The sequence below is a fragment of the Oryza glaberrima genome, chromosome 9 (assembly GCF_000147395.1).
Source record: "Oryza glaberrima chromosome 9, OglaRS2, whole genome shotgun sequence".
Classification (NCBI taxonomy): domain Eukaryota; kingdom Viridiplantae; phylum Streptophyta; class Magnoliopsida; order Poales; family Poaceae; genus Oryza; species Oryza glaberrima.
Window position 1 is genome coordinate 16232955 of NC_068334.1, and position 232617 is coordinate 16465571.

Here is a 232617-nt window from a genome sequence, read left to right on the forward strand (position 1 = left end):
TCACCATAGCCATCTACCTGCCCGCCTACCACCGTCGAGGCCGGATTTGGCTGCCCTTAAGCTCGTGGCAAATAGATCCGGTAGCTTCCGAACTCATGGCGTCCTACTAGCCCATGGAGATGTCGAGGAGGGGCGTCCGGTCAGGAATTCCATGCGACGAGTAGGGTGGTGGCACCCGGCCGTCCACCAACGTCGAGGCCCGGTCTAGGCCGTTGCTCGCCAGCTAGGAAGAGAGAGGAGGCGAGGGCTGCACTGCTCGCTGGTTGGGGAGAGAGTAGACGACAACCGCAGGTGATAAGGGAGAGAGGAGGCAGCAGCGAGGATGCTCGATGGGGAGGAGAAGAAAGGAGAAGAGATCGAGGACGTGGAGATTGAATTAATGAATAAGATCGAGGGGTGGGAATAAAAACCAAAGGTGCTCGATGCGGTTCGTCTCTGCTCGGCTCATAATAAGTGGTGTTGGCTTATTTAAAAAACCAGCACATATAACCTTTTATAGGTACCGGTTTATTATAAAATCCGGTACAAATATTTAATGTGCCAGATTTTTAAATAAACGGACAACTATGAAATGTTATAAGTGTTAGATTTTAATTTTAGACTTATGTGAGAGAGGTTAGGAGGACGGGAAAATGCATATAACCGGGTTTAGAGTTTTTGGCATCTATAAAGCCTAGTCGTTCCGTATTATGTTTTACAGTACTGTAAGAAAGATGGTTCAAGATAACCTAGGATATATTACATTATTAAAACAGCTTTGAAAGGAGGCACCATGTTCGCTGTGGGGGCCAAAAATTCCCACATTAATCAGAAAAAAAGAAAAAAAAGAAGAGTCCAAGTAGAAATACAATTTAAAAATAGCGAAAATTTGGAATTTAAAATAAGCAATATTGAAAGAAGTTTCCATATAAGAACATGATACGAGATTAATGAAATTCAAAATAAAAATAAAATACAATCCAAAATTAGAAAAAAAAAGGAGAGTCTAAGTAGAAATACAATTTAAAAATAGCTGAAATTTGGAATTAAAAATAAGCAATATTGAAAGAAGTTTCCATTAAGAACCCAATACGAGATTAATCAAAATTTAAAATAAAAATAAAATAAAATCCAAAATTACAAAAGAAAAGGATAGTCCAAGTAGGAATACAATTTAAAAATAACTGAAATTCGGAATTAAAAATAAGGAATATTAAAAAAAGAGTCCATATAAGAATCAATACAAGATTAATTAAAACTCAAAATAAAAATAAAAGTTAAATCCGAAATTAGCAAAAACGAAATAAAAGAAGAGTTCAAGTAGGAATACAATTTAAAATTAGTTGAAATTCGGAATTAAAAATAAGCAATATTGAAAGAAGAATCCATATGAGAACCCAATACGAGATTAATTAAAATTCAGAATAAAAAAAATAATATCTAAAATTAGAAAAATTAAAAGAGAGTTCAAGTAGGAATACAATTTTGAAACAACTGAAATTTAAAATAAAAAATAAAATATATTAAAAGAACACAATACGATATTAATTAAATTTTAAAAAAAAATCTGAAATTAGAAAAAGAAAAATAAGATTTCAATTAGGAATATAATTTATAAATAATTAAAATTTGTGATAAAAATAAAGACTATTGAAAGAAAAGACCATCTAAAACACTTGAGGAGATAAATTAAGTAATATGGCTATAAAGTAGTAAAGTGGTGGCGATTGATACGACTTATAAAAACTGTTAATAAAACACCATATAGAATCCTAATGACGATTAAAAGGAGGGATGACAGGCCGCACGTGAAGCAAACGGGTAAGGTGATTGCCGGGACTTCTAGAAAGTAAAAAAAATAAACCCCATCGATAATCATATTCGATTTTTAAAATCTCAATGACAATAAACAGGAGAAGCAGCGGGCGGGGTGTATAGGACTATAGTTGCATAGCCGCCGCCGGTTGACGGGACTTTTAGAAAATAAAAAATGAATTCCAACGATAGTTATGTTCGACTTTTAGAATCACAATGACAATAAAGAGTAGGCGGCGGACAGACCGTAGAGGAACATAGTGGCATCATTTGACGGAACTTCTAAAAATTATAAAAAATAAAACCCAACAAGACAATAAACTCTAAAAACTACAAGGTCCAATTTTTAAAGGTTTGGAACTTCTAGAAAGTAAAAAAACAATGATAATCATATTCGATTTTAAAATCTTAATGACAATAAAGAAGAGAGGCAGCGGGCAAGCCGTAGAGAGGTACAATGGCAAAGCCGCTGACGATTTGGTGGGACTTCCAGAAAGTAAAAATGAACCCAAACGATAATTATGTTCAATTTTTAAAATCTCAATGACAATAGAGAAAAGAGACAGTGGACGGGCCGTGGAAGTGTATAATGGCAACATTTGACGGGACATCTGGAAATTATAAAAACGAAACCCAACATGACAATAAACTCTAAAAACTATTTGATCCAATTTTTAAAGGTCCCAAGGAGAATGAATAGAAATAGTGGTAGATCGAGTAAGCAAATAAAGAAAGAGATGACATAAGGGATAACAACTGGTGTGACTTTTAAAAACATATAATTAGAAACACAGGGATGATAAGGTTTGGTATTTCAAAGTCTTAAGATAATGAGATAGCTATTTAATATTTTTTAAGTAAAATCATACTAAAAAATATATGATTTTGTTGGGGTGCTAGCCGCGCAATTGCGCGGGCCACCCAGCTAGTTAAACATATATATCCAGGCAACATATCATATGCACACAGGCCCTCACGTGTACACACGTGCACACCAACTAAAAAATATCACCAAAAAATCTAGAAAAAATCATACACATACTTTTAATTGTATTACACCTAGGGTTAAAATCTTAACGTCAAATTCATTATATTTTAGCCGTAACCAAAAAAAAAAATCTGACAGTTTTAAGGTTGCAATTTTGTCAGAATTTTATCTTTTTTGTTATTCTCTATGTAGAATGAATTTGAAGATGCGACTTTGCACGTAGATGTAATACTATTGAAAGTACATGTATGAATTTTCCTAGAATTTTTTGTGATATTTTTTAGTTGGTGTACACGGTGTGTACACGCGAGGGCCTGTGTGCATAGGATACGCTCCCATATATCCATGATGATCGTTGCTGCGGCAGTGCTAATTTAGCTGTCTCTTGCAAACGCCATTCATTTTTTTTCTGTTTTGTCCATGTTGATGCATCTTAAGCACGATATCAAAAGATCGTACTAGCTGCTTAGTTATTTTGGTAGGTTCATTCCGATTACACGTTGGACATCAAAAGGTAGCACCGTCATCATCCCATACGTACGCGCACCAGGTTGTCCGGTTCATGCCATTTGTTCATGTCCGTTGCTAAGAATGTGCAATCTTCAGAAATAGCACCAAACACGCTTAGTTTGAACGCATATCTTGGTAGATATACATGCATACAGCTAGCACACGAATGGCCTAAGTTCGTACACGACGCACCGTGCCGCTCGTGTGGAGACGGCGCCGCGACCAAATCCCCATCCACCCATCGAATCCACGTACGACTTCCATTCGCATCGCCCGTCAAGAAAGGAGGATGCGTGTATCTCCCGCTTCCACAGTGCACACACGACCGAAAGCCGTGCATATCCATCTCGATCGATCTCCCTTTCACCGCGGCGCGGCCGGCCGGCGCGGTAGCTAGCCGCCGAATCAAGAGGAGCCCGTTCGTCGCGTCCGGCGAGCTAAGCACGCCATCGCAGTGCCGCCACGTACGCGCTCACGGAGAGAAAAAAAAAAAAACGGCTGCAATGCCGATGGCAACGCTGATATTTCCGCTCTCGATTCGGTCAAGCCAAATTGCCAAATACAGACATGGCCAACCTCCCCACAACTCTAAAAACATCACCGTAAAAGGAGGAGCATAGACACCGGCCCGATGGATAGGCCTGCCCCTAAGTGACAGGGAATAAACTAAAAATCCAGAGACTTTTCGACAGCTTCGTGACTTGTCTGTGTGGTCTAGCTGAGCTGGGAGACGTGATCTTGTTTTGGGCCTAACGACGATATGTGCTATGGCTGCCTATGCATATGCTACGTCGACCACGTCCCAGTCGGTCGGCGCTCGGTGGCCGGCTCCCATTGGCGCCCTCCCGAGATTGCCGGAGCTTGTGCCCCGGCCGGCCGTGGATGTTACCGGCCGTTCGGCGCACGACGCGACGTGTGGAACTGAATCTTGCGTGCCTGCGAGGACCCGGCTCGCCCGGCCAGACCGGCGGCGAGGGCGCCACCACATAGGTGGTCGCTGAATGCTGGTAAGAACTAAAAGTGATCGAGAGCGACGTCGGTCGCGTGCAGAATCACGGCGATCAGGGTTCGTCTTGGCTTCGTCTACGTACAGCTGCCGTAAATCCTAGATGCAAGGATATCATCCGATCGATCAACGAAACTGCGGCCGATCAATTGAAAGCCATGCATACATTTAATTTCGTTGTTTGCGTGCATAGGAACATGCAGCGCTGTATGGATGGAGTAGTTGCATGGCTAGCTCTCTCTGACATCCTACATGATTGGGCAGATTCGATCGATCGAGATGATCTATGTCACTGTTGCACAGTGCAGTACCAAAGATCACGTAAATATCACCGCACGCGATCGATCGATGGCGCCAAATGAACAGTTAATTAATTGCAGATGAGATGATATAATGTGGCCACCAAACCTTGGCGGATTTAATATTCATCGTATCACGCCGCCTGGATAACGATATCCTCATTGGCATGGTCTGAAAATTCTGAATTTGACAGCCAAAATGCATATAGCCAAGAACGCAAAAGCTGTGAGGTATGGGGGAGGAGAAGAAAAGCAGTGATGGACAGCACGTCAGATAAGTAGATAACCACTCCGACCGAAGAATCCAACAAAACCAAAACCGGGTCGAATCCGGAAAAGGACACTGTTCTGATCGATCGAATCCTTGTTGCCGGCGGCGTTGCGCAGCACAGGATCAGGCGATCAGCGGCGTTTTCTAGAAATCCATCTGCGTGGCTACACTATACAGCTCAGTTATGCTATTGCTCCCTTTCTCACCAAAGTTCAATTTCTTCTTCTTTTCTGTTTACGGTCCACAGAGCCCCAGAATTTTTCCACGGTCCAGAAAATTGCTGCACGTACAGGAGTAGAGTAGTAGGTGAGTTGTTGCTCTGTCGCGACCACATTTCCATGGCATTGCTACTTTGCTATAGCTGCATCGTAAGCTTGCACTAGAACATTACTGCCAATCTGCCATGTGCCAAGAGGCCAAGACGAATAGGCACTGGCCGGGGTGGTAGGCTTCCCCACGTATAGCAAAAGCCAGGCCACATTGCGGGTTGGAACTTGTGCTCGTTTTGATCCGGACGTGGAGTCGCCATCGCAGGGGATCCCGAGGAGGATGCCGCGAAGATCCGCGTGCGTCTGACACAGATTGTCCCGGCCTCGCCGTGGCGCCCCGTGTTCGTTCAATCATTCTGACGCTCTTGGTGGCCGACGCACCACTGCTTCAACCTGCTCCGTTGCTGCAGGCAGTGCCCTGTGAAGGAGGCCAGAATACCGGTTGCTGATGCGTGAAATGATTTGCGAGGTGTTTGTGTGTTTGCATCTTGCAGGGAAAAGGATTAGGGCATTTGGTGGTGACTGGTGTGATCCAATGAGTACGTTGGGGGGAATCAGATGACGGATCGGTTGTGTGTTCCTGCTTTTGACGGCCAAAGTGGTTGGTATAGAAAGGACGGGGGTGATAGGGAATCAGGGATCCAGCACTTACCAAGTAGCTAGCGATGGCATGCAGTAAGAACATGCCATTTGGTTATCTACGGTCAGGAGCGAGGTATGGCTTGCGCCACCCTCGCCCTACGAGTCCTCCATCACTGACATATTTGGACTGAAATTAACTGAGTGAAATGCAATTTTCATTCATTGATACTGCTCGTCTAAACCGATATGACGCTAGATAAGCAAGGATAAAACAACTAATATGTTTAGACTGTAAGGAGTGAAAAGTAATTTTCATTCTTTACCTCTAGTCTAAACTGATATGTGCCGTCTACTCTTATGAGAAAACGTTGAATAACTAAGGAAACTTGATCTTTTTTTATGCTGGACAAACAAAGAGAGGTTTGGATTGAAAGGACTGAAAATGCTTTTTTTTTTTACCTCTTTACCTCTAGAGTAAATTGATGTGCCCTCTTCCTTTCTAAGAAAATGTTGGGCAATAAAGAAAAAAACTTGATATTATTTTCTTCATGCTGGACAACCAAGGAGAAACTTGGTATCATCCTAATGACAAAATTGGTGTCATGCACTCTCAAGTAATTAAGGAAAAAAATGAGTGTCGAAAGCCAAACATTGCACCATGAAGTTATAAGGTCACACACCCCTACTAGGGGTGGATAATGATATCATCTAGTTTGGATCGTTATCTTTGCAAGATATCTTGGCTTGTTTCGTTAACCTTAACAAGCTAAATGTCTAGCTCGGCTTAAATCACAGGCTGACTCATTAAACTCGTTAGGCTAGCTTGTTTACGAGCTTTATCTAATTTAATAAATCCATGCCACCCTGCTAGTATAGGTGTTTAGCCTCGGTCCAGTTATGATATAAGACCATTCATTCACACATTCATATTGTTTTGAGCACCTGCACTATTGCATCGAACAAGGAGTAGTTGAATCGTCAGCCCTATTAAGCGCCTATCGAGCGAATGGATATCCTCTGTTGTAATGCACATGCAGTATATGTCATTGACATGTGGGCCCGAAGCATGTGAGACCCACATGTCAGTGACATCTACTGGAGGTGCACTACAGTAGACGATTTGCGCTGCTACCGAGCCGCTAGTAAGTTCATCTCAATTATAGTTTAAAAAACTTAACCAGACCGATGGTTCAATCGTGAAATTTAAACCAAAATCAGTGCTTGCCTTGGTCCAGTTGTGCTCTACTACCGTTCATGCATTCATTGAGCGCCTATACGGCTATACCATTGTGTCGTACCTAATACAATTGAACCATCTGCACTATTTATCATAGTATGAGCGTCTGTACTATTGGCGTTGTACCTAGAGCGATTGAACCATTTGCACTATTGAATGGGCCAGTAGGAAAGCACAACATGCATCCAACATATTTTTAAGGCTAGTTGTGTCCATGCTAGAAGGTTGTAATAGTTAGTGAACCCCAGTCCAACCAATTAGTTCACCGATTGAACCACTAGAACAATGAACCAATATATCGACTGGATCACTCATCAGTCGGTTTAAACTTTTATTTTCCAGAGGCAATCCGGTTTGAACTTATCCTCTTCTTGGTTGTGTTCTTCTCTCAACTTTCCCAAACTACTAAATGGTGTGTTTTCAAAAAATTTCTATATAAATGTTGTATTTAAAAATTATATTAATCAATTTTTAAATCTTTTTAGTAATACTTAAATTAATTATACGCTAATTCTTAGTTTGATTTTTTGTGTCAGAGGTAAGGTTGGGAACTCAGCCTTAGCCTTATTCTAGATGCGGACTCTCTTTATTGAGGCGGACGGGAAAGGAAGCCCACTACCGAAACAACGCAACTTTTGATCTGGGCCTAATTCCAGAACATATCTAGGCCTAACTCCCGTCAGAAGCGGTGATCAAATTAGAATCTGCGGCTCATTTTTTAGCTCAATACAACTAGCACAATTTCCCATGAGTAACGAATTCTACAGATAAGGTACATTTCCTGGGCCTGCGGGCCTAGCTACGTACGTCTAAGTTGCACCCTCAGGGCTGTCGAGAAATACAGTGCCACACGTCGAGCAATAACTTAATTTGTTTTTTTGTTTGTTTTTTTCCCCGGAGAGCAATAACTTTGTGTAAATCCGGTTATATCGAATTCAAGTCCTCGATCAGAAACATGACACCACTTATATTCGGATAAGAGCCAACGAGTCTGTTGGCAACTTTTTGTGACAAGTCGACAAGCACGATCGCAACACCTAAACGCCTTGCGGTGATATGGAGTCGCCAACCACCTCCATCTAGCCAAAGGGCCAATGAACCGGCCTTGTCCCTTAAATAGGCCTTGTCCCTTAAATAGGGGTTGGTCTTGCCCTCTACAGACCCTTCTCCACGTCCAATTCAGGATAGAAACCAAAGGAGACACGAAACATACCTTCCCGAGTAAGGAAACCCATCACTTTCCAAACTTTGGCAATTTTCCACTATTTCGTTCATAGGTGTCAAATTTGGGTGTAAACAGAGTCATCACAAACGGGTAGACGCCAGCCGTGTAGAAACGAAACAGCTGGGTATACGTAACATAGAGCTAATTCTGAGCTCGATCGACCCATGCATCGCCGTTTGATCTACCCGCGTACGATTCACGGCCGTTCGATTGGATGCACCCACCCCCATATAGCCGACCCTATCATAGTTGCTGTAGCCGGTCAGAGCAAGGAAGCATGCAGAAGCTCGACCATGCATCCGCGAACTAGGACAAGCATTACGTGTCGGCTGGATCTGTACATGGATCAGATGCTATTGAATGGCAACGGTATATATGATGTGCATCACATTGGAACGAAGGGAGAAACCTGCATTGTTTTTTTATCAAGCACGGCTGCACATATATTGACAACGAAGGAGTAGATAAACCTGACGACGGTCAATGGATCGGATGGACTTGCGCAGCAGGCCCAAGGCCGATATAAGAGACGGCTTAATTTGCCTTCGTTTTGGATGAGACCAAGCAGTTTCATGCTGGAGAAGCCCAGCTCCAATGGGGCAATCCGGAACTCTTTATCCAGTCCGCTCTTCGTCATCTCCAACATACGAGCTAGGTACAATGCAAACTGCCTAATGTTCTATTCATTTTCTGATCTGAGCGATCTATATATATGACAAGTCTGAAAATCCACATACGTACGTACGCGCGCGTGGACGATCGATGGACTTATCCACGCAAAAATGAGATTGAGGTTTGCAATTTTGCATGCATGCATGCACGCGTCGTTACGTCGGTACTACTACTACATATTGCCCAGATCTTTCCTACGTACGTGCGGCAGCCTTCGTTGACTCCTATTATTTGTTTCATTGTTTGGTGTACGTGTCTGTGTTGCAATGCATTATATACGGATTTGCATGCAGTTGATCGCCGGCGGGCGGCGGCGAGATCAGGCTGAATGGTGAACCCAACCGCCCCAACGACAGGCCGCCACCGTAGTATATATGTCCGTATTGTTCGATTACTCCCTACATACATACTCAATAAAGGAAGTCGTTTAAAAGAGCGATACGGTCTCCAAAACACAACTTTAACTTCTTATTTCTATAAAAATATTTATTAAAAAGTGATATATGTATACTTTTATGAAAGTATTTTTCAAGACAAATCTATACATATACTTTTTATATTTTTAAACTCAATAACTTAAGATTTATTTATGATTTATAATTTTAAGTTTTAACTTAAACATTATCCTAAACGATTTTCTTTTATAAGTATGGAGGGAGTAGACGGTACGTAGGTGCGCGCGAAACATTGAGGGAGAGGGCAAGCTGTGCCTGTGCGTACGTCCTCAGCATGTAGGCAGACTACTGTGTACGTGTTCTCGTTGTCCGCGTGGCTAGCTAGACGTCCGCCATTCACCGCTTCTCGACCTCGATCCCCACCTGCATTTACTCCGAATGATTCAGGGATCGGTACACGCAGCTAGCTAGTCCTAGTACACAAGCCTGGAAAGAACACACTAGCTAGCTAGCCGCTTGGGTACCATGGTGTAAATCAGAATGAATTATTAGCGTATAATTAATTAAGTATTAGTTTAAAAACTTAAAAATATGTTAATACGATTTTTCGAAGTAGCTTTTCTATAAAAACTTTTTGCAAAAAATACACCGTTTAATAGTTTCGAAACATGCGCACGGAAAACGAGCAGGTAAAGTTCGAAAAGTGTTTCAAAGAACACACAAACTTAAGGCCTTGTTTAGTTCCCACACAAAAAAATTTACACTATATCACATCGAACGTTTGAACACCTGCATGAAGTTAAATATAGACTAAAAATATAACTAATTGCATAGATTGCGACTAATTTGCGAGACGAATATTTTAAGCCCAATTGCTTCATGATTTGATAATGTGGTGCTACATTAACTTTTGCTAATGACGGATTAATTAGGCTTAATAAATTCGTCTCGTTGTTTACTGACGGATTCTGTAATTAGTTTTTTTATTAGTACCCGAACACACCATGCGACACCCTATATAACACCCGATGTGACACGTCAAAACTTTACACCCCTGTATCTAAACACCCGCTAATTTAGTAGCCCCAACATCTTCAGCTTTTCTAGGTTCTCGCTAGCTAGTTACTCACCGACTATTTGTTAGAATCCTTCCCTAGCTACGATCTCTGTGTGACACTTGCCTAGCAGTTGATATATGTTTTCTGGGATTTGAAAAATGTCAACCGCGCAAAATGTCAAGCACTGTTGAAGCAGGAATATACATGCCTAGGGGGAAAAAGGAGAAATTTTAGAAAATTCATGCAAAAGTCCCGAAGCTTTTTTTTTCTAAAAGAATGTATAATTTTGGGGGAACGAAAATTGAAATCTTCAAAATTTTGTGAAGCGCCAGCAATGTGGTGGTTAGGGTGGGACATTCGGTCAGACCAACTATCCAATCTTTGTTTTCAATCTTTTGAGAAATTTCGGTAATCTAAAAAGTAAAAGATCGAATTAACTAATTCGTTATCGGTATCCAATATGACCGAAATTTCAAAAGAGATCCAAAACCGCACAAATCCAGAAATTCACGCAAATCCAAAAAAATCACACAAATTGCCATTGGAGTAGATGATCCGAGGAGGTAGACAGAGAGTACGTAGGCTGTCAGCGCAGCGACCATTGGCGGCGGCGGCGGTGCCCATGACCCAACCCTCACCGTGCGCCGCTTAGCATTGGCCAGTGTGGTGGCGTAACATGGAGGAGGAGCTGTAGGCGGCTCGGCACGCTGGTCATGGCCATGGGCGGCGAAGTGGGAGATCGATCATTTCAAGTAAGAATCTATAGCAAGGCAAGGATATACTCACTTGAAATGATATGTGAGTTAGGTTTGCATATATACATCCTATAGGATCGAACACAAGCAACCAAGTCTATCAGAAGGGGGTGAATGGTAGGAAAAACCAAAACCCAAAAAACTTTTAGTGGAAATAAAAGTTACCCTCAAATCGATGAAAATCTCGACGTAGTTTTATCGCCGCCGGTCGGACCGCTCGGACGCCGCCGGTTAGACCGCCGGTATGTCGTCGGTTAGACCACCGAACCCGATGAAACACAAATCGAAGAACTCTCAAAATAGATGACAACTTTATTGCTTCTCTCTGTGTTTACAAAGTGCAACAACAGCACTCCTTACAAAAATCTCGACTAAACTCGAAACCCTAACTAAACTATCAACTCCATGCTCTGAAAAGTGATACAGGGAAGTCACACGCTCTCTCTCTATTTATACCACAAAAACCTCCTACTCAAAGTAGAAGTAGAACTCTAGTCCACTAGGACTCAATACACAATTTCCCAAAACCTGCAGCCACACCGGCCACAGACAAGTCGGACTCTCCTCGCCGTCACAGCAGCGACACGTCCTCCTGTTCTCCTGAGCCAACTCGGCTTGCCACAGCCCCGAGCCAACCTATCAGATCAACACACATGCATGCAGCCACATGCACGTGTACATGCATCCACATACACGCATACACGCCACTGTGTACACATATATGCACAATACAGTAACACCGCTACAGTACCTTGAGTACTGTAGCAACCATATAATACTCCACAATTTTCCTCCGCGAACACCGACGCTTGCACGCACACCTCGTGAAGCCCGCTGCGAAGATCTCTTCCACACGATGTCCATCCATCATGTACCATCTCGTATCCAACTTCGTCACCCGGTATCCTTGACCGTCTGGACCTTAACTCCTCCCTGAGTCTAGTCCCGATCCCCACCGTTGACCGAAGTTGACCTTCAAGAATCCTGACTCTAGTCACCTTCTCACATGGTATCCCGACCGCACTAGACCTCTGTTCCTCCCTGAACATAGTTTCTGTCCTCACCATTGACCAAGGCTGACCTCAAGTCACCTGCACACAATCAGACAAAACAACCGTTTCTGGGCACATATATCACAACCTAACCCACATTAGTCACACGCACACACACCAACATCCACACATCTTTTCAAACCAATTCATCGAATAAATCATTTGTAAAGCCAATTGTTCATCACAAATATTAATCATGACAATGATTTCACAATTGGTATCAGAGTCAGGCTAGGTTAACATCTCTGGCCCGATGGACACGTGTGAAGGCCTGATGGACCGTGGGTGCCTGCGGGGCCCGTATACCTGATGGACCGTGGGCCGGTGGGGGCCCGGATACGGTGAAGGGGCGGTGAAGGGCTAAGGGACACCAATGTGTGAAGGGGGAGATTGTTGAATAGTCTCACATTGGTTGTGGAAGGGCAAAGGACCTAAGATATAAGTGGGGGAGCCCCTCACCTCAATGGCTAGCTTCTGGGGTGAGAAAGGCTCTTTACGATCCTACACATCCTGTTAGCTTCTGTATAACCGTGAAAGAAAATCTCAGGATTTTAAGAATTCTGTTCCGAAATTCTGAGTCGTTGGTCTCCATCTGTGTTTGAGTGGATATGTGAATGAGGTTTGCATACATCCTGTTAGCTTCTGTATAACCGTGAAAGAAAATCTCAGGATTTTAAGAATTATGTTCCGAAATTCTGAACCATGCATGCTGACAGGTTTGGCACGCTCCTATGGCGGCGAAATTAACACAGTGTTGCGCGCCCTTATCCGTTTGATTCGAGCCAATCCAGAAAACCAGGAGCATCCCGGCCGTCTATCCCCGCACTACTATAAATACTTGCCCGGAGACGATTTCTTCTCCACGCAGCAAGAGCCGATCGATCATTGTCCAAGTCTCCAAGCGATCAGCTAGCTGACTTGACGACGCTGCGAGCAGCGGCAGCAAGAGAGCAGCAGCACAAAGGGTTCCCCTTTCACAAGTGTCCGGCCGGCTGCACGTAGGCCATGGGGAAGCAAATGGCCGCCCTGTGTGGCTTTCTCCTCGTGGCGTTGCTCTGGCTCACGCCCGACGTCGCGCACGCGCAGACGCAGATCCTCTTCCAGGTGCTTTATTCATTTCACCCATAAACGGGCAAGGGGGTTCACCTGTGTAAAATTATCGACAGCAAGTCAGAACGGCTAATATAATTCACGTACAACCGAATACGTGTCTGTAACATTTTTGTGCAGGGTTTTAACTGGGACTCGTGGAAGAAGCAGGGTGGTTGGTACAACTTGCTCAAGGACCAGGTGGGCGACATCGCCAGCGCCGGCGTCACGCACGTCTGGCTCCCACCTCCCACGCACTCCGTCTCGCCTCAAGGCCAGCAAGCCATGCATCTCCTTCATCTCGTTACGCTTCTCTTTGTAGCATATTCGTTTCTAAATATTCGACACCATTAACTTTTTAGCATATGTTTAACCGTTTGTCTTATTTAAAAATTTTTGTGAAATATGTAACACTATATGTATACATATAAGTATATTTAACAATAAATTAAATGATAGGAAAAGAATTAATAATTATTTAAATTTTTTAAATAAGATGAACGGTTGAACATATTTAAAAATATAAACGGTATGAAATATTTAGAAAGGGAGGGAGTATATTACGTGACGTAAAGTGTGTTACGGCCAGTGTCTTACTGCAATTACCAGCTGATCTAGCTCATCAGGCAATTGACATGTATGCATGCATGTGTTTAAATCGATTTTTCCCGTGCATGCACGCAGGCTACATGCCGGGACGGCTCTACGACCTGAACGCGTCCAAGTACGGCACCAAGGCGGAGCTCAAGTCGCTCATCGCCGCCTTCCACGCCAAGGGCATCAAGTGCGTCGCGGACATCGTCGTCAACCACCGCTGCGCCGACGACAAGGACGGCCGCGGCGTCTACTGCATCTTCAAGGGCGGCGGCCCGCGCGGCTGCCTGGACTGGGGCCCCTCCATGATCTGCTGCGACGACACGCAGTACTCCGACGGCACGGGCCACCGCGACACCGGCGCCGACTTCGCCGCGGCGCCCGATATCGACCACCTCAACCCGCTCGTCCAGCGGGAGCTCTCCGACTGGCTCAGGTGGCTCAGGAGGGACGTCGGCTTCGACGGCTGGCGCCTCGACTTCGCCAAGGGCTACTCGGCGGCCGTCGCCAGGACGTATGTCCAGAACGCCAGGCCGAGCTTCGTCGTGGCGGAGATATGGAACTCCCTGAGCTACGACGGCGACGGGAAGCCGGCGGCCAACCAGGACGGCCAGCGTCAGGAGCTCGTGAACTGGGTGAAGCAGGTTGGCGGCCCGGCGACGGCGTTCGACTTCACGACCAAGGGCATCCTGCAGTCGGCGGTGCAGGGCGAGCTGTGGCGGATGCGGGACAAGGACGGCAAGGCGCCGGGCATGATAGGCTGGTATCCCGAGAAGGCCGTCACCTTCGTCGACAACCACGACACCGGCTCGACGCAGCGGATGTGGCCATTCCCGTCTGACAAGGTCATTCTGGGCTACGCCTACATCCTCACCCACCCAGGAGTACCATGCATCGTACGCAATTAACTTCTCAAAGCTTGTTATAACATCCATGGATCGATGCTTCATCATTCATAGGTGACAATTTTGTTTTGTGTTGTTTAGTTCTACGACCACGTGTTCGACTGGAACCTCAAGCAAGAGATCAACGCGCTGGCGGCGACGAGGAAGCGCAACGGGATAAACGCCGGGAGCAAGCTGCGCGTCCTGGCGGCGGAGAGCGACATGTACGTGGCGATGGTCGACGAGAGGGTCATCACCAAGATCGGGCCGAGAATAGACGTGGGCAACATAATCCCGTCGGACTTCCACATCGTGGCTCATGGCAATGACTACTGCGTCTGGGAGAAGAGCGGCCTTAGAGTCCCAGAACCAGAAGGTCGGCGCTAGAAACGGCTCACAAGCTAGCTACACAGTTCTTAATAACTTGGTCGCAAAAAAAAAGTTCTTAATAATTTGTACGAGAAATGTTCGTTTCTGTTTGCATATATAGCTTATGAAATCTTACCAATATATACTGCTCTGTTTTCTATAGTTCATCCCGGAAATCTTACCAAATTTTGAATATATCTTTTGCTAGAAAACTTTCTTACTCCAAATTTTTAACATACAAGTAAAAAATACAATAGAATATTCTCTATGATTACTTAAATTGGACCTTATTGATGGTAAGATACTTAATTAGTTGCGTTCTTTTGGGCTTATCGGACGAGCTACTTCATCGTTCATCATTAGCACTCTTTCAAATGTTAAATAGTATATTTTTGAAAAAATCTACATAATTATTTGAAATATATAATAAATCCATTTTTAAGTTTACAATTGCTAATACTTAATTAATTATATACTAATGATATTTCTTATTTTACGTACGGCTTATAAGCTCACTTAAGACTTACTCCTCCCTCCGTTTCATAATGTAAGTCATTTTAGTATTGCTAGAATATATATGTCTAGATTCATCAACATCTATATGAATATGGGCAATACTAGAATGACTTACATTATGAAACGAAGGAAGTAGTTCAAACGAATCCTTAGTCCATGTTCTTTTCAGCTCCTTCACTAAGTTATTTCTATGCATTATTTGTTCCTCTAAAAGTACAATTTCTCGTTAAAAAATCTATCTACCGTATATTTATTAAGTTTATTTACCACAATATTCAAGTTATATCTATAACCATGCAGATAATCCAATACAATAACTTTTTTGAAACTAGGCTATAGTGAAGGCTGCATCACTGCATGGGCTAGCTTCTCATAAAAAAGGAAAAGAAAAAGGAAGAAGGCTACATGAGCCCAGTCAAGAGCAGGAACTATATGGACTTATCGTCAGGGATAAGGGCTGCATAACTAATGGGCCACGGCCCTTCCAGAAGGAATAAGTTCATTTTGATTCCCCTATCTAGTGGTTGAATTTGATTCGAATTCCTAAACCACAATACCGAATATCTTAACCCACAATTATTAAAACCGGTACAATTTGATTCCCTTGGTGGTTTTGGTGGGTTGTTTCGCTGATGTTGCGCCGACGTGACAGTGTTGACGTGGTGTTGATATGGCGCTTATGTGGCATTAGAATTAAAAAATGGGAATCCATTTATGTAGCGCCCGTTCCGTCGTAGCGCCTAGCGGGAAAATTTAAATTCTAAAAACCCTAATTGCGAAAATTGTTTCTTCGCTTGCAGTCAGTCTCCGTGCCATTCCGGATCTCGAATCCCCGATCCATCGTCAAATCCAAACCCTAATCTCAATTATCCTTCCCAATTCAATTCCTCCGCAAAAATCTATTTTGCCTCCCTCAGGTTCGGTGGGCCAATTTCCTCTCGGCCCATCTATCTCTCCCTCCCTCTCTCTCTCTCTCCCTCTCTCTCCCTTTCTCCCTCGCTCTGCCCTTGCGCGTGAGCCGCGCCGCGCCGAGCGCCTCTCCCTCGGCTCTCCCCTCCCTCGCTCTGCTCGTACGCCGCGCGCGCGTGTGCGCGTGAGCCGACGTCGAGCCGAGCGCCCTCCGCCCTCGCTGCCGCTTCCTGCCAACGCCGCCCAAATCATCGCGTCGCCCCGTTGCTTCCCGTGCGCGCACGCCGTGGTGGCCGACCGGCAAGTCGCCGCCGCCGTCAGCACCTGCCGCGCCTGCCCCGCGTCTGCCGCCCGTGTCGCCGCTCCGCTCCAAACCGGTCCTCCATCATCGCCGTCGTCATCGACCCGGCCCCGCCACCACCGCGCGCTAGCTTCCAAGGGACAGAGGCAGAGCTCCTCCTCCCTCTGTCGCGTCGCCCTCTCTCCCTCCTTCTTTTCCTAAAGAGGCAAGGGGCAAGTCCCCTTTCTTCCTTCCTTTTTCCCTTTTCTCTTCCACCGCCGGCGTCATGCCCTCTGTCGCCGTTTTGGCCGCGACCGCTGAGCGCTAGCTCGCTCTTGACCACCCAAGGTCGGTTTCCGAACCGACATTGCCACCCTATAAACCCAAGCCCCTCCCCAAACCAATCTCCCTCGTTTTCGTCTCTCGCCATTGCCGCCACGCCCGTGCCCTCTTCGTCGTCGCCGTTCGTCGTCGCGTGTGTCGGAGAAGCCAGCACGAGCAAGGACGCGTGACGTGGACTCCGGGCGCACCCTCTCCTTCCTCTTCCCCGGCCCGAGGCCGGAGCGATCACGCCCCGCGCCGTCGGCCATCGTCACTGCGCCCGCCCGCACGGTAGTGCATCTCCCCGTTCTCCCTCCTCGTTCCGCCTCCTCCCCTTAGACTCGGTTAGTAGCATGTGTAGCCTCCCCGTAGCAAACTGGCGCCGCCCCGACTGCTGCCGACGCTCGCAGTGGGCTCGCCGCCGTCGCCGCCCGAGTCCGGTAGCCACCTCTCGTCGCCGGCCTCCCACGGTGTGTTTCCTCCTAATCCGGTGCTAGGAATGCATTACCGTAGCCGCGTAGATGCTCTCACCGCCAGGAATTTCCCCCTTTTCTCGCCGCCGGTTGCCGCCACCGCAATCCGCCGCCGACGAACTCCCTCCGGCGAATCCAAGCCGTTGGCTCGTTCCCTCTCGTTCTCCCTCGTCATTCCGGTGTACACCCCGTCGCCCCTCATCGTCGCACGACGTCCCGGAGAAACCACCGCCGCCCGCCATCCATTCGCGACCGGCGCCTTCGTCTTCCTCCAGCCGGCCCGCGTGGTAGCCATATAGGCGCCACGTCAGTGCCACCTCGGCACGACTGGATCGGCTGACCCGGTCAGCCGCTTCCTCCGTTCCACCCTCCCCGTGCGCATGGTCCACGGTGAGCCGTGAGGCTGCGCGTGGGCCCGCCGCGCACCGCGTCCTCCGCGAACCACGCGTGCGCCGCGCCTCCCCTTCCCAAACCCTAGCACGCCCGCGTGCACCTCGCGCATGGTGGGCCGAGCCGCCGACAAGCGGGTCCCACTCGGGACCACGCGAGATGGACCCGGCCCACCGGCTCTCTCTCTCTCTCCTCCCCGCCCGCGCACACGCCTTGGGCCGCCTTCTCGGGCCGGCCAGCCCGTTAAGTTCGGCCGAGCCGCCCCTTTCTCTGGGGCGCGCCCTAGCCGCCCGAGGGAAGTCTAATTCCCTTCCCTCTTTCTTTTCTTTTCTTTTCTCAAAAAAAGGATTTAAATAAATCCTTTTCCTTTAGATCAAAAATCCAATAATCTTAGAAATTCAATATCTTATCAACCGTACATCCGTTCGACTCCGTTCAACTTCCAAAATTCCTCAAATCTCGAGATCTATCTAATGGCATGCTTAGAGGTCAATAATAGGGCTTTATTTTCGCCGTTTGTTGAGTTGTCCCTTTTGCGTGTAGTTTCGGAGCCCGAAGACCCGCAGTGCGAGGATTTCGAAGATCAAGCTCAAGATCTCGAGCAAGGCAAGTCACCTTTGATCATCTTGCACCTATAATTTAAATACAAGTATTTCCTTTTCGCAAATATTGCATGAATAGAATTAACACAAGTAATTCGGCCGCGGCTTGCGAGATAGCCCGTCGGCCCCCAATCCTAATTGCTGCAATTACCCTCCTTGAATTATTGAACACTTAACCCTCCTTTGTCGACTGTTGTGCTTCGATGTACGGGCCTTCGGGCACACGCATCGGAACACCTTCCCTCAAATATAAAACATCCAACGATGGGTAAAACTTGGGTTTTACAAAAGACTTGGAAAACCCGACACCTGGGTTGGTGCTTGCGAACTAAATGTATCTCCAAAATCGCGGACCGGGGAACGTACCGGGAGTACGATTTCCCGCTCTTGCACTTAAGGACCGTTTCCTTGGAATTTCATCCGAACATAAGACAAGTGCGACCACATGGGTGAAATGGGACACCCCTGGCGGAGTAAATTGCTAATCGGGGGAGCCTTGATGCCAAGAGACATGTGGATTCAACGGGGTGGTGTCGGGGAGAATCCCCGGGCTTCCTGGCACAGTATGGTCTGGGACCTAACCTGGTGTTGGTCTGGGACCCCTCTCGTTGGCATATGGTAAACCTGTGTCGGCTTTCGAAATGCCTTGTCATGAAAGCCTCAAGGTCTCCAGACGTGGCTGTTCTGCACGGGCTGGGTGATCCGGGTTAGTAATGTCGTGTGGGTAAAGTGTACCCCCTCTGCAAAGGTTAACAAACTGTTCGAACAGCCGTGCCCACGGTCATGGGCGGATGTGAGGTGATTCCTAGCATAGTTTTGATTGACTACTGCTTTGTGAAATTACTGTTGTGGAATGGGTTCGATGTTTGAAAAATCTGTGGTTGATGGGATCAGCTAGGCCCGGGTGGCCGTTTCAAAGCTGTTGGCCGGGTGCCAACCCTGATCAATTCAAAGACTGATACATTACACATACTCCGACCAGACGTGACGCACTGTCCCATCCGTGTCGTTTGAGAAGCACTCACTTAGTTGTTCCAAAAGGGAGTTTAAATAAAATCAATTGCAAAAAACAACAGCCTTTCCCTTGAAGCCTGCATTAAACACTTAATTCCCATGGCTTGCTGAGTACTCCTGTACTCACCCTTGCTCTACATAAATAATCCCCCCCTAGTTGCTGAAGAAGATGATGTGGCCCCCGCTGACGAGGAGTTCTTCCAGGAGCAAGTCGGCTACGATGAGTTTTAGGGTTTCGGCCTAGTTCCCAAGTCGCGCCTGTGATGATTGGTCCAAGTCTTGGCTTCCGCTTTCTCTTTTGTAATGCAGTTGTGAGCTCGGGATCTGTCCGCAGCCCAACATGACTGTACTCCTACTCTATAGTAAAGAGACCTCTGTTGCTGTGATATACTGTCTTCCCGTGATACCAGCACTGTTTCCTGGGACTGGTATCGTTTAACAGGTTAATTTGGAGCGTCACGGGCTAGTTCCGCTCGGGGCTAGTTCAGGGCGTGACAATTTATCATTCACATAAAAAAATATTTTGGACCCACTGACATAAGGGCCCACATCCACATGTCATCCTCTCACTTTTCCTTCTTTCTCCCTTTCTCTCACTGGCGTGCCACATCAAATTTTTTTTAGATGGCAATGTATTTAATGCTATGGGCACCTAATTTTTTTTTCTTATTCTCATTGCCATTTATCTATTTCTTATAATATTCCTAAAAAAATGTGAAATTTGAAACCTCTAAGTTGAAGCCTGCATGAATTTATGTAGAAATTAGAACCCGTGGGTTGGCTCATGAAAAGCCATATGGACGGAAATAGAGAGAGAAAGCGACATGGACAAGGAAGAGAAAGAGTGGGGAAGAAGGATGCTTTGAGATTAGAGAATGCTTCGATACTATAGGATAGGTGCACTTTCGCTCTATAATCTAGAAGCCATGGTCCCTCTAAATATAAGTTTTTCACGTGGTTGGTACTGCAAAATAGGCTTTGGAAAACCGACCAAGTACAACGGTGAGGATGACCCAACCAAAGAATTTGCCCACTATGTTAAACTTGCAACGAGACAACTATATACCTCATAGCACACTGCCAAGTCACAAAGAGAATCTCGGGAGCCATAGCAAGGTGGGCACAGATCAACCTACAAATGGAGCAATGAAACACCATAGATATGGTGGAAAACTTGGTGGGCAACCTTAGCCCACACAACCGGAATATTGAAGAACACGCTCCGGTCACTCATTCTCCTAGTCAGTTGGGAAATATGGAAAGAGAGGAATGCTTATGCATGTGTTCCAGGCTTCCAACGCATCACATCAACGCCTACTATCATTATAGCAAAAATAAAGTAGGAGGCCAGAGACATACACCCAGACCTACTCTCACAACATTGTTATCTCTCTAAGTTTTTTTTGCCCCCTACGGTCCTACCAGGCAAATCCTGCTAACACCTATAGGTAAACTCATTTCTCCTCCTTTATTAATGAAAAGAGGCCATCCTCATGTCCTCTTATTCGAAAAAAAGGTTGATAGGTGCTATAATCACAGGAAGGGTCTAAGGAGGTGAAAATGCTAACGGGCGATCGACCATGCACGTGCAATCCTGTCCGTACCTTTTTTTTTTGGCTCACATGGTTTTCAGCTTTTCATTTTCTAACAAATCTTTTTATGGGCTTATGATCATCTCGTTTTCCCTTTTTAAGCTGGCATAGGCAACTTGTTTTTTAATTTGTTTGAAGTGTATATACAAAATCGTATATGTATACAATTCTATTGTATATATAAAGTTTATGTGTATATAATGTTTCTATGCATAATTTTTTTATAAGGGTAGACAAACACACTACTTCAACTTGTTTGAAACTTGTATATACAAAATTTTGTATGTTTGAACAAAGTCTTTATGTACAAAGCTTTGTTTGTCGGTGGCGTCGGGTGCGGGTTAGACTTGGCAATGCTCTCGAGATCCGAGTGTGACGAGGCGAACGAGTACATTGGCGTCGGCACCAGGATGGTGGTCTCCGTCGCAGCCAACGCGCCTTGGACAATCGGGAACGCAGACGGCCTAGACTGCTTGCTGCGCGCGCCGACACGGACGTGGACCACCCTGACGTGGATTACGAAAGAGAAAGAGAGATGATGACGTACGTGGTCACTTGACGTGTGGGGCCCACGTGGGTCCCATGCTGAGTCAACTGCCACGTCGGAAAAAACCGGAGTCAAAACCGCCGAGGGACGTAGTTTGCATTGGTTTTGTAAGTTGATGGATGCATTGTATCTGGCTTTGCGGTTGGGGGACGATTTTGTAACTCGATGACAAGTTGAGGGACCTACGGTGTACTTTTTCCTAATTTTTTTCAATCGGGCTAACATGTTACTGGGCCTAAAAGGCTGCTCGTTGGGCCGTTCAAAGAGAAATATATATGGGCCGATGCTGCTTGGACTCTTGTGGAAACGGAAAAACGGATGCTAAGAGCGCATGTGACATCTTATCGTCATTTTCAAGGGTTAATTGGATCATACCACTGCAAATGTCGTAAATTAGAAAAATACCACTACTATTTACGGTATCGGCTAGGTGCCACTAGAATTTTGAGAAATTAAATCCATATCACCCCGTCATGTTTTCCATCCTTCCCGTCACACTTTCCGTCCTTCCCGTCGCTCTTTCCAGGAGGCTGAGGGCACGGAGGCTGGCGTTGTGGGCGGCAGACAGCGGAGCCGCCGGGTCAAGGAGGCGGAGCGGCGGAGTTGCCGGCCGGCGTCGTGGCCGGCGGACGGAGACGAGGGGTCGAGGAGGCGGAGCGGTGGAGTTGCCGGCCGGCGTCGTCCTCCGCTCCTCGCTGCCGACCCGCTCCTCACCCGCTACGGCGCCGTCGTGGTGGACGACGCGCACGACGGGATGGCGCTCACCGGCGTCATTCTCAGTCGTCGGCCCATTCATCTTGAAGCAACAGCAACCAGTCATATCCAATTTCCATCCCGGTCCGTCGTCCCCTAGCTGCCGGCATGCCAGCCACAAGCAACCCTCGTCAAGCTGCATCAAGTAGCAACCTCGTCGTCGATCTGCATCATCAAGCAACAACAACCGTTTCGGCATCTAGTGGTTGACATTCACCGAGCAGAAGCCCGGCCGGATTTGGCGCTGGATGCGGTGCTCGTTGAAGCCGCCCGTCACGTACGGCGCCTCTTCCCGTCCCCATCGCATCACTCATCCTCACCGTCTCCTCGTCCTCATCGTCAATTGCGGTAACCTCATCCAAGTCATCGTCTACAAGCAGCAACAAGCCAGCTTCATTCCGGCGGTGGCGGCGGGCTGAACCACGGTGGCCGTGGCTTTGTGCTGCTGATGCTGCGCCGCAAGCTGCTCTCAACCACGCGTCCCCTCCCATGGAACTCGTCGACAGACTGCAGGCACTTGGCCGCGTCCTCCTCGGCAGACGGCAGACCAGGCACTTGGTCGAGGTCCTCGAGTCCGCAAACACGCGCGTGCCGGTCTTGATGGCGGCGCCGCGGCGGAGTGGGCCGGCGCGGGACGAGTTGAGGAGGCCGAAGTCGAGGCCAGAGACCATCCCCCGAGAGGCGCTGGTCGTCGAGTTCGGCGGTGCTTTCAACGGCGAAGTAGAAAGACGGCACCTAGTTAGGAAATTAACGGGGGAAGGACGGAACATGCGACGGGGTGGCATGAATCCAATTTACTAAAATTCCAGTGGCACCTAGCCGATATCACGAATAGTAATAGTATTTTTTTAATTTGCCACATTTACAGTGGCATAGATACAATTAACCCCATTTTCAATCGCGCGTCCCTCAAGCGGTAAAACAGGACTCCGTAGGTAGTCAAACGGCCTGGAAACTAACCAGTGCAGAATCGCAGGATACCATAACCTGAATAAATCATACACACAAACCGGAAAAAAGAATAAAGAAAGAAAGAGGATAAATGGTAGCCAATTTGTGTTAGGGCGCAGCAGCCAGAGCCGAAAGCTTCTGAAGCTGATGCGATCAAACCTCAAAAGACCATGGGCAGCCAGCACGGAAGTTACAAACCGAAGCCGCGCGGCGCGCATACGCATCAGAAAGGCGCGCAATAACGGACCACCCATACGGCGGCCGCGCTCTGTTCGCGGCGTCCCTGCGCCTGCATCGCACGCCATCCAAGGCTGCATAGCACGACGCATACATATCTCACGCGCCCTTTTTATCTGCTTATAAATGAGATAGCCCACATAGCAGCGCTGCCGTTTCTCCTCTTCTCTCGTTGGGGGCAACCGAACTTATCCAACAACGATCCATCCATTGGCCAAGTGGCTGCCGTGCTGCACCTATAAATTCACATGCACCGGCATGCCACTCCACACAACTCAGCTACTCGAAAGAAGCAGCAATGGCAAAGCGCATAGCCTCAATGAGCAGCCTCCTCCTTATCGCCTTGCTCTGTCTGAGCTCTCACTTGGCCCAAGCCCAGGTCCTCTTCCAGGTAAGCATCCTGTAGTACAATGTCACATTACATAAAAAAAATGACTTGCGTTTGACATGACTGTTCTTGGTGTAGGGGTTCAACTGGGAGTCGTGGAAGAAGCAGGGCGGGTGGTACAACTTCCTCCATGGCCACGTCGACGACATCGCCGCGACCGGTGTCACGCACGTCTGGCTCCCACCGCCGTCGCACTCCGTCGCCCCGCAGGGATACATGCCGGGCCGGCTCTACGACCTGGACGCTTCCAAGTACGGCACGGGGGCAGAGCTCAGGTCGCTGATCGCCGCCTTCCACAGCAAAGGCATCAAGTGCGTCGCCGACATCGTCATCAACCACCGGTGCGCGGATTACAAGGATAGCCGTGGCATCTACTGCATTTTCGAGGGTGGCACGCCGGACAGCCGCCTCGACTGGGGCCCCGACATGATCTGCAGCGACGACACGCAGTACTCCAACGGCCGCGGTCACCGCGACACCGGCGCAGACTTCGGCGCGGCGCCCGACATCGACCACCTCAACACGCGTGTGCAGACAGAGCTGTCCGACTGGCTCAATTGGCTCAAGTCCGACGTCGGCTTCGACGGCTGGCGCCTCGACTTCGCCAAGGGATACTCGGCGGCCGTCGCCAAGACGTACGTCGACAACACCGACCCGTCCTTCGTCGTCGCCGAGATATGGAGCAACATGCGTTACGACGGCAACGGTGAGCCGTCGTGGAACCAGGACGGTGACCGGCAGGAGCTGGTGAACTGGGCGCAGGCCGTCGGTGGCCCTGCGTCAGCGTTCGACTTCACGACCAAGGGCGAGCTGCAGGCGGCGGTGCAAGGTGAGCTGTGGCGGATGAAGGACGGCAACGGCAAGGCGCCGGGGATGATTGGCTGGCTGCCGGAGAAGGCCGTCACCTTCATCGACAACCATGACACTGGCTCCACACAGAACTCATGGCCGTTCCCCTCCGACAAGGTCATGCAGGGCTACGCCTACATCCTCACACACCCTGGAGTACCCTGCATTGTGAGTCCTCAGCTGCATGAATACGAATGCCATAAAGAAAAATCTAATTTTCTCAACCAGTTTCTCCGACTAAATTCTTTTATTGACTATGTGTGCAGTTCTACGACCATGTATTTGACTGGAACCTGAAGCAGGAGATCAGCACATTAGCTGCAGTGAGATCAAGAAATGAGATTCATCCCGGGAGCAAGCTGAAAATCCTTGCTGCTGAGGGAGACGTCTATGTCGCCATGATCGATGATAAGGTCATAACAAAGATTGGGACACGGTATGACGTGGGCAACTTAATCCCGTCAGACTTCCATGTCGTTGCTCACGGCAACAATTACTGCATTTGGGAAAAGAGCGGTCTCAGAGTTCCTGCAGGGCGGCACCACTATTAGGCGAAGAAAATTTTTCAGGACTATTTGGTGCCTGGAATAAGATTTGAATTATATCCTAAATAACCAGATTATGATTGTATGAGATTTCTTAATCTGAGCAAAGCGTTGAGCATTGCTCCGATATTTCTATGTATTCTACCTGCCTGGGGATATGATATTTGTATCCTCTAGAAGTAAAGATGATTTTAACTCAAAAGTCCATTGACTTTACTGCTACATTTTAATCAGTTGCAGCACTGTTTTGATCAAATGCAAACGTTCCTGACAGCAGACTCATCACTAAACTTTAGGGAAATTAATTAACCTGCATACTAGTCCAGTGCATTGTACTCCCCCCTTCCAAAAAAAAGACAAACCCTGAGTTTCCGTGTCCAACTTTGACTGTCCGTCTTATATGAAATTTTTTTATAATTCGTATTTTCATTGTTATTAGATGATAAAACATGATAAATATTTTATGTATGACTTGTTTTTTTAATTTTTTTTATAATTTTTTTAAATAAGACGAACGGTTAAACATTGGATACAAAAATCAGGGTTTGTCTTTTTTTGGACGGAGAGAGTATACCTTACGAAGCACCTGAGCACTACTACTGCTGATGCTGCTTGCATTGACCTAGGACCGACGGCCTGCTGCTGTGCGTGCACTACTACTTGCTTAGCTATATTGGGCTACAGCCCAAGCCAGCCAGAACTCTCTTTTCTTCTTTTTTTCCCCCTTTTTTTTCATCAGACAATTCTTTTTGCGCGTTACACTAACTTAATTACCTCGTTGTGAATTTAAGAACTTTTCGGACAATGCGCGGTAACAATTTCTAAGCTTTGAACCGGTGACACGGTAGTATCATCAGATAACCTCAATGGTTCAAATTGCTACGACGTGTAAAAGTACTTAACGAGTTCTTGCATACTAATCTCGAGGCCACCTAGCATTTAGAGATCAAGTTTGATATTGTCACTGCTATATTGAACTGGACCACCCATATATAGGCGTTCGTTGTACACGATGTCTTGCTTCGTGCAATGGAACCTGATATCCGGCAGGTTTTTACTCACTCCGTACTAAAATATAAGAGATTTTTAATAGATGATCTTTATTCAGATTTATAGTACTAGAAAATGTTACATTGATCTATATTTTGAGAAGTATGATAGAAGAACCATAATAACCATTGGTTCCACTATTTATTTTCAAGTGGGCTGGCAAAAATAGGAATCAATAGGCGAGGGCTTGACCTTGAAGTTAACAGAGAAAATATTCACGCATGCTATTGTAGCAGGGACATGCAAGATTGTTAGTATCTGATATTTTAGGTAGTATATTTATCTAAAGTAGTAGGATTATGTTATCGGGATATTATGATATTTTCTTTTAAAAGTTTAATTTAATATTTATATTAATTATATAGAGCTGATCTAGATTGATAATAATAAATAACATAAGGATAGATTTGTCAAGAAGTACCTACTAATACTAATAGTTTTATTTAACATTGATTTCGAAGATATGAACACAAATGCATTCATATAGTTTTGATTTTTGAATTCAAATAATGTCTAGTTGGAAACAGTTAGTATCTTGTTCCTAGAGTGATTCTAATGATCCTACGCTATATATCCCGATACTAGTGTGATACCAGTCGAAAACGATCCTAGAATACGTATCCGATACTGACAACCTTGGGGGCAGGCAACGCACCTCCTATCCGACCAAGACATGACCTAAGTCATTGGCCGACATGTCCCGACTTAAAGCTAATACAAGTTTCCTAGTAGGTGACCAGGATTAAACCAAGTTGCCCTTGTTGGGAACATTTAGAGCTTGTGGTAGAGTGGCTAGTGGTACATGAAGGATGGAGATGAAGCTTGGTGCCCACGCTAACTGAAAGGAATATTCTCTTAGAATATGCTAGGAGCCATTCCAACCACTCTTACATCATAGGACGGTGATATGTGCTATTATACTATTAGGGTTTATAGTCCCACAACGGCATCAATCTAACTTCATATGTACTTGTCATAAATTAAAGACACCAGATACTGTAGCAACATAGATTACATTTTATCGAAAATAGTGACAGTGAGAGCCATTTGGAGCATATCAGATTCACCTTACAACTAGGATAGGTAGGAAAACCATCTCCTTGTTTATCCCTATTTTATTTGTGACCTCTTGGATCATAACATTCACCACGTCGCACCACTTGACAATTTCTATTTTTCAATCCGAACTTCATTATTTTTCCACATGGATCCATGTTATTATACAAATCTAATTGATGGTTTCTTTCATTTTAGGGGCTGTTTAGGTTGATGCCATTTTCAACCATACTATTTTTTTAGCATAGTTGCCAAAAATATGTCTATGTTTAGTTTGTTGCCAAATCTATTATATAATTAAAGGAATAGAAAAAGGAGCCTCCACGTTCGCTCTCATGGTCTAAAAATTCTCATATTAATCGGAGAAAAAGAAAAAGCAGAGTCCATATAGAAATACAATTTAGAAATAGCTGAAATTCGGAATTAAAAAATAAGGAATATTAGAAGAGGAGACTATAGTCCATATAGAAATACAATTTAGAAATAGTTGAAATTCGAAATTAAAAAATAAGGAATATTAGAAGAGGAGACTAGAGTCCATATAGAAATACAATTAGGAAATAACTGAAATTCGGAATTAAAAATAAGGAATATTAGAAGAGGAGACCAAAGTCCATATAGAAATACAATTAGGAAATAACTGAAATTCGGAATTAAAAATAAAGAATATTAGAAGTAGAGTATAGAGTAAATACAATTAGGAAATAATAGAAATTCGGAATTAAAAATTAAGGAATATTAGAAGTAGGGTATAGAGTCCATATAGGAATTTAAAACTAACAAAAATTTGGAATAAAAATAATAAAATTAAAAGTATATATAGTATTAAAGGAATAGAAAAAATAGCCTCCACGTTCGCTCTCATGGCCTAGAAATTCTCACATTAATCGGAGAAAAATAAAAAAACAAAGTCCATATTGCGTAAAATTTTTGAATAAGACGAATGGTCAAACATGTGAGAAAAAACCAACGGCGTCATCTATTTAAAAAATAGAGGTAGTACAATTTAGAAATAGCTGAAATTCGGAATTAAAAAATAAGGAATATTAGAAGAGGAAACTAGAGTCCATATAGAAATACAATTTAGAAATAGCTGAAATTCGGAATCAAAAAATAAGGAATATTAGAAGAGGAGACTAGAGTCCATATAGAAATATAATTAGGAAATAACTGAAATTCGGAATTAAAAATAAGGAATATTAGAAGTAAAGTATAGAGTTCATATAGAAATATAATTAGGAAATAATAGAAATTTGGAATTAAAATAAGAAATATTAGAAGTAGAGTATAGAGTCCATATAGAAATACATTTAAGAAAAAAAATAGAAATTTTGAACTAAAAAATAAGGAATATTAGATGTAGAATATATAATCCATATAGGAATTTAAAACTAACTAAAATTTGGAATAAACATAATAAAATTAAAAGTATATATATTATTAAAGGAATAGAAAAAGGAGCCTCCACGTTCGCTCTTATGGCCTAGAAATTCTCACATTAATCGGAGAAAAAGAAAAAGCAGAGTCCATATAGAAATATAATTTAGAAATAGCTAAAATTCGAAATTAAAAAATAAGAAATAATAGAAGAGGAGACTAGAGTCCATAGAGAAATACAATTAGGAAATAACTGAAATTCAGAATTAAAAATAAGGAATATTAGAAGTAGAGTATAGAGTCCATATATAAATACAATTAGAAAATAATAGAAATTCGAAATTAAAAATAAGGAATATTAGAAGTAGAGTATAGAGTCCATATAGAAATACAATTAGGAAATAATAGAAAATCGGAATTAAAAAATAAGAAATATTAGAAGTAGAGTATAGAGGTCATATAGGAATTTAAAACTAACTAAAATTTGGAATATACATAGTAAAATTAAAGTAGAGTTTAGAGTCCGTATAAAAATACAATTAGCAAATAACTAAAATTCGAAATTAAGAAAAACATGGGAAGAAGTGTTTAAAGTCAATATAGAAATACAATTTAGAAGTAACTGAAATTCGAAATTAAAAATTAAAGAATATTGAAAGATGAGTTTAGAGTTCACATAGAAATACAATTAGAAATAATAAAAATTCAGAAATAAAAATAAATAATATTGGAAGAAGAGCATAGAGTCTATATAGAAATACAATTTACAGAAAATTCAGAATTAAAAAAAATAAATATTAAAATACGAGTCTAGAGTATATATAGTAATATATATAATTACAAATAACTAAAATTTGGTATTAAAAATAATTAATAACTAACACGTATATAAAATATAATATGAATATTACATATTAGTAGTTTTGTAAAGTTATTGCAAAATTTAAAATTATGTTGTTATTTTAATATTTTTGAATAATATAATGAGAAAACATATATGCTATTATATGAGAGAAAATATAATAATGCTAGCCGAGCAATATGCGCGGGGCACCATGCTAGTTTTAGTAAATACATAAGAAATCCTGTCAAAATTTTGGCAATATTGTCATCTTGCCATATTGCCAAAATTTAATAAGGTTTATTTTGGCTACAATCTGAACAAGCCCTTAATCTTCAATGTTAGTAATTTTCATTAACTAATTCTAGCGAGGACTCTTGTTTTAATCAGAATTTCCATCCTTGATTTATTTACTTTTTTATTTAATTAACATGGAATGTACGAGCCCCATCAACTGGCCAAGAGCTGATTTGATGCCAAAACATGGTTCATTAGCGATAAAAAATAATTTATAAATGAAAATTTTATATATGTGTTTTTAATTAGTAACTTAAAAGCTAATGCTACAAAAGAAATACATTAAAAATATTCTAAAATCAACTACAGAATTATGTTTTGAATCAGATTTTAGCAGCGGTTGATTTTATATAGGACAAACAATGAGGCTCTAATTCCAATCAATAAAGCTAGCCGAATGGCATTCCCTTGAAAAAGAAAACAATGAGGCTCTAATTCTAGGAAGTGTCCGGCAAAAGTACGTGTACAACAAGGATAATTAAATTCATGATGGATGGATGAATTGTATAATGTAATTTGGATACCAAAGAAGAAAACTAGCAAACATAGGAAATAAAGAAAAAACATTAATTGCGAAACAAAATTCGAATTGGTTTTAGCTAGCTGCCCTTCGGTGGATGTGCGCCAACAGAGACGATCGCATGAAGGAAGGCTGCAGCCTGGAACAGCCTCGCCTCCTCCAGGGAACGGGAACGGGAAGAACAAAAGGAAGCTTTACCTGGAGCCCACAACGCTATCCAAGGCTTTATCTAACTTCCTATTGGCCTCCTTTTTATCCTCTTTTAAATGAGCGCAACTCGTCGCCGTGCCGTTGCATTTCTCGTTAGGAGCAACTGAACTTATCCAACGAATTGAACAATCAATTCACCCGGAGAGGTACGTCTGCATGCCGGGCTGCACCTATAAATTCCCATGCACCAGCATTCCCCATCCACACAACTCAGCTTGTATCTGAGACACGCAATGGCAAAGCATTCCACCACAATGAGCGGCTTCCTATTCTTCGTCTTGCTCTGTTTGGGCTCTCACTTAGCCCAGGCTCAGGTTCTCTTTCAGGTGAGTCTCACTGATCATTTGATCTGCTGTACTTCCCGTTAGTATGTCACATGACAATAGGAAATAGTTCCTAGCTATGAACAAATTTGACGTACCTGCACGTTGACATGATGTTGGTGCAGGGATTCAACTGGGAGTCATGGAAGAAGCAGGGTGGGTGGTACAACTTCCTCCATAGCCACGTCGACGACATCGCCGCGACCGGAGTCACACACGTCTGGCTCCCGCCGCCGTCGCACTCCGTCGCGCCACAGGGATACATGCCGGGACGGCTCTACGACCTGGACGCGTCCAAGTACGGCACGGGGGCAGAGCTCAGGTCGCTGATCGCCGCCTTCCACAGCAAGAGCATCAAGTGCGTCGCCGACATCGTCATCAACCACCGGTGCGCGGATTACAAGGATAGCCGTGGCATCTACTGCATCTTCGAGGGTGGCACGCCGGACAGCCGCCTCGACTGGGGTCCCGACATGATCTGCAGCGACGACACGCAGTACTCCAACGGCCGCGGTCACCGCGATACTGGCGCAGACTTCGGCGCGGCGCCCGACATCGACCACCTCAACACGCGTGTGCAGAGAGAGCTCTCCGACTGGCTCAACTGGCTCAAGTCCGACGTCGGCTTCGACGGCTGGCGCCTCGACTTCGCCAAGGGATACTCGGCGACCGTTGCCAAGACGTACGTGGACAACACCGACCCGTCCTTCGTCGTCGCCGAGATATGGAGCAACATGCGTTACGACGGCAACGGTGAGCCGTCGTGGAACCAGGACGGTGACCGGCAGGAGTTGGTGAACTGGGCGCAGGCCGTCGGTGGCCCTGCATCGGCGTTCGACTTCACGACCAAGGGCGAGCTGCAGGCAGCGGTGCAAGGTGAGCTGTGGCGGATGAAGGATGGCAACGGCAAGGCGCCGGGGATGATTGGCTGGCTGCCGGAGAAGGCTGTCACCTTCATCGACAATCATGACACTGGCTCCACACAGAACTCATGGCCGTTCCCCTCCGACAAGGTCATGCAGGGCTACGCCTACATCCTCACACACCCTGGAGTACCCTGCATTGTGAGTGCTCAGCTTGATAATCTCCATCGCTATCAGAAATCGATATTTGTTAACCATAATCTCGAACTAACATTCCGTCTATCTGTACAGTTCTACGACCATGTGTTTGACTGGAACTTGAAGCAGGAGATCAGCACATTGGCCGCGGTGAGGTCAAGAAATGGAATTCATCCTGGGAGCAAGCTGAACATCCTTGCTGCTGACGGAGATGTCTACGTCGCCATGATCGATGACAAGGTGATCACAAAGATTGGGACTCGGTATGATGTGGGCAACTTGATCCCGTCAGACTTCCATGTCGTTGCTCACGGCAACAATTACTGCGTCTGGGAAAAGAGTGGTCTTAGAGTTCCAGCAGGGCGGCGCCACTAGGCCAAATATTTCTTTCAGGACTATTTTGTGCCTGAAATAAGAAGTTTAAATGATGTCTTAAATAACAAGAAAGTGATTGATTGATTGTATGACAGACATATTTTTGTCAGGACTATTTTATGCTTGGAAAAGAAATTTAAATGATATCCTAAATACCTGGAATATGATAGTATGCCATTTCATTCAAACAAATTATTAAAATTTGCTCTGACCGTCTGACGTGTCAAGGGTTCAATGTGGAGTATTATTCTTGCCTCAGCCCTCAGGACTTTTGCCCCACTAGCTGTGAAGTGATTTTTTTTTTGTTTAAATTCGCTTGGTGTTAGTAGTTTACCACAACAATCTGGAAATTACCTTACCTCAGCGCAGTATGAAAATGTTTGTCTTCTATCTATACTCTTCTAAATGAAGGCAATTGTGGTGGTGGTGGTGAAAACTCAAAAATATTAGCAGAAAACAACATGTTCATCATACTGCAGATGGAGCAATTGAATAATGGGTGCGTTTTCTACTCTAATTCCATGGATCACAGTGAAAATAGTTGGGATTGATTGCACATAGCAAAACCGACAAAAATCGCTTATCAGATCGAGAGGGAAATCTGTCCAAGCGAGTTGCAAATTCCTTACCGAACCGAAGGAAGAATCACCGAATCGGCCCGGATGGAGATCTCCGCTCCGCGCTGCCGCCGAACCAGTAGAGGGGAGAGGACGGAGGAGAGGGGAGGACTTCGACGCGGCGTGCTTCGGCGCCGCCGGAGAAGATCGACGGTATGGCACCTAGCGGCGGCGGCGCCGCGGAAAGGGGATTCGTCGCCGCGGCCGAGGAGAGGGCAATCTGGTAATTAGCGCGAGTTGACATCTCCAAGAGTCCAGAAACGCCGCTTCGGCCTTCGGATAAGCCACGTCATCAAACAACCTGACCCGGTTTGACCTTTTCCGGTAGACTATTCTACCCTTGGTTTGCTGCCGCTGCCTCTGCTGGCTGCTGGCGCCTCCCCGCTGACCTCACGCCTTAAGTCAGCATCACACGTGACCTCGGCCCCACGGCACAGCACACACTGCCCAAATCCCCTCGACACCACACGTTTTCCACAGGGTTAAGCCTGAAAGAGGAAAGATCAACGACGACGTGGAGCATGTCCTGGCGCCGTTCTGTCGCCGTGTTACTTTCGATGTTGGTCTCCCCCTATATAAGTGCACCCGCTCTCCCGGCTTCAGCTAACGACCTCAAGCACACTACTAGCTCCGGCTCACTTAGCTCCCTACTGATCACTGGAACACTCATGACCAAGAAGGTGATACCGGCCATGGCGGCGGCGAGGCAGGATTCTTGCAAGACCAAGCTTGATGAGCGTGGGGGTAGTCATCAGGCTCCGAGCTCCGCGCGGTGGATCTCGTCCGAGCAGGAGCACAGCATCATCGTCGCGGCGCTGCGGTACGTGGTGTCCGGGTGCACCACGCCGCCGCCGGAGATCGTCACGGTGGCGTGCGGGGAGGCGTGTGCTCTGTGCGGCATCGACGGCTGTCTCGGGTGCGACTTCTTTGGGGCCGAGGCGGCGGGGAACGAGGAGGCGGTAATGGCGACGGATTATGCTGCTGCTGCTGCTGCGGCCGCGGTGGCAGGAGGATCAGGCGGGAAGAGGGTTAGGCGGAGGAGGAAGAAGAACGTGTACCGCGGCGTGCGGCATCGGCCGTGGGGGAAGTGGGCAGCGGAGATACGCGACCCGCGCCGCGCGGTGCGCAAGTGGCTCGGGACGTTCGACACCGCCGAGGAGGCCGCCAGGGCGTACGACCGCGCCGCCCTCGAGTTCCGCGGCGCGCGCGCGAAGCTCAACTTCCCGTGCTCCGAGCCTTTGCCCATGCCCAGCCAAAGAAACGGCAATGGCGGCGATGCTGTCACGGCGGCGACGACAACGGCAGAGCAGATGACTCCGACTCTGTCGCCGTGCAGCGCGGATGCCGAGGAGACGACGACGCCGGTGGATTGGCAGATGGGCGCGGACGAAGCCGGCAGCAACCAGCTCTGGGATGGCTTGCAGGACCTGATGAAGCTGGATGAAGCGGACACCTGGTTCCCGCCATTTTCCGGTGCAGCGTCTAGTTTTTGAGCTAGTGTTATTAGATCTCAACCGTTGGATTAGATTACTGGAAGGCCATTCATTTATTCGTTTCATTGTATAGCTAATTAGCTATACTTCATTGTTTGTGCAGAGCACGTTTTTTAGGAGTACCGTCTTATACATATTTTTTTGTACAGAGTAGAAAGTAACAAGAATTTTGTATATTGATGGAATAGATTATTTCCAATTAATATTTGCGCAAAATGTCTGCGATGACTTGAAGCTGAGTTAATTTGCAAACGATGCAACGGTGGAAGCAGTTACACATGCGTTCCAGTGAGTCTCCACGCGAGTTAATAACTTAGGCGTGTACGTATTTTGACAAGTCGTGACTCGGGAGGGTGAATCCGCTTTTCACCTGACTAGTCAACGTCACATCGAGAGGTGGTGGAACTCAGCTAGTTTTCGCTCGTGGAACAGCACCGTACGAGGGAAATCACCCGTGGCGACGGCGATGTGGAAAACAGCAGGCGAGCAAGCACCCAGCACACTGCACACGGGTACACGACGGTCAACTCGTTTCCGAGGACCAAGCGAGAGCGGGAGAAGAGAAGCAGCTTGATAGTTTACAGAAGCAGCTTGATTAGTTTACTCGCCACGGCCAAGTGGCCCAACTGCCTTTCCCACTGTGATCGCAACGTGCCACCAGCCGCCCACCACGCAGCGTCGCGAGCCGTCTAGGGATGGCAAACCGGCCGCGGTCACCGTCGCGGCTAAGCCGTAGCGCGCGAGACGGGTGGGTTTCCGCGACCCCGCGCGGTGGATTCTGGAGAGAAGCGCCCGCGATGCCGTGATAGCCGCGGAGGCGCGGACGGTGAACCGCGGCTCCAGCTGAGTGTTTTGATGGGACTCGTTTCGTAAGCCAAAACTGGGAGCGGGGCGCTGCTTTCTCGCTCGCTGCGCGCCGCCTGGTGGCCTGGGGACCACCAGCCCCATCCGTATCCGTGGGCAAAAGACGTTTTTGTCTCATTGTGTGCCCTAAAATTGATCTTTTATCACAATCCGTCTTTAGGCCACTGGAGTTTCATTCGGGCTCATTCGGAATGAAGCAAATGTGAAGGAAAACAATGGAGGATTGATGATTTCTTTGAATTAGCTACCGTAGTTGCATTCGTTTTAAAAGATTGGCTACCCGATTGTCACAGGAATACTATTCGCTACCTATGCACGAAGAATAAGAAATTCTTATGTTTTTCAATCATGTGTTTCACACATACAATCCTATCATGTTTCTGTGATTCCTATTTCTACATTTTTTCTATCCTGCATTCCAAATAAGCCTTAAATAAGGTGTCATGTCAGTGTTTCTGATAATATTGCAACAAATTAATAAAGTGAGAGATGAAATGGGTTTTAACTAGACGAAATCTTGTCTACACTGTTTTTAATATACTCCAGTTTGTATCTTGCATATACTACCCATGAAACAACAAACATGAAACTATGCATTATGTGAGCTATTTGAATCATCAATTAAATACCTTATTACTTATGTGGTATCCTTGGAAACATAAAAATGATATCTCTAATTAGGAATAGCCTTAGATCCGATCTTATTTGCTTCCATGCCATCTTGATTCCTTAATGACCACCACTATATGCCCATAGTTTCATGTCATCTAGATTCCCTAAGGCATAGGCTAGGAAAAGGGATCGAATGCAATGTTCTTTGACTCAGGAACATCGTCCCCATCCCAGCAACAAGGAGACATTTTCATCCGTAAAATCTTGCAATACGTTCATCATTCTTATTCTCTTGACCCCATCTACCCGAGAACTTTGTGACTATGACGACTATTAATTGAAACAATGATACCTCCATACCACCAAATCAAGCAACAAATATTGTATTAGTAATCGCTCTTGTTTGCTATTGGGCATGTGTTGTTTGTTTGGTGCTATGGCTTTTGTAAACACAAGGCTAAAATTAGGCCAAACAAGTCCCTGCTTTTGCGGAATAGCACTACTCCGCGTCCTAATTATAGTTATAGTTTTTATCTTTGGTGGACTTGGTGGTCTCCCTGCATATGGACGTCGTATTGCGTTCTTACCGTCCCCCCCCCAATCTCTTCTCGTAACTTTGATCTCTCTTATTGATGAACTCTTGAAGGGAACGGAAATCGAAAATCCAAGAGGTATTGTAAATTTATATGTGGCTATTTTCTACAACTTGTTAGCCAATTTCTTTGCTAGTTGTAGTATGTTTTTACGCCTATCATGTATTTGATTTGCATAGAAGCTGTTTATGTCTATCTGTGTAGGTGTATCACGAACGAAAACTACATTTTCTTCAATTAAGTGGAGTCATTTTTTATCTTCATGAGAAGTACAAAAGTGACCAAGGATCACGTGAAATTAATTATCTTAATATGAATAGGAAGTGCAAGGAAGATTGCGACATGGTAGAGGCCTATTATTCATGTGCTAACCTTAGCATAGTTGCATGTTATATACTTTTCCTGATAAAACAGATCTCTCAACCAAATAAAGATTCATGGAATGCTTTTACTCTATTCGGTAACTATCTTCGTCTATATTACAATGTGTTGTGTTGTTCTGTAAAGATTTCTATAGATGCTTTATATTTATCCATGTTATTAATTATTATGTACATGCAAAAACTACATTGCACAAATTTAGACCATAATCTTCATATGTTTTACTAGCATGCTAATTTGTATGACTCCAATATTTAGAAAAAAATCATGACCTACATTTGTTTTATCCATGGAGATGAGAATAGGTTATGTCATACTTCGATAATTTGATCAATATGGTGATTAAATTTCCCTTCCTGCTATATTGTAAGTCATTTGAAAAGGGTTAATCAATCTCATGTGGTATATGTGTGTCACGATTTTTCCTTCTTACTAGCATATAATAACCTTTTCAGGTGCCCCTTACTAATTCTATCCATCATAATCATTTGAATAATTATTTGGTATTCTCCTGCATCCTAGGAGATGGAGGGCTTGAATATTGAAGGGATTCCCCAAGTGCCTATTGATCCAAACTCTGTTGATGTATTGTCAAGCTCAAATATTAATCCAAACTCTGTTGATATATTGTCAAGCTCAAATATTGATCCAAACTCCGTTGATGTATTGTCAAGCTCAAATATTGATCCAAACTCTGTTGACATATTGTCAAGCTCAAATATTGATCCAAACTCTATTGATGTATTGTCAAGCTCAAATGAATCAAAGCCTACTATTTCATTTGATTTGCCATCAAGTTTCTCGGTTGGTCATACTAGACATTCAAGTGAAGATTTAAGTTCCCTTACAATTAATAATTTACGCATAAATCATAGAGAGGACAATTACCAAAGCCAGTTTGAAGAGAAGCGGATACATAGCCATGGTCACACAAGACGTTTTAGTGAAGATTTAAGTTCTTTGAAGATTAATGATCTATGTGCAAATAAGGAAGAGGAGAATTATGACAACCAGCTTGAGAGGAAGGAAATATATCGCCATAGCTCAGCTGGAAACATTTTCAGGGCTGCAGAGATTGCTGAACGCTTCATTCAAACCATTGATAAGAGAGTCCTGGTCGACACAGCAGCACCAATTGAATCCGTTAAAGATGCTGTTAGCAAATTTGGAGGTATACTTGATTGGAAAGAGGTAGTTTTTTAATCCTTCTTTATCCATCTTACTGTCTTGTTTTGATGAAGGGAATGCATAAATTCGATTATAACTATTCTTTCGTAGAGACGGAAACATGTCCAAGTTGAGCTTGACAAGATGCAGGAAGATGCTCCTGAGTACAAGAGAAGAGTGGAAGTCATAGAAGTTGAGAAAAGCAAAGTTCTTGAGGAGCTATATTGTACTAGACGAACTATAGAACGACTAAAAATAGACCTAGACAAATCCCATACTGAGGCAATTCAAGCACAACAAGACTTAGAGCTTGCTGAGATTCGGTTTGAAGAGATGCAACAAGGCATTGCCCGCAAAGAGAGATCTATAACAAAGGCAAAGATTGAGGTTGCCAATGAACGACGTGCAACGGCCTTAGAAGACTTGCAGTCAGTGAAGATGGAGCTAGATCAACTTCAAAAAGAATACACATCTCTAATTTCTCAAAGGGATAACACTGAAACAAAAGCACGTGAGGCCATTGTTGCATCACAAGAAATTGAAAAGGTTGTTCAGGATCTCACCATTAAGGTTATCACAATGAAAGATTTGATAACCACCTCACAAGCTAACCATGTTATAGCTGAGGGGAAAAAAATAAATGCAGCTTTGGCTTATCAACAGGACATGGTGAATTGGCAGAATGAGCTAAAACAGATTGATGACGAGGTTCAAAAGCTCAATGATGACCTATCACTCAATAAAGACCTTGAGTCAAAGCTACAAACTGCTTCAATGTGGCTGATGAATCTAAGGGACGAGTTTAAGGCTCACGTGGATGGTACATTGCCTAAAGTGCCATCTGAGGCTAGAGAGGAAGAGCGGCCAATGATAATTGTTTGTGCGAAGCTAGCACGGACTAGGAAGGAGCTTGAAAATATGAGGATAGACATTGATAAGGCCAAGGATGATGTGAAGTCTTTGTGGAATGCTGCTGCTACATTACGAGCTAATGTAGAGATGGAGAAAACAAACATTGCATCATTAAGGCAAAAAGAGAATCTTGCATTTGAATCTGCTTTAGCTCTTCAAGAAGAATTGAGCAAGATTGCTTTTGAGCTCAGCATGGTGGAAGAGAGAACAAAAGCAGCAAAAATGCCTTTAGAACTACAGCAAGCAACTAAAAAGTTGGAACATGCAAAGTTGAATGCTGTATTTGCTAGGAATGAGATGGAAAAAGCTAGAGAAGAGGCAGATCAAGCCCAGGCAGAGGTAAATGTTGTTCAATTGAGAATAGAAGCAACATTGAGGGAGATACTTGCAGTTAATGCATCAAGAGAAATTGCAGTGGCATCAGCAAATGCACTACAAGACTATAAACAGGAAATAGAACTAGAACCACTAGCTAATCGAAAAAACAACAATGTCACATTGTCACTTGAAGAGTACAATGTATTGTGCAAGAAAGTGCAAGATGCCGAGGACTCTGCTAAGAAGCAAGTTATTAGAGCTATAGAGAAGATCAAGGAAGCAAAGGATGCAGAGGTGAGGAGTTTGGATAGGTTAGATCAACTGATCAAGCAAATTGATGATAGGAGGGTTGCACTGAGAGATGCTCATGAGAAAGCCAATGTAGCATATGATGGAAAATTAGCAATGGAGAATGAACTAAGAAAAAGGAGAGCCCATCATGAGAAACAACGAAATACTGGTGAGGTATCTCTTCCTATTGCTCAAATCTCCAATGTAAAGAACACATCAACCTCTTTTGACGCAGTAGGATCATCTAGCTCCAATCCTTATAAGTATCGAATGTTGCTACCTAGAGCTGACACTATAGCAACTACAATAGCTGAGTCAAGGCCACGGAAGTCTTTCTTCCCACGGTCCTTAGTGGCAATGTTCATGTTTAGGAGAAAGACACATTTGAAGTGATAACTCTTCTCCTTGCTAGCTTGCCTATTTATTTTTGTTTGTTTTTGTACATGTACCTTCAAAGTGTCGACGTTTAGGGTGGGTTGTAATTACTTATCGAAAATATATAAAATTAAGCCAGAGGTATTTGTTGTTCTTGTACCACTTTCAATCTATTATATACTAAAAGTTCATTAAACTTCCTATAAACGCTCCTAAATCGACCGTGATACTCTAAGAAAATCCTAAAAAATCTGATAAAAACAAAAATATCTAGCCATTGATTTACACTTAAATCGGTGGAACAATTATTTTAACCATTAGATTTGATACTAAAAATAAATAATTCAACAACCGATGGACCCATTATATCTATTAAAAGAATAACTCCGCTCCCCTCCTTCTGTACCGCGATTACGGCGGTGTATGGAGTACAATGATCTTGTTCGCCATATGAGGAACCGATCGTGTAGCTCTCGATAGAGTGTTAATTTGGTTGCCTGCGATTGGTTTCGATTTGTCGTCTTGACGATTGGATGCTGATGACGCTATGCATCGAAATGCTCGAGCAGCAATCGGAGAAGAATTAGCCGCTTTGAGAAGAATGGCAAATATAATACAAGATCAATTAGCAAAACAATAACAGATAATGCTGCCTATGCTTACGGTCTATGTTGACAATATTCTAATCAGCAACAAAATTCACGACTGCGCATCATCAACAGATTAATACACTACCACAATCAAGGACTGCATGATTGAGAGATTATTACTAGCTCCCACCTTTTTATATTACAAGACGCTTTGATTTATTTTTTGAATAGAGATAGAGTAGATTATCACACCAACAAAATTAAGGATTGTGCATGATCCACAGATTAATACACAGATAAATTAATGTTGGAATCAAAACAAAAATCTTAAAAAGGAGTCAAACACCACATCACAGATTTATTTAATTCACTCCTCTATTTTCTAACTAATAGCAATCTTAGAAATTTTGAGGAAAAAACATCTGGCCGTAGATTTATGCCTAAATCGGTGGGTATATTATTTTAACCATTAGGGCAATGTCTGACACAGCTCTAGATTCTAAATCCAATGTTTGAAGTTTATATGTTAAATTATAGTGGTTTAAAATTTTAAATTTCATCTAAAATAGAAACAAAATGATTTATCCAAATGTTATCAATGTCAACACATAGATCTATGGATCTATGGACCTAGAAATACAAAACTTTAATAAATCTTAGATCCAGAGCTGTGTCAAAAACAAACAACTCAAATTGGTGATCCCATTGGATCTATGTAAAGAAAACAAACCGTCTTCCACTCTCCCTCCCCCTCCAGCTGTACATTTGTATGTCTCCCTCTGCACTACTCACCCCTCATCTCCTCCTCATCTCCTCCCATTTAATTCACCCCTCTTATTTTGAACTAACAACATAATAATAAAGTAATTTATAGTTACATAGCTAAAATATAAGTTATGGCTGATTTTTAATTTGTTTGAACTCTTTTACAATTGGATAGCTAAATAACTCAACATTTATATTACTTATAGAAAAATTCAAATAAGTTGGTTGAACATAGACCCCTATTCTTTTGCATGGCAACCAAACAACATTCTATTTTTAATTTGTTTGTAGTATTGTTTTATTTATAATCATATAAATAATTGAAAATCCATATTATTTCATTTTATTATATAAAAATTAAAATGTCATTTGAACATAGCCCCTATCTTTTGCACGATAACCAAATAACAATAAAGCATTGAAAATAATGATAGTAAGTATTATGACATCTTAAATTATTCTACTTAATAAAGAACCATTAAATGTCCTCTAGAGTTCTTTTAAGCCTTGGCGTGTCAATGTTTAAAAACTAGAAAAAATCTTCGAAATTCAATGAAAAAAAAAGTAAAATATTTGATCATTGGTTTGTGCAGGCAATGCGAGAGATTAGTAATTTTACGGACCGATTGCTCAGCATGTGTGGAAGGACTTTCTACTCCATGTATGGATCAGTCTTGCAGTTATGGCCAAGTCATGCTAAAGACCGTATAAGTCTTGCATTTACACTATTTTAAACCACTAAATCTACTTTTAGGAAAACCTCAAGCAGTCGCATGCCACTTTTTAAAAGTTAGCAACATCTTAGAAATCTTGGAAAAAAAACATCCGATCATCATCAGTTTCACCAAAATTGTTTAGAAAAGAGCAATTTTACGGTTCTTGAGGAGGTATTATGAGGTACCACTTTTTCTATTATAAATTTGGTACCTCATGGTACCTAGATACATGAGGTACCAAATTTTACACTAAATTTTTGATACCTCATGGTATCTCCTCAAGTACCGTAGAATTGCTCTTTAGAAAACCTAGAAAATCAAAAGATTTTCCACGGTCTTTCAATAATTTTATGAAAAACAACGTAATTATGGCAATTGAATTGGCATTGCAGGCTTTAAATAATAAATATATAATATACATGTACTTCATGACAACTGCAGGCTAGCTTAAAAAATGTAAAGTGTTTGGTTATGAGTACATAATTTCTAGCATTAAACTATAAAATGTATAGAAAGATATTAAAATTATGGAAGCAACTATAATACATCACATAATAAAAAAAATGATGAAGAAATCATACTTTTTCAGATGCAACCAATAATGCATATGCCCGCGTGAATGCGCGGGCTACCTTTCTAGTTAATTTAATTGCATTTTGCCAATTCTCTAACTTAAACTCTGAGAGTGAGAGCCATGTTGTGGAACTTCTTGAGGTGTTGTGTCATCATTAAATTGACAAATTTCCATCTTTAAGTGGGCATACGTTGTTTCACTTATTGTTTGCCAAAAGACAGGGCTTTGGTACCTTCTTGAAGACAACCAATTGCATGGAGTGGTCTAATGCTGACAGGATGCAAATCATTTGAAACATTCCCCATCTCAAATCACATGACATCTTTCAACTGGAAGGCCATATTACATTTGCCTCCATCTAAGCCAATACATCTTGTAATTATTCTACAGTTTTTTCTTCTTTCAACTGATCAATTGATCATTGAAGCTTGTCTTTTCCACCCATCTGATTAAGTATATCAAAATTAACTAGTCATACAATTTTAGACCATCACCGACATCCTCGCAATGCCTGACATGCCTTAGAACGGCACCAAGGTCCCCATCCTTCTTGGCCCTGCAGTCATAGCTCGGTGGAGCATGGAAGCACGGCTCCATCGACGTTGTCTGGATGCAGGGCGGGTTAGCCGACGCGGTCCGATTCGTGGGCGTTAGCAACAGCCAGGGCTTTACCCCAGCGAGGCCATGGCCGACGTACCCAACCGTCGACCGCCCGCTGACCACCGACACGTCGCAGTAGCTCTGGAGGAACATCTCCACCAGCGCCTTCTGGTTGGGTGCCTGCTTACCGGCGCCGGCCGGCTGCAGCACGCTGACAGGCTCGCCGGTCACCGTCGCGTGCTCGTAGTACATCGCCTTCAGCTTCTCCGCGTACTCCGACGGCTGCGCCGAGCTGACGAGCACGGCCTTCGACGCCGTGGTGGCTAGCGCCGCCTCGTTAGCGCTCGACGTCGCGTTTGGGTCGATCTCCGGCAGAATCTTCTCCTGACTCGTGCAAGCGACGATCTGCTTGAAGTACTCCTCCGACGACACCTTGCTCCCGGCGAAGGTCGTGATCTGAATGCCAATATTTTCTTCAAACTTGGCCATGTACGACGTGTGGTACCTCGTGATGAGCTCCCACACCTTGTTGGAAGGGTGGAACAGGTACCTCCCAATATGGTGGAACACCGTGTCCCTCGCCGGGAACATCCACCGGAGCTCGTCCTCGAACTGCGGCACCAGGAACAGCCCCGGCGTGAAGTAGAGATTGGAGCGCAGTATCAGCCAGTTCACCTTCGCCAGCACGGTCTGGTCGTCGTCGCAGAAGAAGAGCTGGTCCGACTGCTGGTAGTCGTGCTCCAGATGGACGTACGCGTACGACGGCAGCGACTCGGACCGCACGCCGGCGGGGTCGTCGGTCTTGATCTTCTTAGCACAGAGCAGGTTCGCGTAGCTGTGCTCGCTGCCGCGGCCGAGCTGCGTCAGGTTGTGGACGAGGAAACCCGCGGGGAGCTCCCACGATGCGGCCGGGAAGGGCTCGCAGAAGAGTCCGGCCATGTCGTCGGTGACGTGCACCACGAACACGCGGTGGGTGAGGAGCGCGTAGAGGAAGGCGGACGCCATGGAGAGCATGCGGTCGCCGAGGTGGCTGCCGCCGCACGGCGTCCAGACGAGGTAGGTGCACTCGACGAGGCCCATGCTGTAGGCGGAGGTGAGCTGCATCAGGGACTTCTTGTAGAAGAGCGTGCCGGGCCCGCACTTGCGGTGGAGCGCCTCGTACTTGCGCAGCCGGGAGACGAGGTACGGCGACGGCGAGTGCGGCGACGGCTTGCGGTGGAGCGACGACTTGTACCGGCTCAGGCACGCGCTCTCGCCGATGTCCGGCGAGAGCAGCCCGCCGAGGAGCCTGTCCCGGTTCGCCGGGGAGGATTCCGGCGGCGTCCCTGCTGGATCCTCTGCATTGACCAAGAAACCAGTGAACTAATCGCGTAGTGACGTCACAGGAAGATCAACGTTGAGTGCTGCTGCTCACCGTCGTGGACGGTCACCGTGACGCCCATCTGCGACACGTCGGACAAGGTCGGCCGCGCTCGTGACAGCGCGAGGAAGAGCGGGAGAGCGGCGAAGCAGAGGACGACGAGCAGCGCGACGGGCCACACGCCGCTCGTCTTGGACGGCAACGGCGGCGGCCGGCGGTGCGGCCGAGTCGGCTTACTGTCCATTTTAATCAACCCTCCACTTCGTCTCCGCCGTGAAAGATTTTGCAGCTTCGGTGCACGAGCTGGGCAGAGATCAGATTGACTCCAATGCAGATGCAGCCGATCTGCTACTGCTGGGGTTTGCACTTGGCGAGTTGACCACTTGGGCTCTCACCTTTTTGCCGCTCGAAGTAATGGCCTTGCGTAAGATGCAAACTTCCATTGTTGACTCGCCTAATTGATCTCGGTCCAAAGACGGTGAATAATCTAACCCAACTAAGCAACAAGAACAGCCCAGGTAAGTTCACTTACGGCCCATAACTCAAATTCGTTTTGACTTAGGTGACTCGCTTAATGGATCTCGGCCCAACGCATTTCAGCCTTTCTGTTCAGGACTGCATAGCCTGAAGGAAATCCAGGCCCTTCATAGTAGGTACAAGTACAACTCGGCCTATTAATTTCAGGCCTAATATCGCAAATTCGCAATATTTATGTTCTACCAGCAAAAATGTCTTTGCATTCTAACAGGTAAAAATAATTTTTACGATTGGCATAAACCATGTCAATTTAAACCACAAATCGAAACAAGACAAACAAAACAATAGCAAAACAAAATCAGAAATCATATAGCATGAAACCCGATTACGCGCGCTTCAAAATATATAAACTAGGATTGAATCAGATACAAGAATCTGACTAGGATTATATATAAGGGAGGAATTTTAAGATGCACTTGGTTTCAACTCCAAGGTTTTATGTTAAATTTTTAACACATTTACAATTTCTTCTTGAAAAAGAGTTTTGAGGAATGTCCCTCTGGGCATTAAAAAAAAAGGGATGTCCCTCCCTCTAAATCTTTTTTATATATATAAGGGAGGAATTTTCAGGCAGATCATGTCAAATGCGCCGTTCAGCTGGGGACCGCTGATTACGACGGGATCAGGTCCGGTACCAATCATTGCCATGTTGAACAAAATTTCCGTGTACAGCGTGGCAGAGACACGGATCAAACTCCAGCTAGTTTTTTTTTTTCCCCCGAGAGAAAAGAGAGCTAAGTCTGCCACGAACTGACTAATGGCAGCAAACGTTGATCCAAGCACGTCCCACGACCGCGAACATATATATCATATACTCCTCCATCCCATAATATAAGTGATTTTGAGTTTTTACTTGTAACGTTTGACCACTCGTCTTATTCAAAAAAATTTTAAAATTATTATTTATTTTATTTGTGACTTATTTTATTATCTACAGTATTTCAAGTACAACTTTTCATTTTTTATATTTAAAAAAAAAATTGAATAAGACGAGTGGTCAAACGTTACATGAAAAACTCAAAATCCCTTATATTATGAGAGGGAGTGAGTATACACCAACCATCTAGAACACTAAAAAAACTCTGCAAAGAATCAGCTAGATCAGGGCATGCAAGCAAGGCACAAACATCCACCACGTCCACGCCCCTACGGAGAGCACGAGACGCAACGAATAGATCCCAGCCTGACTCGGTCACTCCCGTATCCAAACGCTTTCCACCCAAGCAGCGCAAAATGGCACCTCAACCTGCATTGGTACTGAGTAGTACCACCGACTAAAAGAACGTTATTATAAGGCAAAATTTGCTACAGGACATTAAAAAAACGTGTAATTAGCTGGAGGACATCGTAAAAACGTGAATTTACTATAGGGCATCACAAAAAATTGGTTATTGACTGCTGGACGCTCGCAGCATTATTTTATTATTTTTAGAGAAAAAGGAGAGAAAAACAATGATTAAAGACAAGTTTGCCCTTGGCTCAAATGACTCCAATGTAGTTTCCACATGGAAGTCTCCTCTCCCTCTCCTTCTTCCCAGACAGGCCGGGTGGCGGTTATGCGAGCTCACAGAGACGGCATCAAGGAAAGAAGCACGGCAGGCCAGGTTCCTCCCCGATTTTTCGATGCGGATTGAGTTGATCCGACTCCGTGCGGCATGGCCATTCGCGACATCACCCGCTGCAGGAGCGCGCCGGAGAGGAGGGAGAGCGTGTGGAGGGCTGCGATGGAGTTGGAAGTTGCAGTTGGAGGTAGGGCGGCGTCGGAGTGGTGATGTGAGGCCTCACTGATTCGGCGCCGGTGCGGTGTACCAGACGTCGGCTTGCAGCTGCCGCCACGCTGGGCCAACCCATGCCCGGCGCCTGCGCTACTACGCCCGGCTGTCGCGCCGCACCGCCCCGCGCCAGTCGCCTCCCGCTCAAAAGAAAAAAATTCAAAGGGTAGAACCGTATTTACACAACTGTTCTCTCTCCTTTTCCTCTAAAAAATAATAAAATAATATTGTGGGTGTCCAGCAGCCAATTACCAGTTTTTTACGATGCCCTATAGCAAATTCAAGTTTTTACGGTGTCCTCCAACTAATTATACGTTTTTTGGATGTCCTGTAGCAAATTTTGTCTTATTATAAAGAGGTTTTTTACTGTCATTGAGGTTGTGCAGTACCAAATCCTGACTGTTGATCTGGCATAATCCAACGGTACCGTGGGTGAAAGGGTACTTCTGTACTTTCGCGTGGGCATCTCTTTCTTTCGCGTTCGCTTCCTTCCCTGTTTCACGAGAGAAAAAAATCGTTGGGGAAGAGCAGCGAGAGATGGCGGCAAGAGGCAGGGGCAGCGAGAGATTGCGGCGACGGCGAGGGCCTCGATGTGCAACGGCAGCGGCGCGGCGGCCTCGATGCGCCTCGATATGCGACGGCAGCGGCATGGCGGCCTCGATGCGCGATGGCGGCGGCAGCGGCGGCCTCTCTTTTCCTCCTTTCTGCTGTGAATTTTGTTGACGGCGGCGGCAACGACGGCCTGTCTCTTCCTCCTTTCTGCTGTGAATTTTGTTGTTGGATTTGCTGAACCAAATGTAAATGGCTAAATGGTTGATTACCAGCTTACTCTTGAATTGCAAGTTTCGTATTGATGAACTAAAAAAACAAGGTTCAGAAATTGGATCTGCTGTAAATAGTATCGATTCATGAGAAAGTCTCGTGTACTTTGAGTTACGCATTGTTTTTTTTCCTCCTGAATCCTTCCTCTATTCATATTAAAGTTACAAACTCAAATTGGGAATCTCCTCCTGGTATTTCTCTGTTCAGATTAAAGCAGCAAACTCAAATTGGGTGCCTCCGAGCAAGGCAGGCTCGATGCACGATGGCAGCGGCACGGCGGCCTCGATGCGCAACGGCATCAGCAGGCTCGATGCACGACGGCGGCAACAGCCTCGATGCGTGACGGCAGCGTGGCGGCCTCGATGCGCGACGGTGGCGGCGGCGCGGCGGCCTCGATGCACGACGGCGGCAACAACCTCGATGCGAGACGGCGGCGCGATGGCCTCGATGGGCGACGGCGGCAGATGGAAGAGAGGAGACCTCATTTTTGTTAGCCCGATCATTTTTGTTAGCCCGATCATACCCCTGCTAAACCAACGGTTAGATTAGATTGGTACCTCGTGATACCTCTTCAAGGATGGGAAAAATGCTCTATTATAAAAGATGCCTGTTTCATCTCAAATCATAGGTTAATCATTGTGTCATGTACTGCAAGCCTCCAAATTTGCAATGCAGCTCCCTTGTCTTAGAAGAGGTCATGCATATGTAATCTATACATGTGTGCCACCAAGAGCTGATGAGTAGTAGAAAATTCATAGAGAAAAATAATGAACTTCTGAAGAAACTGCCACCCAAACAAAACAAAGCAGAAGTCTCAACTCTCAAGCCGGCAACGAGCCAACGACCATCTCATTGCGGTTGCACCTTCCTCCTCCTCCAATGATCCCCCTCTCCCTCCTCGCCGTCGTCCTCGTCTTCGGCATCGCCGGCGCCGCCGATGGCCTTTCAGGTGATGAACGCTTTTGCCCTCGGTGAGTTCACAACGTGCAATGTGCTTGGGCAGTTGATGAACATTGTCCGCGTTTGTACACAGGGTACCAGATAAGTTGCGGTGCGACGTCGGAGAAGGTGGTCGGCGACGTGACATGGGTTCCCGACGGCCGGTTCGTCAGCGTCGGCAACGTCTCCGACGTGCGGTCGCCGGGGGTGCTGCCGGTGCTCTCCTCGCTCCGGTACTTCCCCGACACGTCGGCGAGGAAGTACTGCTACGTGGTGCCCGCGGAGAGGAAGAGGAAGTACCTCGTCCGTACGACGTACTTCTACGGCGGGTTCGACGGCGGCAGCGCGCCGCCGGTGTTCGACCAGATCATCGAGGGCACGCGGTGGAGCGAGGTGGACACGGCGGGGGACTACGCCAGGGGCCTCGCCACGTACTATGAGGCCGTCGTGCTCGCCACCGAGAAGGAGGTCAGCGTGTGCCTCGCCAGGAACGCCGCCACCAAGTCCAGCCCCTTCATCTCCGCGCTTGAGGTGTCGCCATTGGAGGACTCGGTGTACAACTCCACCGACTTCGAGTCCTACGCTCTCAGCACCATTGCGCGCCACAGCTTCGGCCACGACGGCTCAGCGGCCGTCAGGTAAGAACAATCACGCACCACCGCCCATTTCCTTGCTACGAATTCATGGCGTGCTTGCCGCTTGATGCTCGTCGAATCTGTGATTTTTTTTTCTAGCTATCCAGGCGATCGTTTCAACCGGTTCTGGGAGGCGCACAGCGACGGGATGCCGGTGGTGGAGAGCCAGGCGAGCGTGTCGCAGGCGGCGTTCTGGAACAAGCCACCGGAGGACGTGTTCCGCCGAGGCGTCACGACGGCCGGCGGCCGCGGCGAGAGCCTGGAGCTCCAGTGGCCGCCGGCGCCGCTCCCCGCCGCGAGCTACTACCTGGCGCTCTACTTCCAGGACAACCGCGCGCCGGGCCCGCTCAGCTGGAGAGTGTTCGACGTCGCCGTCAACGGCGAGACGTTCTTCGCCGGCCTGAACGTGTCGACGGCCGGGTCGATGCTCTACGGCGACAAGTGGCCGCTCTCCGGGCGGACAAAGATCACGCTGACGCCTGCGCCAGGCTCGCCGGTCGGGCCGGTGATCAACGCCGCCGAGCTGATGATGGTTGTGCCACTCGGAGGGAGGACACATCCCAGAGATGGTAACTTGACAAACTCTCATGGATCATGCCGAATTCGTGGTTTGCTCATCGAAATTTATTCATGTCTCATTGTCTCGTGTTGCTGCAGTGATCGGCATGCAGGCGCTAGCCAGAGGTTTCGACAACCCACCGGCTGACTGGGCCGGCGATCCATGTTTGCCTCAGGGGAACTCATGGACTGGTGTCACCTGCACCCAAGAACCACTTGCTCGAGTGGTTTCTCTGTAAGTTACTGATTGCCATATGTACTATATGCATCAATGCCTGCAAAAGGGGCAGTATGTTCTCTTGTTGATCTCTGAAACCGAAATGGTGGCAATCACACGGCAGGAATCTCACGAATTTTAAAGTTGGGGGATCAATATCTGACGGCATTGCCAACCTGACAGCGATCTCAAGCATGTAAGCCTCCTTAAACAAGCTAATGCCAGACTCCCATTCTTTAATTGTCCTGCTGACAGATTGGAAAAAGATTGCAGTGGTAAAGTAAATATTGATTGCCTAATTTGGGTACGGTCATTGCAGTTGGCTTGTGGGAAACAATCTGACCGGACCAATTCCAGATATGAGCCTCCTACATCATTTGGTTTCTCTGTAAGCACAGTAGCTACATACTGCTCAATAATTGTTTTGGAGAATGCTTCAGTAAACTGAAGATCACCTGGCTAAATTTCTTAACTGAAGGCATCTGGAGAACAACCGACTGACAGGGCAGATTCCTCCATCTCTAGGGAGCATGCCAAGGCTTCGTGAATTGTAAGTGGCTTCAACAAGTAGTTTATACTAGTCAAGTATTTGAGTTCATCGACTTGTTATGACCGCTTGAGTTTTTTGCTTGACAGGTTTGTGCAGAACAATGCACTGCAAGGGGCGATTCCGATCAGCTTCAAGAACAAAACGGGCTTCATGTTCCAGTGAGTGATCACGAGTGCTGTATTTAAGCTTGTGATTCCTTATTTTTCTTTAGTGACTGATGAAATGAAAATAATCTTGCTCTGACAGATATGCACCTGGGAATAACCTTAGCTAACACAAATTCAACGAGTATAAGCTTGTTCAGGTTGAGATCATCCGGTGTTCATGAGATGAAGAAAAGAGACATTAACCGTTGACGACACGCTGGAACACATTAATTAAACACCATTTTTTCCCTTTTATTTTGTTTCTTTTTGCCGTTCGATTCTATCCGTATTTTTGTTCCTCCTTTCCTTTCTTTTTGGCAAACATGAGGTGATCCTGAATGTATTTAACCCTGCAACTGTGTGGTACCTGATTCAATTTATTTGTATGTATATTTTTAAGTACTACTACCTTCATTGTCAAATAGATGCCGTCCCAGTCAGACAGAAAATTTGCATGATTAATTAACGAAGAAATGCCAGAATTTTCCATCAGAATGATATTGGTAAATTTTTTCATGAAAATCATTTCATATAATTATTCTTTTAATAGCAAAACATGTAGTTAGAAAAAAAAGATGAAACATGTGTAACGAAAATGATGTCGATGTCTAAACGACAAGTACTTCGAAAATGAGAGTTGTCTTTCTATCCTCTTCTTTACACGTCAATGCCTGCTACTGCACCAACAATACCATAGAGGATCTGCATTTATTTACGTGCACAACCACCAACCCGATAAAATTATAGAAACTAAGTAATAGAAAAAATTTATGCTCGACCCCATGCTCCAAACCCAATCACATGGACCCATTAAAAAGTCCACATTCTATTCCATTTTCAGTCGCATAGGTCTATAAATAAAATTTAATCTCTATACACTTTAATCCTCGTTGCAATTTATGGGTATCTCTATCTGGAAAAACAGTGAGTTCGAAAACTGAATATTTTAGTTCCTCACTAGCCTTTGTAGCAAAAAAATGCATTAAATTGCGGATCCTACAAACCGGCCCAGAACAGTTGGGCAGCCCACGAAGTCACCAACGTACAGCCCAGCCCATTAACGCCTCCAATATCAAGATATCTCCCAATTTCCTTTTTTTTTCTTTATTATTATCTGTAGATTCCGGCACATCCTTCGTCGCGCTCGTCGCCACATCGCTTGCTTCCCCGTCACTCCCACTATTTCCCACTCGTCGCCGGCGGCGAGCGAGCGAGCGATGATCTCCGCGTCCCGGACGCAAACCCCGCTCCCATCTCCATGACTCCCGCGAACCCCACCCCGCTCCTCTCCTCCCCACGCCCCAACCCTTCCCTCCCCCTCCCCCGCCGCGCCCGGCGCCCCCACCCGCCGCCGGCGGCCAACACCACCGGCGCGGCCTCCACGCCGGACTGGTTCCGGCCTAGGGCGCCGCCCGACGCGGACCCGTCGACATCCGGCGGCCGCGTCGCCGCCCGGGATCCCGGGGTGCGCGTCAGGGCCAGGGAGGGCGCGGAGGAGGAGAAGAAGGGGAGGGGAAGGGGGAGGAGGAGATGGTGGGACTGGTGGTCCGGGGACAGGGAGAGCTACCTCGTCGACGACGTGGAGCCGCTGCCGCTGCCGTTGACCGTTCCGGACACCGAGCCGATGTCCCGCGAGGAGCTCGACCGCCGCCTCAGCTGCGACGTGGAGATCGAGGTGGGTGCGGTTGCGGTGGGATCCTAAGAGTTTTTCACTTCTTTGGTGATTCGGAGGGAAAATTTGGTGACGATTTCGGAGTATGTGTTTGTGTGGATTTGGGTTTGAAGGATTGCAAGACTGTCTCCTACGAGTGGACGGGCAAGTGCCGGAGTTGCCAGGGGACAGGGCTGGTGAGCTATTTCAGGAAGAAGGGGAGGGAGACCATCTGCAAATGCGTGCCATGCGCTGGCATTGGTGAGATCCCTTGCTCGCATTCCCAGTATCGATCGTATTGCTCTCATTTGTAGGTGATCGGAAATAGGGAATGGGGATATTACATGTATCCAGATCTTCTTGCTAGGAATTGCTATTGTGAACTGGAAAGGGTGTAGGTTGCCTTCAGTTTAGGGGTGGCACTTGGTTATCATTAGATACAGTGTAGTTTTGATGAGTTCTTTAGTTTAGACAGATAATTTACCATGCAGCCTTGGTCTGCAGTTAGGATGTTATAAAATGATTTGCATTAGTATGTACTGAACATTTCATGTCAAACCTGTAAGTGCAGCTTTTGCCCCCTTTTATTCAAAGAAGGCTGCAAATACCACTGATAGTACTAAATATCCAGTAAATATTGTGCACATAACCCTTGGTGCTAAAACCTTGCACAGAAAAGGAGATTTTGCTCAGAGATGCCATTTCTCTTTATTGCTCTTCCTATTGTTGTTAAGTCGAGCAATTAGTCTCGATTAGTCGGTGATTGTCAGCCCACACGACCAGAAGCCCACAACTCAAACAAATATAAAGTCGCATGACTAGCTCGACTTATCAGCGACTTTCAGTGATTAGTTGGTGCTCAGATCGATGTGAAAGCATGAACATGATAGCACTCCTGCTCCACCTCATGTAGTGCCTATAATAATTAATAGCCTGCCATGTAGGATCAAACCTAATGTGGCAAGAGAGTTAACGAAGTGTGTGAGAGAGAATCCATGTCTTGCATGAGACACTACCCAAGGCAAATAAACCAACACATCAAGAAACAAACAAAATAGCATTAGGGGTTGAGGTAGTGTCTGTGGCACAAAACGAGAGGCAAATCAACAAATAAGAGGGAGAGACGATGAGAGTAATTTACTATTTGCATTGATCTCACACGTAGAAACTATGCATTGGACAAATAGTATTTTATAGCAGTGTCCATATGGCATGAAGTGGCATAGATGTCTAGCATTAGGAATGCCTTGACAGCTGAATCCAAATTAAGCATGCTAATTGCAGATGCTAGCAACAATGATGAAAGTTTATTTTAACAATCAAGGATAGTAAATCAAATATCTTGTGTGGAATGAACTACTGATAAAATTGTATACAGTGCCTCAGTTATGTAGCTCCTGAAATGCTGCAGATGAATAATGGGATAACGGAACCTAGAATTCAATGCTTTAGAAATGTTCAGGAATAGCTGAAAAAGAGTGTTGTTTACTGTTGGAATGTTTTCCTCTATGCTACTGAGTTCAGTTACCTGAGCTTTTCTAAGTACAATGGAACTGATCTAATATGACTAAAATTGCCATGATATGCTACCGAAGTCAACAGTAAAGATATGATACTATCATCGAACAAAATAATCCCTGAAAAAATCTAATAACAAGCAACGCTAGTTCTTCAATCTGACCTGATAGATAATACCCCTGATAGAAATTGGCATAGCATGTGCAGGTACGTGTGTGTTGGGCACTTAACGTTATTCCTTTGTCCAACAGATGAGAACTAGATATTTAGATAGTTAGCTGCTGCCAAAATTTCCAGGACTTTTGACATGGAAAAGTAAATAGATTTAGATAGTTGGTTGCTGCCAAATTATGCAGGATTTCTGCCATAGTAAAGTAAGTAGCTTGAGACAATTAGATATTCCAATCGAGCTCGTGAGATTAACTTTTGTTGATAACTGAGATCTTTCTAAATACCATGCTAATTTATTTTGATTCCTTTCTACTGCCTTAACTCTTCATTATTCCTGGCAAACTTTTACCTGTTGATTTGCTGTTATGACACTTGGATGGGTGTTCTACTTATTCTGTAGGTTATGTTCGGAAAATCACATTTCGCCAGGACATTGAAAACATGGATGAGTTAGACAATGGGAAACCACCATAGTTTGATGGCCCTGTTCGCTTGGCAGCTGTCATTTATTAACTGCAGCTGGATAGATTGTGTTCACAACTTGGACGATTTAACCAGTGATTCTTTCTGTTACAGTCAGGCACGGTACATGATGTTACAGTCAGGCACGGTACATGATGAGGTGCCATTTTTAAGTGTTGTAAACCATTATCTGCTAATAATTGTACTCCTTTGTTCTTATCATTATAGTTGATAAAGAAAAGGAAAGAAATTATTTCAAGTCAGCTTTGGTTCTGTTCTACACTTCTACATCTCTTTCTCTTTCCTTATCCCAAGCGGCTATACTAGATTCTTACTTTGCATGTTGTCTGGCCCATCTTTTGCCCTTCTTTCTGGTTTGAGGTAGCCTATTCTGCAAGTTCTGGAGGAATCACATATTCTGAAACTTTCTGCAGCTGTCAGGCATATATTCTATATATGCACCTTAGCCATGTTTAGGACAAGGAACCTATGAACTTCCATGACGGGCAATCAGGAGCTCATTTAGGCGTATCAATCATCCGTAGCTGCAGCAAATCAAATCCAAAATGTCTCATCTGAGCCTTTTGGCCTTCAAGTACAATCTTGAGAAGCTCAAGTCCAAGGCCGCAGGCCGGCCAACCGGCCGGCTGCTGTCCGGCAGGGACCGGCAGTTCTCCGACTTGACGAGGATCTACAAGCCTGACGACGACGAGATGAAGAAAGTGTTCAACAAGATCGCCGGCGAGCACGACCGGATCACCAGGAAGGATCTGAAGGGGCTCCTGGAGAAGTTCGGGAAAGCCGACGCCGCGGCCGAGGCGAGGCGGATGATCTGCGTCGCCGACTTCAAGAAGAACGGTTACATGGACTTCGAAGAGTTCATGGAGGTGCACAAGAGCGGCGTGCCGCTGGGGGACATGCGCCGGGCGTTCTTCGTGTTCGACCAGGACGGCGACGGAAGGATCAGCGCCGAGGAGGTGATGCAGGTGCTGCACAAGCTTGGGGACAGCTGCAGCCTGGAGGATTGCAGGGAGATGGTGAAGAAGATTGACAGGAACCGTGATGGCTTCGTGGACATGGATGATTTCATGGCCATGATGACTCGCTCAAGGAAGAAGCCTTGAGCCTCCTGGAGGCTGGAGCATCCTGATGTAGATGAGAGCCCTAGATATTCATGCGCATGCATATGTGAATTGTGATAGTAGGGAATAAGTTGAGCAGGGGCTTGAACTTAACCCTCCACCTAGCTTATGAGAGGTTGCGAGCTAATGTGAAATAAGGAGATGACAGCTACTGTGGTGTATCATGGCGTGTAATAAACATGTAAGGCGAATCGTGGGAGACTTTCCATGCATGTCCTCGTGGGAGTACTATTTCCCAGAACTCAATTAGATTACTCCATAAATCGGATAACACTACAAATCGTGGGCCTGGAGGATAGCAAAAAAATCGGCCGCTCTCCGTGAAACATTGGTCTGTGCACTGTGAAACAAAAAAAAAATCAAGCTATTGAAATATTTGTTGAAAATGATAGTGAGGGCATAAAACACCACCAAAATATAGGCGAAACATTTTTTCTATTCCAAATGAAACATTGAGTTCTATCTATTGAAACATCCAAAAAAAGAAGAGTTTGTGCAACATATGGACAAAGGCAAGTGAAACATCCAAAATACAAGAAGCGCATCAAACATCCAAAAACACTTTTACCTACCTCCCTACAAACCAACGAACCCAATACAGGAGCAGGATGCAGGGCCTGTGTTCTCCGTCGACCTGCAACGGCCGCGCCCTGACTGCTCGCGCTCCTCCGGTCGGGGGATCAAGGAGGTGGCAAAACTGGGGTGGTGGGGCTGTGGTCCGTGCAAAGGTATGAGGAGCTATGGATGCCACCGCGACGCTCGCTCTTCTTTCCTCTACTCCCCACTAGTACACTAATAGCGGCTATGTTACCGCGTCCTCTCCCGCTCCGCCTTCTCCAGCGCTGCCGTGACCCCGTCGCCACTTGCACACCCACCGTCGATGCCACCATCGGCCGCATGTGTGTAGGCTGGATTTGAAGGAGTTGACGAAGGGTAGAGAGAAGGAGAAAGAGATAAGGATGCGGCTGTGCAGGTGAAAATGGGATAAGGGTGCGGGTGCCCAATATTTCCTCCCGCATCGGGCGTATGTTGGAAAGCGTTTCGCCATAAATCATGGGAAATTCGTGCAATTTTGAAAAGCTCCAAACTTTACCAAGCTACGCGAAACACTTATGTTTCTCTAGCATTGCACACCATGAGGAATGTAATCATATTGTTTTTTGGATATAGAAGGTCATTGATAAAAAAATATAAGCATGAAAGAGATAGAGTCTCAGACGCAGATATAGCTTTAGATTGGAAGGGGTGTATTGTCTTCTTCTTCCTCCACCCCTCCTTTTCTTCTCTCTCCCCTCTCTTTGGTCTCTATGGTGATCCAGCGGACTGGGGGACTCAGTCCCTCACGGCCCACTCTAGATCCACCCCTCACTTTGTTTTAAAATATTTATTGTTTTAGCTTTGTTTGAAGTCAAACATTACAAACTTTGAGCATCAATTTTTAGAATTTATATAGTTTAATATCATAAAATTTATGCTTTTAATTAGATTCACTATTAGAAATACTTTCATAATATAATTCACATGTTGTTGAAGTGTGTGTGTGTATTTAGAAATTAATGGTTTAAGTTAGAAAAATGTTTGATTTATCGGACAAATCTAAAGTGATAAGCAATTTAAAACGGATGGAGTACTTCATAGTATAACCAAGCTTGAAGTTAAACATCGTTTGTTTGATTCTAAAACACTAGAAACATGATATGTGAATATAGAATCTGATAGATGGATATATACACCCCCAATAATACAGGCCCAGACATGGAATCATATTCTCTGTTTTTTTTTTTGGAGACATACATATCTAGTCAGATTTTAAAATAAGACAGAGCCATCCAGTCAAGGTCCCCTCTCATATTCCACAATATGTGCTAGTATTATTATTTAATTTTGTGCCTTTGTACAATTCTCTATATATACCTGATGCATCAATAACCAACCTTGAGTTGCCTTGTCAGTCCACGTGCTGCAGATTCTTAATGAATTTGTTTCGTGCGTGCTTATCCAGAAATATAAATCCAAACAAAGGTGTAGATTCTTGGTTCCACAGATGAACTCTAGAATAGAAGCATACTCGAGGGGATCGATCTTTACTGATATTTATCTAGAACAAAATTTCCCAAGTCAGAATAAGTTCTTGTTCAAAAGAAGTCAGAATAAATCCAGTCTAATTTTATCTGTCAAATTAACAACAGGTGTAAATCAATCAGATACAAATCAGATTGTAAAAGTGCGTTCGTTTGAACCTTAAAGGGCTAAGCATACTTAGGTTCGTTTGGGAAGCTTAATATTATGAAAATCAGCTGGTCATTAGCCAACTTCTGAAAATATACAAAAGCTAGAAAACCTAGATTTGGCTTTCAGTTTATTTTATGGATACTTTAACTACAAGTTCTCATATATAATCTGGATGAAAAACTGAATTATTTGGAAGAACTTTTGATTATGGGAGAAGCTATAGTTGCCAGAAACTCCCCAAACGAACCCATAAGCTTGCTTGCAAGGCCTAAATGTTAGTCTCATCCAGGGATGCACTAGGATTTTTTTACTATCCCAACAAGACATTATGGTCCAGAATTCATATGCCATCAACCCAACAAAAGCTATCTAATTATCTATACTACTTTAAAAACATTAGTGATGATGACAATGAGTCTTTCACCCCACCTATTCTCATTGTTAATTTTACAAATTACCCTTGAACTTCTTAATTCTATACTACTTCAAAAGAAGATAGTGGTGGTGGCAGTGAATGTGCCATCCACATACTCTTATTGTTAATTTTTACAAATTACCCCTTAAACTTTTTAATATATAAAAAACAATCAAATGTAAATGGATACCCACATATAAAATCAAATTGAGGTGGATACTCCCTATGGCAAAAGGAGTATGGGTAACACATTTCATGAAAAATATATTTTATTCATTTTAGATAATATTATAATATATTTTCTTCTATCTGTAGCAAGGAACGGGCATTCAGCTAGTATAGGGAAAAATGTTTTTCTAGCTGAATATTTATAAAAGATGGAAAGTTATCTACATAGTTCTAGGTTGAGTAAATTACACTCATGGTATATTAACTACGTGCGATCTAGTTAAACAAATTGATAATTGAATATTCAAGTATAGCAACTTGACAAGTAAGTGTATTCTAGTATAACTTGACAATTTAATGTTTTGGTACAATAGCTTATCTACATATATGCTATTTTGGTTCATGAGTGTTATGCGGGTTTCTTTCATAATCTCAATATACCATCGTATAATAATCCTGAATGTATGTATAAAAATTACTCTTCCAATTTGCACCATTGGTTTGGGTTTTTTTCCCACCTTCTCAAATCTTAACTGAAACATAAAATTTAATTCACTGTTAATTACCAGAATGACAAATATACATATACAAATGTGCACAAGTATATTGACTACTTAAAAATTGAATGTGTATAGAAAAAAATGAACAAAATAATTAAGTTGATTTGCATCATTCCAAAATCACACCCACCTTAGAAGTTGTTACAACCGTACGCTCACTTATTAAGTTCTTGTACTGCTAGATTGCACTCATCTACCAAATTGTTGCACTAATTAACACGCTTACTTTTTTTTACTAACACGCTTACTTCTCAATTTTTGTCAATTAAATTGTACTCAACTGCCAAGTTGATGTGCCGTGAATGCATTTACTCTTTTAGATTTATGTGAATCTTTTTTTGATTACATGGATTAAAATTTGTTTATCCCTTTTCACCAAGCTGTTTGTCAACTTTCAAGCCAACTCAAAACCTTTTCTTTTCTTCTTGCAAAAAACAAGTGTTTTTATTGGTTCGTGAACCCTGGACACGCTATCGGAGCTAGGGGTCAGTGAAGGGAAGGTGAAGAAACGAAAAGAGATATAAGGCCAGAATATAAGGCACCATTTGGTGAGTTGGTAGCCACCCGATCAAGAATATAAGGCCCAGTTATTGCGCTGCAACATTTTTCTACTCACATAACAGTGAGCTATAGTGTTTATGACCATCTAGCTACAGTAAATCGACATTGCTCATTGCATTGATTTACTGTGCTATTCACATGAACAGTAACCCTGCATTACTGCTGAGGATCCGGATCTGAAGAAACAGGGTCATAAGGTAGAGGCAGGGGATCAAAAACTTCAACTCATGGTGGATGCAAAGTTTTTCTTTTTTCGCGCGCATGAATATACGGCCAGGATGATCGAGCACTTGGTTGTGACACAGAGGGTGACCATGAGATCCTCATCTAGCGACTGGTCGTAAAATAACTCCTATATCGATCCATCCCAAAGACCCAAACCTGCTGGTACTTTATCCTAGTGATCAGATAGGAGGATAGAGATGCATATATTTCTCGTCATTTTCTTTCTTTTTCTCACGGATACGTGGAGGTCATGCATATATATAACGGATATGCACCTTCACATGCCTAAGCTAAGTAAGTGAAAGCAGTACAAGAGTCGTCGGCGATATCTGCCGCGATCAGCCAACTGCTCGTCTGCTACTACTACGTATACAACTCTGGTCATGGCCTGCTTTGGGTTCGACTTATCCGCGAGGGCGCGCGGCATCGGCGACGTGTACCATCCGTTCAACGAGACGGCGGTGCGCGAGAAGTTCAAGGAGTGGATCCGGCAGTTCGACACCGACGGCGACGGCCGCATCAGCCGCGACGAGCTGCGCCGCGCCATGCGCGCCGTGGGCGTGCGGTTCACGGGGATCAAGTGCAGGCGCGGCATGAGCCACGCCGACGCGGACGGCGACGGCTACATCGACGACAGCGAGATCGACGGCCTCATCGAGTACTGGGGGAGGCGCCTCGGCCTCGGCGTCGCCGCCTACTAGGGATCCAGATACACTTGTTCGCGTACGCACTACGTACGTACGTACCCGGTAACTCGATCGTCTGTGTGTATGTACATATATATAGCTAGCCGGACTGCACATCGCACGTTCTTTCTCCGGTACAGATGTGCAGCTATATGTCCTCAAATATCGATAGGTACTTGAACTGTGTGTGTTAGCTTCATAACAGAGATTAACCATGCACGCCGACTGGCAAGGACAGACCTTACAGGGCCAAGGTTTGAGCTGATCACCAAGGCTATTTTAGCCCACCGGAGGAAAAATATCTAATTCCATGGGCTTTGGTCTCCTGCCAGCCTTTGTGCAACTAGTACGTGTGAATAAGAACTAAGCTAAGTTGATAACCTCGTCTGTATAATGGTCCGAGTAACTAATTTTACTTCTGTATTTCTTTTATTGCACGGCTGATATACCCACACCACTACATATGCATGAAGTAGCAATCTTGCTGGTTTTTGTCCCTATTGTCCATAACTTACACACAAAGGGACAAAAACCAGCAAGATTGCTACTTCATGCATATGCATCGTGGGTGCACGTATAGAGCCTATGGGATCCATCGGACTGGGAGGTGTAGTCTGATCCCTCTTATCGCATTGTTCATTCGTTCCGTTTTGATCGTTCTCATTTGATGGCACCGACGGAGCCACTCGCCGTCATCTATATCGATTTGCCCCTATGCGTAGCCACAACCCCCCATTCTCATCTTCGTCTTTGTTCCTGCACCCCGAAGTATCCCCATCACCCTCTTCATTCCTAGCTCAACTCCTCTGACCATGCCATGCCCGCCTTAGCTCCTCAACCCAACTTGCCCAGGCAGCAGTGTGGCTGCTAGCTGCCACATGGGGACTCCGTTGTGTCTGTCGCCACTGCCACCATGTGTAGTGTAGGAGGAGCAAAAGCAGGCATTGGCGATGTGGCCACGGCCTTTGCTGTGAGCCTGTGACTGAGAAGATAGCGGTCATTGAGGAAGAAGAAGAGGGATTTGAGTATGAGATGCAAGTTTGGATTTTTAGATTGAAAGCTTTGTGAATTTTGGGCTAAAAGTTTTAGAATTGAATCAAAAGTTTTTGTGATTTATATGCTATACTGTGGAGGCCTCCTCCACTGTGATTTCCTAATGAAAGCACACTCATGTGATGTGTGCATAACATTCATAGGCATCACGATTTAAACTCTGATTAGTAAATTTGCACACCCACAACTCAATTATCCACCTAAAATTTAGCATCAGATCTGTGTAGTACGGTTTGGCAAGTCTATCAAGCTTTACGATTACTAGATTCTTAATAAAAGTGTACCCCATATGTGATGTGTGCTTTCCCCAGTAAGTGCATAACACATAGCAACCACTTATTTGGCAAGTTTTGAACCAGTTTGTCTAGTAAAATGTCTCTTCTTTGTTGGAGATTGAATATGCCTAGCCGACCAGCCCACGCATAAGGCATCTTTTGCTCTCCGACTTGTCCACAATCACCTGATATTGCTCCCACCATGCTCTCCAATCTTTTTTTTATTGGGAAGCCCATTCTTCCCAAAAAAAAATCGGATGGTCAGATCTTGAAATTGATCCTCGGTGAAACATAAAGTTATATGTGGTGAAAAAAATAGTCAATGTGATATTTGTGAAGCATAGTAATATTTCTTTTATCAAAATATAATTATGTGATATATTATTGTAAAGATTTAATTGGAACCAATATGACAGTGTAATCGGATCACATATGAGATAAGTATTTTGGAGGGAAAATCATTTTAGGCTTGCTAGTAGAGCCTTCATGCATACATAAATAGTTAGAGGAGAGAAACGACATGCATAGAGATGATAAAGAGAAAGAGAGGCGGGAGAACCAGACACATGAGAGAGAGAGAGAGAGAGGGGCGGGAGAGGCAAACACATGCATATAGCGGGGGCGTAAGAAATTTGACGAGAGTGGTGGGTGCTACCTGTAATTTTGTCTATGCATGTCACCTACTAAAAATTTCGAGGTAGTTTATGCATAATACATTTACCTTTACACAATTCTAATACATTAGCCTTAATATTTGTTTGCTCAATCTACTTTCTCTGCTTTCTTGTATCTTAAAGTTTTTGTAAAGTCCGCCTCTTGTATAAAGGGTGGTTTATTGTCTTTCTCCTCTCTTCTCCCCTCCACTTTATTATATGCGCTTGTGTGATATCTTAGGGCTAGCACTTAAACTCTTATTGTACTTGCTCTAAGACAAATCAATTCCTATCTTTTGGCACATAAGGAGAACCTTCAGATCTCAAATTTGGGACATATGCTCATGTATATAGAGAAGTAGAGGGAAAATAATGGATTTGATTTCTTCTTAAACTGTCCATGCACACGTAAGAAATGAAATTAGCTATAATCGAGCACCATCTCTCTTTGGAATAGAACTGAAATCAAATTCCAGTAATTTTCCCTTGAGATTGGAAATTAGTTATTGGCTAACCTTAAGAAATATCACTTCCACTAGATGTCTATATGGGCAAATGAACATGGCAATATGCAATAAGAAATTGAAGAGAGATTATTAATCTTAGTCCTTAATTTTGCCATGCTGAAACTTAAAAGAAAGAAAGAAAAAGGAAACTCAATTGCGATGTCTGGTGTATGGATAAAATAAACCTGGCGAAATAGCAAACTGTTGGAAAATTGTTGTTTGGAGTGCAAATTGATGGATGAAATGGAAAATTTGCATGCATAAATGCTTCCTATGGGCTGGAAGTGAAAATCTAATTGGCAGCAAGTGCAAAATCAACTAGACAATAACATGAATGTCAATTGGCAATGGAGATATATGCATTATTAATCTGTAGAAATTTGCTACGGCACTAAGGATACAATGGTTGCGGCATGAGAAGAATCCCCTATAACAAGCCTTAGGTTGGCATGGAAACCCGTGCGACCAAAACGACAAACTGCTCTATGTGATGGTTGTACGCTGTAGCGCCCGTTCCGTCTTGGCGCCTAGCGGGAAAACTAGCTCTTAAAAATCCTATTTGCGAAATCCGTTTCTTTGCTTGTTGTCTAGTGCCCGTGCCATCTCAGGTCTCAAATCCCCGATCCATCGTCGAGTTCAATCCCGAATCCAAATCCTTCCCAAATCAAATCCCTCCGCAAAAGTCTATTTTGCCTCCCTAGGGTTCGATGGGCCGAATCCCTCTCGGCCCATCTCCCCCTCCCTCCCCGGCTCGCTCTCTCTCTCTCTCTCTCTCTCTCTCTCCCTCTCCCCCGCTCTGCCCGAGCGCTGCTCGCGCGAGCGCGCGAGCCGCGCCGAGCCCTCCCTCCGGCCCCGCTGCCATTCCCGCCGACGCCGCCAAATCGTCGCCGTGCGCCGTTGCTTCCCGCGCGCGCGCGTCGTGGTGGCCGACCGCCTGGTTGCCGCCGCCGTCAGCCTCTGCCGCGCCTGCCGCGCCTGCCGCCCGTGTCGCCGCTCCGCTCCAAGCCGCCTCCGCCGTCATCGCCGTCGTCATCGACTCGGCCCCGCCACTCCCCGCGCGTGCCTCCAAAGGACGGAGGCAGAGCCCCCCCCCCCCCCCCCCCCGCCGCGTCGCCCCCGCTCCCTCCTCCTTTTCCCGAAGAGGCAAGGGACAAGCTCCCTTTCCCCCTTCCTTTTTCTTTCTTTCCCTTCCTCCGCCGGCGTCATTCCCCTCCTCCCTGTCGCCGATTTGGCCGCTAGCCGGAGCGCCAGCTCGCTGGCTTGACCGTCCAATGTCGGTTCCCCTCCCCCAAACCGACATCGCCACCCTATAAACCCAGGCGCCCTCCCTCCTTTTTTTTTTTCCTCCCAATCTTCCCCGTTTTCCGCCCGCGCCATTGCCGTCCCTCTCGCCGACCGCCGCCGACGCGTGTGCCGGAGGAGCCGGCACGAGCAAGGACGCGGAAGGGGACTCCGGGCGCGCCCTCTTCTTCCTCTTCCCCGGCCCGAGGCCGGAGAGATCGCTCCCGTGCCGTCGGCCTATCGTCACCGCGCCCTTCCCCGCACGGTAGTGTCGCCCTCCGTTCTCCCTCCTCGTTCCATCTCCTCCCCTTAGACTCGGGTAGTAGCACGAGTAGCCTCCCCGTAGCTAGCTGGCGCCGCCCCGACCGTTGCCGCCGCCCGCCGTGTGCTCGCCGCCGTCGCCGCCCGAGCTCGGAAGCGCCGCTCGTCGCCGGCCTCGCTCGGAGTAGCTCCGCCCAATCCGACGCTAGCAACGGATTCCCGTAGCCGCGTAGATGCTCTCACCGCCGGGAATCGACCCCTCGTGACCTCATCGCCGTTTCCCCCTTCTCCTGCCGCCGGTTGCCGCCGCCGCAATCCGCCGCCGTCGAGCATCCCCCGGCGAATCCGAGCCGTTGGCTCGTCTCCTCTCGTCCCGTGCAACCTCCCGGTGTGCTCGCTTTCGCCTGTATCGCCGTGGTTCGCTCCGCCGCTCGCCGCCGCCGCCCGCCGTCCGTTTCGGCCGACGTCGTCGTCTACCTCCCGCCGGCCCGCGTGGCAGCCACGTAGGCGCCACGTCGGCGCCACCTCGGCCGCGACCGGGTCAAGCAGACCCCGGTCCGCCGCTTCCCTCCGCCCCCTCGCGCGCGCGGTCCACCGCGAGCCGTGAGGCTGCGCGTGGGCCCGCCGCACCACGTCCTCCGCGAACCGCGCGCATGCGCCGCGCCCCCCTCCCCAAACCCTAGCACGCCCGCGTGCACCTCGCTCACGGTGAGCCGAGCCGCCGACAAGCGGGTCCCACTCGGGACCACGCGAGGATGGACCCGGCCCACCGGCTCTCTCTCTCCCCTCCCCGCCCGCGCGCGCCTTGGGCCGCCCTCTTGGGCCGGCCGGCCCATTAAGCTCGGCCGAGCCGCCCCTTTCTCTCGGGCCGCGCCCTAGCCGCCCGAGGGAAGTCTAATTTCCCTCCCTCTTTCTTTTTCTTTTCTTTTCTTTTTCAAAAAGGGTTTAAATAAATCCTTTTCCTTTAGACAAAAATCCAATAATCTTAGAAATTCAATATCTTCCCAACCGTAAGTCCGTTTGACTCCGTTCAACTTCCAAAATTCCTCAAATCTCGAGATCTATCTAATGGCACGCTTAGAGGTCAATAATAGGGCTTTATTTTCGCCGTTTGTTGAGTTGTCCCGTTTCGCGTGTAGTTTCGGAGCCCGAAGACCCGCAGTGCGAGGATTTCGAGGATCAAGCTCAAGATCTCGAGCAAGGCAAGCCACCTTTGAACATCTTGAGCCTATATTTGAACTTAATTAATTTGCTTGCAAAATATTATGCATTGATAGGATTGCACTTAATCTGTTTGCCCCGTCTGCAAGGCAGACCGGTGGGCCTACCCAACTTGTTGCATCTGATCCTTCCACTGTTAATTGTTATACCATGTTCCCTTGTAACCACCTAGTTGCGCCTCGCTATTCGTGCACTCTGTGCGAGTATCGACGGTCGCCTTCAAACTTAAAATCTGAGTAAGTTCTTGGGTAAAACTTGGGTTTTTACAAAAGACTTGGAAAACCCGACACCTGGGTCGGTGCTTGCGAACTAAATGAATTTCCAAAACCGCGGACCGGGGGACGTACCGGGAGTACGGTTTCCCGCTCTTGCAATTAAGGACCGTTTCCTTGGAATTTCATCCGAACATAAGACAAGTACGACCACATGGGTGGAATGGGACACCCCTGGCTGAGTAATTAGCTAATCGGGGGAGCCTTGATGCCAAGAGACATGTGGATTCGCCGGGGTGGTGTCGGGGAGGACCCCTGGGCTTCCTGGCACAGTATGGTCTGGGACCTAATCTGGTGTTGGTCTGGGACCCCTCTCGTTGGCATATGGTGAACCTGTGTCGGCTTTCGAAATGCCTTGTCATGAAAGCCTTAAGGTCTCTAGTCGTAGCCGTTCTGCACGGGCTGGATGATCCGGGTTAGTAATGTCGTGTGGGTAAAGTGTACCCCCTCTGCAGAGGTTATTAAACTGTCCGAACAACCGTGCCCACGGTCATGGGCGGATGTGAGGTGATTCCTAGCGTAGTTTTGTTTGACTACTGCCTTGTGAAATTTTGCTGTTGTGAAATGGGTTTGATGTTTGGAAAATCTGCGGCTGATGGGACCAGCCAGGCCCGGGTGGCCGTTTGAAAGCTATTGGCCGGGTGCCAATCTTGATCAATTCAAAAGACTGATACATTGCACAAACTCCGACCGGACAAGACGCACTTTCTCATCCGTGTCGTTTGAGAAGCACTCACTTAGTTGTTTCAGGAAAGAGTTCAAATAAAATCAATTGCAAAAACAACAGCCCTTCTTTGAAGCTTGCATTAAACACTTATTTCCCATGGCTTGCTGAGTACTCTCGTACTCACCCTTGCTCCATATAAATAATTCCCCCCCCCCCCCCAGTTGCTGAAGAAGATGAAGCGGATCCCGCTGACGAGGAGTTCCTTCAGGAGCAAGCCGGCTACGATGAGTTTTAGGGTTTCGGCCTAGTTCCCAAGTCGCGCCTGTGATGTGTGGTCCAAGTCTTGGCTTCCGCGTTCCTTTTGTAATGCAGTTGTGAGCTCGGGATCTGTCCGCAGCCCAACATGACTGTACCCCTACTCTATAATAAAGAGACCTCTGTTGCTGTGATATTCTGTCTTCCTGTTATACCAGCACTGTTTCCTGGGACTGGTATCAATTAACAGGTTAATTTGGAGCGTCACGGGCTAGTTCCGCTCGGGACTAGTTCGGGGCGTGACATACACATATCCCAATTGTTCATAGATCCACAAGTAGCTTTTAGAACTTGGCCTGGATAAGGACGATGACCAAGAAACCTGATGCCAAATATGCTTGCTCTCTCAAAAAGGAAAAGCACAATGCTAGGCCAAGCCCTACAAGGAAACACATAATTTTGACTTTTAAGATCTTAGATATGTGGAATGAAACACAATTAGTACAACCGGTCCTAGCCAACTAGATGCAATCGCTTGGAAGCTCACTTGTCATGGTGTATACATGGCCTCATCAGCATATACACAATGTACAATTCATGGTATCAACAGAAACAAACTACATGCACCTGATATGGAAGCTATGAGCACCAAGAAAATGTAAATTTATCGTTTGGCTGATGATATAGAATAGAGTATGGACACGGACCGCCTGGCAACTAGAGGATGGCCGCACAACACTTTCTGCTCCCTATTTAGCCATACAAAATAGTCGTTGTTCCACCTCTTGGTCGAATGTAGATTTATCTGGAGAATATAGAACCTTATTACAACTTAATAGATATCTCAGTTGCAGTTGTCCCGAGGAATGGATAGCGCGACGTCAACATGCATGAGTGGTGAACCGCGCTAGCTAATTATTAATGAGTGTCAAAGAAGGGGGCGTGATCGCTAATCCTATTAGTGGCAACGAAAATTGGAACGGAACGAGGAGCTCTTAGCAGCATCCCTTTTCAACAAAATCAAGGACGAAGGGAGGATGTAGACGCTCGCAGAAGTAAGACACCTACTTGAGCTTGTAAACAAATACTGTATAGTTTGTATAGCACTTCTATCAAAAGAACATTTGAGAATATACCCATCTTTTTTTAATAATTTGCGTTTATATGTCTACATGGGAAGAAATGGCACCAATAAACGCGTCCAGCGGATCGAATACACGAGAGTGCTCACAAATCGCATTGTGGGAATGCGGGAGAGATGGCCGGGCCATTCCCGTTGAACGGGCAAGGGAACCGCCACGGTCCCACAGGCGAAAATTGCGGAACCGCGACGGTCCCGCAGCTCAAAAACGTGGCACCGTGTATGGTGGCCAGCGGGACCGCACGGCACCGATACAGTCCCGCGGCTCAAAATGGCAGCATCGACGCGGTCCCACAGTTCCATTGCGTGAAACCGACTCTGTGAACAATAGTAAACAGCGTCTCAACAGTACCGAACAGTATTATATATGCCTCACCCAACTCATGCACGGTCAGTCTCGTATGCCCAGCCCACGGGACCCTCGGTCCCACGTTTTTGCGCTGCACTAAACACTTAGTCCCGCATTTTCACCCTGTGGAATGGGTATATTTATGCAAATTTTTCCCATGCAAGTATATAAGCGTAAATTACTTTAAAAAATAGGTATATTCGTAATTCTTTTTCTACTTCTAACCCCTAGTGGTTGTAACTATTTCCTTCGGTATTCAATGGAATTGACAATAATCATATGCCGGTTCGTTAAAACAAAAGTTTGGCTTGTAATAAGCTGAATGTTGACTCCGCATTTCAAGGCTGCACCATGAGAAAAAGGGTATTACTCCCTCCGTTTTAAAATGTTTGACACCATTGACTTTTTAGTACGTGTTTAACCATTCGTCTTAATCAAAAAATTTAAGTAATTATTTATTCTTTTCATATCATTTGATTCATTGTTAAATATACTTTCATGTACACATATAGTTTTACATATTTCATAAATTTTTTTAATAAGACGAACGGTCAAACATGTGATAAAAAGTTAATGGTGTCAAACATTTTGAAACGGAGGGAGTATATGTTAGAATATCGGATCGGAGAATTTTACACGCGAGTATACAATAATGCGAACCTAATCTTGGCATCCTATTCCGTCTTTCAGAAAGACATAATAATGTCCAATCCTGCAATGAAGATAGAGAAACCCAATTCCCCTTTGCAGATTCCCACATTGAGCGGGCGTTCATTGCTTCAGACAGCTCGATCAAGTAGCCTTTATATGATTCCATCCCATAATCACTCAAATGCATCTATTCCCAACTATTATTTCTTTCTTGCCCTTTTATCTCGAGCCACTTGGTGCAGATTCTTGCTCCATTCAACGAGCATTTGCACGCTGATCTAGAACGCCCCTGCCGGCGATAGATTCTTCAAGTACTGGAGGTGAACCATTTGTCCACAACCAAATCTAAATCTATTCAGAGATCTAGAGAGAGAAGCTACAACGCGTGATAATTAAGCTAAGTCGCAAAAGGTCATTAGGTAATTAAAGGCGTTGGTAGCCATCTGCTTGATAAACTTAAGCTGATGGTTTCTGAAATAGGACTATTTTAATCCGTGCATACGCTGTGTAGACATTGCTAGCTTATATAAGAGCATAGGGCTAAACACGGTGCTGCACCTGCAAATTCAGATCTCAGGTGAGAACATCTCCAGAGTTGGTTGATCGGAGCAAGAGCGAGCTAACCGGCGACCGGAGGTAGGGATGGCGATCAGGAGCATGACGGTGGCGACGACGACGCGGTCGCTGGACGGCGACATGACGGTGGACGAGTTCAAGGAGTGGCTGAGGCGGTTCGATGTCGACCGCGACGGGCGCATCAGCCGCGACGAGCTGCGGCGCGCGATGCGCGCCATCCGGGCGCGGTTCACGGGGTGGAGGAGCAGGCAGGGCATCAGCTACGCCGACGCGGACGGCGACGGCTACATCGACGACGGCGAGGTGGACGGCCTCATCGAGTACGCGCAGAAGAGCCTCGGCCTCAGGATCGTCGCCTACTAGCTAGCTAATCCAAGCCATGGCTGCTAGCTCCTTTGCAGCTCGATCGGCTGGCCGTTTGCGACCTAAATAATCTCCATCTCGATCGCTTGTCACTTCGTCTTGCTTTCTTGTACTTAAATTAATCAACTCATGTACTGTGTGTGCTTGTGATCTGCGCTGTATTATTAATTGATGTATCACTGATTGCTCTTTGAGAAATCAATTGACCCATGTATGTTCTTGATCGACGGAATATAACTGGCGTTTATGAACTTACAACATCGACATCTGCCCTGCATGTGCATAAACAGAAGAAATTTAAATAGTTCTTTGTTCTTTGGCTGATACAATTCAGACCTGTAATACTTATGCTAATCATAAGATGCAACTCTGATGCTGCGCGTGTGCTAATCAAAACGGCAAAGATTTATTTGCCATCGCTGATAGATGGGCTGGGCTCTGCAATCTAAATCTGGAACGTTCTCACGGCCTATGTATGTGTTTGGTTCACGCTCACATTTTACCACGTCACACCTTTGATGGCCATAATTTATTAGGTATGTGTTTGATTCACCGCTACGATTAATTATAACTTTTGTCTGAACTTTTCAATAGTATATCCCATTGTCATAGGCTTAATTTTTCTATTAACTTTACCACACTTTGTAACTAGCTATTTGTTCGCTAACTTATCTATAATCAGATTATAGTTAAGGCTGACAACCAAACGCACCCATACTTGTTCCTTAGGCTACTAACAAGATCATCAAACATGGAGCTTCGCCTAATATAGCCCGCTAGCTGGGATGATCTGCGTCTTCCTATCGGACTCATAGGCCCAACTCCTTGCCCACATGGATTGACAGCCCAAAATTATCCTGGCCCAGTACCAATATCTTGTATGGATAGGCTCCAATTCTGATCCATGTATCCACACGTGTGTTCAAAATCCCATCCAAGCAAGGCTGTATGGATCCATGTACGGAACACCTGCATGGACTAGGATTGAGGCCCATCCAAACAAGGCTTAAGGGTTAATTACTACTAGTAGTATATTTTTATGTTACCCTAACATTTTTTTTCCTACAATGTTAGACCCATGTGAGAAGCAGAGGTTCAGTTGCATACCTACAGTAACAGTTCGAATAAACCAACAGTAAGCAGAGCATGTCGCACCCTAGGTAGTAAGGTCACCAATTAAGACAGCATTTTGTCGCTTAGCCTATAGGCTATATGACCCGTCTATGCAAAACCAACCACCCTAGCAAGCTAGCTTAAGTGGAGTAATTAATCAAGCTAGACAGGTAGGGTTGCATCTACTCATTTGACTATTAAGTTGGGGTGTTGACCATTGACCACACACCATTCTCTGGTAGCCTGTGCATGCATGGCCCCACCATTATCTTTCATCTTTTATTTTCCTTTTGCCCAGCAGGGCATGCATATGCATGTGACCACAAGGTTAGTTTAGCTCTTGCCTTGGCCTGTAATCATAAAACAAGCCAAATCAGCCCGGCCGGTGATGATGCTTTTGATCTTATGGAGAACATCACACTCAAGCCTCCCTAAAAGCTCCAAAGACAATGTACTCCCTCCGTTTCAAAATATTTGACACCGTTGACTTTTTAGCACATATTTAACTATTCGTCTTATTTAAAAAATTTTGTGAAATATGTAAAACTATATGTATACATGAAAGTATATTTAACAATAAATTAAATGATATGAAAAGAATAAATAATTACTTAAATTTTTTTAATAAAACAAATGGTCAAACATGTACTAAACAGTTAACGGTGTCAAATATTTTAAAACGGATGGAGTAATTAACTAGGTCGGCCTAATTATATATGCATACAGCATACATTCCCAAAGGGAGATGAGGTGACATGCGCTGCTCATGGCATGCACAGTTCTCACTTTGCCCCCAGGATCGGAGACCGAACAAAAACTCACCCTTATCAAGATGGAAAAGCTCGCAGATGCATGCATATCACATGGACTACCAGTTGTGAGTTGTGGCCATGTAGCAGAGCGAATTAAGCAATCCATGCAGTAGGCCAGTCCTAACCTAAGTCACTGGACATAGTTTCCATAAACTTTACGTCATCAAGAAACTAGTTAGTACTTCTAGACACTACTCTTTTAATACAAACACCCTGAAATTTTTACATTTTGGACCTTTTTGAAAACTTATTTTACAAATAGACCCTGGGAAAACTTAAACCGGAGATGGTTCTTTTTGGGGCGCCAAAGAGGCTGGCGCCGTACCCCAACATGGCGGCGCCAGCCACACTGGCGCCATGCCCGTGCCACCGTGGCACTAAGACTGTCGTGGAGGTGCTGACTGGGCAGAGTAGGGCGCCAGCCACACTGGCGCCGCCCCTCATACCACGTCACCAGCATGGCTGGCGCGCCCCTCCTCTGCGGGCCCCACCAACTTTCTCCCCCCCCCCAAATTTTTGCCAAGTCTGTTCTGCCAAGGCTGGCGCCGCCCTCCTCCCCCGCCCGACACCCTTCTGCCTCCGGGCCTCGGCTGGTGCCGCCCTCATGGACCACGGCGCCAGGGTGGCTGGCGCCGCCCTCCTCCCCCACTGAAACCCTTTTGCCTCCAGGCCTCGGCTGGTGCCGCCCTCATAGACCACGGCACCAGTGTAGCTGGCGCCGCCCTCCCCCCACCCCGAAACCTTCTGCCTCACGACAGTGGCTGGCGCCGCCCTCCCCAACCGCGGCGCCAGGGTGATTGGCGCCGCCCTCTGCCTCCCTGCAAATTGAAGATACATATTACACAAATGTACCAATTCACAGTTCGCAATTCAAATCACAATTCACAGTTTCATACAGACTAAAAACAAGTTCTAATTGCACAAATCACAATGCCAAAAGTCCATCACATAGTCCATCACATATTCCACACATCAAACAATACCAAAAGTCCATCATATATTCGACACATCAAACAATGCCAAAAGTCCATCCTATATTCCACACATGAAACAATGTCAAAAGTCCATCACATAGTCCATCACATTTTATATCACATAGTGCACCACATATGTCATACTACCAACAAATAGATTAACTTCATACAAATCACTTCTTCCGTTGGCGCCGAATAGCTTGCGAGCCCGGAGTGTACCTACATTTGAAAATCCAATGTTTAAAACATTTTAAAAACAAAATGAGGGAAATCAAATAACATTTGAGAATGGTAAGCTCATTTTACCTCTTTTTCGCTGCCCGAGTGGATCGCAAGTTATATTGCGTGGGTTGCGTCCCCTGAGGCGCGTCGGGAAGCTACGACATGTCTATCTCCTCAACGTCTGGTGCGATGTAGTCCTCATCCTCCTCGTTGTCGTCGTCATCGTCGTCGCTAGGTGGAGCTGGCGCCTTCCCCTTTCCCCTCCCTTGCGGAATGCGTGACGACGACGAGCCACCAACTTCTTCACGCTCTTCTATCCTAATGGAGTGTCGAGCGGTACTTGGACGCGCGGATTAAGGTAGTGGTGGTGGTAGTCTCCGCGGTTGGTACTGGCCTGCAATGCTTAAAAGCCTCAATGGAAGGACCAAAGCACCAGAATGGACGCATAAAAATTTTCTTGGTCACTCCATCAACGTTGACAACCCTATCAGGATGAGTATCGATGTGGTAGACCATACTGGGATTTCTCTGCTTAATGGCTTGCAGCAAAGTGGGCAAACGGACGTACGCTTCACCCCATTCACCGTAAATGAGCTTCATAGCCTCCTCTCGTGCCCTCCAAGCCTTGCCATACTTCACCCTATACTGGAAAACCTCAAATATATACAAAGCTAACGCAGAAGCAGAGAGTGTAGGTTGCAGTTTTATGGCATTGCATAACCTATTTGCTATGAACTTAGATGTCAGCTGCCGGTGGCTCCCTGAACCTTTGGCAGTAGCACAACTATGTTCCTTACCAACCCGTGATATCCTCCACGTGCCACTAGACCTCTTAGTTGCATGGACCTTCCATTTGCACCGTGGGTTTTCACATTTAACAGTGTACCTCCTATTTGCGGCAGAATTGACAACACGGTATGGACGATGGTGCACGATGGCGTACTCCTGGAGCCATAGCTTCAATGCGACCATGGATGGGAACTCTAAACCCTTTTTGAGACCATCCACCTGGAATGGTTCTGGCAACTGATCTAGGTTGATGCCGCCATCTAGTATTGCACCATGGGCATGTGTTAGGTCCCTAAACTCAGGAATGTCCGGCTTCCTCCCAAACACCTTCTCAAACACACGACATTCCTCTAATACTAACTTGTCATTGTTAGTTAGTGGAAGGAATGGACGGTCATCATCAGAGTCTTCAGCAAATTCAACATCATATTGCTCAACACTTGCCTCCTCGTCAACCTCCTCTCTATTGACTTCTACTGAGATAGAATCGTGACCACCACTCAATTCGACATCAAAGTAATCATCTGGATTCACATATTGGCCTGCTACTTCCGTCGGGTATTCAGGGTTGCCTCCGTACAACGACCAATGCACATTCTTCGACAAATGTTCACTTAGATCAAGCCTCTCTTGTACTAACTCCCTTTTCATCTCCCTCACTGCATCCACATCATCACTACCACAATGTCTCTTTGATGGTCCTGCCTCCCCTAAATCATTTCCAAGCAAAGGTCTCTTCTTATCTCCTTCCCCCTCCAAGTCTTCTCGTACCAACTCAGTCTTACTTGCACCCCCTCCACGACGAGAAGAATATGTCACAAAATTCTTCTCAACGTAATGATAAGAAGGAGATTTGTTTAGATCCAAATTTTCTACGGTACGTACCAACTTTGATGCAAACACCTCTAGAGATCTAAACTGAGACTCTTTTACCAAATCAAAGTAAAATTTCCATTCCAACTGACCTATCACATTTAATATATACTTATGCCCTTGACCAACATCGTATCTCCCATAAAAACGAATCTCCACATTATCCTCGGTCCATCCAAGAACATCTTTCACTCATGACCTTAGTTCATCTAGAGTTGGGTGGGTGGGAAACAAAATGGTCTTCAATGACATATCCTCAAACTCAACATGTGCACCAACATAAGGTTCCACCACTCTACCACCGTAGTAAACATGAACAATTCTATCCATCTACACCAAAAAAATGTAACTTTGCAACATAAATTAAATCTTCATTCCTAAACGTAGTCCAAACCGACATATTATAACCAATGCATAACTTAATTTGTCCCAAAGCTACCACTCCAAAAAAAATATTTAATCTACCTACAACTATCAACAAGTTTACTAGTGCATTACACATCGAAATATTACAAATACTCCGTCATACAACCCAACCTAGTTCTAATTAACTATAATCAATTTCTATAATGCAACTAAAATTTTCTCCCCTTCATATAATTAATGGTTAAAAGTTTAACCTATAGGCTATAGCATCAAGTCCATCAAATTAAAATTACTTTCATGCCTCAACCCTAATTTTTCATCTATCCATCCAACCAAACAATCCAAAAATTAACATTACCACATATATGGTTAAAAAAATTGTGACACCAATGAGTACATTGCAAACATGTAGCACTACAACAAGTAAATCCCAAGAACAAATACTAAAAATCACAAATTTGGGCAAAAAAGGGGTTCTAGGGTTACCCTTCGATCTACAAATTCAACCAATAGAAACAAAAAAAAAGAGGGAGGAATGGAGGAGTCTACCTTTCTCTTCGATTTCCACAAAAAATCCTGCGAAAAACGAGTTCAAATGGAGTGGATTTGAGGTGGGAGGTGAGGGGGAGAGAGGGGGGAGAGCTGCTGCTGCTCAGCTCGGGCTGGTGCTTGGGAGAAAATGGGAGTGGGGAGGAGAAAGGTGGTGGGGCCCACGGGGATTAAGGGGGCGGCCACAGAGAAAGGGCGCGCCAGCCATGCTGGCGCCGTGGTATGAGGGGCGGCGCTAGTGTGGCTGGCCCCCCCCCTTCTGTCCAGTCAGCACCTCCACGACAGCTCTAGTGCCACGGTGGCACTGGCACGGTGCCAATGTGGCTAGCGCCACCATGTTGGGGTACGGCGCCAGCCACTTTGGCGCCCAAAAAGGACCATTTCCGGTTCAAGTTTTCCCAGGGGTCTATTTATAAAATAAGTTTTCAAAAAGGACCAAAATGTAAAATTTTCTGTACAAACACTACTCTTACATACTTAAATTTAGTGCTACTTATCTCATATAATGTTTTGGATGTTGCGTAGAAATCATGTCTCATGTAAGACCTAGTTTTCTTCTCTTTCCTCATTTACTCACTTGTCACATGATTTTTCATCCTAAGTACTCCTTCCATTTTTTAATAGATGACGCCGTTGACTTTTTCTTACATGTTTGACCATTCATCTTATTCAAAAATTTTATACAAATGTATAAGATATAAATCACACTTAAAGTACTATGGGTGATAAAACAACTCATAACAAAATAAATTATAATTACGTAAATTTTTTGAATAAGACGAATGGTCAAACATGTACGAAAAAGTTAACGGTGTCATCTATTAAAAAACAAAGATAGTACCAGCTTATTTAATACTATAAATATCATCTTAGTTATTGGGTTCAAATGGCCGTAGTTCACAAGAGACAACTGACAAGCTAGCTAGAGCCAAATAATTAGCTTTGATGGTGGAGTACTAATGTATCATCAATTTGTGTTCTCCCTTTGACCTTAATTAACTTGGTACTTTTGGAGCCTACCTGGCATCCCTCTTTACACGACGACAGCTGCTCAATTGATGCCATGTTACACTTCATCAAGCGGTTTATTTTAAGTCCTTAGTCTTGTCAAGACATGTGATTAATAAACCCTACTACAGACATCAAAGAAAATGGTATTATAGGTACCGAAAATATTAGAATCGACATCTACAGTGTTTTTCCCGTTCGAGCGCGTGACCAGTACACTACCACAATAATGATTTTTCCGTGCTATCGGAACTCATTTTGTTGTGCGGATCTTCCGTCCGTCTGCAACAAAGTGTCTGCAAAGAATCGATTTTTTCGTGCGGGTGACACACCTGCACACAAAAACTGGATTTTCGCGTGCGGACGCTTAAGCCATCCGCACGGGAAAATAAAAAATTGAAACAAAAAAAAAAGAAAATCAAAACCCTAATCCTAACCCAACCGCCGCTGGCACCGGCCTGCCCGAGGTCCGCCGTCATCATCCCCGTGGTCGCCGGCGACGAATCCAATGCTTGAGGCTGGGAGACCGCTGCCGCCACCGCCGTCGTCATCGCCGCCCTGCCTGAGACCCGCCGCTGTCGTCCCCACGGTAGCCAGCGACGGATCCACCCTCCCGCGGTCGCCGGTGACGGATCCGCCCTCCTCGCGGTGGCCGGCGACGGATCCTCTCCACCGGCACCACCCTAGCCAATGCTACTGCCGCCGCCATCGATGCCATGACCGCTCTCGCCGATACCGCCGCCGCTCTGCCAATGTCGCCTTCGCCGATGCTGCCACCATCGCCGCCCTAGCCGAGGCCGCCGCCATCGCCGGGAGTGGGTAGAGGGGGAGAAGGAGGGAGAGGGAGAGGGAGAGGGAGTGGGTAGAGGGGAGTGGGAGTGGGAGACAGAGAGGGAGTGGGAGGAGTGAGTGGGAACGGGAGGAACGCGCCAGGAGATAAGAAGTTGGCTGGGCTATTTTCACGTGCGAAAATAAAACTATTTTCACGTGTGAAAATAAGCCTATTTCCGGGTGCAGGTCTGTTAAGAGACCCGTCTGAGAAAATCGATTTTTCCGTGTAATCCTTTTAAGGAGCCGCACGTGAAAATGGAGGACGATTTTTACAGACGTGACCACTTATGAGATCTTGTGCAGGAAAATCATTTACACATTAATTGACAAAATACATCAAGAACATTAATCCTTGGGTCTGGCCTTTCGTCTAAAAAAACATTAATATCCTTGGGGCAAGGTCACATCGCCCCAATGAAGCTCAACACCTCGTAACTAAAATGAATTTGTTTGAAGAAATTCAAGTACATAACCAAGAATGTGAGTATTTTTTCAGGAAAAATGAGTAGTTTTGATCATTTCACAATTTGAAAGTTTTAGTGTTGTTTTCGACCGTTTGCGAACATTCATGTTGTAAAATAGACTTCTTAATTATTTTCCTAACAAAAATCACCATGTAAGTTAATTAAATGATGAAATCCCCAGACAACTGTATCTATAGACCAGAGAAAGCCACGATCTGGTTGCCACACTGACCCAGCCGCAGCCGGCCTTGTCTCTTGTACGTGTTCTTACAAACGCAAACCATGCATGGGTGGCCATTGGATGGTCAAACTGCACACCCAGCTCTGCCCGGTGCAGCTAGCTATCTCCTCCATCCAACGCACACAAAACTGCGAAGAATCACAGATAGTAAGATTAGGGTGGAGGCCGGCCATGAGGCCATGAGCCGGCCACCCAGACCGCGCCCTGCCTACGCATTCAGCAAACTTTACGCCGGAGTAAAAGCTGGGGAAGCTACTCCAGTCCAACTGCTTCCTTTCAAATAGTCAAATCCTACCAGCTCGCTAGCCAGCTCTGTCGCCCATGCGCTCGCACAAAAAAAAAACTACTCCAGCCACTGCACCAGTAGCTAAGCTGCAGCCCCTGGCTAGCCTGCAGCCGCATGCTGATCTCTCGCCGGCCTCCACTGGTTGCTGCTGCTCCTGCTCGCGACGAGCTCGGTCGCTCGCTCTCTGGCCATGGCGGGCCACGCTGCAAGCTCGTTCGATCAGTGGGCTGAATTCATCAATTCATTGATCAATCATCGGCTCATCGCTGATCTCCCCGATCTTTTTTTTAAAAGAAAAATGTGAGCAGCTGCAGCCTGTGGACGTTCTGGAAGTGCTGTTTCCGATGCGGTTTTTATTGCTCCGAGCGGCCCATGCTGCAGCTAGCTAGGCGCATAAATGCCGCGCGCCGAGCGGGCGCCGGCTGGCCGGTCAGCCGGGCGGGCCAACACGGGAACCCAGAAAGAAAAGCCTGGTCTTTGAACAAATTTACCGTTATTTACGTGGAAAGCCGCGCCTGTTCGCAGCGTCGTTGCATGCAATGCAATGCAATGCCGGCGTGTCGTGGATTCCAGTTAGAGCAAGATAATAATACAGCTAGATCCTTATATTTTAGGACGGAGCAGTATATCTTTATAGTCTATCTCTCAGCTCACTCATACAGTGGTCAACTCTTCACCATAAATATATGGCACATATGTCTGTCTCACATATTTTATTTTTTCTATAGCCCGCTTCTCATCTCTCTTCTCTCCTATCTCATCCATCTCAGCATTTAGTTTTCTTATAGCCTTATATTATGCTCGCTCTTAAACGGAGTAGAGACGTGAAAAAAAAAGGTTTGGTCTTGTTGACCTTGGCTGCCACTAGTATCAGCAGCTGGTACGACTCGTCGTACTACTCCGTCCAGGTCCAGGCTAGGGAGGGGATGGATGCAATTTACTGCTCCATTACTTACTCCTATACTCCACGACGAGGCAAACCTACTGCACTCCAGTTTACTACTCCTACCCAAGGAGACCATCTGTCTGATGCTTCACGTGGCGAAATAGTAGCGACGCAATGTCGTCCATGCAGATGGCCCCGGCTCTATGACACCTTCTTTTCAGTGAGGCACTGACCAAGTGATGAGTGCTCACTTAGAGCAGGTACAATAGCAGGCTATAAGCCAGCTGCAAACATATTTTAAGGAGATAAATTAGGAGAGAGAAGAGCAGCGGGCAACAGATTTGTAGCCAGCTGTAGCACGGACTGCAAGACGCAATGTGTCTATGACAGGTGAGACTAGGTATTAATAGTGTAGTATGTAACTATTGTATGAATGAGCTATTAGATTGGCTATAGATGAATTGGAGCTAGTAGTTGGCTATACTATTGAACTTGCTATTACCCCAGCTAGATGCTACCGGATCTGTAGTGCCCGTCGGATATATAGGGTCCGATAGCTAGCCAGGGGGTACTTGCGGATATCTCCGGGAGGAGCTGGTCATGTATGTGCATCCATGAAAAGATTCAGGTCACCTACGTAGTACGCAGTACTACACATAGTGGCCAATATAGCTAGCATCCTAGGTGTATCACTCATGATCCACTCAAGACAATGATCTACCCTATGAGACTATTCACGTTTCATGTGTACGTAAATCAGCCAAAAAGGGTAAGACTTCACCCATGAAGATTCAAATCATGTTGCTCACAAATATTACGAACATGCAGTTAGACTTTTAATAGAAATAGTGAGATCAGGGATATGCGACTAGTTTCCATCTCAAAAATATGCCTTACACGCGTATTCGTGAAGGTAAAATATGTGTTAGGCGCACATTCGCGAAGGTGTGGGTGTGATGTCGCGTGTGTAGTGGCGTGTGTGTATGCATTTTTTTTGTGTAATCATAAAAAAAGAGTAAATCAGCCAAAAGGAAGTAATTCTACTGTAAACAGTCACACGTGAACAGAGTGTAAAAATGATATTATCCATAAGTAAATTCCACTTGAAAAACACTTAATTTTATTTGGTAATATTTTTTATTCCGTGTCAATATCCTACTCCGTTGAAAAAATGAGATTAGCAAACAACAAGTAAAAAAAACTAAAAAAATGTAAATATTAGAGAAGAACCTAATATCAAATAATTAGATAGAGTGAGGCTTCAAGCCCAGTTCATCTAGTCCACCACCTTGTGGAGTAGCTAGAAAACACCCGGATGTTTCTTAACCAGTAAAAAAGAAAAAGTATATTGTGAGCATATGCACTTGCATAGTTGCATGCGTTGTAAACTGACTTTTCCAAGGATCAATTCCTTCGCGCGCCCGTGCCCGTTGTCGTCGACAGTAGTACAACGCATGCGACTGCGAGACAGCTCGTCGGCCGTCGATTCCCAGCCGCGTGCGCCTGCCGGCGCGCGCGAGATCTCAAACAGTACCGCGCTCAAAAGCGGCGGCGAAAGGGGCACACGCGAACGCAAGGCCGCCGCCGTCCGGCCCCCACAAGCATCGCGCGTTGGCGCCGGGGCAAGCAGCAGGGCGTGCATGTGCGCACGATCTCGATGGCTGGCTGGCGCGAGGGCCGCGCCCGCGCGCGCCACCGGACAGTCGGACACGCACAGTGCCCTGGGCTCCGTGCGCCCGCGTCGCGCGCGCGTGCTCCTCCGCCGGCGCCGGGTCAGCCGCGTGCATGCACGGTTGCCGATCACACAATTAACCGCGCGCGGAGAGCACGGCGCGTGGAGAAGGTCGAGCACGTTATAATTCCTGTACTCCTGCAGAGAGAGAGAGAGAGAGAGAGAGAGGGAGGGAGAGAGCACACAGTACGATCCTCTCCTCACCTTGTACAAGCCATTTATTCTTCCCGTTTTGACCAGGGACCGAGTACTAAAGGCACCACGCGTTCTCCGGCACGTACATCTCCCCAGAAGGGGTTCATGCACGCACGCATCACGCATGGACCTTAATTTGCATGCACACCACAATGCTAGTCGATCGAAAATGTTAACAACCACAATTGTGATGATCGTGGAGCAGAATCTTCACGTCCACATAGGATAGGAGTGGATAGTTTGCACCCTGCAGGTGCCCGGATCACACTATCCATTCAGTAGATTACATTCTTAATTTTTGGACACACGTTTGACCATTTATCTTATTTTTAAAAAATATATAATTATAGTTTATTTTATTATGATTAGTTTTATCACTAACAGTACTTTAAGCACAATTCATATCTTATGTATTTGCACAAAACTTTTGACTAATACGAATGATAGTATGTACGTGTGCTTGATTTTTTTTTTGCATTTTAGATCTTTTTGAAAAATTATTTTACAAATAGACTGAAAAACTTATTCTGAAAATAGACCATTTTCACGACGTCAACGTCATTGGTGTCGATGACCTATTTTTTAAAAAAAAACTTGAAAAAGACCTATTCGTAAAAAAAGACTTATTTATAATAAAAATACTTACAAATAGGTCATTTATGCCAATGGTGTTGGCACCGAGGACCTATTTGTAACTATTTTTTATAGAAATAAGTTTTTTCAACTTTTTTTGCAAATAGGTGCTCGGTGTTAATGACATTGGCACCACCCCCTCGTATGAGTGATTTAGTTTCTCCAACGAGGCTAAGAGGATTGCGCCGATGTCATCGGCGCCGTTACGTTGGAGTACAACGCTAATGATGTTGGCGCCGCAAAAACGATCCATTTTTTAGGGTTTGTTCGTAAAATAAGTTTTCACAAAAGGAAAAATGAAAAATCCAGTGAACGTGTGTTTGAAACTTAACGATGTGATCTGTTAAAAAACAATGATGGTAGTAAAAGATGCTAATCGTTTCTAAAAAAAAAAAAAGATGCTAATCGTGCATGCATGCAGCAGCCACAAGGTAAAAAGTCAGGGAGAACCACTGTTGTTTTCGAGTTTTGAGAACCCACAACCGCTAGCTCAGCCACGTGCATATATATGAAACATTGTATAGTCTGCAGTAGTACTACACCGTAGGATTAATCATCCTATATTCCTGTGATGATGAATGCTGAACATATACGTACAAGAGGCTAAGTACACAGTATTATTTAGTACGTGCGTACTGAAGGAGATCAGATCCGATATGATGGAGTAGGTACGTCGTCGTAGTAGCCGGCTGGATGGCTGGCTGGCTGGCCAGAAAGTGAGAAAAACCACGGGACAAAAACTGAATGATATGTGACGGTATCGGCATCTCCCAGCTGGTCCTTGCTAGCTGCGTACGGAGTACACATGAATGTATGCAACGGACGGCCATTGAAAGGCTCATTGCATGCAGCATGGTGCAGTTGCACACGTATAGTACGCATGGCGGCAGCTGCAGTGTACTATACGTAGCTATAGCTGCAGAGCTGCAGGTAGACGGTGGATGGGAAGCTGATGCAGGGAGCCCGGGCGATAGCGACCAGCTGCTGTGAGAGTGTGTGTGTGTGTGTGTTATGTGAGCGGCGTAGTACGTACTGTTCACTGGTCGGCTCACGTACTGGTTGGAGGGGAGGAGGATCTTACTCAGGATCACGTGGTCTTTTCGAGCTGTCCACGTCCCTCAGCTTATCCACTTGCGGTCCAAGCCCAGTCAATGTAACGTACTGCCTCCTGTAGATAGCGCCCTCTGTACACCCACGTACATCTTGCTAGGACTACCTCCATCCAAAATAAGTACTAGTACAGTTGTAGCCTTGTAGATATCCGTGTCCAACATTTAACTGTTCATCTTATTATTTAAAAAAATTATTAAAAAAATTAGTCACACATAAAATACTATTCATGTTTTATCATCTACTAACAACAAAAATACTAATCATAATTTTTTTAAAATAAGACGAACTGTCAAACGTTGGATATGAACAGTGTAAAGCTGCACTTATTCTGGGACGGAGGGAGTATCTACCTACACAGCAGAGTAGCAAAAGCACTTGCCTGACAGTTCTTTACTCCTTCAGCAGCCGGTGATGACAGATTCAGGAATTGGTTGAACTCATGTGAAACACCCATTACACAAGATCAGTATGAGGCATGTTTGGTTGCCTACATAAAAAATGGCTCATAGACACGAGTCCAAGCAACGGCATTTGGTCGTGCAAGATGGCCTCTCAAGCTATGCCCACTAGAAATATGGAGCGGGTTTTGCTTTAGGACGCGCTCGTACAAGTAGGAAAACATGTGAGTCCTAGGTGCGAGGACGGGCTAATGCAGGATGCAAGAGGGATAGCGCTTTTAGTCACCTCCTTCTCCCGTTTATTCACTCATGACCACCCAACTTATTGTCGACTTGTCATCCCCATTTGCTGCCTAGAGCCCCTCGCCCTCTTCTTCAGCAGCTATAGCGAGTGGCCACGATCAATGCCTTAGAGCTTGCGAACACCAAATTTGGTGCCCACGAGTTCTTGTCACTAGGAGGATAAAGGAGGATATCATATCTAGAAGATCGAGAGGAGGATATCATATCTAGAAGATCGAGAGGCACCGTTGTCACCACCACCGTTGTTTTCCTTCTCCCTTATCATCATTGCCGTTACGTCGCCCTTCCTTCCCTTTCTCTAGATGCCAAACCGCGGGATCTAGCGACAACAAGCTCATGGCCACTAGATTTGATCGTTGATGGCAGCGAGTGGCTCAGTAAGGGAGGGCCACGATGACCGATGTGTCAGACAAGGGGGGAGTGGGGACGTGATAACCGACTCATCTGGAGAAGGGATAGATCATCGCGTCGATGGATACGGGCTGGCCTGGCGATCGGCACGGCAAGCAGTGGCGGATTTAGGCCATTTCTGTGGGGTCGGCTGACCACACAGCTTTTTGAAAAACACCCTATAAACCTCGATTTTCATGTATAAATCCAAAAAAATTAGAGAAATAACCTTACTTAAATATAAACCACTAGTAATTGATCCCACAGGTATAAAATCCTGGCTCCGCCACTGACAGCAAGGGGCATGGTGACCAACATGGCCCTAGAGGAGTTCGGTGACTGGTGCATGGAGGAGATCAACAATAAGCTCCAGAAGAAATTTCTTTTTGGACTTTTTTTATTCCTAGACCAGTTTGACCATAAAAATATATTAAACATGGATTATATATTGGTTCATCCGTGATTATTGGAAATCTACATTGATCCAGGGGTATCGCGAGAAACGCCCAGGAATTTTTTTGGCTAGCTCCATAGGTGATGGGCTAGGTGACTTGAATTCGAAGCTTTACCTCTTCTAATTATTTGATAATAATTAGACCATTCCTTAACATTTGCGTCTTTTTATCCAGGGGTATCGCGGGCGCCATTCTTCACCTAAACGAAGAGGTTCTTCGCCGTTCGAAGGAGTCGATGACGTTAAATGCTCCAACAAGTGTTTCTGAAATTATCAATATATATGAACTGTCGTGACATATCTCGCAGTCCCAGCCCAGTAGTCGAGTCAGTCAGCGCTGCATAAACAAAGTTTGGCTTGGTCATAAAAGTGTTCACTATTCAGAGTACACTGTACTAGCCTGCACTTCACATGCCGGCCACAATTACGGCGTTATTAGGCGGGACATGGGCATAGGAAAACCGGAAAGGTGTCCAAGGCGTTGCAGAGAATGTAGTGTGTCGGTCATAGGCTGCAAGCGAGTGCACTCCCACTTGCACCCAGGGATATATATTAGCGTCATGCATGTGCCTTATGCTCTTGTCAAGCAATATTTTTTGGCAAGTTTTTGTCCAGGCATCTAGCTTTCCCTCCAATGCTATCCATTTCTCTGAACCTAGCTAATTGTCACGGTGTGCAAGATTTCTGCTTGAGATCTGATGGACATCTTGGCAGGGCTGTGTCTGTGTGTGCATGCGTCAAGACAAACAGCCCAAATTATATGCAACCTGGGAACAAATTAAGTGTGATAAACTGATAATCATCGACCGCGCTCTCGGTCGTGAACTAGTAGGTCCGGTAGCTAGCACGACATGTGTGCAAGAATATTTGTCTGTTCTGCAAGGTAATTGGAAGGCCATGAAGTTCCCCAATTCTTCGGCAAAGCAGCTACTATTCCCGTTTCAAAATATAAGCATTTATAATATTTAAATTTCATACACAATATAAGTACTTTTTTTTTCCAGAGAACTGATTTCAATGCATGAGAATTCAAACATTTTGCACCCAATCAAATGCTTAGGTGGAGAATTCAAGCAAATCAAAATTTGACAAATCAGATGCATGATTGTAAATGGTTTTATACTACCTTAAAAGAAGATAGTGATAGAGACAGCGAATCCGCCACTGAAAATTTTACATATTACCCTTTAAACTTCTTAATATTAAAAATTAACATGAATATTCTCTATAAAAAAAGATGGATAACATATTAATACATTATATTTTTTTCATAGTAAAGCACGGGTATTTAGCCAGTAACTTAAAACTGATTATATCACATGTTTTTCTAACACTGTTCCTGCCTGGTCCGAATGGCGCCAAGCTAGAGTCGGTCAAGCGAGAGAGCTAAATTGGGCTGATAAAAAAATTTGCATTGCTCCCAATGCGTTTCGTCCAAAGTACAGCGAGCCGCCGAGCCCATCCAGTATCCACGCATTCCGCCTGCCCGCGCGGCCGGCCGCGGCTACCACCCTCCACCCTTCACGGCTTCGCACGCGCCCGCGCGCCGGGCAGATCTAGATGCTATCCCCCTCCGCCTGCTACTGCTAGCTCTCCCCCCCGTCCCATGCACGCGGTTGCACGCGCCCACGCCGGCCATAGCATCCGTTCCACTATAAAAACCCCCTCCGGAACCCCACCCCTCCACATTCTCCATAGCTTGGCCACCGTAGTAAAGCCGGCGAGCTAATTCTAGTTCTAGCCAGCTACACGAGATCATCGCTGTGACGGGCGGGGCATTGAGAGGGCGCGTGTGCCGGCCGGGGTCGATGCATGGCATGTGTTAACATGTACAACCCGGAGCATCACCACCACCAGTCGTCGTCGTTCATGGCGCCGAGGATATCCTTCTCCAGCGACTTCGCGCTCGAGCCGCCGCCGCCGGCGCAGCAGCAGCCGGCGGCGCGGGCGCCTGGGGACGCCGACTTCGAGTTCTCCGTCGGCAGCCACCCGATGATGGCCGCCGACCAGCTGATCTCCAAGGGCCGCCTCCTGCCGCTCCGGGAGGCCCCGCACGGCCACGGCGGCGCCGACGCCGGCGGCCGGCCACTCACGCTCCGCGACGAGCTGCGCACGGACAGCCGACATGGCCGCGTCCCCCGCGCGCCCAACATTCGGTGGAAGGAGTTCCTCGGCCTCAAGAAGGCGCCCAAGAAGGCCCCCACCGCCGACGCTGCCGCCGGCGCCACATCGTCGTCGGCCGACACCCAGATGGTAATAACAAGCTCACTGTTTCTTGCGCCATGAATGCACTCTGCTACAGCTCTGCATTGTCCCATTTTGCTTGTCGCATTGCAACATTTTTCGAATCTTCAAAAACACCCTGCTTGCTGCAAGACCCTCCTGCGCAGTAGAGTACAAGCACTTTCTGCTTCAAAGATTTCTCAAAGTTTGGAGCCTGAGATAGATGTGCATTGCATGCATGTACTACTCATGCATTGCTAACCACCAGAACCAGATTGCACAGAAATTTTAGCGGCACAACTACTCATGCATTGTTAACCATTTTCCTGCTGAAGTGACAACAAAATGTATGCAAAACCCTGTAGGATCTTGGAGGTCAAGGGAGTACGAGAGACTGAAGCAACAAACGCAATGAAGTGTATTACTGATCAATGAGTACTACGTAGTAGTGAAACTGAAGTAGCCATGGTTGGCCAGATCGGATGCATGGTGGCGATGCGCCTTTCAGCTTGCTGTCTGCCATCACTCATATTCACTCTTGCTGATGATCTTAGCAGCTCATTCTAATGAAGAACTCTGCAGGGCAAATGGCCATTTCCTTTTACCTCTTTGCTGCATCTTTTTTGGGTGTAAAAGGGAATTTTGATCTCTAGTTTTTGGGTAATGGTCGTCGTCGGGTAGATGGGTGGTTCCAGTGTAGTCAAATTAACTCCGCTGCGCCTCTGATGTTTTGTATTGGAAGGGCCAGTAAAAATGTATTTTTCCCCACATGGTGTGGTCCTAGCTTAGCTTTTGTACGTGTTGTTTAGCTGTTCCCATGCTTGTCTGCTTCCGCCACCTCCGCTCTCTCCCCGACTTTCCCTATGTACAAAAATGCTTGTAATCTAGTAGTAGCTAGCAATTCAAGCTTTCAGTTCAATGAAGCCCATTTCAACGTTAATTAGCTTCCATCAATTGCTGAACAGTCATGGAGCTAACTAGTACTATGTTCAAATCAGGCAATGCAAGCCTGGCCTGTATTCAAGCAAGATATGGTTCAATTAAAGAAGAATGGAGAGAACGTACAGTGCGGACTATATGGACATATGGTACAAAGACACTTGAGAATTCAGTGACCATATACAACATATGGGGAGATTGTGTTCTTGCCTCCAACCTTTAGATGCAATTATGATTTTACCTCTGTTTTCTTTTTTATGATTTTGCCCTTCTTCTTTTTTGACGCAAATTTTTTTTGGACGCAAACCCTTCTTCTTTTAAAACGAAACAGAGACAAAACAGCTAGTTGGTTGGTCGAAACTAGGGGCAAATAGTTGGTTCGTTTTAAAAAACTAAGAGTTAAAATCACAAACCTTAAAAAACATAGGCAGAGTAACAATTGCATCTAAGAGCATATGCGAGAACACAATTACCGCTATATATGGATATTGTGCCAGCCAGCGAGTGGCATGCATCTGATGAGCCAGGCGTTCAAGCATTAGTCTATCCGGGGTGCCAGCCAGCAGTCGATCGAGCAGCTTGTCCTGACGCGGCCGGCCTCATGGCCTCGTGGCCCGTTTAGTTCCTAAAAAGTTTTTCCCAAAAACATTATATCAAATCTTTGGATACATATATAGAGTACTAAATATAAATAAAAAGAAAAACTAATTGCACAGTTATGGGAAAATAGCGAGATGAATCTTTTAAGCCTAATTAGTCCGTGATTAGCCATAAGTGCTATAGTAACTCATATGTGCTAATGACTGTTTAATTAGGCTCAAAAGATTCGTCTCGCGGTTTCCCAGCGAGTTCTAAAATTAGTTTTTTCATTCGTATCCGAAAACCCCTTCTGACATCCGGTCAAACGTCCGATGTGACACAAAAATTTTCTTTTCCCCAACTAAACACGCCCTTAGGGCCCTAGCACATCTCCCTCCCTGTCGTGTAATGCTAGCTCCTCCTCCTCCTTCCCTACCTGGTGATCACCGGCACAATGTTAAATTTTATGAGGAGACTTAGCTGTCAATCGTGCTACTACCAGCCATCCATCTCCATTACATACTGGAAGAGTACCGCTATCTCCCCTGCCATTGCACTCTCTGACAGCAAAGGTGTGGCCACAGGACAAAAACAAATGCCTGCACTGCGTTGCACTGCACTGCACTGCCCAGCACATCAGGAAAAAAATTTTCATCGCAGGGGCAGGGAGAGGGGGGGGCCAGTTGCTGCTGCATCTGCGTGCATGCGACCACAGCATCTCCATCTCTGAATCATTTTGTTTTCTTGAGAGAGAAACCTGAAAAAATCACTCCCAGCATCTCCATCTCTGAATCATTTTGGCTTTTTTTTTTAGAGAGAGACCTGAAAATCTCTCCCTCTGAATTCTGATTTGAATGGTATCTTTGGTGCAGCGCACAGCTGGGAGGAGGAGGCTACTGCGGCTGAAAGGGCCAGGTGCTATCTCTGCGCTCTTCTGCGGCACGTTGTACCTTAGGGATCATTTTGGTCGGATTGTGGCTTGGAATGTTAGGACCCGGGTAACCAGTCAAGCTGACTGCTTAACAGTTGCCCACCACATTGTGTTCAGGTGTTCAGGTGCTTAGACTAGACGTGTTCTGCGTGATTTGTCAGTTGTCACTTGTGTTGCTTGATTTTGTTTAACTTTCCTCCATAATCCAAAAAAAAAAACTTGAGCTTGAGGACAAAGGGGAGAAGAAGGGAGAAGCTTACCATGGTAAGGCCCAACGCCTGTGTCTACAAGGCCCAGTCTGCACTTGACCTTAGTTTAGAAAGGAAAGAGAAGCCCATTTATCACATATAGCTTTGTCGGAAGGAAAAAGTACACCGAAGGTCCCTCAACTTGTTATCCGGATACATAAACATCCTTGAACCGCAAAACCAAATATGAGAGGTCCCTTAACTATATAAAACCGGTCACCTGAGGTCCTTCGGTGGTTTTGACCCCGATTTTAGTCTACATGGCGGCTGAGTCAGCGTGGGACCCACGTGGGACCCACATGTCAGGATGCCACCTCATCACCTCTCTCTTATTCCCCTCTTCTCCCTTTCTCTCTCACTTTTCCCAGGCCGGCGACGGGCGGCGCTGTGGGGAGAAGGCCGCCGGGGGGAGGGGAGAGGAGGAGGTCCGACGGCCGGCGTCGCGCCAGCGGAGGAAATGCCGCCGTCCGCATCCAACGCGCGCGCCAGGCGGGGCGGAAGCGGGAGGGCGGCGTCAACGGGCAAGAGGTGGTTGGGCTTCTCGTCGGAGGTGTGGGTTCCGAGGATGAGGCGGTGGGAGCGGGTGGAGTCCGGCGACCAGGAGCAAGGCGTAGGCGGCGGAGGGGGGAGCAAGGCGGCGGCGGCGGCCTCCACTCTCCCCCGGTCTCTCCGCTCTGGACTGAGGCCGCCGTGGTCGCCCCGTCCTTGGCGCTGACGAGGAGACCATGAGCACCGCCGCGCCGAGAGTCTCGCGCTCACGCCGCGACCGTGGAGGAGAAGAGGACGGACGGCGACGGCGACCCTATCCTTGCCCGGAGCCGCCGCCGCCGACTCAGCCGGCGCCGTGGACATGCGTCGCCGCCGCCGCTCCTCCCTCGCCTGCACGCCGCGCCGCGCCGCGCCGCTCCTCCCCCGCCCGCGTGCTGCGCCGCTCCTCACCCGCCTGCGCGCTGCTCCTCCCCCGCTCCGCCCTCGTCGCAGCCGCAGCCGCCGCAGCCGTCTCTTCGCTCGCCGCCACGTCGCCGGCCGCCAGACGTCCTCCTTTCCCGCGTCGCTCTGGCGACCTCTTCCCCCACCCGCCGGCCGGCTTTGCCACTTACCGCTGGATAGGGATGATGACGTGGAGGAAGGGAGAGGGGGGGGGGGGGGGGGGAAGAGAGATAGGGATGATGATGTGGCACGCGAACATGTGGGGCCCACGTGGGTCTCACGCTGACTCACCCGCCACGTAGACCAAAATCAGGTTTAAAACCACCGAAGGACCTCAGGTGACCGGTTTTGTATAGTTAAGGGACCCTTCATATCTGGTTTTACGGTTCAAGGACGTTTTCGTATCCCGGTGACAAATTGAGGGACCTTAGGTGCACTTTTTCCTTGTTGGAATCACTGAAAAGAAAAGGATAGAAGGCATGGGCTGTCAGAGAAAATCAATAAGGGAAGCTTAGAATAGGCCGTCTCCAGAAAATAATTTCAGAATAGGCAATAAAATGATTGTGTGAAAAGCATCAGAAAAGGGTGTATAGACTTTGAACTCGGAAACAAAATCTCCATATATTTGGCATCTCTAGTTGTGTAGTAACTTTGGTTGCGCTTTAGCTACTCCCACTAATAATATATAGCAATTCATATTTACCAATACTCCTGGGGATAAATTGAGCATATATTAAAAAGCAACTGTTCAGCAGAAGCTTTCATAGCATGTCAATATATAGTGTAAAATATATATATATATATATATATATATATATATATATATATATATATATATATATATATATATATATATATATATATATATATATATATATATATATATATATATATATATATATATATCTTTGTTCATCTTCTGAGCCTTAAAGCATAGCGCATTGCATATCAGCAAAGTGTAAATTGGAATAACCTCGTTTTTTTAGTTTGAAAAACGTACCTCTAGTGAACCAAATGGCATGCCAAGCAAAATGATAAGGCCGGTCACAGCGCAAGGACGTGGCGCATTACTTCCTTCGCCACATCCGAAATCTGCTGAAGTGTTGCGCGCGGTTGTAACTAAAGATGGCGACTCGCCCCCACGCAGGGACGCGGAGAACTTCGCTCGGTCTGGGTAACGCGCGGCGCCGATCGCCTGATTCCGTGCGCTGTGGAGGGCTTGTCTCCGACACCCCGTGACCTCGCGCCGCGCGTGGACACGGAAAGTGGATCACTGCACTGTGGGATGAGGTTGCTTAGGCCAATCTCTGAGTTGCCCAGCCGCTAGAGAAACTCTTTTGAGTGGCTTGCACTGTGACCGGACTAATGTCTGCCAGGCTTTGAACACCAATTCTTGCCCAAATTTCTCCCTTCCAGGCTTCCACCCCTTCATTTGAGAGCATATCCTTTATTTGTAAGGACTCCTTTTTTCTATTAACCAAAAATTTATAGTGATAACCAGCGTTACAATTTTTCAACAACTGATTAAATTTCAACACTAAATTCTCCTTTTATATATATATGCCCCCAGACTAATTTGTCCTTCCCATCTTGAAGAATACAATACAATAATTAGAATTTGTTCTGAAGTTCCAACTTCCAAGCACATTGTCTGCTACTCTGCGTCACATCTAAAATAGTTCATCTGAATTTTATGGTCTTCTTCTGAAGGTAATGCTATACAGTCTAGAGTCTACCTAACCAAACGTCCTGACATCCTCCAAGTTTAGTTTTCTACTCCATTTCCAAATTTTCTGGCACACAGTGACACAGATGCAAACTTGTGAGCTAAACAGTAGTACTGCCACTGTCAGGTTATGATCATTTGCAATCAACGTTGTTCGTTGGCATCAATGCATCATGCACTAGACCTAAGTATTCAGTATTCAACAGCTGTTTCAGACACAAATGTTTGATATCTGCTTTCTTGTGATGGTACTAGTACGATCCAATGCCTTGAAGCCCCTGAACGTTATGATGGAAAACACATATACGCTCATTGTAAATTCAGAAGCAGAGGGTTCTCGATCGATTCTCGTTGCAAAATCTACAACAGTATGTAGAGCTATGAAAATAGAGAAGTTCGCATCGAACGGCAGGCGACCGAGACCGAAGTTCTTGCATACCTTCTCGTACTCGTACGGCTCCATGGCCTCGTCGATGCGGGGTTTGCGTCGGGCTAGCATGGCTGGAACGAGGCGGGCCGGCGCCGGAGGTCCGCATTCCCCAGCCGCCGCAGAAGGCGCGGCAAGGAGGTCGATGGCTGAGGAGAGGGAGGCGCCGGCGCCGGTGTCGGGGTGAAGGGGAGGTTGCGCCGCTGGAGTGGGAGGTGATAGAGATGGGGGGCGGCGTGCGGCCGTGGGCATCTTTCGTCACCATGCACGCCTGCGGCTAGGGGTGAAAACGGTACGGAAACGGACGGAAACCATTTTTATCGTTTTCGTTTTCATATTTTTTTTCGGAATCGAAATCGAAATCGGAAACCCCGGATACGAAAACGGAATCGAATATTATCGAAATCGAAAACGGAGTGAAAACGAACCGGCGCGAATACGGTAACGAAAATTTATCGGAATAAAAAACCCCTCAAACTAATAAATCCAATTGAATAAATTATCTATATTTAAAAGAGTAATGTTGTTGATAAATCCCAATGTAGCACAAAAAATATTCTTATGTAATTTTAGATTTGCATAACAAATATTTTTTTAAAAAATAACAGCCAAACACCATGGTATTCACTATTTAGTGCTTAAAAAAGGAATCAAGGGTATTTCAGTCACAAAATTTCTGGTAATTCCGAGGAAATTTCTGGAAATTCCGAGAAAATTTCCGGAAAGTTTCCGACCGATTCCGAGTTCCGACGGAAACTGCCCTTATCATTTCCGATTCCATTTCCGAGAAAATATTTCCAAATTCGTTTCCATTTCCGAAAAATTCCGAAAAAATTCCGACCAACATATTCCGTTTTCGAAAATAGGTCCGGAATCCGGAAAGTTTTCGGACCGTTTTCACCCCTACCTGCGGCTGCGCGAGATCCAATGGCGGGTAATCGCTCCAGTCCCACGTGGGCCCTATTAGTTACAAATATTGCACAAAGCCCCCCAACTTTTTCTTCGATTTTATTATACATCCCTCTACAATTTTTTTCTTCTCATCAAATAAAATACAGTATAATTATAGTGCAACTACATTCTAACTTAAATGTAGTTCTAATATAACATGTATGCAATTTTCACGTCATTTTCTATAGTTAGATCGTAATTTTTCATCATTAGATTTGCTTTGAGATTCGTGCAAACGGGGGCAAAGAAAAAAACACAACAAGTGCTCAAGCAAGGGGATTCTATCGTGCAAAGCAATCTCGTACAAGATACATATAAGTTACTTTATATTGTAGTTACATGCTAATTGCAATGTAACTGCTCTGTAGTTATATTGTTTTGCATTGACCACTTATATATATATATATATATATATATATATATATATATATATATATATATATATATATATATATATATATATATATATATATATATATATATATATATATATATATATATATATATATATTCAAAATGCCCTTAGAGACATACAATGTTAAAAACCGATTTATCTCATTATAAATTTTAAAAATATAAAATTTTTATATGGCCTCATTACACAATCTCGTACAAGATACATATAAGTTACTTTATATTGTAGTTACATGCTAATTGCAATGTAACTGCTCTGTAGTTATATTGTTTTGCATTGACCACTTATAAATATTCAAAATGCCCTTAGAGACATACAATGTTAAAAACCGATTTATCTCATTATAAATTTTAAAAATATAAAATTTTTATATGGCCTCATTACACAATCTCGTACAAGATACATATAAGTTACTTTATATTGTAGTTACATGCTAATTGCAATGTAACTGCTCTGTAGTTATATTGTTTTGCATTGACCACTTATATATATATATATATATATATATATATATATATATATATATATATATATATATATATATATATATATATATATATATATATATATATATATATATATATATATATATATTCAAAATGCCCTTAGAGACATACAATGTTAAAAACCGATTTATCTCATTATAAATTTTAAAAATATAAAATTTTTATATGGCCTCATTACACAACAAGAAAGTTTGTAGATAAGTTTCAAGTTTTTTTTTGGTATATGACGGATAATTTACGTATACAAAAGTTAATGGCACAAATACATAACATGTGAAAAATGATTTACATTAAAAACAAAAAAAAATGTTTTATATAGCATAAAATAATAAATTATATTTTACAAAATAGAAATGCAAAATATTTGAAACTTATATACAAACTTTAATGTTGTATAAGGAGGCAAAAAAAAAAAACTTCTACATGTCACAACGAAAAAACAAATTAAACTACAAACTGTAGAAGTTAAATTTTAAGTTGCATGTTTGTGAAGAGATATATCACATGTTAGTACATCTTTTCATTTTTTTCGTAGCTATTTGAGTGTCAACAAGTAACAAGGGGACGTTGCCTTGAGAGTTTAAAATCCACACTCGTCAGTAGTAAATTATTAAATTGATCGAGATAACCATGTGGAATAGAATATATTTTTCTTTTTTAATGTATTAAAACACGGCTTCCAACATGGATGCCAGGATGTGCACTGCCATTTCTTATTACTGGCCTCATCTTTTCGCTTATACTTATGCTTATAAGCTAAAATTTAAATTTTCAACCTTAAATTTGGAGGTGATTTTAGGGTTTCTCCATCGTAGTTTATTTTTCAGTCTTTACTTTTAAATCATTAAGAACACATATATAAAATTTTTATTCACAAATTATTTTACATTTACAAATATACCGTTTCACTTTTTACTCCTATGTGTCAAACGATGGGCCAGTGCGCATGCAACTCTTGTCTCCTGGAACGATCCAACAATTAATGAACTATCCAAGGTAGTACTAGGCGCCAACCAAAAGCAGCGAATCAACTTGGAACGAAGTATCTATAGCTACTTAGCTAGCAACAAAATCTCGATGATTATCTCAGTCAACCCGTGTGTAATTATTTGTATCTGGACCAACCTGAATTCCTCGTTGTAAAAATGTGAATGGAATCTAGGCCAGCCGGCCGACCGGTCATATCTGGTGAGTAGTCAGATTGAATAATTAGAGATTATAATTAACATGGGAGTTACTATCGTCATTTCGTCTGAAAGTGGCCTGCAGAATCGGTCCTAAGCTTTTATTGCACGACGGCAACTAGTGGTCATCACTCCAAAGATTCCAGTACTCGCCAGGATGACTTTTAGTCAGCTGATTAACATCATGCCAAATTCCAAACAGTATAGGGATTTACAGCAGTAGAACTTGCAAATCAAGACATATTATCCGTATATATAGCGCTTGAATATTGTCATCCATCTGTTCTTACATCTTTACACATGAACAAGAGAGAGTATCGAATCTGTGATTTTTTCTGAAGCTCGCAAAAGCTACTGAAAACCTGATCAATATATGCTCTCGTACGTGTCGTGTGCGCGCGCGCGCGACACGCATGGCGATCGGCACATGTGCATCTCCGTACCACGCATTTACAGTTTTACATTTTACACACTAGCCTCGATCGATCGATTCACTTGGCCACGGTGATGGAGTTCTTGCAGTGCGCGATGGCGGCCTCGATGGCGCTCTGCAGCTCCTCCATGGTGCTCTCCTCCGACGACGTCGAGACCTTCACCGACCCGCCCACGGAGAGGTGGCCGCTGTTCGCCGGCGACGCGCGCAGCGACGCCGGCGCCGAGGAGAGCTGCCCGCGCCGCCGCCTCCACCGCTCCCGCTGCTCCCTCAGGGCGCTCGGGCCGTGCGCCGAGAACGAGTGCGGCCTCCGCCGCTGCTGCTCCCGCTTCTCCCTCTCCCCGCCGCCGTGCCGGGAGAAGGAGGCGAGCAGGTGCTCCACCATGGACGCCATGTACTTCTTCACCCACTGCCCCACGTCCAGCCCTCTCGTCTTCGCCTTCGCCTTCCTCTTCACCTCCTCGTCTCTGCTCAAGCCTGACCTCCACGAGCCGCCGAGGCCGGAGAAGAAAGGCGACGACGCCTTGCTCTTGGCCTTGTACTCCCTGTCCTTCTCCTTGCTGCTGCTGCTGCTGCTGCTGCTTCCGGTTTGCCGGTGCTGGTTTGCTTTGGAGGAGTAGTTGTTGTGGCTGAGGTCGCTGCCGACGCGGCCGAGGGGTGGTGTGCGGGACATGTCGGCGCGACCGCGGCGTTGGACGGACGGAGGCGGGGAGGAGAGGTAGTGGGCGAAGGAGAAGTCGTGGGGAGGGGAGGTGGAGGTGGAGAGGAGTGGTGGTGGGGGAGGTGTGGTTGGCTTGAACAGTGGAGGATGAGGAGGTGGTGGTTGCGACCGCGGCCGTGGTGTGTTCATGGTCATGGCTTTCGGCGTGGTAGGGTTTGTGTGCTCGCTTGCGCGCGCGCGCGCGCGCGCGAGAGAGAGAGAGAGAGAGAGAGAGAGAGAGGGAGAGGAGAGTTGGGTGGCAAGGTTAGGTCGACAGCTGTAGTAGTGGGGGATGCATGGCGCTTGAGAGGCGATTTGGCAGTGATGAAGCTGAAGCTGAGGTTAAATTTGTGCAATATGTGAAGGTGAAGCACTAGCAGGCCGTCCTTACGTATCTGGAGGATTTATATGCAGTAGTGACAACTAGGTTTATGTTAAACCTCACCCACCAACTTAAGTGGTGACAATTTGGCTAAGCGGAAGAAAAATTACTACACCAATTTAATTTTTTTCCTACTAATTAATTATCAAGTGAAAAACATAAAAAATTATTGCTTAGAATGCACATTTACATCATCATGTGTTCACTCATCAAGTTTGGCACCGTATCATGTCTCCTCCCGACTGGCATGGGCTCACTCCTTCCCGTGGCGACTCTCTTCAGGTCTAGTGCCTGCTAGAGCATCTTCGCAAGGGTTTTGACTTTCTGGTCCTTCTAATATCTTGGCAGTTTTGTTAGAGCGGAACGTCAGGATTTTTGAGTCATCCCTTTCGCCGGTTTCGATGGTTCTGGGGTCCATCCTCAAGGAGGACCGTCTCTCGTTTCTAGCTAGTGCAGCTTCGTTTGGAGACTTGTTGGGAGGATAGGGGGTTTCCTCCACCACCTTTTGCCCCTTTATATAGGAGTAACAACTTTCAGTTTTATTTTTTCTTTTTTTGCCCCTCGCAGTCATTTTTCTTGTAACCCGGCAATGGCCGGTTTGGATTGTTGCATTGTGTAACTAAAACTTTACTTTTTTCTAGTATACTGACGTACAATTATTTTTGCGCGTTCGTAAAAAAAACCAACCATGAATGGCATTCAACAATATTTGTTGGAGCCAAGAAAAAGGATTTTTTTCCATGGATTGAGATATACACAATTTTTCCGAGGACGGACAAGTGATTCAGTGAACCAGAGAAAATTAGTTTTTTTAGAAACACCGCATTAAGAGGTGTCTGATGGTTAATTTAATTATCTAGTGAACGAGAAGATAAGCACTGTGCACAGTAATCCTCTCTTATTAGAAAGTTATAGCCCACTAATTTCTAAAGCTTAAAATGTAAAGATGTCACATCATCATCCACTAACAATTACTCCCTCCATCATATAATATAAGAAGTTTTAGAGTTGCACTCGGTTATTAAAAGAGTTGGTAGAAGTGAATGGTGGAGGGTTGTGATTGAATGAGTAGTAAATGCAGATGGGAAAAGTGAATGATGGAGGATTGTGATTGGTTGGGGAGAGAATATTGGTGGAGAAGTTGTTATGCTCCCTCCGTACTCGTAAAGGAAGTTATTTTGGACAGCGACACGGTCTCCAAAATACAACTTTGACTTCTTGCTTCTATAAAAAAATTATTAAAAAGTGATATATGTATATTTTTATGAAAGTATTTTTCAAGACAAATCTATTCATATAATTCTTACATTTTTAAACTCAACAACTTGAGAGTTATTCATGATTTATATTCCCAAGGTTTGACTTGAACATTGTCCTAAACGACTTCCTTTACGAGTACGGAGGGAGTATTTCAGAACAAATCCTAAGGGCTAAAAGTTGTTATATTTTGGGACGGAGGGAGTATTATATTTAAGCACCATGCAAGCATGCTAGATTATCTATAATTTAATAATTTATTAGATTTTAGAGATTTAAAATAAGCATGTTCAATCCTACATAATTCACATAATATTTTAATTTATCTCTCCATTATTTTTTATAATATTTTATATACCTATATAGTTCATCATCACTTAGTTCATGTTATTTTTCTTTTCTCTCATTAAGTCATATCATATCAATTGTTTTTAGTCCTTAGATAATTAATCTATTATTCAAATTATCTCTCTTCTTTTTTTTCTCTCGTTAAGCCATATCATCTCTTTTTTTTCAGCCCTTAGATGTATAGTTCAAATTATCTTCCTTCTTTTGTTCTCTCATAAAGCCACATTATTTTACTTTTACATTTGAATTATCATTCTACATACTATTTAAATTTAAATCACATCAGCTTATATAAAGTTATATTTACGTAAGCTTAGGTTGTTAAAGCTATCTACACATTATTTTTAATTATTGTTATCATAGTAAATTTTTGCGCAGGGTTTCATATAGTAGAATTAATAGTTGATGGATGACATCATGAAAAATAATGTTTAAGAAGGAAAGCACCCTCCTTCAAAGGGACGCTGATGTGACATGTTACAAGAAACACGGTAATCGGCCATGCTACTAAACCTTACACGTACACCCACCCTTACAAACACGGCTACACACACACACACACACACACACACATATATATATATATATATATATATATATATATATATATATATATATATATATATATATATATATATATATATATATATATATATATATATAATATTATATTCATAGTGTGCTAACACACTAAAAGAGGCGGAGGCAGCATATACATTTCTTTTTTATTACCATGTAATAAAAAAAAGTATATTTGTATTTTGGATGGACCGTGTATATATTTCATTGTTATTTGTTGGACCTTCTAGCATAATATTGTCTTTTCTTGCACGCATATTATTTAGGCATGTTTTACATTAATCTAATACAAATTAAGTTGGTGTGCTATTTATCTCTTTATATTTGTAACAAACTAGTGGAACCGTGCAAATTTAAGTGAAATTTAGATTAAAGTTCATTAACAAAAAAAACAATTATATTTTGTATGCATCTATATATTGACCGATCTACACTAATTTGAATCCACCGTGACTAATAATATAGAATTTTTTGATTGACGTGATAATTTGTAAGCCTACAAAATGAATCCTGAATTATATAAGCCTACAAAATGAATGCTGAATTATCCTAGATTATATAGCTTTCTCAGAGCTGCAAACGCCGAAATTGTAAATGCACTTGAGGCATATAAGATTTCATAGGAAAAGAAATGCATATATGAGATATTCCCATCTCGATCAATTAACAGCAGAATGCCTCAATCTGGGATATATAACATGTTATTATTCCGTGATAATATGGAGTGGCCCATTCATACACTAATTGGTATAGCCTCAACCGGCCGGTGGCATTTAATGTGTGCATATAGATTGACATGTACATGTATCCGTAGCTCCATATGGACCATCATGCCATGTCTCCTCCAACCCAAAGCAATGATTAACCGACCAATTAAAAGTTTGAAACAACCATTGTCTTTGGTCGTAAATGTTTAATTTGTGATCCATCGAATGGTGGACAAGAACAACATGTCAATACTGTTGAGAAACCCTGTAGCCGGCCGGCGCCTTCAGTGATTGGCCGGGTATAGCCTTTCCTTTGTAGCTGTAGCGTACTCTTTGAATCTAGGATGTGAAGTTCAGATTCACTGTAATAAGAAATATCACATCATATTTTAAATTGATTTATTTTGGAACGGATGTAGTACTTTAATTACCTCGTCTTATTCTAAATAAAAGTTTTTTGGGACGAATACTATTGTTTTTGTTGCACAAGAAATAATCTAATTTCTTTTCTTTAAATGTCATGTATTCATGTTTGTTGCTTTGTTCGGAGATGTGTGTGTGTGTTTATGCGCTTTTTTTTCTTTTAATATCCCCCACCTTGTAATCTGAAAACATTTTTTTTATAATTGGCTTAGTGGAGTTATATATAACTAGGTTCATCAAAAAGATAATTTTAGTTGAAACTAATAATTTATATTGGTCAATTTGATATTGCTGTAATGACAGTTTTTAATAATAAACAATTATCTAACCTAATACATGTTATCTCATTTCTTTTATTGGCTTTACTTTTAATCTCTCACTTTTAGTCTAATCTGCGATGTTCAGAGCATGATACTATGCGCAATGATTCTATACTTAAAAGCGGTACCAAGGGTATCTTATTCCACTATAACTGAGGTAATTCCATTAGATCGAATTGATTTCTAGAGTACATGTGATTTAACGCTAGTCAATAATAACAGAGAGTTGGGGGCGTCCCATCATATTATGTCTTTCTTTTCCTTTTTTAAAGAAATTTATGGCGGTGTGCCTTACGATAGAAATCGGATATGTAAATCATTTTTATTATTAAAAAAATTCACATGACTTTGTTGCCCTTTACTACCACTGTATTTAAATATATTGACACTGTTTTTATTAGAATTATAATGATAATAGCTAACAAAATTATAATATCGTAAAAGCAGTTACAAAGAAAAATCTACCCATATAATTTTTATATTTTCAAACTAAATATTTTGAGAGCTATTGATGATAAAGATAAAGTTTCAAAAGTTCAACCTACTAAATTCAACAATGTCGTATTAATACAGAGGGACGCATTAATATTGTAATGAAAAGGGAGAGTTACTAATTTGTAAGAGAAATCACATTTATTTAGTAAGGATAAAATGAAGAAATTAAGATGAAATGGTTTCCTGGAAGTTCTTCTATAAACGACTTCATATTTTACGAAAGAGTTAAGAAGTATAAAAGGACTTATGTTTACATTTAAAATGGGGGGGGGGGGGGGACATAACTTTTGTGTACCTTTATAAAAACCAAAGAGAAAGAAGAAATTTGTACCCTCTATACTGGTGGTCTAGTAGCTATCATAAGCACCATTCCAGCGGTAGCTGGTAAGCCATCGTCCCACATGCATGCACGAGCCAACGTCTGGCGCCATTAGAGTCCATGGATGGCACTGTAGAATGTATAAGCAGAGTCGCAGAAACAGTGTCTTGAATTGTGCTTGTCAATACTTGTTCTAAAAAGCCAAAACAATTGAATTGCGATTTTTAAGAATAATTTTAGATAGATTTCTTAGCCGTTGCCTTAGCAACCATGGGTATGTTCGGCTGATCTTGTTGTCACAACTGTAATTGTAAATGGTTGTTGGCTGCTGCTGCAGCTAGCGCACCTGATCATCTCCTATAAAATTAGAGATTGCCCAATGGAAAAGATGAAATGAAAAACCCCTGAAATCAACTTTAACATCAAATTCTAAACTTCAAAATAGCAATAGCTTTCTAGAAAAACAGTATCAAACAGTACGAGTAACAACCGATTTATGTGGGGGTGTTGCACTTTGATGTCTTCTCATTCCTACTGATATATTTTCTTGGAGTAGGAATATGAATGGATTTATCTGGGATAGAGATAGCATGGCACTGTGTGAGTGCAACACCCCGACCACGGTTTCATGCTTTTCATCTCTGGAGGATGTGACCCAGGTCACATGCATGGTTGCATGGTTAAGTTTCAGGTTTGTTTGATTGCACCGGCCGGGCTTATGATTGGCATGCATAACACACAGCGGCATATAGATGGACCCTTATCTTTTTGTGCTCTTCTTCCTGTCCATGCCTGCCTGCCTCGCTCCATCTGTTCATGTCATTTCGTTTTCAAAGCTTTCCTGAGAGAAATCCCAATTGTACATGATCATGACGCATTCTCATCGGTCACGAACATAACTAAACACATCACCAGAAAAGGTGGTGCGCCGTACTTGCCGTCGTTTTTGCTGTTCATTTCGACCAGGCACGCGATCCGGCCGGCCGGTGCACTAATCAAGTAGTAGTAATCAGCTGGGCTAACTAGCTTGACTTAGTAATGTGATGTCCACTGCTACTGGCCGGTTCGCCTTGCACTCGTCAGGTGGCGCGTGCAAATCCCAGTGGGTGAGCTGTTGTTTCGGCAGGGGAGGTGTATATGTAGCGGCATGTTGGTTAGTTGCCCGGTCTTTTGCTTGGTCACGTCGCTGGCTTTCTTATCTGCAATGTTTAATTCCTTGGTTCAGAGGAGACAAAAGGTGGATGTACCAAGTGACAAACTGACAAACGTCCGGAGTATGGACTCTGGAGGGAGTGATCTGTCCCGGTGTTTCCATGGACACCTTGCCCAATGGTACAAAACACTCTGATTGGTTTACAGTGCACTGACAACCGGGTGATCTGAATAGTTGCTTCATCTGTATAGCACAATTTCACAAGTGACCAAGATGTGTGTACACATGGGACCAAGCAGTACAGCATAGCTGGAGAATGGGCGAGAGACAGGGTAGATGATAGTTTCAAGCTAGGCTATATGGATCCTTTCACAGGATGTAGTACGATAGTTAGATCTGGAGTACAGGGAGTCCTTAAGGAAAAAAAGAAATAACTGAAGAACTCGAACAGTCAGTACTTAGTATTGAGTATTTCTTTTAGGAACCATTAGAGTAGTCAATCCATCTACAAATTAACAAAAGAATACTTGTGATCCTGTAGGCCGCTGTACAATGATTTCTATACATTGAAATGGCATGGGAAAACTAAGCCATGCTCAGGATTCTACTATTCTCTTCTGAACAAGAAGCTGTTTTCTATGTTAATCCAACTTGTTAGATAGTGCTATGTTAATCCAACCAATTAACAAATCTTCAATCTATTTTGCCAAGAATACTTTGTATTACTTGACTACAGAGAACAATGTAGCAAAATAACTCTGGTTTGACTAGTGTTTCTAGTAACGAACAAAAGAATATTGATTGTATGAAGGAATGTCTCCAACAAATGGGCCTGCCACTTGTCACCACTCAGCAAAACCATGGTTATTGTAGAGTGTAGATCAAGAATCTGAATAGGCAGAAAAGCATCGAAGAACAAATCAGTAATCTAAAGATTACATAAGACAGCTTTAGCTGTAAACACAGAATGTTGTTCGGAGAACCAAGAAAATAACATAATGAATTAACAATACCTCTTGGAGGTCGTTTCCCTTCAATTGCGTCTTTCTTTTCGTTGCAGCTTTGGCACAGGAAAGGTCCCTGCCATCCTTGCAATTTTTCGTGTTGCAATGGATTGCTGTGTACAGAAATTCCCTGGCCAGCTTTCAACTGTACTTGGCAAACTGCACAGCTGAAGGGCTCAAACATGCTCTGGAGTGCATAACCTGCAGCAAGCCTGAATAACAAAAATGTCAGAAATCAACACCATAATGTCTCAAAAACTGGCATTATAAGGTATGCAAGCGAAAAGAAATATGGGAATACTCTCTTTTTGCATATTGAAGACCAAACAGTTCTGAGTTTGAGGATATTGAAAAGATGAATGAAAGATTTGAAACTTTTAGCTGAACCTATCTAGAAAATATAACACAAGATCCATCAATAATCTATTAAATACCAACATAGTACAAATATATTCCTGATCATTTCAGGAGATAAGAGATGAAATGCATTGAGTTCTGCAGAACAATAACCAAATAAGTAGCATATCAAACAAACCCTGAACTTCCGTTATCTATTTATTATAACCTTTTAGCTTCAGTAAATGGCCAGAAATCTCATGCGTTCTGGTTTTTCATAAAACCCATCTAAGGCTGTGTTTGGCACCCCTTTTCCCAACCCCTCTCACTCGTTTTCCGCGCGCATGCTTTTCAAACTGATAAATGGTGCGTTTTTCGCAAAAAAAAAAAAGTTTCTATACGAAAGTTGCTTTAAAAAAAATCAAATTAATCCTTTTTTTAAAAAAAAATAGCTAATACTTAATTAATCACGCGCAAATGGACCGTTCCGTTTTCTGTGCGTACTGTTCCAGTTGGGAACAAGGAATGGCGAACACAGCCTAAGGGTGTTGACAAGGTTTGGTAAAAGTGATTAGGTACTACACTACTGCAGTGTGTTATGACCAAGAATTAACATGTATCAACCAGATCTGGCTGGTTTCAGGACAACAATAATTCAATACTTAAACGACCAGAGAAAAAAAAGAAAGGATCCAATGGAGTGGGGTTGGAAAAGGAACCAGCAGACAATATTGACTACAATGTGCAAGGAAACATAAATGGAGTTGCATAGTTGACACCATCAGTCAGCAGTGCCAACTGCCAACTCATGTGATGTTCCCAATAATTCCTTAAAATCCTACTAACCTTTAGCAGACAGCAAGATATGTTTGTTGTCCACATAAGACAATTTAGTATCAGATCTAAATGACGAATCATCATAAATCCAAGACCTCTGTGGCCTACATTAACTGAAAAGTATGTTTCTTTACCATATAACCTGTTACAGTGGAATGTTGATATTCACAAGAACATCATCATCACGATGCAGTATTTATTATTTATAAAGTGCAGTAATTGGCACTAAATAGCATTTTGTTATGTTGATGTGTCTATTGAGTGTGCATGGACTTTCAAAAATAATAGATATCCTACTAGTGTTCATTAAAAGTTTAAAACATATATGCATCTTCTTGGAATTACCCATAGCGCTCTTAGTTCCCCTACTCCAAGTGAAGAGGTTATGAGAAGCTGGTTAACATAGTACCTTTTAGAAAGCATAGCGGAACCATCGTCAAATATTTCTTCCACCTCATCTGGCTCAGCATACTCTCGATCTAGTATAAAGGATACGTCTGTATGTTTTCGGCGAAACATATTATTGAATACAATCTTCCCCTGCCTCTTTGTGGGAGGACTTGGAGCTAGTTTTTCTGGAGGTAATATGTCCACCACGATGCAGGTAGTATCATCTCTTAGTCCCCGAGGTTGAATTGCTTCCTTCAAAATTAAAAAATATATATCACAAAATGAAGGCCTAAAGGTTTGTCATGAAGGGAAGTGATAAAGTTCAGACTGTTACATTCACAATTCGATTGGCAGCTATATCTGATGGGAATCCACGAGAACACTCAAGTGCCATTTCAAAAGTCAAATCATCCCATACACCATCACTTGCAATGATAATCCTGCCTCCAGCATTGGATAGCTGTAACAGCAGCACAACAGAAAATCAAATAGTGCGACAGTGAACTGCAAACATGTAAATCATAACTAAAAGCACGTGGCACATTAACTACAAACGTGGTGGAAATATTATAGGCGATACTGTCCTGAAGAAGAATTTTTTTTATGGTATCTGATGAGCAGTAAATCATGCAAACATAATAGATGGAACAATAAGAGTATAAGACAAATGAAGTGCAGAGCATTATTTTCAAATGAGCTGACCTTCACTTGTTTCACATGAGGAACAGGAATGATGCATTCACCAACATCCATATCCCCAATTGATCTAGATAAGCACAGACCACCTGGCCAACATCTTAGAGGACCAACCTGTAAACGCAAATGACAATTTTCTAGAATACTACAGCAAAGTATACATATAGATCAAAGAAGACCAGGCAACCACACAACAAATTGAACACAATTTGATAATTAATATAGGAATTTACAGATTTACATAATGGTGATAAGATAAACATTGTCTTAATTAAAAAGATTGAGAAATACAGAATTATCCCTCATAAATACACTAGTACTTTAGATGCACAAGAACTCAATGCCTCAATGCTATACAGAATAAAATATTATAATAAAAATAGTAGAATTTTGAAATAGAACTACTTTATGTTTGAAAACAAGTGGTCTTAAAAAAAGAAATTTAACCTATCATATCATAAGCTAGGACATTGTTTGACAAGCAGCATAACAAGGGCATGGAGTAATATTAAAGCACAGATAATTGAGAACTAAAACTTGGGAAGAGCTGCAGGTTACTGTGAACAATGTGAATCATCAAAGCAGCAATTTGGACAAAACACGTCCACACTATATATCCAATTCAAGAAAACAAAGGATTCAGGGTGAAAGTGTCGAACCTCTGGGCCACCTACAAGATTCAGTTTCCCAACCTTGCTTCCACATGCAGTAACACGTTGAACCCTGAAAAAAGAGTATGTTGTAAATATTGGCAGTTCTTTAAAAATACACATTAAAGGCAGGCAAAACTTACTCATCTTGGTTGGAGTCAAAGCGATGATCAGCTGACAAATGGTATAATGAACCATCAGCAGATTCTAGTATGCAACGTGAATCACCAACTGATGCTACCGTTACAACCCACTCATCTATTACTACAAATGTAACAGTGGTACCAGAAGTTTCCGCTGAAACAGCAAAAGAGAGTGTTTCAGTAAAGAGAAAAAGCATCACTCAACTTTACAGGCACCTATAAGGCTATAACCTAAAAGACATCTTAAAGAAGAGCAGCATTTTTGCACCTACATTTAGCATTAATAATGAGATTGTACTGTTCAACAAATCTGATAATATGGCATCCAATCAACGAACAGTGATGATAGCAAAAGTTTTATTCATGCTTCACTTCGTCCAAAATGGAAATACAAACCGCTAAATAGTGATGGATTATGAAAGATTACAACGTTTGCCTGTTTTATCAAAGTACTGCTTAAATATTGAATGTCGTAAGCTTGACAGGAATTGGCCTGATTTACCTACTGCCTGGAAATCTTTGTCTGTCTTGACAAATGCTGCGACAAGCGCACGAGGAAGCACTGCAAGCCACTCATCCCTGCTCAAACCTGAAGGAATGGCACGTAGAAGATTGTTCAACAGATTCTTCTTCGCGTACATGGCCGCTCCAGATCCGTTGTGCCCATCAAATAGCTATCAACAGAGCACAGTTATCAATGATCGATCAACGCAAGTCAAGGAATCCAGTAAAATACGACTACTCAGCCACTAAACAAATCAAATGACAGCATCGGAGTCATCATAGCAACACAAAATTATTTGACATGTTCAGTCCATGTTTGAACACTGTAACGTAGTGTGAATCAAATTAACTACGATCATCATCTGGGCATATGTAGCGCAGTGTTACTGTCACATGCTTGCACCTGAATTGGTCGGCATGCACAAAAAAAAATTGAGAAAATTTGTAGTCGACGAGAGAAAGGTGGACAAGTCAAATGAACAAAGAGGAAATGCAGAGTGGCAGCCATGTACAGGAGTGGCCTCCATGTCGTCAGGCCACGCACAACTCGGCGGAGGTACTCTAGAACCTTCCAGAATTCGGGGCGCGTGCATAGGGGCAATGCGGTACCGCGAAGACGGAGAAGGAGGTGGACGGGTCGCCGGCGACGCGCTCCCCGGCCTCGGCGAGGAGCAGCGTGAAGTCCTCCCCCTTGCGGCTGCGCGCCGCCTCCCCGCACAGCACGTCGGGCCGCTCCATCCGCTCGCTCGTCACCTCCCGCCGCAGCAGCACCCCCAGCGGCACCGTCACCGCCGCCCCCGCCGCCGCCGTCATCGCCATCGTTCCCCCTCCCAAACCCTCACCCCGAAACTGCACGATCACGCGCTCGCCCACCTCCCCAAGCAACTCCTCCCCTCCACCGCTACACCCAGAAAAAAACGGGGGACCAATAATCACGCGGGGAGAGTGGGCGCCACGCGTGCGGGTGACTGCGTGAGCGAGACCGGGAGGGAGGAAAGGCGCAGCCGCGGTTGACTTGGAGGGGGGGGGGGGGGGGGGGAGGGGGGGGGAGAGGGCGATCGGCTGGTGGTCGCGGTTATATCGGGGGGGGGGGGGGGGGGGGGGGGGGGGGGGGGACGAAGGAACGCGCGGGGGGTTTTGATCTCGCGGGATCGCCGCCGCGCGCAATGTTCCTGGCCTTTTCTGTCGCGTGGTAATTTCCACCCATTTTTGACGACTCCGTTGCGTGTGCCGGGCTGGGGTGAGCTGGAGGCGGGCGGGCGGGCGAGCGCTGGATGGACAGGTGGTGAGGTGAGGAGAGGGAGCGGCGGCGGCGGGGGAGGCGGCGGGGGAGGCGGCGGAGGACACGAGAAGGCCGGCCGCGGGCTGGATCGTCGGGGACTCCGCGCGGAGTGGCTGGCCGGCGGGGTCCGCGGCCCGGCGTTTGACAGGGTCAGGCGAGTCAGCGAGTGTACTGGCTTTCCGATGGCGCGTGCAGTGGACTAGTGGTAACTGGAGGGGCAGACGTGACAGAGGCACAGAGGTCACATGCAATACTCCCTCCACCTTAAAAAAAATTAAACTTTATAATTATATTATATAGGTCTGGATATAATAATACAAGAACGTCCAGTTTCATTATACTAGAATATATCCAATTATAATACGGGGTTAGCTTCTCTATATACATATTCGTTGTAGTAAGAGGTTTTTTTTTAACAGAGAAAGTAGGTTCTAGAAAACATCGCCGCTCCTCTATTGCTCCTCGGCTCGCTCTCCCGTAGCAATCACCGTCTCGCTGTTCCTTTATCACACATCCACTTGTCAGCTCGTACCCTCTCTCGTCTTCATTGTCATCATTATTTAACAAAATTAGAACTTATCATCGTTGTGATTATGTTAGAAGTCCCACCAACACATCCCTCGCCTTACTCGTTTTGCATTCTTTGTGTCGTCCTACTGTAGCTATTCGTCACTTGAGTAGTTTGCCCTTTCCAGAGCTAGGACTAATTTACGGAAACATTTTCTAAATCCAAATGTGTCTTTCTTAATTATCAATCCTAGATTTTGATATTTTGGTAACAAAATGGAACACATTTGTACCTCTGGCCTAGATATAATAACAGAGCTATAATTCTTATGGAATTATTCATTTATTATTTGTCTTAGTCTACAATCTTATAATGTAGTTTCATATAAAGTGTAGTTTTTTTTTCCTTTTCTTCACTTAATGTTATAATTTCTATATATGCAAAGTGAATATTGGTGCATTCTTTTAGGTCCCATATTTCACTACACGGTGCTCTTAATTTATTTCTATTGGTGTTCTTAATATATTTTTATTTTGAATTGTAACTATATTTTGTAATTACACATTTTAAAATGTTTAATGGAAGAACCAGATCGAAATGATAGGATGATGCCTTTCCACTTTACTCTCTCCCATCCGTCACATATTATGGTGTTAACTAGTTTCTAGAAAGAAAAATATAGTAACACCTATAACACCATTTTTATTAAATACATATTAAATATATTTCTATAGTATGTTTGTTTCGTATTGAAAATATTATTGTATTTTTCTACAAATCTGATTAAAACATCTAATAATATAAAAGCAAGTACTACAAAGACTTAAAGGTGGTATCCAGAGATACCACACAAGCTAATATAATAATGTAGATGAGTGAAGAAAGGAGAAGGCAACTGACGACCACCACTCATGTAAGAGACAATCTCCATACAAATTTCAAGATAAAAACGAGGGATATGAATAGTAGTTTGGACAAATAAATATTAGTACTAGTGTATTAGAGTTAGTATAGAGGTGATGTATTGTATAAATCACCTATAAATTTATGAGTAGGTGGCATGGACAAAATTATAGGTAGCATCCACCTCTACTATAAAACTAGATGGTTATCTCTCACGTTGCTAAAGGAGAATTATTATATATATATATATATATATATATATATATATATATATATATATATATATATATATATATAAGTTGTATTTTTTTACTTACTTACCTGAAAGTGTCAATTAGGCCTAGAGGGGGGTGAATAGGCTAATTCAAAAAAAATCAATTAAAAGCGGAAGCAGTAATTTTCGGATATTTCCGAAAATTTTCGGAGTCAGCACAAATAGCAAAGTAAATCCTAGATCTAGTTGCCTACAACAAGAATATGCTAGCACAAACAGCAACTAGACCTATAGCGGCTCAAACAAGCAAAGCTAGTGGAGAGGGAGGAAGTAAAGTCACCAAAGATGAAGCTCACGAAGTTGTTCCCGAAGTTCGAATCCTTGAGGGGATTCTACTCTCCGTTGAGGAGCTTACTAAGAGCCAGGTCTTAGCTAACCCTTTCCTCAAGAGGTTGCACTAAGCACTCCTCCTTCCACTAAGGGTATCTCCTCCCTTTCGGAGGTGAGATCCGACCTTCACAAACTTCTCCCGGCCAACCACAAGTAGATCGGTGGCTCGGGAGCGACACCTAGCCGCGGAGTCCTCAACCTCCAAGAGTAACAAATGAAGCAAAGAACTCCCGGAGATGATGCAAGTGCTCACAAATCTTCACGAAGTCAACAACAAGCACTCACACAAACTCGAATCCACAACTCTCACACACACACCAAATCCAAATCGAACACGGGTGAGAGGGGAAACAAGAAAGCAAGGCTCAAAAGTGCTAGAGAGAGAGAGCAAGCCAAAGGCACAAATGATTGGAATGGAACTAGCAGCTCTCACAAGTGAGGGGAGGGGGCTATTTATAGCCACAGCCCAAATTCTGCCCGTTATGCACAATAATTGAGATTTTCGGATATTCCGAAAGATTTTCGGACATGTCCGAAAATTCCAGCTCAGCACCAACAGCAAAGTCAACGAAAGATTTTTCAGACATTCCGAAAACTTTTCGGACAAGTCCGAAAATTTCCAGTACTACAAAACATCGTTCTGGATGTTTTCGGAAAAGTCCGAAAATTGCTTTCGGACAAGTCCGAAAATATACAGAAGCGATTTTTGACTTTGCTGAAGTTTTTCGGAAACTCCGAAAATCAATTTCGGAAAAGTCTGAAAATAAACAGAACCATATTTGCCTTCACAGTCATTTTCGGAAAGTCCGAAAATGTCTTTCAGACATATCCGAAAATTTCCAGAAGTGAAAATTGGTTCTGTACATTTTCGGAAAGTCCGAAAATGGCTTTCGGAAAACTCCGAAAATTTCCAGAACACACCAAACAGAGGAGAAACACTTTTAAAAATTGATTTTGAGCACTTTGATCACTCCTCGTATGTCAATGCATCATCCCTTTTAATAGTGTGACATTCCTATTGACTCAAATGAAAGAAAAAAGGTACAATATACCATTTGCTCATTTGCCGCATCACACACATCAACGTATTCCGCGGGATATGTATTACGCTAACTCATTGAGGACATAACAACCTTCACATTTGCTTAAAATAAAAATGTTAGTCCTCTCTAATCACATTGTAATTAATCACCAAAATCATTAGGGGCCTAGATGCACTTTCATTACCATATGATTTTTTCCTTATCTTTATATATTTTGTACCTTGATCAATTATCTAAAGTTATATTTTATATGCCTTTTGATGAGAAGAGATACAATTTACACTCTTGATGAATAATTCAAATGCTAAAAATAATTAAGATGATGTAACTTCATGAGAGAAGAAATAATTAGCACTAACTACACTTAGTGGGGGTGAACTTTATAGGTAGTAGCAAAAAACTTGTGTGTTGCAGCAGATGAAGATATTTTTTTTTGTGATTGATAGAAACTTGACCAATTTAAATGACAAACCGAAACAAGATAAATAAAACAATGACAAAACAAAGTAAAAAACATACATAGCATTGAACCAGGTTGTGCTTGCTTCATGTGTTATTACACGAACAATTCCTTTTGTACTTTTTTGAGTAAATCACAAAACTACAGATACTTTGATCAAACTATCACAAAACTACATATTTAAGAATGTATTTCACAAAACTACAGATTTAGAGTTAAATTTATCATGGAACTACAGATTTAAGGTATTATATCACAAAACTATTGATTTAACAACTATTTTATTACAAAACTACACATTTAAAAACATTTTATCACAAAACTACAAATTTTATAACTTTAAATAAATAATAGTGCTATGATCTAAACTCTAGAATATGTAGTTCTTTGATAACTTAATCACTAAATCTGTAGTTTTGTGATATGGTGCATTAAATCTGTAGTTCTGTGAAAAGTTTAACGCTAAATCTGTAGTTTTGTGATACATATTCTTAAATCTGTAATTTTGTGATAATTTGACACAAGTATCTGTAGTTTTGTGAAATTTACTCTACTTTTTTATATGCCTCACAAATTAATCAGATGGCTATTCCATAAGCTGACGCATGTGCATTTTACTATACCTCATCGACCAAATATTGAAATTTTGATTATTCAATTAGTGAAAGTTTTATTATATAGATGAAAAGCATTAATAAAGAACAAACTTACTGCATACACATCAAACAATGATAATTTTAAAAGTAAATTATTTATGAGGAGAAAAATTTGGAAGAGAAAAAAAAAGAGAAAAGAGAGGAGATTGGAAGGAGAGGGAGATCATCAAGAGAAAAGAAAAGGAGAGAAAGAAAACGAAAAAAAAGGAGAGAGAAAAAAGCCGTCAATAGGGGAAGAGGCACGTTGCGCATGCCGACCACATGGAGGTGTGCGGGGCGAGTGGCGGAATGGTGTGACAGAGGGGTGTACAATAGACATTCTAAATTCATGTTGAATTGGATACGGACAACGTACAACCAACTCAAACACAGATAACATACAAAAATCTGGTGGGACACATGTGTTCAACTTTTATAATGATAGAGGGCCTGTTTGCGAAGCTTATAACTGTTGTAGCTTCTCCCAAAATTATAAGCTTCCTCAAACTGTCCATCTTTTAGTACATATTCTAAGAAATTGTAATTGTAGAATCCATAAAATGAATTAGAAGCCATGTAAACCCAGTTTTTCTAGATTATCAAAAACTGGCTACCAATCAGTTGTTTCTCAGAATTTTAAGCTCTCTCAAACAGACCCAGACAGATAGAGATAAAGAAGAGACATAGGATTTTCTCTAAAACGGAGGGTGATTTAACCATTTATGATTCCGTGAATATGGGCCACGCCAAAATTTATTACTCAATGAAACCTACGATGAAACATTTATTCTTTAGAGCTAGGGATGGAACATCGACATGTACACTACAGTTGTTTGGAATACATGGGCCGAAGTAGGGACACAATCCCATTAAATATCCATTTATTTATGAGATGAACTACGTAAATACGTAATCGTATACGTAAATACGTAATGCCTCGAACTATATAAAATCTCGTCTGTGACTGTGAGAGCTTGCAACGCAAAACTAATCACCTGTGTATGTAAACCGTTGAGTCATCCCCTTCGCGTGCATCACGTTCCAAATCAAACGGAGATCGGGAGAAGAGACCGAACAGTCTGAACTCTGAAGCTGGTCAACAATGAGGACGAGATAAACAAGCTTCCTGCCTACTCCGACCTTCCATCCTCGCGTTCTCCGTCGCTTCGCCTCTCTCCCCGGCTCCCCCAAACCCCAAACCCCAGCTCCCGTCTCCGTCTGCTTCCCCGGCCGCCCGAGCTCCCCCGTACGGCCGCACCCCACCCATCCACCCCGCCGCCGGGATGGAGCTGAAGCCCGGGATGTCGGCCCTCGTCACGGGCGGCGGCTCCGGCATCGGTGAGGATCGATCGCCTCTTCCCTGTCTCTCTCTCTCTCTCTCTCTCTCTCTCTCTCTCTCTCTCTCTCTTTCTGCGCGTCCACGGTTCACGAAAGCCCCTGGTCCTGGGGTCTGGACGCGCCTTGCTGTTTGTACGTATTGCTGTTGGATGGGATTGGGTGATGCTTAGTTTGTCCATGGCTCGCGCGCTGGTCGGTCTGATTTTGTGCCCCAATCATCAGTTCATGAGTGTGTGTGTGTGTGTGCGCGTGCGTGTGTTTTCTAAATTCTAATGGTGCGAGAAATGGGGGAGGAGCGGCTAGTTATGCGGGGTGGTACTTGGGATCGGAGGTGAACAGGTGATGATGGTCCATTGATCCCTGTGATGGGTGCCTTTCTGGAAAGCGCTGTATGATGGTTGTGGCATTATTAGCAAACGGAGGAGGTTGAGGGCTTGTACTTGTAATGCTTATGGTTCAATGGTTGTGTTAGGCAGGGTGAAAGTGAACTTTGAGCGACACACCGACGCAATAACTTGTTGTGTATGATTGTTATGCCCCGTACATAATACTACGGAGGAATTAGTCTAGTAGCTAGCAGAGTACCTCACATTTCCCCTTTCTCTTTTCGTTGTCCCTGAAACTGAAAGGATAGCGGGCACCCGGTATGCTCCTGCTGGCAACTGTCAGCATGTTACTTGTATTGTTGTACTCTGATTTGGTACCTTGTATATGCTGTCATTTGTATGATGAATATAAATGAATCCCTGCTGTTTGTTCAGTATCAGTGTCAAATTTGAGAAAATAAATGTGTTGGGGAAATGCAACAACTAGTATTTAAGTCCGCACTCATGAAGTTTGCTACTAGGATATATTTGCTGACAACAAGTATCTTCTCACATTCATGATTTAATTGGTTTTCTGCAGAGTAGATGAACACTTCCAGCATATTCTTATAATGCATTGACTGAATATTCTTTTAAAATTTTCCAGGGAAAGCACTTTGCATTGCTCTTGCACAGAAGGGTCTATTTGTGACAGTTGTTGATTTCTCTGAAGAAAATGGAAGAGAAGCCGCTTCATTAGTTCAAAATGAAAATAAAAAGTTTCATGGAGATCTTAAAGTTCCAAGTGCTATGTTTATTAAATGTGATGTTACTAATGCAGGTAAGAGTCTTGATAAGGACAATTAATTTGTTTGTGTACCTCGTTTTCGAGACCACACTTGTAGCTGTTTTCCTGGTGCTAAATGCTTTGATAACAATCAACACACATGTCAGAACTAAAGTAATTTAAAAACTTGGCAGATATCAGAAGACTGGCGAAGTGTGATAATTCTTTAGAAGCCAATTGTAACATAGTGTTTTTTACATAACATATAATTCTTTGACTTCTAAGTACTACTACGTACTAGCTAAAATCTGTTCTGAAACGCTAATTTAAAAGGCATCCCTGCAGTGTTTCAGAAGTATGATAACTATGATTTAACACCTAATGATTAACATGGTATTGCTTCCTTTTGGTTTTAAAAAGTACTCCCTCCATCGCATAATATAAGGCGCCCACGCATTTCAAGATTCCACCTTCAAAACATTTTGACCAATATTTAGTATAACATGAATTGAATTTTACTTGCTAAAAATTATATCATTGGATTGACATTTGAATTTACTTTCATATGGTTATAGTTTTGTTACTACAAACCTTATAATATATGAGAAATTATAAAACAAAGATTAGTTTTGGAGACCGTGTCAAGTTTGACAATGCCTTATATTATGGGATAGAGGGAGTAACATATTTCTATTAGCTATGCCTTATTTGTACCATTTTTCTGTGTGAGAGAGCACCAAATCCTTTGTCTCGTTGGACTGGAACTCAGGATTTCTTGTTGTAATTGTATTGTTTTGGTTTATTTTATCATTGGATTTCCAATTGCATGTAGTATAGTTTCAACTGTTAACTTAAACCACAATCATGAAAAAAATGTGCATTTATTTTATCATATGTAGGTGATCTTTCTGCTGCCTTTGGAAAACATGTGGACACATATGGTGGACTAGATATTTGCATCAATTGTGCTGGAATTGCCATCAAGACACTAGTTTATGATGATAGATCTGATGGAACTAGCACATGGAGGCATGCTGTAAATGTGAACCTTGTTGCTGTTATTGATGGTACTCGCATTGCAGTAAGTCTATCAGGAACTGGTTGAATATAATTCACTTAAACAGTTACTGCTAGACCAAGTGATTGATGCCTGTCTACTATGTTTGGATGTATTAACATATGATTAGGAATGGCACATATGGTTTTTGTATCTGTTGATCCATTTGTGGAATACAGAAGGGGGTTATTGTTTTTTATTTCTTTATTTATTTTCATCTATTATTATCAGAGGAAGTTAAGTGGTAATAGACTTTCACAATGTAACCTGTCCATAGAGTTTCTTTGAGAGAATGAACTAGAGTAGCATTTTGGATCAATGACAATTGACAAATCATGCCAATTATTGATATTTGGATTCTTCGTTGTGCATTTCTTCTCAACAACTAATATGTTTAGGATGCTATTTTTTTTAGTTCATGCAAGCACCATATATACTTACAGTTATTTTTTTCACCAGAGTCAAATTATGCGATCTGGGAAGAAGCCTGGTGTCATAATAAATATTGGTTCAGCCGCAGGCCTTTATCCTATGAACTTTGATCCCATATATAGTGGAACAAAAGGTGCATATACAATCACATATATAATTCTTATTTTTTGGGCAGAAGATTGCTGTTGCAATGAAAGTCCAACTTGGATTATAATTTGATCATTTATTTGTGAAAAATAATATGCATGCTAACTGTTTATCTAGATGGTTCAAGATTCTTTGCAATTACAACTTGTACATGATCCACATGTTGATAAAGATATATGGCCAACTGTATTTTCCAATATTAACTCCACATTCATTTTATATTGTCAAATATGTTTTTCACGCTATGCCACTGTGATCGCAAATATTGTATTTCAGCTGGCGTTGTTATGTTTACAAGATCACTTGCTCCATTGAAACGCCATGGTATACGTGTCAATGTACTCTGCCCTGAGGTATGAATATATTACATAACTAGAGGCAAATATGAAATATTTATTTATTTTTGTCATTTCTGACTCATAGTATTCCAGCATATGTATTCTGTCCAAAACTTGTGAATTTGCTGATATGTTTGGTAGTATATCAGAATATTAACTTGATGATGGTACAACAGACAGCACACCCAGCTGTGCTCTCTGTTACATAAGTTCTTATTACATAGAAATATTACTAGAATGATCACATAAAGCTTTCCATAGGGCCTCCTCTACTATTTCTTAGAAAAAGAAAGACGAAAAGTGATTGGTCACTACTTGGATTCTCAAGGACCAGGAGCAGATATCCTTATGACCATCCGTGCACCCATTAAAATTGCAAGCCTTATATAACTCTCATTTTTAGTTGTGGTAGAGTTGTATGAACATGTAGTATTGTAGTTGAGCTCACAGGTAAAATTAACTAAGTGGGCAAAAGTTGATGATAATTGCATATGAGAAAAACCGTGGATATCTGGAAAGAGTTGATATCTGCAACTTGATAATTTCCAGATTGCAGAATCTCCAAGTCATAAATTCACATGGCTTCAAATTTATCCTAAACAAACTGTTCTATGATTCTATCATTGTCTCATTATCAAACGCTGGATGCTGTGAAGGCAATGATGCTCCATGATCATTATCAAACATGATCTATTTTATGGTTTGTTATGTGCAGTTTGTTCAAACTAATATGGCAGAGCAACTAAGTCGTCGAATAATAGATGTAACTGGTGGATATATAAAGATGGAAGACATTGTTAATGGTATGTTTCTCTTACCTTTTTGAGCAGTAGGTACGTCTGTATGTGTGTTCTCCACTTTTAACCTTGTGACCATAATTTGTGTGTCACAGTTTATACAGGCATGTTCAACATTCTGATGAATAATTCTATTGCTTTTGTTGAGATGGAATGCTTTACTTGTTGAATCAAATGTAGACATCTGCGCACATTTAGCTATGTAAAAGATATGTGATTCCATTATTTTGATTTGAGCAAAGACATAAAGTTTGAGGTCTATAAACTTCCATGAGTATTTAACTTTAGTCTCGGAGCTTGAGAGCTATTCAACTAGGTCCTTCAACTTATAAAATCAAGTGATATCATCACTACTTTGTTCGCATACCCATTGATAACCATATGAGCAACTGAATGTATAAATTTCCGCAATGAAAGGAGATCACAAATATGCGATAGACTTTACTGGCATGCAAATATCTAAAACCTGATATCCTGGTCTGTAAAATGGACATAGCTTTTCTTGGGATGGATCCATGTGCCTATGCCAAATGTCCCTGTCAGGTTGGTATTGTGTTTGACGGGACTCGACTAGTTGACCTCCTTATACCACTGAATGTGTTTAGGGACCTAAGTTCTCAATCCTAGGGGGTCAGGTAATACACCTATGCAATTTTAGTTATCTACTGTGGTATTTTAACCCCTATTGATGCATACCTCTTGTTTACCCTCTCTTTTGGTTTGCTGAAAAGAACCTATTTTTATTTGGATTAGGTACATTTGAACTTATAAAAGATGAAAGCAAGGCTGGTGCTTGCCTTTGGATAACTAAACGAAGAGGGATGGAGTACTGGCCAACACCAGAGGAACAAAGAAAGTATATGCTCAATCTTCCCAAGTCAAAAAGGATGTTAACACAAAATACCTTTTCGACTGTCCAAACTCCTGAGTTCTATGAGAAGATGTAAGTAGTCCTGGTATGCTATTATTATTATTTCTGAACACCTGAATTCTCAAGTAAATAACTTGCCCCCCAATGTTTATTTTTTTGGTGTGCGTTAAGAGTCCTTCCCTACAATGGTTGAAACCTGAGTTAATACCTCAGAGCTAATGTTTTTCATAACAATGCAACATTTGCTAGTTGAAAAAAAATAAAATATGTGCCTGCAAACACATTTACCATCTGGTCATGATTGTGTCCTCGTACCTTCTACCTTGATGTCAGCCAGTACAGATGTGATCAGCATAGGTCATGATTGTGTGAAGCATGAGCTCACCAAGCGTATTGGTGTTGATGCTTCTTACACACGCTTTCATCATACAATTTGTGAACTTCGGTGGGCATGCATTTAGTACTTGTATTACTGTAAGTTTCCCATATTTTAAGTACTGTAAAGTTGTCTCTTGCATATCTAGACCCTTTGGTGCATTTCCAACACATGCTCAATTCATTTCAATCTAGAAGACAAAGTTTCATTTTGTTATGTAGAAGTGCAACTATTGATAACCCAGCAAAAATAATAATGATTTTACCATATGGATTTCTCTGTGAAATGTTTGTTTCTTAGAGATGATTAGGAGTGCCATTTTGTGGAATCCGTGTTCGTGTTATCTATCATCTATAATGGACTAATGGTTCAAATATAAATATGGTGAACAATAATATTGCCTACCAGTTTTTATGTTTCACACCTTGGATAGGTCCTCCGATACCTATGGTAGTTTTTATGCCAGCAATTTTTTTACAAGAATATTCAAAATGGAATTTATTTATTAATGATCTGTTTCTTGATGATCATGCAGAGTTGTTCACACACTTAGCCATAATTTTCGCGATGCTACAAGACTTGAACGTGTGCGCTTGAGATTGCCGGTTGAACCACACAATGCTCTGGTCAAAATAATATACGCTGGTGTAAATGCTAGTGATGTAAGTCCTTGGATTCGTATTTTCCAAATGTTTTCCTCTTGATTTCTCGTTGATCGGCGTTCGCGAAGATTTCTCGTTGATCAACCTTTCATGGCGCTTTTCAGGTTAACTTCAGTGCTGGGCGTTATTTCAGTGGTGGTGCTAAAGAAACTGCTGCACGCCTTCCGTTGGATGCCGGTTTTGAGGTGATGGATGTCCTCGTACTTCTGTGTTAAACTTTTTAAAGGATGCTCAATGTTGGTTAATGTTTTTAAGATATACAACTACCTCCTCTGCCTTTTATTTTCCCATAATATTCCTTAGCCTTTTCTCATGAGAAATTCTAATTTATGCAGGCTGTGGGCATTGTTGCATCTGTTGGAGATTCAGTGAACCATATTAAAGTTGGCAGTCCTGTAGCCCTTATGACTTTTGGGGCCTATTCTGAATTTACTCAGGTATTACATTCTATGCATCTGTGTTACACACTAAATTACCAATGACCTTCACCACTCCTTCAATGGATCATTTCCAGCATCCATCTATCAGTTCACCTTTTGACTTTACATCTTTATGATTAAAGGTTCCAGCCAAGCATCTTCTTCCGGTGCCAAGACCAGATCCAGAGGTCGTTGCTATGCTAACATCAGGATTGACTGCTTCAATTGCCCTTGAGAAGGTTAGTATACAGTTCTTTTGTTTCTTTGCTACATAACATGTGGCTTTGACCTCATACTTGGTGAACCAACGTTTAAGTTTGGTGTGGTCTACATGAATATAACTTCATTATCTGATTTGCGTTGATTTCTGCTGCCTTTAGGCAGGCCAAATGGCATCAGGGCAAGTTGTTCTAGTTACAGCTGCTGCTGGTGGAACAGGACAATTTGCTGTGCAGGTCAGTTGATGTTGACACTATTACTATGCCTTTACTCTTGATTTAGCGCAATGCTCAACTCTGCACCTCCGTCTATAGTTTATCTGGGAGGTGTTATTATGTCTCGAATTTCATTTTGGAATTTCCACAGGATAACTGTTTCATCTAAGTTAGGACATGCATATATAATGTTTTTTTTTCATAGTTATTAACACTTGGGACCATGAATTTGGCTCCTTCCCTGTACCTTTTGCTGCAGTATATATGATGTTTCTAGGACACATAGTGACACAGACAATGTTATCATCTTTGATTTTATATTTCTGTCTGCATGTTATTCTGTTTTCTGTCGGCTGTTATTAACCCTGAATCATATCACTGTATGCTGACTATATTTTATCTATTGCTTCACTAGCTCGCAAAACTAGCAGGCAACAAGGTTGTTGCCACATGTGGTGGCAAAAGTAAAGCTGCAGTTCTGTCTTCCTTAGGAGTTGATAGAGTTATCAACTACCAAAACGAAAAGATCAAAGATGTAAGCTTGCTCAAACTTCACTTTTAATATCTCTACACTTAGAATTGATTTTTTTCATACTGAATACTTTGTGTTTTATGTTTCTAAGCTTGGTAGCATCTTTCTTTAGGGTGTATTGACATAAAGGATGAACCAAATATGTTGCCTAGTCCAAAGTCTTAACTTATTTTTCTGTTGTGTTTGTGGACTTCTACATGCTTCTGTTGAATCTTGCAGAATACTATAATCCTCTTGTTCAACATTTCATGTGCTACTGATAATGCCTAATGTTTGTTGTGAATACTTGAATTACATTTATTTGTGATGTATATGTAGACAATCTTTATACTACTGTAGTATTTCTGAAACTATCACTCTCAACCTTCTAGTGGCTGTAAGCTATTTACATTGACTGTATAAGTTCGTTTTAGTGAGGGTTTAGCAATTAGTGATCTTTTGAATATCTGATTCCAGGTTCTGAAAAAAGAGTTTCCAAGAGGAGCAGATATCATATATGAATCGGTTGGTGGGGAAATGTTTGACTTATGCTTGAATGCACTTGCAGTTCATGGACGCCTTATTGTAATTGGTATGATCTCCCAGGTATGGTTGACAGCTGAAACTCATTTTTTAATTTATCATATGTTGTGAATATGGGAATTTAGTAACCACTGCGCATGAATGAACTATCCAAGTGAGCTTTATGGGAATTTTGTTCTGTACTTCGCCTGAAAAGAAAAACATTTGTAATAGGAAACTTGGATGTGTAGCTAGGAAATATCATTGAACTGTAATTGTTCTGATGACACCTATTGGAACTAGTGCTTATTACCCTGTTTAGCTTGTAGTTATTTTAAAATGCCATGGCTTTTACCAATTCATAACGAACAATCAACAATCTTTGTTTTTCTTTTCAGTATCAAGGAGAGCATGGATGGAAGCCACGGAACTACACTGGACTATGTGATAAGATTCTTGCTAAAAGTCAAACTGTGGTATGTGTGATGTAGGCATTAGACCAACCTGAACCCTTTTCGTTGGCATGAAGAGCACTTATTTAATATCCATTTAATAATTTGATCAGTAAACAATGATTCATCATACCGAGAATGTTGATCTGATGATCTCTAAACTTGGACCGGCTAGAGTTTTCAAATACTTTGACTGCTATTTGTATATCGATGAATTTGTAAATACTTAAAAGTATATAGTATTAATAAAGTATGTTGCATGGCAATGTAATAATACAGCAATCATTCATCGTAACCAAATAATCCAGGGCCCTGCATGAGACATGGGAAAATTTTCAAATTCCTGTCTAATTCTCATGTTCCAACAGGACCTAGAAATTACTAGTGGCTAAAATTTGAATGATAAGTTGATGATGTCAAGCAAATGAATTGTATGAGCCAGTGATTGTGATGTACTAATACGATTCTTCTGGAATGTCCTAACACTAACGAGTTCTTTCCTTGTCAACTTCAGGCTGGTTTTTTCCTAATCCAGTATGCTCACTTGTGGCAAGATCATCTTGACAAACTTTTTGACCTGTATGCCTCCGGAAAGCTAAAGGTATGCCTCGAGCCTCCAATGTAAATTTCTGTTTGGCCCTATGCATGACTAGGGTCAAAACGAAGCTACATCAGTAGGACCTTTATTTGGGTGATGAGGCAGAAATCTAACGAAGATACACAAATAACAAAAGCCTTAAATTATTCTACCATTTCTTGTTTCTCTTCATACTGTTCTGGCATCCACAATCTTATGAAAATGTAGGTATTAGGCAATAAAGTATTCCCATGACCTGGTAATAAGCATTGTGGAAGTGGATAGTAATAACAAATACTAATTAGTAAGCTTATGACCCAGTTGTAAGAATAAAAAAAAATAAAAATCTCTTTCTTTCTTCTTTCTCTCTCTCTCTTTTCAACACAAGGATGTGCTTCTACTGCATGCTGAGTTGGACAAAAAGCAACTGAAAAAGCAATACAGTACTTTTTTCTCATGGCATGGGACCCACTTTACAAAGGCCTACTACCTTAACCTGCTACTTATTTCCTAACTAGGCAAGATACATTGGTGTTGCCATATGTACAAAACATTGCACTATTGTATTGCTTTTAAATAATGCCAAAGCACGTAGTCCTGGCCTCCCAGGTGACCAGTCTTATCACTGTCTCAGACATCTAATGCTTTTCAAATTTCTATTTTAGATTTTCTCAAAAACTTTACTGGAGTCTTTGTTTTCGCTTTTCAAATTGGAACTAAACGTTTGAAGTACTACTTGAAGTAAAGTTTTGGGACTCCAGTATCCTATCTAGTTGGGAACCACTTGGAACTAGAACTAGCCTCAAAGTTCTTTTATGCAGGATAATCACACACATTTAATTTGGTATTATTTCTATTCTTCATTTTATTTTCCATATGATAAATTCTACTTTTGGCCTTGAACTATTCTTCATGCCCCCTTTTTTTTCACTTGAATTCAAAACCATTTGTCTTCACACCCAATTTTCAAAATCGGATAAATAACACCTTAGCAGTGGTTTTCGTTAGGACAGGCTCATCATTATGCATGTTTTAGTGACTTAGGTGCCACTTAATTGGGTACACATCAACGTATCTTAAATCATATAAGTTCAGGTCAGCAGGAACAACTACCATGTCAACCACAACCACCATGGAATAGTGCTCGGTTTTGTTAGTTGAGGATGAAAAATAACCCCTTTTTCATTCAAGGTGAAAATTAGGCTCCAACAAGAGTTGAGGGCCAAAAATAGATTTTGCCCTAGCTATATAATATCTGTATTTACCTTATTCTGCAAACTAAATATTTGAGTCTGTTCTACTCTTTTTTATTTTCAGTATTCTCAGCTTCTCATTTAGCTTTTTGGATAGATCACTCTCGCCTAATAATCCGCTTATGATGTCTGCCCTCGCTTTGTGTAAGATGGTTAACGAGAGGATTATAGTCAGACTCGACTGGATTTATAATCTGGTTCAAACTCCTGCTAACGAGTAAGGCGGTTCTATCACTCCTGCTGCTTGCTCGCTTACTCTGATCTCTTTCTTCGTTCTCTGCTCCTTCTCTCTCCCTATTGGGCCATCAGTGAGCAATCAGCAGCCCAGCTCACAAGCTGCTCCTCTGGGCTTCTGATCTTTGAGGAGTAGCTCTTCTTCCTTTGATTTTATCAGTAATAGGGCCCCTTTGAATCACAGGAATGAAAAACGGAGGAATAAGAAAAGCATAGGATTCTGATAGAAATACAAGTGTAAAACAGAGGATTGCAAAACACAGGAAAAACATAGGAATGGCCATTTGATTGAGCCGCAGGAAAAACACAAGAATTTGAGAATAGATAAAGACTCAAAAGATTCTTAACATGAGGTAGTTCCTCCAAAACTTGCATGGGAATAGGCATTCCGTAGGAATTTCATGGGATTACATAGGATTCATTCCTTTGATTCAAAGGGCTATGTAAGAAAAATACCTATAGAAATGAAATCTTTTAAAATTCCTATGAATTTCCTTTGAATCAAAGGGGGCCTTGTTATTATGTGTGTTACGTTTTCCTAACCAGCATTGGCACGTAACTTCCTAAAGTAATAGCGAATATGTATAATATATATATGCTTTTTATTTGCAAATTTAGCTTTGCATGACACGATGCATACAACAGGTTTCCCTTGACCCGAAGAAATTCGTGGGTGTAGCTTCTGCGCCTGATGCGGTAGAATATCTTCATTCTGGCAAGAGTGTTGGCAAGGTACCATCGCTTATATGATGAAATATGATTCTGTTCTTATCTTCTCAAATGTGACTTAATAGATTTTTCTTCTGGAACCTTTCCAGGTTGTTGTGTGCATTGATCCGTCATACAGTCAGACCCTTGCTAAGCTATAGTCTGTGGACATGAGATACATCATATTTCATCGTCTAGTCACGAGGAAGAACAGTGCAAAAAAGACAAATACACAGGCTATCGGCATACCGTACAACCTTGGGCTTCTTGCTCCGTTTTGTTGTCTGTGTGCGTAGCTGAAACATTCCCATATTTACCCCAGCCGGGAGAAACCGAATAACTGCATATGTTGTATAGCTCAGTTGTCTGAGTTTGTGGGAATAGCTCAATTGAATGTTATATATAAGATCGTTCCATGCTCATTGTCAAACTTATCTTGGAAAACAATGCTGTGTAGAACTAGAATATTTTCTTCTGTGGCAGGGAGCCCTTTGTGTGTCCGTGGGGATCATCTAACTATCTAAGCACACATAAGGATGTGCTTGCAAGTTGCAATCCAGGCCTGAAAATTCTTGATGCCTGTTCTTCAAGCGATTTTTTTACATGAAGCCCTCCTATAAGTGAGGATATCGCTTCTTGTGAATACTAACCAAATTCCTGCTGCTCCAGGCATGGTGTTTTCAAATTCCTAACACGAATTCAGCATGTCCACATGCAACGGAATGCCTCAACGCAAAGGTTCGCTTCGTCACTCGCCATGGCGAAGAACGCCGGTATCTGCTGACAGTAGAAAAGTTTAATTCCAAAAGAGAGGCTATGATTCTGTTAGGTAGAGCTTCACTACTATTAGAGTTGGAGCTCAACCAAATAGTTTCAGCTGTATTTAAAAAAGAATGGTCTACCTACAATGCTTTCACAAAATAGATTAGAGATGTAGAGTTAGGTTTAGATAGCTCAAGAACTTTACTTCAGATTTTAGACTCAACTTCCAAGTTAAATTGAGCAGTTGGAACCTTGCCAATCAGAGAAAGAAAAAAGAAGAAAGAAGTTTTCTTTATCAGTTCTCGTCCAAAGGAGAAACTGTCCAAGTGTATAGTTCATCTGATCTGTTTGCAGGGTGCGAGACTGCAAGCAACTGAAAGGGTAAACAGTGCCATGGAGATATACTTCTCTAAAGCAGGGAGATTGCATTCCGTTTGTATAAAAAAAACTTGTGGGCAGAAAACGGAAGTTCCTGTACAACTTCACAAAATGGTACTACTAGGAATAGCATATACAGTTTTCTTGGGTTCAGAATAATTCCTCCTGGTGGTGGAGGAAGATTTTTATTGCACGTGAAAAAGAGAAAACTCATTAGCATATAATTAATTAACCTAATTAAGAGGCAATTGCGTATTTGACCCTCTTTTAAAAGCTAACTACCAATTTGACCCTCTTTTTTCAACTTTGCTTATTTGACCCTTCTTTTCAAAATTGAAGATACGGTATCACTCTATTCTGTTAAGGACTTCTAACGGTGTTAACTGAAGCACAAAAGGTCCCTTTTGCCTGTACTCATTTGACCCTATTACATGTGGGACCCACCTGTCAGTTCTCTCTTCTCCTCTCCTCCTCTCCTCTCTTCTTCTGACGCCGCCTCCTTTCATTCCTCCGCGTCGCTTCTTCCCTTCGGCGCCGGCTGCCGTCGCCGCCGCCCCTCCCTCCCTTCTTCGCGCACCAACCTCCGCCTCCCTCCCCGCTGCGCGCGGACGCCGACGCCACTGTCGTTGCCTCTGCAGACGCCGACGCCGGCGAGAGCCGCCGCAGACGCCGCTGCCGCTGCCGCTGCCGCCGCCGCCAGGCCCGGCTTCCCTCCCTCCCTTCGCCGGCGCCAGCCTCCGCCTCCCTCCCCGCGCACCGATGCAGATGCCGCCGCCGCCGTCTCCGTCGCCAGGCCGGGCTCCCCTTCCTTCCCGCGCTGCACGCCAGCCTCCGCCTCCCTCCCTGCTGCGCGCGTCGACGCCGCCGCTGCAACTCGCTTGCAGGAGAGAGAGAGAGACATGGAGAGACATCTGGATAGGGTTAGAGATGGGTATGGTTTCTAAGGATATTTTGGGCATTATAAATTTTAATTATATTTCATTCTTTTTTTTAAATCAAATCTTAACGGTGTTAAGAATACAGGGTCAGACGAAGGTTTGTTTTTTTGAAAAGCAGGGTCAAATAAGCAAACTAAAAAAAATAGAGTCAAATTGGTAGTTAGACTTTAAAACAGGGTCAAATAATCAATTGTCCCATTAATTAAATATTAAATACTACCTCTGTCCTCCGTCCTAAAATAAGTGTAGTCGTGGGGAACTGTGTCAGACGTTCGACCGTTCGTCTTATTTAAAAATTTATAAAAAATTTGAAAAAAAATTAGTCACACATAAAATACCGTTCATGTTTTATCATCTAATAACAACAAAAATACTAATCATAAAAAAATTTCAAATAAGACGAACGGTCAAAAGTTAAACATAAACAGTACAAAACTGTACTTATTTTGGGACGGAGGGAGTATTATACACTTAAAAATAAATTTATTTATATTTTTAAAATAACTTTTATATAGAAAATTTTTGAAAACATGCTAACGAAAAAAAATTGAAGTTTAAAGTTGAAGAAAATTTAAGTTTAGAGTTGAAGAAAATAACCAGGCCTAGAAACGGAGACGACAACAAATTCCACGGATAACGACAAGTTAAGCATATGCGTTACAGGCGAAGCATCTACTGCTAACGTACAAGGTGAGCTTTTACATGATTAGTCATCTCGTGAGCTTAAATAAATTACAGCTAAACACATGACATGGAGTAACCGAGTAACTACATATACATGGGTAAAGAAAAGATTCATTAGGACAGGATTGGTCTGTGCATCCTCCTGACATTTTGACTGGCTGTTGCCACATATCCTCTTTACGGGCGTACCCGGACCCACTCGTACCGGCCATCCATCGGAGCGTCCTTGACGATGTCATAGTTGTACCTTTAACACAGCCAAAAGATACAAACGTTATTACTACAACACGGGTTATTGTTGCCCTGGCAGCATTTTGAACACTACTAACTACTCCTCCACTAATAGTACTTCACATTTGGCAAAACAGGAAAAAAGAACCAATTTATTTTTCAAAATTGTGGGGCAGTGGTGGCATGAAAACTCTACAGCATGTCCCAGTTGGAGAACATCAGCACAGGCTGAACCAGCTGGATTTTTTTAAGAAAAGAGAAGTCCACTTGGAGTTGAGAAGCCAGGATTACGATGGAGAAAAGGTATTGTTGTTCGAGCTATCCCATGATCTCTAGAGCTCCAAGTATTTTAGAGACCTGATCAGGATGCCAAGACTCCAAGCTGTGCAGTAACTTTGTTAGGTTCTACACTAGCAGCTGAGCAGCATTCCTTCCAAAAAAGCAGAACTCCATTTGGCAGAATAGAATAAGGCTGTGTTTAGTTCCACGTTAAAATTAAAAGTTTAAAAAAATTAAAACGATGTAATGGAAAAGTTAAAAATTTATGTGTGTAAGAAAATTTGATGTGACGGAAAAGTTGAAAGTTTGAAAAAAAAAAAGTTCAGGATCTAAACGGTGCCTAAGCATACAAAGAGCAAGAGAAAAATACAGAGGAAACCACAAGCCCAGAGGCATGTACAGTAACCCCATTTGGCGTTTTTACTGTCTGCGAGTGCAACAACACCACACTGACAAGCTGCACTTCGCGAGCTTCAGCAGCAGCGGAAAATTTTACAGGCCCACTGCCGTGCCGATGCTGCGAGTGCAAGGGCTATAGCTATATAAATCCCCGAGAAAACCAAACCTTACGGTCACAGAAAGGCCACAGCTCGCTCGCGCTGAGACGATGTCACCGTGCGATGCTGCCGTAATGTACTTAGTACTCACTTGGCCGCGAAGCGCCGCGCCACGCTGCTCTCCGCCGCGGCGAGGAAGGCCTCCACCTCCTCCTCCGGCGGCGACCTCCCCTTCTTCGCCTTCCTGGGCCTGCAGTGCACGCACGCGCGTGACGTGATAACATGTCAGGAAGAGGAAGAAGGGACGACGGGAAAGAGTGAGAGAGGCGCACATGTCGACGACGCACGCATTGTCGCCGTCGCGCTTGCCGCAGCTCGACGCCGCTGGCTGCACCGCCGTCACGGTGGCGGCCGCGGCAGCCATGTGCTGTGCTGCTCCTCTAATGATCCCACCCTCCCTTGGATGCTGATGCTAATGCGGTCGTGGGCTCGTGGCAGTGGGTGTTATGGAGGGGGGTATTACGGGGCGGGGTTGGATGGGACGGGAGGAGATAACGATAGGATTAGGTAGGAGAGGAGACGGGACGGTGGTAGCTGCTTAGCTTATGGGCGGAGAGGAGTGTGTGTGTCTGTGTGTGCGGTGTGGTGGGCGTCGTGGACTCGCGGGCGCGGCGCGCGAGACTCCTCCCGCCGCGGGTAGTTTTAACGGCAGCGCGCGTACGTGTACGCGCGGGGCCTAGCGTGCGGCCTAGTGGTGTGCTGTCACTGCTCGTCACGACCTGTACTTGGGTCGGGTGGCTGCCGCCACGCGCCCCCCCGTGCCCCCGTGGGTTGGAGCGGAAACAGTATGCGAGCCGCGCGGTTGGGTCGCTGGCTGCGTGCGGACTGGGACTCTGGGAGTGGAGGATGGCTGGTTGGTGAGTTGCGGTGGGGGAGTGGCGTGCGTGAAGAACGGGAGGCGCCCGTGGGTGGGGGGTGAACAGAACACAGAACAGGTGAGGTGACGGCAGATTGGCAAGTATAATTGGGCGATGCACATAAGATTCTGCTGCGGATAATTGGGTGGCATCACAGTTGATCAGATAATATTCTTTAATGATATGGATGGAAGAGAGAGAGAGAACGGGAGGAGGACAAAGATTGAATAGTTGGTGTCAGTAGGATTTCAAAGCCTGGGGGAAGTTCTTGGATGAACACGGACGGAGTTTTACATCCTCTCTGTCATGGACTCATGGTGTCCTGGAACTGTCACTGCTTTGTCAGACGTTCGCCTATAATTCACTCGACTCGAGTAGTCCAGTCTACATGTGTTTCATCTTTGTCAATTGTCATGCGTTCGTTTTTCTTTCTCGTTGCCTTTCAGAAACGTCCTAAAAACATTAAAACAATATGGAGGGAAAAGAAAAATCTGTCAGTTGCATGTTATGTGGTCAATTCGATCCGACGGCTGCTAATCAACTCTTGAATTCACATCCAACGGACGAGCCAATGAGGAGGACCTAAATCCCTAGTCGGGCGATTCCTCAATCCCCATCAACTCCGCCGGGGCGCCGCCCCTCCCCTCCTCCTCTCTGCCCGTCGGCTGCGCCGCCGCACCGGCCGCCGCCTCGACCAGCGGTTGACGGCGGCCCAGGTTCGGAAACCATTCACGTACCCCGCATCGGCCGCACCTCCCCTCGCCGCCTCGCGCGTCGCAACTTCGCCGCGCAAGCAGTCGACCCTGCGATCCACAAGGCTGCATCGGCCGTCAAGACCTTCGCCGTTATTTTGCTTGTCGGTGATAGTTGCTAACCTCCGTATCTGTTTTCTTAGAATTGTTCTTGCTGCTGCAAAATCGTGTGTAGAACTTGTCTCGATCAGCGGAGCAGTTTCTTCTATATACTACGATGAATTGATGAAGTGGCTGGATACTGACATGTGCAGATGCCGAAGGACAGACGTTGCTAGGTTGTGATGATTACGATTAAACTCGATGTCTAAGTAATTTTGCACTCATCTGATGATTTTAGGTCAAAACCCGAAATTTGTACTTCAGTTTAGGCAATCCCACCCACAGGGTCAACCTATTTGTGAGGTTGCTAATCCCTTCAGTAGGCACTTTATTTTTGCCCCAAGTTTGGAAAGAGTAGATCATTATATCACCATATTTAAAGTCATGCTATGAATCTATAATCTTGCAATAAGTGCCCTCTGCGGCCCTGTTCTTTTTGGCTACTTTATTTGATCATGCCTCTAAAAATATGTTTTCTCGAAAACTTTCTTCTACTGCATTGTTTAAACCACATTTTCTAAGCTATTTTTAAGTTTATTTCTTAAAATGTTTAGTTTATCCATATAATCAATTAGATAATCTGTGAAAACAATATGCAATGCCAAATGTAAAATTGTAACAGATCTGTGACTATAAACTCAAGAGTCCCAATCTGAATCTGTCCCCCTCAATGGAAAGATTGTGTCATGACATTGCAAAATCTTAAGCAATATACCAGTTCTTTAAACTGCCTTGGTTTTTTAGAAGTTATATTTCAGAGAGGTGCTCCTATGCATCTTCTTTCAGATTTGCACAAATGTTATGTTATTACGATTCTGCTTAAGTCATAATACTTCTGCCGCAGAAGGTTATGAGACATAAATTACATACTTTTTTTTGTTCCATGTTTGCTGAACCACTTTTTTTTCCCTTGCCCAGTCTAGAGACAGTTATTCAGACATGCTTGAAGGAGGCAACTTTTCCAACCAGGAGACCTTGTACGAAGTTCTATCCGTGAGGAAAGATGCTACATATGATGAAATTCGTGCAGCATATAAGTCTGCTGTACTAAATACACATCCTGACAAAGCACAGATGGCTCTCAATCCATTGGTGTCTTCCAGTGAGCGAAATGAATTTCTCAGTGTGCAAAAGGCATGGGAAATCCTACGTTATCCCAAATCTAGAGCAGAATATGATAAGCAACTGCAATCTTCCCGACAGAACCTTGAAATTGTTGCAACTGAAATTGAAATTGATGACATGATCGTTGAAAGTACTGCTGATTCTGTGGAGCTTTTGTATCCTTGTAGGTGTGGTGATTATTTCTCAATCACTTCACGTGAACTTGGTCAGATTGGAATTTCAGTCAGGGAGGACGGAGAGATGGAATTGCACACTTCTGATTCTGTTCCAGCATCTGTTGTTCTTGGCTGTGGCTCATGTTCTCTTAAGGCACGATTGGTTACAAATAAAACTTGATGGTAATTTTTTTTGTTTGCATCTATCAGTATGCTTGCCAGCAAAGATCAATATAAAGATGCTACCTCCTATTCTTCGAAGAATTCGGCGTGCACATGGAACGTACATTGCTGTTTAAAAATGAAATTCTGGAAGAATGTACCTCTGATCATCCTCAATGCAGTGTGACCAATGAAATTTTGTAGTACTACATGTAAGCTCTGTTGGTTGTAGGGTTATAAATGACATTTTGACCGTTGTAATCAGCTAACTACCTTTTGTCAATTCAGGCCGCAGCGAATTAAAGGTGCTTATCTGGTGATTAATACATGTCTTTTGGTAAATCTTGACTGATTTATTGCTTGCATCAGTCAATTTGTACACCAGCACAACAGCTACATGAATGCTTACCGTTTTATTAGGTTTGAAAAGTGATGTTATTTAGCCGTCTAAACTCTATAGCCTCTTGTCTTGACAAGTGACAAGAACCCGTTGTTAGTTGCCGACTTGCCGTCCTTGCTGTAATTTATCGTTTAGTAGTATCTGTACTGCTAAGCAAGGACGGCATCCTATACAGAACAGTTGTGCCGTATTCTAATGATAAACTGATGATGAATAATCTATCACCCATCAGCATTAGTATCCAGTTGTCTGTAAAGTTATATCTGCCGTTAGCGGTAAGTCATCTGTACAAAGACGGTGGTCACATTGCTCATCTATTTTACTTGCGTTGCATTTTTGTATATATTCTGCATGTGCGTGCACTGCTTGCCATGTACGGCAAAGCATTTGCGTATTGACAAGTGCCGAAGCCAACTTACTTGATTACATCCATTCGTTTCAAAATATAAGGATATTTGGAATCTAAATTTTGTATCGTGGGAAATCTAAATTTTGTATCCCAGTATAACAAGGATTTCTGTGTTGATTCCCATAATTCCCATCGCTTCAATGATTTCAAAGCCAATCAGATGGCTAGAAAGAAAATCTAAGCAATTCAAAATTCAAAAATTAACAATTGAAGTGACTTAAAATTCCTTTTGACCTTACTCTAGTATTTGCTAAACAATTTAGAAATTAGTATATTTTGGAACCGAGGGAGTTACACCTAAACTTAATTTGTACAATCCAAGTTGTCCTAAAACCTAATAAAACTGAGCAAATGAAAACTACATAAATACACTTACTGTCTTCATTAATCATTACTACTACTATACTTCAGAGGTACAGTACTAACTTGTAGATCATAAAAAGGTAGATAGTGCACTAAAAAAATCGAAGCATTTCATCTTGAGAATCGTATTCTCACTTAACAATATCCTTCACATATTCTAGAGGCAAGCCAAAAGGCAAGAGAAATTTAACTCTGCCCAATTGATCTCCCATCCCAATGCTCCTGAAAGCTACACGCCATATCTCTTGAACTAGAAGTTCTTCGCATGCAAGTTCTAGAGTGCATCTCTCCTTAGTGCTCCATGACCTCATCATCGTTGAGAAGTGAGAACCCTATGCGAGGTAGCCTTCGTCCTGCCTCGCCTCACACTTGGCATAGCAGTTTGGTGCGAGGTTGGTTTAGCGTTTGCTTTAAGAGAGCCGCGAAAACAACGGCCATGAGCGGCGCGAGCGCACGCACTCGAGCATTTCGCCGGCCACGACGAGCTCGCTTTGCCTGAGCTCGCCGTGGAAGCAACCGGCAAAAGAGAAAAAACGAGCGTGATCTGACGCAGCCACCACAACTGCAAGCAAACACTGTTATATAGCTTGGAACTATGTGTTGATGAGTAGTACGTTGCACGGTTATTTTCTCCCCTGAATTTAGTGCTGCGTGGGGGTGTGGAGAAGAAGGCAAATTTATCCCAACGGCGACGTTTCACCGGAAAAGTGTACCCGGTTTGGTACAGGCCTGGAGCTGGGAGCCTTGTGGATTAAAGAACAAGTACGTGTTGCAGTTGTAGTCGTGATCTTGTTGAGGTGTTGAGGCGAATACTGTTTACTAATGATGCGATTTAATTCCCTTCACTTTGAACTAGCTGGTTGGCCCGCGCAATTACGCGGCTAGCACCCAAACAAAATCATATATTTTTTTAAGTATGATTTTTACTTAAAATTTATTAAATAGCTATCTCATTGTCTTAAGACTTTGAAAGACCAAACCTTATCATCATCGTATTTCTAATTATATAGTTTTTAAAAGTCACACCAGTTGTTACCCCTTATGTCTCATCTCCTTCTTTATTTGCTTGCTCGATCTACCACTATTTCTATTCATTTTTATTGGAACCTTTAAAAATTGGATTTTATAGTTTTTAGAGTTTATTGCCACGTTGGGTTTCATTTTTATAATTTCTAGATGTCCCATCAAACGTTGCTATTATACTCCTCTACGACACGTCCACTGTCTTATCTCTTTATTGTCATTGAGAATTTAAAAATCGAACATAATTATCGTTTAAGTTCATTTTTACTTTTTAGAAGTCCCGCCAAACCGTTAGCGGCTTTGCCATTGTAATCCTCTACGGCTCGCCCGCTGCCTCCCTTCTTTATTTCATTTTGATTTTAAAATCGAACATGATTATCATTGGTTTTTTTACTTTTCAGAAGTTCCGAACCTTTAAAAATTGGACTTGTAGTTTTATTTTTAATAATTTTTAGAAGTGCCATCAAACGATGTCACTATGTCCCTGATCTACAGCCCGTCCACCACCTACTCTTTATTGTCATTGTGATTCTAAAAATTGTTTTTTTTTACTTTCTAGAAGTCCCGGCAACCGCCTTACTCGTTTGCTTCACGGCCTCCCTGACGTCTCTCCTTTTAATCGTCATTAGGATTCTATTTGGTGTTTTATTAACAATTTTTATATGTCATATCAACCGCCACCACTCTACTCCTTTATAGGTATGTTACTTAATATATCTCGTCATGTGTTTTAGATGGCCTTTTATTTTAATAATCTTTATTTTTATCAAAAATTTTAGTTATTTATAAATTGTATTCCTAATTGAAATCTTATTTTTCTTTTTCTAATTTTAGAATTTTTTTAAAAAATTTATTTATTTTTATTTTGAATTTTGATTAATCTCGTATTGGCTTCTTATATGGAAACTTCTTTCAATATTGCTTATTTTTAATTCTGAATTTCAGCTATTTTTAAATTGTATTTCTATTCTCCTTTCCTTTTCTAATTTTGGATTTTATTTTATTTTTATTTTGAATTTTGATTAATCACGTATTGGGTTCCTATATGGACTCCTCTTTCTATATTGCATATTTTTAATTCCGAATTTCAGCTATTTTTAATTGTATTTCTACTTTGACTCTTCTTTTCTTTTTCTCCGATTAATGTGGGAATTTCTAGCCCCCACGGCGAACGTGGTGCCTTTGTTTCGAGCTGTCTTAATAATATAATAGATAGATAGATAGATAGATAGATAGATTCCAGGCCGATTGGGAGATTGCAACTGAAACTCTCAAAAGTATGGTCATTCTCAATTCGTCACACTGACAGAACGACAAATAACCCACTCAAACATTACTCCTACTGGCGAAACATGTAGTAGTACCTGTATTACCAAGGCTATATAACCATAAAATTTTTAGTGGTCGAATGTTATTTGGAATAAAGGCAACACACCACAGTTTGCAGTGTACTGTCGAGATCAAATATTTCTTACTTAGCCTTCAACCCAAAGGATTACAAGTTACACATGCTCCAATACCGATCAAGTAGTGAGCCTCTAGCTCCTTTTAAGTTGCAGGGCACTTGTCATGCACGTCCACATCCCCCTCTTCGTCCTCCCGAAAACCCATTCTCCAATCTCCACACGGTGAACCCACCATTTATACGCACAACGCATCGATTCGATCGCATGAACGATCGCCACAAGCAACTGGATTGATCGATCGATCGATCGTGAGGAACAAACAATGCCTTGCCTGGCACAGGAGTATCATCCCAAGCTACCAGCCACCAATCACTACTGCAAGTCCCTCTCCTCCCTCATCAGGGAGACCTACGCCCACTGCCATGTCCCCTGCGCCAGGATCCCCGCCGCCGGCTGGAGCTCCGGCGACGACAGCGACGACGATGAGAGCTTGCTCGACGAAGTGCTCGACACCAAGCAGGTTCGCATCAGCTGCAGCCAGCAGCAGCAGCACAAGATAATTCGCAAACAGAAAACTACAAGTCTACATCTAGCTAGTTCTTGATCATCGATCCACGTGTTTTTGTGTTCTTGCGATTGATGGTGCAGGTGATCATGAACGAGATGAGGAACCGGCAGATGAAGAAGAGGGCGAGGTGCAGCCTGGATTCCCCGATGTCGAGCCCGTTCGTCTGGTCGTTCACGCCGCTCGACCCGAGGAGCGTTCTGGAGAAGTTTCCGAGTCCCAAGGAGTCGGTAACGGAGGAGGAGGAGAAGACGACGGGCAAGGAGGAGGAGGTAGGCGGCGACGCCGACGACGAGAGCGAGGCGTTCTTCTCGGTGAAGAGCTTCTTCTCGCGCAGCACGAGCCGGGGCGCGACCGTGGCGTCGTCGGCGTTCGCCGCCGTGGACCCGCCGCCTCCCCTGCTGTCGCCGGCGAAGTGGGAGGGGCTCCGTGACTGCGAGGGGTGGCCGTTCGGGCTGTGCCGCCTCCCCGGCCCCGCCGTCCTGCCGCTGCCGCCGCTGCCCAGCACGCCGGCCGACTCGTGGCAGTGGCGCAAGCGCAGCAGCAACCTCGCCGGGAGCCCGGCTCCAGCTTACAGTTACAAGACTACTCCGAGTAGGAGCAGCAGCTGAACTTTGTCGAAGCTATTAGCCAAGACGAACCTTTTTAACCGTCCATTCTAGCAAGCGGCAACGCTGCGGCGGGCATGCGACGATGAATGCGAGATTTTCACTCAGGTATAGTTAACCTCGTTGTGTGGAGAGATCGATATGATGATGTGAGAGTGTGCTTCTTGTAATCTTGTTGGTTTCCGTTTGGATTTTTGGAACAACATGCAATTTGGTTTGCATGTATTGGTGTAATCGTGTCGTATACTCGTGTACTCCTGTGTGCTGAATAAGTCGGATGAACCTTGAGATTTTTCAGAGCTGCATGTTGTTCAGAGTTCAGAACCCTCACTCACTTCACTCCCTCTAGCTAGAATTTCAGAATCCTTCTGCTTTCTTTGAACGACTCGCATGAGACGGTGCGAAGTTCTAGAGCAGGAAAAAATTACAAGATTACAACTCTGGAGGGTCGTAACCAGGAAAAAGGAAAAAATATACCACCACCCAAACATCGACAGCGCCAACACACAAGCCCAGGAGAAGGCACCCACACATTGAAGTTCTGCTTTCTTTGCATCTGATTTTTTGGATGGTTTTTGCTTTCTGAAAAAAAAAGTCTTTCTGTAATTTTAGCAAAGCAGTTCTTTGTACCATCTGGATGACAGAATGAGCTAAAGACAGAACTTCGCTGCATTGCAGCACAAATGTAAAAGCGAGGCAGGAGCGCACGGTTGGTTAACTTTACTCGATGACATGTCAACTCAAATGATACGACCAAAAGGAAAAGGAGAATCGCTAGTAGTAAAAAGCAGTGGCATCTGATGAAGAATTTGCTTGGAGGGACCAAGCACTCCACTACTGACGGCACACTCGACAATGCTACAGACCACAGTCTACAGCTCTCGATGCTACAGTATTGCAATCCAATGGGACCAATCCTGTGCAAATTGAAAGGTCAGAATTCAGAAACCCAGTGAATTTTGGGTGAGCCAACATCAGTCTAAGGGCATTAGCAATGCGTCACAAAAAATGCTGAACCTCAGGTGCCATGTAGACTTAGGACACATATTCCACAATGCAATAGAGCCTAAAAACCTAAGTTTATAAAATGGAAGACACAACTTGAGACTTTTCGGCCCACAGTGCGTGACCCAGGCGAATCTATGGCCTCGTAGCCCAAATTTGTGCAGAGGCGTGAAATTCCCGTCATACCCCCGCATGATGCCCCTTCTGGACGGATCGTCTTCTCCAATCCTCCCAATGGAGGCGCAGGAGGTGGTCGTGGTGCCAGATTCGGCTCCACCGCCGGCTCCAGCAACCCCGCCGGCAGCAGGACCACGGGCGGCGGCAGCGCTGTCGCCGGCAGCAGCTCTACTGGCGGAGCCAGCGCCAGCTGCTCCAGCGCCTCCGCCAGCAGCAGCAGTACTGGCGGATCCACGGCCGGCTGCTCCAGCGCCTCCGCCGGCGTGCAGCAACACTGGCAGCGGTAGCGCCTCCACTGGCAGCTGCAGCAAGGACGACTGAGGTGGGTTCTTAGTGAATAATAGTGCTAGTTTTGGCTGCAAGTTCTTGGTGAATCTAGCTGTTGATTTCTGAGATGGTTGGCAATATTGTGAATCTTTGATGTGCCAATGAATTCTGAGGAGTCTTATCATGTCTTGCTCTGTTCATTAGAATGTATGTGTTTTTTAGCGTGGAGGATGATGGCTTGGCAGTATAGTTTCAGTTCTCTGAAAATCAATTCGCTGTACAGAATGCAGGGTACTCCAACTTCAGCCTTGACTTTTTATATTCAGATTTATAATTTCAAATACTAGTATATTTATACATTGAAAGTTAAATAATGATGTTCCTCTGATGTTTGATGGTTCAGAGTTTCTATGATTCTTGGACAGTTCAGTGTGAAGTCTGATTCTTTTTCAGCTCAGTGTCAGAACATGGTATATATCCCTGATTCTTGGACACATGATTTCTGGGTTTAGGATTTGACATCAACCTACCTCGGTCCACAGCGACGGCGACGGCCGCGGCTGTGCCTGCTCCTGCTCCCGGCGTCGGTCCACGGGCGACGGCGCGGCCGCGGCTGTGCCTGCTGCTGTTTCCAGCGTCGTTCCCCCGGTGGCCCGGTGCCACCGCAGGCGAGAAGAGGCAAAGCGCGGGAAGAGGAGAATCACGCGCGCGCGAGGGCGATTTGGGGATAGAGGGAGAGAAATCGCTGCGGGAAGAACGGCGCGGCGAAGCCACAGCTCCACAATGCGCCCGCGCGGCATATCCCCACGCCAACCCGTCTCGATTCGGCCGAAGAACGGGTGCCCAACTTGGGTCACGCGCGCCTGATTTTTGTGGGCCCGTTGTGTAACGTGGCAGCGAATTTGGGCTGCTCACCTACGTGGACTGCTCGGGCTGAATGCCAGCGAACCGCATTGTGAATGGCCTAAGGGGGTGTCTCCCAAACACCCCCTAAATCCTAGTAAAGCAGTGGGTGCATGCAGAGTGGTCAGGGACACAACTTTGATTGTCAAAGGAGAAACATAAAGTGTTCAGTATTCCGGTGGACTGGATGAAACATAAAGCGATACGGTCATACGGGTGGTTTTCCGGCTGCCCAGCTGCAAAACTCGTAAGGTGGACCATTATAAGAGCAAGTTCAATAGTATAGCCAACTACTAGCTCCGACTAATCTATAGCCAATCTAATAACTCATTCATACAATAGTTACATACTACACTATTAATACATGGTCCCACCTGTCATAGACACACTGTGTCTTGTAGTCCGTGCTACAGCTGGCTACAAATCTGTAGCCCGCTGCCCTTCTCTCTCCTCATTTATCTACTTAAAATATGTTTGCAGCTGATTTGTAAACATATTTTAATGAGATAAAGGATGAGAGAGAAGAGCAGCGGGCTACAAATCTGTAGCTAGCTGCAGCGCGGACTCCAAGACAAGATATGTGTATGACAGGTGGGACCATATATTAATAGTATAGTAAGCAACTATTATATGAATTGGCTATTAGATTGGCTATAAATAAATTAGAGCCTGTAGTGAGCTATACTATTAAACTTGCTCTAACGGCTAATATTTCATTGTTCTGCACATGTTTGTACCAGCGGCACTGCTGGTCTGCAACTCACTCAAGAGCAATAATGCCGACACTGGCAACACATGAATCATCAAGGAACTCCGGTCACTTGCAGAACTGAATTTCACAGTGAAGTGGTACTACAAGCTGGTGCATCGAAATTTGGGTCATAAGGTAAAGATATAGTAGTAGCAGAGATATAAGATGATCCTTTGGAGGCTTTTAATAAAGGACTTCTTGCTCAATGATGAACTTCCTTACAAGAAATCACAACGAAATCTTCAGGGAAGAAAAGAGTCAACACTCACTATCAGGAACTCCATAACTCACCAGGTGTTGAGTAGTTCTGGTTAGAGTTTAGACCCTACTCGCTCCGTTTCATAATGGTTAGAGTTTAGACCCTACTCCCTCCGTTTTATAATGTAAGTCATTCTAACATTTTTCACATTTATGTTGATGTTAATGAATCTAGATAGATACATCAATCTAGATAGATATATATGTCTAGATTCATTAACATTAATATGAATGTGGAAAATGTTAGAATGACTTATATTATAAAACGGAGGAAGTAGAAGATTAGGACTGGTTTCCTCGTGCAATCAACAAATCAAGAAGCTACCAGGATGGCATTGTAGCTAGACTGATAGAGCATCACATAGAGGTTAGAAGTTGTGGATTGTTTATGGCAGACAGTTAGGGTAGTCAATTACTCGAATTGATGGGAACAGTCCATTGTTTCTTTTTTCAAAGCATGGCTCATGATATCGTTTTCAATTGCATTTTTTAATGCTTTTCATATGATTTGACGATAAGTTGTTCCAAAAGTGATTTCCCTGTACAGAATTTGACGCATGGTCTCATAGTTGCCGCAGGGATGGAATTGATTTCAGCATGACATGTCGATGGATTTGCATATCTAACCGGCCATTTCAGTGCACTGTCATTTGTTAGTTCCATGGTGGACTCCATATCGTGTAAGATTTTACTGAAGATTGATGGCGAGGTAGATCTCATGGACGAAGCCAACTAATCATCAATTCGTCCTCAATTTCTTCACTATCCGTGTTCATTTGCTCATCAGATTATCGTTTGATCGAACAACCAGAAATAAAATGTAAACCAGCCAATTCATTCACAGAGAGAGAGAGAGAGAGAGAGAGAGAGAGAGGGAGAGGCGGGTACTTGGGCGGCTGGGCATCGCCGAGCGGCAGAGGAGGCGAAGCGGGGAAGCGGGCCATGCGTGGGGATTCGCCGCAGCCGCCGGCTCCGGTCGTGGAGCTCGCCGGGGAAGGACGCCGGCTGATATCGCCGGAGAGGGGGTTTGGTTGCCGAAGCTTTTGTGGAGGACATCTCCACCGTTGAATCAGAAATAGGCGGCTCAGATTCCGTTCCGGCCTAACATGATTTTGGCCCGCCCACGTATGTGGAAAGGAATAAGTTCAGTTCATGACCCTTAAATGTGATCGAAATCTAATTTATAACCCTAAACTACAAAACCGGATATCTCGACCCCTAAACTCTTAAAACCGGTGCAATTCGACTCCCTGGGTGGTTTTGGGAGGCGGTTTTGCTGCGTGGCAATATTGACCAAGTCTTCGTTACACGTGGCATTGACGTGGCACCTACGTGGCGGTAGAAATAAAAAATATGTGTGGGACCCATTAGTCATTCACACAAAAAAAGAAATGTGGGTCCACTGACATGTGGGCCCCACATGTTAGTCCTCCTTCCTCCTCCCTCACTCCCTTCTCTCTCTTTCTCTCCCGTTTTCCCACTTTGGCCGGTGGCGCGCGGGGACTTCGGCAGCGGTCGGCGGCGGCATCTGGTGGCGGCGGCGGCATTCGGCAGCGGCAGCGGTGGCAGCCGCGACAGCAACGCGGCGGATATCCGGCGGCAGCGCTGAGGCTGGGTGCGGAGGTCCCACTGCGGCGCGGAGGCTGAGCGCGAAGATCCAAAGGCAGCGCGGAGGAGGAGAAGGCTCGCAGGCCCCTGGCCCCCTCCCGTTGCCGCCGCGGGCTCCCGCCCGCCCGCTCGCCGCCGCCGCTGGCCCCCGTCCCACGCTGTCGAACGCCGCCGCCGCCGGCCGCTCTCTGGTGATGGCGGCAGCAGTAGAGGAGGAGGAGGCTCGCCGGCCCCTGGCCTCTTCCTGCCGCCGCCGCGGGCTCCCGCCCGCCCGCTGCCGCCGCTGGCCCCCGTCCCACGCTGTCGAACGCCGCCGCCGCCGGCCGCTCTCTGGTGATGGTGGCAGCGGTGGAGGAGGAGGAGGCTCGCCGGCCCCTGGCCCCCTCCTGCCGCCGCCGGGTGGGCGGGAGTCGGTGGAGGAGGAGGAGGCTCGCCGGCCCCTGGCCCCCTCCCGCCGCTGGCCCCGTCGCACGCTGCCGAACGCCGCTGGCCGTTCTTGCTGTCCCCGCGCGCCACCGGCCGAAGGGGGAAGAAGGGGAGAGAAAGAGAGAGAAAGGAGTGAGGGAGGAGGAAGGAGGACTGACATATGGCCCCCACATGTCAGTGGGCCCACATTTCTTTTTGTGTGAATGACTAATGGGTCCCACGCATATTTTTTATTTCTACCGCCACGTAGGTGCCATGTCAACGTCACGTATAACGAAGACTTGTTCAATATTACCACGTAAGTGCCACGTGACACCACGTCAGCAAAACCGCCTCCCAAAACCGCTCAGGGAGTCGACTTGCACCGGTTTTAGGAGTTTGGGGGTCGAATTATCCGGTTTTGTAGTTTGAGATAATCCCTTATATGCCACTGAAAATTGGCTCTTCCCTTATATGCCATTGGTCCAAATTTGCGCACCCTCTCATGCCACTACCGTTAGTTGACCGTGCGTTAACCGTTAACTCTCAAGTAAAAAAGATATATTTGCCCTCTCTGAGTTGTTAGGCATGCCCTATACTCAGAAGGGTAAATACGTCTTTTTTCCTTGAGAATTAACGGCCAACACACGGTCAACTGACGGGAGTGGCATGAGAGGGTGTGCAAATTTGGATCAATGGCATATAAGGGAAGAGCCAATTTTCAATGGCATATAAGGGATCAGACCAATTTTCAGTGACATACAAGGGATTCTCTCTTGTAGTTTAGGGTCATAGATTAGATTTCGATCACATTTGAGGGTCATGAAGTGAACTTATTCCACGTGGAAATCACTTCCGGTCCAACATGATTTTGGCCCGTCAAGTGATACGTCGAAATCGCGTTCTGGCCCAACATAATTTTGGCCCGGCCCAGCCCAGCACGTACTACTGGGACCGGAGGACCCAGCCGGCGCTACTGTTTGCCGGAGGCGGAGTCCTCTCTCTCCCGATCGCATCGCGCTCGCGCGCCCCGCCCGTTTCGCCTCGGCCGCCTCCTCCACCGACTCCGGCCGCCGCTGCCTGCGGCGCGGTGCTGTCAGGTCAGTAGCACCCCGTTGCCTAGCAGCGTTCTAGTATTCGCAGGTTAGCCGCCTCGTCCCCTTGGCTGGCTGCTCCACTTATTTGAGATTTTGGGTTTGGGGCGATGTTTTTAGGGGATCTGGGGTTGCTCGTTCTCTGGTGCGAAGTCGTTTGATCATGGATGGGGGTGATTCAATTTCGAATCTACGGAGTTATGCATGTGTATCAAATAGGAGGAACCCTTCGTGTGTGTGTGTGTGTGTGTGTGTGTTTTGGAGCACAAACACAATGTGGGACAAGCGAATACTTCAATTCTGGTCTATGTTTTTTTTTAATTGGCAGGCGAATAGTTAGGTTCTGATTTGTGTGTAATTATGCAAATTCCACGAGTTTTTTTTTGGTTGTTGAACCGTAAATATTGGTATTTGTTAGCTCGTTGTATTTTTGTATAATTAGAGAGAGAGAGAGAGTTTTGCAATGTCAGACCAACTTCGCCTTGTGAAGTTGAATAAGTAGAGATATCAACCATTAGCAACCACTTTGTCATACGTAAATCGACTTTCAAGGTTTTGGATCAGGGTTATTGGTTTTCCTTACAGTATTTCGGTAGTAACTGGCATCCACTTTCAAGGGCCTTCTTCTCTTTGTTATTTTTTGTCTTGATTATATTTTTCGTATTTATTGTTTAATTTCTTTCAGTTCTTCAGTATTCAGCAAAGCTAATAATTTGATATTGCAGGCGGCATATCCTTTTACTAATGGAGGCCTGACAGAATTATATAAAGACTGCTGAAAATGTCTGAGTTCCTTGACCTTGAGGCACAAGATGGGATAAGGATGCCCTGGAATGTTATTCCAGGCACGAGGGAGAATGCTTTGAGCTGTGTTGTTCCTATTTCTGCTATCTATACTCCTCTGAAACAAGTTCCTGATATCCCTGTTCTCCCATATTCTCCCCTCCGTTGCCGGATGTGCCGTTCCATCCTCAACCCTTTCTCCATTGTTGACTATGTCGCAAAGATCTGGGTTTGCCCATTCTGCTTTCAGCGCAATCACTTCCCACAGCATTACTCCTCAATCTCAGAAAGCAATCTCCCTGCAGAACTTTTCCCTCAGTACACCACAGTTGAGTACATATCCACTGCTGAAACTGGCCCTGTAGTGCCACCGGTTTTCATGTTTGTTGTTGATACTTGCATGATTGAGGAAGAAATTGGTTATTTGAAGTCTGCACTCGCACAAGTTGTTGAGCTATTACCAGATAATTCCCTTGTTGGATTCATTACTTTTGGGACATATGTACAGGTGGTTCACTGTGCTCTCATGAATGCTCCATTCTTAATTGCGTTATGCATAGGTTAATTTAGTAATATTTTCAATATTGTTGCATACAGGTTCATGAATTGGGTTTTGGCTTACTTCCAAAATCATATGTATTCAAGGGAACAAAGGAGGTCACCAAGGATGAAATGTTGGATCAAATGTGCTTCTTTGCAGGGAAGAGAAAACCCACTACAGGGGTGATTGCTGGTACTAGGGACGGTCTTTCATCAGAGAGCATTGCTAGGTTCCTGTTACCTGCTTCTGAGTGCGAGTTTGTGTTGAATGCAGTTAAGAACCAATAATATAATAATAGGAAATACTATTGTATATGTAATATAACATCTTATCCTGAACTTTCAATGGTTCAAATTGCTGATAAGATTTCTCTGCATCTGTAGGTAATAGAAGAATTGCAAAAGGACCCTTGGCCTGTTCCAGCTGATCAACGTGCATCAAGATGCACTGGAGCTGCATTAAGCGTGGCGGCCAGTCTTCTTGGTGTGTGTGTCCCTGGATCAGGTGCTAGGATTATGGCATTTGTTGGTGGTCCATCTACAGAGGGACCTGGTTCTGTGAGTCCTAATTCTATTGTAGTGCATTCTCTTTAAAATTACTTGTTCATCTATACTGTCAGCAATTGATTTGCATGCTCATATATCTCCTTTGATATGTGCTTGTGGACTATTTAATTAATTAAATAAGCAATGGAAAGGCACACCTACCTAGTTTCATGCTAGTCTTTTAGCTTTGTTCTAGCACAAATGACAACTGTTTTTTTAAGGTAAGCTCACATCTATCTCACTGTTTTCATTCACATCACATCAATTCGTTGCGCATCAATAGGCAATATGTGATAACCCTATATTACAGGGCAACAATGTGCACAAGCATATAATTGCCTTGATCGCGGTGTTTATTTGGCTCTACAAATGTTTATTTGCTTAATTGTGGTGTCAACTATATTTTTTCACATTACAAAATTATATTGCGTAGACATGTGAGGGATGGTTACTGTCTGGAAAAATTCGCAGATTGTATCCAAATCCTTGTTAGAGCCAATTCGCTCACACAAAGATCTTGATAAAGACTCAGCTCCACTTTATGATAAAGCTGTCAAGTTCTATGATCAGATTGCAAAGCAACTTGTGCACCAGGGGCATGTTCTGGATGTGTTTGCTTGTGCAGTTGACCAGGTATGTTGCTTATTTATTTTTAACATGAGGCCATAAATACCTTTTTACAGACAAAATGCAACCTGCTCGATGCTTTCTCAGACAACATCACAGTATCTCTATTATGTGGATTGAAATGAATGGTTATCTTATTTGGACAATTTATTGTTTGTCTTTAATTTTCCCAGGTTGGTGTTGCTGAAATGAAGGTTGCAATTGAGAAGACTGGAGGAATTGTTGTCCTTGTGGAAAGTTTTGGTCACTCTGTTTTCAAAGACTCGCTTCTTCGCATTTTTCAGTCATCAGACAACGATCTTGGATTATCATTCAAGTAAAATCCTTTTACCTAGCCTGAGTTATTTTGAGTCATTCCAGTGTTTTCTAACTTTGTTTAGTTATATATTTGTAAGATTAAAGACAAGGATTTTATTCAAGTTACCTTCCATATTGAACTTTTCGCATGCAAGCGAACTTATCCATAGGCAAACTACTGTTTCTTTATACCCTTTTCTTTCACAATTATTAGTTGGATTAGTTTTCACTACCTCCTTTTCAAAGTTAAAACACTTGGTCACATCTCATTAGTATTGTACATACCATGCACTGAAAACACACATGCCCAGATATAGTTCTCAAGGTAGCCCAGCCGTTCTGCGTACAAAGACCATTAACCTGCATGTGTTACTAAAAGTCACTAGTGGTTTTTCCGAACATTGCATCTAGTGCGCCAATTTCAATTTCACCATATGTTTACAAACTAAAAATCTGCTTTCCAGCATAGAATAGGACTTATTTTTATTTCAAACTCAAACAATTCTCATAGTAATTTTTATTTACCATTATTTCCTTGAAATTAGGAGACCTGTTTAATGCTGTTTCTTTTTATCATGTTTTTTCCTCATGAACAGTTATACCGGGCTGCACTGGAACTCATACTTGAGACTTTTTTAATATTTTACATTGATTTTTTTGAAAAAAAAAGGGTAGTATTTTAATTCATATAATATGTTTACATTTCCTGTACAGTGGTATTCTTGAGATTAACTGCTCAAAAGATGTCAAGATCCAAGGCATTATTGGACCTTGTGCTTCCCTGGAGAAGGTATATTATCTATTTTATTCAATACTACTCCCTCCGTCCCAAAATATAGTTACGTTTGAGATTCAAATTTGTGCCAATTTTAGCTACCTAGGATTGTAAAAGGTGATTTTTTTTTTTGCACTTACTTTCCCATCCTACCCCTAGCAATGTACTACTATATCACACGAAATACCTAGCCCTAGACTATAACGAGAGGTATTTTTGACCTTGCACCATAATCTTTAATACCTCCAAAAACTTCCTAGGTAGCTGTATTTTGGGAAGGAGGGAGTATAGCTAAATACCCTGAGAGTTGCACCAATTCCAAATAAATATATCAGCTAAACATATGTAATTTGCAATTTGCAACTAAACATCAATTCAGAAATAAAATCTTATTACAATTTACAAGCCAGATGTGCAAAAGATATAGTTATCCACCGAAAATTCCACCAACTTCTGTCACCACCACAAGTTCATTTATATACTAGAGATTGTAGCTTATAGAATCAGAGTAATTTTGTTGTTTCTAACACTGCACTTTTCACATGCAGAAAAGCCCTCTATCATCAGACACCGTTATTGGTCAGGGAAATACTAGTGCTTGGAAGATGTGTGGCCTTGACAAGAAAACATCACTCTGCTTAGTATATGATATTGCAAAGAAAGATGGATCTAATACAATTGGCCAAGCAGCAAGTAACCAGTTCTACTTTCAATTCTTAACCTAGTAAGAAACTGTTTTCCCTTTAGCTTTTGCTAAGCAGCTTACTCTGTTTAAGATGAATTTACCTGACTAAGTTGGAAACACATCATCAGTTATCAGCATCATGAGGGACAAATGAGATTACGAGCTACTACGATCTCCAGAAGATGGGTTTCTGGTTCTGATAGTGTGCAGGCAAGTTTTTATTGTCTTTAACCCATGAATTCCCATTCATTTTTCCTTTTGCCAGATGTAGTTGATTTCATTGATACGAACAAGTTTCACTTGCTCAAAATAGAGGTGCAGGGACTAATGCTTATTCATTCCCAATGTGTTTCACTGCGTGTATGTGTTTTAATTTAAAAGTGCAGTCATTTGTCCTTAATAAACTTTGTATGCTTTAGGAGCTTATAGGTGGCTTTGACCAAGAAGCTGCAGCTGCTGTCATGGCACGCTTGGTCTCATTTAAGATGGAAACTGAGGTACTTATGAGTCTGACTATATCTGCCATAGCAATTATGCAAAATTCAAATATGTTATACTTCTTAGCTTCTTTTTGCAGCACAAACTGAACCAACTTGTTATTTTGATCACATGGCTTATTTTACTTTGTTTTGTGTATTTGAGGTACCTCACCTAATTTCAATGCTCTTATACAGGACATTAGGGATGAGAACAAATTGTGATGTACGGTGGGGGTCAAAGGGCTTAGTAGCATTTGGCCATAAAGTTTTTTTGGGTCGCTGCTCGTAGTTTCATTTCTTTTAGTGTCATTGTACTAACCTTAAGGGCTTGTATGAGTCTCCTTAGATTCTTTTCTTCTTCTTAATATAATGAAGCACAACTCTCTTGCGTGTTCAAGAAAAAAAAAAGACTTTGGTCTCGCCTTGTGTTGCTTTATACAAATTTGTGTAGGTTTAAACACAAACAGCAATAAAGGATACCAATTTTTTTCAGACTTCAAAAGCTTATTACAATTAAATGCCGTTGTGCTCACATGTTCTTCTGGCCTGTTCTGTACAATTCCCATACAACCATGTGATACATAAGTTTTAGGGACTGAGTGCGTTCAGGAGAGAAGGTTGGGAACTCCTCTCCCGCGCACACAAATCAGGGTGGCTCATTAGTGTCTGATTAATTTAAGTATTTTAGCAATAAAAAACATGAAAAATGGAAATATGATATTTTAAAGCAACTTTCCTATATGATTTTTGTTTGCAAAAAAACACACCATTTAGCAATTTAGGAAGCGTGCACTTAGAAAACAAGAGAGCATAAGTCTGGAATTATTTGTGGTCATATGGCATCCTGACCTCAACAATACTTGTAAGCAGTTTCTCTGGATGCCAGTTGCGCCATAGTTTCTCTGTAGTACTCCCTCCGTCCCTAAATATAAGGGATTTTGGTCAGTTTCTGTCCAAATTCGTTGTACTAGGATGTGTCACATCACACCAAAATCCCTTATATTTAGGGACGGAGGGAGTATAGATTTTAGATCATTCTTAATCCAAACAATTGTTCATTTTGTGTAACACTATCTCGTTCTGGATTCTTTTCAGGCTGATTTTGATCCTATAAGATGGCTTGATCGAGCTTTGATACGTCTATGTTCCAAATTTGGTGACTATCAGAAGGAAACCCCTTCATCCTTTAGTTTGTCCCCGCGTATATCAATATTTCCCCAATTTGTTTTTAATTTGAGGCGTTCTCAGTTTGTTCAGGTAGGGAGCTCGCCTTTGTTCATTAAGAAAAGAATATGACATGTATGGGAGATTCATACCTTTGCTTACTAAATATTTGTTTTCTATGCAGGTTTTTAACAATAGTCCTGATGAAACTGCATATTTTAGGATGGTATTGGACAGGGAAGATGTAACCAATGCAGTCGTGATGATTCAGCCTTCACTTATATCCTATTCATTTCAATCTGGGCCAGAGCCAGTTCTCTTAGATGTAACTGCAATTGCAGCTGACAAGATTCTTTTATTGGATTCTTATTTTACTGTTGTTATCTTCCATGGGATAACGATTGCACAGTGGCGAAATGCTGGTTACCAAGATCAACAAGACCACGAGGTAATAGCGTGTCAACTATGGCTGTATGGCAGCTCGATTCTTGTTTGCAGAGATTATTTATCAAATACTACATCTTATAGTCTGCTTTAGTGAGATTATTTATCAAATACATCTTATAATCTGCTTTAGTGTAATATCTCACCTTCCTATCGATATACCTTTCTTCATATATTAGGGGCTAACACAGATTTTTATCTAAGCTGCATTTAAAGTGCAGTAGTGCATTGCCATCCAGTGCTGAACCTTTCATGATATTCAGGTATTTGCCCAATTGTTAAAATCTCCACATGAGGAAGCTGATACTATAATCAGGGAGCGGTTTCCTGTACCCCGTTTGGTCGTCTGTGATCAGTATGGGTCTCAGGTATATTTTTTGTTCTGTACTATTTGCAGTTGATCTGGAATTCTGGATGGGTTTGATAGTTCTTTGCTATTTAATGAACACGTTCAAAAATCAATTTATATATTACTTTTCTCTAAAATTTCAGGCTCGATTTTTACTGGCAAAGCTTAATCCATCTGTCACATATAATTCTGATAATTCTTCTCATGGAGGAGACGTCATATTCACAGATGATGTGAGCTTCCAGGTCTTCATGGACCATCTCATGCGGCTAGCAGTCCAGTAGGATATGAATAATTTTGTACGATCAGTAATTTCTTCTGCTGTGCAGTAAGGAACATCTTCCACTTTTTAAACCTGTTTTTACTACTTTTTAGCCACTAAATTGCCTCATGGTAGTGCTACACGTTTGTGCTTTTTTTTCTTGCATATATGAGATTTTCATTAAAAAAAAGTTCTTTAATTAGAAATAATAAATACAGATAAAATGTGTTGTATTCTTTTTCAGACGGTGTAAAAATTAGCAACCTTCATTACCTTGCTTTTGTAGTTTCTCCTGTCTACATTCCGTGTATGCCGATGACTAGTTCTGCCGGGCTTCTACCGGTTGTGTATAAAGTACGCAACCTTACAAAATTCATATTGGCATTTTAATTCATATATATCAAGTAGGAAATCATGAAAAAAAACTACTCTATAGTTGAGACTTCAAACTGAGTTACGTTCAGTATTTATTAATTTCAAATTTCTGAACTATTAAAACAAGAAGCATACCGAATTGAGACTCCAAGAAAAATAAAAATACTTATTAATAGAAAACTTAAATTGACTGAACGTATGTAGTTTTATGATTATTAATTTTGATTCATGGAAGTATTAATACAAAATAAAAATCGTTTCAGTTGCTGGTGCTTTATCAAAGTTTTTATACTAACGTAAGTTAGGTGCAAAGAAAAGGAAATATCTCACTAGTCACTAGTGGGCCATGGATGCTCGCCCTTGCTCAATGTATCATTTGGCTCTAGAGTTCACTTCTGAAGTTACTGTGAATGATGCTGGAAAAGTGCATCGATTTCTCTCCTAGATATTCCATAAAAAAATACTTTTATCTAAAAAAAATAGAATATAGATAACCGTTCAGCTAAAACATTTGCCTTAGTCCTTGCACGTGCTTCATTGATTTCTGCCATCAGGAGATTATGTTTCCGTGCAAGCACGTCATCCCGTCCAGCGGTCCCAGGTTAATGGCATCATGTTTAAAACACATGCTTCATTGCATGGATTGATAAAACACATGCTTAATATTTCATGGATTTTCAGCCATTGATTTAGTGTATCATCCAACTATCCAAGAGTTCAAACAACATATGAGCTCAGACTTTCAGAGGCCTATATGTTGCCACACCAAAAGCTCTCTCCCCAGAGGCTTATCTGTTGCCACATGGCCACACCAAGTCCAAACCCTCACCTCTCCATGTCCATCAATGGAGGAGCCACCGTTTCGGCTGGTTGGGCGGCCACCCAACCTCGCCGGCGACGAACAGTGGATCACAGTAGCAGAAGCTGCTTACTTCGACCATCATATGGATCTACCAGAGGCTTCGGTACGAGGAGAATTGCAGTTCGTTCTGCCTCCCAGAAGAACTCGTCTCCTCCATTGATGACCACTGAGCAAGAAGCCGAAGACGAGGTGGTGCTAGAGTCGCCGGCGCACTTCCGCATCTACAAGAGCGGCAAGATCGACCGCCTCAACCGGCCACCCGTCCTGCCCGCTGGTCTCGACGAGGCCACCGGCGTCACCTCCAAGGACGTCGTCCTCGACGCCGACACCGGCGTCTCCGTCCGCCTCTTCCTCCCCAAGCTTCAGGAGCCCTCCAAGAAGCTCCCCGTCGTCGTCTTCTTCCACGGCGGCGCGTTCTTCATCGAGTCGGCCGGCTCCGAGACGTACCACAACTACGTCAACTCCCTCGCCGCGGCGGCCGGTGTCCTCGTCGTGTCCGTCGACTACCGGCTCGCCCCGGAGCACCCGCTCCCCGCGGGCTACGACGACTCGTGGGCGGCGCTCCAGTGGGCGGCCTCGGCGCAAGACGGATGGATCGCCGAGCACGGCGACACGGCTCGCCTCTTCGTCGCCGGCGACAGCGCCGGCGCCAACATCGCGCACGAGATGCTCGTGAGGGCGGCCGCCAGCGGCGGGCGCCCGAGGATGGAGGGCGCGATCCTGCTGCACCCGTGGTTCGGCGGGAGCAAGGAGATCGAGGGGGAGCCGGAGGGCGGCGCCGCGATCACCGCGGCGATGTGGTACTACGCGTGCCCGGGCGCCGCCGCCGGCGCGGACGACCCGCGGCTGAACCCGCTGGCGGCCGGCGGGCCGGTGCTGGAGGAGCTCGCGTGCGAGAGGATGCTCGTGTGCGCGGGGGGGAAGGACGTGCTCGCGGCGAGGAACCGCGCGTACTACGACGCCGTGGCGGCGAGCGCGTGGCGCGGGAGCGCGGCGTGGCTCGAGTCGGAGGGGGAGGGGCACGTGTTCTTCCTGGGGAATTCGGAGTGCGAGAATGCCAAGCAGCTCATGGATCGCATCGTGGCGTTCATAGCCGGTGGATGAGCTGCTTGGATCGTATATAAGTCAACATTGAAGTTGAATCGAGTTATTTGTTTCACTCATCATTCACTGGGTTGAAATCGAATCGAAGTAAATAGTGTACAAACACTACTAAGCTTTCGAAGGTGAAACTGAAATTGATTGCGTGCCACAAAATTGTGATGTATTTGTAATAGTACATCCCTAGAAGGGTCATCAATAAATTTTTTTTTCTTGCATAATCAAAAGTGGCAATTATTACCTTACAATGAACCATCGCATGGACTAGGGAACATAAGGGTATGTTCAATGATAGAGACGAGTATGGTTTCTTAGACAATACAAGATTATTTAGATATGTGTCTTTACAATAGTTGAGATGACAAAGGTTCTAATCATTAATTCAAGAAATATTCATTTTGTTAATATTCTTTCCATTATTTTATCCTCGTGCAACCATATTTCCATATTATAGTGATTAAGAGTCGTTGTTATGTATAACAACGATACTTTGTCTCTCCTCTTTCTCTTTCTCTTTCTTACATGTCAACAGGTATTCCTAATTAACAACGTTAAGAGATAACTATTGACAACCACTGTACATGCCCTAATGGCAATTATCACCTTAGATTAGATTAGTTGGTGCTGCGGTGGAGAGAAGAGTCGACTTTCACCCAACAAAGATCTTTTTATTATTATTATTTTTAGAGAAGGGTATTTTTTTTTACCCAGTCTCTATATCCAACCGGATATATACATCCTTTTATAAATTAGGAACTTAGCCTATCAAACAGGTCTCAAATAACCCAATATGAAATTCGCTCTTATAGATATTTGAACTCAGGACCTACCCAACAAAGATCTGGAAATGGATTCTAATTCCTCTAAGGAATAATGTACTCTCGTTTTCTAAATTCTTCGTAAATGGTTGTTGCAAATTCTAGAAAATTTTGACAATGTAGATTATAGTGTACGCCGGCATTGTCTAGATACATTGTCATATGATGTGTCACATTCCTCCTAGGTTAATTTGTTTTGGGACGAAGGGAGTACATAATAGAGCGAGAGCCTGCGAGGCCCCACATGTATAGTCTTTTAAGCCTTTTAGTTGGACAGTAGGAAGAACTCGGTTAAAAACAACTCTTAGAGCAGGTATAATAGCACTTCTTCAGTCGGTGATAACAACATCCACATCATCGTTGTATTACGTGGAGGGAGAAAACATGAAAACGAAGAGAGCGAGCGCTTGCTGAAGCGCCGGGTGGTAGCACGATAATTTAGGCCATATTAAACATTTTATATGGTTTGTGGGCCTCCGGTTCAGTTTATTTGATCTTTTGTGGCCATGCATAGCGTGCAGTTCCCAATATACGTTAGTTTTATGCTCAACAGCTCAAGCACGGTGGACCATAGATATAGAGCTTGGTTTTGATCATCTGTGCATATAATAATTAAGTCCATTCACGCTTATATAAAGCCAACTAATAGTTTGTCCTTTGTATAAGCAATCTACAATCATCTAGATGACATGGACATATGTTACAGCCGTCAATCAGCTTTGCTATTAGCCTTGCTCTTATGATGTAATGTCACAGTGATATGAGTGCCTGACAGATAAGGCCCACATGACAGAGAGATACGTTCCTCTGACAAACATGAGAGGAGCCCGTCGATCTCAGCTGATTGGAGAAAAACCCGGTGTGGTCTTGGCTACTATAGGGAAAATTGGAACCATGCCATTATAATTTTACAAAATTTGAGATATGCCATTCTGACCTATATGTGGGTGCTACATGTCATTGAGATACCGATGGTATATTTTAAACTTTGAAAAATTATAATGACATGGTTCCAAATTACCCGCTACTATATGTCTGTATATGACTTCGCAATCAGCCAATCAATTCATGCCCATTAGTACATATGGAAAATTTCGGTTCTAAATAAACTTCATTTGATTTTTTTCTAAAAAAATCAAAGACAAGATCCAAGGACGAAAAAGGACGTGCGGCAGACGCTCTCCCTCCCAGGTCCCAGCCAGGGGTTTATTAGCTGATTCAAGACGTACCTTATCATCTCTCCATTCGCCATCGAGCCCGCCGGAGGCCAAAACGCCTTCTGCGGCAGCATCCACCAATTCGCCATGGCCTCCGAGACCGAGCCCGACGCCGTGGTGTTCGAGGCTCCGGCGCACTTCCGCATCTACAAGAGCGGCAAGATGGACCGCCTTCACCGACCACCCTGCCTGCCCGCTGGCGTCGACGAGGCCACCGGCGTTGCCTCCAAGGACGTCGTCATCGACGCCGGCACCGGCCTCTCCGTGCGCCTCTACCTCCCCAAGATCCAAGAGCCATCCAAGAAGCTCCCCGTCCTCGTCTTCTTCCACGGAGGCGGCTTCCTCATCGAGTCGGCCGACTCCTCCACGTACCACAACTACGTCAACCCCCTCGCCGCCGCGGCCGGCGTCGTCGTGGTGTCCGTCGACTACCGCCTCGCCCCGGAGCACCCGCTGCCGGCGGCCTACGACGATTCCTGGGCCGGGCTACTGTGGGCGGCGTCAGCGCAAGATGGCTGGCTCGCGGAGCACGGCGACGTGTCCCGACTGTTCATCGCCGGCGACAGCGCCGGCGGCAACATCGTGCACGACATGCTCCTGAGGGCGGCCTCCAACGGCGGGCCGAGGATCGAGGGCGCGTTACTACTGCACCCGTGGTTCGGCGGGAGCACGGTTCTCGAGGGGGAGCCCCCGGCCGCGGCCGCGCTCACCGGGATGATATGGTGCTACGCGTGCCCCGGCGCGTCCGGCGGCGCGGACGACCCGAGGATGAACCCGCTTGCGCCTGGCGCGCCGGCGCTGGAGAAGCTCGCGTGCGAGAGGATGCTGGTGGCGGCGGGGCAGACCGACGGGCTGGCGGCGAGGGACCGCGCGTACTACGACGCCGTGGCGGCGAGCCCCTGGCGCGGGACGGCGACGTGGGTGGAGTCGGAGGGGGAGGGGCACGTCTTCTTCCTGGAGAAGCCGGAGTGCGACAAGGCCAAGCAGCTCATGGACCGCGTCGTGGAGTTCATATCCGCCGGGTCTCCTGCCTGACTAAAAATTAGCTCCATCCGGATGCGCCCCGCGCTGAAGTCGTCGTAATGTATCGAACTTATGGCTCGAATAATTTGGACTGATCATCCTTTCATGATTTCTGTGTTATGAAATGTGCATTCTTCTTTCCGCGCCGCTATAAAAAAACACATAGAAGCTGATATTATAGGCGCCGAAAGTGCTAACACGGACACCTATAAATCTTTTCCTACCTCTACAGGCATAAAACATAAAAAAACCTGCACCTTTATGTAACTATATGTACCGGTTCTAAAGAAAACTGACATCTATATTACACATGTTAAAAAACCGAAACCTTCAATTTATTATATGTGTTGAATAATTTAAAAACGACATCTATAATAATATATTAAAGGTGGCCTTTTTTTAGAAAAACCGACACTTCTAGAACCGAGTCGAGCTAGGTGGAGATCGACAAGCCAGCCGGGTGGGTGGTCTTTTTATTTCTCTCTCGATACTGTCTCTATCTCTCTCCCTTATCTCGGTAGGCGGCGGACTCGTAGAGGGGACATGGTGGTGGACTTGCCAGGGGGAGGTGGTGGTCTAGTCGCAGGGAGGCAGCAGCAGCGAGGAGCCAGATCTAGAAGGAGGGGAGGCGGTAGGGGGCGACGGGCTCGCAAGGGAGATGGCACAATAGCACCCATCCCCTGACACAATGGCCGGCACCCTCACTACCTCCCCTAAGACTGTCTTCAACAAGTGACCCATAAGGGCACCCAAACCCAAAATAGGTCTCCGATAGTACTATTTCAGCCTGCAACAAAGTACCTATACAGAAGACCCATTTTGCGTGCTATAAGAGGCATAACCTAAATCTGAGTATCCTCTCTCCTGAAGACCTATTTGCAGTAGGGGTTCTCTTTTAGGTCTTATTGTTGGAGAAGACCAAAAATAGATATTGAACTCTTTGACTGTAGCACTATGCAAACATGACATGAGTCTTGTATTTTGGGTTTCATTGTTGGAGATAGCCTAAGGTCATAATCCCCCTCTCTCCATCACAGAATACATAGGCAACATACACATTTCTTCGTACACAAGTAACACAACCTAACTATACAGAAGTTGTACTGTCAACGAATACTTCCTTCAACAACGACTTATATTATAAGTGTTCTATCTCTTTTATATTATAGCAATTCCCATAAATTAATCACCATCTGTTTTTTTCATAATGTTTAAAATATCCCTATACATTGTTGGGATACGCGTAGACTACGATAGCATAAATCAAAATTTTCTATCGCGTAAACCAGGAACCATGCAAGTATTAGATCATAGATCGTTACCACTCGACGCGCTGCGCAGCGGAAGAAGACGCTAAGAAGTCAAAAGAACTCTCGCGAAGTAGCGCGCGTCGATATAGAGGAAGTAGTCGATCGCACCGGCTCGACCTTCTCCTCCTCGTGCGTTATCCTCGCCGTACTCCCACGCCAATCAACACCGCAAACCAGCGGTGCCTCTACCGGTATCCACACGTACAGGGACGGGACGCCACGCACATATGTGCTAGCACCCGCGCGAGGCTAGGGTTTTGCTCGGGGAGGGAAGTGACGGCTAGGGTTTCTCACGTGATGCAATGCCTCCGCCGGTCACGCCCCTCACGAATATATTGGATCCATCACTCGGGCCTCCAAGGCCCGTAGGACTCCTATTCGGATCCCTATCCAAATTAAGCTCATATTGGATCTCTATCCAATCCCCTTATTCCGGCCCATTAAGCGTGCGACCTCGTAGGTTCATATATACTCGGCTGTAACCCGAAAACTCCTTTTCGGCCCACGCGTCAACAGCGGCCCCTAGCATAACGTATTGACCCACTGGGCAGACATAAAGATCATATCGGCTGAACCTCTAGTGTATACTTGTATGAACCCCTTTGCCCTTTGCCTCACGATATCGATTAAGCTCAAGCTCAAGGCTAGATATGTGCCATCCTCTAATAGCTCAATCATTCACTCGAACCTGTTGATAGATTATATAACTTGTGATTGACTCCTCAAGCACCTTTGGCATGGCCATGCACTTCCATAATCTACAACATCGAGGGGCCCAGAGATATCTCTCCATAGGAGGGGCAAATCCCATCTTAATTATTCATATCTCACTACATGTTTCATAGCATACCCGAAAACTACTTTTATAACTACCCAATTACGGAGTAGCGTTTAGCAGTCCCTAAGTAAGCTACTACACATGTTGAGAATCATGATAATCTCAGGTCTAAGGATTCAACACCAACACTAAATGAGATCACTGATGACACAACACATATGACTCTTGCAGTGTCTCATGTTGGGTCTATCCAACAACATGTTCACCAGCATGTGTCCACATTATTAATTTGGTATCTCTATACCATGATCCATGAGACATGATCATCAATTAATACATGTGCTGATCATATAAACATATTTGTTCCACATATAATATTTGATCAGGGATCCTTTAGAAATAGTAACAAACAACATAAAGAGTCTCATGAAAGAATCACATATTCATTAACCAATAAGGAGTTATCTATTTCAAGGAACAATGTCGGATAAATATGTAAACATAGTATGTGATACAATCATCTCTATGATTACCTCTAGGGCATATCACTAACATACATGTCTTTGAAATATCTCTATATCTCGGAGATGGATTCTAATAGCTCGAGTAGACGTCCACTCATTTATTGCATGTCAACTAGATGGTTATGAAAAATTTTCAAAAAAATTGACAAGATAGATCAATATGTAATATATCACTCCACAAACATGCAAGTTCAAATTCAACTTCTACAAGTTGTAACAAAAATAACAAAGAAAACTCAAATTACTATATGTATATTTACAATTAAATTTGTTATTTTTGTTACAACTTGTAAAAGTTGAATTTGAATTTGCATGTTTGTGAAGTGATATATTACATATTGATCTATCTTGTCAATTTTTTTGAAAATTTTTCATAGCCATTTAGATGACATACAGTAAACGGGTGGACGTCCACTTGAGCTGTTAAAACAGTTTCACCTGTATCTCTAAGGTTGTCAGAGTGATGGATAACTGGATTCATCTGTCTCCTCAACGTGTGGTCTGTAACTCTGTATAAATCCAACGTAGCATATCTATTCAAAGCCTCATAGGCTCAGCCGATGCCACACCTTCCCTTGTGGCCATGGAACCGCACGCCGATGAGGTAGTGTTCGACGGCCCGTACTTCCGCATCTACAAGAACGGGAAGGTAGACCGCCTCCACCGGCCACTTCTCGTTGCCGCGGGCGTCGACGATGCCACCGGCGTCGTCTCCAAGGACGTCGTCCTCGACGCCGGGACAGGACTGTTCGTTCGCGTCTTCCTGCCCAAGGTGCAAGACCAAGAAACCGGCAAAAAGCTTCCTGTCCTCGTGTACTTCCACGGCGGCGGATTCATCATCGAGTCCGCTGACTCCGCCACGTACCACAACTACCTCAACTCCGTCGCCGCCGCGGCCGGCGTGCTTGTGGTGTCCGTCAACTACCGGTTAGCCCCTGAAAACCCGCTGCCTGCAGGATACGACGATTCTTGGGCGGCGCTCCAGTGGGCGGTGTCCGCGCAGGACGACTGGATCGCCGAGCACGGCGACACGGCGCGCGTCTTCGTCGCCGGCGACAGCGCCGGAGGCAACATCGTGCACGAGATGCTCCTGAGGGCCTCCTCGAACAAAGGGCCGAGGATAGAGGGCGCGATCGTGCTCCACCCGTTCTTCGGCGGGAGCACGGCCATCGACGGCGAGTCCGACGATGCGGTCCCCAAGGGCTCCAAGCTGTGGGCGGTCGCGTGCCCGGGCGCAGCGAACGGCGTGGACGACCCGAGGATGAACCCGACGGCGCCTGCAGGCGCGCCGGCGCTGGAGAAGCTCGGGTGCGAGCGGCTGCTCGTGTGCACGGCGCAGGAGGACTGGCTGGTGGCGAGGGGCCGCGCGTACTACGGCGCCGTGGCCGCGAGCGCGTGGCGCGGGAGCGCGGCGTGGCACGAGACGGAGGGAGAGGGGCACGTCTTCTTCCTTCGCGATCCGGGGTGCGACAAGGCCAAGCAGCTCATGGACCGCGTCGTGGCGTTCATATCCGGCGCATGAGCTGCATGCTCTTCATCTGCATATGCTTTCCGGTTGCAGCTGTGCCTTCATTGAAACAAAATAAATGGTTCTATTATGTTTTTTTTTTTTTGGGGACGGGAATATGAATTTCGCATTTGCATTCGCTGCTACGTTCTTGGAAGAAATATTTTATCGCGTGTATGTTTTTCCACTGGACTGGTGGTTTCCGTTGCTCTGAGCCTCGGTCCAAGCCGACCGCGATGTAATGTTGTCATGTTGCACTCGGTGGTAGCAACGTTCCGTTTGGTTTTTTTCTCCTGGACCTGGTAACTACTTTCTCAGTCCCAAAATATTTGTTTTTTATTTTTTTCTAATACTATTTGCATTGAAGGTGGAAGAAAAAGATACATGAGAAGATATCCCCATGAGATATTAGATACACGAGGAAACTGTTAGAGATATTGTATTGTATCCGGTTCGATTTCCCTAATCCTATCCCGATTATGTTTTTATAAGTCGGTTATATAGATAAGGATGTACTGTCCCTATATGTACTCGTGTCCATGATCAATCTAATTATTGCGGTGACTCACATACACTTTCATGCTATCAGATTAATCTTGCTTTCGCCTATTCTCCACCGCGTCGCCCAAAGCCATGCGCTTCTCGCCCCGCCGCCGCGCCTCCCACGCCGCCGCATCACCGTGCCTCTTCTCACGCCGCCTCGCGCCTCCTGCGATGGCCGACGATCTGTCGCCACCGCCTTCCATAACTCCCGTCACCGTCATCAATGTTGCCGTCAGAGACATCCCCTCGAGATATTAGAATCCTTTTCTCGTTCTCCTACCTTCTCCTCCCTTTGAGTCCGACTTGTCGTCTCATCGGTGTGGTTGGCAGTGTCGCCCACACTCAGCCACAATCCTAATCTCCGGCTGCATTCTCCGGGTGCCCTTCACCCTACTAAATTCTCAACTCCACCCTATCCCAGTCATCTTTGCTTACTCCCCCGGCCCCTTGCGTACCACCCCCATCTAGTTCCTCTCCTCTTCCCTCAACCCTAGCTCCTGCATCGGTTGCCGTAGAGAGGATGGCAAATCGGTTGTGGTTTATGCAGAAGAGGTCAAGGGTTTAAGTATTTTGGGTGAAATTTTTGTGATCTTTCAGATGAAATTTTTCAAAATTGAGTTGGTAGTTTTTTTAAAAAAAATTGAGATAAAAGTTTTCACATTTTTTAAATTGAAGTTTGTCACTTTGAGATGACGAAAGATTGTGCACACAAACCAAACATGCCTGACTCAGTGCAAACGGTGTAAGCCGAATTGGCTGGGGTTGTGCAGCGTGCTTAGATTTGACATGTATGTAAAAGTTGAAAAAAATGACAAATTAGTAAAGTCTATAATTCGAAATCATATTTGTTATTTTTTATTATAACTTGTATGTGTTAAATTTAAGAGGATTTTTACGGTCCATCAAATAGTACCTCCCGTTACTATTACTGCTAGGTACCATTGATTTAAAAAGGGCACGATGGGAAAAAGGAAGCAGCGACAGAGACCCAAACGCACGACCTGATTCTTTGCCTTCGTGAATTCCGTCAACGCACCTGGGTGTTCTTCCTTGGCGCCGGCGCCGGCGTCTCCCCCCCTGTATTCATCCATCAGCGCAGTTACTCAGCATCTCTAGCCAACCAGGTCATCTTCTCTCCTTCCCCGGCGGTTATCTCTCCACCACACCTTTACTTGGTCGTCATTGGAAGAGAACAAGAGAGAAGGGAGCAAGAAAAAGAAATCTGTAAATCGAAAAAGAAATCTGTGGTCGGAACAACCCTTCCTAGCCTCCACCGCTGCGACTGCGAACCTCCCCTTCATTTTTCCGGCGACTGGTGTTACCCAATCTGGGAAGAGGAGAGTCGATGCAATTGAGGGGAAAAAGAGAGGATGCTGGCTTCTATTCTTACCCTTCAGATGGTTGTACCTCCCACGTTTGACTTGTTGCTGAGAAGAGTACCGGGAGGTACCTTGCATTTTGAGCCCTTGGATCTAACAAAACGGACGGACCAGATGATATGTACCGGGCGGTACCGGAAGGTACGATGGACGGTAAAAAATCTCTAAATTTAAACCTATATATTTGCGTATGATATATATTACACATAGACCATATTATCAATTTTCTTCAAAAATTAGTGAACATCAGGGGCAAAAGTACTTCTCCAGGCTTCCAGCTAAAGCTTTGTCAATGCCAGTTGGTGCTTAGCAGAGCGCATAAATTTCTCGATTCTGTGATGTACCGCGCCGGCGTGCTTGACGATTCATCGATGTCCTTGTACCGTGCCTTCGGGATGATTGAATTCACCAATGTCTCGCTCAACGTGTTACGTGTGGTTTGTATAAACGCAGGAGTAGTATCCATTTAAAGCAGCTTATACTTCTCAGCCGATGCGACTCCTTCCCTTAAGCTTGTGAGTTGTGATAGCCATGGAACCCGACGCCGACGAGTTGGTGTTCGACAGCTCATACCTCCGCATCTACAAGAACGGCAAGGTAGACCGCCTCCACCGGCCCCCTCTCCTCGCCGCGGGCGTCGACGATGCCACCGGCGTCGTCTCCAAGGACGTCGTCCTCGACGCCGGGACAGGACTGTTCGTGCGCGTCTTCCTGCCCAAGGTGCAAGACCAAGAACTCGGCAAAAAGCTTCCTGTCCTCGTGTACTTCCACGGCGGCGGCTTCATCATTGAGTCCGCGGACTCAGCCACGTACCACAACTACCTCAACTCCATCGCCGCCGCCGCCGGCGTCCTTGTGGTGTCCGTCGACTACCGCTTAGCCCCGGAGAACCCGCTCCCTGCAGGATATGATGATTCTTGGGCGGCGCTCCAGTGGGCGGTGTCCGCCCATGCGGACGACTGGATCACCGAGCACGGCGACACGGCGCGCGTCTTCGTCGCCGGCGACAGCGCCGGCGGCAACATCGTGCACGACGTGCTCCTGAGGGCATCCTCGAACAAAGGACCGAGGATAGAGGGCGCGATCATGCTCCACCCGTTCTTCGGCGGGAGCACGGCCATCGACGGCGAGTCCGACGAGGCGGTCTACATAGCCTCGAAGGTGTGGCCGTTCGCGTGCCCGGGCGCAGTGAACGGCGTGGACGACCCGAGGATGAACCCGACGGCGCCTGGCGCGCCGGCGCTAGAGAAGCTCGGGTGCGAGCGGCTGCTCGTGTGCACGGCGCAGGAGGACTGGCTGGTGGCGAGGGGCCGCGCGTACTACGGCGCCGTGGCCGCGAGCGCGTGGCGCGGGAGCGCGGCGTGGCACGAGACGGAGGGAGAGGGGCACGTCTTCTTCCTTCGCGATCCGGGGTGCGACAAGGGCAAGCAGCTCATGGACGGCGTCGTGGCGTTCATAGCCAGCGCATGAACTTCTCTTCTTCATCTGTATATGCTTGCGGACTTGCAGCTGTATCTTGCTTGCCTGAGATTAATAAATCAATAAAATGTTATATATTGTGGCAGTGGAAAACATGATCATTAGTCCATTTTACCTGTATTGCCTGCGTTCTAGAGAAGTTATATATGTTTTTGATCACGCCTTTGAGTATAGCCATGTGGCCGCGTGGCGTATAGTAGCCTACAGGTACTGGTTCTTGTTCACAATCGAGGGAGTGATTCTAATCCCTCGAGGGGATATCCCCTCATATATCTTTTTCTTTCAAATTCGATGCAAATAGTTGTGAAAAATTCTGAAAAAAAAATGACAATGTAGAGTATAATGATACCTACTAGTCCACCAAAATTCATGTTCAAATTCGATCTACACATCGAGAAACAAAAAAGACAAATTTAGATATAAACAGTACGCTACTATTCATACGCTGAATTTGTCTTTTTTATATCTCGACGTGTGAGTTGACTTTGGACTTAAGATTTTGTGAAGTTGTATATATGTGTTGTATGAATGTTGTCAAATTTTTCCAGAATTTTTAATAACTGTTTAGATGGTTTTTGAGCAAACGAGGGAACTTCCCCTCGAGAGATTAGAATAGTTTCCTCACAAGGGATATATTTATGCACTTATATATATGTGTCAGTTGTGAAACCGGTACTTATGAAACACCTTATCAGAGCTGCCTGACAGATACCAATTACAAATCCAACATCAAAGACCGGTTTACAACTGATATCAAAGCGGTTTTCTGTGCCGGATATCAAATCATATCTACTCCCTTTTTTTGACGTCATGTGATAGGGACTTAAAAGTTACTATCCAAACATCCGATGTGATAGGGATTTAAAAGTTTAATATTTATAGTTAGTGTCCAAACATCCGATGTGATAGGGACTTAAAACTCAGTCCCATCTAAATATGGTCTTACTTTGGTTAGTTTTTTTTCTATAAGGGGTTTGTCCCACATTGCTTGTCTATATCATTAGGAAAACTTTGTTTATGTGTATCAGAGATTCTGTTCGGCTGCACTCATTTTTACTGTGTTGCAGCCAACAGGCACAATGTCTTCTGTGTGCAGCCACGGCAGCGCAACTGCTAAACATAACAGTCGAACATGCCCAAAGAAGCAGAGAGACAGCTGTCCGAAGGCACGGGCGGCCTATCGTGCCTTCTTTAAAATAAGTCTATTTTGCCCGCTCTCTCTTTTTTGGGTTGTGAAATATATATATAGTTAAATAAGTCTATTTTACATTCCTATTCTTTGGGCCATACCATATAATATGTGTATTTTTTCCTCCCTATACTTTCTGCGGTGCCTTACACATGGTTGAAATAAGTCTGTTTCACATCCCTGAATTTCGTGCCGGCCCAGCGTGTTGAGGTAGCAGCCTAGACACGGTGCGGTTGTTGGGCCGGGCCGGCACGGGCACGACCCGAGTTGGGCTGTGTCGTGTCTGGGCCAGGTGAAATCGCCGGGCCACATGGCCATCTACACCCCCTCCCCCCCCCCCCCCCCCCCCCCCCCCCCCCCTTTCTTCATTTCAAACTCGCTGTCTTTCGCAAGTACTAAAATTCGGGTGGCAAGAGCGTTGTCTCATTGCCACAAGGTGGAAGTAACGGTCTGAAAGTCTGGAGTCTGCATTCAACTGCATTGTCTCGTGTTGCATATTGCTGAGGTTACCACTGGTGCACTTTGTTTTCTTCTCTAGCTTGGCTAGTCTGATAAACGGACATAATTTCTTCTCTCTCTTCAGAAGAAAAACGGAAGCGTTTCAGTATGATTCGGATCTGAATCACACACTCTTTGTCATGTGACAGACTGACAGGTTCGTTGATTAATACTCCAGGGGTAAGCACTAAGCACGGGTGCCTAAGCCTTTGCCTTGCGTTACCACCAGCAATTGACATTTGACAGCGATCCACTTAGCCACGGCCATGGAGTCCAACGCCGCCGACGAGCTACTGCTCGAGTTGGACTCCCTACGCATCTACCGGAGCGGCAAGATGGACCGCCTCCACCATCCCGTGCTTGCGCCTGCCGGCGTCGACGTGGCCACCCGCGTCACGTCCAAGGACGTGGTCGTCGACGCTGACACCGGCCTGTCCGTGCGCGTCTTCCTCCCCGCCCGCCCAGATCCGTGCAAGAAGCTACCCGTCCTCGTCTTCTTCCACGGCGGTGCCTTCGTGATCGAGTCGGCCTTCTCCACGACGTACCATGGCTACGCCGCGTCCCTCGCCGCCGCGGCCGGCGTCGTCGCCGTCTCCGTGGAGTACCGCCTCGCGCCGGAGCACCCCGTCCCCGCCGCCTACGACGACGCCTGGGCCGCGCTCCAGTGGGCCGCGTCGGGGAAAGACGAGTGGCTCGCCGAGCACGCGGACAACGGCCGCCTCTTCCTCGCCGGAGACAGCGCAGGCGGCAACATGGTTCACAACGTCATGATCAGGGCGGCGTCCTCCCATCCAGCGCCGAGGATCGAGGGCGCCATACTCCTTCACCCTTGGTTCGGCGGGAACGCGGTCATCGAAGGCGAGTCCGAGGCGACGGCCAGGGACATGGCCAAGATCTGGGAGTTCGCGTGCCCGGGCGCGGTGGGCGGCGCCGACGACCCGAGGATGAACCCCACGGCGGGGGGCGCGGCGGGGCTGGAGAACCTCCGGTGCGAGAGGGTGCTCGTCTGCACCGGCGAGAAGGACTGGGCCGGGGCGCGGGGACGCGCGTACCACGCGGCGGTGGCCGCGAGCGCGTGGCGAGGGAGCGCCGCGTGGCTGGAGTCGGAAGGGGAGGGGCACGTGTTCTTCCTGGAGAAGCCGGAGTGCGCCAAGGCCAAGGAGCTCATGGACCGCGTCGTGGCGTTCATCTCCGCCTCCTGAGTCCACCTGGGCCGCCGATTAGGTGGGGGTGGATTCCGGCGAGGGAGGGGGAAGTCGAAGCGGTCGATCTGAGCAGTGTGTATGCAAATTCTTCGAATAAAGTGGCTACATGTCAAATTGATATCTCAATCTGCGCCGCCTAGGCGAACGGTGCGGTGAAGCTGGACAGTGCAGGGCACTGTGGTTCTGTTAGGGCTTTCACAGCGCAGTGACGTGGCATTCAGCCTCGAGCTTACACATAGGAGATTTTCAGCCACATCTGCATTTCTCGTGAGCAAACAAAAACGTGTGACCATATTGAGACACACGTTCTTCATCAACCTTTTGTCAGCGTTGTCAGGCACACAGGCTAGCCCACACTCGAGGCTGATGCTAGCCATGGCCGTGGATGAGGTAGATGAGTCGGCGTCTGTGCCGCTTCGGAGGAGAAGCGCCGCTGACCTCACCATCCGCCGTCCCTCACTCCCACGCCGCTGACATCGTCGTTGATTCAGGGGACGAGAAGAGGGGTGGATCTGGCCGCTCTTCAACCGCTCATGTGCCGCCGACCTCGCAGTCCGCCGCTCTTGCACCACCGACCTTGTTGTCCACCGTGGTGAATTAGGGGACGAGAGGAAGGGTGAATATGGCCGCTCTTCAACCGCTCTCACTCCACCGACCTCGCCGTCCCCCGCGGCTACTCCACCCAGCACCAATGCCAACACCACTTGGGCCACCCCCACCGCTGCTCCGCTACGAGTTCGTCGCCGCCGGTGAGTTGAGGTGGGGTTGGTGGGGTAAGGGAGAGGGGGAGGGAGCCGCCGGCGCCGGTTGGGGCAAGGGCGCAGCTACGGGGGGTGCCGGAGGGGGCCAACACCCCCCCCTATCTGCCCCCCTCCCTGCTATACTATTTAGCGCATTAGCATGTTAATTAGTCCATTATCAATAAACATGATATAGAAAATTAATTAATAAGAAAGAGACGAAGAGACAACACAAATCAACTCCTCGTCTAAATTGCTTCGGCTTCACACATCTCTCCGTCCTCCCATTGCATCTCGCTGTCGAGCATGGTGACTCAAGTCTCAAACTGTCAAACATCCAATGATACAACTAAAGAGCTAAATTCAAGCTTTTTTTAGGCAGAACACATGATGCCCTGTTTTGTCGTTGGCATAGCTTACTCTGACTTATGACTTGTTCGCCCTGCCCACACCCCCCTGACTATAAATCCTGGCTTCGCCCCTGGGTTGGGGAGGAGATGGGTCTGGAGAGGAAGAGAAGGGGGCGAGGGAGTCGCCGCCGGAGATGAGCTCACAAATCTGCGCCGTCAGTGTGGTGGGGAGGGGGAGAGGAGGGGGCACGTGGGAGCCGAGCGAGAGGAAGAGAGAGGGGGAAGGGGAAGAAAAGGTGGTGGGGCCGACCTGAAAAGAAAAGGTGGTGGACCCACTTAAAGCTACGAGTGCACTGTGTAGAGGGGAGCTTCGACTGTTTTTCTTCTTATGTGGATATTTGGGCTCCTCAATAAGATAGGACGCATTGCTATTGTCCTTAAAGGGGTATTTGGATAAATAGGGTTAGTAGGCAATCTATAAGAATATGGAGAATCCAAGAAGCAGTTGGTTAATACCCGTTTATAAGAAACTCAGTTTTTATCTTCTCGTTTATTTTCTATATCTTATAAGTACAATTTCACAAAATCTAGATAAAAAGCTAAATTATTTGGGGAGCTTTTAATTCGAGAAATTTCAGAATATACCATCCAACTTGTAGCACGTTCAGGATCAACCATCCAATCCGTGTGTCTTTTAGAATCTGCCATCACAAGAGCTAATTTCTTCATTTCACGTCATTCCGTCCATCCGAAGCAACGCTGTCCATCCATCCGTTGCCATGTCCTCCGTCTCTCGCCATTGCTCGTCGCCACTTCCAGCACCGAGGTCAGGGATGGCGGCCGAGCATGCGGATAGGCGGACGACACGAATGGTGACGGCGGCGGACGAGCTCGGGTACGGATCTAGCGGCGACGGTGGCCGAGCTTGCGGATGGCATGAATGGGGATGGCAGTGGACGAGCTCGGGTACGGCGCTAGCGGCAACGAGATGCAAGGTCGGGGACGACGGCCGAGCTAGTGGACGGTGCAAATGCCAAATAGCGACGGCGGTGGACAAGCTCGGTGCTAGATGCGACGGCGGCAGTGGTGGCCGAGCTCGGAGACGGCTTCGCGCGGATGGGCGTCGGACGGATGGATGGACAGCGCTAGCGGCAACCGGACGGAGTGGCATGAAACGAAGGAATTCGCTCCCCCCAATGGCACGTTCTAAAGTACACATGGATTGGATGGCAAATCCTGATAGGGCTGCGAATTGGGTGGCATGTACTGAATGTAGCTGCATAAGCTCCCCAAACAGACATTTATAAGTGTATAGTGCAGCTTCTAAATAGTCTACACTATACTGAGCCACATACTGTATGTTTGCCACCCGTCAGAAACCGTTCCTTGCGAATGCGCGTATGATCAGAATTAGCATTTCTGATCTCCTATTGCCTTTGGGAGAGGAAATGCTTTGGTATCGCATCATTGCCTTCCACAAGTGGTGGTTCAGCTTCATCCTTCCAGGAGCAGCAGCAGCAGAGCCATGGCTGGAGCTAGGGAGCCAATTTCCTCAGCCAGATTTATTTTGTTTATACATGATTGGTCGATACAGATTTGATTTTTTTTCAGTTTTTGGCAATGCTACGGTATACTTTTACCCAGGGTTGGAAATTTCGGACCGAAATTTCGGAAATTTCTGTCATTTCAGTCACCTCCGATATGATATTATTTCGGCTGAAATTTTTCAATTTTTTAAATTTTTCATGAATTGGGGTAATATTTATTCAAATTCAACTAAATTTTGCTTAAAATTTCGGAAATTTCGGACCAAAATTTCCGAAATTTCGGGATGTCGGTGACCCCCGATACAAAGGCATGTTCCGATAGAGTGAACCCTGCTTTTACCTCTCTAAAACTCAAATTGTGCATTGGTTTCATCAATTTTGTGGTGCTGATTTGGCTTGGCAAGGGTGTATAGTTGTTGTTTCAGAGTTCAGACACTGATCCAATCAGGAAAAACAACCCAAGTTTGTAAAGCTGATTGCTGAATAACGATATTGTGCATTAGCAGAAGATTCAGTATAGTGCAGGACCACAATCTGGTGTAGTGCAAACTACAAAAAGCCCGACCCGGCAAAAAAACTACAACAAGCCTGTCTCAGTTGAAGGGTCTTGGTTAGATAATTCAGTGTAGGTATACTATAATTGATTGAATTATAAAAACACTGTTCAGGAAACAAGAAGAGTACTCCTACGCAACTTCCACGGTTACTTAATGGTATTGAAATCATGAAGTATCAGTAGAATGTAGCTTAATTAACCAGAGGCATACTGCGATTTGGCCATGACTAATATGCATGCGTAACATCCTTGATTGCTGCCGCTCTTGTTTATCTTTCTTGCACCAGTAATGAGGAAGTATTTCAGAAGCAATCTGCGCTCAAAGCACTTCAAGCTCACCTTGTGATTACCTTCGGTGTGTTCTGACTTGGGGGTCTGCTCTTTCCTACTAGTAGCTGCAAATTGCGATGAGAATCGATAGCTCTCTTGCAGGCAGCGTATAATCAAAGGTTGGAACCTTCTCTCATAAAGGTGGCTTAGACCGTAGCAGACTAGCAGTGTGTGTTTTGTGTTTGTAGTGCCAACTGCATTCCCTTCATATCATACTACATTACTGCCAAGATCAAGAACAAAAGGTTGTGCTCGTTTCTCTCATTCTCTCACTCTCACCATCGCCATGCCTGGATTTGCCCAAGAATTTCAGGCCAACATATGAGTATATTAGGCCTGCAACACAAGTTTGGATCATCTCATATCTCTATCCGTGTGCCGCCGAGGTGGTGTCCTCGTACAGCAAGGGGACGCAGAAAGGCCCGGGAATCTTCTACTCCATCCGTTTCACAATGTAAGTCATTCTAGCATTTTCCACATTCATATTGATGCTAATGAATCTAGATATATATATGTGTCTAGATTCATTAACATAAGTATGAATATGGAAAATGCTAGAATGACTTACATTGTGAAACGAAGGAAGTAACTAGCACCACGGTGGTGTGCTAGTCGACGGGATTCGAACTCAGGCCGTGTTTACTTCCATGCCCAAAATTATTTTGACGTATACGGATACACATTTGAAGTATTAAACGTAGTCTAATAACAAAACAAATTACATAATCAGCCTGTAAACTGCAAGACGAAATTATTAAGCCTAATTAATCCATCATTAGCAAATGTTTATTATAGCACCACATTGTCAAATCATGGCGTAATTAGGCTCAAAATATTCGTCTCGCAATTTACATGTAAACTGTGCAATTAGTTTTTTTCGTCCACATTTAATGCTCTATACATGTGTTCAAACATTTAATGGGATGGAATTTTTGAAAGTTTGAAGGGAACTACAGGCAACCTCACTCTTCTTAAAAAATTCTAATATGAGAGTCCCTTCTTATGTATTTATTGTTATTGTTTTCTTATTACAGCGAGGGAACGAGGGATCTGGCATCCAATCAAGGGAACACAATGGAAAGGATAGGTTCCCTCTGTTGGTGTGGGATGGATGCTCCGGACCTCTAGCCGATGGGCAGGAACTAGGGGTGAAAACAAGCCGAGCCTCGGTGCAAGGGAAGCTCGGCTTGGCTTGGCTCGCTACAAACACGAAGGGATGGATCGATCTAAGTGCAACACTGAGGAAAGGAAAGTGTCACATTTACATATGGTGTCTAATATTTATGGGATTGTCTATCTAACATTAGCGTAAATATAATATAATTAGCATGTAATTACAATATAACTCTTGTGTAAGTGGTATGTAAGTCGGTGCGAGAGAGGGGCAACCGCAATCCACAAGTCACGTGTCACTAGTGGAGAAATCGTTTTTAGTCACTAGTGGAGAAATCGTTTTTAGTCCCGGTTCGTAACCCCCCTATAGTCCCGGTTTTCAAACCGGGACTACGAATCCGGGACTAAAGATCAATCCGGGACTAAAGATCAATCTTTAGTCCCGGTTCAAATACCCGGGACTAAAGATCGATCTTTAGTCCCGGTTGGTGTTACCAACCGGGACTAAAGATGGGAGTGGGCAATAGTTTTTTTTCATTTACTTACTATTTAATCTCTAATTTATTTTCTCCCAAATTAGGTGGGATGCGTACCATCCCAAATACACAAATCAATCATATACACTACAGATTATACATCCCAAATCAAACCCCAAATCAAAGAAACATCCCAAATATACAAATCATACACAAATCATGTACATCTCAGATCCATACAATGAGATTCCAAAAAAAAAATTATACATCTCAATCCATACAATGAACCACAGATTCTTCATCTCAATCTACACATGGATCACAAATTCTTTGAAAAAAAAAAGAAAAAAAACGAAGCAAAGCCGCCGGCCGGCTGAGCCGGCTGCCGCCTCCCCTCCTCCCCGGCCGCCGCCGCACTGCCCTCCGTCGGCCGGGCCACCCACCCCCTCCTGCTGCGCACACTGGATCGAGTTGGGAAGGGGAGTTGGGAAGGGATAAGAAGAAAAAGAGATAATGAGGAAGGGAAGAGATAAGATTAGAGATGGAGGGAGAGAGGAGTGGGTGTGGATGAGAAAAGAGTGGACAAGAAAAGAGAATAAGTAATAAGGATTATATAGTGTGTTTTGATCTTTAATTCCGGTTCGTAACACCAACCGGGACTAAAGATCACGTGATCTTTAGTCCCGGTTGGTGTTACGAACCGGGATTAAAGATCCGATCTTTACTCCCGGTTCATAACTCCAACCGCAACTAAAGATCCTGGAGGGGTCTGACAACATCTGACAGCATGTGAACCGGGACTAAAGATCATCTTTAGTCCCGGTTGGTAATATCAACCGGGACTAAAGATCACGTAGTCTTATTCTACTTATAAACCGGGACTAAAAACCATCTTTAGTCCCGGTTTTTACTGCATCCGAGACTATTGTGGTTTTTGGTCGACCGAGCAAAGATGGTTTCTCCACTAGTGTGTCCAAGTCCGTAATACACATGTCGTATTTGTTTCTCTTGCCTAGCACAAATCTTAGCATGCATTCGATGGGTAAAAAGGGTACTCGTTTCCCCTTTATTTTTTTTTTGTCAAAAGTTATATAGCAAATCCGAATAATTATTTGCCCTTGCAACTTTGTTGCTTTGCTTGATATGGGACGTCTAGATTGCATCTAATGGCGAGGGTCTCATAAAAAAACCCTATCTTACCCAAGCACCTGCAGAATGAGATCCTATGACAGGTAATATGAATTTAGAGTTACTGGCATATGGTTCATAGCAAAGTAGACCCACATGTTAATGACTTAAGTTAGAGGATCCGTGTTCAGCACCTGCACTGCTACGCCCCTCTCTGGTGAGCACGACGTTAGCAACTTCTCAGGTGACCTCACGATTGATAGGATAAAAGTCCAATCCATATGCTTCCTAATTAGCCAACGGGAGAGCGAGAGTCACTGCCGTTAATTAGAGACATGTCAATGAGAGCAAGTTTGTAGGTGAGTTATACAATAAATAGCTAGTGTCACAGTAAACAAGATCGATAGTTTATCCATATCTTTCTAATTGGTTCTCTCTCCTCTACCACGAGTCTGTGATTCCATTCTTCTTTGCCTCTTTCTCCACCAAAACACACACAAAAAAAAAAGATGCTAAACCTCTTCCATGGAAATCCATGGGCTGTGACGAAGCTACGGTGGCTCCTAGCGTTCAAGGGAGAGGATACAACACTAAGCATACACTACCCCGTCACAGGGCTATCAAGCTCGTGCCCAAGTGTCGCCCGGTGCCGGAGAGCAGCACGAGCCTCTCCAACCTTGCCCTCCAGGAACCAGCCAAGCTTCCCAGACTTGCAAGTGCGACGACCACAAGCACCATCAAACGCGATGCGCTCTATTGCGTTGAATACTATGGAGGAGCACAATGGCGGAACACGGGAACAGTACGGTGAGCTCCTACTTCCTCGAAGTCGTCGCTCTGCCCCGATTGTCACCTTGCCAACTTCATCTCGGCCATCGTTTTTCCGTTCATGGCTGCACCGATTGGCTACTCTCTCACGCTACCGTCGGGCCCAGTCTTTTGGAGCGCGTGTGTAGCTCAGCGACTAAATAGTCATCGGCTTATGTTCTTTCTCTTCATTTATCCCCTCCAGCTCACTATTCGAGCCTACATGGAATCACTATCACCAGCGTTCGGATGGTTATAGTACCTGCTCTATACACCTGAAGCTTGCTTGGTCATCTCTCCCAGACCCATCTATTTTCTGGTGCAGGGGTGGGCGGTGGCACGCTCCGGTGTCACCCGTTGCCGCTGGGAGTGGATACCTATCAATTTTTGATACTGTGCCATTTCCCTCCACCAATGTTGCTTCAGCTTCATGCTGCCGGAAGTAGCAAAGCCATTGCTGGGGCTGATATTTCGGGATTTGGTCCCTATGCAGTTTTTAGTGTGACTACAACTCAAATAGTCACACTATGGTTGTTGAAATTACATTCAAGGATTCTTGGAGCACTGTTCAACAGAAAAAAAAAAAAACACGGTATAGCTGATACAACAATGGTATTGTAGCTCTCGATATATAGACCCTTCATCTGAAAAATGAATTGATATGATATGATGCCATTACTAACTTGCGGTTCTAGTTAGGACCGCATGTTATCTCAATCCAATTGCTGAGGTGTGGCGTTTACCAGATCCAGCAAAGGTAACGCCTTTCCAGTTTCCTCAGCTTGTTTATTGATTGCTGTTCACTTGATCCGGTCGATAAAGTGTCTGCTTTACGCAATGCCATGCTACTTTTTTTTCCACGCTGTTAGTCAATCAGGCGTTCTTTGGTGGTCTACGCGGTAGTGTTCGTTGTCTGTTGTCTGTAGATTCTAGTAAATCCAAACAGAAAAGACAATCCCCTGCAATGCAAACTAAACCAAAGCTTGAACTGAACGGTGTGGTTAGATTGTTCGTCGGCAAGCTAGTGAGCGCAGCTCTACACCAATCGAATCGTGAAAATGATTATTCAGAAACAAAGATTCATATTGCCGAACTCTAGTACCGAGTACCGACAACCAGCATCAATATCACCTCTCCTCCTCCTTCCATAACGGGTGGTGTTGGTGTGCCCTGCACGTGAAGAGCCGAACAAGCTTACACGCGAGAGAACCGCTAATCCGTGGAAAGGGAAGCCAAGAAAAACCCAAGAAAAGAACGCTCACATGCGCGCCGGGACGGGGCCTACCCCCGGCGGGCGGCGGGCACCGCCATGTGACCGCGCCATCGGCTGGCCCGCGTGCAGCGTGCTCCCCCCCGCAAGCAAAAAAGCCGTGCCGCATCCGCTTCTGTACGTTGCTTTGCTGCGATCGCTCGTCCGCTGATGGAATCGCTACGAGAACGCGAGATCACAGGACGCTAAACGCCGCGGCGCGCGGGCCACACCCTGCACAGTGCACGGCGCGCAGCCTTTTGTGTGGATTTGGACCAGATGCAGACAAGTCCATGCCCAGTCTACAGGAACAGAGGGACCCGTTCTTCGCTACCCGTAGATGGTTTACAGGCCGGCGTACGTGTCTAGCTGCTTATCTTTTCTACGGCCATTTTGCCGAATTTGCAATGGCAGCTGCTTGGCTGTTCGAGAGGTATAATTCCTGAAAGCGGAAAAGTACTAATCCTATTTCCACTACAAAAGTGCACGGCTAATTGAACATCCCATGTGACGCGAGTTTGGGCGTTTGACAAGCTAAGCTATAGCTAGCAAAGGCGCGTGCTTCCGTTCCGATCAAAAGCTGTCCTGGAGCACAAACACGCCATGATGGGTTTTGCCGTTTCCTGTGCAACCAAAGCTCCCCCAATGCACCTCGTCGGTGGTCCAAAAACACTGATATGCCGCGGCAGTGCGGGCACCGTCCACGGCCAAACACACTAATCCAACGCCAAACTCCACTATCACCGGCGCGAGGAGAGGCGGAGCGCATCGGTGAAACAGAGCCCACGAATGCGGGAAACACACACCGGGAAAAAAAAGAAAGGTGGAGGCGAGACGCGCGCGAGACCGACACACATTCTCCGCCGCGACGACCGGCGCTTCAGCACGTGAACGCGCGCTGCGGTTGCTCTCACCTTGAGAAATTGACAAAATTTTCCACTTCGATTAATCACCACCGTAGTAGTAGCAGACTAGCAGTACAAAAAAAAAGTATTACAGATTGCGACCCCGTAGGTAGTAGAAACAGAGTGACACTGGCTATGACACGTGTATACTGGTAGTACTCACTATTACTAGTAACTGCACGCAGCGGCCAACCACTGGATGCGTCGTCACCGTTGCACAACGCTGGCCGTAGCTGTAATAACACGGTAACAGTAGGCAGGCTGCAGTTAATGAAACGAGACGCGAGCGATGGATGGGATCGAGCACGGTCCCGGCCCCTCTCCGTCCTGCCGGTTTGTGGCGGAGGAACCAATTAACGTACTCGTGGCCGTAGCGCTAGACGATGGAATCTCGCCGTACTACTCCAAAGAAAGGTAAAAAAGAAAAATGTAATCACCTCATCAATCCTCACTAGTGGCTAATTACTCACTGTAATAGTACGGTAGAATTCGAGTTACTGCGTGCGTGCGTGCGTGCTAGTTGCGGTTGATGAAGGCGACGAGCGTGGCCATCTCGGCTTGCGCCTGCGGCGTGCTGAGCTTGGTGAGGAAGTAGACGTGGCCCTCGCCGGGGGTCTCGTAGAGCTCGGCCTGCCCCGGCCAGCCGCTGCTCCGGAGCGTGGCGTAGTAGGCGCGCTGCCATGGGCTCAGGCGGTCCTGCTCCGACACGGTGACCAGCACGCGGGAGCAGCCGAGGCGCTGCCACGACGACGCCGGGAGCGCGAGAGGGTTCGCGTACGGGTGGTCGATCGGGTACTTGCCGGCGCAGATGAAGCTCCAGGTGCGCGCCGCCGACTGGAGGTAGGCCGGGTCCATGGCGTCGGCGCCCATCGGACTCCGACCCTGGAAGTACGGGTCGAGCAGCGCCACGCCCTTGATCCTGGCCCCGCCGTCGAGGCCCTCCTCGCCGGCGCGCAATGCGAGGTTGTGCGCGATGTTTCCGCCGGCGCTGTCACCGGCGAGGAAGAGGCGGGACAGGTCGCCGTACTGGGAGACCCACTGGTCCGTCCCGGGCGCCGCGTTCGCCAGCACCCACTTGAGCGCCGCCCACGAGTCGTCGTACGCTGCCGGGAGCGGGTGCTCCGGCGCGAGGCGGTAGTTCACCGACACGGCCAGGACGCCCGCCTTGGCCGCGAGCGTGTTGAGGTAGGCGTGGTAGATGGGCGTGAACGCCGACTCGACGACGAACGCGCCGCCGTGGAAGTAAAGCAGAACCGGGACCTTGGCGGTGGCGCGGAAGCTGGGGAGGTAGAGCCGCGCGCGGACATCGTTGGCCGGATCAATGGCGACGTCCCTGGACGACACGCCGGTGAGCACGTCCGCCGACGCCGCCACCACGTCGGTGCCCATGAGCCGCTTCACCCTGCCGCTCTTGTACTCGATCAAGAACGGGGAGAAGTCGAACTTGACCGGGTCCCCACCCAACGGCGGCACGCGCATTCCCCGCCTCGCCGCCGGCGCCCCGCTGCCGCCACGCGAGCAGAGGAGGAAGAGGAGGATGGGGAGCAAGATCCGCGAGGCCATCTGGGGGAGGAGACACGCACTGCTGCGCTGCAGCTGGAGAGTGGCAGTGGCAGTGGCAGTGGCAGAGTGTGGAGTGTGAGAGAGTGAACTGGCTCGGCTCTCCGCTGCCTGCGAGTGTCTCGGAGACGACGCTGCCACGGGATGGGTCGGGTTTTATGTGGAGCGGGGCAGCCGACAAGGCTGGGCGCACCGCACCATTTTCCGGGCGCGGATCGTGGTGGGCTTTCGACCGCTTTAACGCCGCGGCCCGGGCCTTCTCTTTCCCGCGCGCGCGCCACCGTGCATGCACCGCATGTGCCTGCGTGCCCGCGCGGTTCACACTTCACACTCGATCGCTTCGCCCCCAAAAAAGTTCAGAGACCATCTCTGAAATGGCGCGTTTTCTGCACTTAATTTACACCCGAAATTCCTCTCTTTTTGACGAACTGTACAGCAGCGCTTTATTTCATGGTTAGTACTACTGTTAATGCTAAACTATGCCTGGTTGTCAGAACCTCTGCTGATCGATGAGTTTAAAAGATTCAGGTTTTTCTGAAACTGTCAGTTCACACGTCTTTTACTAATCGTTTCGGCGCTGCAATGCTACGGTACAAACCTACAACGACAAGCCGACCCTGAGCCGCTCGTTGCTTGAGGCCCATCGACCATTCAATGCCCTTCGTACAATTAGGCAATTAGCACGCTCGCTTTGTGTTGGTTGTGTGCCCGTCTTCCTACTCCACACACCGGTGCTTCGCCTAGATGGTCTCGCATGGTAGGACTAGGAGAGTATAGGGTGCCCCCATATCGGCCTGTCTCAGTTGAGTGGGGCGGCACGTACCAATTACTGCTCAATTAGTGGCCTGAATTGAACGATTCAGCACCGTCACCCAAGAGCACGTCCCTAACTTTGTCGCAAAAGCAAGGAACTCGCAGTGATGCCCGGAGCTTGCACAACAAAGTTTAGGGCTCCTTTGAATCACACGAATAAAAAAACAGAGAAATAGGAAAAACATAGGATTCTAACAGGAATGCAAGTGTAAAACAGAGAATTGCAAAACACAGAAAAAATATAAGAATAACTGTTTGATTGGGCCGCAGGAAAAACACAGAAATTCGAGGAGAGATAAAGACTCAAAGGATTCTTTCCATGAGGTTCTACCTCATGTTAAATTTTCTCCAAAACTTGCATGGGAAAAGACAATCCATAGGAATTTTATAGGATTCTATAGAATCCATTCCTTGATTCAAAGGGCTATATAGGAAAAAATCCTATAAAAATAAAATCCTAATATCATTTGAATCAAAGGGGGCTTACAGCTTTCCTGGAGCCGAGCCATAAAAAAACTACTCTTGTCACAGGCTCACGGGCCGGCAGGCGCTGCTGTATTTCAGTAGTTGTGTGTTCTGTCAGTTTCACTGCTGACAAACTGTTTGCTACTACTCCAGCTCTCTCCCCTTTTTGATCGTCGGTTTATGCAGTAATCACCATTACCGATCGCGAAGATCTCGGTTGATGATAGGCTTTCGGTGCCGAGGATGATCATTTGCCTATTTGGTGCTTCCTTTGTCATCGGGTTATACTGCCGGCAGGATCTATTAATAAACCTTAGGTAGCGCCTTCTGTGCCATCGATGCTGTGCTGTGGCGCCACCAAACCCAATAATTCCGAACTGAAACCAACCTGACATGACATGAGTAATACAGCAGCAACATCGTGCAGACACGTAGTGATGCGATCTGCTGAAATGGAAAAGGAGCTCCTATCATATGTACAGTGCTACCGCGTTATGTGATCTTGTGAACGTACTGATTCCGAGCATGGCCGAATCAATAAACCAATCTGATGCACTGGTTCATTTTATTGGTTCGATCTGTGGTGATCATCATGTGGGGGCAATGCTACAAGGTGTGAGCTTTACTCCTACTATTTCCCGGCTGTAGGTTGCGTTGCTTTCGGTGTAAAACTAGCTCCCATCTACTAACAGTCCATCTTGTACTAAATTCCGAGCTGCCGAGCTGTGCCCGTTCTTAAATAGGATGACAATGATCTTTGACAGCGATTTCGAGTCATCATTCTGAAGATTTGGAGCTGCTGAAATGACGAGCCGAAAAAACCGTTTCTCTGCTCTTTCCGAAGAGAATTTTCCTCACCTGTGAATGGAGCAGTCTTGTAATGGATCTGAATGTGCATCAGCCTCACTATCGTATCCTGCTGTACTTCAAGGTTTGGCGGAACCGATGTCTCGGATCGACCCTGCACGGGTTCTATCACCACGAAGCTGACCTCTCGGCTTTTCTTTGCCTGAAAAGCTGAAACTGTTTTGCGATCCATAACGCTAACATGATCACTCATGGTCCCGGATCACTGCATGTAACTATGTAAGTATACACATGCATGTGTGCGTGTTCTAGGTCGCCGGAGCTCGGAAGGAATGCGCCATGAATGATGTTGAGCAGATCGGCGCACTCTGCATGGTTTGCCTGGCGAATGCTGAGCAAACGTGAGCCTGCTTCTGCTCCGTGCCGTTGTACTCCTATGCGATGTCCATTCCGCCCGTACGCTGAATTTTCACAGAATCACTGTGCTCCTGGTGAGCTCAGGCTTGTCAGTGAAACTGTACCGGTCGTAGCCCAAAGGACATGCCAAACAATCTGCAGTAGTAGTAATTATGGGGTGTTTAGATCTAGGGTGTAAAGTTTTAGCATATAACATCACGTATTATATAGGATGTCGCATGGGGTTTTCGGACATTAATAAAAGAACTAATTACAACATATGTCAGTAAACCACGAGACGAATTTATTAAGCCTAATAAATCCGCCATTAGTACATGTTTACTGTAGCACAATATTGTCAAATCTTGGAGCAATTAGGCTTAAAACATTCATCTCGCAAAATAGTCACAATCTGTGTAATTAGTTATTTTTTTAGTCTATATTTAATATTTCATGCAGATGTTCAAACGTTTAATGTGATATAGTGTAAAATTTTGGGGTGAAATCAAAACAGACCCTTAATCACATCAACCATAGGGACATACTCCCTCCGTCAAAAAAAAAAAAAATGAATCTAGGACTGGATGTGATATATTCTAGTATAACGAATCTGAACATACATCTATCTAGATTCGTTGTACTAGGATGTGTCATATCCGGTGCTAGTTGGTTTTTTATGAGACGTTAGGATTACACAGCTGGTGAATTGCACTGCACATGACTCAGGTGGTGTTTGGGAAGAAAAGTTCCTCTCATAAAAATTTTAGTCTCTCCCATAGGACTTATACTTTTGTGAGAGGGACTAAAGTTCCCAAACACCACCTCAGGTATGGGCGTATGGCGTCCTGAACAGAACTGTTCATTACTCCCCTCCATCATCGACAGTAACAAACTGTACTACTTCTAGATTCTAGAGTTGCATGGAGTGCCACACAGCGGTGCTGAACTGCTGCCTGGTCACTGCCATATCCTGCATCCAATTCGCCTGTCAGAGCATCAGTCTGTTGCGAAGCTGTACTGAACTTCCGTGCACGCTGGTTTCAAAAAAAAAAAACTTCCGTGCACGCACAGGTTCGGAGCGCACTTGGCATGTCACATGGTGGCACCTTTGCTTCGCTAGCTTAAGCACCGCATTCACGAACCACGATCTCCATCCAGATGAATGAATTTCGACGAAACGGTGCCCCGTTGCACTGTTCTTTACAGAATGTTGATGGGGGTGTGCGTGTGAGAGAGAGAGAGAGAGAGAGAGAGAATTGATTTCCAGTCTGTTTGTACCTCGTGAAAGTTCAGTTCGGAGTCCTTTCCAGCTAATATGTTCTCGCAAACCTCTTTTTTTGCGAGCAATGCGAGCAAATGCATTTGTTGAGCACAGGCGTGACTCCCATAACTGTGATGAGCGATGCATGACTGTGCTCACGCCTTTCGGAGACGACGACGTAAGGACAACATAGTACTGACTCCCATAAGGCCATAAAACGTCTCAAAGTATATGAAGCTTCTGATGCCGAGGAGCAGATAAATGGGGTGGCTGCTGACTGATAAGGGCATTGTTCCTCGCATGCCACCAGTCACATGTTCCACCGTGCAAACTCTACAAGACCACAATACAAGTACTTCCTTCGTTTCAGGTTATGACTTTGGTTAAAGTCAAATTGCTTTAAGTTTGATCAAATTTGTAGAAAAAAAATAATATTTTTTATCTAAGATAAATTTATTATAAAAATATATTTAATATTATAAAACTAATTTGATAATGTAAATATTACTATGATTGTCTGTAAACTTAGTCAAATTTAAAATAGTTTGAATTTAACCAAAGCCAAAGCATCTTATAACCTTAAAACGTAGGGAAAAAGCTTATAGCGGGTCCCACCGATACCACTTTTCCACTTTTCCCTCTCCCCTCTCCTCTCTCTCTCCCCTCTCTTCCTTTTCCACCCGTAGAGAGCCGGGTGGCAGCTTGAGCGGCGACGGCACCGGGCGGAGCGGTGGCGGGGCGGCGACGGCGCCGGTCGAAGCGGTGGAGGGGCGGCCAGATCAGGCGGCCGCTCACCCCACCGCGCCGCCGCTCCTTCTTCCCCAGCTTCCCTCTTCTTCCAGCTCCGGTCGACGCCCCTTATCTCCTCCTTTGACGGGCGCCCCTCCTGGCCAACGCGCGGACAAGCTCCGCGGCGACCACCACTCCTCTCCTCCTCCTCGCTACGGCGGCTGTCGAGCGGAGTAGCGCCGGCGCCCTCTCCTCCACCCCCAACGACGGTGGCAGCGGTGTGGCCCAAGCGACGGCGCGGATCGACCTCGAGCTCCCCTCTCCCCCTCCCCTCTTCTTCACCCCTTCCGATCCTTATCCGCAGTGGCTGCGTCGTCATCGTCGGTGCCTGCCCAGTCTTCCTCCGAGGTGGCTGCATTGCCATCGCCGGCGCCGGTCCAGTCCTCTTTCTCTCTTTCCGACGAGCTCGGTGGTGTGGATGCCTCTCCTCCTTTGGTCCTCTCTCTCTTCCCGGAGGGCACGGGACACAAAATGGTGTGGGCCCAGAGTTGGTGCCCTGTACATCGTGGGCTCCTCCTGGTCATGCAACAACCATGCAGGAAATAAAGCCGATCTAATCATCGCCGGAAAGGAGCTCGATCGAATCACTCGCCGTTCCCCACCGCCGGAGCAGCCCCGGTTGCAGGGGAAAAGAGGCGAGTCGCGCATCCATTGATGCGCGTGATTTTCCGGCGTTAACCTCGCGGAGCGGTGGTCGGCGTTACGTTATCATTGCGGGGTGTGGTCACTGCCACAGTTTTCGCGATGATTGCCGCGTGATTCCACGGTTTCCACCGTGTTTTGCGGCATCTGCTACTACTACTCCAGTTTACTCCTACTACTTTGGCTCGTGCGTTCGCTTCGCGCGGCCGGGGACCGGGAGCGGAGGTCGCCAACAATCACGCGCTGGGGACTCGTGCGTGCGCGCGGCCACGTACACGCAGATGCAGCCACGTACAAGACGACGCCGCTCCGCCGCTGACGTCTCGGTCTTCGTCGGCCTCCGCCTTCCGGACCGCATTGAACGCCGCACATGGGCGTGGTGGTACTGTGTGGTGCGCGCGTGTCGTCCGATCGGTTTTAGGTTGGTTGGTGCGCACGTTTGGTACGGTTAGCGATGCTCCCAGCCTCCCAGTACCAGTAGTATTCACGGAAACATTTTTCGCCCAAGTCTGCGTGTTTCAAACGCAATCTACTGCCATCGTCCTACAGTGTCCTGAGTGAACTTGAACCAGCAGCGCTGCCGTGTGCCGTATATGTTGCACGTGTATCTCGAGTTGTCAACCTTGGGTTGCTGTTGGTTGAGAAATGAGGCTTACGGTGGATACCGTGGGTTGTCATGACAAATTGGTTGATAGCATCCGGTTTCCATGGCAAAAGCAAAAACAGGCCATACCACGGTGGCACGGTGAGCGGCGAAGGGCCAAGGGCGGCAGAAAGCATGACGGTGCCATATAGTGCCATAGTTGCAGCTGGCCTTGCGCGTAGGGGGCTTGGGAGGACATATCGGGATGAATTTTGGGCCGCCCGGTGGGCGGTGGATGCGGCCTGTGGACAACTGACGCGCAAAGTGCACGGTTTTCTATTCCAGCATGGGCTGGAATTCCGTTTTCCGTTTATCTATAGACCTAACGAGTTCGGTCTGTTTTGAAGCCACAACTGGCCTGATTGAAAATGGCTCGATACCATAGCATTGAAAAAGTCCATTTTTATACATTCCTCAATGATGGATTGAGTTCCATTCGTATCTCTTAGTCGTAAAATCGATTATAGAGCGTCCCCTGCCCCAACTATCAAATCCAGTGCAAATTAAGATTCTCAGCAACTATCAAATCCAGTGCAAATTAAGATTCTCAGCGGTTTCATTCTACGTCTCATAACAATCAGCATATTGACATGGTTTTCCGTTTTCATAGACTCCCGGCTGGCTCAAATGAGGATGCCGCTGGGGTCAACAAACGACGAGGCACATCGAGCTGAGATCGAAGTACTCCTGGTTGACATCGATGATGATGACCTCGCCATCGTCTGGGATGGCGAGCATAGAGCAGGCAATGAAACACATCAGTCTGCCTTCTCCATGCTTGAGCTCTACTGCCCGCTGGACTACCACTGCTGACAATAGAGTGGAAAGGGAAGCAAAGGGTGAGCTGGAGGAAGTGAGACCCCATATCAGCCTCATCTCTTTGCTTATACTTATGCTTATCATTCAAAAATTAAATTTTAAATCTTAAATTTAACGTTGATTTTGGGTTTTTCATCGAAATTTATTTTTAGATCGCTAAGAACATGTATATAAAAGTTTTATTCACAAATTATTTTTCGTTTGGAAATATGTTGTTTCGCTTATTCCTCGAATATGAAACGATGGGGTCGTATGTATGGTATTTTTTTCTTCATGTATCTGACATGTGGACTACATAGATTTTTTTTTTCTAAAGTGACACTGACATTGGTCACATTGAGTTTTTTTTATCGCAACTAGCATGGTGGCCCGCGCAGATTGCGCGGCTAGCATCATTATATTTTCTCTCATATAATAGCATATATGTTTTCTCATTACATTATTAAAATATATTACAATGACAACATAATTTTAAATTTTGCAATAACTTTTCAAAACTACTAATGTGTAACAACTACTCTAGTCTTCTCTTCTAATATTCCTTATTTTTTAATTATGAATTTCAGCTATTTCTAAATTGTATTTCTATATGGACTATGCTTTTTCTTTTTCTCTGATTAATGTGATAATTTCTAGGCCATAAGAGCGAATGTGGAGGCTCCTTTTTATTCCGAATTTTAGTTGGTTTTAAATTCCAATATGAACTCTATACTCTACTTCTAATATTCCTTATTTTTTAATTCTAAATTTCTATTTTTTTTCTTAATTGTATTTCTATATAGACTCTAGTCTCCTCTTCTAATATTCCTTATTTTTTTAATTCCAAATTTCAGCTATTTCTAAATTGTATTTCTATATGGACTCTAGTCTCCTCTTTTAATATTCCTTATTTTTTAATTCCGAATTTTAGCTATTTCTAAATTGTATTTCTATATGGACTCTGCCTTTTCTTTTACTCCAATTAATGTGAGAATTTCTAGGTCATGAGAGCGAACATGGAGGCTCCTTTTTTTTCCGAATTTTAGTTAGTTTTAAATTTCTATATGAACTTTATACTCTACTTCTAATATTTCTTATTTTTCAATTCCAAATTTCTATTTTTTTCTTAATTGTATTTCTGTATGGACTCTATACTCTACTTCTAATATTCCTTATTTTTAATTCAGAATTTTTATTATTTTCTAATTGTATTTCTATATGGACTCTATACTCTACTTCTAATATTCCTTATTTTTAATTCCGAATTTCTACTATTTCCTAATTGTATTTCTATATGGACTCTATACTCCTCTTCTAATATTCCTTATTTTTTAATTTCGAATTTCAACTATTTCTAAAGTGTATTTCTATATGGACTCTAGTCTCCTCTTCTAATATTTCCTTATTTTTTAATTCAGAATTTCAGCTATTTCTAAATTGTATTTCTATATGGACTATGTTTTTTTCTTTTTCTCCGATTAATGTGAGAATTTCTAGGCCATGAGAGCTAACGTGGAGGCTCCTTTTTTCTATTCCTTTAATTATATAATAGATTGTATTTCTATATGGACTCTGTTTTTTCTTTTTCTCCGATTAATGTGAGAATTTCTAGGTCATGAGAGCGAACGTGGAGGCTCCTTTTTTTTTCGGAATTTTAGTTAGTTTTAAATTCTTATATGGACTCTATACTCTACTTCTAATATTTCTTATTTTTTTAATTCCGAATTTCTATTTTTTTTTCTTAATTGTATTTCTATATGGACTCTATACTCTACTTCTAATATTCCTTATTTTTAATTCAGAATTTCTATTATTTCCTAATTGTATTTCTATATGGACTCTATACTCTACTTCTAATATTTCTTATTTTTAATTCCAAATTTCTATTATTTCCTAATTGTATTTCTATATGGACTCTATACTCCTCTTCTAATATTCCTTATTTTTTAATTCCGAATTTCAACTATTTCTAAATTGTATTTCTATATGGACTCTGTTTTTTCTTTTTGTCTGATTAATGTGAGAATTTTTAAGCCATGAGAGCGAACGTGAAGGCTCTTTTTTCTATTCCTTTAATTATATAATAGATTGTGCATGGGCATCACGTTAAATGAAGACTAAGCCCTAAATCAATATACCAAACCAAATCATTCGAAACTACCCTCAATACCATTAAGCAAATCGATTTATATTGGTTTTCAAAGTTATGGAACGTTCTATACCTATGCGAACCAAATTCCACCAATAGTTGGAGGTCTCAAAGTGGACTTTTCCAATGGCATTTCTGTTTCCTGCTCCCTAGTCGTCCCTACTGTACGCTCCACGTGATCTGATTGCTGTGTCCCTAAAACCTACCAGCTGGTGCACTCATCATAGTACTACTGACTATTGACTATTATAGCAAGGAATTCAATACTTATATTATATACACCATATTTAGTTCGAAACTTTTTTTCAAACTTCCAACTTTTTTATCACATCAAAACTTTTCTACACACATAAACTTTTAACTTTTCCATCACATCGTTCCAATTTCAACCAAACTTCTAATTTTGGCGTAAACTAAACACACCTATAGTTTAGGCCCCATTTGATTAAAAAAATTCATAGAATTTTAGAGGATTTCATTTCTATAGAAATTTTTCATATATAACCTTTTGAATCAAAGGAATGGATCTTATATAATCCTATGAAACTCCTATGGAATGTCTAATGCCATGTAAGTTTTGGAGGAAATCTAACATGAGGTAGAACCTCATGGAAACTTTCCTTTGAGTCTTTATCTCTCTTCTAATTCATGTGTTTTTCCTGTGGTCTAATCAAACGGTCATTCCTATATTTTTTTCTGTGTTTTGCAATTATCTGTTTTACACTTATATTCCTATTAAAATTTTACGTTTTTCCTATTCCTACGTCTTCTCAATCCCGCGATTCAAAGAGGCCATTAATTGTTGCACAATGAGAAAACGCTACTAATATTTTTTATACGTTTATGCTGTACCAACCCAATCATATGTTCATTATTTTAGTATGATAACCAGGAATCGTCGAACCTCAGCGAAAAAAACCTGTTCATCATCAGCTCGAGTGTTCAACGACCTTTGCCCTCCATCCCAAAATCTCACCGGCACCAGCAAAGGCAGCCATGGATCCAGCCACCACCGAGCTGCGGTTCGACACGCCGCTCCTCCGCATCTACAACGACGGCCGCGTGGAGCGCCTCTTCGGCACGGAAACCACACCGGCGGGCTTCGACGGCGCCACCGGGGTCACCTCCAAGGACGTCGTCATCGACGACGCCACCGGCGTCTCTGCCCGCCTCTACATCCCCGACCTCCCCGCCTCCGGCCCCGGTCATCACTGCAAGAAGCTACCCATCGTCGTCTACTTCCACGGCGGCGGCATGGTCCTCGACTCGGCCGCCTCCCCGACGTACCACAGGTACCTCAACTCCCTCGTCTCCAAGGCCGGCGCCCTCGCCGTGTCCGTCAACTACCGGCTTGCCCCGGAGCACCCGCTTCCGGCGGCGTACGACGACGCCTGGGCCGCACTCAGCTGGACCGCGTCAGCTGCCGACCCATGGCTGTCGGAGCACGGTGACGTCGGCCGTGTCTTCTTGGCCGGTGACAGCGGCGGCGCCAACGTCGTCCACAACGTAGCAATCATGGCCGGCGCCGGCCAATCTAGCCTACCCCCAGGAGCAACAGTGGAAGGTGTGATCATACTGCATCCCATGTTTTCCGGCAAGGAGCCGATCGACGGCGAGAACGCGGAGACGAGGGAGCTGACGGAGAAGCTCTGGCCCCTGATATGTGCAGACGCAGAGGCTGGGCTCGATGACACGAGGCTGAACCCCATGGCAGAAGGAGCTCCGAGCTTGCAGAAGCTGGGATGCCGGAAGCTGCTCGTCTGCTCGGCCGAGAGCGACATTGTGCTGGCGAGGGCGGCGGCGTACTACCAGGCAGTGATGGCGAGCGGGTGGCCCGGCATGGCTGAGTGGCTGGAGTCCAAGGGAGAGGAGCACGTGTTCTTCCTCAACATGCCGGATTGCGAGGAGTCTGTAGCGCTCATGGACAGGGTAGTCGCCTTCCTCGCGGGTAATTGATGAAAGGGATCGGATGAAATCAAAACTGTTCTTGCTTATCGCAAGCACATAAATTTGATCGTGAATAATGGGAGATTGGGGGGAGAAAGGGATGGGATTTTCCTCTTGTTCTCTGCAACCACTAGTTCAAGAAAGATGCGCTAAATCGGATCAAGTTCAGGCTTTGTTAGCTGTGGTTGTTGAGCTCTAAGATGAAATTCATGAGGTGTTTAATAGAAGGTGAAACTGAAAGCGTGTACTGGGTATGATGATTTATTGTGAGGTAAGTTCAGTGTGAAATATGGAACATGATTTAACTGTATTCGCTATTCTTGAATAAATCATGCTCAGTAAACAAACTGTACTGGGAGCACATGACAAAACCATTTGTCAACTGCAGAAGTTGCTCACCTAACACGATTTCAGGTCGAGATTCGAGGAGATCCTTCATTTTGGCCTTTATTGCGTGAATCAGAGACCATTTACCACACAAATGAACCACTAGGTGCAAACATTCCTAGCTACGATTAGGTTTTACACCCTCCTTCAGAGTATGATAACTGATAAGATACCCAATATTACAAACTCAATAGCATCATCTGGACTTTAGACTGACATTAAAAAAATGGCTTTTTTTTTTGGTGATTAGACAATGAAGAACTAGAATGAGTACACTCATTGATGTTGCAGTTTTATAAAATTTACTCAAGTAGAAATGAACAAAAGGGATAGGGCAAAATTTCATAGCTATGCTGAACCTTGACGCACTTAGGAAATTCATAATCAACTAAAATATTCCTTTTCTTTTCCACTTCAATGATGCAAATCATCAATGAGAATCAAAATCATAGACAGTATATATTCCTCCCTTTATTACTAGTTACGAGTAGTAGTAGTATAATCGCTCACCGGTGACACGAGGGATAACCGAAGCGGCTGGCTTCAACAGCGCCGGACGAAATCGGTCACGACGGCGAGCTCCTTGACGGCATTGTCGCAGTCGGGCTTGGGCAAGAAGAAGACATGGCCCTCGCCATCGGTCTCGTGGAGCTCCACCTCGCCGTCCCACCCGCACTTCTTGATCCCCTCCGCGTACGCGCGCGCCCTCTCCACGAACCAGCAGTGCTCCGCCGTAGTGACCAGGACGCGGCCGGCCCCGAGCTGCCTCCACTCCTCCGGCGACGCCAGCGGGTTGACGCACGGGTGGTCGAGGCCGAGCTTGCCGGCGCTGACGAACTCCCACGTGCCGTGGAACGAGCCGCGGTAGCCGGCGTCGGTGGACTCGCCGCCCACGGGGTCCTTCCCCCAGAAGTAGGGGTGGAGGAGCACCACGCCGCTGACCTTGTCGCCGTAACCCTCGATCCCTTCCTTCCGCAGCCGGATCGCCGCGTTGTGCGCCATGTTGGCGCCGGCGCTGTCGCCCGCGAGCACGACGCGGGACGCGTCGCCGTGCGCGGCGAGCCAGGGCTCGGCGCCGTCGGGGCGGCACGCGGCGACGACCGCCCTGAGGGCGGCGAACGCGTCGTCGTAGGCGGCCGGGACGGGGTGCTCCGGGGCGAGGCGGTAGTCCGCCGAGACGACGACGGCGGGGACCGCCGCGGCGAGGGAGGTGGCGTACCTGTGGTAGAGCGGGGACGCGGCGGTGTGGACCAAGAACGCGCCGCCGTGGAAGAAGAGCACGACGGGGAGCTTCTTCCCCGGCTCCACACAAGGCGGGAGGTAGAGACGAGCGGAGATGCCGGCGGCCGGGTCGAGGACGACGTCCTTGGAGACGACGCCGTTGGCGGGGTCGCCGGATGGGGACGGCGGGACGGTCTGCGTGCCGTCGAAGCGCTCGACGCGGCCGTCCTTGTACATGCGCAGGACGCCGGGCATATCGAACTCGATCTCGGAAGCGGCGGCGTCCATGGCGGCGGCGGCGGCGGTGTCCGTGCTGCGGGGCTTGAGGCTGATTGGGATCGGGAGCTGCAAGAGCAGAGCAGCAAGCGGAGCGGCGAGCAGAGCCACACGCAGCAACCAACGCGACAATTCTGGAGCGGGTGTTGCCATCTTGATGGCGAGCAAACGGCCCGACCAACCAGAGATCCGCTGACCTGAATCCGAATCCTACGCCTTCAGAGTAGACACGCCATCTCAAAGTCTCTCCAAATCGTACCTTCCACCACTCATCAGCCACTCTCTGATCTGTAGTGTGATCTCTGCTTCTGTAGAAATCCGTATCACATTGCTTACAGAGGACTTGTTTAGTTTCCAGTTTTTTCTTCAAACTTATAACTTTTCCATCACATTGAAACTTTCCTACACACACAAACTTTCAACTTTTTCATCACATCATTCCAATTTTAATTAAACTTTCAATTTTAGTGTGAACTAAACACACCCAGAAGTTGATGTCTTGACTTCCTTGCTTCCTGCACGGCTGCACGGTCATGCCATAAACAGACCATGAATTTTGGAGGAACTTTAGGTATTTGATGTGGTAATAGGAGGTACAGTATCATATTTCTTAGCATAAAATTGAGATTATAAGAAATAGCACTTGAGAATCTAGACCCCAATTTCTGAATGCTAATTGGAACTATTTACACGACATTCAAAAGTATTTAGGTGTCAAAACACTCGAAATTTCACTATTAGTGAGTGCTTGGGTTTTATGAAGGGGAAAAATTGATTAAAATCAGGGTGATGCTTATGGCTAGTGTGTGTTTGAGTGTTGTGGCTGATTTGGAATGATTGGGTTTTTTCAAGACATCTTGGTTAATTCTTCCTTGCAGGTAATTTACAAAGCTTTATCCTTTTTTCAGAAATGGTGTATCATGTTAAGAAAAGAAGATCAAGCTACTATGCTAGGTTGGCATGACTTGATGATGGAGGGACTGAATTAAGTGAAACCATGTTGCCTTCCTGCAGCGGTGTAGTTGATGCTTAGTGTACGTTAGTAGGAAGTTTTTTTAAGTCTGTTATTGTAGCTGCAATAGTGGGTGTCGTTCTGCTTGCTCTGAGACCTGGCCCTGTTTGTCGGTTTTACTTTAGTTTGTTTTGCTTGTCTTTCCTTCAGTGTAAGACTCTGTGATGCTTTCGGCCTTTTGGGCTTTCTTATAAAACTGGATCAATGCAAATTTGATCTGTTAAAAAAACAATCGAATTTTTCAGCCACTGATTCAACATTGACGGTCATGGCTATGGTTCATGGGCCCTCAACAAAATACAATACAATAAGGATGGCCCATTTGCAAAATTCGGGGGAAATTTGGGACCATAATGGTGTAGTCACATGTCTAGTTACAGCGTAAACTAACGTGTAAAAGTGTCACTTGAACAACGTAATTGGTGCAGCTCAGTGGATAGGAATCATCCTTGTGAAGCGGAGGGTACCTGGTTGATTCCCTGTGTAGTTTTTCTCCAAAAAAATTGCCGCTAGGTTTTTATCCATTCGGTATTAATTTATTATCAAAGTTCTTTTGCTATCAAGTCCTAAAATTAGAATAAGAATCTGGTCCTTCTGGAGTACCCGGAGATTCTGAGAGTAGTTGTAGACTTGTAGTTTAGAAGCTCTTTTAAACGGAGCCTTATTACCTTCTGATAGTTGAATTATCCAGAGATTGTAAACTTGACACTATGAAATGTGGCCATATTTGACAAAGTTTGTCCTATGGATTGATGGTGAGCAAATGATTGAATGAGATATTTGCTTGAATCCAAAATATCTCAAAGTAGACACCATCTCAACGTAATATCAAAATCTCCCTAACTTAATCCGTACCTACCACTCAGCTTGTCCTTGATCTAGTGATGCTTATATAGAAACCAACATCACATTACTTGCAGGAGTTTGATGCCCTGGCCTCGCGAAAATCCTAATAAGAGATCAATCGCCCCGCGTGATCACCCCCTTCTCCACATAGTTTTCTTTTTTGGCACCGCATTACTTTCCTATTTTATTAAATGTATTCACATAAAGGTTGTACACCTCAAGTTTACACATCTAAAGTTTATACACCTAAAGATTAGAAACCCAAAGTTTATAAGTCAAAAGTTTATATATCCGATTCAAATTTGAATTTGAATTCAAATATTTTTTATATATAATATTTATATACATCTAAAGTTTATACACCTAAAGTTTATAGACCCAAAGTTTATAAGTTAAAAGTTTATATACCAGATTCAAATTTGAATCTGAATTTAAATATTTTGTTCATATATAGTATTTCTATACATAAATTTTTCTAACTTTATTTTTTTATTTTTTTAAAAAATTTATGGTGTAGTAGGAACAGAAGAAGGGAGGAGGAAGCGGGAGAGGAGCGTATTAGGGGGGATGGGGGGTGATCCCATTAGCGTCACCCCTAGCCTCGTGCACGACAATGTCATAAACAAACCACGAATTCCAGATAAATTTTAGGTATTTGATGAGGTATTGGGAGTACGATTTTTTCAGTGCAAAATTTAAAATATAGAGATTTAGACATGTATATTAGAGCTAGAGGTTCTAAGTTGTTGGTGAGAATTTGGTCCACCACTTCTAGAGATATTAGTTCATCTTGAAAACTGGACTATTTGAAGGGGTTAGAGATTCTAGGATTAGCATTTAGCTAAAGCTACCAAAAGCTCTTCCAAATGAGGACTTAGGATCTGTTTGATGGTGCTTCTAGCAGCTGCAGCTTCTCTCACAATCGAAAACTCACTCAAATAGTCTAACTTTTCATATAGATTTTAACAAGTTATAGTTGTACAATCCAGAAAATAAATTAGAAGCCAGAAACTGGATTTTCTAAGTTCTATAGATTCTTAGGATTCTCATAAGCTACTTCTCAAAATCTGGAATTCCTGTTTAGGGAGTTTTAAATTCTGACAAGCAGCTGGTTGGCCCTTAGGCTATTCATATCACGTGTCTAGAATTCCTTCATTTTTCTTGTGTAGTAATCAAAACAATTTTGTTGTGTATCAAAATCTCATAGGAATCCAATAAACATGACATTTTATTTCTATGTTTTCTCAATCTGACGTTTAAAAAGGGCTATCAGTCAATAAGTAGCTTGAAAAACTGTTTTTTTAAGAACAACAATGAGTATTACATTCAAAACTTGATCTAGCTAAGTAACCAAACAAAGTTTCACACGAAGCAATTCATTCCCAAGCAAAGGTTTTTCTACAATCCAAACTTCAGGCTGTCTGTGCCACTCCGCTCCAAGGCGACATGGGCGGCGACACTAAACCCCGCTGCTAGCTCCCCTCCCTCGCCTCCTCTACCTCGCTGCCGCCTGAGCAGTTGCCAGCAAAGCCGGGCGGCGGTGAGGAACTTCTTCTTGCTCGCACCACAACCCGACATATGGAGCTTTGATGAGGAACGAGCGGAGGGGCAGAGACGTGGTCTTCGGCACCGCTGGTGGCCGGAGGCGATGGATTCGAAACCGACGAAGGAGGATCTGCCCCGCTAGCAGCCAGATCGGGATCGAGCAGCGCCGGCCATGCCGCGTCGAAGGCCCGCAAAGGAGGTTGAGCCGCTGGCAGAGGAGGCCGAGACGTAGGCGAAGGGCGCCATGGTGCCGGCAAAGGACGTTGCAGCACAGGCGGAGGAGATCGCGGCGCCGGTGGACGAGGTGGTGGCGGGGCCAAGGGGTGGTGGCAGCCACGAGTGGTGGTGGAGGTGGCGGCATCCCGTCTAGATCCATGCCGTTCTGACCGGATATGGGAGGTGGCCGCTGGCGGTGGGGTTGAGTGGTGGCGGCGTCGGCTGGCGATGGTAGCTGCGGTGGCAGTGATGATCGACACCAGTGATGGCGACTGCTAGCGGCGGTGTCACCCAGGCCAGCGTCATGGCAGAGGCGGCGGGTTGGCGTGTCGTCGACGGCGACAGCACGAGGTGGAGGCGGGGAAGAAGGAGACTGGCGAGGTGTCGACAGCGGGATGCGGGCGATGGCAACTTCGGCAAGAGGTGCGGGTGGCTGTGGAGGAGATACAGGCGACTAGCCGGGAGGGAGGGGGAGGCATGGGCGACGACAGCGGCTGGCCGACGGAGGAGCTGACGTGACTGGAGGCGCGGCTAGAGGCCCGCACGACGTGAGGAGGCGCGACCAGCGGGTGGTAGAGGCCGGTGTGTTGTGGCGGCATGCGGAGGTTGGTCGCGGGGGGACGTTAGTGTAGCGGTGCCACGTGCCGGCAAAGGATTTGATGGAAGAGGAGCATCGATATGGCGGATGTGGATTTGTAGGCGGTGGGCGGCAGGTGAAAACCTAGCCTAGCCTTGGTTGGGCCTACAACGATGACGTTTTCAAGTGTCTTCCCCTCTTGAGGGCATTGCAATGCCGTCCCATCTCCTCCAGACTCCAGTGGGACTGTCGGGTGAAAACCTAGTCTCGGCTATCCTTAGAACCTAGTCTAGAGATGTCATCTAGGTAGCCCCTGGCTGAATCCATCCAGACAACTTGTGCAAGCTCGCTCTCTAGATGCATGTCCTCTTGTGTCGGCGCCTTAGCTTATGCAAGTTGGCCCCGTCGAAAAGCCTAGAGGGAGAGTGGTTCAATCCTTCTCTTTCACCCTCTCTCCCTCAATCCCATAGAGGTGGCTGGAGTAGGGTTTAGTGTTGGTTGTTAGGGATATGTTGGGCAATCTCGGCTATAGTTTCTTTGTTGGTATAGCGGCGGTCGGTTCGAGTGCCAGCCTTTTCTAGGATTTGTGTTTGGTGCTGTCGGTACATGGGTGGTGGTTTTTTCTTTGTTTTATTGGTTACAACCTCCTTAGATTGTATCAATATGAACTTCACGCTGTCTGCGAGTTGCTTAAAAAAAAGAAACTTCAGGCTGTCAGGAGAAGGGACGGGCAGATACATGAAAGAAGCAATTCATTCATCCCAATATTTGTCAACGCAGAAACGCTAGACAAAACAGTACCCAGCACGAGCTGGTGTCTTCCCCGAGTCCCCGTCGGGATGCCGTGATCCACCACAACACCACGGACCACCAAACCAAAGCAAAGCAAGGGTCTCCGTCATGCTCACATTCCTAGGTCCTCCTTGTGGCATCTCCCCACCAAAAAGCGTCGTCCTCAAGCTTAAACCTCGCAATTTTCTATCTGTTCTCCCTACCAGGCGCTATTTATTCAGATTGAGCTAATCAGCCACCAAACTCGCAGAATTGTGGCTGTTTTCTTCCTCTCCAGCTTCCAATCTGATCGTTGTCAGTGTGGTTATTGGAGCAGTTGCCATCGATCATGGTCGCCAAGATCAAGCGACAGATCGGCGGCCTCTCACTCCTCGCTAAGCTTGGTTTGCTTCTGCTCGCGCTGCTGCTGCTTCTTGCTGCTATCTTGCTGTTGGTGTTCTTGCTCCCGCGTCATCATCGGAGGCCGTTGCCGCCGGGGTCGCCGCCGGTGAACGCCTCCGACCCCGACAACATCGTGGCGTTTGATTTCTCGCCGTTCCTTATACTGTACAAGAGTGGGCGCGTCCACCGGATGGATGGGACGGACCGCGTCCCCGCCGGCGTCGACGAGGCCACCGGGGTGACGTCCAAGGACGTCGTCATCGACCGGAGCACCGGCGTCGGCGCCCGGATGTACCTGCCGCCGGCGAAAGGTGCGGGGAAGAAGGACCTTGCCGGCGCGCTGCCCGTTCTTGTGTTCTTCCACGGCGGCGCGTTCGTCATCGAGTCGGCGTTCACGGCCAAGTACCACGACTACCTGAACAAGGTCACGGCGAAGGCGCGCGTCGTGGCGGTGTCCGTGGACTACCGCCTCGCGCCGGAGCACCCGGTGCCGACGGCGTACGACGACTCGTGGCAGGCGCTGAACTGGGTGGCCAAGAACGGCAGGTCCGGGCCGGAGCCGTGGCTGCGGGACCGCGGGAACATGTCCCGCCTGTTCCTCGCCGGCGACAGCGCCGGCGCCAACATCGCGCACAACATGGCGATGCGCGCCGGGAAGGACGGGGGGCAGCTTGAGGGCGGCGTGGCCATCACCGGCATCCTCCTCCTCGACCCCTACTTCTGGGGCAAGAACCCCGTGGGCGCGGAGACCACGGACCCGGCGAGGCGGCGCCAGTACGAGGCGACGTGGTCGTTCATCTGCGACGGCAAGTACGGCATCGACGACCCGCTGGTGGACCCGCTGTCCATGCCGGCGCCGGAGTGGCGGAAGCTGGCGTGCTCGCGCGTGGCCGTGACGGTGTCCGACCTCGACGACTTCAAGGAGCGCGGGAAGGCGTACGCGGCGGCGCTCCGCGACAGCGGGTGGGGCGGCGAGGTGGAGGAGTACGAGACCGCCGGCGAGGTGCACGTCTACTTCCTCGACAAGCCCTCGAGCCCCAAGTCCGCCAAGGAGCTGACCTTCGTCGCCGGCTACCTGAGCCACGAGTAGCAGCAGCAGCACAACGGCATGGGTGTCAGATTGGTCGCAGACTTGCAGTACATGATTGATTGATAATTACTCATTAGTGGAGTACCAGCTAGTACAGTTGTCTACATGTCTTCTTGTCTTGTGCATCTATAGATTTCTCCATTGTTTGATCGATCGGTCATCCGGATCCAGTTCATGATGAGTACAGTGAAATTGCTGGGGATTTTGGGGGAAAGTTGGATGCTTTCCGTGCCTGCAGTGTTCAGAAGAATCGGCAGGGGAGTGTACGTTTCTCCAAAGTGAGTGCAGAGTGCAGTCAGAGGATTGGTCAATCTCGTTATCTTGTGGTGACCGGGTGACGCATGCCGAGCACCCAGTGCAAATATATTACTGTTTGGATCATTTATTTTCTTCAGAAACCTCGTACGGTTGTTCAGATGTCTCCTGGTCTTGCCAAAATTATGCATGAAGCTGCTGGTTATTTTAAACGGTGTCAAGAAATCAAAACCGGTCAATTCAGAATTTTGTGCTGCTGACATCTCAACTGAACTCCAGGATGACTGACTGCTTGATCAATGCAGAACTGCAGATATGTTTTGCCTGTCAATGTTTGTTGGGGTCCTAGTGGTGAATGCACTTATTTAGGACTGTGAAAGGACTTGATTAGTGCTGACGATTCGATTAGCGAAACGCTAGAATGAGCAATAGTACTGTGCCTGAGACAAGCTAGTGTCGTATTGGCGATTTGGCGTAGAGTGGGAATGGGCTGGGATGGCGACCACAGGAGACAGGGAAAGATGAAGAAAAACAGCCACAAATTTCGAGATAATACAATGCATTGCAATGCTTTGGAACAAAAACTTCAGAACCATACCTTCGATCTTCGATGCACAGATTGTTGCCGAACAATTACAAATTTGAACTGTTCTTTTTCTCCTTTTTTCGACTTGCCCATATGTAATTGTTATTTTTCACCTATCCCAATAACAAAGAAACCTAACTTAAACGATCCTACGTAAGCAAAATTAGCTCCTCCATTTTGTACTAATTGTTTATGGTTGTGCAAGGTGCTTCCTTTCGTGGGGAGGCAAACCAAGCACACATTGCCCTAAGAAAGCAGAAAGCTCATCGGATGTCCCTTTTGTCCAAACACAGAACGGCAAAAACTGATGAAGATAATGATGTTTCACCTAATACACCACAGTGAGACCGGAAGAAGGATTAGTAGGTTAAACGACAAGGTTGATCATGCCTGCAAGGCTGCAACACCAAGCCGTTGTTTCAAAGCGAAGATCTGTAGCATGAAGCACGTCCATAAAGTGCTAGAGAGATGATGTCAAGCACGGCTCTAGGAACCTGATTATTATTGACTATAGTTGTAACTAGGCAATGATTGGCGTTGGCGAAATGGCGAGCCAGAAGACAAAAGTTCACATCAGCCATCGTGTCAATTCCTTGGCCAAGTGCAATTTTGTGCAAGACTTTGTGGAGCTCAACAACTTGTGCAACTGCATCTCTCCTCTTCTCATTCAATTCATGCCTGATACCATGTGCTTGGTTTGGTGATCAGGATACAAGGCAGAATTTTGGTGATTGATGAAGTTTGGTTAAACGAATGCACACATTAGCAACAGGAACTACATTAGCAACAACAACATTGATCTAGTTCAACTGAAAAGGAAAAGGGGACTGCCTATTTAACGATTCAACGAGAACACCATTCTAAATCCTACTATTTTTAACTATTGGATTGCTGTAAGGTTTATGCAGATTCCTCTAACCCTAACCTCTCTCTCTTTTCCTTCTTCCTCCCTTCCTGCCGCCACGGTGTGAGCGCTTGATGTCACTGGCATTACCCTGCCTCCTGCTCTGCCACCTGGTTGGAAGGGGGTCTAAAGAAGCTAGTGAGCCCCATCCTGACCCACCCAAGCAGCCTCATCCCCGCCTTCTCTTCCCCAAGGCAATGACACCAATTGATGCCTCATCATCTTTCTTGTCTCCGACGGTTCTTCACTGCTAGATACATCATTACTAGCCACCGCCTCGTAACCAGTCTCCCCTCGTGTTCCCGTCGGCCCACCGCCTGTTGCCAACCTCGCGGCTCCGGCACGTCCGTTGGTATCCACCGTCCACCGTCAGTTCTCTGCTGCCCACGACCATTCCTCTAAAGCCTTGGGGAACCGCAACCCCAAACCATAATTTTTATGTCTCTTGCCATAGTTGGGGATGATGTTGGAGAAAATAGGGAACTCGCTGGAGTTAGATAAGAGGAAGCCCATGCACGAATATTGGCTGGATCCGACGGTCCAAAATTTGTAAGTTTTCATCCCCTAATTTCTGTCAAATGCCATTTAGCAAATTCACATTTACGACTAATTATTTTTTAAGTAGTAGGCGACGTACCTATCGATAGCAAGGTGGTGACTTTGTCAGTCTCAAGATTTGTTAGATCCAGTTTTTCGGATGTACTTATAGAAGGATAGGATATGTGTGTTCATAGAGATACGTGTATACGCATTGTGAATGCATATGCTTGTATTGTGTTTCTGACAAGGAAAACCCATTTTCTACGTTGTGCAAGTAAAATAGAAAGGACAGTTTTTAAGTTGAAATGTAGTGTGTCAATAGACATCTGTGTTTTACATGGATTCATACTAGGCGAAATCAGCATAAATTAAATAACAAATCATACAGCAATAGCAATAGACAGCAGCATGCCCAATGCAACAGTTACCCAAGAGGCCATTGGATTCTCTACCGATTTACGAACTCGGCAATGGCGTCGTCCTGCCTGACGGCCTCGTCGCCGTTGAAGTCCATCAGGTGGAAGCAGTGGCCATGGCCGGCCACCTCGACGACCTCCACCTCCCCGGCCCACCCGCTCGCCTTAAGCCCCTCGCAGTACGCGCGGCCGCGGTCGCGGATCACATCCTTCTCCGCGAGGCACACGAGCACGCGGCCGCAGGCCAGCCCTTCCAACCCCGGCGCACCGTCGGCGAGCGGGTTGATCCACGGATCGTCGACGCCGGTGGTCGCCGGGCACACGACGCTCCACATCTTCACCACGTTCTCCGCCATCGCCGGGTCCCAGTCCTCTGAGGGGACCTTGCCGCGGCCGAGGAAGTAGGGGTGGACTAGGACGACGCCGTTGACCCTGCTGCCGTGGGGGAGCCCCTCGGCGCCGGCGCGCATGGCCATGTTGTGCGCGATGTTCGCGCCGGCGCTCTCCCCGGCGAGGTACACGCGGGAGAAGTCGGCGTGGTCGGTGAGCCAGGTCTCCTCGCCGGCGCCGGGGGCGTGGGAGGCCGCCCAGAGGACAGCCTGCCACGAGTCCTCGTACGCGGCGGGGAGGGGGTGCTCGGGCGCGAGGCGGTACTCGACGGAGACGACGATGGCTCGGGTGCGCGCGGCGAGGGAGGTGAGGTAGGCGTGGAAGACGAAGTTGAAGGCCGTGTGGAGGCAGAAGCCGCCACCATGGAAGTAGATGAGGAGCGGGAGCTTCTTTCCCTCACCTTCCCCGCTCACGCCGGCGACGGGCGGGAGGTAGAGGCGGACGGAGACGTCGGGGGAGATGGCGCGGTCTTTGGAGGCGACGCCGGTGGCGGCATCTGTGGAGGCCGGGACGGAGTCGGAACCGAAGTAGCGCTCGACGCGGCCGCCCTTGAAGATGCGTATGCAGTGTTCGACCTCGAAGACGACCTCGCCGTCGATGTCGCCGGAGCCAGCCATGGAGTCGGGATCAACTACGGTAGGTGTTGCCCTGTTGGTTTGTTGGGCTGTGTGCCTTTTGCTTTGCTTTGGTATTGAAGGGGCCAACCGCCAACGTGGCCCACGTGGATGTGCCACATGATCGTTTAGACTTTTCAGTCTCACGTGAGCCGTTCGATTCTACATTTGACGGTCTCGATTGAAACGGCTCAATGCTGCGCCGCCGACGTTGTCTCGCGGCGGCGGTGGCGGCTTCTTCGGCGGCCACCTCGATTCTTCCAGAATCCAGATCCAAGTTTTGAAGTGGAGTACTCCACTAGTTCGAATTTGTCCGAGATCTCCCGGTGCCATGTCCGACGCTGGGGCTGGAGGCGACGGCGACGAGGTCATCCACGACGCCCCCAACTTCATCCGCGTGTACAAGAGCGGCCGCGTCGAGCGCTTCCTGCGGATCGACTTCGCGCCGCCGTCCACGGACGCCGCCACCGGGGTCTCCTCGAAGGACGTCGTCGTCGTCCCGGGGGACGGCGTGTCGGCGCGGATCTACCTCCCGTCGACCCCCGCCAGCGGCTACGGGCGCAGGCTCCCCGTCCTCGTCTTCTTCCATGGAGGCGGCTTCTGCCTCGGCTCGGCGTTCGACGCCGCGACGCACGGTCACGCCAACCGGCTCGCCGCGCGGGTTGGCGTCATCGTCGTTTCGGTGGAGTACCGCCTCGCGCCGGAGCGCCCGGTCCCCGCGCTCTACGACGACGCGTGGGCGGCGCTCCAGTGGGTGGCCTCGCACGCCGCGGGTGAGGGGCAGGAGCCCTGGCTGACCGCCCACGCCGACTTCGGGCGCGTCCACGTCGGCGGCGAGAGCGCGGGCGCCAACATCGCGCACCACGCCGCAATGCGGGCCGGTGCCGAGGAGCTGGGCCACGGCGTGAAGGTGAACTCGCTCGTCCTGATCCATCCCTACTTCCTGGGCGGCGACGGCGATGGCTACTCCGAGTCAGACGAGATGGGCATGGCGTTGCTGCGCGAGCTGATCCGGCTGTGGCCGGTGGTCTGCCCAGGGACGAGCGGGTGCGACGACCCGTGGATCAACCCGATGGCGGATGGCGCACCCAGTCTGGCCGTGCTGGGATGCCGTCGTGCTCTGATTTGCATTGGAGGGAAGGATGCAATGAGGGGTAGAGGAAGGCTGTATTGTGAGAAATTGAGGGAATGTGGGTGGCGAGGGGAGGTGGAGATCTGGGAGGCAGATGGGCAGGGCCATGGCTTCCATCTCTTGTGGCCGACATGTACTCAGGCGGAGGCACAATTACAGGTCATCGCCGAGTTCCTGAGCCATGGATGAGATCTCTGGACTATGTTGTTCCACTACTGCACACGATATGTCCATTGTTCAAATAGAATTGGATATCAAAGTACATTATCAGTTCTGACTTCTGAGTTCTTACAAATGTTTGCTTTCAACATTGTTTTTCAGGACAATGTTCTACTAGCCTATGAAGTTCATATTCAGACTCAGTTAGTGAGCTATTCTTATCCATTAGAACGTTTATTATGTGTTTTACAAAAGGTTTAATAAATCTAAGATACCTTAGTTCTTCTTACGGACGTTTGCTTTGGTTGTTTTTCAGTACAATGTTCTACTAGCCTATGAAGTCCAAATTCAGACTGAGTTAGTGGGTTATTCTTATCCATTAGAACGTTTATTATGTGTTATACATATGTTTAATAAATGTAAGACATGAATATAAACTTTTCAAGTCACGATAGAAAGGAAATACTAAACAGTTTTAGCATAAACTAGCTCCCCTGTGTCAGGTTTATCTTGGAGAGTCTGATGCACAGATGTTTACTGCTAGAAGTCTCCAATTGGATATACAGCAAAACATCTTTTGTGTTTCTTTTTCTGGCATGACTTCACAAAATATTAAGCACTAGTAAGAATATTCCTTTCCATCTTGTTGCATGACTTGTTAGCTGATGTAATACGTCACGCATATGTGAGAATGATTACGTACAGGTGAGAGAATGATCAACATACAATACAAGGTGATCCCAGAAACAACCTAATTACTTAAGCTATTTGACAGCTGTGATGAACCAGCAAATATACAGAACATAGTTGTGAGCCACTTTGAAGTACTTTCCGTGCTCGTACCTCTTGGATAATGTTTTTCAGGGAGGCCGTAACCATATTGATTATGGAGTTCCAATCCCCGGCTCTCTGCTTTGTCTATCCTGCAGGGCATGGTCGCATAGATGATGTATTGGACAATTCCTTTCATTTGCTGAGTCAACAGGGTTTTGTACAGTTCTGACTTTACCTCTTTGTCTTATCATTGACCAAATGCAGCTTCCTTTCTTATCTTGGGAGATAATGCTGTTGAATAATCTGTGAGCTATATGCAATAAATGTTATTACAGTAATCAAATAACACTGGCTATATGCAATAAATGTTATTGTAGTAATCAAATGACACTTTTTTTACTAGATGAACATTGTATTCTCATTTCTGATAAATGGAAATGGGAGGAGGGATCACCTCCTCTTGATAAAAGAAAGTAATCTTATAATGCTGGCAGTATTATAGATATTACTTCATCAATTAATTTTCTTTTTTGCAGTGCCAGAAAGATTGACGTGGAATTGTTACATGGCAGATTGATAGTTCATGCGGTAAGCAAGGTTACTATTGTAAGAACTGCATGAGTCATGAGATGATGAGAATTTGAGAAGAGGTCTCCAATGGTACCAGCAATCGGACAGCATCCTGAACTGAAATAGAGCCATCGTCAGCATACTTGGTAATTACGGCTTCAATCTGTTGTGCGAGTCATACATTGCAACTCACAATCTTCTATTAAAACTTATTATAAGATGTTTGGTTTTCTATTAGACTTTCTTGTAAGCAATCACTCCTCTCATTATTAAAAAAAGAGAGTTAAAACTGACCAATTACTGCTAACACCACAATTAATTTTGATGAACAACATTGGTATGTCACATATCATCATTGCTTACAGTTGTGCCCATAAAAGTTTATGGTACCATTTATCAATTATTTATTGTGATGAAAATGTGTTGTTTGATGATGAACTGAAATTTGGGATTGGGATTTGTTATATTGGAACTTCAAAGACAGAGAGAGTAATGTAGCTGTTGAATAAAGGATGCTCCAACATTAGATACTTTGGATTTGTGACTAGTTTTCTGCAAGTTAGTATTTGTTCTTGTTTCCCTTCCTTTAGTAAATCATTCGATTATTCTTCTGACCATTCTTTGTTCAAAAGGTCTTGAATCCTTAAATATTTTCAATATGTAATGTTTGGTATTATGATGTTGGCCTTTTCTTGGTGCAGAAGATCAGATTAGGCTTATATCTTGATATGCTGAAAGTTTACACTTCACCCCTCATTTATCTGGGCAAGGAAAGGACATCATTTTTCTTTACTCAATTTGATGTAGAGAATATTGTTTAGCTATAGTGCTATACAATTGTGAGTACGAAAAAAGGGAGCATACCTCACCACTGATGTAACAAAAATCCAGCTAAATAAAGATGGCACCAATGCAATGGAGCTTGTAACCGTTTTTCTTTCCTGTGGCTGCATACATCCCAAAATCAAATACTACAATGGCACACCTTCTTCTGAGCTTCTATGTATGGGCTGGTATTATGATCTTGTTGCTATTTCTTGATCAATTTCGGTCAATCAAATGAAGTAGTTCACAAATTGGCCATCTAATTCTTTTCGTAGCGTGCAAAAATGCAAGCTAGATTGGTTTGAAACAGAGCATATAAGTGAAGGTGAATTTTCCAACATGACCAACATTTTGAACTTGGATGTAAGAATTTCCTTTTTTTTTGTTTTGACAGTACCCCCAGCTTCAGGGCACTAAAGCATCCCTTAGTCTAAGGGCAACTGAGAAAGAGATGTTTATTTGCATGAAGGGGCATATGCACAGCATTTCAAATCAAAATTGCGGATGCAAGCCTCTCATCCATCATGGTGAAGAATATCTCACTTTCCATTTTTATAAATTCTCTTAGCAATTATTTTTGTCACATCAGTAGGTTCATTTAACATCCCTAAGCACAGCTGGATTAAGTTTCAGCAACCCAGATTCTTTTATGCATACCATATTTGGTTAGTTAATCCAACTAAGCAATAATAATTACTGATAGCCACCACTATCAATAATAATCCAACTAAGCAATAATAGCCCAAGTAAGTAATAGTAATCCTTGAAATCCAGTTGCCACCAGTTTGTTTATTGAAAACACCTTAGCTAGCCACCACTATTGACGATGGTTCAAACAATAAAGTGTGCACTCTTGCAACTTCAGTTCTATGTTGCCTCTCATGAGTAAAAGTTTGACATGTTTCCATTTTTATCACACGTTTAGATTGTGCATCATGACTTATCCTGAACGTTGTTGACCTTCCCTACCACCGATGCCATGAAATTTCTTGTCGCTGCATCTATTTATACTTGCTTCTTATGTTCATTTCAGCTCTCAAATCACCACCCTCAGAAATACTATTGTATCGTGTGTAACCTATCCTCAAGAGATTAGAAATATGGAGAGTGAAAAACATATCATTTGTAGACATCCACCAACTTATGGCAACCTCATAACAGTTCTCTCGATTGATGGTGGAGGGATTCGAGGAATCATTCCAGCTGTTGTTCTTACCTTTCTAGAATCAGAGTTGCAGGTAAATATTTATGTTATACTATGAGTTCCATTTCGTGGCCAAGGCAACTCTAACTTGTCGAGAGATAAGTTCCAAGAACAAGGGAAAACTGGTGCTCTAGGGTTAGGAAACGGCATTTGTTTGGTTTGCTTGTTTTAAATTTAAACCATTTAGATTCAAACTTAATTCAGTAACCATATCTTTCTATAAATTAAAACATCCTTTCGTTTCGAAGTAGATCTTAATTCTTAAAAACCTTTTGCATTAGTGCCAGAATGAGATTTACTGATCTTTTCTGCCATATGTTCTGTCTTTAGCCATTTCTTTTATGCAGATGTAATTGTTCAACAGTTGCTCAGGTTTTTCAGCATTTCTTTCTGCATCGAATATTCCGAATTCATTTTTGATACGGCTGGAACAGCCATAACAATTATTCTGCTAATTGAGAAAATCTGATTGTTATGTCCCATCTATAGATGGTGAATTGAATGTTGTGGTACCACCAAAAATAAACTTGGCATGCTAAATTAAATTTCCCTTTTCATTTCAATCTCTGTTTGATCTACATGCTGACTCTCTCTCTGTAGTAGCATAACCGTGTGTGTGTGTGCACGAAATGAACTGTTCAGATTATACACAGTTCATGTTCTTGACTGCTTCTCATGAAATCTTTTCTGTTTAATTTCTCAAGAAACTTGATGGAGAGGAAGCCCGAATAGCCGACTATTTTGATGTCATTGCTGGGACTAGCACAGGGGGGTTAGTGACTGCGATGCTGGCTGCACCAAACAAGAAAAGAAGACCACTTTTTGCAGCCAAGGATATTAAAGCATTTTATATGAACCATGCTCCAAAAATTTTTCCACAGCTCAGGTGAATACATATACTGCAGTTTTTTTTTTCTGATATGATTCATAACTTGGCTGGTTGACATTTTGCTTCTCTCTTTAGGGGTCCATTCGGTAGGATGATGAGGATATTTCGATCAATATCAGGACCTTCCTATGATGGCAAGCACCTTCATGAAGTTGTAAGAGAGAAATTAGGAAGCACCAGGCTGCATCAGACTTTAACAAATGTGGTCATACCAACTTTCGACATCAAGCGGTTACAACCAACCATTTTCTCTTCCTACGAGGTATCCCTCTTTCCCTTCATCCTTCTCCCTTTAAAGTCTCTCAAGAGTATTTTGTGTGTTGTTTTGGACACAAGTGTCTACAATTCGTAATAAAATTCAATCAATTCAATTTTAAGGGCACAAGAACATGTATTATACACAAGTACTTATTTCTCTATTTTGCTATGAAAATAATTCATAGGAATTATTTATGAGCCAGTAATAAGAACTCCCATCAATACAACAATGATGGAGACTACACAACATGAACCTTATGCTCTCATATCATAGGTTAAGAAGAAGAACAACAACACTATGGATGCTCTGCTATCAGATATTTGCATCAGCACGAGCGCTGCTCCGACTTACCTGCCTGCGCACTTCTTCAGGACTGAAGATTGTCATGGAAACATCAAGGAATTCAATCTTATTGATGGTGGAGTAGCTGCCAATAATCCGGTACGATGTCTCTGTAGTTGTGAACAACTCATTACCATTGAAGTGCACTCTGTGATGTTGAAAATGGTTTGGCAAGTTTACCCAGTTCATATATTGAAGCGATGTTTTTTCCCCAAAAGGCCCTGAATATGTCTATCTTGTTTAGGCTTTAGTTGCCATTGGAGAAGTAAGCAAGCAGATATTCAAGAAAAATCCAGATTTCTTCCCAATAAAACCAATGGACTACGGCCGTTTTTTGGTCATTTCACTTGGCACGGGCTCCCCAAAAATTGAAGGGAAATACAATGCACAAAAAGCTAAATCATGGGGAGTTCTGGATTGGTTGCTTGTTGGTGGGTCCACTCCCTTGGTAGATATTTTCACACAAGCAAGTGCTGATATGGTGGATATCCACATCGCTGCTGTTTTCAAAGTTTTACATTCTGAGCAGAACTATCTGAGGATTCAGGTAAGAAAGAGATACAGACAGTTTATTTTTTTTTATCAAGTAATAGCCAACAAACATGATTCCTAATATAAAAAAAATGCCACTTTGGAATAACAGGATGATACTCTCGAAGGGACACTCGCATCTGTTGATGTTGCTACTAGGGATAATCTGGAGAAACTTGCTAATGTTGGAGAAATACTGCTAAACAAACCTGTCTCACGGGCAAATTTGGAGACTGGCCAGATGGTGCCTGCTTGTGATGACTCAGAAATTACCAACGGGGAAGCTCTCAAGAGGTGAACATGTCACCACTTATCAGCCTATTTATGATAATAGTATCTCTTGTTTTATAAATCCATCTATACTTAGTACCCCTGCTATTTGCAGATTTGCGAGGTTGCTGTCTGACGAAAAGCGAATTCGTGAAGCAAGATCACCGAAATGAAGAAATTCCTCTCTTTTTTATTCGTGCCAAATAGGAATCTTCTCTGGATGACCTCCATATTTGATAGAGCAAAATCTGGATCATTTAATTTAGCACTTAGTTGATTTATTCATTGACTTGGAAATTTCACTGTAACATAGTAAATAAATGTATAGGTGGCATACTGATTGGCCACACCTGTAGAATGTCAGGCCCTGAGTCCCTGATGTCCTGCTAGTTTTGTTCTTATGTAAAAAAAATAATACAAATATTCATTTCTAATAAAATTGAGCATTGGACTGCCTTTTCTGTTGTGTTGTCAACTTCAGCCATTTTATTTTAGCCAAATGAGTGCTGAACGATTGCAGGTCGGCCATGCAGCGAGACAATCGGAATAAAGACGTAGCACGCTGCTGCATGGAACAAGTACCAGATACGATTTCTCTACACTTTGTACGTAGAAATAGATAACGTATCTCTTCTTTGAATAACAAGATGAGCTTCCTTTTCAGAACGGATCGTTTTGCCCCTTTGGTACTTCCGATGGCCATGGGCGGGAAGACGTCCAATTCCCATTGGATTTGGAGCGTGTACAGACTAGACAAATGTATGCAAGGGGCTTCTCTGCTTCGCTAACTCAAAGTTGCCCATATTTATTAATGACAGAACTTTCTGAATGGGCTGCCCAAGAACCTCATCTGTGAGTACCTTCTAGCTTTTATCTTGCACTTGATGTTCCAGTTCACTACCTAGTTGCCAACTTAGTAACTTGCTGGTAAAAAAATTGTTTAACACCGAGGTGGACCAATTTCTGTGATAATGGTCTTAACTATATGCCAAGTTGTATTTGTTTAACTTTCCAGCAAACCAATAGCACAACTCAGGCTCAATGAGGGGGTGTTGGAAGCTATTATTTTGATGGATACAACAGTGCGTAGGCATTCTAAAACTGACCTAACCTAACCATGTGCTCCCCAAAACAAGCAAACCTGGAGCACCGAAAGATCTGACCAGCGATCAATCTCACACTTGCGAGGTAAGGAATGCAAATTGTGCATGAACACATAAATATAAATATACATGTAGCTAGTAAAGCTGAGACAATTGGCATTTTGGAATCCTAGAGCTTCCCTTTAGCTGGATGGTAGCAAAATTTGTGTCAATTAAGTACAATGCTTGGACTTCAGCCAGCCAGACATGGGGGTCATTGTTAGTGCAATAATGCTATATATTTGATCGACTATAGTTTTGGAGAAAGAAACACATTTGACAAGTATTTCTTGCCATATAGTATGCCAAAATCCTGAACTTTATTGTTCTTGTTAGTGGCCTGCACCTGTTGTGTCTCCTACACCGTTGATCCAGCACAACTTTACAGAGCCGTCGGCCCGTCGCACACATGAAAAGTATTTCTCCTGTCAGGTCATAGGCCGTGCAGTTAATAATTAAAAGGCAATTTCCTAGGTCCTGGGAGCCGACTAATGTGCTTGGCCGGTCAAAAGACTAAAGAGGGCTATTCGATCGACGGAGCAGAATGCAAGTTAGACGCCAATGCAACGAGCGCCTCCTATGCATGGTGCCATGGTCCAAGCAAAGAAGATTCCCAGATTGTGCCATGCAAATGCTGCTGACCTTTTCTGAATATCATGCAACATAGCGTGTCTGGGCTTCTGGCACTCCATGAATGTAAGTTAATTACATGAGTTTACATGCACTACATCTCTGTAAAACTTTATGATAGTTAACTTTCTAGGTTGAATTTGGTGAACATACGATTCAGCTTTTTGTTAGAATATACCACACATGCAGAGGAATATATCGTTTCTGACTACAGCACTGGCATGCGAAAATTTTTGAATTTGTGAAAATGACATCCATGGCTTCGTGTAATTCTTCATGGGTGTTTGTGTTAGTTTCTTGGCGCATCTCTCTATTTTGACCCCTTTTTCCCTGTTCCTCGTACTGACAGCTTTGCTGCTTTAGCATACCACAGCATCGCAAATTGCACTTTCTTCTCCCTATAAATTGTCGTAGTGGCATGCATCCAAATCGAATCTAAGCCAAGAAACTCAAAAGAGAAGAGCAGTCGCAATAGCAAGCTAGGAGAAGCACAGGAGCTTGTGTCTTTGGCCACCTGAACAGCACAAGTCCTCCATACATTTGTCAACCTGCCTAGTACATGGCAGGTCTCAAGCTCTCATCATGCGTTCTGGTCGCATTGCTCTTCGTGTCGAGCCACGTTGTGCGCCACGGCGAGGCGAGGCGGCTGACCGCGGGGGTGGCGGCGCCGGCGAGCAAGGGCGGCGAGGAGGAGGCGCCGCAGTACGCATCCGCTCGAGGCGGCCAGCCGGCGGCTGCCGCCGGTGGCGGCGTGACGGCGGCGTCGAAGATGGCGAGCACCGACGGCCGCCCAACCTCTCCCGGCCACAGCCCGGGGATCGGCAACAAGGCCACCGGCAACGTCCGTTGAGATCGATGGACGATCACAGTACAGTACTACACAGTTTCTTCTTGGTTGGATTGCTTGGCAATTGGCATGCACATATAGGCATCTGCCAATGTCAGTTCGTGCGTGCTGCTGCATGCATGCACACTGTAATTTGTTTCTCCTTTTGTTATTGGCATGCACATATAGGCGTCCGTCAGTTTGTCCGTGCTGTAATTTATTTCTCAGTTCGTTATGTAATGTACATTGGTGAACGCGTGTTGTAATATTTTACTTTATCTCAAATAACAAAGTTGCCGAGATTGCACACTTTTACATTTTTCTGTCAATGTTCTGTAGGGAATCACTAAACCTGTAATGTTAAATGCCTAAACTCTCAGCTTGTACTTGACACTCAGCTTGTACTTGCAGGAATTCAAACTTAAGTATGACTGTTACTGCCTCTTTCCTAAAATACTTGTCGTTCTACATTCTTTAACATTATTAAAGTTAGAAGAAAAAAATTGTACTATATCTTATTAAATAATGTATAGTTAGATGTGTGATGGTGGTGAGGGGGGGGGGGGGGGGGGTAAAAATGAGGAGAACTTTGAATTAGAAGCGGTTGATGTGACAGGTAATATTTCAAAGTGGCAACTATTTTTTAAATAACTTTTAAATGCTAAAAAGACAAGTATTGTGGGATGGGAAAAATATATCATACTGGACATTAACGTGTATTTCAACGAATTCACTGGAGATCGGTTGGAATCTATAATAGCACCTACCTCTGTTCTAAAATATAAATATTTTAGCTATGCACTTGGAAGGATGAAGGGAGTAGTAGCTCCGGGTAAAAGTATGTTCCTCAAAAATCATTCCCTCATTTTTCATACATGTATTGGCCGAATTACTCTCACTGAAGCAAAACAGAGATGACATGCGAATCACGCTATCTGACGAGTCTCCTTTTAAAGACTTGGCGCAGCAATTATTTTCTAAAAAATCCTTCCTGTGGTTGAGATAAAATCAGTAACTTTTAACTTGTGCTTTGCGCTAATAAAACGGTTTAAATTAAGCAGCTGTGTGTTTGCTAGTATACTGCCATAGCCTATGATGCCCTACAGTGCTATGAGTAGTAATATCTGGATATCTTGGCTACGGTATGTTGAAAAGGACGTGCATGTGAGATTATGTACCATCACGAAGATTCATGAACAGTTAACCAGATTATGCAGTCAATATGTAATGTTGAAAAGGACGTGCATGTGAGATCCTGATCATATGTACCATCACGAAGATTCATGAACAGTTAACCAGATTATGCAGTCAATAAGTACTACGAACGAGTGGATATATATGTACAGGAGTATTCTCTTTTCCTGGCCGTCTCTGACCTTCCTGCGTGCCATCGCAAATTTCACTGGCCACGGTTGTTTGCCTGCTCTTTCCCTCCATTGGCCGGTCAAACCGTACAAAATGTTAATTAACCAACTTGTTTGCTAATGCTCTCTGAGCCGTTTATATCGTCCACTGTGGCAAACTTTGTGTGTATAATATTAGCACGACTGGATGCAGCCAGCCATTGTAATATACCACAGCCAAACAATGCGCATGCAGGAAGAGATTTCTGAAGTTGGAAAAGATACGGTGCAAAAAGTGTCTAGGGATTTTCTACTTGAAGAAATAGAGTTTGATAGTTGCACAAAGAGCCAGCCATTCGTGCTTTCAGACAGCCTGGCTCGTTTTCATTGTTAGATTGTTAGGGGTATGTCTGTTAGCGCTAGTGTAGACTGTAGAGGTAAGTGTCTTGTATATCCCACCTCTTAATTGGTGACTTACCGACATGGCAACATGGCGACATGGATAAAATTATGAGATAACAATTACTTATATCGCTTGTTAAACTTGCTCTTACCTCTTACCATAAATAAATATGAGTACTACAGATTTGGACGGGGACACATGAGGGAAAACATTCCATGTAGTAGAGGGCTTCAGCAGGGGGAGCCACTATCACCATTTCTTTTCATCCTAACAATCGACCCCTTGCAAAGAATGCTACATCTAGCAACCGAGGAAGGGCATCCAATTACCCTAGGTAATCCAAGTGCAAGATTCAGAATATCCTTGTATGCAGACGATGCAACAGTTTTCCTTAATCCTTCAAGAGGCGAAGTGGACAACTTATTGAAAATTGTCGGTGATATGGGCCCGAGGGTATCAGGTTTAGAGGGAGGAGGCTGCCCCCGATGCCATGTGGCCCTCCCCTGAGGGGAGTCAGGCCCAAGGTGGGGTGGCGGCCACTCCTTCCCCAAAGACTAGTCAGAGGAGGCTGCCCCCCGATGCCACATGGCCCTCCCCGAGGGGAGTCAGGCCCGAGGTAGGGCGGCGGCCACTCCTTCCCAGAGACTGGATGGAGGAGGCTGCCCTCCAATGCCACGTGGCCCTCCCCCGAGGGGGGGTCGGGCCCGAGGTAGGGTGGCGGCCACTCCTTGGCCGAGACTAGAGGGAGAAGGCCGCCCCCTCCCGTGACTAGGGGTCGGGCTTCCCCGACCCCCTCTCTAGGTCACCACGTACGGTGGGTTAGGTGTCCACCTCCAGGTGCCCACCTACCCGCATTTATGGTGATCCGAGCGGTCGCGCCACGCCGCATTTAATGTGGTGTACAGTGCACTCAACCGGTCTGTGACCGGTCGAATGACTGATGGGACCCATGATGTCAGGCGCACCATCGCGTGTGTCAGGCGACGTGCAGCCCGACATATCCCATCAAATAATGATGGTGAGAGGTTCTCATCCTCTTATCCCAGCCGGAGTCGGTCCTCCCGCTCTGGTCAAAGCAAGGCTCCCGTTTCTCGGTGTAATAGGAGCCCAGAAGTCTTCACCCATTAAATGGTGACTGACAGGGGCACCCCCTGTGTCAGGCAGCAAGATTTGACAGGCCCCATCATCAAGACGACGTGCGCTTGGCTTCCCAAGTCAAGAGACAAGACATGCATTTAATGCAAAGATTATAATACTTCTCCACCGGAGCTAGGTTAGGTTGTTGGGCCCATGTGGTATCCCCTTAGAGTATAAAAGGAGGACCATGCCTAGCGAGGAGGGGGGATCGGACTTAGGATCCCTGAGCCAAAGCTTGTCCAACCCTAGCTTGTATATTGGGGATTCAGGGACTTTCTAAGCACAGAAGAATCATCATACACACAGGAGTAGGGTATTACGCTTCATAGCGGCCCGAACCTGTATAAGCCTCTTTTGTCTCATCGTCTTGGAGGGGCCTAACCCCCTCAAGATCACATAGCTTCGCTCACTGAGCCCTCGAATCTCACCCGCTGCCCCCGGCCGAACTCACAAAGGGGCGCCTCACGGTTCCCTGGTGGAGGAGTTCATTCTCCGACATCTGGCGCGCCAGGTAGGGGGCGCGTTCGTGATTTTTGAGGTTCTTTCGAGCGCCGGCGTGATAAGCGCCGCGCCGCCGATGCGGTGTAAGGCACAGCCTCCTCAGGAGTGTCGCGCGACCACAAGCAGGGGGCTAGGCCCCCGACATCCCCACCGGGTAAGGCTAGCGGCCAGTTCTTTGTGGCGAGTCTTCAAAATGTCCGATGGCCCCCAAAGTTTCGGCCTAGCCTCACCGAGAAGTACGACGACAGCGTCAACCCCCCGAGTCCCTCCAGATCCACACGATGATCATAGAGGAGACGGGGGGTGACGACCGGGTCATGGCGAACTTCTTCCCCATGGCCCTCAGGGGCCAAGCGCGGGGTTGGCTCATGAACCTGCTGCCCGCCTCGGTCCACTCCTGGGAGGACCCCTGCAGTTGAGCTTCGGTTGCCGTCGAAGCCCAGGATCCCCTGTGCTGGCTCTTCCGTAGCGGCTAGCTTTGGTCCCGCCGGCTGGCTACGGTGCCCGGCCTGGCTCAACTAATCGTCCTCTCATGTTTTCAGTATTTTCAAATTTTCAACTTATCAACCTAGTACAGCTTGAAATCTTATATTTATTTCCCCCCATTCTATTCTCATGGCCCTGCGACGCCCACGTATTGCGTATTTGTTTGCTCCCTCGGTGGTAAGAGCCCAACCTCTCTCCCATCTACATGAACGATTCTTCGCTAAGTGTGGGGGCTAAGTTTTCTAGCCTTATCCTAGCCTTAAGTTGAGCCCCGGGTGCCGTCGACGCCCGGGACCCCCTGTGCTGGCTCTTCCGTAGCGGTTGGCTTTGGTCCCGCCGGCTGGCTACGGTACCCGGCCTGGCTCAACTGTGGACGGGGATTGCTGGCTCTAGAGTTTTCGGCTCTCACACTCGTGCTAAAGTAATCATCCATGTAGAAGGAAAAGAGATTGGAAGGAGGCCACCGAAAGGAAAGAGCAAACATAATGTGTAGCGTGAGGGCGCAGGCTCGTGGGAACCTGATCTCGTTTGTTAAGTGGTCACAGGCTTCCCAAGATGGTTCAGAACCCATGGTGGGGGGGGGGGGAGGGGGCCTCTTCGAGCTAAAGGTTTGAAAGGTCGCGACATGCAAGCAAGGTTTGTGTTTGCTTCATTCATACAAGCAATTCTTTGCTATAAGTGTGGGGGCTACGATTCCTAGCTCTATCCTAGCCCTGCGTCGAGCTCTGGGTACCGTCGACGCCCGGTGCCCCCTGTGCTAGCTCTTCCGTAACGGCTGGCTTTGGCCCCGTCGGCTAGTTACGACGCTCAGCTTCGCTTGATCGTAGGCGAAGATCTGACAGGCCCCATCATCAAGACGACGTGCGCTTGGCTTCCTAAGTCAAGAGACAAGACATGCATTTAATGCAAATATTATAATACTTCTCCACCGGAGCTATGTTAGGTTGTTGGGCCCATGTGGTATCCCCTTAGAGTATAAAAGGAGGACCTTGCCTAGCGAGGAGGGGGGATCGGACTTAGGATCCCTGAGCCAAAGCTTGTCCAACCCTAGCTTGTATATCGGGGATTCAGGGACTTCTAAGCACAGAAGAATCATCATACACACAGGAGTAGGGTATTACGCTTCATAGTGGCCCGAACCTGTATAAGCCTCTTTTGTCTCATCGTCTTGGAGGGGCCTAACCCCCTCAAGATCACATAGCTTCGCTCACCGAGCCCTCGAATCTCACCCGCTGCCCCCGGCCGAACTCACAAAGGGGGGGCCTCACGATTCCCTGGTGGAGGAGTTCATTCTCCGACAAAAATACTCTAGAATTTTGTCGAAGCAACAGTATTACATGTTAACCTGTCCAAAAGCTCAGTAACACCAATCAACTCCCAAGATATTGATGTGGTTGTTGTTTTAGAAAATTTCACATGGCAACGAGAAACCCTCCCATTTATCTACCTACTCTAGGGTGCCTCAGGCGTGTACACTTGCAGCCAATAGAAAACAATACCGAGGCTCACCTGCCCGGCTAGAACAAAATGCTTCCACATGAAGGTGTCATGTCCTGGTGAATTCAGTGCTTAGCTCCACCCCAACATACGTACTCATTGTCTTAAAGCCTCCCAAACAATTCCACACGAAGATCGATAAGGTGAAAGGATGATTCCTATATGCCGCTATGAAGAACTACACGAGGGCAAATGTACGGTCGATTGGACAAAGGTTTGTTACAAAAACCAGCCTCGATAGCTCATCAGTAACCAAACACGGAAGAAACACTATAAAAGATCCAAATACGATGATAACACCAAGGCACGATATTTGCTAATGTGGTTCAGCCAAACCCTACATCCTGGGGCACTGATTACGTGCACTCCATCTCGATCCAACACAATTAAAGTGTATCAGAGTTACAATGATCCTCGGCGGATGCTGCCGGCAACCATTCCCTCTTGCCTATGCTAAGTCGCCATGCGATTACAACATGTGTGCCTCTCTATTTAAGAGAGAGCCTAGGATGTCCAACTCCAAGTCCAAAACTATAACCGACTTTGTACACATATTCAACACAAAACTCTAACAAGGTTTTGCTCCCTGCTCAAATTTGGAGGGTAAGGGGTTCCAAACCTAGAAAATTCGCTAGTATGCTTCGTCAAAGGTGGCTCTGGTATGAAAGGAATGTGCCAAACAAACCATGGATTTGAACACCTATGCCTTGCGATGACAAGGATAGGCATTGTTTTCGACGTCCACTGTAGTCATCTTAGGAGATATCAAAAACACGAGCTTATAGCTAGATCGAAGGGTAGCAATTAAGGAGCATTGCACTAAACCCATATAATCAATGCCGACAGAAGCAGAGAACAATACAAGAGCCATTATGCAATTAGCAATGGCTCGAAGACATACGACACAACATGACATTGGCTCTGTTCGAGGAATACTTTTCCATTTGGTGTATATTGGAGTGAGCAAACCCATAGCTAATAGAAGGCATCAAAGACACAATAAGGTGGAAGTGGTCAGCAACCAGAGAATACAGTACAAAGTCAGCAAAGGCGACATCATGTAGCCAAGTTTGGAAAACATGGGCCCCCGCCAAATGTAAGGTTTTTTCCAGGTTGCTGCTGCAAGACTGACTTTGGACTGTTGACAGATTACAGCAAAGAGGATGGCCGAATTGCTATTTCTGTTAGCTATGCATGAGGAATTTGGAATGTGCTCACCACTTGATTTTGGAATGCTCGTTCACTCGTGCGTATGGAATGAAACCTTCACCAAGTTGCATCAGCCTCAACAAATGACAAACATGACCACAATAGCCTTCTTTCATATTGGATTGGCAGAATGCGCAACCATGACCGCTCCACGAGGGATTAAAATCTGCCCTAGTCTAAGTATCATGAGAAATTTGAAGGAAGGAAATAAAAGAATCTTATAAGTGTGGAAATAGCGAAGCGTTCTCACCTCTCTTAAGGCCGCATACCTTTGTTGATATAGCCAGCAAAATGCGACAGAGAATTACATGCAAGTTTGTTACAAGAGATAAGGGATGTGATTCTATCTTTGGCTAATCTAATTCTTATCCTTCTATCTCTGTATCATATCTAACTATATATCTAACATCCCCTCTCAATCATAACTTACATAAGTTAAGATTGTATTTAAACATTTCTAACTTACGACTACACAATGCCTTTGTAAAATCATCAGCAACTTGGTCATTAGTTGAGATAAACCTTACTTCTAGAAGCTTTTGTGCTACCCTTTCACGCACAAAATAATAATCAATATCTATATGTTTTGTTCTAGCATGAAACACTAAATTAGTAGATAAATAAGTTGCTCCAATATTATCACACCAAACCTGAGCTGCCGGTGGAGAAGAAACTTTTAGTTCCCGCAAAAGAGTTTGGATCCAAATTATTTATGTTGTGGCATTCGCTAGAGATTTGTACTTAGCTTTAGTACTTGATCTAGAAACCATAGCTTGCTTGCGAGCACTCCAAGATACCAGGTTGCATCCAAGAAAAACTGCAAAACCACTAGTTGAGTGCCGATCATCAACATTTTCTACCCAATCAGTGTCAGAAAAAGCACAAACTAAAGTAGATGACTCTTTCTTGATCTATAGACCGGTGCCAAGAGTATATTTTCTAAGAATCTGTTTCACTGCTGTCTAGTGATCTGTCATTGGCAACTAAAGGAATTGACAAACATTATTCACAGGAAAAGATATGTTAGTTCTAGTAAGTGCTACTCCCTCAGGGCTGATAATATTAGTCGTTCTAGCAGAAACATTGTGACTGATCCTTTATTATGAAAAATAGTGAAGTAATTAGCTTTAGAGGAAATAAAACCAAGTTGATGTATCTTCTGACTTAACCTTTCAAACCACGCTCTTGGCGCCTGTTTGAGACCATAGAGAGCCTTGTCTAGTTTGAGTACATGATCTGGCCTTGATTTATCTTCATATCCTGGTGGTTGCTTCATATAAACTTCCTCCTCAAGAATGCCATGACGAAACGCATTCTGTATATCAAGTTGCCTGAGGCACCATCCCCTACTAACTGCAATAGACAAGACTACTCGAATGGTTGCAGCTTTAACTACAAGACTAAAGGTATCCTCATAATCAATTCCATACCTTTGCTTGAAACCTTTGGCCATTAGTCCAGCTTTATACCTATCAAGAGAGCCATCAGTCTTCCTCTTGATCTTGTACACCCACTTGCAATCAATTACATTTCTTCCTTCTTTTGTTGGTATAGGATGCCAAGTTTTGTTCTTGATCAATGCATGGTACTCACTATCCATGGCTTCTTTCCATCTTTCATTTGCCAATGCTTCATCAATATTTTGTGGTTCTCCTAAAGCAGTCAGAAAATTATACCTAATATGGCCATCAGTATAGACTTTTGGCTTGACCACTCCACTTTGTGACCGAGTGTGTGGTCGGACTACTTCTGAAGTGACAAAAGATCTAGCTTGGCCTGCCTCAGCTGACGATCTCAACGCCTGATTGGGAGCAGACGCGTCCTCATTGGTTGAGAAGGCAGCCGCACTCTCGCTTGGTGAGTGAGCACTTGCGCCAAGGGAGACAGGCGTGGTTCCCGAGGTCTGCATTGGCGATCCAGGGGAAGATTCTCCTGAAAATTCCCCTGTTGCTTCAGGGAAATCCTCCTCGTGTCCAGCGTCATCATGCTCTGTTATTGAAGTGAATTCTGCTCAGAATTTGCTTCAGAAACTACCAAAATTTCACCAGAATTATTAGTAACATCAGGACGTCACGCGTCAGGATGGTCATCAGATAATCAAGGACCTGTTGATCCTCAGTTACCCACCGGGTGAAATCTGAATTCACCTTCTTGATTACCTTGTCTCCTTCTTTCACTTTGATCTCCTTTACAGGGACCTCAGCGGTGCCATCAAGATACCCAAACATCTGGGCTCCTCTAATGGTGGGAAGGACTTGCGCCTTCCATAGGAGATAGTTCCCCTTTCCCAACTTCTCTGTCACCGGAACAACGAAGGCAATGCACCAACCGGAGTGGAAGAGGAAGATGCCATCGGCTTGTTTTAGATGTATCTCTGAGGAGAAGGCTATGATACCATGTGGAAAAAGCGAAGCCATACCTTTGTTGATATAGCCGGCAAAACGCGGCGGAGAATTACATGCAAGTTTGTTACAAGAGATAAGGGATATGATTATATCTTTGGCTAATCTATTCTTATCCTTCTATCTTTGTATCATATCTAACTATATATCTAACAATAAGACGACAAATCATCCATATGATAAGTATGCAACTGTATTTTGGACGAGATAAAATTTTGAAACATGAGAGGTGCCAAAGATTTAGCGAGAATATCGAAATCATGAATACAGCTAGAGGCAAGCATGTTTGCTGCCACAGGTGTAAATCTTATTTACATTTTCATATCACCACTTGGCTACTGTTTTTACTCCTTTTTTTTTTACGGATATTTACTCCTAAAATTAATAGAACGCCAAGCTGGTCTTTCGAGAAAAAAAATTCTCTACTACTACTGCTGAGGGCAAGTTTTATAGTAGAAGTGACCACATCCAATTTCATGCATGACATACATAATTAAATTAAGAGGTGATATGTATAATAGGTTACCTCTACCACACAATCCCCAATATCTCTAATACTCTCACATGTTTATTGAAATTTGTGTAGGGGTTGCCTCTTGCATGAGAGGTGACTATTTATCTCTCATCCTTCTTCTCTCCTCCACCTCACTATTTAGTCCTATATGGCATTTTGGGGCTTTATGCTTGATGCCCATAGTACTTGCCCTCCATTGATATGCATGCTACAAAAGCACTGGATTTTTAATCATATCCTTCAACTGTTATGGACTTATTGTGATGTTTGGACAGTTGGGTTTCCAAAACCTCCTATTGGTGTTGTCCAAACTCCAAAGAGGAGGCCCATTTTGAAACTGTTGCCCGGCAAGGAAAAGGGAAAGAAAGTGAATCGAAAGGAGGAGAGCCATCGACTGAGAAAGTTCCTCCACCCTAGGAACCAACCATGCAGAGGAGCAGAATCTTAATTTCTCGATAGCAAATCTAACAACGGAAACCTTTTCTTTCGTTCTTTTCGTATTATATGAACTGATGATGAAGTAGTACAGGCACTTCATTGCAAGTTGCAATTCTTCTCAGTTCACAGATTCTGGGCGCTGAATGTGTTCAACTTGGTTCTGACCTTTAATTCAGATTTCTAAACCCATTAACCAGTTCAACGCTGAACTGGCAGATTATAACAGTTTCAAGCTATATAGTCTTTCCTCAGCACTGAGCTTAAATTTAACCAAAAAACAAACTCGCATAGTAGGACTGATCAGCAAGCTAGAGAAGCATTCATCAAAGCTATTAATACATGACTTTAGTAGTATATTGCTCTTGCATAGCTGTCAACCAAATGAGCCTGGTTATTATTCCTTGACTGTACGTGCATCCAATTAATTACGATAATCTTCTTGATCACTCAAGCTAATTATCACCCCCTGTTTACATAAGGAATCTCATGACAGCTTCTCTAGTTATTATTAGGAAAATCAGATCGATTGAAAAGGACACAACATGCATGCATGAGATCCTCTCCCAACTAGAGATCTAGGAAGCACTCCTTTTTTGCCCCCGGTTAATATGATATGGCCAAGATTCTGAACCACATTTGACTGAACACCGGTCTCAGCCATCGTGTGAGTATATTCCCGGCCTGAATTCATCCGTGCACGCTGAATCCGTACGAAAAGGAAGAGAGCTGGTTAATTTCTTGCTCTTTCCTTTCTCTGTCACTCTCTGAAGCCTGAACCTGTGCAGGTTTGGTCAGAGGCAGCCATCGTGTGGTAAAGCCTAATGCTAACATGCGACGCACAGCAAGAGATCCTGCCGATCTTGGCATCGGCGAAGCGGTGGCGCAGACAAGCCTGCAGGTATTTTTCTCGTGTGGATTTCAGAAGGCGCGATTTGACCTGACAGATATTCAGTCTGGAGCCGCTGATTTTGACAAGAAAAGGAACGGAAGCCATAAAAGCAGCAGAAAGAAATTTCTTGGGCTTTTATTTTTGGCCCATAATCTGCGGGTAGAATTCTTGATTCCATGAAATTGGCCCATAAGGTTTGTGCTGAGAAAATACCTCTCTCTTTTAATTTCTCTTTTAAATCCTGTCAAGAAAAATGTAATTGCAGGATCGATGTAATTGCTGTGGTGAGTTCGTCATGGCGCACCACCGGATTAGGATAGCGGATTGAGGTCATTTTTACTAGAACTAGCTGGGTGGCCCGCGCAATTGCGCGGCTAGCACCTAAACAAAATCATATATTTTTTAAGTATGATTTTACTTAAAATTTATTAAATAGCTATCTCATTGTCTTAGGACTTTGAAAGACCAAACCTTATCATCATCGTGTTTCTAATTATATAGTTTTTAAAAGTCACACCAGCTGCTACACCTTATGTCTCATCTTCTTCTTTATTTGCTTGCTCGATCTACCACTATTTCTATTCATTCTTATTGGAACCTTTAGAAATTGGATTTTATAGTTTTTAGAGTTTATTGTCACGTTGGGTATCATTTTTATAATTTCTAGATGTCCCGTCAAACGTTGCTATTATACTCCTCTACGACACGTCCACTGTCTTATCTCTTTATTGTCGTTGAGAATTTAAAAATCGAACATAATTATCGTTTAAGTTCATTTTTACTTTTTAGAAGTCCCGCCAAACCGTTAGCGGCTTTGCCATTGTAATCCTCTACGGCTCGCCCGCTGCCTCCCTTCTTTATTTCATTTTGATTTTAAAATCGAACATGATTATCATTGGTTTTTTTACTTTTCATAAGTTCCGAACCTTTAAAAATTGGACTTGTAGTTTTATTTTTAATAATTTTTAGAAGTGCCATCAAACGATGTCACTATGTCCCTGATCTACAGCCCATCCGCCACCTACTCTTTATTATCATTGTGATTCTAAAAATTGTTTTTTTTTACTTTCTAGAAATCTCGGCAACCGCCTTACTCGTTTTCTTCACGGCCTCCCTGACGTCTCTCCTTTTAATCGTCATTAGGATTCTATTTGGTGTTTTATTAACAATTTTTATATGTCATATCAACCGCCACCACTCTACCCCTTTATAGGCATGTTACTTAATATATCTCGTCATGTGTTTTAGATGGTCTTTTATTTTAATAATCTTTATTTTTATCAAAAATTTTAGTTATTTATAAATTGTATTCCTAATTGAAATCTTATTTTTCTTTTTCTAATTTTAGAATTTTTTTAAAAAAATTATTTAATACCGTATTGTGTTATTTTAATGTTTTTATTTTTTATTTTCAATTTCAGTTGTTTCAAAATTGTATTTCTACTTGAACTCTCTTTTATTGTTTTCTAACTTTGGATATTATTTTATTTTTTATTCTAAATTTTAATTAATCTCGTATTGGGTTCTTATATGGATTCTTTTTTCAGTATGCTTATTTTTAATTCCGAATTTCAGCTAATTTTAAATTGTATTCCTACTTGAACTCTTCTTTTATTTTCTATTTCTAATTTTAGATTTATTTATTTTTATTCCGATTTTTACTTAATCTCGTATTGGTTTCTTATATGGACTCTTCTTTTAATATTCCTTATTTTTAATTCCGAATTTCAGCTATTTTTAAATTGTATTCCTACTTGAACTCTTATTTCCTTTTCTAATTTTAGATTTTATTTTATTTTTATTTTGAATTTTGATTAATCTAGTATTGGGTTCTTATATGGAAACTTCTTTCAATATTGCTTATTTTTAATTCCGAATTTCAGATATTTTTAAATTGTATTTCTATTTAGACTCTCCTTTCCTTTTCTAATTTTGGATTTTATTTTATTTTTATTTCGAATTTTGATTAATCACGTATTGGGTTCCTATATGTACTCCTCTTTCCATATTGCATATTTTTAATTCCGAATTTCAGCTATTTTTAATTGTATTTCTACTTTGACTCTGCTTTTCTTTTTCTCCGATTAATGTGGGAATTTCTAGCCCCCACGGCGAACGTGGTGCCTTTGTTTCAAGCTGTCTTAGATCGCTGGATTGAAGCATTCCGCTGTCAGGCTGAGCCCTGCGACATGCCAACAGTTTGCTGAACTGAACTGACGAAGCAACGCCATATTGCCATTCCTGATCTGTGGTGGTCACCTGTAGATTCTACGGATGAAGGGAAAACGGGAAGATACCCACGCCCCACCCCCCAAAAGAAGGAAAGAGAAAACTACCCGTGCACTGTTTTGTCATTTTTTATCTGATTGATGGAAAACATCAGACAACATCATCGCATGGCAGCTAACAAACAACAGTAGACAGTAGTAGTTCCCATACTATCTACCTTCACTACCATTTTACCCTCCCATCTTTCACCAAAGCTCAGGCTTATAGCTCAACTTTCTGAGATTCACCGTCCCCCACCCTTGTCAGTTGTCACTGCCCAATGCAGACACACACTCTTAAATCATTAGGAGCTGAAAGTGAGGTGACAGACCACACCCCCCAACTTGCAGCAATGCCTGCTTGCCACCACATGGCGCCCTCCTTGTTTGTTTGTTTGTATGGCAGCAAATGAATCATCCACACACACAGACACACAAACTTTTCTTTGCCAGATTCTACATGGCGATGCAGGGCCCAGGCCATCGGCATGGGCGCATGGCCAGCTCAAGCTACTGGGGCTGCATCTGCATGACAGCATGAGAGAGTCTGCAGGTGAACACTACACACACGCACACACAACTAGAGCTAGATGATGAGAGCCCAGCCAGCCATATGTGCTGGGTTCATCGATGTACCCAGGTTGCAGGGGATGGTGGAATGCCCTGGCATCGTGCTATTATCTTTGCCCAGCCTGCCTGCCTGCCTGCCTGCGCGCCATTTTCCTTTTCTTTATGCGAGTGATGGTGTTTTGTCTGTGGCGATGGGGTGGGGGAGAGTGGACAAGTGCTAGAGTCTGAATCTGTGGGTGCAACTTGCACTTTGCCGGTTTTTTCTATGGTTTCTGCGTCTGGGGCAAAGGCCATGCCGCCAATTCGTATATTATCCATCCGGCAAGAGGGTGCGTTTACTGTTGGAGATTAAGAATTCTAGGGTCTAGTGAAAACCACATGACCTCACAAATTTTCAGGCTTAACCTATAACTGAACTAAATTACTCAGGATACAGTAGAATGGCTTGGGCAGCAAACCTGATACATACTCCCTCCTATTATGGTTAAAAAACGGTCACGGAAATTCCCAACAAATTGACGCTCGTTTCTGATTTCTACAAATCATATGGGAAATGGTAAACGCTGAAAACAGAAATGAAACTGGCAAGAAAAATGATAAATGGAAACGGTTTTGTTGTTCTACCAACCGCTTCTTATTTTATTGTATTTATTATGTGGAAATTACCATCTTTATAATACATTACTCATCGTATTTATAAATTCTATTCTAGGTTAGCTTTTTTTGGACGGAAGAAGTACATAGTATAAACTAGAATTTATTTGGTTATATGTGATTTTACAGTTCAATGCTTTCGACATTTATTAGCGGTTTTCGATCCATACTAACATGTTTCCATCTGCATAATTAATTTTCAGTACCATTTTTGTTATCGGCTTTACCGTTCTGATTCCGTTTCGGACAAAAATATGGTTGTTGTAGCAGGAGGCACATACCATCCCCTATTCGACCAAAACACTCTCACTCACTGATCAAAGATCCTAATAGACCGAAACACTCTCACCCATTGATCAAAGAGGCTTTTACTTATGGCAAGATCTATACATATGGCAAGGTTTTTTATTTATGGCAAGGTTTTACTTATAACAAGGTTTTTACTTATGACAAGGTTTTTTTTACTTATGACAAGGCTCTTATGGCAAGATTTTACTTATAACAAGGCTTTTACTTATGATAAGGTTTTTACCTATGACAAGGTTTTTACTTATGACAAGGCTTTTATCTATGGCAAGACTTTTACTTATGGTAAATACTTTTGGATCTACGGATACAGTAGAATGGCAAGACTTTTACCAACCAAAGAGGTTTTTGCTTGTGGCAAACACTTCTCGACTTAATATGACAGGTAAATACTAAACGACCGATGTCTAGAAAGAAGCATTTGAAGGTAAGTACTAGTCGATCAGGGCAGATGAAGCTTGAAGGTTACGCCATCGAACTAGGAATATTCCTCAAGAAGATACCATGGGGACTGCTCCAACCACTCTTGCAAGCTGGCACCTGAAGCTTCAGAGACCACACAAATGTACAACTATACCCTTAGGGTTTCTAGCATTATAGGGGTATTGCAGTAACTTCCTGTGCACCCTCAAAGGTAAGATTGTAACTTCACATGTACCTCTGGAACCATATAAGTCGGTCATAATACTGCAACAAGACAAGACATAACTAATAGCAAAATATCATCTCACACATTTTGCATTTCTATTCGAGCTAATTCTCAAGATAGGTGGGGAATTTGTGTTTTACCGTAACCCAAGGTCACGACAATGGTTACAAAAATTGTTAAGTTTGCTTTCCAACCATTTTCATTTCTACCTTTTGTCATAAATATTTGATGCTTGAGATAAGATTTGGTCATTTTTTTTAAATACCAACCACCAATAATTTCTTAAATTTTTAGCTGAAAGTTTAGTATATATAAATTTTCCTCGAAAAGCACTATCTTACTACCATAAACTTATCAGATTCTATAAATTAATTTTGATATAAAATTAATGATCAGAATATTAAAGTTTGATTAAACCTTTTCTAAGCATCAAATATTTATTGAACAAGGGAGTACAGAGTGTGTGCATGAAGTGAATTTGTCCTAATTTTGTGGCTAGGTATAATCAACAATTTATGGTGTAACATATATTATATTTGATTTTACATAAATTTTTTTATGATTGATTTAAATAGAAAGAGAGCCCACTTATCCACATTTAAGGAGACACTCGTTTGTCTTTGCTAGATAACCTATAATTAATTCATCTCAAGAAATAAGTTATTGCAAGACTACATATGGTTTGAAGAAGGATAAACCTTGTCATTATATTTTAGGATGCATGTTGTAAGTCAAATCTTTATGATATTAGATTTATATTTTAGGATGCATGTTGTAAGTCAAATCTTTATGATATTAGATTTGGTTAACTATATATTTCTCGTTTTATTTAGGTAAGTTCTCTCATTTGACCACTTTATTGATTTCTAGATAAGCTGCATTAGGCCCAACAAATATGCTGCTTTTAAGCTTTCCTACTAAATATAGTACTTTCACCCACACCTCAAATTTATCTGATCCTTCTCCTGTAAAATAGGTTTTTGAGTTAAAGCATTTACTATCCACTTCATATTTCTTCCTGAGTCATGAGGTAATACAATGTACATTTTGCAAAACAAGACCTAATTTACTAAAAAAATATCTTTTATTAGCTTATACATATATTAATTTCTTATAATTTTTACCATCGTTTATATTTTCAAGAGCTTTCATTTGAGTTTTATATATTCTCCATGCTACTCATTCCGTTTCTTAATATATGTCAATTTCAACTTTCCTATTTAAGCTTTGACAATTAGTTGCTTTGAATTGTTAGAGGAAAGCTAAAATATTTAAAGCATATCACACTTTAATAATGTTATTATTTTCTTGTATTTGTAAATATTAAAAGAATACCATTGATAAATACTTAAAAAGTAAATAGTTACGGCTGTCAATTATGAAATGAATCGGAGAGAATATCAATATTAACTAAACTAATACTAGTATTTTATCATTATCATCTGTGGCGCTGCATCCACTCCTCACCCGCTCACCCTAATCGAAAGTCAGAAACGGCTGTACGTGTAGCCCGCAGGGGCAAGGCTTGGTCAGGAGGCCGACATCGACGTGGATCCGGTCAAAATCCCAAAGCGACGGTCGCGAAGCCATCCACGCGGCACCATCGGACGGCTCTCGCGCCCCCATATCCTCCGCCGCCGCCTGCTTTATTTAGCATCCCGCGAGCTCTCCTCTCCTCCTCTTCCCTCCTCTCGCCTCCAAATCCTCTCTTCCTCTTCACACACAGGCGTTGCCGCAGAGACAGCGAGCGAGCGAGAGAGCGCGAGGCGGAGGTGAGTGACGATCATGCAGGCGGTGGTGGCGAACGGCGGCGGCGGGGACGTGGTGCAGAAGCCGCAGCAGGTGGTGGCGGCGGCGCCGCCGCCCCAGGCGGCGCTGCCGCCGCCGCCTCATTGGGTGGCCATGCCGTTCGCGCCCCCGGGGGCGGCGGCCATGGTGATGCAGCACCAGATGGCGCCGGCCCCGCCCCAGTTCGCGCCGCACTTCGTGCCGTTCCACGCGGTCGGCCCGCCGCCGCCGCCGCAGCCGCGGGCGGCGCCGCCGCCCGTGGCCGTGGCGATGGGCTCCCCGGCGCCGCACGCGCAGGGCGGCGGCGGCGGGCAGGAGGAGAACAAGACCATCTGGGTCGGCGACCTCCACTACTGGATGGACGAGAACTACCTCCACAGCTGCTTCGGCTACACCGGCGAGGTGAGTGAGATTGAGAGCACGCCGCGCCTTTTACCCAAAAAAAGTACAGATCTTGGCCACGGCCTTGCCATCCCCAACCCAAACCTACGAAAAAAATCGTTTCTTTTCGTCACCTGACTCATCTTTCCTCGTCTTGATGTGACAAGCCAGTGGAACGAATGTGTACGTGCTTATCCATCTCTACATTAACTAAAAAAATGTCATTTTGATGTGCTGCTAAGTTTCCTTTCCAAAATGTGATCCATTTCTTGGGTTGCGCGAGGTAGGAGAGAGAGAGAGGGGGGATCTTAAAAACAAGGTAGGTGCAGTGCAGTGAGAGCAGCAGAGATGGGTACAAATGATTGGGTCACAGTGCTGAAAAAGGGAAATGGCTTAGCAGTTTGTAGCAACCGCTGGGCAAACGGAAGGCATGGATCTGCGAGCTGGAACTGGGACTTGCAGTGCAGTGGCCTCGTTTCGTTTCATCAGATCGGCTGCGCCGATATGCCCGTCCTTCCTTCCTGTACTGGCGATGGGAAATGTTCGTTTGTTCGTATGTTCGGCCTGATGTGCCAGGTTGGTGGGTAGCGTCATCCTTGGTGTGTACGGTGTACCATTGCCGTCCATCTGTTGCATCTCTCATTGGTCGACTAATTTTAGGCTTGTGCTGTGTTTAGGAGATGGACGGTTTGAGGGTTTCTTGTTTCTTTTTCTTTCATATAATGATATAGGGAATGTTTTCTTTACGTACGCGGATACTAAGGAGCTGATGGCCACATAAATAGTTCCACAACTTTTGGTGAACCGGTGTTTATATAAGGAAGGTGTAATACTCTTTTTCATTATCTAAAAAGATGTTGATGGACACAAACAAAACGAGAAAATAATAGTGATAAATGATGTTTCCAAACACCAGATTGATTCTAATTAGGACTTTACAGTTTGTACTGAAGATGTGACCTCTCTTTTAGTTGTTTTTTATGGAATTTCTGTTTGTAGCGGTACACTAGCTTTTCCTGTTCCCTTCTATGCTAGTTTTTAGGAGGCTGAACATACAAAAAGTTCGTTCATAAGGTTTCATAATTTGCTACATTCATTGTATTCAATGACAATATGGAGCATCATGCTCCTCTTAGTATATTGAAGAAATTAAAAGTCTTATGCTTTTATAGCATTTTTTAGCATGTCAATCAGTTGGATGAGTATACAGGTTAGTGTGCCTAATTAACCGGAAAGTGTCATTTGATGCAATTCTACGTCTTTTGTTCTTATTTTGACATTGCAAGTTCAAGCTCATAGGTTTGAATATGTTTCAGGTTGTAGCAATAAAGGTTATTCGTAATAAGCAAACTGGACAATCGGAGGGATATGGATTTGTAGAGTTCTACAGTCATGCTGCTGCTGAGAAAGTACTTGAAGGATTTGCTGGTCATATAATGCCAAACACTGACCAACCTTTTAGGATAAATTGGGCATCATTTAGCATGGGGGACAGACGTTCAGATATTGCTTCAGATCATTCCATATTTGTAGGCGACCTTGCTTCTGATGTCAATGATACCACATTACTAGAGACTTTCTCCAAAAGGTACTCCTCTGTCAAAGGTGCGAAAGTTGTTATTGATGCTAATACTGGTAGATCAAAGGGCTATGGTTTTGTGAGATTTGGAGATGATAACGAGAAGACACATGCCATGACTGAGATGAATGGTGTGTATTGCTCTACCAGGCCAATGAGAATTGGCCCTGCAACTCCCAGAAAAACCTCAGGTTCAATCACAAGTATCTAATTCAGTTCTTTTTTGGGGTCAACACTAGTACATTCATACCAAGCATTATTTGTTTAATAGATCCTTAATTTCAACGCTAGTACCCCTAAATTTGCGAGTCTTTCTGTCCATTAATGTAGTATAGCAGAAGATAGTATGGACTCTCTTTTTTTTTTTTGAAGATATGGACTCTATAAATTTGCTGTCATGTACTATGGTTTCCTGTCACTGTTCACTCTCTAATTTTGTTAGCATTTTCCCCTTCCTTTTAAATTTCTCTTGTACTCTTTTTCAAAAAGAAAAATGTATATTTATTTAATTATTTTCATTCAGACTTTAGTTGTATTATCTTGAATTGTTCATCAATCTTTCAGCATCCCATATTTTACTTTTGCTCATATCTCCCTAATTTTTTTTAGGAATATAGTATCCTTCTCCATGCTTCTGAGTACATCATTTGAGTTAGTAATTGATGGTCTTTGGTGTTTGATGTCATTATTGTGTATATCATTTTTGCAATCTTCCGGTTTCATCTATAAGGTCCTACAATGCCTTTCCAACAAAATGCTACTTTCCCTGCATTTTCCCTTCAGAAGAACAATGAACAACACAATTTTAGTCTTTTCACACCTTGGAAATATTTTTATATTATTTTACCTAATTGTAATTTTGGATGAACATCGGACATGCTTGATATCTGTTAATTGTCGCAGATATTTTCTGATTTAACCTCGTGCTCGATTCATATATTATTCTTTTTAGAATACAGGGATTGGTTTTGAAAATCTGAGATAATTTAATATACCAAACCTGAGAATGATAGTGCATTATTGCCTTATAGAGTGAACAGTGGATGGGATAAAACTTGCTTTGACAGTCTTATACAGGTGTTCCTATTAAGACACTTAATTCCTATTTTCTAACTATGTTTCTCGGTACAGGTACTTCTGGACCTACTGGTTCAGCTGCTCGATCAGATGGAGATTTGACAAACACAACTGTGAGTATAGATGTATTTACCCATAAAGTCTTATGTGTATACGAATTTTTCCTTCTATAACCATCCAGTAACTTATTGTAGGTATTTGTCGGTGGGCTTGATCCAAATGTTAGTGAAGATGACCTTAGGCAAACATTTTCGCAATACGGTGAAATTTCATCGGTAAAGATCCCAGTTGGGAAACAGTGCGGCTTTGTGCAGTTTGTTCAGAGGTAATTTCAACCCATATTTGTTTTCTAAGGGTAAATTTCCTCTGTTCCTGTCCCATTGACAAGATCTGATTAACATTGTCAATGTGTTCCTTTTTCCAGGAAGAATGCGGAAGATGCATTGCAAGGACTGAACGGAAGCACCATTGGGAAACAGACCGTGCGTCTTTCGTGGGGACGCAATCCAGCAAACAAGCAGGTACAATCTTCCCCCTTGCTACATTTCCACCAGAGGAACTGTAAAATTGTGCAGTAAACATAGGCAAAAGGACCTGAGACTCCATTTCTTGACCATGTACAGTTGAGGAGTGACAATGGCAGTCAGTGGAACAACGGGATGTACTACGCAGCCTCGCCGTTTTACAGTGGATACGGCTACCCTGCACCGTTCCCTGCTGATCCGGGCATGTACGCTGCTGCTTATGGCGCCTACCCGTTCTACGGAAACCAACAACAAGTGAGCTAAGAGGTCACTTGTGCTTCACCTCAAACTGGAGCTAGGCACGCAAGCATTAGCAGTAGCTCTTGCTAGAAGAAAAAAAGAACAAGGTAGACGACGGTTTCCTAGGTCAGCTAGATGCAGTCACTGGTTATGTAAAGTACATTACTACACGAACTAGCTAGCGCCACTAAGCCGCCCTATTGACTGGCCATGGTCTGCTGAACTCTTCTTCCAGAAAAGAAGTTTTGACCTGGAGCTGCGCCTTATTGAAGTAGAACAATAAACTATTCAAATACCTACTGTGCGCTATCTGATCTTTTTTTTCCCTTGTCCTCTTTTTTTTACATTGAGTTAGCTCGCTTTGTAGGTTTGGGGTTTAGAATACCGGTTTGACTGAAATTACTGGATAAAAATTTTAATCCAAAATTTAATTTTTTATTAGTAATCAAATCTTACTGTCCAAAAATAACTCTATATTTAAATTTTGTTTCAATTCATATTTCTTAAGCAGAAACTGCACCACCAGTCCATGGTCCAGTTACACCGGTTTTTGAAACCCTAATATGGTTTCGGTTACCCAAAAAAGCATGTTTTTTTTTAGGATAACATAGTCAACTTTATTAACCAAGACAGAGTCATGGCATAGAGCCCATACATCACAAAAGGATACAGAGTAAAGTAAGCAACCATCTCTAACAGAGAAGAGACCAAGCAGTCTAAGGAAGCAAACTTCCAGTAGATACTAAACAGCAGTGGAGAATCAGATCGACAGAGTTCTGCGGCAAAGCCGTGACGACTGAATACTTGGGCCTCCATTGATATGCTCACCGTTTGACAGACCGTAAAGCTCCTACGGCTGTTACCACAGAAATGGCACAAATTGGAGGTAAGTTGCTGAGCCATAGATTTTGGTGGAGGCATCACCGGACTCAACACAATGATTCCACGGAGTCTCCCATTAGATCTGAGGAAGTCTCCCATTAGATCTGAGGAGCAGGAAGTGCTCAACTCGAACGGTAGACCCTGTATGGATACTGCTATTTTGAAACCAAAGGAAGTAAGTTTTCAAAGAACAGGTAGCCAACATCACAGGAAAATTCAGATGGGTGCAATAGAACATCTGTCTTTGCAGAAGGCCAAGGATTGCTGAAGATTTGTAAAAGCAGTGAGAGCCCAAATTCAGACAGAAACTGGAGTATGACGCAGCAAATTGAGAGGAGCAAGCTGTGAACAAAGAAGAGATTCAGATCGGAAAAAGAAGACACCATGGGAGATTTTCACCGTCAAATGAAGGCAGTAGCTGGAGGCAACAACAAAGGTTTCATGTCCATCTACGCCACCACACAGAGCAACGCCACTGCACAGAGCACCCAGGCTCCTGCTACTACGGACGCTGCCGCACGATGCGATGCCGCTCAAAGCTCCAAGGTTGTCGTTACCTTCACACTGCTTGTAACCAGCAGCAGCCCCAAAAGAAGTCTCCATCCATTGATTCATTAGCAGACCTTCAAATCTCTCAGCTCCACCTCCGGAAACCATCACCGCCGCCATCCACGCTCTAGCAACCCAGGCCCTTCGCTGATAAGACATTACACTGGACATGCCTAGAAGAACAGGAAAAAAACCTGACAAAACTACAACCTATCTACTCTATACCTTTTGCATGTCTTATTTAATGTCTTATTGCAAAACTGAAAAACCTGACATTACTCTTATTGCATGTCGATCTGCAATAAGCTGGAACGGTTCACAATGTCAATGAATTTTGTAAATTTTGAGCATCTCGAGCTAACTTGCAATGTGCATCTCGAACGGCTTCTATTAAGTATTCATTAAATTTCAAGCGAAATTCGTTCTGAGATGAATGAAAAATCGACGTCTCAGTGAGATTGTGCCTTGGGGGAGCAATATGCAGACAGGTGACCCGGGAGGTGATACTTCTGAGCCCGCTCCTGCAAACACTTCGCCGCTGCCAACGACACTCTCCTCCACCACCACCTCTCTCAGCAAACTTCCTACCTCTTCTTCTCTTACCCTAGCCCCCTCCCCCTAATTGTCAAATCTGGGGGCTTGAGACTAGCACATGAGATTGGCATGAGCGGGTTGTGGCGGCGAAGGTGACGTCCAGGGCAACGACAATCACCGTCGATCACTCAAAAACAGCTACATGCACTTGCGAATGAGATCGACGGTTTTGGGGCTAGATCTGTGCCAAATTATGTCGGTTGTAGCTTAAGGGTGCAATGGATAGTTGTGGTGGTGTGTAAGGGAGCTTGGTGATTGATAAAGGGCACACAACTATGTGTTGGATATGGTTGGCACAATGCCCATTTCAGATGATTTGGCTCCCTCGTGTGAAAGGACGATGGGTGGGGCTTCTCCTCCACCTCTAGGATGTTTTCCACCCCAACCAACACCATCCTCCCTGTCGCCACCATCTT

At 44.7% G+C, this 232617-nt stretch overlaps 32 protein-coding genes and 1 long non-coding RNA gene across 40 annotated transcripts; 25 read left to right on the plus strand and 8 right to left on the minus strand.

The window, feature by feature from the left end:
• Nucleotides 1-13118: 13118 nt before the first annotated feature.
• Nucleotides 13119-15067, plus strand: LOC127785138 (alpha-amylase isozyme 3A). Its single transcript, XM_052312559.1, has 4 exons — nucleotides 13119-13217; nucleotides 13344-13476; nucleotides 13887-14692; nucleotides 14783-15067. Exons 1-4 carry the CDS (start codon nucleotides 13119-13121, stop codon nucleotides 15065-15067), a joined length of 1323 nt encoding a protein of 440 aa, XP_052168519.1.
• An 8865-nt stretch (nucleotides 15068-23932) lies between these two features.
• LOC127785192 (alpha-amylase isozyme 3B) lies at nucleotides 23933-25422 on the plus strand. The gene is made up of 3 exons (XM_052312618.1): nucleotides 23933-24025; nucleotides 24101-25039; nucleotides 25138-25422. The coding sequence occupies exons 1-3, from the start codon at nucleotides 23933-23935 to the stop codon at nucleotides 25420-25422; spliced, it is 1317 nt and encodes a 438-aa protein (XP_052168578.1).
• A 5772-nt stretch (nucleotides 25423-31194) lies between these two features.
• Nucleotides 31195-32526, plus strand: LOC127784617 (alpha-amylase isozyme 3C). The gene is made up of 2 exons (XM_052311961.1): nucleotides 31195-32154; nucleotides 32245-32526. The coding sequence occupies exons 1-2, from the start codon at nucleotides 31201-31203 to the stop codon at nucleotides 32524-32526; spliced, it is 1236 nt and encodes a 411-aa protein (XP_052167921.1). The 5' UTR covers nucleotides 31195-31200.
• A 1174-nt stretch (nucleotides 32527-33700) lies between these two features.
• LOC127784618 (ethylene-responsive transcription factor ERF109-like) lies at nucleotides 33701-34886 on the plus strand. Its single transcript, XM_052311962.1, has one exon. The coding sequence runs from the start codon at nucleotides 33701-33703 to the stop codon at nucleotides 34634-34636; it is 936 nt and encodes a 311-aa protein (XP_052167922.1). The 3' UTR covers nucleotides 34637-34886.
• Nucleotides 34887-36684: 1798 nt separating this feature from the next.
• LOC127784616 (protein WEAK CHLOROPLAST MOVEMENT UNDER BLUE LIGHT 1-like) lies at nucleotides 36685-40302 on the plus strand. 2 transcript variants are annotated; one of them, XM_052311957.1, is made up of 3 exons: nucleotides 36685-36783; nucleotides 37609-38277; nucleotides 38365-40302. In XM_052311957.1, the coding sequence occupies exons 2-3, from the start codon at nucleotides 37612-37614 to the stop codon at nucleotides 40165-40167; spliced, it is 2469 nt and encodes an 822-aa protein (XP_052167917.1). In that variant the 5' UTR covers nucleotides 36685-36783; nucleotides 37609-37611; the 3' UTR covers nucleotides 40168-40302. The 2 variants fall into 2 exon arrangements, with proteins under 2 accessions (XP_052167917.1, XP_052167920.1); XM_052311960.1 differs by having other exon boundaries at nucleotides 36691-36783; nucleotides 37542-38277.
• Nucleotides 40303-43103: 2801 nt separating this feature from the next.
• Nucleotides 43104-45053, minus strand: LOC127785298 (probable fucosyltransferase 7). Its single transcript, XM_052312734.1, has 2 exons — nucleotides 44809-45053; nucleotides 43104-44731 (listed from the first exon to the last, which is right to left on the minus strand). The coding sequence occupies exons 1-2, from the start codon at nucleotides 44996-44998 to the stop codon at nucleotides 43263-43265; spliced, it is 1659 nt and encodes a 552-aa protein (XP_052168694.1). The 5' UTR covers nucleotides 44999-45053; the 3' UTR covers nucleotides 43104-43262.
• A 2504-nt stretch (nucleotides 45054-47557) lies between these two features.
• On the plus strand, nucleotides 47558-51377 carry LOC127784934 (probable LRR receptor-like serine/threonine-protein kinase At1g67720). Its single transcript, XM_052312360.1, has 9 exons — nucleotides 47558-48834; nucleotides 48919-49462; nucleotides 49559-50028; nucleotides 50117-50252; nucleotides 50359-50430; nucleotides 50554-50622; nucleotides 50713-50784; nucleotides 50871-50942; nucleotides 51031-51377. The coding sequence occupies exons 1-9, from the start codon at nucleotides 48765-48767 to the stop codon at nucleotides 51056-51058; spliced, it is 1533 nt and encodes a 510-aa protein (XP_052168320.1). The 5' UTR covers nucleotides 47558-48764; the 3' UTR covers nucleotides 51059-51377.
• A 674-nt stretch (nucleotides 51378-52051) lies between these two features.
• LOC127784847 (protein disulfide-isomerase SCO2) lies at nucleotides 52052-55014 on the plus strand. The gene is made up of 3 exons (XM_052312247.1): nucleotides 52052-52605; nucleotides 52716-52842; nucleotides 54671-55014. The coding sequence occupies exons 1-3, from the start codon at nucleotides 52189-52191 to the stop codon at nucleotides 54742-54744; spliced, it is 618 nt and encodes a 205-aa protein (XP_052168207.1). The 5' UTR covers nucleotides 52052-52188; the 3' UTR covers nucleotides 54745-55014.
• Nucleotides 53128-57160, minus strand: LOC127784849 (uncharacterized). The gene is made up of 2 exons (XR_008019605.1): nucleotides 56447-57160; nucleotides 53128-53533 (listed from the first exon to the last, which is right to left on the minus strand). It is a non-coding gene; the product is annotated as an uncharacterized LOC127784849 (long non-coding RNA).
• LOC127784848 (calmodulin-like protein 30) lies at nucleotides 55139-56358 on the plus strand. Its single transcript, XM_052312248.1, has one exon. It carries the CDS (start codon nucleotides 55299-55301, stop codon nucleotides 55854-55856), a length of 558 nt encoding a protein of 185 aa, XP_052168208.1. The 5' UTR covers nucleotides 55139-55298; the 3' UTR covers nucleotides 55857-56358.
• A 3179-nt stretch (nucleotides 57161-60339) lies between the features above and the next one.
• On the plus strand, nucleotides 60340-61144 carry LOC127785063 (probable calcium-binding protein CML15). The gene has a single exon (XM_052312483.1). The coding sequence runs from the start codon at nucleotides 60419-60421 to the stop codon at nucleotides 60734-60736; it is 318 nt and encodes a 105-aa protein (XP_052168443.1). The 5' UTR covers nucleotides 60340-60418; the 3' UTR covers nucleotides 60737-61144.
• Nucleotides 61145-69754: 8610 nt separating this feature from the next.
• On the plus strand, nucleotides 69755-70443 carry LOC127784882 (probable calcium-binding protein CML15). Its single transcript, XM_052312294.1, has one exon. The coding sequence runs from the start codon at nucleotides 69949-69951 to the stop codon at nucleotides 70243-70245; it is 297 nt and encodes a 98-aa protein (XP_052168254.1). The 5' UTR covers nucleotides 69755-69948; the 3' UTR covers nucleotides 70246-70443.
• A 15886-nt stretch (nucleotides 70444-86329) lies between these two features.
• Nucleotides 86330-88241, plus strand: LOC127784173 (uncharacterized). The gene is made up of 2 exons (XM_052311367.1): nucleotides 86330-87130; nucleotides 87466-88241. The coding sequence occupies exons 1-2, from the start codon at nucleotides 86690-86692 to the stop codon at nucleotides 87496-87498; spliced, it is 474 nt and encodes a 157-aa protein (XP_052167327.1). The 5' UTR covers nucleotides 86330-86689; the 3' UTR covers nucleotides 87499-88241.
• A 7844-nt stretch (nucleotides 88242-96085) lies between these two features.
• Nucleotides 96086-97371, minus strand: LOC127784041 (probable BRI1 kinase inhibitor 1). Its single transcript, XM_052311221.1, has one exon. The coding sequence runs from the start codon at nucleotides 97223-97225 to the stop codon at nucleotides 96428-96430; it is 798 nt and encodes a 265-aa protein (XP_052167181.1). The 5' UTR covers nucleotides 97226-97371; the 3' UTR covers nucleotides 96086-96427.
• Nucleotides 97372-103510: 6139 nt separating this feature from the next.
• Nucleotides 103511-108621, minus strand: LOC127783524 (probable protein phosphatase 2C 69). Its single transcript, XM_052310714.1, has 9 exons — nucleotides 108222-108621; nucleotides 107611-107782; nucleotides 107109-107262; nucleotides 106975-107038; nucleotides 106322-106429; nucleotides 105954-106079; nucleotides 105639-105871; nucleotides 104066-104268; nucleotides 103511-103941 (listed from the first exon to the last, which is right to left on the minus strand). The coding sequence occupies exons 1-9, from the start codon at nucleotides 108429-108431 to the stop codon at nucleotides 103934-103936; spliced, it is 1278 nt and encodes a 425-aa protein (XP_052166674.1). The 5' UTR covers nucleotides 108432-108621; the 3' UTR covers nucleotides 103511-103933.
• A 5466-nt stretch (nucleotides 108622-114087) lies between these two features.
• LOC127784340 (uncharacterized) lies at nucleotides 114088-125756 on the plus strand. Its single transcript, XM_052311569.1, has 18 exons — nucleotides 114088-114385; nucleotides 115358-115531; nucleotides 116377-116558; nucleotides 116994-117099; nucleotides 117390-117466; nucleotides 118167-118254; nucleotides 119002-119191; nucleotides 120031-120157; nucleotides 120262-120342; nucleotides 120493-120594; nucleotides 120720-120815; nucleotides 120957-121031; nucleotides 121426-121545; nucleotides 121999-122127; nucleotides 122442-122519; nucleotides 123010-123096; nucleotides 125205-125291; nucleotides 125378-125756. The coding sequence occupies exons 1-18, from the start codon at nucleotides 114331-114333 to the stop codon at nucleotides 125426-125428; spliced, it is 1905 nt and encodes a 634-aa protein (XP_052167529.1). The 5' UTR covers nucleotides 114088-114330; the 3' UTR covers nucleotides 125429-125756.
• A 2320-nt stretch (nucleotides 125757-128076) lies between these two features.
• LOC127784341 (cyclin-dependent kinase inhibitor 6) lies at nucleotides 128077-129695 on the minus strand. 2 transcript variants are annotated; one of them, XM_052311571.1, is made up of 3 exons: nucleotides 129384-129695; nucleotides 129188-129286; nucleotides 128077-128276 (listed from the first exon to the last, which is right to left on the minus strand). In XM_052311571.1, exons 1-3 carry the CDS (start codon nucleotides 129458-129460, stop codon nucleotides 128207-128209), a joined length of 246 nt encoding a protein of 81 aa, XP_052167531.1. In that variant the 5' UTR covers nucleotides 129461-129695; the 3' UTR covers nucleotides 128077-128206. The 2 variants fall into 2 exon arrangements, with proteins under 2 accessions (XP_052167531.1, XP_052167530.1); XM_052311570.1 differs by having other exon boundaries at nucleotides 129369-129695.
• Nucleotides 129696-130505: 810 nt separating this feature from the next.
• LOC127784969 (uncharacterized) lies at nucleotides 130506-132587 on the plus strand. Of its 3 annotated transcripts, none has more exons than XM_052312398.1 (2): nucleotides 130506-130813; nucleotides 131726-132587. In XM_052312398.1, the coding sequence occupies exon 2, from the start codon at nucleotides 131747-131749 to the stop codon at nucleotides 132266-132268; it is 522 nt and encodes a 173-aa protein (XP_052168358.1). In that variant the 5' UTR covers nucleotides 130506-130813; nucleotides 131726-131746; the 3' UTR covers nucleotides 132269-132587. The 3 variants fall into 3 exon arrangements, with proteins under 3 accessions (XP_052168358.1, XP_052168356.1, XP_052168357.1); XM_052312396.1 differs by having other exon boundaries at nucleotides 130507-130809; XM_052312397.1 differs by lacking the exon at nucleotides 130506-130813 and adding an exon at nucleotides 130821-130983.
• A 3392-nt stretch (nucleotides 132588-135979) lies between these two features.
• LOC127784968 (uncharacterized) lies at nucleotides 135980-137320 on the plus strand. The gene is made up of 2 exons (XM_052312395.1): nucleotides 135980-136370; nucleotides 136499-137320. Exons 1-2 carry the CDS (start codon nucleotides 136173-136175, stop codon nucleotides 137024-137026), a joined length of 726 nt encoding a protein of 241 aa, XP_052168355.1. The 5' UTR covers nucleotides 135980-136172; the 3' UTR covers nucleotides 137027-137320.
• A 6061-nt stretch (nucleotides 137321-143381) lies between these two features.
• On the plus strand, nucleotides 143382-150709 carry LOC127784588 (protein transport protein SEC23-like). The gene is made up of 14 exons (XM_052311922.1): nucleotides 143382-143497; nucleotides 144217-144782; nucleotides 144872-145087; nucleotides 145199-145372; nucleotides 145832-145993; nucleotides 146161-146303; nucleotides 146999-147074; nucleotides 147608-147783; nucleotides 147873-147954; nucleotides 148164-148241; nucleotides 149319-149480; nucleotides 149572-149835; nucleotides 150095-150199; nucleotides 150324-150709. Exons 2-14 carry the CDS (start codon nucleotides 144273-144275, stop codon nucleotides 150462-150464), a joined length of 2289 nt encoding a protein of 762 aa, XP_052167882.1. The 5' UTR covers nucleotides 143382-143497; nucleotides 144217-144272; the 3' UTR covers nucleotides 150465-150709.
• Nucleotides 150710-151227: 518 nt separating this feature from the next.
• Nucleotides 151228-153173, plus strand: LOC127784589 (2-hydroxyisoflavanone dehydratase-like). The gene has a single exon (XM_052311923.1). The coding sequence runs from the start codon at nucleotides 151572-151574 to the stop codon at nucleotides 152781-152783; it is 1212 nt and encodes a 403-aa protein (XP_052167883.1). The 5' UTR covers nucleotides 151228-151571; the 3' UTR covers nucleotides 152784-153173.
• A 1628-nt stretch (nucleotides 153174-154801) lies between these two features.
• On the plus strand, nucleotides 154802-155947 carry LOC127784159 (tuliposide A-converting enzyme b1, amyloplastic-like). The gene has a single exon (XM_052311353.1). The coding sequence runs from the start codon at nucleotides 154903-154905 to the stop codon at nucleotides 155848-155850; it is 948 nt and encodes a 315-aa protein (XP_052167313.1). The 5' UTR covers nucleotides 154802-154902; the 3' UTR covers nucleotides 155851-155947.
• A 3024-nt stretch (nucleotides 155948-158971) lies between these two features.
• On the plus strand, nucleotides 158972-160522 carry LOC127784241 (tuliposide A-converting enzyme 1, chloroplastic-like). The gene has a single exon (XM_052311435.1). The coding sequence runs from the start codon at nucleotides 159034-159036 to the stop codon at nucleotides 159970-159972; it is 939 nt and encodes a 312-aa protein (XP_052167395.1). The 5' UTR covers nucleotides 158972-159033; the 3' UTR covers nucleotides 159973-160522.
• Nucleotides 160523-162342: 1820 nt separating this feature from the next.
• Nucleotides 162343-163513, plus strand: LOC127785000 (tuliposide A-converting enzyme b1, amyloplastic-like). Its single transcript, XM_052312430.1, has one exon. It carries the CDS (start codon nucleotides 162411-162413, stop codon nucleotides 163347-163349), a length of 939 nt encoding a protein of 312 aa, XP_052168390.1. The 5' UTR covers nucleotides 162343-162410; the 3' UTR covers nucleotides 163350-163513.
• A 1751-nt stretch (nucleotides 163514-165264) lies between these two features.
• On the plus strand, nucleotides 165265-167005 carry LOC127784198 (probable carboxylesterase 12). The gene has a single exon (XM_052311388.1). The coding sequence runs from the start codon at nucleotides 165312-165314 to the stop codon at nucleotides 166245-166247; it is 936 nt and encodes a 311-aa protein (XP_052167348.1). The 5' UTR covers nucleotides 165265-165311; the 3' UTR covers nucleotides 166248-167005.
• Nucleotides 167006-175469: 8464 nt separating this feature from the next.
• On the minus strand, nucleotides 175470-177194 carry LOC127785454 (probable carboxylesterase 2). Its single transcript, XM_052312905.1, has one exon. The coding sequence runs from the start codon at nucleotides 177012-177014 to the stop codon at nucleotides 175968-175970; it is 1047 nt and encodes a 348-aa protein (XP_052168865.1). The 5' UTR covers nucleotides 177015-177194; the 3' UTR covers nucleotides 175470-175967.
• A 9448-nt stretch (nucleotides 177195-186642) lies between these two features.
• Nucleotides 186643-188203, plus strand: LOC127785342 (tuliposide A-converting enzyme 1, chloroplastic-like). Its single transcript, XM_052312776.1, has one exon. It carries the CDS (start codon nucleotides 186771-186773, stop codon nucleotides 187728-187730), a length of 960 nt encoding a protein of 319 aa, XP_052168736.1. The 5' UTR covers nucleotides 186643-186770; the 3' UTR covers nucleotides 187731-188203.
• A 282-nt stretch (nucleotides 188204-188485) lies between these two features.
• LOC127785341 (probable carboxylesterase 7) lies at nucleotides 188486-189851 on the minus strand. The gene has a single exon (XM_052312775.1). It carries the CDS (start codon nucleotides 189756-189758, stop codon nucleotides 188652-188654), a length of 1107 nt encoding a protein of 368 aa, XP_052168735.1. The 5' UTR covers nucleotides 189759-189851; the 3' UTR covers nucleotides 188486-188651.
• A 4807-nt stretch (nucleotides 189852-194658) lies between these two features.
• LOC127783957 (probable carboxylesterase 2) lies at nucleotides 194659-197014 on the plus strand. Its single transcript, XM_052311112.1, has one exon. It carries the CDS (start codon nucleotides 194922-194924, stop codon nucleotides 196062-196064), a length of 1143 nt encoding a protein of 380 aa, XP_052167072.1. The 5' UTR covers nucleotides 194659-194921; the 3' UTR covers nucleotides 196065-197014.
• Nucleotides 197015-198592: 1578 nt separating this feature from the next.
• LOC127784480 (probable carboxylesterase 1) lies at nucleotides 198593-199772 on the minus strand. Its single transcript, XM_052311797.1, has one exon. The coding sequence runs from the start codon at nucleotides 199770-199772 to the stop codon at nucleotides 198798-198800; it is 975 nt and encodes a 324-aa protein (XP_052167757.1). The 3' UTR covers nucleotides 198593-198797.
• Nucleotides 199773-199798: 26 nt separating this feature from the next.
• LOC127784479 (2-hydroxyisoflavanone dehydratase-like) lies at nucleotides 199799-201349 on the plus strand. The gene has a single exon (XM_052311796.1). It carries the CDS (start codon nucleotides 200101-200103, stop codon nucleotides 201088-201090), a length of 990 nt encoding a protein of 329 aa, XP_052167756.1. The 5' UTR covers nucleotides 199799-200100; the 3' UTR covers nucleotides 201091-201349.
• Nucleotides 201350-201483: 134 nt separating this feature from the next.
• On the plus strand, nucleotides 201484-207348 carry LOC127784478 (patatin-like protein 2). Of its 4 annotated transcripts, none has more exons than XM_052311792.1 (9): nucleotides 201484-202550; nucleotides 203106-203756; nucleotides 204263-204467; nucleotides 205138-205319; nucleotides 205398-205584; nucleotides 205855-206022; nucleotides 206168-206470; nucleotides 206567-206748; nucleotides 206840-207348. In XM_052311792.1, exons 2-9 carry the CDS (start codon nucleotides 203734-203736, stop codon nucleotides 206895-206897), a joined length of 1308 nt encoding a protein of 435 aa, XP_052167752.1. In that variant the 5' UTR covers nucleotides 201484-202550; nucleotides 203106-203733; the 3' UTR covers nucleotides 206898-207348. The 4 variants fall into 4 exon arrangements, with proteins under 4 accessions (XP_052167752.1, XP_052167751.1, XP_052167753.1 ...); XM_052311791.1 differs by having other exon boundaries at nucleotides 203624-203756; XM_052311793.1 differs by having other exon boundaries at nucleotides 201484-204467; nucleotides 206840-207346.
• An 18907-nt stretch (nucleotides 207349-226255) lies between these two features.
• Nucleotides 226256-230502, plus strand: LOC127785131 (polyadenylate-binding protein RBP47-like). The gene is made up of 6 exons (XM_052312552.1): nucleotides 226256-226777; nucleotides 228073-228526; nucleotides 229467-229525; nucleotides 229607-229737; nucleotides 229837-229933; nucleotides 230036-230502. Exons 1-6 carry the CDS (start codon nucleotides 226373-226375, stop codon nucleotides 230198-230200), a joined length of 1311 nt encoding a protein of 436 aa, XP_052168512.1. The 5' UTR covers nucleotides 226256-226372; the 3' UTR covers nucleotides 230201-230502.
• Nucleotides 230503-232617: the final 2115 nt, after the last annotated feature.

Coding starts and splice junctions, on each gene's coding strand:
- LOC127785138 (XM_052312559.1), top strand. CDS start 13,119: ATGGGGAAGCAAATGGCCGCCCTGTGTGGCTTTCTCCTCGTGGCGTTG. Junction 13,477..13,886: donor GCACTCCGTCTCGCCTCAAG/GCCAGCAAGCCA, acceptor GCATGCACGCAG/GCTACATGCCGGGACGGCTC. Junction 14,693..14,782: donor ACCCAGGAGTACCATGCATC/GTACGCAATTAA, acceptor TGTGTTGTTTAG/TTCTACGACCACGTGTTCGA.
- LOC127785192 (XM_052312618.1), top strand. CDS start 23,933: ATGGCAAAGCGCATAGCCTCAATGAGCAGCCTCCTCCTTATCGCCTTG. Junction 24,026..24,100: donor AAGCCCAGGTCCTCTTCCAG/GTAAGCATCCTG, acceptor TTCTTGGTGTAG/GGGTTCAACTGGGAGTCGTG. Junction 25,040..25,137: donor ACCCTGGAGTACCCTGCATT/GTGAGTCCTCAG, acceptor CTATGTGTGCAG/TTCTACGACCATGTATTTGA.
- LOC127784617 (XM_052311961.1), top strand. CDS start 31,201: ATGATGTTGGTGCAGGGATTCAACTGGGAGTCATGGAAGAAGCAGGGT. Junction 32,155..32,244: donor ACCCTGGAGTACCCTGCATT/GTGAGTGCTCAG, acceptor CTATCTGTACAG/TTCTACGACCATGTGTTTGA.
- LOC127784618 (XM_052311962.1), top strand. CDS start 33,701: ATGTTGGTCTCCCCCTATATAAGTGCACCCGCTCTCCCGGCTTCAGCT.
- LOC127784616 (XM_052311957.1), top strand. CDS start 37,612: ATGGAGGGCTTGAATATTGAAGGGATTCCCCAAGTGCCTATTGATCCA. Junction 38,278..38,364: donor GTATACTTGATTGGAAAGAG/GTAGTTTTTTAA, acceptor ATTCTTTCGTAG/AGACGGAAACATGTCCAAGT.
- LOC127785298 (XM_052312734.1), bottom strand. CDS start 44,998: ATGGACAGTAAGCCGACTCGGCCGCACCGCCGGCCGCCGCCGTTGCCG. Junction 44,732..44,808: donor CACGGTGACCGTCCACGACG/GTGAGCAGCAGC, acceptor TGGTCAATGCAG/AGGATCCAGCAGGGACGCCG.
- LOC127784934 (XM_052312360.1), top strand. CDS start 48,765: ATGATCCCCCTCTCCCTCCTCGCCGTCGTCCTCGTCTTCGGCATCGCC. Junction 48,835..48,918: donor CGCCGCCGATGGCCTTTCAG/GTGATGAACGCT, acceptor GTTTGTACACAG/GGTACCAGATAAGTTGCGGT. Junction 50,785..50,870: donor ATGCCAAGGCTTCGTGAATT/GTAAGTGGCTTC, acceptor TTTGCTTGACAG/GTTTGTGCAGAACAATGCAC.
- LOC127784847 (XM_052312247.1), top strand. CDS start 52,189: ATGACTCCCGCGAACCCCACCCCGCTCCTCTCCTCCCCACGCCCCAAC. Junction 52,606..52,715: donor GCTGCGACGTGGAGATCGAG/GTGGGTGCGGTT, acceptor TTGGGTTTGAAG/GATTGCAAGACTGTCTCCTA. Junction 52,843..54,670: donor CGTGCCATGCGCTGGCATTG/GTGAGATCCCTT, acceptor CTTATTCTGTAG/GTTATGTTCGGAAAATCACA.
- LOC127784848 (XM_052312248.1), top strand. CDS start 55,299: ATGTCTCATCTGAGCCTTTTGGCCTTCAAGTACAATCTTGAGAAGCTC.
- LOC127785063 (XM_052312483.1), top strand. CDS start 60,419: ATGGCCTGCTTTGGGTTCGACTTATCCGCGAGGGCGCGCGGCATCGGC.
- LOC127784882 (XM_052312294.1), top strand. CDS start 69,949: ATGGCGATCAGGAGCATGACGGTGGCGACGACGACGCGGTCGCTGGAC.
- LOC127784173 (XM_052311367.1), top strand. CDS start 86,690: ATGGCATGTGTTAACATGTACAACCCGGAGCATCACCACCACCAGTCG. Junction 87,131..87,465: donor CGTCGGCCGACACCCAGATG/GTAATAACAAGC, acceptor AAAACCCTGTAG/GATCTTGGAGGTCAAGGGAG.
- LOC127784041 (XM_052311221.1), bottom strand. CDS start 97,225: ATGACCATGAACACACCACGGCCGCGGTCGCAACCACCACCTCCTCAT.
- LOC127783524 (XM_052310714.1), bottom strand. CDS start 108,431: ATGGCGATGACGGCGGCGGCGGGGGCGGCGGTGACGGTGCCGCTGGGG. Junction 106,430..106,974: donor ATCTTGTAGGTGGCCCAGAG/GTTCGACACTTT, acceptor TTGCGTTTACAG/GTTGGTCCTCTAAGATGTTG. Junction 105,872..105,953: donor CTGCCAATCGAATTGTGAAT/GTAACAGTCTGA, acceptor TTAATTTTGAAG/GAAGCAATTCAACCTCGGGG.
- LOC127784340 (XM_052311569.1), top strand. CDS start 114,331: ATGGAGCTGAAGCCCGGGATGTCGGCCCTCGTCACGGGCGGCGGCTCC. Junction 114,386..115,357: donor GGGCGGCGGCTCCGGCATCG/GTGAGGATCGAT, acceptor AAAATTTTCCAG/GGAAAGCACTTTGCATTGCT. Junction 123,097..125,204: donor ATGCCTCCGGAAAGCTAAAG/GTATGCCTCGAG, acceptor TGCATACAACAG/GTTTCCCTTGACCCGAAGAA.
- LOC127784341 (XM_052311570.1), bottom strand. CDS start 129,460: ATGGCTGCCGCGGCCGCCACCGTGACGGCGGTGCAGCCAGCGGCGTCG. Junction 129,287..129,368: donor AATGCGTGCGTCGTCGACAT/GTGCGCCTCTCT, acceptor CGTGCACTGCAG/GCCCAGGAAGGCGAAGAAGG. Junction 128,277..129,187: donor GCGCGGCGCTTCGCGGCCAA/GTGAGTACTAAG, acceptor GCTGTGTTAAAG/GTACAACTATGACATCGTCA.
- LOC127784969 (XM_052312398.1), top strand. CDS start 131,747: ATGCTTGAAGGAGGCAACTTTTCCAACCAGGAGACCTTGTACGAAGTT.
- LOC127784968 (XM_052312395.1), top strand. CDS start 136,173: ATGCCTTGCCTGGCACAGGAGTATCATCCCAAGCTACCAGCCACCAAT. Junction 136,371..136,498: donor AAGTGCTCGACACCAAGCAG/GTTCGCATCAGC, acceptor TTGATGGTGCAG/GTGATCATGAACGAGATGAG.
- LOC127784588 (XM_052311922.1), top strand. CDS start 144,273: ATGTCTGAGTTCCTTGACCTTGAGGCACAAGATGGGATAAGGATGCCC. Junction 145,088..145,198: donor GCGAGTTTGTGTTGAATGCA/GTTAAGAACCAA, acceptor CTGCATCTGTAG/GTAATAGAAGAATTGCAAAA. Junction 147,784..147,872: donor TACTTTCAATTCTTAACCTA/GTAAGAAACTGT, acceptor ACACATCATCAG/TTATCAGCATCATGAGGGAC.
- LOC127784589 (XM_052311923.1), top strand. CDS start 151,572: ATGTTGCCACACCAAAAGCTCTCTCCCCAGAGGCTTATCTGTTGCCAC.
- LOC127784159 (XM_052311353.1), top strand. CDS start 154,903: ATGGCCTCCGAGACCGAGCCCGACGCCGTGGTGTTCGAGGCTCCGGCG.
- LOC127784241 (XM_052311435.1), top strand. CDS start 159,034: ATGGAACCGCACGCCGATGAGGTAGTGTTCGACGGCCCGTACTTCCGC.
- LOC127785000 (XM_052312430.1), top strand. CDS start 162,411: ATGGAACCCGACGCCGACGAGTTGGTGTTCGACAGCTCATACCTCCGC.
- LOC127784198 (XM_052311388.1), top strand. CDS start 165,312: ATGGAGTCCAACGCCGCCGACGAGCTACTGCTCGAGTTGGACTCCCTA.
- LOC127785454 (XM_052312905.1), bottom strand. CDS start 177,014: ATGGCCTCGCGGATCTTGCTCCCCATCCTCCTCTTCCTCCTCTGCTCG.
- LOC127785342 (XM_052312776.1), top strand. CDS start 186,771: ATGGATCCAGCCACCACCGAGCTGCGGTTCGACACGCCGCTCCTCCGC.
- LOC127785341 (XM_052312775.1), bottom strand. CDS start 189,758: ATGGCAACACCCGCTCCAGAATTGTCGCGTTGGTTGCTGCGTGTGGCT.
- LOC127783957 (XM_052311112.1), top strand. CDS start 194,922: ATGGTCGCCAAGATCAAGCGACAGATCGGCGGCCTCTCACTCCTCGCT.
- LOC127784480 (XM_052311797.1), bottom strand. CDS start 199,772: ATGGCTGGCTCCGGCGACATCGACGGCGAGGTCGTCTTCGAGGTCGAA.
- LOC127784479 (XM_052311796.1), top strand. CDS start 200,101: ATGTCCGACGCTGGGGCTGGAGGCGACGGCGACGAGGTCATCCACGAC.
- LOC127784478 (XM_052311792.1), top strand. CDS start 203,734: ATGCAAGCCTCTCATCCATCATG. Junction 203,757..204,262: donor CAAGCCTCTCATCCATCATG/GTGAAGAATATC, acceptor TGTTCATTTCAG/CTCTCAAATCACCACCCTCA. Junction 204,468..205,137: donor TTCTAGAATCAGAGTTGCAG/GTAAATATTTAT, acceptor TAATTTCTCAAG/AAACTTGATGGAGAGGAAGC.
- LOC127785131 (XM_052312552.1), top strand. CDS start 226,373: ATGCAGGCGGTGGTGGCGAACGGCGGCGGCGGGGACGTGGTGCAGAAG. Junction 226,778..228,072: donor GCTTCGGCTACACCGGCGAG/GTGAGTGAGATT, acceptor AATATGTTTCAG/GTTGTAGCAATAAAGGTTAT. Junction 229,934..230,035: donor GCAATCCAGCAAACAAGCAG/GTACAATCTTCC, acceptor GACCATGTACAG/TTGAGGAGTGACAATGGCAG.